The sequence below is a fragment of the Salvelinus namaycush genome, chromosome 4 (assembly GCF_016432855.1).
Source record: "Salvelinus namaycush isolate Seneca chromosome 4, SaNama_1.0, whole genome shotgun sequence".
Classification (NCBI taxonomy): domain Eukaryota; kingdom Metazoa; phylum Chordata; class Actinopteri; order Salmoniformes; family Salmonidae; genus Salvelinus; species Salvelinus namaycush.
In genome coordinates, this window is record NC_052310.1 from 17,416,940 (window position 1) to 17,647,434 (window position 230,495).

Below are 230,495 nucleotides of genomic sequence, written 5' to 3' on the forward strand. Positions count from 1 at the left end.
CATAGGCCTATATATAAATTATTGGGTATGCTGCAAAGTTTTTAGGAAATTACAATTACTGTTAGATTAATCAATTACACAACTAACTACCAGCATATTATATTTAGCTATCTAACTAATGCATTTTGAGTTTACAAATGAATTAGCCTATGTGATATTTGTACACATAATAGATGTAAGCAAATTTATATCTATTTAACAAAATAAATCTGCAGTTCTGGAGCCCTATTTTGAGAGTAGAATATAGCAACAATAGACTAATTGTCATCCCATTCATGATAATCACTGGTTTAGGGTGCACATCAAAATATATTGATCATGCATTCCTGCTTGGACATGTTCCATTTTCCGTTGACATTTTAGTCATTTTACAGATAGTGCATTCATCTTAAGACAGCTAGGTGGGACAACCACATACTGTATCACAGTCATAGTAAGTAAATACATTTTTCCTCAATAAAGTAGCTATCAGCGAAGTCAGAGCTAGTATGAGGGACAAGAGTCAAGTGCGAGCGTTAGTTCACAAAAGGCTTTTTTTTTTATGATTTATGTTAGATGAAATAACTTGTTTTCTGAATCATATCATCTCAGTGGCACTGTGAACGTCTTTTTAAAATGGCTGGTCATTTTGTCCTATTGCGTGATGCTGCAACAAAAGTTTGGTACAACCAAATTATGGGCTGGTGCCACCAACTGAAAATGTAATTTTCACATTATAGCTCTCTAACGTATGCAATGACTGGTTTGACAAGAGGAAAACTGATGATGCATTACCCAATTTCAAAATGACACCTTGTGCATTCTACTATTATAACTTTCAAGAGAAAATGTAAAGCCAGACTGAGTTCCGTTAAAAAAAAGGCAGGGCGCGCCCCACAGTTTGGGAACCAATGAGCTAAACAAGCAAGTCTGTTTGTTTGGTTACCAAGGCAACTACTGTAGCTATCTAGTAAACTTACTAGCTACTTCAGTGGATGTTGAATGCATTTCTACCTGTAAATGAACACATTTCTAGGGACAAATGTGTTAAATGTGTTAAATTATAGCCATGGTATAAAACGTCTTGTAAACCCATTACTCTGTGTTGATGTTTTTTTGTACAGCAAATTAGTATCTTCTCTCCCCACTATCTCCTTTCGGTCTCTTTATCGCAGTCAAGGACGGACATACTTTTAGTCAAAGAACTTAATAAATTACCAATCTTCACTGCTGATCTGGAAACACCACATCCAACAGATTCAGATGTAGATAAAACCAATGACTCATGATTTCTCCTCTTGCACGACAGTTACAAAAGTAATTTCGATAGTGATAACAGTCAAGCTTTCAGCACTTACTGTATTGTTGAACGTAGAGAGCAATTGAGTTTCACAGATATAAGAATAGGCCACAGTTAAGCCCTGTGGTAAATTAATTTGACCACAAAACACGTTTTCTGATGTAGCCTATCTATTCTGTTTCTGAGTGAAACCTTATACCAAAACTAACTTTAGACGTTGTCTGCGGAGTAAAAAGACGCCTTTCCTCTCAATAAAGAAACACACTTCCTGTGTTAATGATGTTTAGTTTGAACTGACAATAATATTGGCAATGATGACTGAAGACATTTATAAGCATCTTCCTGTGAGATAAAAGTGTTTCCTAATAACCTCTACTGTTCTTCTGCCACAAACTTGTCACATGATTAGTGAAAGTTGCTCACAAACTTAGGTTACCATGATTTAGGCCCAAGTGACATTAGTTATCCCAGTTTGCTTGCTGTATGGTGAGGATATTCGTTTATTTTTCTTGCCTCCCTGTAAAAAAAAAAGTGTATTACCTATTATTGTCAATTACTAATCTCTCACACTTTAGGACAGGAGTTTTTCCTGGTGAGGTCACATGGTCAGGAAAAACTCTTATCCCTAAAAATAAGGAGTCAATTCACAAGTTTAGATCACAGCCACATAGAGAGAGAGTTCGGTCAGGTTTTAGAATGGCTGCCATGTTAACGTCTTTATTCTCGAAATGTTGGTGACCTAACAATACGAGAGCGAGTCTGATAATTCCATATGAAATGACCTGCTGTAAACAAGCAAAACCGAGCAGCGAATTTAGCAGACGTTGTTATTGATTAGCATTCAGGATAATGTGTATCTAAGTCTGTACTGTGTTGTGGTGTCAACAAATCTGTCTTTACTGGACATCTTCATAGTTTTCAAAACCTATCAGAAATAAACAGCGCAAAGCGGAAGCATCAATTATCACTTAGCAACGTCTATGTAGGAGAAAGTGGCTCGCTCGCAACTATCAGACTGAAACCGCATTGGCCCAACTCTCTATATATACACAGTATGACTCTTTAGATAGCTCAGTGATGTAACAGGTGAACTAACACAACACTGTCATTATGTGTTCACTATGTGTGTCAATGTGTATATACAAACTCGATGATAGTCAGATATGACCAACTTTGACACAGAAGAAAGGTCACTCAGTCACATGACCAGGAGCTCCGTATCTGCACTTATCTTCTGTATACACTGAACTAAATCAATTATGCAACATGCAACTATTTCAAAGATTTTACGGAGTTCATATAAGGAAATAAATTCATTAGGCCCTAATCTATTGATTTCACATGACTGGGAATACAGATATGCATCTGTTGGTCACCGATACCATAAAAAAAAAAAAAGTAGGGGCATGACTACCATTTTCCTCATGCAGCACGACACATCTCCTTTAAATAGAGTTGATCAGGCTGTTGATTGTGGCCTGTGGAATGTTGTCCCACTCCTCCTCAATAATGGCTGTGCGAAATTGATGGATATTGGCAGGAACTGGAACTTACATGTTGTGTCACGCCCTGACCGTAGATTGCTTTGTATGTTTCTATTTTTAGTTTGGTCAGGGTGTGATGTGGGTGGGTATTCTATGTTGTAGGTCTAGGTTTTCTATTTCTATGTGTTTGGCCTGGTATGGTTCTCAATCAGAGGCAGCTGTCTATCATTGTCTCTGATTGAGAGCCATACTTAGGTAACCTGTTTTCCCACTTTTGTTTGTGGGTGGTTATTTTCTGGTTAGTGTTTGTTGCACCTGTCAGAACTGTTCGTTGGTCGTTTTGTTGTTTTTGTTCGTGTATTCATCTTGATTAAAAGTATTATGGATACGTACCACGCTGCACTTTGGTCCTCCTCTCCTTCTCCCGACGACTATCGTTACATGTTGATCCAGAGCATCCCAAACATGCTCAATGGGTGACATGTCTGGTGAGTATGCAGGTCATGGAAGAACTGGGTCGTTTTACATTTTTTACATTTGAATCATTTAGCAGATGCTCTAATCCAGAGAGTAACGGAGACGCTGAGAGTCGAGAAGCAGGGGCAGGTGAAACATTTAATAAAACAACAAACATGGAACGAGACAACATAACAGTAGAGTCTACGCATAAACACAGGAACAATACTGACTGGGGAAAGAACCTAAGAGAGTGCCAGATATACTCAAATCAAATATTATTAGTCACATGCGCCGAATACAACAGGTAGACCTTACAGTGAAATGCTTACTTACGAGCCCCTAATCAGTAATGCAGTTTAAAAAAAATACAGATAAGAATAAGAAATAAAAGTAACAAGTAATTAAAATAGTCTGGGTGCCATTTGATTAGGTGTTCCCAGAAGCCAATGACTGATGTGGTTTACTCCTCAATGCCATCGGAGGAACCCTGGAACATATTCCAGTCTGTGCTAGCAAAACAGTCCTGTAGCTTAGCATCTGCTTCATCTGGCCACTTTTTTTTATTGATCTAGTCACTGGTGCTTCCTGCTTTAATTTTTGCTTGTAAGCAGGAATCAAGATGATAGAATTATGGTCAGATTTGCCAAATGGAGGGCGAGGGAGATCTTTTTTTAATATTGTGTTATTGACTGTACGTTTGTTTATTTCATGTGTAACTCTGTGTTGTTGTTTGTGTCGCACTGCTTTGCTTTATCTTGGCCAGGTCGCAGTTGTAAATGAGAACTTGTTCTCAACTGGCCTACCTGGTTAAATAAAGGTGAAATAAAAATAAATATTTATTTTTTATTTCAGCTCATGAAACATGGGACTAACACTTTACATGTTGGGTTCATATTTTGGTTCAGTGTAGAATCATGCACCACCACAAAAACACATTTACTCACGCTATTTCACTCACACATCCCCGCTCTCTACAGAGCGCAAGCATCTCCTTCTTATTCTATATCTTTATTTCTACTACAATATGTGCTCATTCCTCTTATCCAGTGCCATATACATATGAAAATATATAAATACACAATTATGAGTTTTTGGCTGAAACCTTGATGATTATACTAATGACTATGTCCTCATTAGTACAATGTAATTGATGTCAGATGTTCGATGATACTGTCATGCATGCCATCATTATACACTTATTAAGAAGGCACATCAGGTTTGTGAAGCTTTTTTATCCAATATCATCTTTGTATCTTCACAAACAAGCAGCCTTGGCATGGCACGATGGCTGAGATAATGAAGCGGCAAGAAGAGACTGAAGATACTGTGGTGACAAGAATAGATTAAAGATACAGATCACAGTCATTCGAACAGGAACACTCCCCTCACTGCAATTACCATGGGTAGTTACAGAAGTTTGTTTATTGGTAAGAGACTGAATGTAAGTATATAGTAATACAGACAGTATGATCAATGTTATTATTGCTTACGTAATTCCCACCAAGAATAGAGGAATATCAGGCTTGTCTACAAAAAAGATCACACAGTTAATTATCATTATAACCAAACTAAATGTCAAAGGTCAACAGAACATTTTTTATTTAATGAAATATGGATATTATTTAAACAAAGTGGATGATAAACTCTTAATTAAAGCAGGCAACTGTCAACTCAATAGCTCTTTGCTCTACACATTTGACACTGTATGCTAGTGTTGAATCTATTTAAAGTTGAATGATGGTTACGCAGCACACCACCCACTTAATCAACTCTTCAAGTCCCCCACAAACTGCTCTTATAAAAAAAAACACACATCCTCTACCTCATATGACAGCGGAGGGTGATAGCTATCAGAATAAAGTCACAATCTGGATCCTCCTCCCACTTTCAGTTTCAGGCATCAAGTTATTTTGTCATAGAGACCTGTCAAGCTCCTTTGGTACAAGACCAGGTCAGGTCGAAGTAGAGCAACGTAATGCCATACCTGATCAATGTTAACAACAGACGTGTCCCAGGGAATACAGAAGTATGTGGCTGCTCCTCACCATTGTCCTGTCTTACAGTATCGTCTGCCTGAATGGGAATCATACCACAACAGGTAAACACCTAATTTACAATTAACATTTATCTAACTTAATTAACAGTTCTACTGCTTGTATAACACCACATTAGCAGAAGCCTACAAGACATACCCTTTTGAAAAACCTGGCACACACATGGGCCACGTTCAGTTGCTAAACGTTGTCGAATGTTGCAGACAGAAATGCCATGAATAGAGCAGACATGACTCCTTTGTTCTACATGTCAGAGATGCATGTTTGTTCTACGTAACATATTTCTATCTGAACATTCCAAAACATTGTGTCCTGCTGAACTCGCCTCTTTTTTATAAGCTTTGTGTTAATTAACTCACTTATCACCATCACCTGTGTCAGGTTTAGGTAAATCGTTTTTTAAAATATATATAACAATAAATGGCATGGGTTTACGGTTAAACAATTTGGAGAATAAATTATCAACTTTAAATATGAGAAACAAAATATTACCATAATTTGCTCGATTATCAAATAAATGTAATATTGACTGATGACTATTGTAAGTTGAGGGTGTCTGTGTGTAGTCTGTAATGGTTTGCAAGCCATTACAGATTCTGTGTGAAATAAATGCGATATAACATACATGTAATTCATTCTTTGCTAAATACATTTTGTATTTCTTTATAAGGAAGCGTATTCATTTGGTCACACCTCTGTTTAATCCTACAGTGCATCAAAACATATAATTTATATATTTGACATATTGTGTTGAATTTATGTGTGAATGGCGTATTTCTCTGTGGTGTGTGAGATAAGGATATTGTGGTGTAGCAGGGTTTCCCAAACTCAATCCTGAGGCTCCCCCTTGGTGCACGTTTTGGTTTTTGCCCTAGCACTACACCACTTATTCAAATAACCAACTCATCATTGAGCTTTGATTATTTGAATCAGCTGTATAGTGCTAGGGTAAAAAACTAAACGTGTACCCAGGGGGGGCCCCAGGACCGAGTTTGTGAAACCCAGGTGTAAAGCACCATTGTGTGTGTTTCAGTGCTTATACAGTTGTATTTCATGTGGACTCTTCCAGGTCATGAATATAGCCTTGACTGTGTAAGTGATTACCTGTTCACCATTAACTGTTCCCTGAGCATCCTGCCAGAGGTTGCTCATACAGACCAGTCCTCTTACTGGCTGCGCATTGAGGACCTCTCTTTCGGGACGGTATTTGATGGGTGAGAACCCCACTATTTCATATTGCTAAAATGTTTGTACATTCATTTAAATGTATTAGTATCGTGGTTCTCAACCTTTTTTGGTTAATGTACACCTAGTCTACCCCCGTACCACATTTGCTCTGCCTGGAGTACCGACTAAGTAACCTCATGTGCATTTTAGCAGTGGGCTATATTCTTATTAGTCTTCCCAAGTACCCCCTGTGGATAGGCCATGTACCCCAGGTTAAGAACCACTGTATACACAGTACACACTGAGGCAATATGTGTAAATGATATGTTATAACTTTATATTGATTCCTGCTTTCTTTTTTTCCTGTTCACTTCCACTCATTACACAGTGGGAAGCTGAGGAAAACCAATGGCAATTACTCCTGTTCATTTGACACTTCCCATCCTGATTCTGCTGTTGATCCAGATCCTGATGAGGAGTCAGATTTTTTTTTTGACACTTCAAGATTTAAGATCACTCTCTATCGCAACAGAAGCAATAGACAAATAAGCGCCACCTTGCTGGATGAGGAATACATGCCAGTAAAGCATAGTACGTGCTTTTTACAGTATTACAATACAAACATGACTTTGTGATATGCCTACCCTATATGCAAACTTCAATTGACAAGCATAGCTACTTGTTGAAATTGTTGGTTCGGGAAGCTAGGTAACACTTTACTTTACAGTGTCATTATTACTGTGCAACTACTCAAGTAATTACAGTATAAGAAGTATTGTAATTACAGCGTAATAATGAATAATTACAATACTTGGTACACTGTAATTACAGGAATCATTATGTAACAGTATAACTTTAAACCGTCCCCTCGCCCCGACCCGGGCGCGAACCAGGGACCCTCTGCACACATCAACAACTGACACCCACGAAGCGTCGTTACCCATCGCTCCACAAAATCCGCGGCCCTTGCAGAGCAAGGTGCAACCCTACTTCTAGGTTTCCGAGCAAGTGACGTAACTGATTGAAATGCTACTAGCGCGTACCCGCTAACTAGCTAGCCATTTCACATCCGTTACACTCACCCCCCTTTCAACCTCCTCCTTTTCCGCAGCAACCAGTGATCCGGGTCAACAGCATCAATGTAACAGTATAACTTTAGTACGTCCCCTCGCCCCGACCTCGGGCGCGAACCAGGGACCTTCTGCACACATCAACAACTGACACCCACGAAGCATCGTTACCCATCGCTCCACAAAAGCCGCGGCCCTTGCAGAGCAAGGGGCAACACTATATCTAGGTTTTCAGAGCAAGTGACGTAACTGATTGAAACGCTACTAGCGCGTACCCGCTAACTAGCTAGCCATTTCACATCCGTTACACTTACACAGTAATAAGGGCACTGTAAAGTAAAGCATAACCGGCCAGTCCTTGCAATTCTGCCGCCTTAGGCTAGACCAAAAAATGCTGCCCCCCCAAAACTAGAATAGTCCCAGTAAGCAAAATTAAGTTGAAAAGATGTCATAAAGACGTATTTTCCAGACGTTGAAAATACGTATTTTCCAGACGTTGGAATCAGGCTCATTTTTCGTTCTGAATGAAAGTTGAAAATAAGTCATTTATAGATGTCTATGTTTGGATACTTATACAAACTTGAAACCACTGATCATGACAATGGGGTGAAACTCTTGGACAACAGTTGTGGTTGTCCATTCCATATTATCCATTTTACCTTGACCTGTCCTGTTTGTAGGATATGATGTTTGTTAACATAACAGCGCATTTTGTATTTGATTGAGCACCATTTAGGTTAGGCTATTTGATCAGAGAAACCTGCATGATATAAAAAGTGTCCATCTCATTACATTGTCATACATTTTATCTCCAGCCTGTGGGCTAAAGAAAAGGCTACATACTCTTTCAACCATATCCTATATCTGCTACATGATTTATGTTAGATTCTTTTTTTGCGGAACGACGGTGGAGCGGCGCAGCGATGCGTCTCTCCAACAGCACCCTGGATAGGCGCGCTAGGAATGGACACTGCTTATCACAGGGCGGCATCAGCGCTCACCTAAAAAACACATAGGCCACTGGTTGAGAGAAATTGTCATTGTTTTTTGGCAGAATTATTGTGAGATTATATATGTTGTTGTTGGAGGTGCGTCTTGGTCAGTTTAGCTCAGAAAATGCCGCCCTCGTCATTCTGCTGCCGTAGACAACCGCTTAATGCTGTCTAATGAGCAGACCGGCCGCAGGAAGCTTTTCTTTTTGTGAACACTTTAATTCCATCCCAAATCTTTGACATAAGTGTCTTTCTCTCCCCAGTCAAACCCAATGCACCAATCAATCTCACCGTCAACCGGATGTCAAGTCAATACCGTGTTACCTGGATGAGTAGCTATGAGAAATATTTACAATTTGGCAATCTTCTGACTGACAACCTGAAGTACCAATTCTGGTACTACAGAAGTGGACACCAAGCCAACGTAAGACACTCAAATACTGCTAAAGATGTTTCTAAAATAAAGCCGGAGAATAAATGGATCTATTTCCTCGTATTTTTCCCCACAGGTTGTCGAAGTTCACCACTCAACTAACATCTCAGTGAACAATGAAAATTTTGAGCCAGACACAGACTACACTGGTAACGTGAGGTCCATCCCCAACCAACAACCGTATCAAGGCCAGTGGAGTGAATGGGCATCGGAGGTTCATTGGAGGACTGATCCCACACAAAAAGGTATGGTTCCGTCAAGACATTACGAACTTTACCAGAACAATTTGAGCCCACACCTTGCCTGTTCTGTGTTTCTTCAGGCTAATGCTGTTCCAATGTTCTTTGTCCCCTTAGTCGGAGAACTTCCAACAAACACATTTACTGCCATCTTATGTGTGCTGGTTCCAGTACTGCTAATTCTGTGCTACATTCCAATTGTAAGGTACGTTTGGATGACCTTACCTTTGGTGACATCTACAGTGGGTGGAAGAACAGATGCATGTCTTGTATCATGTAATTCATGGGGTGTGGAAACTTCTCATATATTGCAGGTTGAATAAATCCACCTTCATCCCAACTCCAGCACCATACTTCCAGTCCCTTTACGCTGACTGTGAGGGGGACTTCAGGGTAAGGAAGTCTTATGTCACCCTTGATGCATTAATACTTCTCAACGAGACGTGAACATTACACTAACACACTCTGTGGTGATTGTGGTTGTAGAGCTGGGTTGTGACCCCAGGCTCTGGGGCAGACTTACTCAAGACAGAGGAAACCCTGCAAATCGACACCCTGACTGAGACCATAGCGGTCCTGGATGATGACCACTCCTCACTGGTGCCCCATCACATGATCCAGGAGGGCCCCAGCGACAACCTGTCTAACCCAGCGTCTGATGCACTTTTCCTGGGCATTGCTTATGCTGTATCTCTGGGGTCACCACTCCTGGCACCCAGAGGCCCACTGAAGAGTGTGTCTCTGAGTGAGCCAGAGAGCACCATCGAAGCAGACTCGGGGTGTTGGCTGCACAGCACCACATCTCTGGAGCGGGAGAGTGCCTGGTACAGCAACGTGTACTGCAGCAGTGACTACTGCACCCTATCAGACACTGGGAATTGTCAGGAAGTTACCCCTAGAGTCTATTGACGCACCGGTGCGTCAATCTAAGCAACATAATACAAAATCCCCATCAAAATCCGTCAGTTTAAGCTAGATATGTTTTTTGTATGGGCTGCATCTCAATCCCCCAGATCCGCCCATGTCTCCCTTCCACATCTGCGGTGGAAACTGGCAGAGCTACGGCGCTGTTAGTCAGACCAGGAGACATCCCGAAAATCGGTCGTCTCACGAAAACGTCTGTAGCAAGCAGTCAAATGTTCAATTTACCAGTCAAAGGGTAAATTGATTCAATTTAGGGTACATTGGGTAAATTGATTCAAGGGTAAATTGATTCAAGGGATTTAAATTTACCAGTCAAATGTTTTGACACACTTACTCATTCAAGGTTTTTTATTTTTTTAAACTATTTTCTACATTGTAGAATAATAGCGAAGACATCAAAACTATGTAATAACACATATGGAATCATGTAGCAACCCAATTATTATTTTTTTTAATCAAAATATATTTTATATTGGAGATTCTTCAAAGTAGCCACCCTTTGCCTTGATGACAGCTTCGCACAGTCTTGGCATTCTCTCAACCAGCTTCACCTGGAATGCTTTTCCAACAATCTTGAAGGAGTTCTCACATATGCTGAGCACTTGTTGGCCACTTTTCCTTCACTCTGCGGTCCAACTCATCCCAAACCATCTCAATTGGGTTGAGGTCAGGTGATTGTGGAGGCCAGGTTATCTGATGCAGCACTCCATCACTCTCCTTCTTGGTCAAATAGCCTTTACACAGCCTGGAGGTGTGTTGGGTCATTGTCCTGTTGAAAAACAAATGATAGTCCCACTAAGCGCAAACCAGATGGGATGGCGTATCGCTGCAGAATGCTGTGGTAGCCATGCTGGTTAAGTGTGCCTTGAATTCTAAATAAATCACAGACAGTGTCACCAGCAAAGCACCCCCACATCATCACACCTCCTCCTCCATGCTTCACGGTGGGAACCACACATGCGCCTCCGCAAGGCAATCAAACAAGCAAAGTGTCAGTACAGAGACAAAGTAGAGTCGCAATTCAACGGCTCAAACACGAGACGAATGTGGCAGGGTCTACAGAGAATCACGGATTACAAAAAGAAAACCAGCCCCGTCGCGGACATCAGCGTCTTGCTCCCAGACAAATTAAACAACTTCTTTGCATGCTTTGAGGACATTACAGTGCCACCGTCATGGCTACCAAAGACTGTGGGCTCTCCTTCTCTGTGGCCGACGTGAGTAAAACATTTAAACTTGTTAACCCTCGCAGGCTGCCGGCCCAGACGGCATCCCTAGCCGCATCTTCAGGTCATACGCAGACCAGCTGGCTGGTGTGTTTATGTACATATTCAATCAATCCCTATCCCAGTCTGCTGTCCCCACATGCTTCAAAATGGCCACCATTGTTCCTGTTCCCAAGAAAGCTAAGGTAACTGAACTAAATGACTATTGCCCTGTAGCACTCACTTCTGTCATCATGAAGTGCTTTGAGAGACTAGTCAAGGATCATATCACCTCCACCCTACCTGATACCCTAGACCCACTCCAATTTGCTTACCCCCAATAGGTCCACAGACAATGCAATCGCCATCACAGTGCACACTGCCCTATCCCATCTGGAGAAGAGGAATACCTATGTAAGAATGCTGTTCATTGACTACAGCTCAGCATTCAACACCATAGTACCCTCCAAACTCATCATTAAGCTTGAGACCCTGAGTGTTGACCGGCACCCTGTGCCACTGGGTCCTGGAATTTCTAATGGTCCACCCCCAGGTGGTGAAGGTAGGAAACAACATCTCCACCCCGCTGATCCTCAACACTGGGGCGCCACAAGGGTGCGTTCTCAGCTCTCTCCTGTACTTCCTGTTCACCCATGACTGCGTGGCCATGCACGCCTCCAACTCAATCATCAAGTTTGCAGACGACACTACAGTTGTAGGCTTGATTACCAACAACGACGAGACAACCTACAGGAAGGAGGCGAGGGGCCTCGGAGTGTGGTGTCAGGGAAATAACCTCTCACTCAATGTCAACAAAACAAAGGAGATGATCGTGGACTTCAGGAAACAGCAGAGGGAGCACCCCACTATCCACATCGACGGGACAGTAGTGGAGAAAGTGGAAAGTTTTAAGTTTCTCGGCGTACACATCACAGGCAAACTGAAATGGTCCACCCACACAGACAGGGTGGTGAAGAAGACGCATCAATGCCTCTTCAACCTCAGGAGGCTGAAGAAATTTGGCTTGTCACCTAAAACCCTCACAAACCTTTACAGTTGCATAATCGAGAGCATCCTGTCGGGCTGTATCACCGCCAGGTACGGCAACTGCACCGCCCACAACCGCAGAGCTCTCCAGAGGGTGGTGCGGTCTGCACAACGCATGACCGGGGGCAAACTATTAGCCCTCCAGGACATCTACAGCACCTGATGTCACAGGAAGGCCAAAAGATCATCAAGGACAACAACCACTCGAGCCACTGCCTGTTCACCCCGCTATCATCCAGAAGGCGAGGTCAGTACAGGTGCATCAAAGCTGGGACCGAGAGACTGAAAAACAGCTTCTATCTCAAGGCCATCAGACTGCCAACATACAGACTCAAATCACTGGCCACTTTAATAAATGGATTTAATAAAGGTATCACTACTCACTTTAAATAATGCCACTTTAATAATGTTTACATATCCTACATTACTCATCTCATATGTATATACTGTATTTTAAACCATCTATTGCATCTTGCCTATGCCGCACGTCCATCACGCATCCATATATTTATATTTATATGTACAGTACATATTCTTATTCCATCCCCTTACATTGTGTGTATAAGGTAGTCGTTGTGAATTTGTTAGATTACTTGTTAGATATTACTGCACTGTCAGAACTAGATGCACAAGCATTTCGCTACACTCGCATTAACATCTGCTAACCATGTGTATGTGAACAATAAAATTTGATTTGATTTGTTCAGAACGACAAATATTTACCTTGTCAGTTAAGGGATTCAATCCAGCAACCTTTCGGTTACTGGCCCAACGCTCTAACCACTAGGCTTCTTGCAGCTACTAGTCTCATTCTATATCCTGGTTCATATAATACATTCCTTTGAAAAGTCTCATTCTATATCCTGGTTTATATACTACATTCCTGTGAAAAGTCTCAATGCATTAAGACATACAGTCTACCTGTTGGTTCTAGGTAAAGTGTTACCTTAGTATTTTCCGGTCCCTGTCATGAATCCTCTGAACTGTGTCCCTCTCTGGCCACTTTAATAATGTTGACATATTTTGCATTTCTCATCTCATATGTACAGTTGAAGTCGGAAGTTTACATACACTTAGGTTGGAGTTATTAAAAGTCGTTTTTCAACCACTCCCCAAATTTCTTGTTAACAAACTATAGTATTGGCAAGTCGGTTAGGACATCTACTTTGTGCATGACAGAAGTAATTTTTCCAACAATTGTTTACAGACTGATTATTTCACTTATAATTCACTGCATCACAATTCCAGTGGGTCAGAAGTTTACATACACTAAATTGACTGTGCCTTTAAACAGCTTGGAAAATTCCAGAAAATTATGTGGCTTTAGAAGCTTCTGTTAGGCTAATTAACATCATTTGAGTCAATTGGAGGTGTACCTGTGGATGTATTTCAAGGCCTACATTCAAACGCAGTGCCTCTTTGGTTAAAGAGAAAATCAAAAGAAATTAGACCTAAGAAAGAAATTGTGGACCTCCAAAAGTCTGGTTCATCCTTGGGAGCAATTTCCAAACGCCTGAAGGTACCACGTTCATCTGTACAAACAATAGTACGCAAGTATAAACACCATGGGACCACACAACCATCATACCGCTCAGGAAGGAGACGCATTCTGTCTCCTAGAGATGAACGTACTTTGGTGCCAAAAGTGCAAATCAATCCCAGAACAACAGCAAAGGACCTTGTGAAGATGCTGGAGGAAACAGGTACAAAAGTATCTATATCCACAGTAAAACGAGTCCTATATTGACATAACCTGAAAGGCCTCTTAGCAAGGAAGAAGCCACTGCTCCAAAACCACCATAAAAAAGCCAGACTATGGTTTGCAACTGCACATGGGGACAAATATCGTACTTTTTGGAGAAATGTTCTCTGGTCTGACGAATCAAAAATATAACTGTTTGCCATAATGACCATCGTTATGTTTGGAGGAAAAAGGTGGAGGCTTGCAAGCTGAAGAACACCACCCCAACCATGAAGCACGAGGGTGGCAGCATCGTGTTGTGGGGGTGCTTTGCTGCAGGAGGGACTGGAGCACTTCACAAAATAGATGGCACCATGAGGATGGAAAATTATGTGGATATATTGAAGCAACATCTCAAGACATCAGTCAGGAAGTTGAAGCTTGGTCGCAAATGAGTCTTCCAAATGGACAATGACCCCAAGCATACTTCCAAAGTTGTGGCAAAATGGCTTAAGGACAACAAAGTCAAGGTATTGGAGTGGCCATCACAAAGCCCTGACCTCAAACCTATCGAAAATGTGTGGGCAGAACTGAAAAAGCGTGTGCGAGCAAGGAGGCCTACAAACCTGACTCAGTTACACCAGCTCTGACAGGAGGAATCGGCCAAAATTCACACCAACTTATTGTAGGAAGCTTGTGGAAGCCTACCCGAAACGTTTGACCCAAGTTAAACAATTTAAAGGCAATGCTACCAAATACTAATTGAGTGTATGTAAACTTCTGACACACTGGAAATGTGATGAAAAAAATAAAAGCTGAAATAAATCATTCTCTCTAATATTATTCTGGTATTTCACATTCTTAAAATTAAGTGGTGATCCTAACTGACCTAAGACAGGGAATTTTTACTAGGATTAAATGTCAGGAATTGTGAAAAACTGAGTTTAAATGTATTTGGCTAAGGTGTATGTAAACTTCCGACTTCAACTGTATATACTGTATTCTATCCTATTCTACTGTATCTTAGTCTATGCCGCTCTGACATTGCTTGTCCAGATATTGATATATTCTTAGTTCCTTTCCTATACTTTAGTTTGTGTATATTGTTAGATATTACTTGTTAGATATTACTGTACTGTTGGAGCTAGAAACACAAGCATTTCGCTACACCCGCAATAACACCTGCTAACACGTGTATGTGACAAATAAAATGTTATCTAATGCGGAGATCATCCGTTCACCTACTCTGCGTCTAATAAAGACACGGCGGTTGGAACCAAAAATGTCACATTTGGACTCATCAGATCAGATTTCCACGGGTCTAATGTCCATTGCTCGTGTTTCTTTCTCCAAGCAAGTCTCTTCTTCTTATAGATGTCCTTTAGTAGTGATTTCTTCACAGCAATAAGACCATGATGGCCTGATTCACACAGTCTCCTCTGAACAGTTGATGTTGAGATGTCTCTGTTACTTGAATTCTGCGAAGTATTTATTTGGGCTGCAATTTCTGAGGCTGGTAACTCTAATGAATTTATCCTCTGCAGCAGAGGTAACTCTGAGTCTTCCTTTCCTGTGGCGGTCCTCATGAGAGCTAGTTTCATCATAGCGCTTGATGGTTTTTGCGACTGCACTTGAAGAAATGTCCAAAGTTCGTGAAATGTTCTGCATTGACTGCTGTTCTTGCCATAATATGGACTTGGCCATTTACCAGAAAGGGATATCTCCTCTATACCACCCCTACCTTGTCACAAGACAAATGATTGGCTCAAACACATTAAGAAGGAAAGAAATTCCACAAAATAACTTTTAACAAGGCACACCTGTTCATTGAAATGCATTTCAGGTGACTACCTTATGACACTGGTTGAGAGAATGCCAAGAGTGTGCAAAGCTGTCATTAAGGCAAAGGGTAGCTATTTTGAAGAATCTCAAATATAAAATATACACTACCGTTCAAAAGTTTGGGGTCACTTGGTAATCTCCTTGTTCTTGAAAGAAAAGCACATTTTTTGTCATTAAATGCATTTCTATAGCTTCCAAAATGTTTTACAATGGTAGGGGAGTGGCAAGATGGAGGCAAGGTAGATTAACACAGCGCCCCCTATCAGTAATCTAGTGCATATATAAATAATTGAATACAATATAGGATAGAAAAGTCATTGTAAATACACTGCATTTGCTCATCATAAACAAACGTGTTTATTCTTACTGGGATAATAAAATCCTCAATTCTTGTTTTAAAATGTTTTTGTAAAGTGCAAATCAGAGACGGCTGGAGCTTTGAGGCCAGGCTCATCGTAACAGCTCACTGCAATGAGCCTGTCCTCCTGAAGCTCCTCCCACCAACCTCTGGCGCAAATATGCTATATTATAATCATGTTCTTTCAATTTTACCTCAATAATCTGGAAATCAAGTGTGATGTCTTACTCTGTATCGTGATGTTCAAACATGGTTTAATATACTATCTCAATAAAATGATATATTGAAAGTGTCTTTAATAGTTTTTGGGGGAGAGGGTTGTCGGTTACAGCCATTAAAACATTTCCACGTCAGCATTTGTTAACCACCAGTATATTCTAACCTGCTTGATGGTGATTGCTTGTCTCCAGTCCTTGTCTTCAGGTATATTGTGCCTGACAGATACGCGTCAGGATGGAAGAGTAACCTCAATTTTTGTTTTAAAATGTTTTGCGTAAATAAAAAAAGTGCAAATATACTGTATTTTGATCATTATCATGTAAACAAAATACATCCACTCAAGTCAAAAATCAAATTTCTTGATGAAGTGTGATGTTTTACTGTATCATGATGATCAAACAAACATCTGTACAAAATATGGTATATAAACAAAGTTTCTTGGGGGGGGGGGGGGGGTCCAGCTATAGCTTTTATCACATTTCTATGCCAGCATTTGTTAAAACACTAGTTTTACTGCGAGACAGAAAGTATAACAATTGCTTTATAGAAACGGTTTATTTAGTCTAACACGTACATGAACAAAGCACCCTATAAATAGAGTTTAATACAGAAGTAAGCCTACCTGCATTGAGACAAGGCCATAATTTTTTTTTTGCAAACACTACAAATAACAAAAGAAACAAGGCAGCCAAGGCAGCAGATTATTTTATATTACAGCATGCTGAATAGAAAACCTGCATAAAAGAATCAGACCGAGCATTCTAGAGAAACTAGTGAGAATACAGTATAAAAAGTGCCACTAATTATACAGCAGTTGAAATACTGACATTTAAGTAAATAGCTAATTTTACATAATTAAAAATCAAGGAAAATACATTTTTTTTGATTTTTTTTTTTTAAAGGAACTGTGAGAGAAAAATGAAACAAGACATACAAAGACAACCAAGACATTCTCTTCCTCAAAAGAGGCTTATTTTGAGTCGATGGCAAAACCGGTACTGTGCTCTGTCCCTCGCACCACAAGACAAGTAATACGGCTAAAGGAGGAAGCGGCCGGGGTGCTACGGCTCCCATTTCATCCCAGCGCCTGCCACACTCCAACCCAGAGGTAATGAACAAAAAAAGGAAAAGAGGATGGCACAGAATGTATCAGTTTTAAATAGAAGTCCTTATAAGCAAGTCCCGATGTGAAAGGGGCACATTCATAGAGAAACAGAGGGGAGGTGATCCGCGTTTGACCCATTCCTTCTGCCGATGCCAAGCCTTCACCCTTACGAAGGGGAGAATTTTTTGGCCTGTGCTCGAACTCTTTTTTCATATTCTACTCTGTTTTGGCTGAAAAGAAAGAGGGGTTTAGTAAAACAACAGAATGATCAGAATCTAGTGTTAATTCCACCATATCCCTATCCAAAAACAACATGGCAAACAGGAAGGCATCCCTTCGATACTAGCAAAACTCACCAGTAAATTGTGTATGCCTCTGCTTGGGCTGGATCCTGGATATTTGGCTCATTTAAGAGTTCCTGTATTCCTAATAGGATCTGTAAGAAATGACAAAACATAAAGATCACATTAGTTGGGCATAGCCATTTGGTGGCTATAGCTTGTAAGTCGATCCCCAGCATATCCTAACCTGCTTGATGGTGATGGCGGGTCTCCAGTCCTTGTCCTCCTCTAGAATGGATAGGCATACTGTGCCTGACGGATACACGTTAGGATGGAAGAGCGGAGGCTCAAATTTACCTATTAAATAAAAATCTGTGATGTTAAACTAGAACTAATCTCACGACCTAAGGTCTGTTCCAATACATCCTTCCTACCTTTTTTGATCACCTGATCTAAATGAATTGGTGAAAAAAAACCTAGCTTGCACCTATCAAATTAGTGTCAGATCAGTGACTACGTCAAGGAAGAGGGAAGGATGCATTTTTCAAGTATTGGGCCCGAATACGGAGCTGTTCCCAACGTTCTGTATTGTGTCATGTTTTATGTTGCCCTCAGGAAGAGTAGCTGCTGCATGAGGAACAGCTAATGGGGATTCTAATAAAAAACAAGAAGACTGGTTAAAAGGAAACTCACACTTTGGGGGCGAGGAAGGATAGTCATCCTTGAACAGCATCCGCAGTTTGAACAAGCCTCCTTCCCATGGGGTCTGGGGAGGAGTCGTAAGTGTTTATAATTGATCACAAACACTTGCAGACTATGAAGATCAAGGATGAACTATGACCCATCCTAGCATTCTTTGGTTTCATACAAGATGTCCACTTCATAGTGTTGGTGCAAAAACATTTCTTTGCAATGATCTACCACCAACTACGCACAGTCCGAATGCTATAAACAAAGTCCCTCGGCACCTCCACTTTCAAACTGTATTGCATGTGTAGATAAACGGCTGTACTTACCCCCTTCTTCCCAGGAATGGCACATTCCCAGTTCATCAAGTTCATTGTTCCATCTGGATTTTTCGTCGGCACAGCCACAAAGCCCTTAGATGGAGGTGCATCAAAACAGTAAAAGAGTGAGATTAAGCAAAAAATAAACCTTCATTTCAAAGCTCTTGAATAATGGATAAAACACGTCCCCCAATCCCTATCACAGTTAAATAAAAAGGTAAAAAAATAAATTAATCTGATTGGTAAAAAAAAAAGTGTACTATTAGAAATATAAATAAAAAGTGTAGAACTACACACTGCTACTCACAAAAGGGTGGTCTTTCCGCCACGCTTTGCGCTCCTGAGCAAGCCGGCTCAATGCAATGCCTGACATGACTGGTGGGCTTTCTGAAACAGCAGAGGTGACAAACATGTGCTTTCAAAGACGTGTACATACATGTTATCTAATTTCTTAGGATTGTGTCATTATGACATACACCAATTGTACAACACATTAGGAACTCCTGCTCTTTCCATGACGGACTGACCAGGTGAAAGCTATGATCTTATACCGACGTCACTTGTTAAATCCATGCCAATCAGTGTAGATGAAGGGGACGCAGGTTAAAGGAGGATTGTTAATGCGTGCCATTCAGAGGGCAAATGGGCAAGGCAAAAGATTTTAGTGCTTTTGAACAGGACATGGTAGGTGCCAGGTGCACCAGTTTGAGTGTGTCAAGAACTGCAACACTGCTGGGTTTTTCCACACTCAACAGTTTCCCATGTGTATCAAGAATGGCCCACCATACAAAGGACATCCAGCCAACTGTTGGAAGCATTGGAGTCAAAATGGGCCAGAATCCCAGTGGAACACTTGACACCTTGTAGAGTCCATGCCCTGACAAATTGAGGCTGTTCCGAGGGCAAAAGGGGGTGAAACTCAATATTAGGAAGGTGTTCTTAATGTTTTGCACACTCCGGTGCACAAAGGTATCAAACTCAACAAGATTTCTGGAAGGCCGATGTTGATACCTGGTTTACAAAGTCTAGCCTAAATCAGTCAAGTTTAACATGCTACAGTTTATCAGGCATACAATGTGATATAACCAAAGATTTTTGGTATTTTATAAGATAGTGTTTCCAGCATTGAGAAAGAAGACTGTATTGCCAATACCAGGTTAGCTGAAGAATCGATGGTGGCGGTTTGTATGGGGCTTTTCTGTAACGTCCAGTAATGGACACCAACAATCTTTGGTTATATAAATCACATTTGCCAACTATAGCAAGCATAAACTGTGTCCCTTGTAGACTGGGGTTTGACATTTATGGAATTAGCAATTTAGCTACTTCCATCTCCCCTCTTTACATCCTTAGAAACCTCCCAGTGTGTACTGTAGGCTTTAGTTTTATGCATCCAAAACTCTGGTCCTTGCGGGCTGCATGCTTGTTGTCATGCATTTCGTAGCAATAGCTAGCGAGCTAATGTTACATCGTTTAAAAAAATAGCAAACAGAGTAAACCAGCCTTGGTTATGAAGGGGTAAGATAACGTACTAGCTAGCTAAGCTCATTAGGCATATGAGTTGTACTCTTCAAGAATCAATGGGTAAATGGAGAGCAACAGCTAAGTATTACAGATGGCACATTTCCTTAACTGACACTTTGGGGTTAGTAATCTAGTCTGATATTGTCATTGACTGAGCACAGCTATCATCATAGTAGTGATTTTACTGACTGATCTTTGACTCGTTCTGTACAAAGAACAAATCTTGACTCATTTTGTTCATTTGAGTCACTAATATATTGAACAAAAATATAAAAACACAGTGTTGGTCCCATGTTTCATGAGCTGAAATAAAAGATCCCAGAAATGTTCCATACGCACAAAAAGCTTATTTCGCTCAAATTTGTTAACATTTCTGTTAGTGAATATTTCTCCTTTGCCAAGATAATCCATCCACCTGACAAGTGTGGCATATCAATAAACAGCATGCTCATTACACAGGTGAACCTTGTGCTGGGGACAACAAATGGCCACTATAGAATGTGCAGTTGCCACACAACACAATGCCACAGATGTCTCAAGTTGAGGGAGCGTGTAATTGGCATGCTGACTGCAGGAATGTCCACCAGAGCAGTTGCCAGAGAATTGAATGTTAATTTCTCTACCATAAGCTTCCTCCAACGTCGTTTTAGAGAATTTGGCAGTACGTCCACACCGGCCTCACAACCGCAGAGCACGTGTACCTCCACATCCAGCTTCTTCACCTGTCAGATTGTCTGAGAAGAGCCACCCTGACAGCTGATGAAACTGAGAAGCATTTCTGTCATGGCTGTGCCCCTGCCCAGTCATGTGAAATCCATTTAATAGGGCCTAATGAAATTATTTCAATTGACCGTTTTCCGTATATGAACTGTAACTCAGTAAAATTGTTACATTTATATTTTTTGTTCAGTATAGACGCGGTAAACAGGTCAATCGAACTAGACCAAAACAATGGAATTACCTTGGAAACGCGTGGGGGAAAGATCACGAGTCTCATTGTGCCCCGAGCAAAATTTGCCTAAATTTAGGCTAATGTTTATTTCACACTATGTTGAGGTAAAAAACAGAGCACAATGCTTGTATGGAGGTCAACCCCAACACATGTTCATGTCATCCTTACCAATCAACTGCATTACAGTAAAAAATGTTATTTGACTACCACCACCGATTTCTGTATGCTAGCTATACTAACCAGTTTATACGAACGGGAGTAAGAATTTAGGAGTCACTTCTTCTAAACCTGAAAAAAAGGGACAACTTCTACATGTTATGCAGCGAGAACAACCAAATATATCCAAATCGGACTTACAGTGCATTCGGAAAGTATTCAGACCCCTTGACTTTTTCCACATTTTGTTACATTACAGCCTTATTTCTAAAATGGATTAAATAAAACAAATTCCTTAGCAATCTACACACAATAGCCCATACTGAAGAAGTCAAAACAGGTTAGTAGAAATGTTAGCAAATGTAAAATAAAAATGTATTTATATAAGTATTCAGACCCTTTGCTATGAGACTCAAAATTGAGCTCAGGTGCATCCTGTTTTATTTATCATCGAAGGTCGAAGGAATTGTCCGTAGAGCTCGGAGACAGAATTGTGTCGAGGCACAGATCTGGGGAAGGGTACGGAAAAATGTCTGCAGCATTGAAGGTCCACAAGAAAACCATGGCCTCCATCATTCTTAAATGGAAAAAGTTTGGAACCACCTAGACTCTTCCTAGAGCTGGCCGCCCGGCCAAACTGAGCAATCGGGGGAGAAGGGCCTTTGTCAGGGAGGTGACCAAGAACCCGATGGTCACTGACAGAGCTCCAGAGTTCCTCTGTGGAGATGGGAGAACCTTCCAGAAAAACAACCCATCTCTGCAGCACTCCACCAATCAGGCCTTTATTGTAGAGTAGCCACTTCTCAGTAAAAGGCACATGACGGTTTGCTTGGAGTTTGCCAAAAGGAACCTAAAGGACTCTCAGATCATGAAAAACAAGATTCTCTGATATGATATGATGAAACCAAGATTGAACTTTTGGCCTGAATGCTAAGCGTCACATCTGGAGGAAACCTGGCACCAGGTCTAAACCTATTATTATTTTTATTTTTTTAAACCCATTTTAGAATAACCACATTGTGGGCCGGTTAGCCCACGTAAATCATGACGGGTTTGGCCAATATCCACTTTGTTAGATCAGATTTGTTGAATGTACGGCAATCTGGTCACTGGAACGTCTGTGGATAGGTTAATATAATAGCTTAAACTGTTTACATGCTTTGCAAGAAGAACAATTTCCTTAATAATCCTGGCTACTGATGGGACTTTTGATAAATGCAGAAAATTGCCAATCAAAATAAACTTTCTACCACAGTGACCAAGTCCTTTTTGCGAATACTTTTTGATTCTGAGTTCGGACATATACATTTAGACTGAAATTATTTAAGACGCATACTTCAGTTTTTCCTCAAACTCACTTTACTCGCGCATAAGAGGGAGGCTTGCGCTACCCGGTGTCGGTACATGCGCAGATCTAATAAACTGCTGGAACATCGATTAAATGTCCTAATACTTCTAAATTGCTCAGAAAGCCAGGTGTTTTAATTGGCATATGCTTACTTCGATTATGACCTTACACCGTTTAAGATAAGCAGAGTAAGGTGTTTACATGACTAATGCCATACTCTGCCTTCTCCCATAATCAGTTTAATATTGAATTATTAGTACACATGTAAACATACTCATTGGGTGTTTCTCAAAATGCATACAACCGTACTCCGAGCACGCACATTGGAGCACGGGAGGGTCAGCGGTTTAGTCCAAATCAAAATAGGCAAAACGGAGCACGAAGGGCACTTCTCAAACGTACACTCCGTTTGAACATATTTTGAAGCATGTATCGATGCAAGCTTCAGCGGAAAGCGTGCAAAAAAAAAAAATGCAACCACGAAAAAAATATTACACAACATTTCTTGAAATCAATGTCAGACATTTGAGCTGAAGCGAGAGAAAATATACTCCGATTTCAGAATGAAACGTTGCCTAGTCACATCTCACATGTTGCCTGACTACAATATTTTATCTTGATATGTTAATAAATTCCAGCTGTGCTAATTTTGGCATGTTTACCTGCCTACGTATCGCAAGCCCATAATAAGTCAATAGAGCTACCTGACAGCCACACAGAATTGTTAGCTAGCTACCCACGAAAAATTGGCATCTACCTTGAATAACATTAGTTTTAGCTCATTTTTGCCTGTTAAACTACCTGGTTAGCTACATTATTATGATTCACATATACACTAAAAGTATGTGGACACCCCTTCAATTTAGTGGTTTTAGTTATTTCAGCCACGCCTGTTGCTGACAGGTGTATAAAATAGAGCCATGCAATCTCCATAGACAAAACATTGGCAGTTCAATGGCCCTTACAGAAGAGCTCAGTGAGTTTCAACGTGGCACCGTCATAGGATGCCACCTTTCCTACAAGTCTGTTCGTTAAATTTCTGCCTTGCTAGAGATGCCCCAGTCAACTGTAAGTGCTGCTATTATGAAGTGGAAACGTCTAGGAGTAACAACAGCTCAGCGGTAGGCCACACAAGCTCACAGAAAGGGACCGCTGACGCACGTAAAAATCATCTGTCCTCAGTTGCAACACTCTCTACCCAGTTCCAAACTGCCTCTGGAAGCAACATCAGCACAATAACGGTTTGTTGGGAGCTTCATGAAATGGGTTTCCATGGCCGAGCAGCTCGCACACATGCCTAAGATCACCATGTGCAATGCCAAGTGTCGGCTGGAGTGGTGTAAAGCTCGCCACCATTGGACTCTAGGGCAGTGGAAATGTTCTCTGGAGTGATGAATCACGCTTCACCATCTGGCAGTCAGAGATTAATCTAGGTTTGGCAGATGCCAGGAGAATGCTACCTGCCCCAATGCATAGTGCCAACTGTAAAGTTTGGTGGAAGAGGAATAATGGTCTGCGGCTGTTGTCATGGTTCGGGCTAGGCCCCTTAGTTCCAGTGAAGGGAAATATTAATGCTACAGCATACAATGACGTTGTAGACAATTCTGTGCTTCCAACTTTGTGGAAGGCCCTTTTCTGTTTCAGCATGACAATGCCCCCGTGCACAAAGCGAGGTCCATACAGAAATGGTTTGTCGAGATTGGGGTAGAAGAACTTGACTGGCCTGAACAGAGCCCTGACCTCAACCCCATCGAACACCTTTGGGATTAATTGGAATGCTGACTGAGTCAGGCCTAATCGCCCAACATCAGTGCCCAACCTCACTAATGCTTTTGTGGCTGAATGGAAGTAAGTCCCCATAACAATGTTCCAATATCTAGTGGAAAGCCTTTCCAGAAGAGTGGAGGCTGTAATAGGAACAAAGGGGTGGGGGGACCAACTCCATATTAATGCCCATGATTTTGGAATGGGCATTAATATGTAGCATAGATAGTTTATCATTATGAAGTAGAACATTTGCTTGCGTCGCCTCTATTGTTGCGATTGTCCTGGCTGGAAGAAGGTTCAGTGAATGTGTAAGTCCATAGTCAAGTCAATAGGGTAACTGTCTAGCTAGGTAGCCACGAAGAATTGTTAGCTAGCTAACTACAGAAAATGTACATCTACCGCGCATAAGTCATTTTTGCCTGTTGAACTACCTGGCTAGCTAGATTACTACGATTCACATATCTAGCTGATCATTATCAAGTAAAACGTTTGCTTTGTGTAGATCTTGTTTAGTCTCTATTGTTACCATTGTCCTGGCTGGAAAAAGGTTCAGTGAATGGGGAAGTGCAGTGTGAGGTAATACAGTAGTGCTTCTCAAATGTAATGTTTTAATGCGTTCTCCACACGCTCGTCCTCACAAGAACATACGCAAGAGAATGCACTTGGAGCACGGTAGTGTGCATGTTGAGAAACACTCATTTACCATCTATGCCCAAAGCATGCAGGAGCCTAGACCTGCAAATGATAAACTGAAAACGCAAAGAATGAGTCTACAAGTTTCTAGTTCACCATAAGGGGCTTATTGAGCTGTCATTTGTAACAGAAGTGTAAAAGTGTGCTTTAAAGAAATTTACATTTGTTGATTACTATATACAAATAATACTATTTCTTGATACATTTGAAACAAGGTCTATTTGTGGCCGCAATTGGACTAGATTGTTTACGACTCTTGGCGGAATGCATTGCTTGACTGCCGTGAGGGTGATAAACACAATATCATTCGCAATCTGCAACACAGCAAACTATTAATTTCGGATTTCTTGTGTTTCAGAAACTCATTGTGTGCATGTTTTGGTTCTACAAAACATTCATTAACGAATTACATTTATTCTTACACATGAGATCAATTAACAGTTATAACCATGTATTTTTGTTATGTTATTGCTGCAGCAGGATTTATTTTACAGTTGTTGGTCGGAGCATGTCTCCGGAGCCGCTGAGCCGGAGGAGCGCGTATTAATCCTTCTACTATAGTCATAACGGCCAGCAGGTAAACGAAAACCAAAATGATCGATTCACTCAAACATCATGACTCGTCAGTAAAAAAATGAATAAAACTCGTTCAAAAATAACGAATAGTCGAATAGTTAGCGAACTGCACATCACTAAGTTACATCATAGCTAGCTATTAGCATAACATCCGGCTGTTCATCTGTACCAGCAACAAGTCCAGCATGTTTGAGCAAAATCTCTCTGGTCCGCTTGTGGCTAAAACACATTAGAAGGTAGCTAGTTATGTCAGCGACTATAGTGACGTAAGAAAGAAATTACTCAGAGCAAGTTCCAAGACAGAAACTGGCCAACAACATGCGCAAGTACCCTGGCTATTTGTGGCGCGCGGCTGGCAAACTGAAAAACCATAGACTTGCGCACTTGTCGTTGATTTTACACGTCGTTGTGGCAACGAGACTCGTTCTTCTCATCTGAAGCCATACATATTAGTTGCCATGTTGGTCCGCTTGCTTTGGCTTAAAGCGGAACCTCACACGAATTTGCAATACCACCCATGACTGAGCAGGACAAAGAACCTAGTGCTTCCCAAACTGGCGCACATTTACGCATCAACCAACTAGCGAAAATGGCGCAAACTCAGGCAGATAGTAAAGCTAACCTAGTATTGCATAAATACAAAATTGTTGGGCGACATTCGCTTACCTTGCTGTATGACTATAATGACTCGTATTATTTAACTGTATGAATGAATCGTCTTTTAATCAAGAAAAACCCCGGTGAAGTTTCCCTCCTGAAAAAGCACCCGTTCCTGTCCGGGCTAAATAACAGGACCAGTGACATAGGCAACCTCCCAACCGCCTGAAAATATTTATAATTAATTGGGGGTTATGGAGAGATTGATGTACCATCATCACGTTACTAGTTTGTGTTAATTGAAATAACTGACAATTAAGTGGCTACAATGTTCACAATGTGGTCTGCATTGATTTGGGCACAATTTGCATTCTTAAATGACAGTTGATGAACATGCATTTATTACTATGTTCCATCATGTAAGTTATTCAATATGTGCACAGGATTTGGATAATAATTGTAGACATATTCATATTCAATGTAATATAACAAATAAGTGCAAACAGGCAATTTTGTAGACGACTAAAAATTTAAAGGAGCAGCACAATTTTTTTCTACCTGTTACCACAGCCACAAAGTCAAAATTGGCTATATCCTAAACATTTGAGAGAGATCGTTGAAGATTGACGTCGAAATTGGATGGTTAATGGATGGAAATTGGATGGTTATGTCCCGAGGACCCCTTTTTAAATAAAAAAACACATTTTATAAATTTAGCAGATGCTCTTATCCAGAGTGACTTACAGGTGCAATTTACATTTAAGTACCTTGCTCAAGGTCACAGCAACAGATTTTTCACCTAGTTGCCTCTGGGATTCGAACCAGCAACCTTTCGGAGCACTATTACCATCACCATCAAGTAGGATTGGGTTATGCTAGGTGGCAGATTAGTGAACTCCAAAGACTGGATCAGAAGGTTGCATGTTTAATCCTAGTCGGGCACTGTTTTTTTTCTTTTTCACCATATCCCAAACCTTAACCATTCGGAATGAGGGCGCAAATGTAACTCTTAATTTAGAAATAGGGTTGCACCAACATGGATTAACTCTTAAACTGGATTAAATCAAGGTGTATCTATTAATCTTGTTGCACCAAATGTTAAACCTAGTTTTAAATTAATCCAAGTTAAATTAAATCCTTCCCCTAATCTAAATTTAGTTTTCACTTTAAACCTAGATTAATTTGAAGACTGTTGCTCAATTAATTAAAAAATATATATACACATTTAGATTGGAGATGAATTCTAAACTGCCACTTTAGTTGGTTTAATTGATAAAATGGCAGCATGTCTACTGTGGAGAGACCAAAACGAGTTCCTCAGAGAATAGTGACAGGTTGAATCATGTTGAGTTTTATGATAATTAACTCATTATTAGTAGGCTATTTACGTGACCATTTTGTACAACAATTGAATTGGGGTTAATGATATGCCCAGCCTTGGTACGAATGATGATGTTATGCAACATGTAACGTGCCTGATAACAAAAACATTGTAGTGAAGTAACGTTAGCATGAACGTTAGTTTTAACATGCATTATAGGAATTTATATTTACCAGTTATTTATGCTTACTAAATATTGGTGGGTCAAATAGTCCGTCGTCATCATAGGGGTTATGGAGAGGGGCAAACTGCTGGGGAATCATCTCGCATATTTTCTGGGCGATAGGATTAATTCCCTTGGACGGGTCCGGTCTGAAATAGCCCCCGCCTCACCTCTGCCGCATCCTTTCTCACTTTTGCTTAAAAAAAAATTCCATCACGCTTTCATCCGATTTGGGTCCTTCTCTTTAATCCGTGTTGATTCCTTCTCTTTAATCCGTGTTGAGTCATTACATTTGTCGAATAAAATGGCTCAAGTGTCTTCCTTCTTTTTGACAGTCGTGTTGTCTGTCATTTTATCCTCCAGTACGTTACAAAATTCCTCCATCAGCTCCGACAATAGTTTTTTTTCTTCATAAAACGGCGAAATTTTAACTTCTTTGACGTGCCACGATCAGGTGGCTAGCGTGCAAATAATACATGGCTAAATAACGTTAGGTTTAGACAATAATACATAATATTGTATGCTAGCTAGCTTGGTTTATAAACTAGCTAGCTACAGGAGCTAACGAATTCGTTCTGTCTAGTACTGGCAAATAACGGATTTTATTTCAAATCAGCCAACCCATGAGAACCTTTCACGATGGAGTTGCAGTACTTCTAACGTTATATTGTTAGTATTTTATCAAGGAACAGCAACTTTGTGGCCTCATTTGTCAAGTAGGCTAGCTACTTCGTTTCAACTCACGAAATACCTCATATATTGGTGTAACATGTCACTAATCATAGTTTAAAACCGTTAATCATAGATTTACTGATCCAGATTTAAATTCAGTGGTGAAGTGGTGCAACCCGTTTGGAGAACGTGGATGAACGTCTAAATTGTGCAAATTCATTAAAACAACAATTATCTTTTTGCTCTAAATTTAAGATTAGGGTTAGGCATGAGGTTAGCAGCACGGTTGGTAAAATTAGTTTAAAAATAAATCAGATGTAGAAATTGGCGGGGTATATGACTTTGTGGCTGCGGGAACTAGTGACGACACAGTACCAGCATTTAAATGAATAACACTAGAGGGCGCTATTTGTTTACGTTTACGGTATCAGTTCAATTTGGTAAGAGTGACCAGCAGGTCTTTCGTCTGTTAATAAATGTGAAGAATTGCTCTTTTGAAACTATTGGCTTATTTGAATATGATTACAACATAAGGTGCTATGAAGTTTGGATGATCATTATTGTCCCCTCTCCAGGTAAGACAGACATTGTGCTTTTGCACGGTCCCTAATTTGAGTCAGATCCTGCCCGAACAGCATCCGGCAACTCTGTTTTGGACAGTGTCCTTCCGGAACCCATTTTCTAGGATCCGGTACCTCGTGGCATGAAAAATAACTATCACTTTTGTAAATGTACAAATCAGAGTTAGGCTAATTCAAGTTGACTCCTCCGTAATTCTCCTGGCAGCCCCCTAAATAACGTTACGTAGGAGCGCGCCTGTACCTCGCACAGAACTACCGCGTTAAGGGTTCTGGAGGTGGCGCAGAACCCCTGATAAAGTGTAATACATTTGCCAAAGTTATACAATTGCGCCTGTTTGTTCAGAAAGAAATGCAATAATTCGGACTACTACACCAGGAGTAGGCCTATAATTTAGCCACAGATGGTCAAGTTTTTTTTTTATTGCCTGTGCTGTGGATTGTGTAGTCCAATCACGAGTAATGCCTACAGTCGGGAACGCGTGACAAACCTGTCAGTGAACATCATGCAGCCAAAACAGGCCTTTCGCAATATTTCAAATATAGTCGCGGGAAAACAGTTTGGAAAGCAAATTGATCCTGCTGAAAAGAGAAGACTAATCTGCCAGTAAGGCCATTCTACTGCCAATGTTTGTCTATTTATCAACTTCCAAATAGGCCTATTGAACGAACAGCATTGTTTTACCAAGTAAAACAAGAGATAAGCTTTTGGCACGAGCGCATCGGCGATCGCCGGTGAATGAGCTGAGCTTCATTGGGTGAGTCAGTGAAACTGGAAAGCTTTAAGACGAATTTCCTCGTACTGTACAACGTGTGTGTCTCCACACACGCCTAGGTCTATGCTATTGATGGATTGAAGGTCGATTTTACTGATCTCAGATTCTGTTCATCAGTGTTAAAGTAGCCTGTCATTTCGATAATTTGTTAGGTATGAAATAAATATTCTGCTAGTCTCCAGTTATCTAAAATGTAGAATTGCACGAAATGAGTTTACAAAAGGCCACATTTCCCCCGAACACCAAGCTACACATTTTTACCCATGTGTGCAACTTCCACAAGCGCCTCTACTCCACTGATCTACGCCAGTACGCAAAAACATGATAAAAGCTTTCAATGCTTTATTATAAAGGAGATTTTTTTTTCTTCTCATGCGTACTGGTACCTCAGAGCACCCCGGGTCACTTCGCTCTCCGGCTCATTTTTTGTTCCAGCGCCTCCAAATGTACAAATTAAGCACTGCTTTTGCCACTAGTGAGTGTTAGATACGTTTTTTGTTGCCTCGTCTTGTCCCTTTTCCCCCAACGGTGTAGTTTTAATTTGAGCATTTTATTGAAGTATTGATGTAGCCTGATTTAAGTATTTATGCACAAAATCTTACAAAACAATCTGAGTGTGCTGCTACAAACTGTATAAAAAGAACAGATACACACGTGAAATGCAAACCATTTTATTGAAGTTAACCTATGCAAGACCATACATCTATCCCAGTAACATTTTTTACATTGCATAAAATCATGGTAATAGTCAGAAGTGACAGGTGTAGTGATATGACATCATTCTGATAATTATCTTTGATATCAAGAGCATTATAATTCTGATTGTGGAACAAGTGCATTCCACCTACTCTGGAATAATAGGCCTGTGTGTGACTGTCTTCAATCATGCGTTACAGTGGACTGTGATGAAGTAACCAGCTGACTCTTCCCAATATACTGGGAATTTGCTCATCTTACAGTACAGACTGGAGACTTGTGCACAAAATACGTTTTTCCGTTAAAGTTAAATGACCATGGCATGTAGTCTAGCAGTGTGTAAAATGGTGCTGCTGAGGAGGTAGTGCAGCCAGCCACTGTGATGCTGTTATACAGGTCAAGACCAAAGTACACAGACTGCTAAGATTAAGATGGAACCAAGCTAACTAAACAAAAAAAAGTACAAATCTCACAGCAACAATACTCATGAGACCAACACTAGTCTCCTCAAGCTGACTGAGCTAGTCACCATTTTCACAGAATCGATTTCACAGGGGGAAAAAAATAAGATTGTCTCCAGCACTTTCTCAGTTAACCCAGAACGAAATTCTTACGTAAATTGGTCAGTACCATTTACAGTTGAAGTCGGAAGTTTACATACACTTAGGTTGGAGTCATTAAAACTCGTTTTTCAACCACTCCACAAATTTCTTGTTAACAAACTATAGTTTTGGCAAGTCGGTTAGGACATCTACTTTGCGCATGACACAAGTAATTTTTCAAACAATTGTTTACAGAGAGATTATTTCACTGCATCACAATTCCAGTGGGTCAGAAGTTTACATACACATACACAATTGACTGTGCCTTTAAACAGCTTGGGAAATTCCAGAAAATGTTGTCATGGCTTTAGAAGATTCTGATAGGCTAATTGACATCATTTGAGTCAACTGGAGGTGTACCTGGATGTATTTCAAGGCCTACCTTCAAACTCTTTGCCTCTTTGCTTGACATGGGAAAAACAATTGTAGACCTCCACAAGTCTGGTTCATCCTTGGGAGCAATTTCCAAGCACCTGAAGGTACCACGTTCATCTGTACAAACAATAGTACGCAAGTATAAACACCATGGGACCACGCAGCCGTCATACCGCTCAGGAAGGAGACCCGTTCTGTCTCCTAGAGATGAACGTACTTTGGTGCGAAAAGTGCAAATCAATCCCAGAACAACAGCAAAGGACATTGTGAAGATGCTGGAGGAAACAGGTACCAAAGTATCTATATCCACAGTAAAACAAGTCCTATATCGACATAACCTGAAAGGCCGCTCATCAGGGAAGTAGCCACTGCTCCAAACACGCCATAAAAAAGCCAGACTACGGTTTGCAACTGCACATGGGGACAAAGATCGTACTTTTTGGAGAAATGCCCTCTGGTCTGATGAAACAAAAATAGAACTGTTTGGCCATAATGACCATCGTTATGTTTGGAGGAAAAAGGGGGAGGCTTGCAAGCCGAAGAACACATCCCAACCGTGAAGCACATGGGTGGCAGCATCATGTTGTGGGGGTGCTTTGCTGCAGGAGGGTCTGGTGCACTTCACAAAATAGATCACCATGAGAAAGGAAAATTATGTGGATATATAAAAGCAACATCAAGACATTAGTCAGGAAGTTAAAGCTTGGTCGCAAATGGGTCTTCCAAATGGACAATGACCCCAAACGGCCTAAGGACAACAAAGTCAAGGTATTGAAGTGGCCATCACAAAGCCCTGACCTCAATCCTATCGAACATTTGTGGGCAGAACTGACAAAGCGTGTGCGAGCAAGGAAGCCTACAAACCTGACTCAGTTACACTAGCTCTATCAGGAGGAATGGGCCAAAATTCACCCAGCTTATTGAGGGAAGCTTGTGGAAGGCTACCCAAAACGTTTGACCCAAGTTATGCAATTTAAAAGGCAATGCTACCAAATACTAATTGAGTGTATGTAAACCTCTGACCCACTGGGAATGTAATGAAAGAAATAAAAGCAGAAATAAATTACTCTACTATTATTGACATTTCACATTCTTAAAATAAAAAGTGGTGATCCTAACTGACCTAAGACTGGGAATTCTTACTAGGATTAAATGTCAGGAATTGCGAAAAATTGAGTTTAAATGTATTTGGCTAAGGTGTATGTAATATTCCGACTTCAACTGTATGTTTACGTAGTCTGTCCACGAGAGATTACCAGCTCTAACATTGAAGTGGTAGCAAACCACTTGGAAATGTATATGTTAACATAAATTAAGTTAACTATTTACATGCATTTAAAGTCCATCTAGAGTGGGGCGTGCTTGTTCCCTTTTCTCCAGTCAAACAAGTCAATGTTTAGGTAAGTGGGGAGTGCAAGATCGCTGGAAGGCTTCAGAATACTATAGCAAATGTAAACATAGCCTAGCTTTGTCAAAACACACTTATTTAAATTGAACCTCTTTGCAGATTTCATTGTTTCCACTTTAAAAGCCCTTGTGTGTATGTATGTATATATGTATATCAAAAACATGCATCCATCCAATCACCTTTAATGATATAAAACTGTTTGTTACATGGAAAGAGTGTGTGTAAAATTAGTTGTGGGTCAATATATGTTTCCTGCTGCACATACAGAGTGCGTGTGCCCGCAACCAGAAATGTTTCCTTATCCCGGACAATAAAAGTTCATGTATAAGCGGCACATAAGACATTGGATTTGGTCCTCACTGGGAAAAGGAAACACTATAAAAATTTGAGCAGTACCGCATCTCCGGTCAGAAACAATTCTCTGTATAAAAAGTCTCCTGAAATGCAGCATTTACCCTTAAAACGGTGTTGCAGTGTAAGGAAAGCAATGTACACATCCTCCAACTAGAGCTTGGAATGCTGTAGTCTACACAATACAAAATGTCTCAAAGAATGTGTAGCCTTTCAAGACCAATACATCTTTTTACAACATAACAGTCAATGTCTGAGCCCAGGTATATTGCCCGTATTATTGGATATCAAAAGATTTCAGGTGTTTTCTAAGTAAAACAGCGCTTCAACCATTTGAACCTTGATTGACAAGTCTTAATATGCAGAGACCTATGTACAAACACTGCAAAACTCAAGTTATCAATTTAAATTGTCAAGACTTTCTAGCTATGATCCAGTACAACAACTTACATTTGAAGTTGTGTTTAACTATACAGTGTACAAAACGTGCAGTTTAACAGTTAAATATTAAATGGACTTTTTAGATTATGCACATCAACAAACCTAAGGATATTAACATATATTCCTTCACCGTTACCTTCAAAACATTAGCAAACCCCAACCTTCTCAAAATATCTTAAACCCCCAAATAAATGCTTTAAAACAGAAAGTCCCATCTAAAATACAGAACACACCAGAAAAGGAAGCATTAAACTCATTTGAAAACAAAATTAAGAATCCCTGTCTCTTTTGCGACCAATTTCTCAATAAGTATGCTTAATTACCTTCTACTACTACTGACAGTACAGGTTTTAGCAGTTTATGCTTGATAAGAGATTGCTCATCATAAATCCTTACAAGATCCTGGAGTGAGAAGGTAACAGAAACTCAAAAGTAGCCCCTGAGTGAATCATTGGCCGTGTATGACCATGTTTTATAGCATAAAACATTATTATAATTCATCACTTTTAGTTAGAAGAAATTCACCACTAATTCAAAAATGGTCCAGTTTAACTGTACAGGCACAAAGACTCTAGACTTATTTACATTATAAAATAAAATGGAGGAAAAACACAAACAAATGTACGTCCCTCTTAACTGTCTTCTCCGTTGTGTAACAGGTTCTTGTCAAGGATATGTTTGCATCGTTATAGAGCCCCACAGTGGAGGTGTCGTAATACCCAGAAAACCTGGCCGTTAAACAGGGAAATGGTTTCAAATCGTTTTCACACCAATCATTTTCACCCATAGGTGATTTTAGAAACACTTAAAATAAAGGGCCGTGTTTTGTTTAGGCTTGATGTGATGTTTTGATAACCATGTAAATCCCTCTCGGACAAGGTGACTTATCAATATAGTCGATTCTATTTCCTCTCATATTCAAAAATGCTCATTAGCATCAGAGTAGACATCATGCAAGACTACAAATCCCTACAAGCTCCTGCACGGCATCTCTAGCTGAAAACCTTTGCTAAACAGGTATTGTGTCAATTTAAAACTTGCACAAGACAGTTCACAGAATAGTCAAGTTTAAGACATTTTGCCAATTTATTACTACATTTAGCTATCATTAGATAGTTAATCCAGAGACTCTTACCTTTGCCTCGATTCAGCAGTCTCATCCAGATCACCATCGTATTTGTTGTTCTTTATGATAGCGACATTAGTAGTTAATTAGATTTTTTTTTAAATGTGGGTAAATATATTAATAAAAGTCATCTTGTCCTAGAGAGACTTACACGGTTATCAAAACATCACCCCAGGGTAAGCCTACACAAAACACAGCCCTTATTTTAAGTGTTTCTAAAAATCCCTTATGGAAAAATGAACGGTGGAAAAACAATTGTAACCATTTCCCTGTTTGATTGCTAGGTTTTATGGGTATTATGACTCATACGATTGTACTATATACCTGGTGCTTGTAATACTGATCTTTCACATCCTGGATCCCCTCTCCTGAAGAATCTGCAAAGGGATTAATCAGTTAATGTTAAAATATATAGTAAAATATCCCTGCAATTACTTAGCTGTAAATGTGGAACTACACTGCAGCAAGCTCAAACTGAGTCTGGTATCTGTGAATGGGACAGACCTAAATCTGAAAATCAATTTATTGTACTATTTTTTGAGATGCATCTTTATTGTTTAATTTTCCTTGAGAATCTAAACAAAAGTCGACATGATTTTACCTCTTTCCTTCCCATACACACAATGATCCAAGCAAACGAGTACATGCAGGTGCCACACACACCCGAGTGGGAGGATAGGATATGGTGAGGGGTTTTCTAAGATAGCGTGCACTTGGTTTCCATGCCAGCAATACAAAGCAAACATTTGCTCATTGCTAAAAAAGTAAATAATGACAATTGCAGCCAAAGTTAGTTCTAGAGAGACAGCGTGTAAAAGACTTATGAAGTGATTGAAAGCCTGACAGGACCAAAAGCCCAGACATAATCAGCTTATTGATCAGGGTTGCAAGCACCAGGGCAAAGACACATGAGGGAGTCGTGGAAAGATGGAGGGAGTCGAAGGAAAGGAGGGCAGCTGAGCGCTCACCGTTGAGTCATAAGCGCTCAACCCTAATCAGAGTCATTCATTTCATAATCCGTCTCTTCGTCCTCGCTCTGAGCAACATGCAGCATGCAAATGGGACAGGAAGAAGACAAGACAGGCAAGTCTTACAAGAATGAAAATGAAAAGGAGAAAATGTCAGGGGTAAAGTGGGGTATAAAACAAGGTTGCGTAAATGTTACAAAACATTTACCTTCAAACCAACATCAGTCAAATGAAGACTCAAACAGGGGATGTATCACCAACTACTACTACAACTAATTGGGACTTGATTCTCAAAAGGGGTTCACTCACATTTCCGGTTCAAGACACGATCACAACAGAGGTACATTGAAGGGTCAGAGGGTAGACTACCTTTCATATGTACTAAGACTCACTTGTAATCGATCCGAGCCCCCCCTCTCAAGATGTCCCTTTGTGATTGCTTTGCACCTTAGTCCATTTAGTATACAGACGTACTGTAATAGGTGTATTCAAGTCTGTTTAGAACTAAAGCGAAAAGCCTCTGGTGTAAATGTATTGAAATTCCTATCAATAGGAAAATAAATCTAAAACGGGTTGTAACTAGACTACATCCATGTGACTTCTAAAACCACTGACAGAATCCAAGACTTAATGTCAGCCTATTAGCAATAATTCAATAGAATTACCAAGTCGGGGACTAGCTAGAGTGTGAAGCAGGCCCCGGAGGACTGGGCCCACATGGGAACCAGCAGATGGGACTTGTAATTCCCACTGCTAGGCCTGCTGCTCTGCTCCCAAAGCCCTTAGAAAGAATGACATTCTCCACTAATAGTCCCAATAATCCTCAAGGCTATGCTCTTAACGTTCTCCTAATGTGGATTCAAATGTTTCAGTTTTTTGGTGTAAGGTCAAATCTAACAACTTCAATCTTGTAAAGCTGGATTAATGGATTTAGGCCTGCGTGTGGTCTGACTACCAACTGTACACTAAATGACCGTACTGTCCTTTTGATTTAGATACAAAATGGTTGACAGTTCATTTTTAATGCTATGAAAATTATTTGGATAGATTAATTGAAGGCTAATTCTCAGTAAATTAATCGCTAACCAAAGTCAATTACCATTTTTTTTAATATACTTTTCAGAAAATACCAAATTCATCAATTAATTACTCTGTGCAGCAGTCCAAGCCTATCTGCTTCAAAATGGACTCTTCTATGAAGGTTGACATCAGTAAACTAGGGATAGTTAGTAAATGTGTTGCATTTAGACATCTAGAACAATCCACCATTCAGACAAGCTTGTCATTGGGCTTACTTTTAGTGTACACACATCTTAGGATGGGGCTCACCTTGGCTTTCTCACTGGGCTCACTGTTTGGGCCATATGATTGGTTGTGCAGCTCCTTGGAGACTACACACAGGAACTCAGATTGGTCCTCGTTTCCGTAGTTATAAGAGGATCCAATGCTGACCAGCTGGGGGGGAGAAAGAGAGAGTTAGCTTCAGAAAAAAATAAAAATAGGATTACAGTGTACTTAGAGCAGATGTGAAGAGTTTGAACAGAAATTAAAAGCATTAGATAATAAGCAGAACATACAGAAGACCGAGCTAGAAACAGATCAGAACACAAAAGATGAGTTGGCTACAGACTCCAAATATGTAGAAAGTAATTAATGTGTGTGTGGGGGTGGTGAGGGGTCATATTTGCTTCCGTAAAATGTTAGTTCCTTTTTAAAGGTTAACTTTTAAAAGGACACAAAACAGACAGGGATAACAGGACATTAAACAAACATGCAGACGGTGAGGTAATACGATGTCATGCAAATACATATTTGACAAGGTCAGACAAACACAAAATGTTCCTCCACTCAGTCGAATGCTTTTAACTTTAGTGTTCAACCAGTCAGTGTGTGCACATACACTATTTACACACACAAAAGTATGTGGACACCCCTTCAAAAATGTGTGGATTCAGCTATTTTAGGTATAAAATCGAGCACACAGCCATGCAATCTCCATAGTTAAACATTGGCAGCAGAATGGCCTTACTGAAGAGCTGTGACTTTCAATGTAGCACTGTCATTGGATGCCACCTTTCCAACAAGTCTACCCCAGTGAACTGTAAGTGCTGTTATTGTTTAGAAGCAACAACGGCTCAGCCGCGAAGTGGAAGGCCCCACAGGCTCACAGAAAGGGACTGCCGAGTGCTGAAGCGCGTGAAAATCATGTCTTCAGTTGCAACACTCATTACCGAGTTCCAAACTGCCTCTGGAAGCAACGTCAGCACAAGAACTGTTCGTTGGGAGCTTCATGAAATGAGTTTCCATAGCCAAGCAGCCTCACACAAGCCTAAGATCACCACGTGCAATGCCAAGCATTGGCTGGAGTGGTGTAAAGCTTGCTGCAATTGGACTCTGGCGCAGTGGAAACGCATTCTCTGGAGTGATGAATCACACTTTACCATCTGGCAGTCCGATAGACAAATCTGGGTTTTGTGGATGCCATAAGAATGCTACCTGCCCTAATGCATAGTGCTAACTGTAAAGTTTGTTGGAGGAATAATGGTCTGCGGCTGTTTTTCATGGTTCAGGCTCCTTAGTTCCAGTGAAGGATAATCTTAACGCAACAGAATACAATGACATTCTAGACGATTCTGTGCTTCCAACATAGTGGCAACAGTTTGGAGAAGGCCCTTTCCTTGGGGAAGGCCCTTTCCTGGTTCAGCATGACAATACCCCCTTGCATAAAGTGAGGTCCATACAGAAATGGTTTGTCAAGATCGGTGTGGAAGAACTTGACTAACCTGCACAGAGCCCTGACCTCAACCCCATCAAACACCTTTGGGATTAATTGGAACGCCGACTGCCAGCCAGGCCTAAATGGCCAACATCAGTGCCCGACCTCACTAATGCTTGTGGCTGAATGGAAGCAAGTTCCTGCAGCAATGTTCCAAAATCTAATGGAAAGCCTTCGCATAAGAGTGGGAGGCTCTTGTAGCATTAAAGGGTGGACCAACTATTGATGCCCATGATTTTGGAATGAGACGTTTGACGAGCAGGTGTCCATATACTTTTGGTCATGTAGTGTATGAGAACTTAAGTGTACTCTGTAGGTGTGTATGTCTCAACATACACAGACTCATTAGCCACTTCTGCAGGAGCCCTGTTGTTGCCAAGAGACGTCTCACACAGGAGGCAAAAGTATTAGGCTACTCTATAATCAATGCTAAACGTTAAAGTTACCAGCTACTGTACCATGATCAGCTCCCACCAATCACGATACTTACTTAAGCCAAACAATATGGTCAACCCCAAATTTTATTTTTAAGTGCAGTCAATTTGCAGAGCACTTGTTTGCTAAGGTTACTTTGAATAAGCATTCACGAACCTCTCCACCAACCTAGTGTGGATGATCGGTTAAAAACCTCAAGGCAGCCCAGGATCGGGTTTGTAGCACGAAAGTGAAGATAAAGGTCAGAAATAGATTACCACACCTCCAAGTTTCAATCTGAATAATAATTATATTTTTTGTTGTTGCAAAACATTCCCCAAAGAATACAAACCAGGACTGGGTGGCTCTGAAAGTAGGGCAATAGGTTAGCGGAGTGCGTATGCCCAGATGACAGGGCTCACTGCTGCTGAGCCTTAAGCTAAAGGTCAAGGAAGAGTTTTAAGGGGCTTCCCATCGGGAACCCTGTAAGAAGATTAGTGAGATTCCTGCTCTCAGGGAGATCCAGTGTTCGTTCTTACCCCCCCCCCCCCAAAGGGATAGTAGAGCCAGGGGAGATTCAGAGCTTATCCACGCACACTTACAGCCTGCACACAAACCCCCTAAAACCAAAACTCTAAAAGCGCTGAATTGGGTCATTGCAATTTCCAACTCGGAGTCAAAACAGACTGTCAAGCAGTAACTGGCGTTAATTCAGAAATAAGCATACATTTGAACATTACACATTTAATCAAATTTGATGTTTTATATTGGTGTTTTGAACAGTTATTTTTCTGCTCAATTTCATTCACAGCAAATTTTCATTAACATTTTCTGTTATTCATTCAAAGATACTCAGAGGCTGAGAAATAGGCGATTGAGCTAAATTGGACATACTGGTACGACCTACGTTTTATTTTACACTTGGTCCCTTTCAGAAATTGTTGGTGAACTCTGTTTGGGTTAAAGTTTGGTGCAATGCGAATGCTCCAAAATAATTCAGATCCCTCAAGAGCCCCTGGAGCGAGCCAAACTGAATCCATCTCGAGAGGTGGTCTGAGTTCGGTTGGCTTGAAGTCCACGGTCCGGTTCTCTTTTTTAGTGCAATGTGAACCCAAAGTTCTCCAGGCTCGCTTGTCATTATTACCACACCATGCAGTAGGCTACTGCAACACCGTTTACCCAGCTATAACCCCTCACGTTGGTGCCACAAACGAGAAGATGTGCAGGTTGGTGGGGGGAAAACATGTGCTGTTTTTGGACTTTAAGCAGCAATTTAAGGATTCCAAAATATGTATGGAGTTAAACAATGTTTAGATTTAGAGCGTCAGCTCTAAACATAAAAAATAAAAATAAAAAAATATTTGATTGTGGGGCTTGAATAAAGTAACATTTGATGAAAACCACACAACTAGATTACAAAATCAACACAAGCTCTTAAAGGGGCAGTAGCCTACATTGCATATACAACTTTCAAATACAGCATTCAATCTGCAGTTAATATTCTGCCATTTATCCTGTTACCAGTCATATTTAATCTTTTGATTATAATGGTCTTTGATCTTAGATTAACTCAATTAAATCTATTATCTTCCAACCAGTTCTGATGGTATGGCTTGTCCTAAACATTTACCCATAGTGGATTGAGTCAATATTGGAAGATGAGCTTGGTTCATTTCTAAACACAGCAATGTGAATGTAAGAGTACTCTGACCACAATTGTTGAAGTGAACTGGCAAGAGAGCAGAGTACTCATTCAAAAAGGCAAGGGCAGTGTGAAATCAGGTTGGAACCAAAATTATTTTCCAATCATTTCGTTCTAAACAGAACCATTACTTTATTAGTTCCATTCCACTGTTCTGACCAGCAAAATAAAGGTCTGAACCGGTTTGGAAAAAACACAACAAAAAAAACCTATTATGGTTTATATGGTTTCTTTTTAAAACCTCAAATTTACATTTAGCTCAACAGTAAATTACTTCACCGAGCAGCTTGCTATGGAGCGGGCAAGCTATTTACATGCATTGGACCGACAAGTGTAGGGCACGAGACGTGACAACTTTGCGGGTAGGGAGACGGTGGAGGAGGCTTGAAGCACTGGGCATCTTGTTGTTGTGACATGCATTATCTGAATTAGGCCAACAGAATTATACCTACGGAGGAGCGGCTTCTATTGAGAAACTTTGAATGTCTTAACTTCAGAGACTGGACCAGAGCTAGCTAGCGAGCTAACAAGCATGTGTGTGCAGCGCGGCACCAGAATTAAAATAAAAACATCTTACCTTTCTGTAGTTAATACACCCACTGTGAAATAACTATAGTATCCTTACCTAGCATTGAAAAGGTTAATCCATTCCTTCTCTAATAAAAAAAATGCCTAATTTCTGAAACACTTGTAACATCAGTAGGCTATACTTTGGGGGGAGGGGCAGGTAGCCTACACATTTTTAGCTTGCAGGCAGACACTGGAATAAGTTTGAGTGAGTGAGGGCTTTGCATAGGCACTTTGTGGTGTTTGTGGGGGTGAAAAAAGCCAGAATGTTAATAACCAGTTCCAATGCTTTTAAAATAACAGTTCTGTTCCGGAACAATATAGATCACTTTCGTTCCCAGGTTTTCAGTTCTGTTCCTTGAACCGGTTCCAACCCCTGGTGTGAATAGAGGACCAAGATTGGTTAAAGAGGACTATATGTGAAAACAAAGATGGCCACGCTGGAGCCACCAGACATTTAGTGCCAATTTTACATTTGAAAGATCAATGTTTTCTATACCAAGTTGAGTGAACAGAAGCTAAATATGTATTAAAATGTTTGAGTTATATTTGTTTTAGTGGCTGCCAAACCCCCTAAAGGCCAAATCTGGATGGCTCCATATCTATATCTCTTCAGGGTACATGCAGTACATCTACCTCTGTGCCAAATCTGGTGCTTGTATCAAAGTGCCCTATTGAGTCAACATTTTCTGTTTAGTATACAAAATATATTACTTATCATTCCTCCTGGAAATCATGGTAAATTGTTTTTTTGTTTTGTTACTAATTTCTTGACAAAGTCCAAACATTTCAGAAGGCTAAAGTGTCACAAAATGAATTATTTTGACACTTTATGGTCAAAATTGACTTTCTATCCACATTATCTAGCCTGGCAACAAGTGCGCAGTCAGTTTGTTGCCATTGTCTTCCAACTTGCGGCCCATTGACACAGCAAATCCAGGGAGGAGCTAAATATAAATTTCATTGGTCAAAACTATTTAATAAAGTGCACTGAATCTGAAAGATGTTCATTCTCTTTCTTGAAATAAAAACGGTTGTTTTTAATGCCGGAAAAATGCCAAAATTAGAATTCCCATATTGTCGCAGTCTGACGAAAACCTCTCATCTTCCAGACACTTAAGGAAATTAAGAAAAAATAAATCAATATTTGACCATTAACAAACCTACAATTTCAAGAAGCCATTTTGAATATATTTTCCAGGTCCTAGAATGTTCTGAAATATTCAGGGTACATTGAGGTGAGTTACTGCTCACCTCAATGTACACTACATGTAAAATAATAAAAATTGGCAAAAATGTACTTACGGAGGTTTTCATCAGACAGCAATGACATACTAAAACATGGATGTTACCTAGTTAGTTATGTGGCACAAGAGATCGAAAACAACCTAATGTTATCTCCAGAGAAACTTCTCGGCAAACATGCAGTAAAGAGATCAATGGAACGCAGACCGTCGTGGCTAGCACAAGGACGCCGTCATTGGTGCCCAATCAAAAACAGTCAAATCCATCATGATTTATGTGTTCCAACAGGCCCACACAGTGTGGTTAGTAAAATCCAATTAGGATATATTTGTCTGTTTTCCCTACATAATATTTAGAAGTTGTCCTTTTCGGGTTTATTAAAAAATAATAATCTCTGCTAAATACTAACTCCCGTTTTGTATAAGCTGGTAGCATAGCTAGCCATACAGAAAAATCGGTGGTGGTAGTTGAATTAGTTTGAGTGTAATGCAGTTGATGGTGACATGAACAAGTATTGGGGTTGACATTCACACAAGCATTATACTCAGATTTTTACCTCAACAGTGTGAAATACATAAACAATAACCTAAATGTAGGCTAATTTTGATGGGCGGCAATGAGGAGATTCTAGATCTATCCCCAAGAGGAACTCGTGTGTGGCATTTACATTGGGTAAGAGTTTGTTTTTGTCAATCTATTGCGTCTGTCTTTTGTCAATGGTATTCGTGTCTAACATACTCATCCTTTCAAGTATTGCTCTGTGAGTGAAAAGGGAAATAGCGTATTTAAAATAAATAACGGTCGTTATCCTCACAGGCTATCTAGCTAATCATCCATGTTGAGTCTATGGGAATGCTAACTGCACAAATGTCAGCGTTTAAATTAAGTGTTAAAAAAATATATAATTTTCCTCATGTTAATAATCAATCTTTCAGATTCTATGAATAATTTGGAAAAGTGTGATTTATATTTAGCGACTGCTTCTCCCTGGGTTAGCAGTGTGTCAATGGGCCAGAATAGGCCATAAGGTGGAAGACAACAGCGTTCAATCAGGAACTGGGTCAAGTGGGTGGGGCTACATAAGGTGAATAGCCTAATCAGGCTTCAATCTCTTCCTTCTCTCATAAACTAGCATGGGTTAAAAGAATAAACAGGTTTGATGATTTCTTCTTAAAATCAGCCATAAATCCCTTTGTGACAGGGGGAAAATGTCCAAAGAGTGGAACACTGGAAAATGTCCAAAGAGTAGAACCAGCTCACCTGCTTTTACACTAGGATTTGACTATTAGATGTTCAAATGTTAGATTTTTGTTTTAAGAAATAGTTCCACCATATTAAAAACGAGAGTTCAGTTCACGTAACAGGGTTGACCTTAAAATGAGGGACAGACGTAAATGAATCACTAATCACATGAAATAAATAATCTTCAGAAATGACTGTCAAAGCAACAAAATAACTAGGGCTTTATTTTGGGGATTAAGTGGGATAAAAATCATCCTAGAAGTGACACAGGGTTGAATTTGTGCACTTTAGCAAGCCTTTTTTCATATAAAAATTTGACTTAATAAATTCTCGATGTGGTCTATATTAAAAAGGGCACTTCATATAATATAACTGGCTTTTAAAATTCCATATTGCCACACAATTTCTATAAAAATAGCAATAGCTCTTTGTGGAACAACCTGCATATAACCAACAAACTGAAAACAAAAATGTGAAGGGGATAATCAAACACAGACATAGAAAGGGTGCTGTGTTCATTTGGGTCCTTTGTTGGACAACAGTACACATCTTAAAATTGAAATCAACTCAAAATGGCTGCCTACTGTTCATAGAGTTGGCACAGAGGCCAAAAGGGTTGTGAATGGGTACATAGGGGACATGCAGTGACCAGCCCGTGGACGGAACATTGTGGGACACACCTCTCCGCTGTGGCTTGGGAAAGTAGACTCCTCCCCCTTCACCTCCCTTGACACAATCAGCAGAAACTCTGACTGCTGGGCCCGCCCGTAACCTATACTGACAAGCTGCAACAACCAAATCAGAGCACAGAGGGATGCCCGGATCACGTATAAGACACAGAAAATGTAACAGTTTTTTTTTTAATGTTAATTTCCAATTCATGAATTGGATTGTTTGGGCGATGTGAGGATTATGGGTCGAGGGAAGTACAAATAAAAGGAGGACATTTGGCTCCTCGTGGCGAGAGGCAGCGTTACCTGCTCAAACTTCCAGCCGTCTGACATGGTGGACACCATCTGGGTGAGCTCCTCCTCCTGGCACTGCAGCACCCGGTACACATGTTTCACTGGAGCCTGGGGAGAGAGCAGGGAGACGAGAGGGTATTCGAGTTGAGTGAATTCTGGCTACACACACACGATGGAGCAGGTGCATTGATTAACAGTGCACTCACAGCCAAAGGCCAGCAATCCCAAAGGGTAGGGTGTCTACCCACCTCTGCCCAGAGTGGGTGAAAACGTGCTTTGGTGATGAAATGTCACTTCCTAAAATACATGTTACCAAGACAAATATGATTCTTCATGTTCTGAATCGTTCAGTTGGGTCTTTTAACCTATCATTAACATTGTATACAAAAAGTCAGATTTCGTAACCTAATACATCCGATAAGCACCAAGCTCTTGACATTGTGGTGTAGGTTTCTCATAACTTGAGGATTTTACATTTTATGGCCGTCGTCCTCAGTTGTTTCCGCAGGTCGCAAAAAGCTAAATTAGCATGACACGAGCTGAATTAAATGTAAAAGCCTTTGAAAATAAAAAGCTCAGTGCTCCGTTGACATTTCACAGATATACACTTGTTTTTGTGAGCAATCTTCAAAAAACAGGTATTAAGAATATAAAAAGCGTACACTAAAATATGAAAATACTAAATCTCAAAACCAATATCCATCTTACCTCTATTGTTTTATGTCCTGCAGATTTGAGAAGAAAAATGACGAGTTCAATGGGAAAGTGAGCCTCTCAGGTACCAGTAGCCTTAATTCTTCACAGAATCCAGCCTAACTAATGCAACGTAAAACTTTACCACTTTTTTTCCTCTGGCCTCCGTTGATTTAGTCACCCTAATTCTGGCCATCCTAAAAAGGGTACACACTCCAATAACTTTTGAATGGATTATGATAGACATGAGGTTTGGACCACTGGTTCTCTCAAAGGATTATCTACATAATTAACAAACTCAGCAAAAGAAGAAAGTTAATTCGTAAAAATCCAAATAACTTCACAGATCTTCATTGTAAAGGGTTTAAACACTGTTTCCCCATGCTTGTTCAATGAACCAGAAACAATTAATGAACATGCACCTGTGGAACGGTCATTAAGACACTAACAGCTTACAGACAGTAGGCAATTAAGGTCACAGTTATGAAAACTTAGGACACTAAAGAGGCCTTTCTACGGACTCTGAAAAACACCAAAAGAAAGATGCCTAGGGACCCTGCTCATCTGCGTGAACGTGCCTTAGGCATGCTGCAAGGAGGCATGAGGACTGCAGATGTGGCCAGGGCAATAAATTGCAACGTCCGTACTGTGAGACGCCTAAGACAGCGCTACAGGGAGACAGGGCGGACAGCTGATCGTCCTCGCAGTGGCAGACCACGTGTAACAACACCTGCACAGGATCGGTACATACGAACATCACACCTGCGGGACAGGTACATGGCAACAACAACTGCCCGAATTACACCAGGAACCCACAATCCCTCCATCAATGCTCAGACTGTCCGCAATAGGCTGAGAGAGACTGGACTGAGGGCTTGTAGGCATGTTGTAAGGCAGGTCCTCACCAGACATCACCGGCAATAAAGTTGCCTATCGGCACAAACCCACTGTCGCTGGACCAGACAGGACTGGCAAAAAGTGCTCGTCTCTGACGAGGTGCAGTTCTCTCTCTGGTGATGGTCGGATTCACATTTATCGTCAAAGGAATGAGCATTACACAGAGGCCTGTACTCTAGAGCAGGATGGATTTGGAGGTGGCAGGTCCATCATGGTCTGGGGCGGTGTGTCACAGCATCATCGGACTGAGCTTGTTGTCATTGCAGGCAATCTCAACGCTGTGCGTTACAGGGAAGACATCCTCCTCCCTCATGTGGTACCCTTCCTGCAGGCTCATCCTGACATGACCCTCCAGCATGACAATGCCACCAGCCATACTGCTAGTTCTGTGCGTAATTTCCTGCAAGACAGGAATGTCAGTGTTCTGTCATGGCCTGCGAAGAGCCCGGATCTCAATCCCATTGAGCACGTCTGGAACCTGTTGGATCGGAGGGTGAGGGCTAGGGCCATTCCCCCCAGAAATGTCTGGGAACTTGCAGGTGCCTTGGTGGAAGAGTGGGGTAACATCTCACAGCAAGAACTGGCAAATCTGGTGCAGTCCATGAAGAGATGCACTGCAGTACTTAACGCAGCTGGTGGCCACACCAGATACTGGCTGTTACTTTTGACCCCCCCTTTGTTCAGAGACACATTCAATTTCTGTTAGTCACATGTCTGTGGAACTTGTTCAGTTTACATCTCAGTTGTTGAATCTTATGTTCATAAATATTTACACATGTTAAGTTTGCTGAAAATACAACGCAGTTGATAGTGAGGATGTTTCTTTTTTTTGCTGAGTTTATTTTAACCATCGGTCAAAAGATACGTATCCTTACAAAAGGGATAAGAGTTTTGAAGAAATACAAAATCAATAGCGTGTGATTGGGAAGTTCACCTACCTGTGATGTTTTGCAGTCTCGTTCCCTGATCTTGTCCTTGAGGAGCTTGATTAATGATGTGATATTGTAGAATTCGGCTTCCTCCAGGACACCTTCAAAAACACACATTAAGAATCCATTCTGGCAGGAATGAGCAACGTAATAAAAACAGACTGCTACAGAGGATACTTAAGAGCTGACGTTGGAAACCAACAGCTTCACTGTGCACATAAGTAGCAACATTCATCTCACATGTCTAGTCTTACCTTCCTCTGCCAGCTCCCTGTTGAGCACCAGCTTGCCATGCCTCAAGTAGTTCAGTACCGGCCCAAAGTATGTGGGGTCTCTGTCTATGAGATAGGCACCAGTGTCATCCTGTAAATGGAACAGATAGAAAATAATTAAGTCAAGATTTACAGTTCACCATTGTCGGACGAAGACCACTGAGTTGAGTGAAGAGAGGAAAACCACTGGACAGAAGTTAGAACACACAAAACCACACTGCATATATCAGGAAACAGAAACCCCAACATAAGCCCATATGAATGATGGAGGAAGCTACTGGGCTCATAATCCCTGCAAGTGTTGAGGAGTCACACACACACACACACAGCCGTCAACGATCATTTCTAGCCTTTATTCCCAGAAGCACTCAGAGTTTGATCCTCTTGAGCTCATAACCAGTGGGCATTCCCATATTCCAGTAAGTACAGTGAATAGAACATCCTGCCTTTATGTACATATCTACCTCAAATACATTGTACCCCTGCACAGTGTTATGGTACGGGTACTCCCTGGATGTAGCTCTATTCTGGTATTTTATTCCTTGTGTAACCATTATTTTTAAACTGCATCATTGGGATGGGCTCATAAGTAAGCATTCGACAGTAGTCTACACCCATGGTATTCGGTGCATGTGACAAATAAAATGTTATAGGAATATGGTAAATACCATTGGTTATAACATTTTATTTGTTATAGTCTAAATCACAGTACTTATAGGAATGCCCACTAGTTATAAGTACTGTGTTTAAAAATATATATATAAAAAAAAAATAATCTTTGTTTCCTGGGGGAATGGGTTGTTGAAACAATTAGAGCAGAACAGAATGAGATTTGGAACAGGAGACTGAATCCACAGAGGGGACCAAGAGGGAAAACACGACTGTACCATCTTCAATGCAAAACAAGACGGAACCAATTACACAACCACCCTCTTCATTCCATTGAAAAAGTCATTGAGACAGTTTGTCAGCAATCTGCAGTTAATATTAGTCCACCGAGAACAGTTAAAAAAGTTAAAATTAAAAGGGAAATGGTGAGTGAATGTCATTCACCAAAAAAAAAAAAAAAAACACTTGGGGGGGGGGGGGGGGGGGGGGTGAAACAAAACAAATGTAATGCAAATCTCGTTAATGCAACAGGATGTGTGAGTTTGCATACTTTTTAGTACTTGGCCTCAGCGATCTAGACAAATTAGCTGAGGCACTGGGCTGGCAGCTGTCCCAACATAATTTACACAACACACGCTTCATTTTCATACTTTCCAGGCCTTGGTCAAACAAAGCTAGGCAAACACACACACACACACCTCTTCCTTCGCCATTGATAGACTGCCATCAAACGTTGTTAAACCCATTAGGTCTTTCCAATAATGAGAAACTGTCTCAGAGCATTCTCTAAGGTGCTGAACCTGAAGATTCATGGCTGACTGACCTCCTTTCCACTGCAAAAATACCCCACTGGACCCCCATGGGTTATGAACTAGTCCAAATGCTCTGCGCATCAGTTCCTTAATATTCTTCTACAGACATTAATTTAACCATAGTTACAGGTGGAAAGTACAGGAGAACAGAAATAGGTCAGTTAAGAATCATTTTCTGGTGTAGCGGCACCTCAAAAAAAATAACTTACGTCCTGCTAAATTAAACAGATGCAAGTACATAGTGAAAACATTACTGTGCCATGTTTGTACTTTGTTGATGTGCAGCAATGAAGGTTCATAGACAGTTTTAAGGACAGGCCACCTAGATTTAGAAGCATGCCTCTGTGTTGCTATATCTGTACATTGTTTCAGTCTCTCGTTGACGTGTCAGCTCTGAGCTGAACAAGTGGCCTATCCTAGTGTTATGCACATGTCAAGAGTGTGCAAAGCTGTCATCAAGGCAAAGGGTGGCTACTTTGAAGAACCTCAAACATATTTTGATTTGTTTATACTACATGATTCCATGTGTGTTATTTTATAGTTTTGATGTCTTCACTATTATTCTACAATGTAGAAAATAGTAAAAAATAAAGATAAACCCTTGAATGAGTTGGTGTCCAAACTTGACTGGTACTGTGCGTGTACATATTTTCGAAGAAGTCTGACCTTTTAACAGTTTTTATCCCCCCCCCCCCCACCCGCCCCTCTTCTTCTTCCACCATTTTCAAGGCACACATTCACCAGGCTCACAGCCGGTGCATTTAGCTGAACAATTTATGACGGATTAATGTCTCAAGTTCTAAAATGAACAACTCCTTTCAGAAGCCCCTGAAAGCTTTCCCTTCATAAGAGGCCGTTAAAGAGTTCCATCATGGCTGGGCTGGCAAAGGGGAAAATCACTCCTGTCCAAAGCACTCTCTGGGTGGGGAATATTCCTGTAGAGGAGGAGAAACAGGCGCAACGTAAAATATTTACTCTGCCTCAGAAACCATCAGTCGACAGGGAGACCGACTGAGCTGGCTAACTTCTGGAGTGTTCCATCGCCATGCGGCCGGGCCACCAAGGCATGTACAGTCATCCATGGCTAGCCTATTTTTGCAAGTGCCCTGCGGTGGTGTCGACTTGTCACTGGTTCTGGTGATTTGTGGCATGGTGTTTAGAGCGTGGCAGTGTGAAGGCAACAGTGGAGGAGCATGGAGCTGGTAGTGTTAAATATTTACACTGCCTCCCTTCCCACAGTGTTCAGGCGTGAACCCAGCACTAAATGCGGGCCGGCCGCACATCTCACGCACGTGGAGAAAGCCTTCTCAGCAGGCAAATAGAGAGGAATATGAAAAGAATTAGATGCGAAAGGAACAAGAATTTTATGCAATGGAATTCTTGAAATATTGATGTTGCTCTCAAAACCAGAGAGCTGGAATGTCACTTGAGTGGCCCTGCATTTGGTTCAGAGGGGTAGTCTGATCTCACATTAACAAAGGAAAAAGTGATGAGGTCCTGTAAGCTTATGGTCCTGAAGTCATTAGATAGAGGACCATCCACAACTTACCTGACATCTGACCCAGTATACTTGGCTGATAAAGTGCAGGTAGAACAACTATTTTAAATTAGCCAAGAACTGTGCACAAAAATCTGTCAAAAATCAACTAAGAGCTATGTGGCAGAAAGGACCCATAAGTAAGGTGATTATCTAATACTTTTCAATATTTATTTCAAAAAAATAAAAACAGGAAGAAGAGTCTTAAAATATAGATGCAGTTCCCTCTGGAAACAAGAATTTGGGAGAATCTTAGTTGTGGTGACCGTGCATGTGAGTACTACCACACACTCTCTCCCTGGCTTACCCCAATGTGCAAAACAGGCCCCAGTCAACATGAATAATGCAAAGCTCCTTCTGAAGCACATCAGCCTAGGTGACTGAAGACCAAGGCACTCATTTCCTGAGGTGGTAAACACAATACTGCATCGCCAAAAATAGAGCACTTGAATTAGCCATCAGTCTTTGGTGCTTCCTGTTCAAGTGAAGGGATGTGAAGTGACTCCAATTATTATTATTTTTTTTAACTTGCCTTGCACTCAACCATGTGCAAAATGAATTCATGTATAAACATTTTTGAAAGGTGTTGACTACAGGGCTGACTATGGTTGATGGGAATAGCTCTTTTTATATTGAAGGTAGCTATTAGTCAAAGCTGCTGGCAGACAGGGATATGTAGTGCATTAGCCTGAGAGCCCAATCTGCACTTAGGCAGGGGATTGGGCTGGGCTGCTCCATTTATGATCAGCTGTTCACGTTTGGGCAAACCACCCCAAAACACACTGATTTAGGCTATTGAGAGATTAGGAGATTTGCATGAACAAATGACAATATGAAAGGAACTGAGAACAGTAAATCCAAGGGAATGTGTGGTAATGGAGATTAACGGTGCTAGTAGATGAGCGCAATGGAATGTGATGGAGCATTAAGAGAAACGAAACGCATACGGACGCTTAAAAAATAAAAAATGACAAAACAGTGCTGAGGCGGAGGTAGTGGTGGCGAGTCGGCTCCAAAATAATTGATTCTTCGACTCCTTGCCCGTCGATTCCCTGTGTCGACTCCCATTTCTGGGTGTCAAGCATAGATTCCGCTAGGAAGACTTCTCGGCTAGGAGTCAGCATTTTTGCAACGGAGGAGACTGTTCTCGGAAGTAGCCAACGGCAACTACTCAAACTCTTGCCTCTTTCACAGCAAATAACTTAGGGGAAGGGCATAACTAGACAAGTAGGCCACCACGCAGACAATCAGAGCTGAGCATTGGTAATCAAAAGCTGTATTTCACAATTTCTTGGCTTACAATGTCTCGCAAGTTCATTAAGTAGGGGCTAATCAATGAGTAGGCTAGCGTAAACTACTCTACACGCAACAGACCGAAGACTGAACATGCACTCATCTTTCATAGCGAAGCGAAAGAGCAGGCGACACAGCGAGAGAGAAGGGGGCAGGCAGACAGTAACGTAAACTCACCCCATTCTGTACAATTGTGCGCAACCGCAACATTCAAACGAGGCTACAAAGAAAACGAATGGAACTGTAACGACTGTGTTGACTTCAAAATCAGGGGTGTGAACTAGGTTTCTATTCAAGCGTTGATCGACATGGTAATGGCTCTATAGTATTGGAGAAAAGTTGAAAAAACTGGACCCTCCATTACATCGTGGCGTGTCATGTCGTAACGTACAGCACGCATAAAGCAACTATTTCTGTCTTACAATCTCTCTCCAGCAGGTGTAGCACTTCTCTCATCCTTTAAAAACAAGAAATGGACAGTGACGGGGGTAAGGGGGCATACCTAGTAATTTTTTGCGTCATCATTGCATGCGATCATCATTCTCAAAGCCGCTGTTTACTTCTAAGATCACTTTAGCACCACCTTAAAAACCCCGATTCAAAATCGACACAAACCTTCAAATAGGTATGTAATCACACATTATATAAACTCTTTATAGTGTTTTATATATTTTTTTTTAGAGGCGATAAGGTGATAAGTTGGACAGAGTGAAAAAAAGCAATTTTCCCACACTACATCTCTCCTTCTCACTATCACGCATTAGTTTCGCTTCCCCACCCGCCATTTTTAAGAAGACCCGACGGGGCTCATTGCCTGCTTGAATTATGCAGAAACGGGCAGTGTTTAGGTCATGTAATTGATTCTGTTGGAAAGGGGAGGAAGTGCTTTACAATGGTATTGACATTACAGTTGATCTGGAAGTATTACGTTTTTGGGGCGCTAAAATAAGGGCAATTGTACGGACCAAGGCGATGTACGAGTTTACGTTATATAGCATAGGCTATATACTGCATCTCACAATGCCTCGTAAATTCACCAAAAGTATAGGATTAGCCTATCAATGAGTATGGCTAAACTATTCTACACTGAACAAAAATATAAAAAGCCAACATACAAGGTAATTCAGTCAATTTAACAAAAAATTCATTAGGCCCTAATCTATTGATTTCACATGACTGGGAATACAGATATGCATCGGTTGGTCACAGATAAATAAAAGTAGGGGCATTGATCAGAAAACCAGTCAGTATCTGGTGTGACCACCATTTGCCTTATGCAGCACGACATCTCCTTCGCATAGAGTTGCTCAGGCTGTTGATTGTGACCTGTGGAATGTTGTCCCACTCCTCTTCAATGGCTGTGCGAAGTCACTGGATATTGGCGGGAACATGCTGTTGTACACATCGGTCCAGAGTATCCCAAACATGCTCAATGGGTGACATGTCTGGTGAGTATGCAGGCCATGGAAGTAGTGAGACATTTTCAGCTTCCAGGAATTGTGTACAGATCCTTGAGACACAGGGCTGTGCATTATGCTGAAACATGAGGTGATAGCAGTGGATGAATGGCACGACAACGGGCCTCAAGATCTTGTCACGGTATCTGTGCATTCAAATTCCCATCAATGAAATAAGTGTTTGTTGTCCATAGCTTATGCCTACCCATTCATAACCCCACCACGGGGCACGGTGTTCACAATGTCAACATCAGAAAACCGCTCACCCACACGCAGTCTGCCCAGTACAGTTGAAACTGGGATTTATCCGTGAAGAGCACACTTCTCCAGCGTGCCAGTTGTCAAAGGTGAGCATTTGCCCACTGAAGTCTGTTACGATACTGAACTGCAGTCAGGTCAAGGCCCTGGTGATGAGGAGCACGCAATAAGCTTCCCTGAGATGGTTTGACAGTTTGTGCAGAAATTATTCCGTTGTGCAAACCCAGTTTCATCAGCTGTCCGGGTGGCTGGTCTCAGACGATCCCGCAGGTTAAGAAGCCGTATGTGGAGGTCCTGGGCTGGCATGGTTACATGTGGTCTGCAGTTGAGGTTGCTTGGACGTACTGCCAAATTCTCTTAAACAACATTTGTGAGAAATTAACATTAAATTCTCTGGCAACAGCTGTGGTGGACATTCCTGCAGACAGCATGCGAAATGCACTCTCCCTCAAAACTTGATACATCTGTGGAATTGTGTCGTGTGACAACAATACACAATTTAGAGTGGCCTTTTATTGCCCCCAGCACAAGGTCCATCTATGTAATGATCATGCCATTTACTCAGATTTTTGATGTGCCACACCTGTCACGTGAATGGAATATCTTGGCAAAGGAAAAATGCTCACTAACAGGGACGTAAACAAATATGTGAACAGAATTAGAGAAATAAGCTTTTTGTGCGCATGGAACATTTCTGGGATATTTTATTTCAGCTCATGAAACATGGGACCAACACTTCACATGTTGTGTTTATATTTTTGTTCAGTGTACATTGTGCCAGTGAATTGAAATTGAAGTTTAATTAGGCCTAAATGTGCAATAGGAAGTATCGTGCCCATAGTTTATTTAATGAAACCTTGGCTGTTAATTTCCTAGGCAATAGATTGCAAAGCGACTGAGCTAAACCTTTTGGAAAGGGCAAGTTCACTTCCTCATCCAGTCTCAAACACAAATGCTGTTCAGCAGCTAAAAATCACTTTATTAGGACGAAAGTCTACCATGGATCGCTAAAATAATGATTATGATGTCAATTCCACAATTTAAATATTATGGGGACACATATAGGCTGTTTGGCAGCCAAGCACGAGTTATTAGTGTAGCCTATTATCTATCGTCTAGACATGACCTTGAAACATCTTCACGCCCAATTACAAAAACCTCCACTCCAAGCTTGTGTGTCATAAGTGCAAATTGAATGAAAAAAACCCAACTACAGGTGGCAGTTTGGAGAATTCATGGATTGTGTTTTAAATGCTCAAAAGTACGGTACAATGCGCACATTTTCCTATTACAAAAATATATTGTTCAAAATATGTTGTTCAGTTACATACTATTAATACTCTGCCCCTCAGTGACTGCCAGCAGCCGCAGCTCCGCCTCAGTGGGCGCATAGACTGTGCAGATCGTGCGAGAATTGCCAGCTATTTGCTATGAGGGGGAACTGCCCATAGCAAACAACACAAAGTAAATGGACCGTCCTGGTGCACTCAGTCAGAACTTCTGGAGCTCTTCTGAGTCTCCTCCCAAAGAGTCTCTCGCACCAGACTGCTTACTTCTGCACGTGACCGTAGGTTGAAGATGAGAACCTAAGCGTGACTAGATCTGGTCTGTCAGATGAAGCTAACGCTAAATCTAATTAACTTGTAAATAAAAATCATAGGAGCCTGGGACCTGAAACCAGACAGCTACAACCAACAAGAGTCGAAGGATTGACTAGCTAGAACCTTCATCACGGCTCTAGTAGGACAAAAAAGCATGGGCAATTTTAATGTGGTTTGTCAGGTTCTACTGTAGGTGACAGGGCAAACATGTGCAGACTATAACAGCATAAAACCAGGTGTATCAAAGCATGATCAAATTAATTAGCCAGCTACAGTAATTGTGCGAAATAGAGAATTTGTTAAGCAGCTAGCTATATAGTTAGCTCCCATGCCAATGTCAAGTCTTTCTGAACTCATGACTAACCCGGAAATATGAAGTTATTTCAGAATGAACGTTAACTGGTTAGCGCATCATGCTTTTTAACATTAAGTTAGCTAGCCCCAGTTAGATAAAGTTCTCACTTGCATCTGCGTGCTTGTGGCGTTCTCCCTAACATGACCAGACACATCACGTGCAAAACACATTTAGAATTCCATGTTATTCAATTATTGCGCGTGCCAACGAGCGTCTGTGACGCCAAGGGACAAAATATAAGTCTTTCCTATTTCTGACGCAGATCGCGCTGAAAGTCATCTCCTCATTGGTTTATAGAAGCAGCTACCCACATGCCATCTCCTCATTGGTTATACCCACGTGGGTGATTGAAAGACGAACTTTGTTGCCGGTTGTCGTGGTAATACTATGAAAGTTTAGATGCGATCACCATATAAGTTCAAAGATGAAAAAGCCTGGAAGGAGGAGAGATGACTAGAAACGATTCGGTTGGCCGTTTTATGTGTGGATTAATTGTCGGAGTAGAGGTCCTTGTGCATTTCAGGTAAAACAACAACTCAATGTTTATATCCCAGGACAAATTAGCTAGCAACAGCAAGTTAGCTAAATAGGACAAATTAAATTTAGCTAGCAAGTGCAAGCTAACTAGCTAAATTGCCATACATGTTTAATGCTTTTCGATCTGTCCCCAAATTAATGTAATTGATTCAGAGTTTGGCAAATTACATTTATGCACGATAGCGAACGCGGCGCAGCCGGTTTGGTATAATCTATCCTGTTCAAAACAGTGGCAGCATGTGCAGCAGTGTTCATTCTGTTTTTGACATACTAAAGTTTAATAGGTGTATTTAAGTTGTTCAAATGCACAGATCACTTTATATTTCTTCAAAATTAACTACCGGTAGTTCAAAAACTGCATTCATTTCTGTCATGCTGCTTTGTTGACAACCACCATCTCGCGTACCGGGTATTCAGCGGCCGCCGCTGTACTAATTCCGTCCAAATAGGCTATAGCCTATAAACACGGCAAAGAACAGGCTTATCTGCATAGAGTGCGCTGCATCATCCCATGGGATCTGTCAAGGCTGCGCCCAGCAGAAATATTCTAGTTCCTACACGTCACATATTTTCAAACAAAATAGGCCTTTATAAGTTAATAAGCAAATGGCCAGCATCATGCTCATGCCAGTCCGATCTAGAAAGCAACATTTGTCTTCCAAGTAGGACTGCAATAATGAGGTGGTTTGAACGTGTATGCGCACACAGCCGTTTCAGCGTGTTTTGGGAGTCAAGCAAAAAAATATTCTGGAGTTGTTCCCCCCTAGGCGGAGGGGATAAGTGAAATGCAAACTGCTGCTGACAGATGGACGAACAGAGTAGGGATGGGCATTGGGCAGTTATTCAAATATCCGAACAGATGTTTGTCAAATGAATACTCTCAAGTATTCGAATACTAACATTTTAGGCCCATTTCAATGAAAAGGCTTTGTCTAAAATGAAATGATATATGTGACATTGCTACATACAAGGATAGACCATGACATTACAAAATGTTAGTAAAACTAGTTATTGTTTATGGGGCACACTAAGTACTGGTAGCCTACACACTTTCCTGTGAGTAGCTTGTTATTGTTGATCACTCAAAGCAGCACTTCTGTCAAGAGGCTCCATGTATTTAAAATTGAATTACAATTACATAATTAAATTGGCTAAACGAGTAGGCTACAATGATTAACCAACAGGTAGGCTGTTTAATATGAGTTGTAGACAAGGACGCGAGGAGCGCAGCAAAAGCCTCAATAGCTGGCTAACTAACTTAACTGGCTAGTGTAGCTAGCTTGCTTCTTTGAAAAATTGATTTAATGCAGTCAAGACAGACACTGCCAGATGAGATGATAGATAAGTTATCACAGCAACAAGTTTGTCCAACTTGCGAGTTGGTTTGGCTACTTTGTGTCAGACACGCCCAAGTGTACAACTGCAGCCCTCCATTTGGGGCGTTCCTGCATCAACTCAACCGTGTTCCAGAGAAAACCGTGCCCAACAGGCGGGGACACAGTCTACCGGTCGCCCACGTTTCCAGCTAGCACAGAAGGCGGGAGGGACACAGTGTGCTAGCTTACTAGTTTGCGAGACTGTGATAGCTCGCTAGTTAACACACTGTCGCCTACACCTCCTTTATACCGGAGTCATCTTTGCTCCTGCCTGCCGAACACCTGCCCTCACCGTTAACAGAATTGCGGGAAAACAATGCCCGACACCCGGGGGCGAAGGACACTCTACCGGTGTGTACTAGCTATAGCTAGCTACCGTTGTCGACCCTGCCTCTTCTTGTGGGGTTTATCAGCGGTTGGCATCCAACGTTATGGTGAATTACCACCATCTACTGTACTGGAGCGCCCCTGCCCATGTACTAAAGTCATAGCTTAAAAAGAGGACGCAGATGCAGGAATGCCCACATACAGGAACTCCGAATTTTGGGTTGCAGTTGCACCCTTCAACACCGGCCCATGCTCCTCTTGCGCAACTCAACACCAGTCCGTGCTGAAACAGAGTGCACCGCCTCTCTTTAAATGGTCACATACACCTTTTTAGCAGATTTTATTGAGGGTGTAGCAAAATGCTTGTGTTCTTATCTCCAACAGTGCAGTAGTATGTAACAATACACACAAATCTAAAGTAAAAGAATGGAATATATAACTTAGGATGACAAATGTCAAGTGGCATTGACTGAAATACAGTAGAATAGAATATAGTATATACACATGAGTAAAGCAGTATGTAAACATTTAATAGTGGAACACTAGTCACTTTAAAAAGGGACCAATGATTCCATGTCTATGTATATAGGGCAGCAGCCTCTAAGGTGCAAGGTGGAGTAACCAGGTGGTAGCCAGCTAGTGATGGCTATTTAGCAGTCTGATGGCCTTGACATAGAAGCTGTTTTTCAGTCTCTCTGTCCCAGCTTTGATGCACCTGTACTGACCTCGCCTTCTGGATGATAGCGGGGTGAACAGGCCGTGGCTCGGGTGGTTGTTGTTCTTGATGATCTTTTTGGCCTTCCTGTGACATCGGGTGCTGTAGGTGTTCTGGAGGGCAGATAATCACAGAGGGCAAACTCTTTGGGCAGACCGCACCACCCTCTTGGTTGCCGTACCAGGCGGTGATACAGCCCAACAGGATGCTCTCAATTGTGCATCTGTAAAAGTTGAGGGTCATTGGGGCCAAGCCAAATTTCTTCAGCCTCCTGAGGTCGAAGAGGCGCTGTTGCGCCTTTCTTTACCACACACCATAACAAATTATCAGTGACGTGTACGCTGAGGAACTTGAAGCTTTTTCACCTTCATTGCGGTCCTGTCAATGTGGATAGGGGCATGCGAGCAAGTCCCCATTGAAGAAAAATGTGTTTCTTAAAACACGCATTCCGACTATCCGGATATGCAAACAAAATGAACGATATAATAGTTTAATAATTTCAAAATGCCCAACCCTAGAACAGAGGCCCCTGATTCTCACCCAATACAAGCATACAGCCCATTCAGGGAGGGGCGTGACGTCATCCCTTGGCTCCCCACCAGACTTGGAAAATGGCTAGAACATGAACTAAGCCAGTGAAAGAGACATCCATACAAGCTTCTCCTTACAGACCAGACACACAGCCAGAGGGTGAAGGGCACTAAGGATGGTAGTCAGTGTGTGTGTGTTTAAAAACAGAGCTGAAGTGGGAGAAAGGATAGCAAGACTGACAGAAAGGAGAGAGATATGTTGGATATTAAGGCATTTGCAGGGCAGGTTACTAGGCCTATTAGAAACTAGAGGTCGACCGATTAATCGTAATGGCCGATTAATTAGGGCCGATTTCAAGTTTTCATAACAATCGGAAATTGGTATTTCTGGACACAGATTTGGCTTTTTTTTTTTAATACACACTTTTATTTAACTAGGCAAGTCAGTTAAGAACACATTCTTATTTTCAATGACGGCCTAGGAACGGTGGGTTAACTGCCTTGTTCAGGTGCAAAACGACAGCTTTTTACCTTGTCAGTTTAGGGATTCAATCTTGCAACCTTACGGTTAACTAGTCCAACGCTCTCACCACCTGCCTCATTGCACTCCACGAGGAGCCTGCCTGTTACGAATGCAGTAAGAGGCCAAGGTAAGTTGCTAGCTAGCATTAAACTTAACTTATAAAAAACAATCAATCAATCATAATCACTACTTAACTACACATGGTTGATGTTATTACTAGTTTATCTAGCGTGTCCTGCGTTGCATATAATCGATGCGGTGCACATTTGCGAAAAAGGTACCTAACCATAAACATCAATGCCTTTCTTAAAATCAATACACAAGTATATATTTTTAAACCTGCATATTTAGTTAATAATGCCTGCTAACATGAATTTCTGTGTGTCACTTCTCTTGCAACAGAGTCAGGGTATATGCAGCAGTTTGGGCCGCCTGGCTCGTTGCGAACTAATTTGCCAGAATTTTACGTAATTATGACATAACATTGAAGGTTGTGCAATGTAACAGGAATATTTAGACTTATGGATGCCACCCGTTAGATAAAATAAGGAGCGGTTCCTTATTTCACTGAAAGAATAAACTTTTTGTTTTCGAGATGATAGTTTCCGGATTCGACCATATTAAATGACCTAAGGCTCGTATTTCTGTGTTATTATGTCTATGATTTGATAGAGCAGTCTGACTGCGCGATGGTAGGCACCAGCAGGCTCGTAAGCATTCATTCAAACAGCACTTTCGTGCGTTTTGCCAGCAGCTCTAAGCAATGCTTCAAGCATTGCGCTGTTTATGACTTCAAGCCTATCAACTCCCGAGATTAGGCTGGTGTAACCGATGTGAAATGGCTAGCTAGTTAACGGGGTGCGCGCTAATAGCGTTTCAAACGTTACTCGCTCTGAGACCTGGAGTAGTTGTTCCCCTTGCTCTGCATGGGTAACGCTGCTTCGAGGGTGGCTATTGTCGATGTGTTCCTGGTTCGAGCCCAGGTAGGAGCGAGGAGAGGGACGGAAGCTATACTGTTACACTGGCAATACTAAAGTGCCTATAAGAACATACAATAGTCAAAGGTATATGAAATACAAATCGTAGAGAGAGAAATAGTCCTATAATTCCAACCTAAAACTTCTTACCTGGGAATATTGAAGACTCATGTTAAAAGGAACCACCAGCTTTCATATGTTCTCATGTTCTGAGCAAGGAACTTAAACGTTAGCTTTCTTACATGGCACATATTGCACTTTTACTTTCTTCTCCAACACTTTGTTTTTGCATTATTTAAAACATGTTTCATTATTTATTTGAGGCTAAATTGATTTTATTGATGTAATATATTCAGTTAAAATAAGTGTTCATTCAGTATTGTTGTAATTGTCATTATTACAAATACATTATTTAAATACATAATTATTTTCCCCTTTTTCATTTTTTCATTATTTTTTATTTAATTTTTATTTAAAAAAAATCGGGCGATTAATCGGTATCGGCTTTTTTTGGTCGTCCAATAATCGGTATCGAAAAATCATAGTCGGTCAACCTCTATTAGAAACAGTGAAAGACAGCAACATAATATTTATTTATTTTGCCATCTTCTATCTGGCTTTTATTTCAGCTGTCAGTCAACTTTCCCTTGCACTGTGACAAGAAGAAATCAAAATTGCATGACAATCTTATTTGTAGCTAGGCCTACCTCTTCTAGCATTCAATCTTATTTGTAGCTAGGCCTACCTCTTCTAGCATTCAATCTTATTTGTAGCTAGGCCTACCTCTTCTAGCATTCTCCTCATTTAAAAAAATGTCACAGCAAAACAATTTGTCTAAATTAACTCACGTTAACCTTGAAAAAACAAGTGCATGCATTTCATTATCATTGTGTGTGAGCAGCATCACACCAACTGGTGCTGCCCATACACAACTGCTTCTTCCTCTATGCCCAGTGGATAAAAAGGAAATTCATCACACGTGGCTGGAATGTCATTCATGCAAGCATTCAAACCAGTTAGCCAATGCACAGTTGGGCACTGGTTCATTCCTCGCCATACAGTAGTCTGAATCCCTTATGCCACATTTCCATTGAGGATTTTCCCCAGTGTTTTAGCCAAAACGCTCAGGCTTCTGTTTCCATCTACACAGGCCGGCACCCGTCTCTCACTGGGCCACGGCTCCTACGGACCAGCTCTGACTTGGAGCCAACTCAAGGCCCTGGGTACTTTTCAGTTTGCATTGACATAATAGCCAACTGGACTGGGTCGCACACGTCCCACGGAATGTGGAACTCCTGTTCGTTCAGCGCGCTGTTGACATCTGACACCGGAAATCCACGTAGCACATTGGGGGCGAAACAAAGGAGCCCCATTCATTTTCAATGAAGGGAAGCTAAGTGGGAAGGGGACCGTTGGGCAATAATAACATGGCTAAGGGAGCGACCAAAGTTGGAGAAAGCTGAACATTATGTAAATATTCTGAGACGTCGCATTGCTATTGACCAATCGAAGCTCACTATAGTTTCCAGCCCCTACTGGATTGTCTGCTGATATCTAGCACCAACGAGGGTGAAACAAGCTTGGCTATCCAAATGTACTTGTTACACGGATCTCGGCCATGACTACCAACATTTTCACATGATTCTACATGTAAAATTGGTTTGCACTCAGTTCGCAAGTACTCCCGGCAAGCAAACGCCATTGTTGTGTTCAAGCCCTAAAACAACAGTCTTGAATGATGCAGAGGTTGTTGATTCTGCTCGCCACAAGTATTTAGTGTCACAAGCATTATGGAAACATAAAAACACTAGTAGAGTGATGGGCATTCCGAGTCTTTTCGGTGAGCCGGCTCATTTGACTCCATCCAGTGAACGAGTATGCTTATTTGGCTTTTTGTTCAAAATGCTTAAAAGGGCAATTCCAGCATTATAGATGTGACATTTGCACACAAAATGAGAAACAAAATGTCTCACAGAATTGACTTATCAAGCACAAATGAAAATGTTAATGTGTATATTTGTAGAACCCTATAGTGGAAGAGTACACAATTACAAAAATGTAAGTAATATCATTGAAGTAATTAAACAACAACTTCCGTTATGGATGTGACAGATATGGACAGGCATTTTTGGGAGAATGACACATTAGCAAAAGTCAGTGAATCTCAGTCTTAAGGTAAAATATTAATAGCCACTTTGAAAGTAAGGCTTGGCTACACACAAAAACAATGAAAATATATTTTTTAAAGTCATACATACACTTTAGAGGAAAATGTACAGTCGTGGCCAAAAGTCTTGAGAATGACACAAATATTAATTTCCACAAAGTTTGCTGCTTCAGTGTCTTTAGATATTTTTGTCAGATGTTACTATGGAATACTGAAGTATAATTACAAGCATTTCATAACTGGCAAAGGCTTTTATTGACAATTACATGAAGTTGATGCAAAGACTCAATATTTGCAGTGTTGACTCGTCTTTTTCCAAGACCTCTGCAATCCGCCCTGGCATGCTGTCAATTAACTTCTGGGCCACATCCTGACTGATGGCAGCCCATTCTTGCATAATCAATGCTTGGGGCTTGTCAGAATTTGTGGGTTTTGGTTTGTCCACTCGCCTCTTGAGGATTGACCACAAGTTCTCAATGGGATGAAGGTCTGGGGAGTTTCCTGGCCATGGACCCAAAATATCAAAGTTTTGTTCCCCGAGCAATTTAGTTATCACTATTGCCTTATGGCAAGGTGCTCCATCATGTGGGAAAAGGCATTGCTCGTCACCAAACTGTTCCTGGATGGTTGGGAGAAGTTGCTCTCGGAGGATGTGTTGGTACCATTCTTTATTCATGGCTGTGTTCTTAGGCAAAATTGTGAGTGAGCCCACTCCCTTGGCTGAGAAGCATCCCCACACATGAATGGTCTCAGGATGCTTTACTGTTGGCATAGCACAGGACTGATGGTAGCGCTCACCTTGTCTTCTCCGGACAAGCTTTTTTCTGGATGCCCCAAACAATCGGAAAGGGGATTCAGAGAAAATTACTTTACCCGAGTCTTCAGCAGTCCAATCCCTGTACCTTTTGCAGAATATCAGTCTGTCCCTGATGTTTTCCTGGGGAGAAGTGGCTTCTTTGCTGCCCTTCTTGACACCAGGCCATCCTCCAAAAGTCTTTGCTTCACTGTGCGTGCAGTTGCACTCACACCTGCCTGCTGCCATTCCTGAGCAAGCTCTGTACTGGTGGTGCCCCGATCCCGCAGCTGAATCAACTTTAGGAGATGGTCCTGGCGCTTGCTGAACTTTCTTGGGCACCCTGAAGCCTTCTTCACAACAATTGAACCGCTCTCTTTGAAGTTCTTGATGATCCGATAAATGGTTGATTTAGGTGCAATCTTACTGGCAGCAATATCCTTGCCTGTGAAGCCCTTTTTGTGCAAAGCAATGATGACGGCACATGTTTCCTTGCAGGGGAAGAACAATGATTCCAAGCACCACCCTCTTTTTCAAGCTTCCAGTCTGTTTTTCAAACTCAATCAGCATGACAGAGTGATCTCCAGCCTTGTCAACACTCACACCTGTGTTAACGAGAGAATCACTGACATGATGTCAGCTGGTCCTTTTGTGGCAGGGCTGAAATGCAGTGGAGATTCAGTTAATTTGCATGGCAAAGAGGGACTTTGCAATTAATTGCAATTCATCTGATCGCTCGTCATAACATTCTGGAGTATATGCAAATTGCCATCATACAAACTGAGGCAGCAGACTTTGTGAAAATTAATATTTGTGTCATTCTCAAAACTTTTGGCCACAATTGTACCATTATGTGTGACTGTGCAAAATGTGTGTTTATATAAGATATATTCACCAAACGTCATCATAATACTTTCGGCGTCATCTGAAAATGCACTGTACCTCAAAGAACCAAGAAATCACCAGTATATTGTATAGTTATTGCATAGGCTATCAAAGTGTACTTGAGTCCCATGAATGCCCAAATGTGCTAAAAAAATATTAGAAAATCTCTCATTTTCATTGCGAATTAGAGTGCTGCATACCTCAATCATATAAATATTTGCACTTTCATAACACTAGAGGAAAATGTTATGGATGTGACAAGGTCCCAAAAGACACTGCACTCCATTTCAAATGTACAACGTTTTAGTAATTTCATTCAAGATCATTAATGACAGATGTTTTAAAATATTAAATGTTATCAATCACCTACTGAGTAACAGAATACACTGTTAAAGTTTATTTTTAAGATGAGGCTTTGTCTTGATCTAACACCCTTTAATCTGCCAGCACAGGCTCTATGAAACGGTACCCCCTCCCTATAATTTTCCACAAATTGACACAGGGACTGAACTTGACCTGCAGCCACCCAAGTCTGGTCGTCCTTGGCTGGCAAGATGTACACAAATCGTTCCTCCTCAAGAACTGCATTTCAACAGCACCTGAGTCGGTCTGTTACCAGTCCCACAAACTGCCTGTATATATACACACACCAAATATACCAAACATTAGGAACAGCTTCCTAATTAAGTTGCACTCCCCCTCTATAAAAGGCGTTGAAAGCGTTCCACAGGGATGCTGGCCCATGTTGTTCTTAATACAGACGGGAAACCGTTGAGCACCCAGCAGCGTTGCAGTTCTTAACACAAACCGGTGCGCCTGGCACCTACTACCATACCCCATTCAGAGACACATTTTCGTCTTGCCCATTCACCCTCAATGGCACACATACACAATTCATGTCTCAATTGTCTCAAGGCTTAAATATCCTTTAACCTGTTTCCTCTCATTCATCTACATAGATTTTAAAGGTGATTTAACAAATTACATCAATAAGGGATAATGGCTTTCATCGAGAGTCACCTGGTCAGTGTGTCATGGAAAGAGCAAGTGACCTTAATATTTTGTAGACTCAGTGAATACCTCTAACCCTAGACTCAGGGATTGATACACTGATTTCATTCCCTTGTTTGAGCTAGCTGGACTCATTCCTTATCTCTACTGTATCTTGACATATGCCATTTTGTTGACGTCTTTCCTATTTCGGGTTCATCTTAATTTTCGTTACGTGAAATAGTAAAAAGGTTTAATTGAAATATAACCTACCACTGGTGCAGGGTTTGCACTTTCATAGACATTTATTGTCAGGTCGTAAATCAACTCAGGCTTGACAGCTGCAGTTCACAAGCACGTGCAGGACAGACTACACAGATACATTGTCACCCGTTCTTACTCAAGGAAGTAAACCAACTCAGCATGACCGGTGAAATTGTATGGATTTTTAAGAACTTAATTATGCAATGCTACAGTTAGCAGAACAACATGATTGCAGTTCATATGATAACGTGAGTAGACCCAAAATAGATCCCACACGATAAAAAAGGCCAGCAAGCTTGTTTGCAAACACCATGATCGCGTTATACAGTGTTGCAGACTAGTGAGTCATTAATCTTGTTATGAAGCCTTCGTAACGGTCACATCCGTTACGCTTAGAACGAGTAAGTTACTGGCAGAGAAAGGAAACCAATTATACATCACCTTAGCACTTGATTAAAGTTAGCTCTGCACAGAAAGTTTGCATACAATCATACTCGAAACGCATAACAATAACAACCTTTCCTCAAAAACGTTACGATTGTAACACTGCCTGTCCAAATCAGCGTTCTTTCTATACTAGCATTCATAGACACATTTAAACAAATATATTTGTTTCATTAACCTCCCGACTTGGTCAGAAACACAGGGGGACAAATGAGGACCAAAACAAAATTCTGTGAGCCATTGCCAAAAGCTATGAAATCTGGTTGACTGAAAAAACGTATTTTGAGACTGTATCCTACTTTGTAGTAACAATAACATTCAATTTGGCAAATAAAGGACAAATGTAGTCTTTAAATACACACATTCAAGGTAAATATGATAGTAGTTTAATTAGGAAATAAGCTATTTGTTTTTTCATGCTCAGGTTGAACTTACAATAAAAAATAAAAAATAGACATAGAACCATAAAAACATTGCAAATCTCTAATGTAAAGCACAAAAGGGTAGGCCACCATTGTCAGACCCTGAAATGTACGGTCAAATACATTTTTACCTGGCCAAATTCTTAAAATGGCCTGCAAAAAAAAGTTTAACACACTACCCACTATTTGTTTCTGCAGTGAGGATTCACCCCATTTAGATAAATATTTTTTAACTTCTCTGCAGAAAAACATTGTTTTGAACTCAAAAAGCAGTAGTAGCTGTATGCAAATCACAGCTGAACGACTCTTTCACAGATGCGATTCGGTTCCCCGACTTACTCCAAAAAGAGCCGTTCGACCCATCACTTAAAGCTGTTATTAACATAAAACACTGGCAGCAATTGATGTTTAAGTCAAAATGGAAAATACCAGTGTCCTTAAACTGGACATGGTCACCAATACAAAAATAAATACAGTTAATTATGGCACTGAAAATACATATTTCAAGAAGGTAATATGCTATATTGTTAAGACTTATGTAGGCACTCAATGCCAACCTAATACCCAAGCATTGTAACAAGTAGTCAGAGTAAAGAGAGCACTGGAGGGGACGACTGGCGAGCCATCTCAGGAAGCTAAGATGACAATGTATGATCATTAAATGTCCTTGAGCTAATTCTAGCTTGTTAGTCTACGTTGTATCAACCAACTCTTTACAATGTTTGTAGCTACCTTGGTAACTAGAAAACCAGTTCTGCTCTCCTGCTAGTGTAACCGATGCAGGCTACCAGTACCAACTACATACTTGTATGTGTACACCCCTTCCCCTCGAATTAGTGGATTCGGCTATTTGCTGACAGGTGTATAAAATCGAGCACAGATGCATGCAATCTCCATTGACAAACATTGGCAGTAGAACGGCCTTACTGCAGAGCACAGTGCCTACCAATGTAGCACGTTATAGGATGCCACCTTCCCAACAAGTCTGCCCAGGCCAACTCTAAGTTCTGTTATTTTCAAGTGGAAACATTTGGAGCAACAACGGCTGAGCCGTGAAGTGGTAGAGCACATAAGCCGCCGCCCCCCCCCATACCAGGAGGACTCTACCTGCCCCAATGCATAGTGCCAACTGTAAAGTTTGGTGGTGGAGGAATAATTATCTGGGGCTATTTTTCAGTTCGGGCTAGGCCCCTTAGTTCCTGTGAAGTGAAAGCTTAATGCTACAGCATACAATGACATTCTAGACAATTCTGTGATTCCAACTTAGTGACAACAGCTTGAGGAAGGCCCTTTCCTGTTTCAGCATGACAATGCCCCATGCACAAAGCAAGGTCCATACAGAAATGGTTTGTCAAGATCAGTGTGGAAGAACTTGACTGGCCTGCACACAGCCCCGACCTCAACTCCATCAAACACCTTCGGGATGAATTGGAACACCGACTGTGAGCCAGGGATAATCGCCCAACATAAGTAACCGACCTCACTAATGCTATTGTGGCTGAATGGAAGCAAGTCCCAGCAGCAATGTACCAACATGCTCTTATAGCGGGATGGACCATAACTCCATATTAATACGCATGATTTTGGAATGAGATGTTTGACGAGTTGGTGTCCACATACGTTTGGTCATGTAGTGTACGTCGTTTGACTGCTGTCGGAATCTGGAATTAACGTTAGTAAACTAGCTAGGTAGTAGTCGTTTGCAATCGGTCATAAAATATCAATTTCACTACATTATACCATTACATTTGCAGAAAACCTAGTTTGGCGAACCCACAGACATTGAATTATTCACCATTGACACAAGAAACCCGGAGAAGGCTAGCTAACTCGGCTAACATTACCTTATCAGAGTCGAGGTCGGGGTCAGCCTGGCTCAGTCGGTACAGAAATGATTTCGGATCTCGGCACAGCGTCTGTCGTGTTGTTAAGAAATACGTTCCCCCCACGTTCAAGCGAACCCATTTGGATACCCCGTTACTGGTTGACTGGGCTTTTTCCCCGGTAGAATGAGTCAAACACCTCCGATAAACGGAACCACAAGTATCGGAGCTGTTTTCTGCCATCCCCTCTTCTACGCCCTCTGGTATGACTGGGTGAGGCTGTTGACAGGAAGCTTTTCCTCTCCAGTAGGCTCCACGCCATGCACTGGGCTGCGTTCAGTACGAAAAAAACGTAATGGAACGTAAACGGTGCTGTTCTGAACTACCAGTTAAAAAATAGAGGGGATGGGTTGTGGATTCAAAATGCACCGCTGCCCGTTAAATAAATCACTCATTGCTTCCAGACACACCATCCAAATAGCGCAAACGCACCTCATAGTCCCGGAGTGTCAAACTCACCACGGCGAGCCGAAGCGATTTTTATTTCAATCAAGACCTAGACTACCAGGTGAGGGGATTTCCTTACTAATTAGTGACCTTAATTCAATCAAGTACAAAGGTGTCGCGAAAACCTGCAGACAGTCAGCCCTCTGTGGAATGAGTTTGACACTTATCAGTCTGTTCACGACATGAGCAGCTATAAAAATAACAGGTTCAAGAACGTGGGACCGTGTCGTTCAGTACAAGCAGTTATGAAACGTAGCATACGTTTAATCGAACTGAACGCACCCCAGGCGATACCACTCCCTTTCCTCCATCTACTAGAGGCCTACCACGCCACTTATAGCATAATATGTAGTGAGCAAAGGGCAGAATAATTTCAAACGTATCTCTGAAATACATAACATTCCTATCAATGTACACAACATATTATTGAAATCAGGATACAGTAGACCTTACATTTCTATAGCTATGTTGGAATGTTAACACTTTCTTGCAAGCCTTTATATTGTATCAATTTAACATTATGCAGAAAACTGATGGACAGATACATTTGTAATGTTTCAGCAGTCATGTATTATGTCAGGTTGTAACAGAAGACAAGAGGCATGGTTTTATTGTATGCCTAAATCCCTACATGCTTTAATTACTGGACTACCAAGCATTACGTGGAAAATTCATCATTCAACTACTGACCTAGCGCACAAATAATCAGAGAGAGAATGAACAGATTCATTAAATTATCAGAAATATGATTAAATTACTGAGCAAATAGAAAATGTTTATGATATAGTAAGAAAAAAAAGCTGTAAAATATTATAGTTTACAATAATTATTCACATTCAAAGGCTTTACATCTCAATACATACACAACATGGCCCCTGAACATGACTTCAATCCAAATATGATTCATATATTAGAATTTAAATAACACAGAATGAACTAGAGGCTAAACAATAGCCATCAAATAACCTTATACAAGAATAAAAATACAAAAACTGTATCCTAATATCATTGCATTTCTTGCTTCAGAGTTCAATAATACATTGTCTGTACATCACAGTTCTAGTCGGTTACAAACCAGGTAGAGTATTACATACAATGTAACCGACTGCCGCCCAACTTGATAAAAAAAAAAAAAAAAGTCTAGCAAGAGAGCAAACACTTTCTATAGTGTTTCCTTACTTTAGAGAGATAGATACAGCAATTTCATCTCTTATTTGGATCAGATACCATTTAGCTGACATCAAAGCACGTTCAGCCCAAACCAGAGGCCCGCGGCTACTATTCACTCGCTCCAGTCACAAAAGGCAAATCAATCGCTTGATACATGGGCCATAATTGGGCCAGGTATCACGTTGTAGAAAAACCATAGGAACACTCCCAATGAACCTTGATAACCCAAACAAGGCAAAGCTGCAAAACTTGCCCTGGGACTACAGCTTTACTGTGATTGCTTCCAAGAAATGATAGTATAGTATTATGGATGTAATGCTTTGTTGATGCTTTCCTTATCACCAAAGCTGTTCAACATGGTGGTCAGCATTAGATTGAGTTTTAAACAGGACATACTTAAGATGAACCGACAATCCCACCCCCAAAAAACTAAAAGTATTCAAACCACAAAGAAATAGCCAGTGAATGGTAAAGAACAGCCAAATAATTCAATAATATCAGCCATGGTTGCCAATGCAGTCAAAATACCCACCTTAACTTTAATAAAACTACATCGCCAGTGCCCTGGGAGAGAAGCAGACAAGGCTGAGCTACAAGGCTGAGCTACTTTTCCGTGCAGGAAAGCTAAGCGGGTCTTATGATAAGAGAGTACAAGCTAGTGGCATGTTCACCTACCCCGTATTGGCAATGTAATGGATCTACTATTAGGGACTGTCCTCATAGTCTCAGTCTATGGAGAACCAATGCTGAAGCAGAGCTATTCATAGCTACGCCTCACTTTGGGGACCAGCGATCCACTCCGAAACATTAACCTACAGACCCAAACTGAACTGCAATCATTAAGTACCAAGAGCCTTGAAAACCAATTAAAATATTATACTCTGTGGACAATGGGGGTCAGACTAAAAATCTAGTTTATTTGGTTAGTGCCTGGTTGCAGTGAGATACTGAACCAGGCAATAGTCTGCTCTAAGTATGGAATATGTGTGAAGTTCAGGTCTGATCACAGAGGCATACAATGTTGGATTAAGAACTGGGTTGAGTGTAATACTGTGTTGGGATAGGCTCTGGTATACAAGTGAGCTGGATTGTGTTTTGTGGTTGAACAAGGAAACCATTCCTTGCACTCAGGTGGTCCGAATGGTACCTCATGCCAGTGGAATTATACAGACAAGCCTGTCCTCTCCCTTTCCCTTGCAGAATATACAAGATGCAGATGTGCATGGAAGCAGTCACATCAACACATGGAAAAATGCATTTAGAAGCTTCACAGAGAGCACAAAGAACAAGCAAAGCAAACCTTAAATCCCATGGTCTTTCCCCCCCCCTATTGGTTCTGCTTATTTCAGAGAAATAAAATAAACAAGGTCTAGATGCCATAGATGCTAGCGTCTCTAAAATAGCTTTTTTTTAATTTATTTTTTTAACATTGCTGTGAAGGGCACTCAGGAGGGTGTCACTCTGCTCCGTGATCGGCCTCAGAGCTAGGAGGAAGGAGTGGCGCAGGAGGAACTGCTCTCCTATAGGCCAAGGTTTTGGTGCTTGTGATAGATCTTTCTCCACACTTCCTGGATTTTCTTACACCACTTGTCTGCATTTCCGCTCGGGTCCATCAGATAGTATGTTCGATTGGGCTGTAAATAAATGTCAACAAAGATAAAAAAAATAATAATAATTCAAAGCTGAGAAAGTCAATATAGTCAGAAGAGACCAGAGTTTGTGATCATGTCAGTTTGAAGCTACAAACGGTTGCTTTTTACCAATATAATTTTTTCTACAGTCATTACAGTGTCGTCAATAAGTGTTAATTGCAGTTAACATTTACCGTGTGGACAAAGAAGGTCTTAAAGTTCTTGGCCTCTGGACGCAGCTCGGGGGACCAGGGGATCTCCCCCTTCAAGACCTTGTTGACAGGGTCCACGTAGTACAGGTGTGGCCCTTCAGTGAGGAGCAGCTGTCTCCGTCGAGCAAACAGGCCCTGCAATGGAATCATGAGACATGGCATGAGATCACCACCAGAGGGGGCTAGTTCTAAGAGTGTGGCATTACACACAAGAGGTGGTATTCCCCTTCGCTGCTGACCTAGAATCAGCTTTCTCCAGCTCTAACAAGTGAAACTACACACAAACACTGCTCCTCATTGTCAACAACTAAACATTTGGTAAGTTCAAAGTGATACTCTTATGAACTTACTTACTATGAAAACTCTGAGATGTAAGGTTTGGCTTCCACTCACCTTCCGTTTATCCACTGGGCCCATTTTCAGGATCAAATTATTCTCAACAAACTGGTGCCTGTGTAAGCCAATAATAGTAAGGGTTATGAGCAAGTACTTCCAAGCAAAGCTAAGCAATGTAAACAAACAGTTCTTACAACACACTTCAAACTATCAATGTACATTCCAACGTCAAATGTTCATGGTCACACCGAATTAAAAAAAAAAAATTGCTAGGAGAGAGTTCCTCAGAGTGGGGCTCACCAGGGGTTTCCACTGGTCTGTTTGTCCAGCAGCAGCTGCTTCTCCTCCTCGGAGAACAGCAGGTCCAGCTCAAACGAGTTGTTGTCCAGGTCGTGGATGTACTGCTCAATGTTGCTGCTGGACCTCTGCGGCGCTGGGGGAATGGTCTCAGGCGTGGAGAGCGAGTGGGATGAGCTGGACTGGGCCACCTGCATGCTGCTGAACTGGCTCAGGAGGTCATCATACTGGGGAAATACAGAAGATTGGGGCAGAAGGTGGTTAGTTGGATTATTGCATGGGCTTTTGCATGGCACAAAGATATAGATTCAATGAATTAACAGGATTCTTGAAAAATCACCACAAGCCAATATGGCATGGTGGCCAAGTTTCATATTGCCAAGTTCTATGTATGGGTGGAAGTGTCTCACGTTTCCATAGCAGTCCTCATCATCCTCAGACATGGCTGGCAGGTAGGGGGTGAGCTTGGGTGGCGTCTGCACATGGAGGTCTCCCCAGGAGATGGTCTCGAAGAACGGGTGTCCCCTCAGGGGGTCGTACCCTCCCATCTCCTCGCAACCGATTCTCTTGGAGGGGTCCAGCGACTGAGAGAAACAGAATCGCATTAATATACACAAACACACTGACCCATAGCCTTCTAATCTTACTACAATTTATTAATCCAGTCTGTGGATAATCGAGAGACGCACCATAACATGTCGAATCCTATACTACAGTGCTCGTATTACAGAATTACTTTGAGTATATTGATGAAAACAAGACCTACCAAAAGCTGTTCAACAAGATCTTTCGCTTTGGGGAAGAACTTCTCTGGAAATTCATACTCCAGCTTGATTATCTTCTGGAATATTAGGTACTCGTTTCTGGTCAGAAGTAAGCATAGAAGGACAGTTTGTGAAGTAGAAGTAAGAGCAGCTCCATAAAACATAATATCCAGATGAGTTTATCACAAGTTTAGTACTAGACTAAAACAAAAAAGGTGAGAGGCCGCAAGCATACATCGTGCTCTACTTACCCAGCTCTGAAGGGTGGTAGCCCAGCCACCAGCTGATAGACTATGCATCCCAAGGCCCAGAGGTCAGAGCTGAAACACATAACCAGTTGATGTCAATATGATATCCTACCGGAGAAGGACAGACATTCACTAACTGCATGGAAAAACAATGCATTGGCACAACACTGCAAAGGAGTAGAAGAAAACCGAGTGAGTTGTGAAGAGGTACTCCATGTTCGAATCCCAGTTACCTCTTGCAGGCAGATTTCTCTGTCAGCAGCTCTGGAGACACGTACTGCGCAGTTCCTACAAAGGAGTTCGCTCTCGCTGCAAAACAATAAGGGGGTATGAACCAGACAACACACCTGATGTGACTGATCAAAACTTTCACATTTCGGTATTAAACTAAAAACATAAAATAAGGGAATGTTCAGGGAGGAATAAATTGCAATTATTGCTTCCTGTTGTCATCTACCTTGTTTGCTATCGGAAGATAATTGCTTTGCCGTTCCAAAATCTGTTATTTGAATGTGCATGTCTTCGCTCAGTAAAATATTCTCAGGTTTAAGGTCTCTGAAAGACAAAATAAACAAATGTGAGGGAACCTAGTCAACCTACATTTTCAATAACAGAATATGGCATAGCAAGAAGGGCTCATTTGTGTTAACAGTGGCAGCAAGTTTACAAGTCGAGTTATTCATACAAATATTGTAAATTTCATGTTAAAATGTATTATATAAATTGAACTAGAATATCCTGTAACATATGACAGGCTTACCGGTTCAGACATTTCCTACCTGTGAATAATCCCCTTCTCATGCAAATATTCTAGTGCGCAAACAATTTCCGCCGAGTAGAATCTAGTACAGGTCTCATCAAAAGAACCGATTTTGCGAATATATTTCAAAAGCTCTCCATTCTTAGCATAGCTAAGGCCAAAATCTGATAGCAAGTTAAGGAAAACTACACGTCAAAGGAACACAAACAAGAGACAAAACATTTGAATCATACAGACTAGATAAGTTGCTAAGCAAATGGGTGATGCAGCCAGGCTCCGAGTCATCGTGGTCTCGTCTTATTAAAGGATACACAACTTTTCATCATCTTGAAATGTAAAGTAGAGTTTGACAAAGAATGGGTGATCTAGGTTTGACATCACATCCCTTTCTCTTTTCACGTACTGTGCCTTGTTCTCTTTCATAATATGCCGCTTCTCCAAAATTTTTACTGGAAGAGAGAAAAGTTAGGAGTGAAGTTGAGGGTAAATAGCAGAAAAGAAAACACGATAAACAGAAACTTTGCACTTCTGACAATCCTTAACCTGAGAAAATACCATTGAAGAGAAACAGGTATTGCACATGGAAGCGGAGTTCGACATGAATGCCTACATTTCAACTTACTTGCATATTCTTTTGCCGTTGCCTGTTCTCTTGCAAGGACAACCTAGAGAAAAAAATATACAATGTTTGAAGAAAATATATTTCTACAACTAAAGCAGTAAACCACTTCATCACCATAGTAAATGAGGTGCCAGGCTAATTTAAAATCCATTGAAACTACTCAGCCATTCCTTTACAATAAATATTAATTGAAGTTGAGTCACTGGAGTATTTGACTACAAAAATGCTTGCGTGTAACATCTGAGACTAATTCGTAAGTAAAATGGAATGCAGGCTACATACGGTTGAGAACGAGCCCTCTCCTAGTATCTTGCCGAATTTGAAGTCCTCTGGCCTCTTTTTGCGCGGCTGAGGGGCCTGCCGGAGCTCGGAGCCCTGGCTGGTAGGCTTGCCCGGAGCCCGGGACTCGGAGGTGGGGCCATCCATGCTAGGACAGTGGCTGCTACTTGCGCCTGGGATACCAAGTGGCGAGCAGGAGTCGGGCTGATTTCTTACCATTGATGGATGTGGGCAGGAACAGATGACAACGCTGGATTGAATGGGCACAACATCATACTGTAAGGGAGAGGAGAAAGGGGCGACATTAGGTGACTTAACCACAACATAGGCATGATTGTCTGTCCAGACTTGGGGCCATCTAAATCATCAAGTTTTTTGCTCAATCATTCTCAGTTATGTGAATGATTGAGGACAACAACCAACCGAGCCACTGACTGTTCACCCGCTATCATCCTGGAGGCGAGGTCAGTACAGGTGCATCAAAGCTGTGACCGAGAGACTGAAAAACAGCTTCTATCGCAAGGCCATCAGACTGTTAAATAGCCATCACCAACACATTAGAGGCTGCTGCCCTATATACACACACTTGAAATCACTGGCCACTTCAATAATGGAACACCGGTCACTGTAATGTTTACATATTTTGCATTACTCATCTCATATGTATATACACTGTATCTTAGTCTGTCGATCTGACATTGCTCATCCAAATATTTATATATTCTTAATTCCATTCCTTTACTTAGATGTGTGTATTGTGAAATTGTTAGATATTACTGCACTGTTGGGAGCTAGAAACAAGCATTTCGCTACACCAGCAATAACACCTGCTAAACACGTGTATGTGACCAATCAAATTTGATATTTCATGTCTTGTATCAAACACACCAATAGCGTTTTCCTGCCAAGAGTACTTGTGAAGACAGTGCAAACCGATTTTCTATGTATAAACGCATGAAAATGTCTGCAGTCAGACGTCAACAATCAGTAGATGAATGGGAAATCCACATTCGGTGCGATGTGTGTAGTGTAAAGGGTTATGTGGATAGGGCTAAATTGAAATGTTTCTAAGAAGAAATATTGAAAGCTGATGCATAACCATGGTAGCAATTAAAAGGGAACAGTTTAGAGATTATGGAAAAATGTGACTAATAGTGAGTACACAACCGTTCACTTGATAAGACTCAATCCAAACATTACACTTGATTTTATGTGCATTTTACATTTGACTGTACTTCTTGCCGCATTTGTTGATTACGAAATCTGAAAATACACTGGATACATTCAGTAACATGATAAGAATAATGCCCTCATAGCTGTGCCATTGAGGAACTAGAGCACACACACTTGTTTTGTTTGGAACACAGCCCCGTATCCCCTACATCACACAATTAATGTTTTTTTACACAATCCAAAAACGGTCCATTAGAAATCGCAATCTGGGTAAGGTGGGCATCATTTGAAAGCTAGTTATACTGCCAACATTAGAAAATAGGATCTTACATTGTTAGGCTGTCACAAGGCAATTCATAGAGGCAGATTGTAATTGTGGTGCGCATAGAATGGAGTCATGAGGACATTCAGATGCGTGGTCAAATTTTCTTCACAATACAACAAACAGGCTCATTCTGTTCAGAATGACCCAAGGTATAAAGCCATGTCATCTTTTAACAGTACATCAAATGTAGTGATCATAAACGTTGACACTGTATATTACATGAGGTTTATGATATAGAAATTTACATTTGGACTCGAGGGTGTTTGGCTTGCTTGTATGACAAAGGTACTTATTATCCTCAACCTCTCATCATTCCAAATACATCAACTCCTCTTAATTAACAGCATTTCCCTCACCCAGACAAAAAAACTATTGCAACCGTTTCCAATAAGCAGGAGGGATGGAGGCAACTTATTGCGGTGTGCAGTGCTCAAGTTCAGAACAGCTGTCAGTCAAAACCCATACAGCGCTGTGAAGTGCAGACCCTAAGCTCTGAAGTCCTGTATAGCATATCTTACTGTACAGCCAATCTAGGCACAAATCAGCCATTTTCAAACTGTATATGGGTAGGAGTGTAAAGGGCTACGCTATGCCATGTTCAGTCACAGTTCTTTAAGAGTGTAGGTGTGAACAAAAACAGCTCAAACTCTGTTCTCTGGAGTGTCTGAGGGCCCCACGAGGAGGCAGGCTAACTCAACCTAGACATGTGCAGGAAAGCACACTGTACCAAACTGTCAACATGTACATGAGGGAATCTAATAAAGACATGTTAATTTAATCCCCACTGTCAGGGGACAGTATTTCCTTTACACTTTTGAGTCATGATTAGTGTCGTTTCTATACATTTTGTCATGTCTGGGAGACAGGTTGGCTAGGTGTTTGAAAATAAGGATAGATGGCAGGGCTCCAAGCCCAAGTAGGAGCACAGGTGAAGAGCATTATGTTCTATTTACAACCTTGGGCTCGTTCCACTCCAGACATGCTTAGTTGAGGATGAGGCAAAACTTCAAGGCAACAAAAAAATGACATTAATATAACGTGGACATTCTTGAATCATCTAGCTATTTAGGTCATCATGATCAGTAAGTGACCTCATACCTTATGCTCACTATGGGGCAATTTAAATCACAAGGGGTGGAGATGTATCTAGTTGACAAGACAATGTGAAGTAGATAAACTCCCGACCCAACCCTTTCCCTGGAAGAAAAATCCCACTTATGTCCTCCAGTGAGAGACGTCAAATGGTCGACACCAAATGCTTATACGATTACATTCATGACAATATATATATTTTTAATTGACTGGTGCTCAAAAAACAATTCTCATGTGGTGCATTTTCCTAAGCAAAGAGCTAACTAGCATCCCGCCTACCATCCTGTCATTAACTAGCTAGCTAATGCTAACAAGAAAATTAGCATTGGCTAACAGCTTGCGAATGTGAGCGAGGACGCCCAACGGTTGTTTCAATTAGTAAGCAAGCATCACGAATGATCAGGAAGCCAGTTGCTCTTTAAAATGGCAAACATACAAGCACCATCTAAAGACCTATGACCGGCCAAATGAAAAGCTTTAGATTTTATAAATATCCACTTCCAAAATTGTAAACTGAGTTAACATGCGAACGTTAGCTTGCTAAGTTACCCAGTTTAGGCTGGGAAATGAGAAGCTAGCTAGCTTTTTCAGCTAGTTCGGCAGTTTAGCAAAAGGGAGACATTTATTATTATCATTAGTCGAACACGGACAAGTGAAATCTCGAGCGAGCTGCTACTGTAGCTCGTCAACCGCGACACACAAGGTGTGGCCAGATTGGTTCCTTATCCATCGGCGAACTACCTAACGTTACATCGTATTGATTCGGTTATGTAGCTAGGATGCGCGTTTACATGGGTCTCAGTCTAACGTAACCAACTAGTTTGTTAGCATCATCGGCTAATTCTAGAGCTGACGCTTGAAATATTCAACAACAAGTTAGCTGTGTCAACTAGTTAATTAGGTAGGAAGCTATCTAGATATCAAGTTACTTTCCAAATAGCTAAAGTTAGCCCTTGTATAGTTAACGTTAGCTATTTTAAATCTAAATATTGAAAACATGAACTAGTTCGCAATCCCTTTGCTTTGCTTGGTAACAACGGTTAGCGAACGTTAACGTTAATGTGTTGGATAGTCAACCGCCAGTTAAACGCCAAATTGGCTGGCTGGCTAACAACCTGGAATTCAACTCACTTACGTTAGCTAAAAGTAAAGCGAGCTAGCATGCTGGCAGGATAACTTAATTGACAAACTAGCCAATTTAGCCAAAAGTATCTACACACAGTCGTTAACTAACTTAACTTTAGCACATTTCAAACAATGTAAAACAACCTAGTTATAACGTTAAGTTAATGTTCCTATTTCCTAACCAAACCAACATTTTTACGCTAGTAATCAAGCTAACTGTTCCTCAAACTAGCTCGGTGAACTGAAGTGAAAAAAAAAGGTTTGAAAACGTAACGTTAGCTAGGTACCTCAAAGGGATGGACCGCGTCTTGTACCGTTAGTTACTATTTATTCCACAACAATTTGTCAAATCGAGACGATTTAATCTAGCTAGCTAGCAGTATTTCATTAAACTGCAATTTTCGTCCTCATGCTAGGCTAGCCAATGCATCCCATTGGCACTGGAATCCGTGAAAATGGATTGGCTAAACTAGATAGAATAAGGACGAACAAAGCCGTTAAAGCGACAATTTCCATCCCTACATTGGGGCACGTTTTCAAACCATTTCACTAGAAGTTCACCAAGGTGCAAATATATTGGCATATGGTCGTTTCGACTATTCCTTGTAACTGGTCGAAATGTTTTGGTTAGCTAGTCAGAGGTCCTCGTACTGCTGCGCTGTTTTAAATGAGGGCCTAACACATCGAAAATGTTGTCAAACTGCCGCCAAACAATACATCTTGAGCAACGGCTTCGAATTGAAATTCTGATGAAAGAGCCAATACTCACTATTTGACTTGTAGCTCTTGCCATGGAAGTTATCCGCGAGTATTTATTTGGGAAAAAAATATTACAGAACCTCCATTAATGGCTGCCTCTGCACCTTCATTTTTCCAGCTGTGACGTCGTTCCACAACAATGTTACCGCAAAGACAGAAGATGATAGGCCTACTTCTCTGTATCCGCCCCCTTCGCATCGTTTCGACTGAACTTCGTCAATATGAAGACGGCGATAGTCGTTTCAGGAAAAGTTCTAAAACGTCTTGCTTAAGCCTATTTCAAAGCGCCTTTGCATTGCATAACCAGCAGCATACAAAATACGTTACGGCTATATAATAGGCCTTTACTGTATATAGTATTCACACTGCAGATACTCCATGTCATGGTCTTCTCTTTCAAATGTTTGAAACTTAGTATGTCCAAGTACAACCCATGTTCAAATATATTTTCTACCATCCACTCTTTTCATACTCTATCTTCTCTTTGCTGTTGATGCCTATGTCATTGAATACCCATCTCTGATACTTTTCTTGTTCATATTGTAGGGAATTCGGTGGGTATCCCTGACAGGGACTCGAACCCGCGTCCAACGACTGTCAAGCTAACACCTTAATCTAGGACTGGCTCGCCAACAGCCAATGAAATTGCAGGGCGCCAAATTCAATCAACAGAAATCTCAAAATTACATTTTCTCAAACATACAAGTATTAGACACCATTTTAAAAATAAAATTCTCGTTAATCCAACCACAGTGTCTGATTTCAAAAAAGCTTTTAGGCGAAAACAGAACATATCATTATGTTAGGTCAGCAACTAGTCACAGAAAGCATACAGCGATTTTCCAACCAAAGAATGGAGTCACAAAAAGCAGAAATATTGGTAAAATTAATCACTAACCTTTGATATTCTTCATCAGGTGACACTCCCGGGACAACATGTTACACAATACATGTATATTTTGTTCGATCAAGTTCATATCTATATCCAAAAACCTCAGTTTACATTTGGCTTTGCCTCCAAAACATCCCGTGAATTTGCACAGAGCCACATCAAATCACAGAAATACTCATAATAAACATTGATAAAAGATACAAGTGTTATTCACAGATTTAAAGATATACTTCTCCTTAATGCAACCGCTGTGTCAGATTTTAAAAAAACTTTACGGATAAAGCAAACCATGCAATAATCTGAGTACGGCGCTAAGACGACAAATCAACCCAAAGAGATATCCGCCATGTTGGAGTCAACATAAGTCAGAAATAGCATTATAAATATTCACTTACCTTTGATGATCTTCATCAGAATGCACTCCCAGGAATCCCAGTTCCACAATAAATGTTTGATTTGTTCCATAAAGTCCATCATTTATGTCCAAATTACTCCTTTTGGTTCGAGCGTTCAGTACACAATCTAAACTCACGACGCGCGGGCAGGTCCAGGCAAAAGTTCAGACGAAAAGTCATATTACAATCCGTAGAAACATGTCAAACGAAGTATGATGTCAAACGAAGAATTTAGGATGTTTTTAACATAAATCTTCAATAATGTTCCAACCGGAGAATTCCTTTGTCTTCAGAAAAGCAATGGAACAGAGCTCGCTCTCACGTGAACGAGCGTCACGAGCTCAAGGCATTCTGGCAGACCTCTGACTCATTCCCCTCTCATTCGGCCCCACTTCACAGTAGAAGCATCAAACAAGGTTCTAAAGACTGTTGACATCTAGTGGAAGCCTTAGGAAGTGCAAAATGACCCCATAGACACTGTGTATTCGATAGGCCAAGAGTTGAAAACCTACAAACCTCAGATTTCCCACTTCCTGGTTGGATTTTTCTCCTGCCATATGAGTTCTGTTATACTCACAGACATTATTCAAACAGTTTTAGAAACTGAGTGTTTTCTATCCAAATCTACTAATAATATGCATATATTAGCAACTGGGACTGAGTAGCAGGCAGTTTACTCTGGGCACGCTTTTCATCCAAACGTGAAAATGCTGCCCCCTATCCATAACAAGTTTTAACTGTTATGCATCTCTTGTCGAGGTTGCTACATTACCCCCTTCTTTCTGAGAACGTGTCCCCACGATTCTCTATAACAAAGGTTCTGACGTGTACACACCCCCGATTGCCCCACGACTGCCCTCCCACTTCTGACGCCAGTGTCGCGAATTCAGGGTGTAGCCATGACTGGGACTCGATCCCAGGTTCAGCAACCGTCAAAACAAAGACCTTAACCGTTACACCTTGACGAGGTCACTAAGTGTTGGGTTAAATTCACTACAATATCCTATTTTTTTCTCACATAATTGACACATAAACATGTATTAAGAGGCATAATTGCGTTACATTCAATTCAATGTAATACTCGTCAATTCAATTTTACTGAATTAAGAATGTATAGACACTGTCTAAGATTACATGCACACAATCATATGATTATTGTTGATAATCAGATTAATTTAATAGTTTGTTTAAAACGTTAACATGCTTTGCAAAATTAACGATTTCCCTAATAATCCTGTTTACATGGACACATCTGGAATCAGGCTACCTGATGAGAAATAAATGCATAAAAATCACCAATCAAAATAAACGTTCTACCACGTTATTTTATTTTTATCTACTTGATTCTGAGTTCGGACATATAGTTTGTACATGAAAAGTATTTCCAAAATGTATAGCCTACTTTCAGTTTTTCCAAACTCACTTCACTCCCTCAAGAGGGAGGCTTGACCTACTGGTGCTGGCAAATCAAATACACTACTGGAACGAGGATTACGCAGTTTATATGTCCTAATAATTAGAAATATTGATCAGAAAACCAGGTGTTTTAATCGACATATGCTTACTTCGATTGTGACCATACAACGATTAAGATAAACAGAGTAAAGTGTTTACATGCCTATTGCCATACTCGGCCAATTGCCATAATCCGTTTAATATCGAATTAGTGTCCATGTAAACCTACACAATGTTTAGTAAACAAAGGGCCTCAATTTCTTCACTTTCACATAGTGAATCATTCTTGCCATTCTCCTCAGTCCCCAGTATATCCACATTTTTCATTGCACTTTTGATGACTCTCCTGGCTCTTCCTCCTCATCTCCAGTTTCTCTATCCTTTCCCCCATTGTCCTCTTCCTCTTTGACATCATCGTTGTCATCTTCTGATGTTCCAGAACTTACAGCTTCCTCACCATCACTCTCATCCTCTTCCTCAGCAACACTAAACAAAGATGATATGCAATACCATTTACCAACAAAGTTTGCATAACAAATGTGAAACTGAAATTAATTAAATATATTATGATTTTCAATTCAATACAAAGCAACGGGTCTTTATTACCGAGGGGGTCTGTTGAGATTCATGCATTCTCTCCCTGAGTCAACATCGAATGGATCTGCAAAGATAATGGATTAGACATTTTTGGTTTAAGACACTCTGAAGAAATACACAAACACTCAAAGTAAAATACATTAAAGACTAAGCTTTCTATGTATGACATCAATAGTGCTCCCTCCGAAGGCATACCAGTTTTCTTAACACCTTCTTGTATGGCTAAACATTCACCCCTCACTCAACTCCAAATATTTCCTGGGATTTGATCCCAAACTTCTCCAACAGTAACTTACCAAACTCCTCTTTCTCAGGAGGGGTGTTAAGGTACTCTTTCTCCACAGCCAGCAGCTCCTCCTCTGACTGACAAGCTGCATAGCGATCCAGCAGAGTCTTGTTCAGATCCAGAAACACAGTCCCCCACTTAAACTTCCTTAGCAGAATCACAGCCAGGTCCTGAAAACCTGCATTTCAGACATGTTAATTAATGATTGATCATGACACTGCCAACACTTAACACTACTAAGGTAATCTGATGGTAAAACCAATTAATTTGTATAGATTCAATCAAATGTTATTTGTCACATACGCCGAATACAACAGGTGTAGACCTTACAGTGAAATGCTTACTTACAAGCCCTTAACCAACCATGCAGTTAAGAAAAATAAGTGTTAAGTAAAAAATTAAAATTAATTAAAATAACAAATTAAAATAACAAATAATTAAAAAGCAACAGAAAAATAACTAGCAAGGCTATTATATACAGGGGGTACCGGTACAGAGTCAATGTGCAGGGGCAAAGGTTAGTCGAGGTAATATGTACATGTAGGTAAGAGTTAAAGTGACTATGCATAGATAATAACCAGAGAGTAGCAGCAGCGTAAAAGAGGGGGTGAGGGGGACAATGCAAATATTCTGGGTACAATTTTAATTAGTTGTTGGGGGTAGAAGCTGCTAAGAAGCCTTTTGGACCTAGACTTGGCACCCCGGTACCGCTTGTCGTGCAGTAGCAGAGTAAACAGTCTGTGACTAGGATGGCTGGAGTCTTTGACCATTTTTTAGGGCAATCCTCTGACACCGTCTGGTATAGAGGTCCTGGATGGCAGGAAGCTTGGCCACAGTGATGTACTGGGCCGTACACACTACCCTCTGTAGTGCCTTGCGGTCGGAGGCCGAGCAGTTGCCATACTAGACAGTGATGCAATCAGTCAGGATACTCTCAATGGTGCAGCTGTACAACCTTTTGAGGATCTGAGAACCGATGCCAAATATTTTCAGTCTCCTGAGGGGGAATAGGCTTTGTCGTGCCCTCTTCACGGCTGTCTTGGTGTGTTTGGACCATTCTAGTTTGTTGGTGATGTAGACACCAAGGAACTTGAAGCTCTCAACCTGCTCCACTACAGCCCCGTCGATGAGAATGGGGGCGTGCTCGGCCCTTCTTTTCCTGTAGCCCACAATCATCTCTTTTGTCTTGATCAAGTTGTGGGAGAGGTTGTTATCCTGGCACCACACGGCCAGAATTCTGACCTCCTCCCTATAGGCTGTCTCATCGTTGTTGGTGATCAGGCCTACCACCGTTGTGTCGTCGGCAAACTTGATGATGGTGTTGGAGTCGTGCCTGGCCATGCAGTCATGGGTGAACAGGGAGTACAGGAGGGGACTGAACACGCTCCCCTGAGGGGCAGATGTGTTGTTACCTAGCCTTACCACCTGGGGGAGGCTCTGGGGGAGGCTGTCAGGAAGTCCAGGATCCAGTTGCAGAGGGAGGTGTTTAGTCCCAGGGTTCTTAGCTTAGTGATGAGTTTGGAGGGTACTATGGTGTTGAACACTGAGCTGTAGTCAATGAATAGCATTCTCATGTGGGTGTTCCTTTTGTCCAGGTGGGAAAGGGCAGTGTGAAGTGCAATAGAAATTGCATCATCTGTGGATCTGTTGGGGCGGTATGCAAATTGGAGTGGGTCTAGGGTGTCTGGGAAAATGGTGTTGATGTGAGCCATGACCAGCCTACGGGTCGGTAGTCATTTAGGCAGGTTACCTTAGGGACTATGGTGGTCTGCTTGAAATATTTTGGTATTACAGACTCGGTCAGGGACAGTTTGAAAATGTCAGTGAAGACACTCGACAGTTGGTCAGCGCATGCTCGGAGTACACGTCTGTCCCTGCTGTTGATCTGTTTAAAGGTCTTACTCACAGCGGCTGTGGAGTGTAATCACACAGTCATCCGGAACAGCTGATGCTCTCATGCATTTACATTTTTTTCAAAAAAAATTGTTTATTATTATAATTTTACCCCTTTTTCTCCCCAATTTTGTGGTATCCAATTGGTAGTTACAGTCTTGTCCCATCGCTGCAAATCCCATACGGACTCGGGAGAGATGAAGGTCGAGAGCCGTGTGTCCTCCGAAACACAACTGCACTGCTTCTTGACACCATGCCCACTGAACCCGGAAGCCAGCCGCACCAATGTGTCGGAGGAAACAAGTACACCTGGCGGCTGTGTCAGCGTGCACTGCGCCTGGCCTGCCACAGGAGTCGCTAGTGCGCGATGGAACAAGGACATCCCTGCCGGCCAAATCCTCCCTTAGACGACGCTGGGCCAATTGTGTGCCACCCCATGGGTCTCCCGGTCGCGGCCGGCTGCGACGGAGCCTGGACTCGAACCCAGAATCTCTAGTGGCACAGCTAGCATTGCAATGCAGTGCCTTAGAGCACTGCGCCACTCGGGAGGCCTCGCTCTCATGCATGCTTCAGTGTTGCTTGCCTCGAAGCGAGCATAGAAGTAATTTAGCTTGTCTAGTAGGCTCGTGTCACTGGGCAGCTTGCGGCTGTGCTCCACTTTGTAGTCTGTAATAGTTTGCAAGCCCTGCCACATCCGACGAGTGTCGGAGCCGGTGTAGAACGAGTCAGTTTTAGTACTGTATTTGACGCTTTGCCTGTTTGATGGTTCGTCTGAGGGCATAGCGGGATTTCTTATAAGTGTCCGGGTTAGAGTCCCGCTCCTTGAAAGCGTCAGCTCTACCCTTTAGCTCAGTGCGGATGTTGCCTGTAATCCATAGCTTCTGGTTGGGGTATGTACTTACGGTCACTGTAAGGACGACGTCACCAATGCACTTAATGATGAAGCCAGTGACTGATGTGGTGTACTCCTCAATGCCATTGGAAGAATCCCGGAACATATTCCAGTCTGTGCAAAACAGTCCTGTAGCTTAGCATCTGCGTCATCTGACCACTGGGCATTTGTGTCAAATCTTCTATTCAGGTAAATGCGATACGATACCACAGGTTATGAATTAACTGCAGAATAGCTCAAGTCTTACCCACAATGCAGAAGGTGGCAGCAAAAGCCTCCACACAAGACAGCTTGCAGGGCTTCCCATAGTTCACTGGGTTGGCAGCAACCAAGTACGGTAGCAACCGAGGATGACTACCTATCATCTTATTGAAGGGCGTCTCCTCAAGTTTAGCCCAAGAGCAGTCAATGACAGCAAGTCCATTCTTAGCCACAATGTCCCTAAAAAATAAAGGAAAACATAGGACTCTGACTTCAACATCACAAAGACTTGCATATACTATTGAGATATGCCCCAATAATCTTGATTAGAAATTGATGGTTGTGGTCGGTTAAACGTGGTCGGTTAAACATGTCCTGATCTCACAGACAGTGAAAGGGTAAAGGTATGGTCAAATTATTTCCAGCCCTTTGATCTATCAGTGGTAATGACGTGCTTAGGGTTTTGGCCATGTCAAAAGCATCACTCACCTGTCTGCTGGTGAGACGTATTTGGTGCCCATGGGGCTCAGAATGAGTCCATGGAACCTCTGGTTGAGGCGTAGGTTGTGAACAAAGCCTTTGCGGACCAGCTTTCTTCCTGTGCAGCGCTTTGGGTCGCAGTGGCCCAGCTCCCACATGGCCAAGGGGCAGGGCAACTTCACCTGGGCAGCCTCCCCTGCATCATCAGACTGCAGGCTGGCTGAAACCGAGAAAAACCAACCAAGTTACCAAGCTGGTTTCGGAGCATTTCGTATTATTCTGTACGTAAATCCAAGGGACTTCATTTAGTATGATACGTAACGTTTGGTGTGGTTACATAAGACAGATGGTTACTTAAGGCAAAAAACGAAAGGAGGGTGGTTGCTCAGGGTGGATGGCTACGCATATAACAAATCTCATCACGGACAACTTTAAAATTGTAGCTTCTTTTCAACTACTTACTACTACTAAGTACTTTGCAACTACTTAGCATGTTGCTAACCCTTCCCCTAACCGTAACCCTTTTAGCTAACCCTTCCCCTATCTCCGAAATTTAACCCTAACCACTAACTCCTAGTAACAGATAATACGAATTGTAATTCGTAACATATCATACAAAACAGATCATACAAATGAATACATACCATACTAAACGTAACATATCATCCTAAATGGAGTCCCGGATTTACATACAGAATAATACGACATGCTCTGAGACCAGGTTGAAGTTATATGATCACACATACGCGCAACATGACTGGTTAGCTGTGACACATACTGTTTCGGGAAGAGGCATACTGTACCTTGCAATGCATCATGCATCTCTTCTGTGAAACACTCAAGAGATTTCCCCTTCATCTTGTGTCGTTTATCTTTCCCCTTGTTCACTGGGCGCTCAAATTTACCCTGCTTCTTTCGCCCCATGTCAGAACTGTCAGACTCTCTCTACCTACTGTTAATTGACTGATAAAAAAATGTAACGTTAACCTGACTTTGTAGCACTTGAATCAACTGGTCCTACAGAATAGAAGTAAACATCCAAGCAAGCTACCAAGATGACATAGAAAACATGTGTACTCCACTCCTCTTGTTTTGAGATTATATTGTGTCGCTTTAGTTGACAAAATAAAAGTATAAACAACCAATTAGTTCACTTTTCATGTGCTCACGTTGTACCGAGGAATGACTAACACGCACGCGCAGACCGTGTATTTTGGTCAGCTGACTTCTTCCCATGTTTCCCTAATGGTCACGTGGTCACTACTGTAAAACAAAAAATATAGCCACAGATTATATAGCTAGCAAAGAAGTAAATGAAGTCCACTAATCATGTATTATACATCGACTAGAATAGTACATTTACTATGGATATGTCTGCTCTGTCTTACCCTGCTGAGTAAGTATTTTTCACTTAATACATGTACTCAAACAAAACAGCATCTGTCGTTTCAAGGGTTCTTCCGGGTTAGGTTTTAGAGGAGCGTATTGCGAACTCAAACATTGTAACCAAAATATAGAGCAGTTAAATATATACAGTACCAGTCAAAAGTTTGCACACACCAACTCATTCAAGGGGTTTTCTTTATTTTTACTATTTTCTACATTGTAGAATAATAGTGAAAACATCAACTATGAAATAACACATGGAATCATGATTGATGAAGTGCTGCATCCGATGACCTGGCCTCCACAATCACCAGACCTCAACCCAATTGAGATGGTTTGGGATGAGTTGTACCGCAGAGTGAAGGAAAAGCAGCCAACAAGTTCTCAGCATATATGGGAACTCGTTCAAGACTGTTGGGAAAAACATTCCTCATGAAGCTGGTTGAGAAAATGCCAAGACTTTGAAGAATCTGAAATATATTTAGATTTGTTTAACACTTTTTTTGTTTGTTTACTAATTGGTTCCATATGTGTTATTTGATAGTTTTGATGTCTTCACTATTCTACAATGTAGAAAATAGTACAAATAAATTAAAACCCTGGAATGAGTTGGTGTGTCCAAACTTTTGACTGGTACTGTATATATTTTGACGTTATGTGGCTCTGGATTTAATTTTATGTGTATATGCTTGTATATTCAGGATTAACCCTGCTGACAAATGATGTCGCTCAAATGTTTTACTTTTTTAATTAAAGCTACAATATGTCTACTTTTTGGGTGACCTGACGAAATGAACATAGCAATGTGAGTTATAGATTTGTCAATCTCATTGAGAATAGATATGAAGTGGTAGGTATGTTCTATATGCGCCATTTCTGTACTTCGTGTGCTGAAGTTTTGTTTTTGCATCTTTTACTTTCGGTTTTGTACACCAGCTTCAAACAGCTGAAAACACAATCTTTTTGGTTATTGAAAATATAATTTACAGCGGTTTAGATAATACAATTGTACACAAACTGAAATTAGGCAAACTATTCTACTTTGAGCAATTTCACATTATGAGCATGATTTGTGTCCAATTTACATATTAGCAATTAGTATCAATACACAGTAGTATTAATTATAAATTACATACATTTCCCCGTTTTCAATCACTTCAAGACAGTAGCTTCAAACTTAGCCCATATTTGTTCGTATTCATATGACTTTCCATGTCCATTTGCAATAGTTTTCAAAAATGTTACAGTTGGCTATTCATTGACAGCTGGAGCCATTCTGCAAATGAGGGCGCTCCTCTTTTTTCCAATGCCTTAAAATTACCCTTTTAGCTATGAGAGTTAGTGTCCAAAGCATGGAAGCATTTGGGGTATTTTCCCAGCAAGATAAAGGCTGCATTTGTGTGTAGTCTGTTTTTCTATGGCTCCTAGAAATAGAGAGAATATTATTTCCAATATACTTCCAGTTTCGGACACTTGACCAACATATGCGCAAGCCCAGCATCATCTGATGTACATCTTCAACAGTTGCTGTCGGTTGTCATTTTTGCCATGTGTATGTTTAAGTCCAGTAGGTTCTATTAATTATATTATACTGAACCATTTGTGTTTTAGATTCTGCACGGTTTAAAACAGTTTTTCCATACCTTTTCCCAATATTCAAATTTTTACCCCATTTCTCTCTTAAGGGAAGTGTGTAGTGCCCTTGTTTTTCGTTTAAGAATTTATACACTTGATGCCAGGTGGTTTTTGGAATGGACATCCTTTATGAAACTTTCCAATTCATTAAACTCATGTTTATATTTAAATGGTTATTTATGCCGACTTGACTGCCTAAACAATCTGAATGATTCTAAAATGGTTGATAGAGCCAGCCTTTTCCTTCAGTTCATTCAGATCCATAGTTTTACCATCTTTATACAAATCCGCCACTATCCAAACTCCCATCTGTAGCTAATCTCTCCACAATACTGGTCTGTGATTGATTGATTAATATGTGTGGATTGCTCCAGATGGTTGCTTGGAGAGAGGTACATATGGAAACTGCGTATTTATTTCAAACAATTTTAAGAACATTCCAAGAAGCAGATCTTTTTGGATGGCCTTTTAGCATAGGGAATACTTCCCAAATATCTATCAATCTAACTGGCATGGGGTGGGATATTTCTTCAATTTCTAACCAACAGGGGGTTCTTTTGGTGGGTAGAGCCAGTATATGGTTTATCTTGTTACATGTAATATGTTTTAATATTTGGAAGTGCCATGCCTCCTTTATATTTTGACATCATTAGTTTCTCAAGGGCAACGCTAGCTTGCTTTGAATTCCATATACATTTAGTGATCAGTTCATTGATCTTCTTGAAAAAGCCTTGCGGTAGATTGAGGCAAAATGCTCAGTTTGTAGTTGATTGTAGGAGCAACTAATTTTTATTATTTCAATTCTTGCTCGGAATGTTAAAGAGGGAGGACCATGCCACAAAGTGTGCTTTAAAGGATTGCACAATAGCTTCTAAGTTCTCTTCAGTCTTCTTCAAATTTTTCTAATTTTAGTGTGGATGCAGATGGTTTATTCTTGTTAAAATTCATATTTTAGGCCCCTATTCATTTGCTGGTAAAATGAAGATTGTTGAGGAACCAAATACATTTGGGTAAGTCATATGTTATTCTATAATTGCATTTAGATATGTTTCAAAAGTTAAATGTATGAAGGTATAAAACATACTAATTCAGTCAGTATAATGTGGTTCCCTCCTATTTCTCTAGGCTCAACAATCCCTTTTTGGCCCAAGGAAGTAGACTCCAGCCCAAGGTGACTCCAGGCCCAGTGTCAGGTAATAAGAATACGTATTACTTACTGGGTTAACTACATTATGGTCTGCAGACTGCAATAAGATATTGTACAGGTATAGCAGTACAGATTGATACTTTCACCAGCAGTAGTCTGGTCCCTTTTCATTGTTCCTCAGTAATCAAAGGATTGAAACAAGTGGAAAAAGAATCCCCTAATACAGAAGTAAATGAAATCACAATACGTCACCAACTGGTTTACATTTGTGAAAGCAAAGGAGACGGTGCTTTAAAAAAATAATGATCTAATTCTGTCAACACTGGCAGATCATGTGATTAATCAAGAATATACAGGTAACTGACAAAATAAAAGAAACGCCAACATAGTGTTTTAATAGGGCGTTGGGCCACCACGAGCCGCCAAAACAGTTTCGATGCGCCTTGGCATAGATTCTACAAGTGTCTGGAACACCATTATTCCACAAGAAATTCCATCATTTGGTGTTTTGTTGATGGTGGTGGAAAACGCAGTTTGTGGCCATTCCCGAATCTCCCATAAGTGTTCAATTGGGTTGAGATCTGATGACTGAGACACAAACACACACACTTTAAACCCCCTATGCTCCTTTGAGACCCCTCTTTCAAAGTCACTGATATCTTATCTTCTATCCATGGTAGCCAAAATTATACATGACCCTATGCATGATGGGATGTTAATTGCTTAATATACTCAGGAACCACACCTGTGTGGAAGCATCTTCTTTCAATATACTTCATATCCCTCATTTACTCAAGTGTTTCCTTTATTTTGGCAGTTACTTGTCTGTCTAAAAACTGACCATACCTAGCACTGTATTCAGTATACATACAGCCCTGTTTTTTTACTTGTGCTCTTTTCATAACATTTCTAATCCTTTCTTATAGGACCAGCACATCTCCGCCGACTAGCAGGAAAGTGCTTCAGTTACATAGAGTCCACGTAAGTACTGGGAAACTGAGCGCCTACAAAATCAACACCTAATTTCTGCAGTGAACATTATGGCAAAGTTTCGATCAAACTGTTTAGGACTCATCTTTGATTTCTGTACCAGTTTTCCAATTGGTTGATTCACCGCTAGTCAAGGGTGCAAGATGACATGTGTAGAAAATAGGTATATTTGAGAATACATCATTGTGTTGTTATTTTGTTTAGGTATAAATATGAATTCTGTCCATTCCACAACATCACCCAGCATGAGCAGTCATTCAGGTGGAACGCTTACAGTGGCATACTGGGGTGAGTGGATCCTCCACAACACAATTTCAAACTGCACTCATCCTATCAAGTGAATCAGATTCATTGAAGCATGTTATCCTGTGAATACATTATTTCCATTCATCAGTTTACACCCTTTGTCTTTCCAACAGAATCTGGCAGGAGTGGGAGATTGTGAACAACACCTTTTTGGCCATGTGGATGAGAGAGGGAGATGCCTGTGGGAATAAAAATAGGCAAACAAAGGTAATAAATTGCTTGTGCTCATTCCTTCCATTGGCCAATTGACAAAGCAGGATTGGCGAGCATTTGTGAGTATAACGTGCAAACCCAGTCAGCGAGCTTTGTGAAAGGCCTTTAAAGACATCGCAGTTGCGGTTACTGTTCTTTGTGAAAAAAAATGTTTTTCTCTCGTTTCACTAGGTCATTCTGACCTGCGGTGGAAGTAGCAAGTTGGCTCAAGTGTCAGAGCCCACTACCTGTGTGTATTCTCTAAGCTTTGAGACCCCACTTGTATGCCACCCACATTCTCTCTTAGGTAAGACGAGCAAAAGCAGGGACTCTTTAAAAAAAAAATTAAAAAAAATAATTACATTTAAAGATGGTGCTTGTTTACATTCTGAGTCACACGTGTGTCCTCTCATCAAGTGTACCCAACTCTGAGTGACAAGCTGCAGATGGAATGGGATGAAGTCGAACAGGCCCGCTATGAGAACCTCATTACTGAGCAGGTACGACTTTACTTACTAACATAGGCATTGACATTACCCTTTCATAGCACTTATATGAGTGTAGGACTACACAGGAGTTTAAAGGTGCTCGCAGACAAAGCGGCAGGCGGGGTGGCCTATTCATTTTCAATGATGCGGAATTCTATCCAGGCGGAGCGGTCGGCGGTGCTTGTGCACTTGAAAGCCAATTAGTGGAGAAAATAGGAATCAGGTCTATTTGGGCGATAACCACTCCGGAGTTTCACTTCTTGTCTTGAAAGCACTTAAGAAGTTTAAGAAGTCCTCTAACGTGTATATGTGTATTACAGGGCTACAATAATCTACTGAGGGATATTTTTGAGGATGCTGGTTTCCTAAAGAGCCAAAAGGTAAAGGAGAAGCCGGATATCACAACTACCTCAAAGACGCATGATTCCTTGCAGAAATGCAACGAGGTAAGTTCACTGGAGAGAATCCAAAACCATTCGTGACCATGAGTAGTAATGGAAGCCCTGACATTTAGAGCTCTAGTTTAGCTATCCATATACATGAAATGTCATTGAGAAGTTGTTTGTTTAAATTTCTACGGATGCTTGTTTTATACAGGATGTCCGTAAACAGAGGGAAGAGATTGAGAGATTGCAAGCTCTCCTCACTCAACATAACATTCCCCATGAGTCAAAGGCAGGTGAGTCTTTGCATTATTATTCATGTACTAGTCCATACTTCTCCATGAATAGATGTAGGAAAGGAATCCCTTCGTAAGTAACATGTTATGATTGCATTGGTCAATGTTAACATGTTTGCACCCTTCCCTCCCTCTACGGACAGCTAAGGCGAAGATTCCAGTGAGTGTGACTGTGCAAAATCGGCACCTGAGGGGGGACAACGGCCTCATCGCAGACCTACTCTGAGGATTCCAGACATTTACACAAAATATTGCAGACCACTAACTGAACAGCAGAGAAGGAAGATGTCACACAATAAACATGGCAGTTCCACATTAGAGAATTCAAGTTTAAAAAAGAAGTGTTTATTCTAAATACAATTTTAGAGAATCAACCATGTTTTCTTGACTGTGAGGCCTACCTGTACTCCCCAATGGCATAGCTACATTCTTAGAATATTTTTTTTTCAACTCCATTGTGTCTCGACAGAAATCATACCTCTGCTATCAAAGGAAGGACACTGAAGATGTAAATTGTTTGATCCAGAAAATACATTTTTGAAGAAAATTAAAAGTTACAGCCTTGAGCAATTTTTTAAATTTATTTAACCTTTATTTAACTTGGCAAGTCAGGTAAGAACAAATTGTTATTTACAATGAATGCCTTCCCCGGCCAAACCCTCCCCTAACCCGGATGACGCTGGGCCAATTGTGCGCCGCCCTATGGGCCTCCCGATCACGGCCAGTTGTGATACAGCCCGGGATCGAACCAGGGTCTGTAGTGATGCCTCTAGCACTGAGATGCAGTGCCTTAGACTGCTGCGCCACTCGGGACCCCAAATGCCAATTATTTTGTCATATGACATTAAAAAGGTGCTTAAACAGGCTGCTTCTTGTAGGCTGTTTACATATTTTCTTATTGTTTAACTGGCGATACGCCATCCCATCTGGTTTGCGCTTAGTGGGACTATAATTCGTTTTTCAACAGCACAATGACCCAACACACCTCCAGGCTGTGTAAGGGCTATTTGACCAAGAAGGAGAGTGATGGAGTGCTGCATCAGATGACCTGGCCTCCACAACCACCTGACCTCAACCCAATTGAGATGGTTTGGGATGAGTTGGACCGCAGTGTGAAGGAAAAGCAGCCAACAAGTGCTCAGCATATGTGGGAACTCCTTCAAGACTGTTGGAAAAGCATTCCAGGTGAAGCTGGTTGCTAGAATGCCAAGAATGTGCAAAGCTGTCAACAAGGCAAAGGGTGGCTGCTTTGAATAATCTAAAATATTAAATATATTTTGATTTGTTTAACACTTTTGGTTACTACATGATTCCATATGTGTTATTTACAATGACTGCCTTCCCCGGCCAAACCCTCCCCTACGCTGGATGAAGCTGGGCCAATTGTGCGCTGCCCGTTGTTTCACTATTATTCTACATTGTAGAAAATAGTAAAAATAAAGAAAAACTATTGAATGAGTAGGTGTGCCAACTTTTGACTGGTACTATATATACACACTCTGGACTCCGACATTGCGCGTCGTAATATTTCTGTATTTCTTATTTCCAATATTTTTACTTTCAGATGTGTATTTTTAGATATTACTGCACTGTTGGATCTAGGAACACAAGCATTTCGCTACACCCTCAATAACATCTGCTAAACACGTGTATGCGACCAATAAAATTGTATTCGATTTTTGATTTGAGATTTAACGACGCTCCTACGAAGGTTCTGACGATTAACTTTTGGGAAACCGGGCCATGGGCTGATGTGTTTCTCCACTGAACATGTGAGGGATTGTAAGGGACTGTAACTATGCATCCAGTGTCTCCATGGAGTGGAGAATGAAGATTATTATACAACAAGCCAAATGAAACTAGTTCAGACACAGGACAACCCGTTCGGTAAGGGAGAGGAATGGTTAAAAAAAAAAAAAATCTATTAAAGGGAATGTTTCCGATTATGGGGAAGGGGAGCGCTTGAGGGAGGGATAGAAGGAAGGAGAGGTTGACGCTTAAAGCAGTGTGGAGGGAGGGAACGAGGGATGAAATGCTTAAAACTGGGTGTAAGGAGGCAGGGTGGGAAGAAGGAATGAAAGGGGAAAGAGTCATACCATGCAAGGAAGGGCAGCAGTGTTGTGCCTGCCTATCTATATACACTGCTCAAAAAATAAAGGGAACACTTAAACAACACAATGTAACTCCAAGTCAATCACACTTCTGTGAAATCAAACTGTCCACTTAGGAAGCAACACTGATTGACAATAAATTTCACATGCTGTTGTGCAAATGGAATAGACAAAAGGTGGAAATTATAGGCAATTAGTAAGACACCCCCAATAAAGGAATGGTTCTGCAGGTGGTGACCACAGACCACTTCTCAGTTCCTATGCTTCCTGGCTGATGTTTTGGTCACTTTTGAATGCTGGCGGTGCTTTCACTCTAGTGGTAGCATGAGACAGAGTCTACAACCCACACAAGTGGCTCAGGTAGTGCAGTTCATCCAGGATGGCACATCAATGCGAGCTGTGGCAAAAAGGTTTGCTGTGTCTGTCAGCGTAGTGTCCAGAGCATGGAGGCGCTACCAGGAGACAGGCCAGTACATCAGGAGACGTGGAGGAGGCCGTAGGAGGGCAACAACCCAGCAGCAGGACCGCTACCTCCGCCTTTGTGCAAGGAGGTGCACTGCCAGAGCCCTGCAAAATGACCTCCAGCAGGCCACAAATGTGTCAATCAGTGTTGCTTCCTAAGTGGACAGTTTGATTTCACAGAAGTGTGATTGACTTGGAGTTACATTGTGTTGTTTAAGTGTTCCCTTTATTTTTTTGAGCAGTGTATGTAGTGTCACTGCCAGCTTCAATAACCTAGTGGTGGCCATTCACAGGCATACGCAGTACACCCACCAATTTCTCTACAGATATAGAGTAAACTTAAGCAATAAGGCCCGAGTGGGTGTGGTATATGGTCAATATACCAAGGCTATGGGCTGGTTTTAAGCACGACGCAACGCCGAGTGCCTGGACACAGCCCTTAGCCGTGGCATATTGGCCATATATCACAAACCCACGAGGTGCCTTTCTGCCATTAACTGGTTACCAACCTAATTAGAGCAGTAAAAATTAATGTTTTGTCACACCGTGGTATACAGTCTGATATGTTGGTAACCCGTTTATAATCAGCTTTCAGGGCTCAAACCACCCAGTTTATAATCACATTACCATTGAGAATGATTGAACAATTGAACGATTAATCTTAATTCCTATCTCTGCCATTATTTGGTGGAGGGAAGGACCAGCTATAGCTAGCTACACCATAGACAATTGCTGATAATGAATTCATACTCACCTGATGGCAGAGAGTGATGGTTAAAAGTTGTAATCTAATGCCTGCCTCGGAGCACTCGTTAGTAAAGTTGCATCTGAAAACGAAAGCTGGTCTGAGGCAGTTTTCTAAATAACTAAGTGCATCGCTAGATCATTTTTTGCCTTTCAGCGTCAACTTTATACACAGAAGGGTCTAAGCTACAACTATGCGACAATGAAACAAATTTGAGTTTGATAAAAAAGCGTAAACAGCTTTTTATAAAATAGTTTGACAACCCTGTTTGTAAGCTTTTAAGTGATATCAAACTTAACCATTTATATTTTCCAGTGATGAAGACATGGATGTCTCATGGTAGGGTGGGGTATGCAAAATGGGTGCAAATCTATGGTAGATTTGGTTGAAGCTGGACTGGGCCCTGGTCTCTGCTCAGCATTGATCGCAGTCACAACTGAATTTATTAGCCATTGGCCAAAACACAGGCGGGGCAAACTGCATACTCAAGTAGTCTTGAAGAACTCACTCAGTTTCCCAAAAGTTGTATTGGATGTACTGCAACAGTGAAACATTGGCTTGATAGCAGTCTAGTGTGCAAGACTTTGAATAAACGTGTCACTCTTGTTACAGAATTTAAAAAAAAATCATATGCATTTATTATTTTTGTGGGGGGGGTAATTCCAAGATATATTCTGTATATAGCCAGACAAACTGTTAAAAAGGCTACATCAGCTCCATCACTGACAGGTCAAACAAACATTGAGGATACAGATGCAGCACAAACGGCCCATCTTCCCCCAGCAAAATTAACAATCTGCTTTAGAATAGAGTACTGTGAAGGGTTAAAGAGGCACTATGCAGAAGTTCCTGGTTACTAAAATTCAAATAGTGTTCCTAATTTCAGTTTATGTGACCAAACAAGCAAGTATAGTGTAGAGAATCATTGTACCATCTAAACTGCTGTGAAACATTTTCCATAACCAAAATTATTGTATTTTCAGCTGGTGTACAAAACTGAAAGTAAAAACTGAAACTTAACCACAGGAAGCATAGAACAGATCTACTGCTTCTTAGTAGACCTGCTTTCATTTCGAATGACATATCTATAACTCACATTTCTATGTGAATTTGGCAGCATTGCCCAAAAAGTTACATATTGCAGCTTTAAATGGCTCATCTACTGGCAAATTACAAGTTTGATTACATGAAACCATGGATCTATTCACATTACATCATGTCATAACAAAACATACAGCATCACAATACTTAACAGAAGTGTGAACATAACATGGAATTCATTGGTATCAAAATCCCAGCAACCATGCATGGTTGCCATTTCATTTTGTATACACAGTGAATATACCACACACTGCATTAATTGAGGAACCAGCAGATAAGATTCGAGTGAACTGAATATTCCCTTTGAGTATGGTGGTGGGGCTGTGGTGCTATTTGATTGATCATCTAGAATAATGGTAGTGGTTGGTCAGGAAAGCAGCTGGATGATTTCCCTGGCTCGTTGTATCCTCTGCTGGGCATCTGTGTCCTGTTCCCCCTCCCGCACCAATGTCTCAGCCTTCTGCACGGTGGTGTCCCTGGCCGCCCCACGCAGCCCCTCCAGGTAAGACAGAAGCACAGAGAAGTTCTCATCTGGGATCTGTGGAGACAGAGAACGTGATTTTGTCCTTATGTAAGAAAAGTTACGGCCTCATTGACTTCTTAGGATTTTGAAAGAAATAACTACCTAATTAGTATATTATAAAGGCTATGTTCTTTTTCAGGTGAGATACAGGTAAGGGTGTCATAACAGGGAGGGATATTTGCACAGAAAGCCATGTCTGTTAACTGGCAGTGGAAAGGAGACACTCAACACAAATGAGCAACCTCTCCCAACAGGGGGAGCCCTAAGATTGCTCTTTGGCGGTTTAGGTTTGATTACAAGCAAGAAAAGTGTTTGTAAAAAGCACAATCAATATCTGATTAGATTGATGAAAAGGGTTTCCACCCAGGTCTTAGGACAGTTTACCTTCTCTGAGTCAAACATGTGCTGTAGTAGCCACGTCTGCCTGGTCTTCTGGAACTTCCACTCCTTACGCTTCTCAGCCCAACTGCAAAGATGGAGAAAGACAAATAGATAAGCCAGAGCTCACCTCCAACAAAGACCATGCTGTATTTAAGGTTGCTAACAAGTTACATTTTACTGTGATCATCCAGTACTGTAGCAAATTTGATTGCACAGTAGTACTCAATTTCGAATGTGTTTGGGGACATGTATGTCCAACATACAGCAACATCAGCAGTGAAGAGTGCAATAAACAGAAGATATCCGTTTTACTTGAAGTCGCCGTGTGTGGGTGTGATTCATATGGTGCACTCTCCTCACTTACCAGGTAAGGTAGTCTAGCGCCTGTTGGGGAGCTATGGGTTTGGAGGCCTCATCTTTGTCTTCTGTCTTCCCTTCAGCTTTAAGTTTATCCTTTTTCTCCTTTTTCAGAATCTTCTTCATTTTCCTCTCGAGGACTCGTTTCTCCTCTGGACTCAAGTCCTCCTCTCCCTCCATCACTTTATCTTCCCCCTCATCTTCTGCTGCAGCTGGGACTATGATTGGCCCGGGACTCTGCTCAACAAAACCAGAGATTTATTTTTTTATTCATAAAAATAATTTCATGATGGGATTTTTTTTTTAAATCACACTCGTATTTATTATCTCTACAATGTACTGGATAAGATATATTTTTTTATACTTTTATTGGACTTAACTACATATCAGATTCATTTCATATCTCATTCTGCTAAGGGATGGAGGTAAAACATAAGTGAGTGGTGTCTTGCGCCTCAACCTCGCCTCCAGCTGGGCTGAGGCTACTTCCTGTCCCTTTGGCTGTTCAAGGGCCATTTCCTGTATCTACAGCAAAGTGAGGCCAGCAAGAGACACATTCTGAAGTTCAATATGGTCAACCGTACCTCAGGTTAAATCGGAAGAGCTCCTTCCCACATCCTGTCTCTAGCAAAGTGAAAATAAACAGCCTTCCATCACATGCCAATCGTTACACATAACTTTTCAATTAAAGAGTCCGTGCAACTTCAGCTGTCTCATTACTGAAATGAAGATCATCGTCTGGTGAAAGTATATTGAGCCACTTTAAAAGACTAAGGAGTAAGAAAATGTCAAGCTGTTAGAACTAAAAGGAGCAAATAGGGAGAGAGCAGAAGAGAAGGTACGAGAGCAGGGTGTCGATTCAAGCTACAGTGAGACTACAGAGTCACCCTTCAGGCATTTTCCATTTCTGCGTATTTACAGGGGTGAATCTGACGTACACAGTTTGAAATAAGTCCAGTGAAAATAGTTCCATTGATGCTCAGAGCATTTTCCACTGTGAAAATAAGTCAATTGAACTGCTCCACAGACTTAATATAAAACAAAAACAAAGCCATTGAGTTTCACTGAAACACATTAGGAAAAAGAGGAACTTGCGTCCAGAGGCAAAGGGTACATGTGTCTTTGTACAAGAGAAGATTGATGAATTGAAAAGATTTAGCGTTTTGGATTTAGTTTCTTGGAAAAGTAAACCCCATTACTTCCAAAAAAGAAAAGTGTAATTCATATGAAAAACACAGACACCTTCTCAGACAAACTCAAACAAGGGACATGTTTTTTATGACTATAGAAACCCACAAGACACAAGTGTGGGAGGAAAAGATTTAGATCACGTGGCCACCAAGTCATTTTCAGAATATGCTGGCTGTAGCCAATAAAAATACAACAACCTCTCCACAAACTTGATGACTCGCTACGCTCGCCTATATCCACGCAACATGCATCAATCTCAGAGAATGAGACTTTAGATCGCCTTGGCAGACAGAGTTAGTGAAAATAAACAGAAGACGCCAGCCGAAAGTGAAAATGGTAAGCGGAAACATTTGTTGCTTTGTGTGCAGTGAGTTCCTCCCAACGTTTGGTACTCAAAGCAGGGTATGGAGAGGTCTATGTGGTGATAGTCCACAAACCAACGTTTTCTTAGATACTGTCTATGAGAAATAAGGGACTAGGAGATTCTCTACACTGCTGAGAGAGCCAACACAGAGCTGGCAGGGTGTAGTTTTTATATGTTGGTAAAATTAGCCATTTCTGCAAAACTGAATGACATGGTAACATCCATCTTAGTGTGATGCTCTTTCGGGGGAAAAAATTGCAGGTGCAGTAAAATGGATTAAATTGAGATTTTGTGTCACTGGCCTACACACAATACCCCATAAACGTAAAAGTGGAATTATGTTCAGTCCTTTTTATAAATTAATTAAAAATAAAAAGCTGAAATGTGATGAGTAAATAAGTATTCAAACCCTTTGTTATTGCAAGCCTAAATAAGTTCAGGAGTAAAAATTTGCAGAACAAGTCATGTAAGTTGCATGGACTCTGTGCAAAAATTGTGTTTAACATGATTTTTGAATGACTACCTCATCTTTGACTACCTCATCTACCCCACATATACAATTATCTGCAAGGTCCCTCAGTCAAGCAGTGAATGCCAAACACAGAATCAACCGCAAAGACCAGGGCGGTTTACTAATGCCTTGCAAAGAAGGGCGCCTATTGGTATATCAATACAACGAGTCACTACAAAGATATAAGCATCCTTCCTAACTCAGTTTCCGGAGAGGAAGGAAACCGCTTAGGGATTTCACCACGAGGCCAATGGTGACTTTAAAACAGTTACAGAGTTTAATGACTGCGTTAAGAGAAAGCTGATGGTGGATCAACAACATTGTAGTTACTCCACAATTCTAACCTAAATGACAGAGTGTACAGGCTTCCTTCTTTTCAGAATACAAATATTTCAAAACATGCATCCTGTTTGCAATAAGACACTAAAGTAAAACTGCCAGAAATGTGGCAAAGAAATTAACTTTATGTCCTGAATACAAAGTGTTATGTTTGGGGCAAATCCAACACAACCTGCAGTTTAATTTGAGCCAGATCCTGTACCACTCAGTTTTGGACTGTTTCGTTCTGGGAACCCATTTGCCAGGATCCGGCACCTTTCTTAGAATGAAAAATTCATTTTCACAGTTTGCAATGTAAAAGTTATAATTAAAGCAATCAGAGGTAATTCAAGTTGCCTCCTCTGTAATTCTCCTACTACCCAAATAACATAATGTGAAAACGTGCCTGATATTTTCAGAATTGACTTGGACCAGCCTGGGTTTATGCAACATCGCAGCCTATAGACCGACGTGTGGCCATTGCTGTGGTGAGAGAGAAGCGCCTATGTATCTCTCAGAACTAGAATGACATTAACTTATATGATCTCTCTCCTGCTCTCTGATAGACATGAGGCTGCAAGTCTCTTCTCTCCCGCGTTGCATTTCATAATTAATTTCATAATAGAATCATAGCCACAGCAACGATGCTAGAGGTGACATAACACCCCATATAAATTGAAATACATTTGCCAAAGTTATATAGAATTACTTCTGTCTGTTCAGAAATAAAGTCTATAATTTAGCCACAGAGGATCAATAGCTTTAAAATAATAATAATAATGTATTGCCTAGCTGTGGATTGTGTGTAGCCCAATCAAAAGGCATGCCTACAGTTGGGAACGTGTGGCAAATCGGTCAGTGAGCAACATTCAAACAAAACAGGCCTTTTGCAATATTTCAACGGCATTGTTTTACAAAGTAAAACGAGAGAGGCTTCAGCCATCGCCGGTGAGTGAGATGCGCATCGTTGGGTGAGTCAGTGAAACTGGAAATCTTTTTTACACACCTAGGTCTTGGCTATTGAAGTTTTCAAGACAAGGTTGTTTTTCTTGATCTCAGATTCTCAGTTTGTCAGTGTCAAAGTAGGCCGTTCGATCATTCCGATAATTTGTGAGGTATTAAAAAAAAAAAGCAGCTCAAATCTTAAGTAATCTAAAATGATATAGAATTGCGTGAAATTAGTCGATAACAAGGCACTTCAAATCGGCTTGAAAATCTATGGCAAGACTTGAAAACGGTTGTCTAGCAATGATCAACAACCAACTTGACAGAGCTTGAAGAATTTAAAAGAAAGTGCAAATATTGTACAATCCAGGTGTGCAAAGCTCTTAGATACTTACCCAGAAATACTCACAGCTGTAATCACTGCCAAAGGTGATTCTAACATGTATTGACTCAGGGGTGTAAATACGTATGTAAATGAGATTTCTGTATTTAATTTTCAAAAAATTAAGAACAAATTCTAAAAACATGTTTTCACTGTCATTATGGGGTATTACGTGTAGATGGGTGTGAAAAAAATATGTATTTCATAACATTTTGAATTCAGGCTGTAACACAACAAAATGTTGAATAAGTCCAGAGGTATGAATACTTTCTGAAGACACTGTAGCTGGTTAAAGCATTGAACCGACTGTAATAAACTCAGCAAAAAAAGAAACGTCCCTTTTTCAGGACCCTGTCTTTCAAAGATAATTCGTAAAAAATCCTAATAACTTCACAGATCTTCATTGTAAAGGGTTTAAACACTGTTTCCCATGCTTTTTCAATGAACCAGAACCAATTAATGAAAATACACCCGTGGAACGGTCGTTAAGACACTAACAGCTTACAGACGGTAGGCAATTAAGGTCACAGTTATGAAAACTTAGGACACTAAAGAGGCCTTTCTACGGACTCTGAAAAACACCAAAAGAAAGATGCCTAGGGTCCCTGCTCATCTGCGTGAACGTGCCTTAGGCATGCTGCAAGGAGGCATGAGGACTGCAGATGTGGCCAGGGCAATAAATTGCAACGTCAGTTCTGTGAGGCGCTTAAGACAGCGCTACAGGGAGACAGGGCGGACAGCTGATCGTTCTTGCAGTGGCAGACCACGTGTAACAACACACGCACAGGATCGATACATCCGAACATCACACCTGCGGGACAGGTACAGGATGGCAACAGCAACTGCCCGAGTTACACCAGGAACGCACAATCCCTCCATCAGTGCTCAGACTGTCCGCAATAGGCCGAGAGAGGCTGGACTGAGGGCTTGTAGGCAGGTCCTCACCAGACATCACCGGCAACAACGTCACCTATGGGCACAAACCCACCGTCGCTGGACCAGACAAGACTGGCAAAAAGTGCTCTTCACCGACGAGTCGCGGTTTTGTCTCACCCGGGGTGATGGTCGGATTCGCGTTTATCGTCGAAGGAATGAGCGTTACACCGAGGCCTGTACTCTGGAGTGAGATGTATTTGGAGGTGGAGGGTCCGTCATGGTCTGGGGCGGTGTCACAGCATCATCGGACTGAGCTTGTTGTCATTGCAGGCAATCTCAACTCTGTGCGTTACAGGGAAGACATCCTCCTCCCTCATTTGGTACCCTTCCTGCAGGCTCATCCTGACATGACCCTCCAGCATGACAATGCCACCAGCCATACTGCTCACTCTGTGCGTGATTTCCTGCAAGACAGGAATGTCAGTGTTCTGTCATGGCCAGCAAAGAGCCTGTATCTCAATCCCATTGAGCACGTCTGGGACCTGTTGGATCGGAAGTTGAGGGCTAGGGCCATTCCCCCCAGAAAGGTCCGGGAACTTGCAGGTGCCTTGGTGGAAGAGTGGGGTAACATCTCACAGCAAGAACTGGCAAATCTGGTGCAGTCCATGAGGAGGAGATGCACTGCAGTACTTAATGCAGCTGGTGGCCACACCAGATACTGACTTACTTTTGATTTTAGTCACATGTCTGTGGAACTTGTTCAGTTTATGTCTCAGTTGTTCAATCTTGTTATGTTCATACGAATATTTACACATGTTAAGTTTGCTGAAAATAAACGCAGTTGACAGTGAGAGGACGTTTATTTTTTTGCTGAGTTTATAACTTCTCTGGATACCAGTCCAAACACATTCAGTAACACCCTGTGAAAGCACACAAGGCTCCCGACACCGGTTTTGATATTTCTACGTTTCATCAACTCTTTATTTGGTGTGACTGTATTGGCATTGTTTATAATGTCGTCTTTGGTGTGTAACTGCAGGTACAAAGCAAATGCTCAGTGACTGAACATGAGATGATGTTATAACTGGAACAGTGTTGTGTAATCTCATCAATGAAAACTGGATTGTGTACTCTTATTGTTCTAAATTGCCATGTGTTCTTTTTTCCTCATTGGACACAAGGCAAATCAAACAGACTTTCTGCCCCAGACTGAGATGAGCACCGACATGCAACCCTTCAACATCACCTCAACATCCAGCCCCTTCAACACCTCAGACTTCATTGCCAAAATCGCAGCCAACGACCTGACATCCAGGGCCAACTACGTCTATGCGCTTTGTGCTGTGCTGGGCTTGGCCTCGGCATGCATTCTACTCTACGCCTTAATTCGGTCCTACAGAGCCCAAAGGCACCTGGCCTGGCTGGACTCCCTGCTCTGGGCCTTTTCCAGCTCCCAGCTCCTTCTCTTGCTCCTCTCCCTCTCTTCCGTAGCACACCGGCCCAGCTACCTGGTGACCACAAACATCGGCTGTGCTGCACTCGCCTTCACCGTCAACATGGCATCCCTCTGCGGGCTGTTGCTCCTGGTGCTCATGGGATACGCCCTGACCTTTGACACCCCAACTCACGCCCTGCTGAAGAGGCCTGGGGTCTGTGTGGCTCTGGTGGTTCTGGTTTCTATCCTGTGCTCCTTGGTGCTGGCCAGACTCCGAGACACCCCCAAGGAACTGCATTTGGAGGGCATATGTATTATAGACCCAACTGAGGCAGGAAGGTCTTATGCCATGGCGAAGCTTTGTCTAGGGTTCCTAATTCCCTACCTCCTCCTGCTGGGGCTCCTGACAGGCGGCTGCGTCCGGCAATGGAAATCCAGCAGCCGGTTCCTCTCCGGATCAGAGGAAGGTCCGGTGTTCCTGGCAGTGGCTGTGGTGATATTTGTGTGTCAGCTATTCCATGGCATTGTGCTGGTAAGGGGGGCAGGGATGCAGCAGGCTGGTGTTCTCAGCTATCACGAGAGGGCGTTCATGCATGTGTCCGAGTTTGTGATGTTCTCTGGGAGTTGTGTGTGTCTAGTGTTAGTGCTCCTGCTGCATAGGCCGTGCAGGGAGAGCCTTCTGGAGTTGACCAGGCAGCTCCGCGACTGCTGCCGGGGCCTGGGGGGCCGACAGACCCACAGACACATCATGGCCCCCCATATTGAGATTGCTGACACTCAGGACTATAACCCTTAGGTCAATAACCATCTCAGGCATTCTGGATTCAGGAATATTATGCCTTTTTTAAGACTGCCAAATCTATCTGTATAAACGTTGATTCATATACATTAGAAGCTGACAGCAGATAACTTAAAAAAGCAAGGTTACATTCTGGAAGTTTAGTTGCTGATCGTTTACATTTAATTTTGGCTTGAATTTGAAGACTGTAAATAGTGTTACTCAGACAGTTTTGTTTTCCAATGTACTTTTTTAATGCAATGATTATAATCTTATTTCATGCATGAACAGCGTACTGTTACTTTACCAACTGACTTTTGTTTATGAAAACTAGAGTACAAATTAGACGAATTAGAGTACAACGAAGTTGTGCAATGACAAATAAACCATGAACAATCATTGGCAAGACTATTTCTACTAATTCAACTGACATCATGTGCTATTGTTTCTACACTTAGAATTTTTGACACACCTCTCTTCCAAGAAACAGACAGTGGCTGTGTTTGCATAAACATGTTTTACACAAAAACCCATTCAAACTCAATGTCACAATATGACGACTGAAGTGGGAAAACACCTTACATTGGAAATACAGTGCATTCGGAAAGTATTCAGACCTTCCCTTTTACCACATTGTTACATTACAGACTTACTCTAAAATGTATGAGAATTATATATTTTTGTCATCAATCTACACACAAAACCCCATAATGACAAAGCAAAAACAGGTTTGAGACATTTTTGCAAATGTACTACAAATAAAAAACTGAAATAGCTGATTTACATAAGTATTCAGAGCCTTTGGTATAAGCCTCGAAATTGAGCTCAGGTGCATCCTGTTTCCATTGATCATCCTTGAGATGTTTCTACAACTTGAAGTCCACCTGTGGTAAATTAAATTGATTAGATTGAATTAATTGGACATGATTTGCAAAGGCACACACCTGTCTATAGACGGTCCCACAGTTGACAGTGCATGTCAAAGCAAAAACCAAGCCATGAGGTCAAAGGAATTGTCCTTAGAGCTCCGAGACAGGATTGTGTCGAGGCACAGATCTGGGGAAGGGTACCAAAACATTTCTGCAACATTGAAGGTCCCCATGAACACAGTGGCCTCCATCATTCTTAAACCAAGACTCTTCCTAGAGCTGGCCACCCGGCCAAACTGAGCAATCTGGGGAGAAAGGCTTTGGTCAGGGAAGTGACCAAGAACCCGATGATCACTCTGACAAAGCTCCAAAGGTCCTCTGTGGAGATGGGAGAACCTTCCAGAAGGACAACCATCTCTGCAGAAATCCACAAATCAGGCCTTTATGGTAGTGTCCAGACAGAAGCCACTCCTCAGTAAAAGGCACATGACAGCCTGCTTGGAGTTTGTCAAAAGGCACCTAAACGACTGACCATGAGAAACAAGATTCTCTGGTCTGATGAAACCAAGATTGAACTCTTTGGCCTGAATGCCAAGCATCGCATCTGGAGGAAACCTGGCACCCTCCCTACGGTGAAGTATGGTGATGGCAGCATCATGCTGTGGGGATGTTTTTCAGCAGCAGGGACTGGAAGACTATTCAGGATCAAGGGAAAGATGAATGGAGAAAAGTACAGAGGTTCTTGATGAAAACCTGCTCCAGAGTGGTCAGGACCTCAGACTGGGGTGAAGGTTCACCTTCCAACAGCACAACAACCCTAAGCACACAGCCAAGACAACGCAGGAGTGGCTTCGGAACAAGTCTCTGAATGTCCTTGAGTGGCCCAACCAGAGCCCGGACTTGAACCCAATCAAACACCTCTGGAGAGACCTGAAAATAGCTGTGCAGCAACGCTCCCCATCCAACCTGACAGAGCTTGAGAGGATCTGCAGAGATGAATGGGAGAAACTCCCCAAATACAGGTTGTCAAGCTTATAGCGTCCTACCCAGCAGACTCAAGGCTGTAATCGCTGCCAAAGTTGCTTCAACAAAATACTGAGTAAAGGGTCTGAATTCTTATGTAAATGTGATTTCTCAATTTTTATAAATGTGCAAAAAATTATACAAATCTGTTTTTGCTTTGTCATTATGGAGCAATGGGTGTAGATTGACGAGGGGAAAAAACTATTTAATCCATTTTAGAATAAGGCTGTAACATAACAAAATGTGGAAAAACTCAAGGGGTCTGAATACTTTCCGAATGCACTGTATTTACTAAAGGAATGTACTAAAGAGAAGCTTGCCAAAACATTGGTGTAAGTTTCTTTTGGACTGGATATAGTTCATGCATCCTTAGGTAGTAATCAGTAGCGTGATGAAGAAAATGTAAAATCTTAGCAGCCAGGGGCTTCCTATTCATAGATGGCAGAGACTCATCTAAAAATGGATTGAGAAACTCAGATACATTTAAATACAGAGCTCACAAGAACATTTCCAACAGTGAAAACATGTCCTTAAGGTGTTGCGTTGAGTAGGTGATGGCATAACTCTATATAGGGGAGAGTGGGTTAAGTTGAGCCAAGCCTCGTTTCTAGGAAGTCATACACAAAATGGAGTCTGAAGGAAAAAAACTTTCTTACCTCTATCCATGAGGTTAAGTCCAAAATTATTTTCAGAAAGTCAAATTAATTGGTGTTATGGGTTTCATGATGCTTGTATCTAAACCAAAGGTGATAGTTTTATAACATCAGTTGGGGTCTCTATAAGCTACAAGGTAGCCTAGTGATTAGAGCATTGTGCCAGTAATTGAAAGGTTGCTAGATCGAATCCTCGAACTGACAAGGTAAAAATCTGTCGTTCTGCCCCTGAACAAGGCAATTAACCCACTGTTCCTAGGCTGTCATTGTAAATAAGAACTTGTTCTGAACCGACTTGCCTAGTTAAATAAAAAAATATGAGGTTCTAAGCCTAGCATGAAAGTGCATCCTTATAGCTGTGTGGGATAATTATAGTAAAAATGTTTGCCTTGGTAAGTTGAGCCAATGGTCGCCATACTAATGATACAATTTTGTCCGTTTTATGCACACTATTTTTTGCAATGTGTCATGGATATGAACAACAAAAAATATTGTGCATTTATATGGTTACAGAGCAGGCGTCATCATGCCCTACGTATATAAACGCAAAACAAGCAAAAGTCTAGCCCCCCTTGTGGTTCTTGAGAGCAGCTAAGGAAGTGAGAGAAGGGGGAAAAGTACATTTGAGTAGCAGCAAAGGGATACAATTTTTAACTGAATGACACTGAAGAGGAACACTGACAAAAATGAAAACAAACATGCACCTGTGCGAAAGAGGATATGATAGAGTAGCAGGGTCTTATCTGATCTCACTGACCAGTTTTATGGGCTTATTCGTCTCAAATGCAGAGAACTTGCCCACGAATTGACACATCGAAATAACATCCATGTCCCAGACAACTGGTGAAGAAATGGAAGGGTAAGTGATATTGAACATAAATGTATGCCTACATTCAGATATAGATCTAAGATATACAATATACCCCATTCCATGAATTAAACTTTGACCTACCACTCCCGTCACAGACAACCCCCATCCACTTACCCCAAGGTGGCTCAACTTACCCTGTCCCTATGCCCAACTTACCCCGTACACAGAGACCCCTTATTGGACAAGCTATGTTTTCAAAACTGTTATGTTTACATCATGAAATCGTATTATTTCCAGGGATAAACAACATCCTGAAAAATATGTAGATATCTTTGTTAGAAATAACACTATATTTTCCTTGACGTTGAATGTAAAAAATTGCTCAACATACCCTACTCTCCACCACAGCATACCAGTTCTGCCATCCATCTTGTTTTGTGTAAATATGAGGCAGTTTCCAGAGTTTCCCCCATAAGTTACCCATACCCAGTGACTCCCTTATTTATATATTTGAACATTCTACATAATGATCCACCCTTCATGCATGGATGATTATACTTGAATAAAAATTCCTTCCATAGAGCAAAAACAGTAAAACGGTGTGAAAAATCATTAAGAATCAGTCTCAAGTAACAAAAAACAGTAGAGAAGACCGGCTATAGCAGAGGACAACAGCAAAGAGAGAGAGGACTGTTTGCATACATCTCTATCTTACGCTGAGGAGCGGGTGACGTCAAATGACTTGGGGGATGAGCCAGTAAGGAAAGTCTACACAGCCTCAGTCGTTGGAAGCTAATGAGAATTGATTGGTGATGGTTGTTAAACATCTACACCGACAGAGAAAGATCTCGACATGAGCAATACATTCTGGTAATGAAAACAACACAGGAAGTCAACAATGTAAGTTTTCTTTTCCTCTTACCTCACCCTCTAAAGGGCAAGTGCTTCAGACTGGCTTAAGAGTGAGTCAGTCAAGCTCTTAAGTTATGACAAGAGAGACAACAATCCATAGTTTAAAAAATATATTAAATCCATAGTTTAGCTAATGCCAGAAAGCCAATACCAAGTATTTAGCTGATCATGTTAAAATACTCTGTTCAAGTTGTCTTTAGTATAGAAGATGTTTGATCTTTTTTCAGGCTGCATGGCGAGAATAAGTTTATTTTATATGGTAAAGATATTGCCATAGAAATGTCCTCATCAGCCACTGTACAGGTAGTGTGCGGTTCCAGTTACCTTTGTTCCAAAATGTTTACTACTGCATACATTTTCATGCATTCATTTATGGTAGTTCACACATCCGCAAGGACAAATCTTCTCAGATAAATAATAATAAAGTAATTATTTTTGTTGTTGTTACTTAAACCAACTGAAGAAGGTCACTGATACTACTGCACTTTGAGCTAGGAGCACAAGAATTTCGTTACACCCGCAATAACATCTGATAAATATATGTGTATGTGACCAATAAAATGTGATTTATTTATCCCCTTCCTAGCACCGTGAGTGAGCCATCAACCCTTCCTACCTGAACCAAGAGAGTGCGTTTCTAAAAAGCACTTTGTGACTATTTGTGTCCAAACGCCAACACACCTTTGAGTGAGAAACAAAGAGACTATCAGCAGTGGTTATTATTGATGTGGGATTTTTACCTGGCAACAACTCCTTGATACCCCATTGTAAATTACAACTTGGGGCTAGAATTCAACTGCAGGCTCAAAATGACAGATTGTAACTTTTGACACAGACAGACACCAGACCAGACAATGACATGGAGGTGCGCACGTACATGGACTATCCCGTTGCGATTTATAGCAACATCACAGAGCAGTTGAATGGCTCCTCAGCCCCCTCCTCTGGGCTGGCAGGAGAGGAACCTGACCCCCACCAGCATTACACCATCAGCGTCTTCCTCTCCTGCCTCTACACAATCTTCCTTTTCCCCGTGGGCTTCATCGGGAACGTCCTCATCCTGGCCGTCAACCTGAGCCACAAGGGACGCATGACCGCCCCCGATCTTTACTTTGTCAACCTGGCGGCTGCCGACCTGGTCCTGGTGGCTGACTCCCTGATTGAGGTGTTCAACCTTAGTGAGCACTACTATGACATGGCTGCCCTGTGCACCTTCATGGCCCTGTTCCTGCAGGTCAACATGTACAGCAGCGTCTTCTTCCTGACCTGGATGAGCTTCGACCGGTTTGTGGTGCTGGCGGGCTCAATGGGTCTGGGCAGGAGCATGCCCCGGGCCCGTCTGACCTGCTGCCTGATCTGGGTGACCTCCGCCCTGCTCACCCTGCTGCCCTTCACCGTGGCCCAGGTGCAGCACACCGGGGAGCTCCACTTCTGCTTCGCGAACGTATCCCAGATCCAGTGGCTGGAGGTTACGCTGGGCTTCCTGCTGCCCTTCTGCGTGCTGGGCCTCTGCTACTGGAGGATCGCCCTGGTTCTGGTGAGCGCTCAAAGGGAGCACAGTGGGCTGCAGCGGCGGCCACAGAAGAGGAAGGCTTTGAGGATGATTTCTGCGGCCGTGTTGGTGTTCTTTGCCTGTTGGTTACCGCAGAACATGTTTGTCAGTGTGCACCTGCTGAGAGGCGATGTGGATGGAACGTTGTGGCATGACTACCCTCTGACGGCCCACATGGTCAACCTGGCTGCCTTCTCCAACAGCTGCCTCAACCCCCTGGTCTACAGCTTCCTGGGGGAGACCTTCCAGGACAAGCTAAGGAGCTTCATCAAGGAAAACATCAGCTGGGCCAAGTTAGACAGCTCCTGTTGGAGTAGCTAGCCCCTCTGGCCTACCCACTGCAAGCTCCTGCCCCATACTTAAAAGTACCAGTCCCATCACACAACCTCTCCAAAGCTCCTGCTGCCTCTACAAACCAGCCATCCATCCTTCAAATCAAAACTCACCAACATACGTGTGCCCTGGACAGCTACGTGGTGTGTCTGATTTCAATCACTTTCTGACCTCACTCCTTTTGACTTAAACAAATCTTTCATTAGATAGTTTTGTGTATATATAGTGTATGTGGACACCCCTTCAAATGAGTGGATTCAGCTATTTCAGCCACACCGTTGCTGACAGGTGTATAAAGTCAGGCACACCGCCACGCAACCTCCATAGACAAACATTGGCAGTAGAATAGCCTTACTGAAGAGCTCAGTGACTTTCAATCTGGCACAGTCATAGGATGCCACCTTTCCAGCAAGTCAGTTGGTCAAATGTTTGTCCTGCTAGAGCTGCCCCGGTCAACTGTAAGTGCTGTTATTGTGAAGTGGAAACGTCTAGGAGCAACAACGGCTCAGCCGCTCACACCATGGGACCACTGAATGCTGAAGTGTGTAGCGCGTAAAAAACGTCTGTCCTCCGTTGCAACACTCACTACCGAGTTCCAAACTGCCTCTGGAAGCAACGTCAGCACAAGGAATGTTCGTCGGGAGCTTCATGAAATGTGTTTCCATGGCCGAGCAGCAGCACGATTCTGTGCTTCCAACATTGTGGCAACTATTTATGGAAGGACCTTTCCTGTTTCAGCATGACAACGCCCCCCTGCACAAAGCAAGGTCCATACGGAAATGGTTTGTTGAGTTCGGTGTGGAAGAACTTGACTGGCCTGCACAGAGCTCTGACCTCAAACCAATCGAACACCTTTGGGATGAATTGGAACACCAACTGCTTACCAGGCCTGAGTTCAGTGCCCGAACTCACTACTGCTCGTGGCTGAATGGAAGCTTACAAACAGGGGTTGTCAAACTATTTTCTTGAAACATTTTTATTTATTGTCATTTTAAACTTTAACGTCTAAAAAAAGCTTTAACTCTGATTTTCTTCATTGTCACATATTTTATAGTTTAGACCCATTCTAGATAATCTGAGGTGTTTGTTGTGTCCACCATCGGTTGGGACAGCATACTCTTGAATATAAGGGTGGGTGTCATTTCAATCATAGAAATAGAATTCATAGAATGGATATATCCCTTCAGACCACTACAATTTAGCTAGTACATCATTGAAATATAAAATAAAATGGACATTTAGAACTTCCAATTACTACCACAAAGATGGGTGCCAGTCCACCCATCGTCAAATGTCTACTTAAATGGAAATGTATATTCTATTATCTTTATTTCTATGACTCCAACAGGTTTCCTAGAGAAGGTTGAAGGTGTAATTTAAAACTGATATTCCCAATCAAATAAACATTCTCTGATGTGTGGACCTCCAACCATCTTTGTGCTACCATTTGAAAGTAAAAATGTTTCAATTGTATTCCCATTTTAGAACATTTATCAGCCAAAACATGACACCCACTATTGAAGGGCATGCTGTGTCTCAACTGATGGCGAGCAATACAAAAATACCTCAGATTATGCAAAATAGGGTCTAACCTACAACATAAGCAAAATGAGAAACAGAGGGTTCAGATAATTGCATAATTATACAAATATATATATTTCTGATCACTTCCATGGGCAAATATGTGTAGAACGCTTTGTGTGTGTGTGGCTCATCTAGTGGTGGCACCATACAAAAATGTTTCTGTAATTAAATGAATAAAGCAGGAATATATATAGCAGTTTACCCCAGTAGTTTTGTTTTTCTTCTTCCGCTTCTTTTCCTTCTGTGCATCATCTGCTGGTTGTTTGCGTTTCTTTGAATTTGTCACCACGTCCTCTGAAGTGTTCTTTGACACTGTGGGGACTGGTATAGGAGCCTCCTTGGAATGTAGAAGACCTTATTTAATATCTCATCATGATGAGTTCAGCTTACAAGAAATGTCATGACATATGCCTCTTTGCAATCTTTTTGGAAAATGTTTAATCACCATATTACTGTTATGATACTTGCCTCAATGTAAGTATTTTTCCTTTTCTTTTTTCCTTTGCTTTCCATGTTTTCATCAATGCAGACATCTCTCTCATTTGAATTCAACTTCTTCCTTTTGGACCCACTTCTTTTGGGTTCTGATTCACATGATTTACTCTTTGCCATGATAACCAACTTGTTCCTGAAACATAATTGCATAGTTAGCTAGCATCACAGTACAGTGTTGGACAATGGACATACTGACATATCTGTCAAGGTAAAAGTCATGACTCTCATATGACGTTTAGCTACAATTTTACTTTGAAAACTAGCTCATTATTACTAGCTATGATACTTGCACTGACTAACTAGCTAGCTATTGTAACGTTACATATCAACAGTGCTAATTACACCACACGAACGTTATAAGCTTGCCATTTAGTTTTAGAATCTTTGACATGCTTTATTGTTTCATGTTAGCAAAAATTACAGCAGGTTACATTCAAAAGATGTTAACTTACTAATAAGAATAAACTTACTGTAACAGAATAACTGTACTCGCGTTGACCTCAGCAGCATGGACACCAACATGCGTTGTGTGAATCAGGAAGTGTTGTCGCTCAGGAAGTGTTGTCGCTTGTTGTGATTGGTCAAATAGTAATTTCAGTTCGGTGATTGGTGATTTGGGACTTGTAGTTTAAGTGTGCTAAGTGTGCTGGGACTTGTAGTCTCAAGGTGAATGCTCTTGCAATTTCAATAGATGACGGTAGATGACAATATTGTCCAACATTTTATGCAAGCACAGTATATTGCATCTTTAGCATTTAGGATTATAGTATAAGCCAAGCAAAAGCTAGCGAGAATTTATTTGCATATTTCCGATAGGGAACGCCTACCTTGTGAAGTGCGCGTGTACAATAACTCAATTCGCTCTTGCTCTCCTAGACAACGGCTTTTATTTATTTTTTATTTTGCAAATGGTAAAGTCTACAAAACGCAGTTCACTCGCTCCATCTTCTCCCACTGCCGGTTACTGGTTTTCCTGTCATCACCATATTTGGTAGTGAGTGGAAACGCCAGCCGGATGCTTCACATTTATACATCCGGTGAAATATCTGGCTCATTGTTATATGTGTGACGAAATGTTACATGACTTGCATCGAGCTGAGGATTTTGCCATGACATGACCATTCTACAAAATGTCGAGAATAGGACGTGTTTTATCTAGTTTGTCACACTATTCTCTGTGTCGTGGGATTGTGATTGATGGTATAAAGACAAAGCTGAGGTATGTACAATATGAGAAATATAGCCAGATAGCTATTTATGTTCACTTTCATGGACAGTGAGTGGTTCAATGACAATGAGTCAAACCTGACAAAGGAAAGCTAGCAAAGTAGTACACATTTGGTTCAGGTTTTAAAATCATCACTCGCATGAGTGTTCCCAATGTACTGTCATTGGTTATTTGACCTTCCGATTTGACTTGGGAGCTCTATTGGAGCTTCCGGCACCTCATATTTGATCAGTTAGGAGTGATTTACGCATTAGTTAACAGGGATTGCTAGTTAGCTACATTTCCTGCGGTCAGATCTGTGATCATGAGTAGCTGCATATCTGAAGCTTTTTCAAATATGAAAAGGAAAAAGATTACATGATTGCTAAATAGTTTGTGTGTTGTAACCAAACGATGATAGAATGCACAGCCCAGGTCAGCTTCCAAAATACATCAACAGGTGGCACTATTGTATTGAATTATATTTCTTGATATGTTGTAACAGTTGTCACTTTGGCTTAAGTGTTTTTGTAGATTCTAAAAAGGTTTCTTTCTTTTTCTTTTGAGATTGGACCATATACGGACCCTCTGCTTGACCTCCCATTGCCTGGCTAAGTCAAAGAAACCAGCAGATGAGGATGACGAGGAGTTTAGTCAACCCATCAAGTTCTCTAGCAGTAAAGCCAGTCACAAGACTTGGAATGTAGACCAGTCCCTGGGAAGCAAGTATCAGCGGCCATGGTGGAAAGTCCTCCCCATCAGTCTCTTAGGGGTGAGCTTCTTGCTGTGGTGCGCACTGAGGGGCGAGACGGTTATTGATGAACAGCTTGAGAAGAATCTCTATGAACAGTTGCCTGGCTTACTCTCAGATGAAGAACAAAGCAAATCTAGCTAATATTGTGCAATTAAAAAAAAAAAATGTATAATTTAAGGCTATTTATTTTAGCTAGATTAGGCCATGGCTATGGCATGCACAATTGGTGTATGCTTCCAGGCCGGTGAGCAATGTTCATAAGATGTATTGTGAAGTTCTGGCTATTGTCCACCTGTGTCCATAAGTGCAGAGGCTCAATATGTATGGTCCAAAATCCAATTGTCATTACATTGTTCACCATCAAGATTTAGACTATCTATGATGAACATTTAGTTGTCAGAATAGTGTGAAGGTAACATTGATGCAGTTTATACTTGACATACAATGGCAGGGGCCATTACATAGTCTCTGCAGGATGACATGTACACTAAGCAAATCTGAGTGAAATTAACCGAGTTGCTTTACATTGAATGATGTTTTGCAGATGCAGAAATGTAATTGTAGTTAATGTATTTGAAGCAATGCCTTTTGTAGAGCCACTTGTTTTAACCTCTGGTTTTGAAATGTTCTTTGACTGAGCATGTTTGCTTTGTATAAGTAATTTTGCTTGAATTAAAATGGCCTCAATTTAGTCCTAACTACCGGTTTAGGTATACATTTCCATCCAATTGGTGACATTTGTGCAACTATTCTAAAATCTTAATTTTCCCCACCAGAGGGGTTTCCAAAATGATTTGTGAGTAAAATGCTGTGAGGTGTGGCGCACAAAGAATTTTGACGTTCAAGCTTCCACATACAAAAAAGTTCAGCGTTTCCATCACATTTTCAACTGATTGTTTTGTCAAACATGCCCACTCTGGTTTTTGCGCATGCTCGCCAATAATGGAAAGTGTAGGCAGGGTTGGGGAGTAACGGATTACAAAAACGGCAACTAATCCGTTACATTACCAGCAAAAATATTGTAATCAGATTATACTTTTGAAAAACTAGATTTTTCGCTAATTACTTTGAGAAAAGTATTTTTTGCAAACATCCTTTTCAGAATTTAGATTTAAATCAGCATCGAAAAAAGACGCACATTTAATTTGTTCCACCTGGGCGAGTCTGACTGACAATTTGGTTCGCGGGAAAGGAGCAGGAATATGCAGTTGTAGACTACAGCCAAAGGTATGTCTTCCGATGGCGCGACTGTCGGCATCCAATTTGAATAAACGCTTGGAGGTAAGGCGATACGTGATATCTACTTAGCGCATTGATGTGAAGCATACTGCTGCACTCCCATTTAGCTATTTGCGCCTTAAGGATTGTGGTTGGCGGTTCACAAATGTTAGTGTATTTAAACCCAATAATGGTCGAATTCGACCACTGAACTGTCAATCGTTTTATATACCAGTGGACAGCTAGTGACTAAAGCGCTCTTGCAACAGTTTATTGCGGATCCCAGCATATTGAATAAGATACTTTTATAGCTCAAATTCATGCAGATAAATTCCATTGGTTTAATGGATACATGCTCAAACATTTAATACTAAAATTACATCCATTGATTCTTGATTACTGCCTCGGTAAGTTCAACTGGTACACCCCATAACCTAAAAGCTTGTTTTCCATGTTATCGGTTTAGAAGGTAGTGATTTTCTACATTTTTTTTTCAAACAAATAGATTTTCAGCAACCAGGAATTTGCTAAGCGATTACATTTTATAGACAAAGATCCCACCATGTCAAAGAAATTGTAAAAATGCAACTGTACAGATTTAACGTTCACACTCATGGTTAGTGTCTACTATGCCTCACTCAAGGCCAAGAAAGTATAGTGTCAGCCCAGAATGTCCATAAAGGAAGAGGGGGGTAATAAACCAAACATGAGGTAGTGGAAAGTTTATTTACAACAAATGGCCATAATGAGATTAAAAACAGTTCTACTCCACATGACTCATGCACATTACAAGATGACCTGAAGGTATCAACCATTTCTAAAATACACTTTCAAAACCTGAGAGGTTAGGAATGTTTGGCAAGACACTTGCTACTTCTGTACTATAAATCACAAGCCTTTATCCTACCAATGAGACATTACAAAATTAATTCAAACCAGTACATACTAATTCATAGTTCAAAGAACACAGCCCCAACCATGCCCGCCCACCTAGTTACCCTCCAAAGAGGGAGTTCAAAAAGTGTTCATATTATGCACGCTCGCCTCGGATTCGCCTGGCCAGCTGAATGTCTTTGGGCATGATGGTGACCCTCTTGGCATGGATGGCACACAGGTTGGTGTCCTCAAACAGGCCAACAAGGTATGCTTCACTGGCTTCCTGTATTTGGAGAAAACAAGCATTTCTCAGAAAAGTAACAGTTAAATCTTAATTTTACGTCTGTCCAGTATGAAGGAAGTAAGTTTTGCGAGACAATGCTAACTAGCCTTAGTGCAATGACTGGAAGTCTATGGTACCTGCTAGCATGCTCCCGAAGTATCCCTTTTAGTGCAGCAGCAAGCCATTACATCAGTTACTTGGGACACAGTTGCAAAAGCAAGGCCACTCTGGCTCACCACTTTGGTTGGTCCAATGTTGCTTTAACATGGGTAATTCTATAATCAGCACCCATGTGACTAAACCTAACAAAATTAATCTCATCCAATCCAAATCATAAAGTTAACTTGCCTGCAGAGCGCCAATGGCTGCACTCTGGAAGCGGAGGTCAGTCTTGAAGTCCTGGGCAATTTCACGGACCAGACGCTGGAAGGGCAGCTTCCTGATCAGCAGCTCAGTGGATTTCTGGTACCTACGGATTTCTCTCAGAGCCACTGTACCCGGCCTACACAAAACCTTAAAATCAGTATCTGCAGGCCAATCAAAACATTTGCCCAGAAGTCCAACATTGCAGAAAATCGAGAACGTCCAGGTGAAAAATGGTACCTGTATCTGTGAGGCTTCTTCACACCGCCAGTAGATGGTGCGCTTTTCCTTGCAGCCTTGGTGGCCAGCTGTTTCCTGGGCGCTTTTCCGCCAGTGGATTTACGGGCGGTCTGCTTAGTACGTGCCATGGCTCACTTTACTTCTGAAAATATATCAAATTCAAATGTAAAGGAACAGAGTGGCATTAGTATTAAAGGGCAAACTGATCCTTTGTCAAGGTTACTGAAGGCCAGCAAATTGACTCGTTGAGACCTGGCTAGTGTGCCTGCACTAGATTATTGCAGTAAATAGTTATCAGTTGGCATGCACCTACAGTTAATACCGACAATAGGCTAATATTAAAAACTTCATACGGGCCTTATAGTAACAACGCCAAGCTAGCTACCGCAGCTAGTAGGAAACCGCAGCCATAAGAAAATGAACCACCAAAATGACAAATCGAGATCGGCATTGTGTAGTTTAATAATAACGTTAGCGGTGGAAAATATAATTGTAATCGTGGAATATGGGATAACTAGATATCCACTTGATAACTGGCAAGTCGGCTGGCCAGGAACAGGACATGGTTGGACACACTGGAAGCAGCCAGGGCGCCAACTATCTGAACCGGTGGCGGGTCAATTGAAACTAACGTTGGCTATGTAAAATATCTAGTTAGAATAGCTAACTAACCACAGCTTGGTACTAAAACTAACATCCAAATCAGTAACTAACTGCTCATTACTAGATTGTTATGAGCAAACCAAACTGAACGCTAGTTCAGAAATGTCCGCACCAACTACTCTTAATCTGCTATTCAAGCCACCATTACGCGGCTTGTAACCTACACGTTTCGTTTATCTTCAAAGCTGCCAGGCAGCTGCCCATTTTGTAACATGGCGCCTACAACGAGGAATCATATTCCCATTGCCACAACGGCCTTAGAAGCCTGGTTGAGGTAACAGTTAGCGAAAATCGTAGAACGCACAGTACAATCAAAACGAGTCACTTGTATGTCGCAAATCGTTAACATAACTAAACACGTTATGCTAGGTAGGTACTGTAATTATCTGCCGAGACAAACTACAGTTCTGTTTTACAGTAGTTAGCCAACGTTCGCTAGCTAACGTTACCAACAAAACCTCGCTTGATAGTTTTGGCTACCTACATAATATCAAAACGAACATTGATATGAACCACCACACATTTACACACCGTATTAATTTAGATAAAATCTTAACTAGCTACCTCTGTGACCAAAACAGACTTTCAAATGTTTTTCAAATGCCGTCTTGAACCGCTTCAGTGACTGTTCGTTAAACGGAAACGGCACATTCTATTTATACTTTTTATGTCTGATTTGTAGACCTGCCCACCAACATCAGCAAAACGCTTTGTATTGGTCAAACCAAAATGACGCAGTCTTCTTTACAAATTGAATCAAACTTCTAACAAGTTTATCCAAGCGAAATGTGAGACTAGTTTAATGATAAACAATATACCGGTAAACAAATTAAACGTAACACTTTAGTTAATTTTCAGTCGAGAAAGTGGCATCTGGCAATAACAAAAATATGAAAAGCGGAACCAAAAGTATTTGGAAACTTTGCCGGTTCGGAATAACGATGGACGTGTACACAATGCTTGATGAATGCCCGGTTAATACATAGCCACCGTTAGGATTAGTCATACATGTATTTGATACAGCTCAGTGATGCATGCCTGTCGTTTCGAAGAAAGTCTGCCAAATAGTTTTATTTGGTTGCTTGAAATAGCGTTGTGAATCTTTTCAAAGGTGAGCATGAAGGCCTTTTCTCACCAGGTCCGTTAAAAAAATCAACACGAGGACGTCTTGTTTATGACGCCATTCACACCAATTGTGAAATCTCGTCCTGCTGCAATCCGTCCATTATTTATTCGAAACAGGTTCGATTTTTGCGTATTTTCGCTTTCCAAAAAAAGATGTTGACCAATAGAAATTGTTATCAGGGACACGTGATCTTAATCACAAAGGTAAACTTGTCTGACAGACTGATCGCGTTCGTGTCTCAGCACAGGGAATTATATGATAAACAGCATGTAAACTTGTGCTTTTATTTTTTTTAAACCCCATCATTATTTGACAAACTGATTCTAGGTAACTGTAACATATACAATTGTGTCTAGACATGGCAACGCAAGCACATTGAGTGAAGCGCGGGGAACTGCTTCCCAGTGAGCATTGCCTACACTCAGCAGCCGTAGCCAGGTAGACCTAGATAGACCGAGAGCTATAGGCTAAGCTTCGTGTTATATCATTAGCCTATATCTTAATAAACAACAATTCGTACAAAAAACGCAACAGACTTGGTGAGAAAGGGCCTTAAGGGTGCAAAAACAATACTTTGATCATCCGCTAATGACACTTTGTCATGTTCAGCTATGTCATAATCTTTCTGCAGCAATCTACATCTCATTTGAGCGAAACAGACGTTATATGAGTGTCTTTAGAGTAGTCATCTGGAAATAGCTGGTGCTGAGTGAATCATGACAGAGCATAAGACACTGGTCATAGGTAGGACACAACAAGTCATTACAAGAAATTCCTTTACATTCTTATGCATTGTAGTCTGTTTTAATACTGTGTCTCTGCATGTGCTTGTATTTGTGTCAATGTTTTGGAGCAGACTTTGAGCCTCGGGTGAATGACACTGCCCAAGGCGAACAGAACCAACAAAGCAGAGCAGAGAAACAACTCTGGGTACACAGTGAAAACTCTTTCACTTTCAACTTCTTCCCTGAGGGTGCACCAGCAGCACAGGGGGCAGAAACTGACCTCTCAGATGTGAAACACCAGTTTGCAGGATTACAGACAAAAACATCCACCGCTTCTACAGAACAGGGTTCTGGTTTTTCATTCAACTTCCAAATCCCTGTTAGTACACCAGGGGAGATGGAGAAAGAAATTGGCACACCAGTACCCTCAGGGGCTGTAGCCCTGAAAGAGTCCAAAGAGGAAAAGCCTCAGGGCCAGAACGCTCAACAAGTAATTAAAGCACCTGAGCCAACCACATCTTCTAAAGCCAAGAAAAATAAGAAATCTGGTCATAAGAAAAAAGCCAGTGATGGACAGCAAAAACAGATGACAAACTTGACAGACACAGAAGGGGCTCGTGAGGAGGATGGCACAATGCTGGTGGGTGATGGTGTTGTTTGAATTTAAAATGTATATTTGATTCAGTGTGGCTGGTGTATATCAGTTCAACTTTTGGTTGTATTTTTCAGACTACAGAACAGCAGCTGAAAAGAGAGCTGGACTGGTGCATTGAGCAGCTGGAGCTGGGCATGGCTACTCTGAAGGCTACGCCAAAACAGAGTGGGTGTAGTTTAGACTCTAGAATCCAGTTGATCTCTGAAGTGTACGATAAACAGTACATTCAAATGTGAGATGTTTATAATAACAGTGAAGAAGTAGATTGTTATGAGATGCATAAAAAGTTTGATGTGGGATTATATCTTGAGTCTTTGCTGTCTGTAGAGGAGGAGGCCTCTCGTGCCCTTAAGACGCTGCGCAGCTCCAAAGCCCCCCTGGCAAAGAAGAGGCAGGTGATGAGGGCAATGTCTGGGGACTACAGGAAGAAGATGGAGGAGGAGAAGCACAAGCAGTTCAAATTGATTCAGGGTGGTGAGTGGAGCGAGAGAGAAAGTCAGATATGAGTACAAATCACATTTTATTGGTCGCATACACATATTTAGCAGATGTTATTGCAGGTGTATCGAAATCCTTGTGTTCCTAGCGCCAACAGTGCAGTAATATCTAACGATACAGCAAGACACATAGAAGTTCAAATTTAAACAGGCTTGAAGTGAAAAAAATAAACATGCAGCTTACACTAAAGTCAGACCAGAAATACTGCAAATGATGTTAGATGGAAATATGTGGCAACTAAGTATTTATCTTTTTATATTGCAGCAATGACATCGGCTCAGGTCAAAGTCGTGGCAGACCCTGCTAAGAAGTCTATTTTCCACAGGAAAGCGGAAGGTGAAACAGAGACTCTACCCTTAAAATCCAATGCAAAGAGTCAACAAGAGAATTTACAGGCACAGACTCCAAACACAAGTGTGCTGAACCAGGAGAACTCAACTTTTGTCTTCACTCCTGCTAATGAAGAGTTCTGCTTTAACTTCCTCTGATTTGCTCTGGGGAAGTATTTGCTCAAGAAATCAGTCTTACTCTATAGACGAATACAAATGAAGCCATTTTTAAAGTTCTTTGCTTGAATGCTCTCCATCTGAATAATGGTTTTGGTTGATTATAATGCTATTGGTTGTGGTTTGATTAAGTATTGTAAACCTTTTGATTAATAAAATTTATTATTTGGGTAAATATCTGCATCACGCATGAATTCATTGAAGTTACATCAATCTACGACCATCTCTACCTTTATTGAAACTGAAAGGTTAGCATTGTCCAGCAACAATGGTCTTGAGTTCAGGGGGGAAACAACGTTACAAATGTGCCCATGGGGCAGCTTCAGTGTGTACTATTTCATGCCAAAGTTTCTCTTGCTACTTATTTTGTGTATCTCTATCAATCAAATACTGTATGACTGGGGTAAATATAATGTACATGATGAGGTTTAAAAAGTCTTGACTGGGGAGAGTTTCCACAAAACCCTGACTGTTTCTGGAGCTAGGAATCATGGGAAATGAAGTTACCCACCCAAATGTTTACTTTAAGCATTTAGTTCTCAAAGAAAAATGACTACAACTACCAGGAATATTGACTGCACAACTTTGGGCAGTCACCCGAGCAAATTTAATTGTAACACAAGCAAACAAGAGAAGTCTTGAAGACTAGGCAACTGAAGAAATCTCAAAGAACTCGTTTATACGGTAAGTCTAAATGCTTAAACTATTGCTTAATATAACTGTTTCTTCTGTCCAACAGCTCTGTTAGTTTTTGACTATGCGTGTGAGTCTATATTAAAATTGCTTCGCTAGCTAACGTTAACGTAGCTAGTTAGCTGTTCCAAAAAGGGGCTACAAATTTGATTAGCCTGTTTTCTTAGCTAGCTACATGACAATGACAGAAGAGTTGGCTACAACACATACAGTATGGGACCAGGCCAAAGATTGCTCGCTAGAAAACATTTCTCCATGGCAATCCTTTCTAAATTGGGTATCTTGTGTGCAGATTACAGCCGTGCAGTGGGAGCTTGCCTGGTCTTGGTTGAGAATGTCGGAGTTGAGCGATGAGGCGAGTGAATCGGAGCAGTTTGGTGTCAGCCTCTCCCTGTGGCTAGGGGACATTAACACTTTAGTGCGACCTGAGGAATTGGATGTTCCCCTCGACCTCCACACCGCCTGCTCTATTGGCCAGTATGATGTGGTATCAGAGTGTATTAAAAAGTGAGTACGTCATTAATTGTGTGTTTGTGAGAGAGACTGGATGCTTCTCAACACTCATTGATAGTAATGTACTGCTATGTCTTTTTTAGAGGGGAGGTGAACTTGGACAGCAAGAACATTGGTGGCTGGACTCCCCTGATGTATTCCTCATATATTGGGCATGACAACATTGCTAATCTTTTGCTGGAGGCTGGAGTGAACGTTAATGCCACCACTGGCAAAGGTCTGACACCCCTTATGCTGGCAGCGAGCTGTGGGAATGAAAGCATTGCATACTTCCTAATGCAGGTCAGATTTACTTTTCTGAATCAAAAATTGTTCAAATTTTCACCGTAAATAAACCTCAGTTTAGGTTTAATTTTAGTGTCATGGGTGGTGGTGGTGTTATTGTACACTATGAAACAATTTCCTAGATGTTTTATCTCCCAAAAGCAAGGTGCTGAGTTGGAGCTGAAGGACTCTCGAGGCTGGACAGCCCTGTACCACTGCACCAGCACTGGCCACCAGCAGATGGTCAAGTTCCTGTTGGATAGCAATGCCAATGTCAATGTGAAGTGAGTATTGTCAGTCAAATTAATACAACCACAACAATCTATGTCCCACTATTCAATCATGAGGTGTGTAATGACATGTTTCTCACCTGCAGAGAGCCAGGGTCTGGCTTCACTCCGCTGATGGAGGCTGCTGCTTCTGGACATGAAATCATTGTACAATGCCTCCTTGACCATGTGAGTATGTTTTCATTTGCTATTATTTACAGTACTGTCACTTTCATATGTTTGTCTCAAATACATACCTGATGCAAATATGTTGAAGGGGTACTAAACCTAGTTTGTATATGATAAATCTTGTCTCAGGGTGTCAAATTAGATGAGCGGAACGCCAAAGGAGAGACCGCTCGTGCCCTGGCTATGATGTACGGCCACACAAAGATCGCCAGCCTCATTGACATGCGCTCTCCTAAAGCCAAAGCAGGTGCAGGGGAGGACTTGCTTACTAAGAAGATTACTCTTTAAATCTGATACCTTTTTGTACCTTAAGTTTTGGAACAATTGTGGTGGAACAGTTTAGGTTCTCATTGCACCTACGTTTGTCCCCCACAGGACACTTTGAGGACCTGAGTTCGTCGGAGGACTCTGACAGCAGTGCTCCCCCCAGACTGAGTCGCTTGAGTCGCAGCCGAGCCAAGGGCCCCAGCATCCACGATGGGCCTCAAGCCATCGCCAAATTCAGAGTGGGAGGCCCCAGCAAACACTCAGGTAGCGTTCTTTAGGTTACCTCTCTATTACAGCTGTATCTATTCCACAGAAGTTGAAATGGTTGTGCTGAATCCAATTACTGCTCTGCTGCTAGATACTGTCCTGTTGGACCTTGTTTGTTATAGCTATTATTCACATTCCTATAGAGCCAGCGGTTGCGCCCCCGGGATACATTGCATTCCGTGATGTCGGGGAGCAGAGTGAGGGCATGTGTTTCCGTGACGTCACCTCGCCTATCAACGAGCTGGATGGCCAGAGCAACAGCAGCAGAGGTATGACGACATAGTTAAGCACTCTTAACCGTTCACCTGTTCACTTATTTGTCACTAGATCGTCCTACAACAGCAGCAACTTTACACGTTTCCTCTACACAGAAATACCAGTCTACACTTCTACCCATTCCGCCATGTTGCTAATCCAGCTGATGTGATTCCGCTATAGATGAGAGCCCCTTCTTTGATAACGACATGCCCACCATGAGGAGCAGCAGTAGTAGCAGCGAGGGACTTCCCCGCGTGATCGGACTTAGCCGGGAGGGCTCGCTGGAGAGTAACGAGGTAACCGCACACGGCATGGTGACCGCACATTGACGCATTCACATACCACAATGGTGATTCCAATGAGCCCTTTTGTCCTCCATTCACAATGTACCCTTATCCTTTTTAGGACTCGGATCAGGCTAAAAAGAGCTGCTCCCGCCGCGCAAACAAGGGTCATCACGGTAAAGGCAAGGGTCGCCATGGTAGCAGCAGTGAAACGGTGCAGCCCGGTGGCCCAGGGAACTGTGGGATGCGCTCGCCTGTAGGTGGTCATCCCAACTATGCAGGTCCCAAGGCACGTGTCAGTGTTGTTGGATCACTATACATTCATGAATATTTCATGCTGTTCAGTGAGTTCTGTTGTGTTTTTCCCTCGACCAGTGTCTGATCTATACCTGACCTTTGACCCCTGCCCTCTTGTAGGATCTGGCTGAGTTCCTGGAGCAGATTGGCTTTTCCAAGTACCTCCCCCTGTTGGAGGAACAGGACATTGACCTAAGGATATTCCTCACCCTCACAGAGAATGACCTTAAGGAAGTGGGAATCACGTAAGTCGCCGTGGTCTCTCTCGTAGTGTCTGGAACATATCCACATTCTATCGGCTACTGACTTTGTCTGTCCATCTCAGACCTACTCTGGGCACTATAGAGTATCGCACGTCTCTCCATTCTGATGTACTTAGTTTTCTCCACTGCAGGCTTTTTGGACCCAAGCGCAAGATGACCTCAGCGATTGCACGTTGGCACAGTAGTGCCCGGCCACCTAGTGACGCTCTGGAGCAGGCCTACGCGGACCAACTGGAGGCTGAGATGCAGGAAATGGCCATTCAGCTACATAAGGTGTCTACACGATAAAGAAGCAAAAACGAACCAAAACCTTATTTCTAAACCACTTCATCGCTCCTCTCATCCCCCAACCCCTCTTTCTCCCCTCTGGTGTAGCGGTGTGAGGAGGTGGAGGGCCTGCAGGGCCAGATGTCTCAAGAGAAGGAATTGCGCACAGTGATGGAGGGATGCCTGATGGAGTACAAGATGGCCTGGAGGAAGGTGCACATAGAGCTGGTGGACAACCACAGACTGGCCCAAGACATGAATGCCGTGCTAGAAAAGGCCCGCGCCTGCCGCTGCGAGCTCCTGTCTCGCCTCAGTGCCGACGGCAACGGCAGTCCTTACCACGGCGACGGAAAACTGAAAGGCGATACTGGTGGAAAAGGTGGGTGGCCGTGAGTTGCATTATTGGATGACTGGTCATTTGCATGGGCACAAAACCAAATATCCTTCTGCCACTCCTTTGGAAAGCAACTTAGTATTTCTCTTCTCGTTCTTTCCCCCAGGTGGAGAAGGCTTGAAATCCACCAGTGTCTCGGAGTTAATGACAACGCTGGATTCGTATGAAGAGGAGCTAGGTAGGACAAACTATCGCAGGTTTTCAAATCTATCCAGTGCTCGGATGCTAACCATTGTTGAGAGCTACTGTTGTCTGAGTGTGTCTGGTTGTTTGATCCTGCCAGGGGAGACCCTCCAGGCTGTCCTGCAGAACCTGAGGAGACTGAGTGTCCCAGAGAAGGTCACAGACAGCTGGGAACAGCCTTAGGCAGTACTGGTGAGTATAGACGTTAGGTGCTAAAGCGAACCATCAACATAAATGGCTAACCATTCTTTAGGTAGCTAGGACCCCATCAACATGAGTAAGAAGTTCTGGGTCTCAATTCTGTCTTCAAAAGGCTTCCTGACAATGCTGACGGAGGGTGAACATGCCACCCTGAACACACTCAATGGACTGGGAGTGGGCCAGGCCGGCTGGCCTGACTGGATACAGTGGGCTGAGGACCAGTGTTCCCAGGCGCTCCCGAATGGGACAGGGGTTGTGGCCTCTAGCCTGGCCAAAGATGGAAGAGGCCATTGGCAGCTACTGCAGGGATACGACAAATGGGCAAGGGCAGCTGTCCCTCACATGCCTGTGCTGGTGATGGTGGACTGCTTCAGTTGAATTAGGAGGTGCAGTTGGGGGAAAGCTGATAAACCAGCCGGCTCCCGAAGGCAAGGCTGTCTGTGAAACATTTTGACTGTAGATCCTGTCCCCCTATCCTATATGTATGAGACACATGCATGCTGTGATCAATGATGCAGCCAAACAAAATAAAGATCACTCATGTTTCTAACTAACCTGATCTTTGACATGAAGAGAATAAATGTACATGAATTGATCATTTTAGAATTTTTTGTTAGGAAGTGTCGTCCTGCTGAATGTAACGTCTGGAACGGAAACAATGTCTGTAACCTCCATTGTTAATCTTTCACCACGCCTGTGTTACTGTCTAACTGTGTTTTCTGGGATGTTTTATTTGTTAAGTATGACTTCAGTGAATGTAGTGTGTAATCAAAAGCGCAATAAATGTTGTCGTGTCAGTCTAAAACCTGTGCATTATTAGGTTAACTTTCCAGGCAATTTCTCAATAACAATGTAGTATACCAGTCTTACTTTGATTATTAATTACATTTTAATTAAGGTGTAAGCACAATTTAGCTTGTGTAATCTATTCCTTTTCAAATTCTAGTTCCGTAAGCATTGTCCCATTCAAAAGGTCACTCACTGACTGGTTTATGATAGACAGCTGAGCTTCACAAAATATTTTATTGCCATAGAAAAGTGCTGGAGATTCGTTATCTGATGAATAAAGTCCACATCAAGACAGACATCTTTATCGCTATTTAGTGACCAATACACCGAATTTAAAAAAACAAAAAGGCCATTTCAGCAAATATACAGTACCAGTCAAAAGTTTGGGCACACCTACTCATTCAAGGTTTGTTTATTTTTACTTGTCTACTTTGTAGAATAATAGTGATGACGTCAACACATGGAATCATGTAACCAAAAAGTGTTAAAACAAATAAATATATTTTTGATTTTTCGAAGAAGCCTTTCTTAGCCTTGATGACAGCTTTGCTCACTCTTGGCATTCTCTCAACGAGCTTCATGAGGGAGTCACCTGGAATGCATTTCAATTAACAGGTGTGCCTTAAGTTAATTTGTGGAATTTCTTTCCTTTATGTGTTAGAGCCTAATCAGTTGTGTTGTGACAAGGTAGGGGTGGTATGCAGAAGATACAGACCAAGTCCATATTATGGCAAGAACAGCTCAAATAAGCAAAGAGAAACGACAATCCATAATTACTTTAAGACATGGTCTGTCAATCTGGAAAATTTCAAAAACATTGGACGTTTTTTGAAGTGCAGTTGTAAAAAACATCAAGAGCTATGATAAAGCTGGCTCTCATCAGTACTGCCACAGGAAAGGAAGACCCAGAGTTACCTCTGCTGGAGAGGATAAGTTCATTAGTTACCAGCCTCAGAAATCCGCAATTAACTGCATCTCAGATTGTACCTCACAGAGTTCAAGTAACATACACATATCAACATCAACTGTTCAGAGGAGACTGCATGAATCAGGCCTTCATGGTCAATTTGCTGCAAAGAAACAACTATAAGGACACCAATAATATGAGACTTGCTTGGGCCAAGAAACACAAGCAATGGACATTAGACCGGTGGAAAGCTGTCCTTTGGTCTGATGAGTCAAAATTTGAGATTTTGGGTTTCAACCGCCGTCTTTGTGAGACGCAGAGTAGGTCAACTGATGATTTCCGCATATGTGGTTCCCACAGTGAAGCATGGAGGTGGTGTGATGGTGCTTTGCTGTAGACACGGTCTGATTCATTTTGAATTCAAGGCACACTTAACCAGCATGGCTACCACAGCATTCTACAGCGATATGCCATCCCATCTGGTTTGCACTTAGAAAAACAAATGATAATCCCACTAACAGAACAATGCCACAAAACACACCTCCAGGCTGTGTAAGGGCTATTTGACCAAAGAGAGTGATGGAGTGCTGCATCAGATGACCTGGCCTCCACAATCACCCGACCTCAACCCAATTGAGATGGTTTGGGAAGAGTTGGACCGCAGAGTGAAGGAAAAGCAGCCAACAAGTGCTCAACATATGTGGGAACTCCTTAAAAATGGTTGGAAAAGCATTCCAAGTGATTACCTCGTGAAGCTGGTTGAGTGTGCCAAGAGAGTGCAAAGGGTGGCTACTTTTTAGAATATAAAATATATTTTGATTTGTTTAACACTTTTTTGGTTACTACATGATTCCATATGTGTTATTTCATAGTTTTGCTGTCTTCACTATTATTTTACAATGTAGAAAATAGTAAAAATAAAGAAAAACCCTTGAATGAGTAGGTGTGTCCAAACTTTTGACTGGTACAGTACAGTATGTGTATGCATGCATGCGTATACACACATACATATATATATATATATATATATATATACACACATACATATATACAGTTAAAGTCGGAAGTTTACATACACTTAGGTTGGAGTCATTAAAACTCGTTTTTCAACCACTCCACAAATTTCTTGATAACAAACTATTGTTTGTTGCAAATTAATTACTTAAAAATCATACAATGTGATTTTCTGGATTTTTGTTTTAGATTCCGTCTCTCACAGTTGAAGTGTACCTATGATAAAAATTACAGACCTCTACATGCTTTGTAAGTAGGAAACCCTGCAAAATCGGCAGTGTATCAAATACTTGTTCTCCCCACTGATATATATATATATACACACACACATAAATTATTGTGTTCACTTAACTTTGAGTTTCTGTCATTGTCAAAGTGAGCACTGAATAGGCCAGCGGGCCCATCTCAAACTTTTAACAGTGCTCCATAAGGTCCCTCGTTCTCCTCTCCAACTGCTTTAATGAATTGGACTCCAGTCTTACCGACCTATCTTCCAATACAGTCATCCTGCTACCATGGCCACCCCCCTGTGGACCCCAGTCTTTGGAGAGGCCAGCCTGGAGTGTGAGACCCAGGCCAGCGTGAGCCAGGTGAGGTGAGGTGCTCCCCCTCTCACAGAGAGCCGGCTGGGAGGGGGTGGAGCTGAGGGTCAGGTGTACTCACACAGGTGTCCGCAGCCAGCCGGGCAGTGAGAATTGCTCTTTAACCAGTTCATCACGTGCTCCAGGTGCCCGCCGTGACTGCAGCCCTGGCACCACACAAACAGCCCCTTCACCACATGGTGGCACACGGCACAAACACTGGCACACTGGTGGCACCTGGGGAACGGGCAAAGAAGTTGAGTGGCTATATTGCACAACTTTCCAAATGTCCTCTTGCCTGGCTCCTCTCTAGGTTTCTTCCTAGGTTCCTGCCTTTCTAGGGAGCTTTTCCTAGCCACTGTGCTTCTACATCTGCATTGCTTGCTGTTTGGGGTTTTAGGTTGGGTTTCTGTATAGCACTTTGTGACATCTGCTGATGTAAAAAAGGGCTTTATAAATACATTTGATTTGAGCGTATATACACTGCTCAAAAAAATAAAGGGAACACTAAAATAACACATCCTAGATCTGAATGAATGAAATATTCTTATTAAATACTTTTTTCTTGACATAGTTGAATGTGCTGACTACAAAATCACACAAAAATTATCAATGGAAATCAAATTTATCAACCCATGGAGGTCTGGATTTGGAGTCACACTCAAAATTAAAGTGGAAAACCACACTACAGGCTGATCCAACGTTGATGTAATGTCCTTAAAACAAGTCAAAATGAGGCTCAGTAGTGTGTGTGGCCTCCACGTGCCTGTATGACCTCCCTACAACGCCTGGTCATGCTCCTGATGAGGTGGCGGATGGTCTCCTGAGGGATCTCCTCCCAGACCTGGACTAAAGCATGGAGCGAGACATGATGTCCCAGATGTGCTCAATTGGATTCAGGTCTGGGGAACGGGCGGGCCAGTCCATAGCATCAATGCCTTCCTCTTGCAGGAACTGCTGACACACTCCAGCCACATGAGGTCTAGCATTGTCTTGCATTAGGAGGAACCCAGGGCCAACCGCACCAGCATATAGTCTCACAAGGGGTCTGAGGATCTCATCTCAGTACCTAATGGCAGTCAGGCTACCTCTGGCGAGCACATGGAGGGCTGTGCGGCCCCCCAAAGAAATGCCACCCCACACCATGATTGACCCACCGCCAAACCGGTCATGCTGGAGGATGTTGCAGGCAGCAGAACGTTCTCCACGGCGTCTCCAGACTGTCACGTGCTCAGTGTGAACCTGCTTTCATCTGTGAAGAGCACAGGGCGCCAGTGGCGAATTTGCCAATCTTGGTGTTCTCTGACAAATGCCAAACGTCCTGCACGGTGTTGGGCTGTAAGCACAACCCCCACCTGTGGACGTCGGGCCCTCATACCACCCTCATGGAGTCTGTTTCTGACCGTTTGAGCAGACACAGAGGTCATTTTGCAGGGCTCTGGCAGTGCTCCACCTTGCACAAAGGCGGAGGTAGCGGTCCTGCTGCTGGGTTGTTGCCATCCTACGGCCTCCTCCACGTCTCCTGATGTACTGGCCTGTCTCCTGGTAGCGCCTCCATGCTCTGGACACTACGCTGACAGACACAGCAAACCTTCTTGCCACAGCTCGCATTGATGTGCCATCCTGGATAAGCTGCACTACCTGAGCCACTTGTGTGGGTTGTAGACTCCGTCTCATGCTACCACTAGAGTGAAAGCACCGCCAGCATTCAAAAGTGACCAAAACATCAGCCAGGAAGCATAGGAACTGAGAAGTGGTCTGTGGTCACCACCTGCAGAACCACTCCTTTATTGGGGGTGTCTTGCTAATTGCCTCTAATTTCCACCTGTTGTCTATTCCATTTGCACAACAGCATGTGAAATGTATTGTCAATCAGTGTTGCTTCCTAAGTGGACAGTTTGAATTCACAGAAGTGTGATTGACTTGGAGTTACATTGTGTTGTTTAAGTGTTCCCTTTATTTTTTTGAGCAGTGTAGAAATATGTAACTTGCCATTTAGTTACACTGTTAATTCCTTTCTAGATTGTTTCTCATTAGGTTAGTAACCCTTCATTTAACCATTTACTGTGTAAGATAGGTCAAAGTTATACCGGTCACAGATCCAGCCCCTGTTGCTCATGGGCCGTTTGCAGTTGCTGCAGTTGACGTGCAGCGTGGTGGATGTCTGGTTCAGACAGGTGATGGCGCTGCAAGTGCTCAGCTTGATGACCTCGTTTGACACGTTCCACAGCTCGAAACGCTGCAGCAAGTCAATGTAGGACATGTACCAGTGCTCCTGAAATAGGGTCACCGCTATTATTAGAACATGCCGAAATAAACAAAATATTTGTCCGCTTGGAAGACATGCAGATTACCAAGACTCTAACCTCCATCATTATTTAGTCAATCAAGCAGTTATTTGTAAACCAAATCAGCCATGTTAAATTGTTCAGAATTCAGAATTCTCAAGAGCATCCCAATTAATTTTATGCCAGACATAATCATTGAATTTGTATTCTGGTTCAGGAACCGACCATACATATTCTCAACATTATTCGTATTAGAAAGCTTCAGTTCTTCACCATGACAACTGTTATATCCCTAGCTCTGACCTGAGTGAGGTCGTCGATCTCCTTGCGGATGCGGTCTCCCAGGACGATGAGCACCGAGACCGCCATCTGCACGTCTCCCTGCTCGGCGTAGTGGCTCAGCATCTCCCTGACCACGGGGCAGAAGAAGCGTGCGGGGAGGTGGGGGCTGAACAGCGGCTGCGAGATGGCGATCAGGGAGAGGGACTCTATGGGCGTCAGGCACATGACCTCTGCCTCATTGCCACTGGCGTGCGGCGAGTCGGCCTTGTCCTGCTGCAGGTGCTCCGGGACCGACGGGTTGTCCATGATCTCATGGCGCAGCGGGAAGGCCTCCTGGGGGAGCGTGTACTCCTGTTCTTCCACTGAAAACACCGGAGAGAGAAGAATAATGCTCAGAAAGTACTAGGCGTAGATCATAGACTAGCTATGAAACATGGCTGTAACCTCCATTGAAATGGCATTCGACATAAGGTTAGTGGAGGCTATATCAAAGGTCAAATAGGGGGTGCTTATATGTATCCCGTTTCACCGCATGTACAAGTGGGTAACCTGTACGAGTGTGAGGTGTGAAATGGAAATGCGTTAAAAATAATAATATGTATTTCCCCAACTCCCCCTTGGACACCCTCGGAGAGTCCAAGTCATCAGTGTTGAATGTATACGACCTGTGTTGGGGTCAGACTCACCGGCCTGGATTTCGTGCTCCATAGAGTAGAGGTCATCGTCATCCAGCTCAGCGTCACCAAACATGTACTCCGCCTGTCCCTCACTCCCCTCGGTCTCCTCATTCTCTGCAGTGGGACAAATCTCTGTATTGTTTACTCATCTATTTCATCCATCATAGTAAGTAACATTCTACTAAATGTGGTTCACAAAAACAACCTATATGTTGATTAATTTCTTCAGTCAAGTGGGAGTAGCTTGAATGTTTTTAGAGTTTACTCTCACCGTCGTTGTTGCTGTTGATGAGCGAGTTCCCAGGCTCCAGGTGAATGTTGTCCTGTCTGCTCTCTCCTTTACTACGGTCCAGCCTGCTCTCCGTCCCCATCTCCTTCATACTGAAACTTGGGCGGACACAAAAAAAGGATTTTAGTTTGTCCACACTATTTTTCAGCTTATGCGTTTTATGTAAAGCCTGTGGTCAGTACCTGTTCATTAAAGGAAGGTTGCCCAGTTTGCTGATGTTATTTGGACCAGGTGTCGAGAGGTTAGCTGGATCTGAGAACATGAGCCGAAGCATCGTCCATGTAGTTGAAACCTTCAAATGGGGAAATATGAAATAGGTTTGTTAGTGATCCTCAAAACTCTACTTAGTTCCACAATAATGTTTAATTGGATATGTGTAAATGAATGCAGCTCATCTCTGAGTGGAAGACTGACCAACCTGAGGTCTGTTGAGCTCCTTGGCCACCGTGGCATTGTGGTCGCACAGCTCGGCAAAGGGTTTTCCGCCGAGGAGGTAGAGGCGCGCCGTCTTGACAAACCAGTCCATGCGCCTGCTCTCCAGAGACGACTCGAACACGCTGAGGGCGCTGGACACGTGGGCAAACTGCTCCGTCAGATCGGGCTTCTTGAAGAAGAAGATTGGGTAGCGGCGGTCGCCACTCGGGTAGGGTTTCCTGTTGGAGTCGCCACTGATGAGGCTCTCCTTGGCGGCGAAGGCCAGGTCGCCAAACAGGCCGAAGCACAGCCCCTCGGGGTTGGCCCGGTCCACGGGCCGGCTGGCGTCCTTGAACATGTGCTGGTAGAGCGTGCTGTCCTTGGAGCCTGACAGCAGGAAGTAGGGGTCATGCTGGTGGCGCCACACGATGCCCGTGGTCACGTCCTTGTGCTCCTCGAAGGTGGCAAAGGGGATGAAGGGCCGTCGGACGTCCCACACGTAGATGTTGTGGTCCACCATCATGGAGCAGGTGGCCAGGTGCCACTTCCTCTCAGGACGCCACTTGACCCGTGCCACCGAGGCGATGGTCTGGACGCAGTAGATCTCTTTGGCCCGGTTGGTGGTCATGTCCCACACCTTCACCATCTTGTCCCGGCCGCCAGTGGCCAGCCAACCCCTGCAGACAGAGGTCAATACATTAGCAAAGTGGCTGTTGATTCAGGTGAATCAACAGCCACACTGTAAGCAAGAATGGTTACTGTATCTAAAGAAAATTCACTTTAGATGAATGGTCAACCAATGCAAACATCAATGCTTTTTCAACATGTCTTTCTCTAAAGCCTCTGCCTACCTGTCATCGGGGTGCCAGTCACAGCAGAACACAGGGCCGGTGTGGGCTGTGAACATCCTCTCATACCGGTCAGGCCTCCGGATGTCCCACAGCTGGACGTTACCGTTCTCAAAGGAAGCAGCAAAAGTAAAGTAATCCTTCATGCTGAACTGAACATCTCTTACACTCTCCGACTGACCTGAAAAAAAATAACATCGATAAACAGGAATGTTCTCAGGCCAGGTACATTACCATGTCGTACGACTATGTTGTTTATTTAGTAACTAATAAGATGCTGTTTGTTTTGTAGCCCAGAGGCATTCCTGGACATGAGCAGGGCCTGGTTTCCCAAAAGCATCTTAAGGTTAAGTTCATCGTTAGAACCTTCGTAGGAGCATCGTTAAATCACCCAGCTGTTTCCCAAACCATCATTAGTAAAGTCGCACTTAAAAAACAATTGTTATTTACCAACTGCCACAGACCACTCATAGAACAGCTAAGTGCATCGTTAATGCTTTTTTTGCCCTTCTGCGTCACTTTATACACAGAAGATCTCTGCTCAACATAGAATCAAGTTGTTTATCTGTCTCTCTGTGACCTCCGATAACTTCGGAAAGAAGTTGACTATAAATACAAAGTTGCCAATGTCTTTGCAAGTGAAGGATAAAAATATGTTCTAAATGAAAACTGAGAACTGCTTTCCTACATAGGCATATAAATTTAAATCATATGGGAATCAATTTCATGTTCAGTCAATTGAGTTCTATTCGATGCTACACTGTCTGTAATTTTGCCTCAATATATTTAATGATGTGTAACATGTGCGCAATGATGTGCCAAATTAAAATCGGAAATTTAGTGCATTATAGGGTAAGCATTAGAATAAGCCACCTCAATATTTTGCAGCCGTAAGGTGATAACTCTAGGAGCTGATCTGTCGTCAGTATTGTGGAATAATTATTATGTTAAGGTAAGATTTGAATGGAGAAAGCTGATCAAAGAGCAGTGCTGCCTTTCTTCCTATCAGTATTGACATATGCTCCAACAACGCACGTGGTGTTTTGGGAAGCGCATGTAACATCTTCGGCCGTTGTAAGAACGATGCATCGTTAAAACACTCGTAAGCCTAAATTGCATCGCTATCGGGAAACCAGGCCCAGGTAGGTATTTCTACACTCCACCCAAGGTGTTACTCCTGGGTTCAACCTCAAAAGAGTGCAACAACTATCCACAGACACACATACCAGAGAAGGTGCTGACGGACTCCTTCTTGCGCAGGTCGAAGCACTTCATGTAGCCGTCCTGGGAGCCACTGAGCAGCATGTAGACTTCGGTGGGGTGGAAGCACACCTTGTTGACCGTGCGCTTGTGCTCGGTGAACAGCTGGTCCTGCTTGTTGCGCGACGGCTTGCCCAGGTTCCAGGTGACTACCGCCCCGTTGGTGGCAGCCGTGGCCAGCAGGTTCTCCTCCATCTGGTGCCACATGACGTCGGCGCAGCTGAAGTTGAGCGAGGGCTTGCGGCCCACGCGCAGGTTGAGCTTCTCCACAAACTGCTCCTCCTCCAGGCCGTAGATCTTGAAGATATTGCGGCCGGCCACCACCACCTGTGTGGCATCGCGGCACACACTGATGGCGTTGGCGGGCGCGTCCAGGTGGCAGAACATGGTGCGTCCGCTGATGCCACTGCTGCCCAGGGCTGTGGTTACCCGCGACATCTTCTCCATGGCCTGGTGGGGGACACAGAAGGGTGGTTGGGGAAATTATATTGGAATATTCCAAAATAATGCCCATAGTTTCGCCAGAAGATGGCACTGCAGCTATGAGGAGAGCTCAGTTTGGTACTTGAGCTGTGCTGCTGGCAGTGGTCTGTCACATATTTATAAGACCCTGTAATCTCTAATTAATTCCAATGGACTTACTCCAAATAGCAGCGGCGATCCTCTCTGCCTCTAGAGAAACACAGAGGCCTCCTCATACAGTCCTGTCAGAGGTCACCAGAGAAAAGGGTCATTATCCTCCACTTCAACAATCATCCACACGTATATGTTAATCTTGTAGAGCTGAGAAAGGGAACCCATTCAGTAGTGTGTCTGTAGGTTTTTGCTCCAACCAGCCAGCCACGACCTGATAGTACCTAGGCCTAACCAGTATCTACTTAGACAAAGTTCCTTCCTGTTCAGGTGCTGAGGTCCAAGCTGGAGCAAAAAGCCTGACTGTCATTGCAACTCTTCAAAATCAAATTATCTTTAAAGAGTAGCTACACTGATACGTCACTGAGGCGGAGACAATTACTGCAACCAGATTAAACATTCACAAGTTACAACAAAACAGTGCTTACCTACAACCCAATAGTCTTCTATAACATGGCTCAAGAGAATATTCACCCCCCTTTGCCCGAAGTGCATGGCGGACTGCGTAATGCTCCCAGCTCTCCAGATTCCTGCATGATTATAACAGAGGGGCGCATAAAACTAAGATGACCAGTCATTGCTTAAAACAATGTAACCACTGAACTCTGCAATGTTTAGGGAAGTTTACGACCTGTCATTTGAAATATTTATAAATATTAGCTAGTATCTGGCTAGGGTAGCTAACGTACCTAGCTATACTAATTGTGTCGTTCACGTTCTCGAAATGGCCTCACAACAAGACTGAGACACACAGCCAATGAATGCATTTCAATAAAGAACATTTGCCTTCTAATTTGCGAGCAGAAATCACCTGGGAGCTGACTATATTGCTAGCTAACGTTAACTTGCTAAAGTTGCAACATGGCAGTCGGATAACATGATGCTAATTATTTTACTAGCAGGTTCAAAATATTAGTTGACGAGAAAGGTACAGTTATTTCCCAATATAAATGTTTTCAGTGCACAACAATTGGCGCTAATTATGGAGGACTAACCTTGCTTTTGAAAAAAAAAATGTTGTTCACTGCACTGGAGAACCGGAAGTTGTAACTGTTATTACCATGAATCTAGCGAAAACAAGCATTACAAAACGGAAGTACATGTTCTGAAAGGAATTCATTCATCGTTCATACTTCGTTTTGTAACATTTTATTACTGTTCTACACATGTGGATGGTAAGTGTTTTTCTACCTTTTATTATTCTGACATCATGACTTTGAAGTCGAAGCTGAAGGCATGTTTCTTGTTCTTCCCATACAGTTTCAGTTCATGCACATATATCTATTGAATAGGCTATTTTGGGCCAGAATGAATATCAATACAGAGAGTAAGCCTATTGAACTGAGAATGAGGCTTGTCAACTATGGTTTCTGTTCTCCAATGTATATAAAGGTTTAGATAGCAGCTGTCATCTGCAGTGTGTCAGGGGAAAAGGCTCTCCTCCCTCAGGAGTTTTGGGGAATAACAACATTCCCCTGTGTAATGTCTACTCAGGTCTGAGGTGGTTTTGGCCCATTAACCCTTTATAAAGCAATGAGTGGAACACTATTCGCCTGCAAAGACCCAGCTGTCTGGAGAAAGTTATATGGGAAATACTGGGAGGTAGTGGAGGCCAAGTCCCTTGGGAAGGGCAAGAAGTCTGGAAAACTGCTTCCCTTGGATAAATGGTAAGTGTGGCACATATATGATCCCATTACCAGGTATCAATGAAGAGCAGACTATCATCACAACTACAGTCAATCTGTCACATGAATTAACATAAACGCACATAGATTTGAGCTTTCAATTTATCAGGATGGGGAATCCTTCAATTACATTTATGCATGCCTTTTGATTGATGTAAGTAAACATGTTATATTTAGTCTGAGCCTCGTCTCTGGTCAGGTATCAAGAGGAGCTGCCTGTAGCCATCGCTGGGCGTCCTTACAAATACGTCACCCAACCAGAGCTGGTGAAACTGATGGAGTGGAAGCTCACTGTAAGTAGTGCAGATAGATGCATAGATTTATTGACTAAGTAGTAAGTGAATGTTTCTTATATTCCAGGTAATAATTTGAAATTAAAATAAAAATCCTAGTAACTATGCTTTCCTTACTGTCCATGACCAAAGAAATTTCTTTAAGCTCCCTGCTCCCTGACTGGTTGTGAAATGTCTTGGCACTGTATCACCTGCAGAGGGGGAAGTTCCGTCCGCGGCTGCAGCAGCTCGTGGCCTCTAACAGTGATGAGATGGTGGAGAAGTGCTCTAGAAAGGCCTTCAGTCTCCTCCCTGACGTCCAGGCAGCCATCACAGAACTCAGCTCTCTCAAAGCCCTGGGCCCAGCCACCGCCTCAGGTCAGCAGCACCTAGAGGCCGTCTGTCTGGTTCACAGGATGGGAGAACACTTTTTAGGCAATTTTTAAGACTGACAAGACTGAGAAGGCTGACATGTTTTCTTCTTTTCAAGAGTAGAAAAAAAGTAACCTAGACAATGTTGGTTCAGTCACCTTCTTAATGGGATAAATTGATTTAGGCCTATTCATCTCGATTTAGCATGCTGAACAAAGCTCATAATGCAGGACGGAGGTTCCCGACACTCTGTCAAAGTGTAGTTAATATTCAGGAAACTACAGCGATCCGGTAAGGGGCACAGTTTAACTTGGACTATCTTTGACTGGCCGTTGTGTTCCAGCTGTATTGGCAGCAGGAGCTCCCGAGCAGGCTGCGTTCATGGCCGACGAGGCCGTTGAAAGTATCCCTGGACTGGGGCCCATCCAGTACACACCCAGGCACTATGCGCTCTACCTGAACAAGATGGCTACACACACACAAACACTTAACAAAGGTGAGTGCGTGTGTGTGTGCGTGTGCGTGTGCGTGTGTGTGTGTGTGTGTGTGTGTAATGCACATTTGTGGATACATATTCAGTGGGTCCAAATATTATCTATCTGCAACATTGTAGTTTTGCTCCATGTGCAATAGGCTCCCTCCTGGTGTGTGTAAGAGACAGGAGGGGGGGAAACTATACCCGGGATGTGGAAACCCCATGCCGTAATCTATGCTGACGTTGTTTGTTGACCCGCCTCCTCCATCTTCCTCAGTGGACAGCGAGCGGGACTGGACCCCCCATAGGGTGGAGCTGTGTTTGTGGGCATGGGCTGTAGCCAATCAGCTGCAGCTCCCCCTGCTGAAGGACGTGAATCTAGAGAACAGCCTTCACAATAAGTCAGACCCGGAGACCAATGACAGGCCAGCTAAGAGAAAGAGGACCAAGTAAACTTTTTTTCTTCAGAAAACTACCTTGTAAAGCCTTTAGTTTGATTATAGAGAATATGACTGGGATGAAAAAATGTCAGGCTACCTCAACATTATTGCAGTAGTGTTTTGTCTTTACGGTATGTCTAGTTTTACAGTGTAACGTGCAAATAAACTTGCAAATTAAATCTTTAAACAGGATTTATTTAGCATCTGGTGCTTGGTTAACTCACCCCATGTACCCACAATGTGTAGTGCCTCTTGATGATACTTTTGTATATATAGTGTATGTGGACACCCCTTCAAATTAGTGGATTCGGCTATTTCAGCCACACAACCGTTGCTGACAGGTGTATAAAATCAAGCACACAGCCACGCAATCTCCATAGACAAACATTGGCAGTAGAATGGCCTTACTGAAGAGCTCAGTGACTTTCAACGTGGCACCGTCAAATGTCACCTTTCCAACAAGTTAGTTCGTCAAGTTTCTGCTCTGCTAGAGCTGCCCTGGTCAACTGTAAGTGCTGTTATTGTGAAGTGGAAACGTCTAGGAGCAACAACGGCTCGGCCGCGAAGTGGTAGGCCACACGAGCTCATAGAACGGGACCGCTGAAGCGCTTTGTCCTCAGTTGCAACACTCACTACTGAGTTCCAAACTGCCTCTGGAAGCAACGTCCACACAATAACTTTGTGGTTGGGAGCTTCATGAAATGGGTTTCCATGGCCGAGCAGCCGCACGCACACAAGCCTAACGTCGGCAATGCCAAACATCGGCTGGAGCGGTGTAAAGCTCGCCACCATTGGACTCTGGAGCAGTGGAAATGTTTCTCTGGAGTGATGAATCACGCTTCACCATCTGGTAGTTCGACGGACAAATCTGGGTTTGGTGGATGCCAGGAGAACGCTACCTGCCCCAATGCATAGTGCCAACTGTAAAGTTTTGTGGAGGAGGAATATTGGTCTGTGGCTGTTTTTCATGGTTCGGGCTAGGTCCCTTAGTTCCAGTGATGGGAACTCTTAGCGCTACAGCATACAATTAAATTCTAGACGATTATGTGCTTCTAACTTTGTGGCAACAGTTTGGGGGAAGGCCCTTTCCTGTTTCAGCATGACAATGCCCCCGTGCACAAAGTGAGGTCCATATAGAAATGGTTTGTCGAGAGCGGTGTGGAAGATCTTGACCGGCCTCCACAGGGCCCTGACCTCAACCCCAACTTTGGGATGAATTGGAAAGCTGACTGCGAGCCAGGCCTAATCACCTAAAATCAGTGCTCAACCTCACTAATGCTCGTGGCTAAATGGAAGCAAGTCCCCGCAGCAATGTTGCAACATCTAGTGGAAAGCCTTCCCAGAAGAGTGGAGGCTGCTATTGCAGCAAAGGGGGGGCCAACTCCATATTAATGCCCATGATTTTGGAATGAGATGTTCGACGAGCAGGTGTCCACATACTTTTGGTCATGAAGTGTATGTACAAGGTGGCTAGTATAATAAATATAGCGGTGGGATGATGAGACATTTCCACAGTATTGTTCTTTATTTGTATTGTTCCTAAATTAAAGCAAATACAATGAACAGTACAAAATAAAACCAAAATATATACAATAGAAAAATGGTTCAGTTCAGAACATTTAAAAAGTACAATACATCATGAAATAATTTAATGAGGACTTTAATATAAACAATCCATATTTACATTAAATTTAGTTTTCATTTGTTTCTTGGTGACCCAGAGAAAAATAGCCTCTTTGTTCATTTTTTTAAATAATTTTTTTGTAAAGCTGTATTGGTACAACCTCTGGTCTGGATTTGGAAACTTAACTGCCGAAGCTTGGCACCATTTTATCAATGCAAGATAACAGCCAGTGAAAACTACCACAGCAGCACACATGACCTTAAACCAAACTGCCTCAATTATCCATGATATTGTACCATATTCTGCATTCAAAACCTCCATATACTGGTATTATAATGGTCTAGAGATGGATGATAACAACTTGGATAACTGTTGATAGTTGTATGTTGGTCAAACCATGTGTGGATTCCACTGCTATCAAGTTTCTTTGTATTAGAAGGATACTGAGAAGGTAATGTGCAGGTTTGCTTGCTTCGATTCTTATTGAAAATAAGTTTATCTGGCTAATGAGCTACAGTAGCTTGCCTCATACAGTACTGCATTACAGTACCCCATGTTCAAGTAGTACACCACTGACACATACTAGGAGAAGGCATCCTGCTTGGTCACAAGCATCAGCTTAAAGCAGATACTGCATATTGATATCATTAAGGTTGGTTGATCTACATATCCATAAAATATAAAGATCAGATCAGTGATGCAGTGATCCTCCTAACCTGATGCCTTTAATCACACACAAACGCAACAGCCAAGTTTAGGGTGTAGATGCACTGGATGTAACAAGGCATTATCCGTAAGAGCACAACGGATTGTGGTAAGGAGGTAATACCTACGAAAGCATCAAATAAAGAACAAAATGGCACTATAACATATTGGCACAATGACATGTCAGTTTATCACGATACAACAAGTGCAAAAAAGCTCACCTATGACAAAACACATGGGTCTGGAATATCTAATAACAGTATAAATCTCAAGTATGCTTGCTACAAAAGTTGTTGCATTTAGACACGGACAAGCAGAGAAGGAATGAACAGGGAAAGTTGTTTGAGAACGGCTCCATAGAATGATGTCAACTAAGGGGTTACTCAACCAAGGAAAATGGAGGGCACATGGCAAGATGGTACGTTGGTTCCACTCTCTTTTAACAGTGACGTCCTTTAATTGGGATGTGGTTCAACAACAATACTACCTTCAAGATGTTAGGCTATTCATGGACACTGACGAATATGTGACCGGGGTCTTCAGACCACTCACTAAAGAGGTGGTGGTGGTCTAATCAATAGAGTATCATTGATAAAATGGATCACATGATACTGTATGATTGGCTGGCTGCCCCTATTCTACTCATGCTATTCTTCACCAGGCCCACCTTTGTAGATGAAAACAAAATGTCACACAAAAGACAGCAATCAAATCAACATCATGCGGCTTGTCACATTTACGGAAAGAAGAAGAGATGTTTACACTAGTGGAGCCCCAGGTTCTGGTAGAACTGAGCCCTGCGTAACAGCCATACATCACTTCCGACGCCCGAGGCGTTGTGATGGGCACACGACAAGATATGAAGGCACACACAGCTGCTTTACGACCCCAATGGTGTTTTATGAGTGGTGCCACCTCCATTCCTCTTTCTCTATTCCCCCTCTCCCTGCATCGCTCACAGTCACACTTTGGCACACGGCAAAGTTGTCACATATCAGCCTGTAGATGACACTTGCTCCTTCATTACAGTGTTTATGCCTCTCCCCCCAGATCCTCGGCTGTCTGGATAAAGCAGACAGCTTCATAGCCAAAAGGAGAGTGGGATTGGATGGGCTTTTGTAGAAGATGTGTTGTTAGTGCTGCTGTCTTTGGAGGCGGCCTAGGGCCAGGTAATTTGGCTTACAGATGGATAATAAACCACTCCTGACGACTTTTCTCTGCCTGCTTAATTAGGATATATGCACTTCTTATTTCCCCTGACGGCTGCCTCATATGCCATGGTGAAAAGAGAGCGGAAAAAATGAGCATGTCTATGAATACAGAATTGGAGACTTATTTGAGACTGATCATACATTAAGATCAACTAACTTAAAGGGGCAGTGCAGTTAAAAACGTGATTTAAAAAAAAACACTATGAGGTCGAAATAACACTGAAATTGTGAAGATTATCATAATGCCCTTTTTCTGTAAGAACTGTTTGAAAAAAAAATCAGGTGGGATGGAATTTTTGGCCCATATCATGACATCACAGTCGACCATGGTTTGCCAGTGTTGTGATAAGATTTGGTATTAAACAATGAATTTATATGCACTGTATGTTTGTTAGCTAGCTAGCCAGCCAGATTTAGAGGAATGATTACATTAATTTAAAAATTAACTGCCAGTTTGCCATTCAAACAATGCAGTCAATCGACAGCCATACACTGGCTGAAATCAGTTAAGTTGTAAATTCAACAAGTTGTATCATATAATACCACTCACAGCTTTCCAAGTCAACAAACATTTTGACGGTCTATTTTAGAGGCTATTTATACAGAAAATTGGTATAAAACCTGTATAAACTGTATTTATATATATATATATATATATATATATATATATATATATATATGCCTTCAGCAAGTATTCAGACCCCTCGAATTTTTCCACATTTTGTTACGTTACAGCCGTATTCTAAAATGGGTTAAATAAAACAGTTTACTCATCAATCTACACACAATACCCCATAATTACATTTTTGCTAACTTATTAAAGCCAAAAAACAGAAATACCTTATTTACATAAGTATTCAGACCCTTGGCTATGAGACTCGAAATTGAGCTCAGGTGCATCCTGTTTCCATTGATCATCCTTGAGATGTTTCTACAACTTGATTGGAGTCCACCTGTGGTAAATTTAATTAATTTGACATGATTTGGAACAGCACACACCTGTCTATATAAGGTCCCACAGTTGACAGTGCATGTCAGAGCAAAAACCAAGCCATGAGGTCAAAGTAATTGTCCATAGAGCTCCAAGACATGATTGTGTCGAGGCACAGATCTGGGGAAGGGTACCAAAAATGTTCTGCAGCATTGAAGGTCCCCAAGAACATTCTTAAATGGAAGAAGTTAGGAACCACCAAGACTCTTCCTAGAGCTGGCCGCGCGGCCAAACTGAGCAATCGGGGGAGAAGGGCCTTAGTCAGGGAGGTGACCAAGAACCCAATGGTCACTCTGACAGAGCTCCAGAGTTCCTCTGTGGAGATGGGAGCACCTTCCAGAAGCACAACCATTTCTGCAGCACTCCACTAATTAGGCCTTTATAGTAGAGTGGCCAGACGGAAGCCACTCCTCAGTAAAAGGCACATGACAGCCCGCTTGGGGGCTGTCAGACCATGAGAAACAAGATTCTTTGGTCTGATGAAACCAAGATTGAACTTTTTGAGGAAACCTGGCACCATCCCTACGGTGAAGCATGGTGGAGGCAGCATCATGCTGTGGGGATGTTTTTCAGCGACAGGGACTGAAAGACTAGTCAGGGTCGAGGCAAAGATGAACGGCGCAAAGTACAGAGATCCTTGATGAAAACCTGCTCCAAAGTGCTCAGGACCTCAGACTGGGGCGAAGGTTCACCCTCCAACAGGACAACGACCCTAAGCACACAGCCAAGACAATGCAGGAGTGGCTTCGGGACAAGTCTTTGAATGTCCTTGAGTGGCCCAGCCAGAGGCCAAACTTGAACCCGATCAAACATCTCTGGAGAGACCTGAAAATAACTGTGCAGCAACGCTCCCCATCCAACCTGACAGAGCTTGAGAGGATCTGCAGAAAAAAGAAGACTTGAGGCTGTAATCGCTGCCAAAGGTGCTTCAACAAAGTACTGAGTAAAGGGTCTGAATACTTATGTAAATGTGATATTTTAGTTTATTTTTAATAAATTAGCAGAATTGTCTACAAACCAGCTTTTGCTTTGTCATTATGAGGTATTGTGTGTAGATTGATGATGAAACAAAACTATTTAATCAATTTTAGAATAAGGCTGTAACCTAACAAAATGTGGGAAAAGTCAAGGGGTCTGAATACTTTCCGAATGCACTGTATACAGTTGAAGTCGGAAGTTTACATACACCTTAGCCAAATACATTTAAACTCAGTTTTTCACAATTCCTGACATTTAATCCTAGTAAAAATTCCCTGTCTTAGGTCAGTTAGGATCACCACTTTATTTTAAGAAGGTGAAATGTCAGAATAATAGTAGAGAGAATTATTTATTTCAGCTTTTATTTCTTTCATCACATTCCCAGTGGGTCAGAAGTTTACATACACTCAATTTGTATTTGGTAGCATTGCCTTTAAATTGTTTAACTTGGGTCAAACGTTTCGGTTAGCCTTTCACAAGCCTCCCACAATAAGTTGGGTGAATTTCGGCCCATTCCTCCTGACAGAGCTGGTGTAACTGAGTCAGGTTTGTAGGCCTCCTTGCTCGCACACGTTTTTTCAGTTCTATCCACAAATTTGCTATAGGATTGAGGTCAGGGCTTTGTGATGGCCACTCCAATACCTTGACTTTGTTGTCCTTAAGCCCTTTTGCCACAACTTTGGAAGTATGCTTGGGGTCATTGTCCATTTGGAAGACTGATTTGCGACCAAGCTTTAACTTCCTGACTGATGTCTTGAGATGTTGCTTCAATATATCCACATAATTTTCCTCCCTCATGATGCCATCTATTTTGTGAAGTGCACCAGTCCCGCTTGCAGCAAAACACCCCCACAACATGATGCTGCCACCCCCGTGCTTCACGGTTGGGATGGTGATCTTCGGCTTGCAAGCCTCCCCCTTTTTCCTCCAAACATAATGATGGTCATTATGACCAAACAGTTCTATTTTTGTTTCATCAGACCAGAGGACATTTCTCCAAAAAGTATGATCTTTGTCCCCATGTGCAGTTGCAAACTGTAGACAGGCTTTTTGTGGCGGTTTTGGAGCAGTGGCTTCTTCCTTGCTGAGCGGCCTTTCAGGTTATGTCGATATAGGACTCGTTTTACTGTGGATATAGATACTTTTGTCCCTGTTTCCTCCAGCATCTTCACAAGGTCCTTTGCTGTTGTTCTGGGATTGATTTGTACTTTTCGCACCAAAGTACGTTCATCTCTAGAAGACAAAACGCCTCTCCTTCCTGAGCGCTATGACGGCTGCGTGGTCCCATGGTGATTATACTTGCATACTATTGTTTGTACAGATGAACGCGGTACCTTCAGGCATTTGGAAATTGCTCCCAAGGATGAATCAGATTTGTGGAGGTCTACAATTTTTTTTTCTGAGGTTTTGGATGATTTCTTTTGATTTTCCCATGATGTCAAGCAAAGAGACACTGAGTTTGAAGGTAGGCCTTGAAATACATCCACAGGTACACCTCCAATTGACTCAAATGATGTCAATTAGTCTATCAGAAGCTTTTAAAGCCATGACATCCTTTTCTGGAATTTCCAAGCTGTTTAAAGGCACAGTCACTTTAGTGTATGTAAACTTCTGACCCACTGGAATTGTGATACAGTGAATTATAAGTGAAATAAGCTGTCTGTAAACAATTGTTGGAAATATTACTTGTGTCATGCACAAACTAGATGTCCTAACCGACTAGTGAAAACTATAGTTTGTTAACAAGAATTTTGTGGAGTGGTTGAAAAACGAATTTTAATGACTCCAACCTAAGTGTATGTAAACCTTCGACTTCAACTGTACATACTGTATATGGCAGTATTTCTATTAAACAACTTCTGATATATCACATGCCTTACTTTTATTTTCCTGCATAAGGAAAAGCAGAAAATACATCACCTATTCCTTTACTGCCATTAATTCTAATTAGACTGGTTTGGATTTCTCCCTGACCAAAATGGCTGCCATTTCACCCCATTCTGGAACATTGAGGGATTAGTCATTTAATAGGATCTCTATGCCTCCTACTTTGAAGGGGTAAGCGGGGTAGGCTCTGGAGTCTAGAAGATCCTATACGCCAATCAGGACTGTATATGTAAATATATTTACATTCGTATTGACACGCCCGCACAATCAGACTGAGCATTTCAATGGCAAAAAGAGTCTCAGAGAAATAAATGATAAAACATATATTTTGAGTTATTTTTATAAAATAAACACATACAGTGATTTAAAAATACAATTAAAAAGCCTGCTTTAACTGAGACCTGGGTGTGTTTTTAAGGGTGGGGAAATAGAAGCTTGTACCTTGTACTTCAGCTTTTGTCACCCCTTTAGTCGTTTAGTTTTCATTTCCTGGAAGGTTCCTATTCAAGGCCCAGTGCAGTCAAAAACGCGATTCTCCTTTGTTTTATATACAGTATATTTCCACGCTATGAGGTTGGAATAATACTGTGAAAATTATGATAATGCCTTTTTAGTGTAAGAGCTGTTTGAAAGACCACCTGAAATGGTCTTGTTGTGGTGGGATGGAGTTTTGGCCTGCCTGGTGTCATCACCAGGCAGTAAATTCGTTAATAGACCCATAAGAACCTCTCTGAAAATAACAGCTAGTTTTCAGTTTTCCACTCCTCACTCAGTACTAGCAAAATTAGTTGAGATATTGCTCTTTGCTAAGAAGTGAATTTTTTCAATTTTACTTTAAAACAATCACAGTTAGGTACTTAATTGTGAACCAGAAATTATTTGATATTGAGATAAAAATGGCTGCATTGGACCTTTTATGTGTATTACAATAACATCGGTATTTAGTTTATAGCCCTTTCATCAGCCCTATGCCTTTTCTGGGTTAATGTGCTATGGATTCCTTAGCTTACGAGGCACAATTATCCTCCTCTTAGATAGAATTCACCTTTCATAAAGTTATTCGTTATGGCACACTCAGTATGCCTGTATCATCTGTCAGTGAAATAATCATGTATGCTGAGGATAATGTCTGAGACCAACTGTCAACATTGGCAACTCTAAAAGTTTTCTAAAGCAGTCAGAAGAAACCTTCCAAATTAAATAGACTACAGACTGAAAAAAAAAAAGTATACAGAAATTAAATAAGTGAATGGAATTTCAAGATTAGTCAAAGCCTAGCATTTTCTTGATTCAGTCAACGAGCTAATTTGTGGCAGGTTTCTCTATCCAAAATGTGTCATTAACCAAAAAAGACTGTCGTCAGGCATCACCACACTGGGGGGATTTGGAATCTGGCAACCATGCAGTAACGTGTGTCTAAATATTCTATCTGGCAACCAAGGTTTTAAGATGTGTTTATCAACAAATATCTAATGTCGCCTGAGAGCGACAGTCCAGCATTTCTCAAGCATATTCTTGCACAAACAGTTTGGCTTTGTCATCCTGTCTCATTTTCCACATAACTCATATGACATATTTTATTATCAGCTTTGACATTACCAATGAGGACTACATGGCAGAAAGTTCACCGAAGCATATACCAGCAAACAGTCACTGACTGTTTTCACTCTGCCTTTGTTTTCCATTTCTATGTTGAATTGGTTCTTCTATGGCTTATTCTGTAAAGCACTAAGATTTATAAAGATGAGTGTAACTTTCTTCAATGATGTTCATTCATCATAGTAACCAGGGATGTTTGCTGTCGATTTACTTTCAGAGGATCAAAGCTGTATAGTAAGAGTAATCATAAGAACATCAATCATAGCATTACATCTGCACCATTTGAAACATTCTTCTTTGTTTTCCCAAACAAGAAAGAAACAGAAATAAATGATTAACACTCCTTTTTATGTGTACATTCTTTTACAAAAGTATACAGTCCCTAAGAATGAGACACTGAGGTATAGACTGGGCTTTGACAGACTGAACCCAATGCCCGCTGGGACACGAAGGTCAGAGGTCAGGCGATGATGACATGTCCGTTGCCCTCCCCAGTTCCGTCTGTTAGAGTGAGAATAGACAGAGGCCTGTGTCGCTCTCTTTGCGTTCCCGCGCTGACTTACAGCATCAGGCAGTGGTTGTTCTTGGAGACGGTGACACAGGAGAAGGGTGCGGATTGGTGTGTCCGGGGTGTAAAGAGCACACGTCTCAGTTTGGACCTTAGAGCATGAGCTAGATGAGATGCTGGTGCTTTAGCAGGCTAGGGTATGGTACTGCTAGAGATTATGCTAACCTGCTGAAGCATTTAGGTTGGGTGGAAAATGAGTGACAATGGCTACTAGGGACATGAGCACCACAGTGGTGATGGTGGGGAAATAGGATATCACGGTTTCAGCATTGATTTTTTTTCTTCTCTGTCTTTTCCACCTCCCTAGCTGCATGCCTTGTTACATGTAATACCTATTCCTGTGAATTCCTATTCTTATTCCACAGTGTAGATCTAGTGTTTAGGTGCATGTTGAGCAGTAGAACACTGGTGTCCTTCTGCCTCATGTCTTTAAAAGGGGCAGTGAGGAATACTGACAGAACACACATCTGTCCAGTAAGAAGCACCTCAAGGGTCACTCTGAACGCAAAGGAGAGCTGACGCTGCATGGTGTTAATCAAAATGGCTCTCTGACAGGTTCGACCTGAAGCTGGGTTGAGCTTCAACACAAAAGACAAAAGGGACGCTCCACAATGAGAATATGAAGACAGCTACATATCTTTCACCTGCATATATTGCTACCAAGTTCCCTCCCACCACAAAACAGAGATCATTCTATGATGATATGGGTACATTGGGAAAAAATATTCCTGCTCTGTACAGTTTTGAATTAAATAACTTCCTGTGTTTTGAATGGTGTTGCCGGGGAGGTTGGCTGAGCGGACAGGAAAAGGATACGGCGAAGGCGCTGGGTCTTGACATGTGACAGTGAGAGGGAAAATGTAATGGAGTGAGAGAGAGCTTCTTGGTGTCAGGGAGCGGGTGGAAGCTGCACCCCCAGCAGCTCGTAGGCGAAGATGTTCCAGAAGATGGCGAAGAGAAGGAAGGTGATGAAGGAGAAGAGGATGACCCACCAGGAGCACTGCTTCTGCAGGCTCTCCTCGTAGCTGCGCAGGATGAGCAGGCCCATGCTGATGCCCACCACCGCCCCCGCCAGGTGGGCCATGAAGCTGGGCTGGGGCCCCGAGGAGGGCAAGGGCGGGGAGAAGCGCAGCCACACGGCACGGCCCACCTCCGAACTCACTGCAATGGAAGAAGTCATCAATATGAGTGGAAATGTGGGATTTGGCAGATAGAGTTTTGAGTACAGTCCAAGACTAGGGCTTTGCTTAGGCTAAGGCTATGTTTAAAGAGACGGGCTGGCTAAGGATACACTAGACTGAGGTATGGGGAAGTCCGACGCGGGACAGACGGACGGGACATATTGCACACTGACGAAAGTCGTAGTGAATTGGGAAAAGTCACTGCCATACAGCATAAGTCATATCCTCTGAACGAAATACTGCATATCCAATCTGCAACCTGAGGGCCACTCACTCCTCCCCATTGCACTTGAAGCAATACCTCAACTCATTTTACAAGGCCCACTCAAGTTATAACACAAGCGTTTCGCTATACCCACAATAACATCTGCTAAACACGTGAATGTGACCAATACAATTTGATTTGAAAATAGTGTAGATACTGAATGGCTATATGGATATAGTATGAAACTTACTGCACACCAGTGCCAGAATCATGCGGAGGAGCTTGTATGGACACCGCATACCGGCCCAGTTCTGCAAAACAGAGAGACAAGCGGCAAGTCAAACACAAACAGTCAGTTCCAAAGACCTGTATATTTACAGCTTACACAGTGAGTATCTCCACCATCTCTGCATTCTGTAGGGAACGTGTGTAAATCACAGCGATCAGACATCCACTTCCATACAAGTAGGATGAGGACAGGCCTACTAGACAGAGACATGATTATACACCTGGCTGCTCTCCAATCGGTGGTTCCACCTCGCTGCCATTCTATTAATCAGGGTTAAGATAGCTTTACGGAGGGTGAGAACGGCCCAATAAAACACCCTGTGTTCCTCCTGGGATAATACAAAAGGTTTCTGCCTCAGAATAACATATTTATTACCCAGGATGAAGGATTGCACCAATCTCGTCCCTCTTCATATCCTCTAGGTCCTGGGAGACCGGGAGGAAGCAGTAGTGTTTTGCTCTCTGCAGAGGAAGCCAGGCAGGCAAAGCCGAGTGCCACGCAAGATTAAAGATCCTAAAGAAAGTCAATAAAGTGCAGGCCTATACACACAACTCGGCCTATTCGTCTATGGGACGGCAGGGCCTCATAAAAGTGCAATAATACCACAAATAAATGACAAGTGTCAGAGTAGGGGGAGGTCAACCAAGCAGCATAAATAAGGAAGGGAGAAGGGGGGCGCTCACGTGATAGAGACGCTCACTTTCCCTTATTTTTTCCTTGCTGAAGTTTGTTTTACATGCCGGTGCTCTCAATGGAGAGAAGTGTGTCCTCCATTTTGCCTATCAATACCAAGCTTAGGGATTTAAGTGAAGCTGTACCTCCATAAAGACAAGGGGATAATGGGGTGCTTTTGTACAGTATTCTAAAAACTGAATGCCTTTCTTTGGAATTTCTACATCAAGACGATGTTAGTGTAGGCACATGGGGATGTGTGAAACCTACTCCTCGGCATTAAGTGTCCCGCTTGCATTGCCTCACTAGCTAGCTTTTGAGGTGGCGCGTTCGGCTAAGACGCTTGAGGAGGGCAGTCACACGTGTTTAAGGCAGAGGTCACGTGTTCGTGCCAGGTATGGGCCGAATCGAGAGGAAGTGGTACATCCTTTACATTAGCTCCGAAAAGAAATGTCTGTTTTCAAAAGGTCTTCATTCTTATGAGCGATGCTTAATCTCATTTCATCCTATTTATTTTCTTTAGTTTGTTGCTCAATAAAAAAAGAAAACATCTACACTAGTGAAATCATAGCGTAAAAGTAGGTGAGCTGGTTCTACGCTTTTTGTCCATTTTCTGGTGTTTGTGGTGGAAAACTGAGCGGGTCGAGCATAACACATCAACCCTGCTACCCATAGATAGACAGGCTGGAAATGTTTTAACAATAAAATAAAAATGTGTGATGCTTGCATTTAATTGCCCCTCCCCGTTGAACACAACAGGCTTCCATTCCCCCTGTCACAAGGGGAGTTATGGATGATTTAAGATGACGTTTTAAACCCTGTTACTTTATTTGGCACTTAATAGGCACTTATTACTATAGTCGTTTCTTTATTTAACCTCTCAAGATGGGAAAACATGTTTTTTTATTTTAAATAAATATAATTATAAACTTTATTAAGTTGAACAAGTGCTCTTCATGACAGAATGTTAAAATGAGGTGAAATATAACATTTTTTCCCCCACCAGCTTACATTACATTAAGAAGTTAAAAGGCTACCTAATTGGTGGAACGATCCATTTACACACACACACACACAGGCAATGGGGTGAATATAATTGAACATTTTCCTCACTAACCTTGGATGAGTATATGCCACTTAAGTTTTCAATAAATTATAAGATCAACATACAGTACATAAAAGGTTAATGGGGATTCTAGTTACCCGCGGGAGGACTAATTAAAGTGTTAATTCAACCAGGAGAGGTGCAGATTTCTTGTTCAGTCTGAACTTTAATGTAGAGATGAAGAGGCATTCGGCTGATTTAACATAAATCATTTTGATGGCCTTGACAGCAGTGAGACAAAACCTCTGTTCAACCGTCTCATCCAAATAACTGACGATAAAAGCTTTTGGACAGATAGATGAGGTCTACTGGAGTAAAAACCCTTCCGCCCCCTGAGACGCAAAGAAGAAAAAACAAACCCGAGGGCCAGGCATAATAAACAACAGACGCTAAGTTTGCTGGGAGTAGAGGTCAAAGGTTAAACTCTTTACTCTGGGGCTGCTGATGCATTTTGAGTTCGACTTTTGCTGGCAGCTCTTTTGCCTGTAGTGAAGGCCTTCTCTACTAAGAGTGATTCATCAGATCTTACACAGCCCTGAGTTCTCTGACAGAATGTGCTGAGACATCGCACATCCAGGCACACTGATGCTGACGCACACACACACACACACACACACACACACACACACACACACACACACATACACACACACACACACACACACACAGAGTGTGATCGCACATTTTATGTTTTCTGTTGCGGAGACATTTGGCAGACCAGGCACCTAGGGAGTACTGAGGAACAGATTGACATAGCCTTTAATATTCCCATATGCATAGAGTTTGGCACTTCTAAATAGAGAGGTGTTAAGAATAAATTACAAAGGAAAACAATGAATAACAGATCAAGGGTGGAATCAAAACAGCTTTTCAAGTCAAGTCAATAGCCCAATGCAGAGTTCCTTTCTGACAAGCTCTGATCATGGGGGTTCTGGAATATTCGATGCTCTTATCCAAAAAAAGTGCTTGTTAGCCGGTTATAAAAAGTCCTTATCTCATCATATTGATAGGGACCCACTCTCTGTGTGCGCTCTCTGGCATGGAATCCTTACTAAAGCTCATCGCTCCCATTGTACATCCCACTCACACCTGCAGAGCTTGATGACGGCAAGCACAAGAGTCTCTCTAAACACAAAACAAAAACAGAAGGATGTTGTGTGGAGGAGAAACTCTCTTAACGGGTTTTCTCTGACATTTTGGTCTCCATTGATACCGTTATCAAGTGTGACAATGAAGGCGACGATGACGGCAGTTACCATGACGACGTTGGCCAGATGCGCCGAGCACAGAGCGTAGACACCCCCGGAGCCCCCCACCACTGGAGCACGCATGTCTGTGATGGACACCGTCAGGGAACCTGGAGAGAGAGAAATGGAGAGAGAGCAAGAGGGGGAGAGGAGAGAGAGAGAGAAATAGAGACGGAAGGAGAGAAATGTTCAGAAAGAGAGTGCATGAGTGAAAAAGATAGAGGAAAATGTTGGGAGAGGGAGGAAAAAGAGAGAGAAGGTTAGGTTACTCATCATCACCATAGCAATTTCAGTCACCTTCCTCCCAGCATCCCCCTGAACCCAAAAGAACACATCCTGTCTGTCTGTCGTCAGTTGACCTTGACTTGCCCTCTTTATATCTATACACCCGCATACTGCTTTTCGCTGCTGTGCACATGCTTACACTATAGCTGCCAGCACCACCACCAGGCTCATAAAACAGAACAGTCACGTTAAACAAAAAATACCATAGTCACAAATGTTATCTTATATACTGTACTCAGACACATTAAATTGGGCAGCTACAAAGACCATAATCTACACATACCACATGGAGACCATAATAGGAGGGTTTATCTATGACGTACTCTTGCTACGATACTATAATGTCCTCTTGATCCCATGTAGATTATACTGAAGCATTGGCTTCTGATACGCTACATGGTCAAAAGTATATGGACACCTGCTCGTCGAACATCTCTTTAGAAAATCATGGGCATTAATATGGATATGGTCCCCCTCTTTGCTGCCATAATAGCCTCCACTCTTCTGGGAAGGCTTTCCACTATATGTTGGAACATTGCTGCGGGGACTTGGTTCCATTCAGCCACAAGAGCATTAGTGAGGTCGGCAGTGATTAGGCCTGGCTCGCAGTCGGTCTTACAATTCATCCCAAAGGTGTTCGATTAGGTCAGGGCTCTGTGCAGACAAATCATTTCTGTATGGACCTCGCTTTGTGCACGGGGGCATTGTCATGCTGAAGCAGGAAAGATTACACTAACTGTTGCCACAAAGTTTAGCGTTAAGATTTCCCTTCACTGGAACTAACATTATTCCTCCTCCACCAAACTTTACAGTTGGCACTATGCACTGGGGCAGGTAGCATTCTCCTGGCATCCAGGGGGTGGCAGGTAGCCTAGTGGTTAGAGTGTTGGGTCAGTAACAGAAAGGTTGCTGGATCAAATCCCTGAGCTGACCAGGTAGAAATATATCGTTCTGCTCCTGAATAAGGCAGTTAACCCACTGTTCCAAGGTAGGCCGTCATTGTAAATAAGAATGTGTTCTTAACTGACTTGCCCAGTTAAATAAATAACTGGGTAAATAAATAAGTTAAATAAAGGTGCTTTTTTTTCATCCACCAAACCCAGATTTGTCTGTCAGACTGCCAGATGGTGAAGCATGATTCATCACTCCAGAGAACATGTTTCCACTGCTCCAGTGTCCAATAGCGGCGAGCTTTACACCACTCCAGCTGAAGCTTAGCATTGAGCACAGTGATTTTATGATTGTGTGCTGCTGCTCGACCCATTTCATGAAGATCCCGACGAACAGTGCGTGTGCTTGATGTTGCTTCCAGAAGCCGTTTGGAACTCGGTAGTGAGTATTGTAACAGAGGACAGATGATTTTTACAGGCTATCAAGCTTCAGCACTCGGCATTCCCATTCTGTAGGATTGTGTGGCCTACCACTTCGCTGCGGAGCCGTTGTTGCTCCTAGAAGTTTCCACTTCACAATAGCAGCACTTACAGTTGACAGGGGCAGCTCTAGCAGGGCAGAAATTTGAAGAACTGACTTGTTGTTGAGGTGGCATCCTATGACGGTGCCACGTTGAAAGTCACTGAGCTCTTCAGTACGGGTCATTCTACTTCTAATGTCTGTTTATGGAGATTGCATGGCTGTGCGCTCGATTTTATACACCTGTCAACAACAGGTGTGACTGAAATCCACTGATTTGAACGGGTGTCCACATACTTCTGGCCATGTAGTGTACGTTCTCTGTCACAAATGACTGAAAGTGTTATAGAAATAAGATCAAGTGGAGCAGCATTGAATTACATTTGTAATTTGTTTAGGGTGCTCAAGAAAACTGTCAATGAATGCCATTGACCTTATATAACAAAAGCCTGGCATTACTCTGGAAGATATATGTAATTGGCTTCCCAAAATTACTTGCATAATTTAATCAGTGCCTTCAGAAAGTATTCACTCACCTTGACTTTTTCCTCATTTTGTTGTGTTACACCCGGAATTTTAAATGGATTAAATGTAGATTTTGTGTCACTGGCCTACACACTGAGGTCAAAGTGAAATGATGTTTTTAGAAATGTTTAAAAATGGATTAAAAATGAAAAGCTGAAATGCCTCGAGTCAATAATTATTCAACCCCTTTGTTATGTCAAGCCTAAATAAGTTCAGGAGTAAACATTTGCTTAACAAGTCACGTAAATTGCATGGACTCTATGAGGAAAAAATAGTGTTTAACATGATTTTTGAATGACTACCTCATCTTTGTACCCCACACGTACAATTATCTGTAAGGTCCCTCAGTCGAGCAATGAATTTTAAACACAGATTAAACCACAAAGACGAGGGAGGTTTTCCAATGACTCGAAAGAAGGGCACCTATTGGTAGATGGGTAAAATAAATAAAAGCAGACATTGAATATCCAGTTGAGCATGGTGAAGTTATTAATTACACTTTAGATGGTGTATCAATACACGCAGTCACTACAAAGAAACAGGCATCCTTCCTAACTCAGTTTACGGAGAAGGAGGAAACCGCTCAGGGATTTCACCATGAGGCAAATGGTGACTTTAGAACAGTTACAAAGTTGAATGGCTGTTATAGGAGAACTGAGGATGGATCAACAACATTGTAGTTACTCCACAATACTAACTTAAATCACAGAGTGAAAAGCAGTAAGTCTGTACAGAATAAAAATATTCCAAAACATGCATCCTGTTTGCAATAAGGCACTAATGGAAAACTGCAAAAAATGTGGCAAGGAAATTAAGTTTATGTCTTGAATATAAAGCGTTATGTTTGGGTCAAACCCAACACAATAGATAACTGAATACCATATATGTTATTTTCAAGCATGGTGGTGGCTGAATTGTGTTATGGGTTATGGGTATTTTTGTCATCGGCAAGGACTAGGGAGTTTTTTAGGATACAAAACAAACGGAATAGATCTAAGCACAGGCAAAATCCTAGAGAAAAACCTGGTTCCGTCTGCTTTCCAACAGACAATGGGAGACAAATTCACCTTTCAGCAGGACAATAACCTAAAACCCAAGGACAAAAATACAATGCCTTCGGAAAGTATTCAGACCCCTTGACTTTTTCCACATTTTGTTACGTTATAGCCTTATTCTAAAATGTATTAAATAAAACAATTTCCTCAGTTTACACACAATACCCCATAATGGTAAAGCGAAAACAGGTTGAGACATTTTAGCAAATGTATTAAAACTGAAAAACAGAAATACCTTATTTACATAAGTATTCAGACCCTTTGCTATGAGACTCGAAATTGAGCTCAGGTGCATCCTGTCTCCATTCCATCCTTGAGATGTTTCTACAACTTGATTGGCGTTCACCTGTGGTACATTCAATTGATTGTACATGATTTGGAAAGGCACACACCTGTCTATATAAGGTCCCACAGTTGACAGTGCAAGTCAGAGTAAAAACCAAGCCATGAGGTCGAAGGAATTGTCCATAGAGCCCCGAGACAGGATTGTGTTGAGGCACAGATCTGGGGAAGGGTACCAAAACATTTATGCATCATTGAAGGTCCCCAAGAACACAGTGGACTCCATCATTCTTAAATAGAAGAAGTTTGGAACCACCAAGACTCTTCCTAGAGCTGGCCGCCCGGCCAAACTGAGCAATCAGAGGAGAAGGACCTTGGTCAGGGAGGTGACCAAGAACCCGATGGTCACACTGACAGAGCTTCAGAGTTCCTCTGTGGAGATGGGAGCACCTTCCAGAAGGACAACCATCTCTGCAACACTCCACCAATTAGGCCTTTATGGTAGAGTGGCCAGACGGAAGCCACTCCTCAGTAAAAGGCACGACAGCCCGCTTGGAGTTTTCCAAAAGGCACCTAAAGGACTCTCTGGTCTGATGAAACCAAGATTGAACTATTTGGCCTGAATGCCAAGTATGGAGGAAACCTGGCACCATCCCTACGGTGAAGCATGGTGGTGGCAGCATCATGCTGTCGGGATGTTTTTTAGCGGCAGGGACTGGGAGACTAGTCAGGATCGAAGCAAAGATGAATGGAGCAAAGTACAGAGAGATCCTTCATGAAAACCTGCTCCAAAGTGCTCAGGACTTCAGACTGGGGCGAAGGTTCATCTTCCTACAGGATAACGACCCTAAGCACACAGCCAAGACAACGCAGGAGTGGCTTCGGGACAAGTCTCTGAATGTCCTTGAGTGGCCCAGCCAGAGCCCGATCGAACATCTCTGGAGAGACCTGAAAATAGCTGTGCAGCTACGCTCTGAATAATTGTGATATTTCCGTTTTTTTTTTAAATAAATTGGCAAAAGATTTTTTCAACTGTTTTTGCTTTGTCGCTATGGGGTATTGTGTGTAGATTGATGAGGACATAAAAAAGAATTGTAGAATATGGCTGTAACCTAACAAAATGTGGAAAAAGTCAAGGGGTCTGAATACTGTCTGAAGGCATTGTACACTGAAGTTGCTTATCAAGACTAAATTGAATGTTCCTTAGTGGCCTAGTTACAGTTTTGACTTAAATCGGCTTGAAAATCTTTGGCAAGACTTGAAAATTGCTGTCTAGCAAGGATCAACCAACTTGAAAGAGCTTGAAGAATTTTTAAAAGATTAATGTGCAGATAGATATTGTACAATCCAGGTGTGTAAAACTCTTATAGACTTACCCAGAAAGACTCATAGCTGTAATTGCTGTCAAAAGTAATTGTAACATTTATTGACTCAGGGGTGTGAATATTTATGTAAATTAGATATTTCTGTATTTCATTTTCAATAAATTTGCACAAAAATTGTTTGTTTTTTAACAATATTTAATCCATTTTGAATTCTGGCTGTAACACAACAAAATGCGGAATAAGTCAAGGGGTATGAATACTTTCTGAAGGCACCGTACACGCTACACAGACCAGTCAGTTGGATGATTTAATCAATTCCATAAAACATAATGATAATGGCGCTGGAAGGAAAAGCGGACGTTTTACGGGCACTCGACCAATTGCTATTTGTGTATTATTTAGTGCTAATTTTTCCTTTTATTGTACATAATGTTTCCGCCATCGTTTCCTATGACCGAAAAGGGCTTCTGGACATCAGAACAGCTGTCACTAACTCGATTTGGATGAGGACTTCTACTTCAATGAGTCGGAAGGCGAAAGACCATTATCCCAGACCAGATCCAAATCATCGACACTCAGAGAAGGAGGAGGGGGTGCTATAGAGGCCAGCGTGCGGGACATCTGACGAGACTGTGTCGGAGAGTGGATAAGCTGCGTCTACTCTTTGTTCTATTGGCGAACGTGCAATCACTGGAAAATAAACTGGACGAGCTCCGTTCGAGTCTATCCTATCAACGCGATCTGAAGAACTGTAATATCCTATGTTTCTCTGAGTCGTGGCTGAACAAGGACATGGAAAATATAAATCTAGATGGTTTTTCTATACATCGGCAGAACAGAACAGCAGCTTTGTGTAAGCTCAGGGGAGGGGGTGTGCGTCTCTTTGTTAACAACAGCTGGTGCGCAAAATCTAATATTAAGGAAGTCTCAAGGTTCTGATTGCCTGAGTAAGAATACCTCATGATAAGTTGTAGACCATACAATTTACCAAGAGCTGTCTATTTATTACCACAAAGCGATGCTGGCACTAAGACCGCACTCAACGAGCTGTATGTGCCATAAGCAAACAAGAAAATGCTCACCAGAGGCGACGCTCCTAGTGGCCGGTGATTTTAATGCAGGAAAACTGAAATCTGTGTTCCCTCATTTCTACCAGCATGTCACCTGTGCAACTAGAGGTGAAAAAAACACTAGATCTCCTTTACTCCACACAGAGATGCATACAAAGCTCTCCCTCACCCTCCATTTGGCAAATCTGACCATAACTCTATCCTCCTGATTCCTGCTTACAACCAAAAACTCAAACAGGAAGTACCAGTATCAATACGGAAGAGGTCAGATGAAGCACATACTTAGCTACACAACTGTTTCGCTAGCACAGACTGGAATATGATCTAGGATTCATCTGATGGCATGGAGGAGTTTAACACATCAGTCATCATCTTCATTAATAAGTGCATTGACGATGTCTTCCCTACAGTGACCATACATACATATCCCAACCAGAAGTCATGGATTACAGGCAACATCCGCACTGAGCTAAAAGCTAGAGCTGTCACTTTCAAGGAGCGGGACACTAATCCAGACGCTTATAAGAAATCCTGCTATGCCCTCTAATGAACCATCAACCAGGCAAAGTGTCAATACAGGACCAAGATCGAATCCTACAACACCGGCTCTGACACTCATCGGATGTGGCAGGGCTTACAAACTATTACGGACTACAAAAGGGAAACCCAGCTGCGAGCTGTCCAGTGACGCAAGCCTACCAGACGAGCTAAATACCCTCTATGCTCACTTCGAGGCAAGCAACACTGAACCATGCATGAGAGCACCAACTGTTCCGGACGACTGTGTGATCATGCTTCCCATAGCCAATGTTAGTAAGAGCTTTAAACAGGTTAATATTCAAAAGGCTGTAGGGCCAGATGGATTATCAGGACTCGTACTCATGCGCTGACCAGCTGGCAAGTGTCTTCACTGACATTTTCAACCTCTCCCTGACCCAACTTGTAGTAACTACATGTTACTAGCAGACCACCATAGTCCCTGTGCCCAAGAACACCAAGGTAACCTGTCTATAGGACTATCGACCTGAAGCACTCACATCTGTAGCCATTGTTAGGTTTTAATTCTCAGAGTAAAATACTCAGCGGACACTATGAAAGCTCAACCAAGTTTATTCTTCCATGAGGATCAATACAGCTGCACAGGACAAAAACATTTTCACACAAGCACTGGTATTTAACCTTTCCTCCTAGGCTGAGTCTCCTCCTACACATCTGTACAAACATTGTATATTTTACTGCTAGGCAGGACACTAAGTGATATGGGCCAAACACTTTTCTTCCTCCCTTAACGTGACCTGACCTGACCTCGACACCCCTTCATCACTAATCCATCAATACCTGCCACGTGATCGCTTCTCTGCACTCAGTCTTTCAATAGGATCCCTGATATAATGTAAACGTTATACATTACCCTCTCTCCCTCAGTGACATGAATAAGTATATTTCATATTCTCAGAACCCAACACCATGAAAAGCTTTCAAAGGCTGGTCATGGCTCACATCAACACCATCATCCCAGACACCCTGGACCCACTCCAATTCGCATACCGCCCCACAGATTATACAATCTCTATTGCACTCCACACTACCCTTTCCCACTTGGACAAAAGGAACACCTACATGAGAATGCTGTTCATTAACTACAGCTCAGAGTTCAACACAATAGTGCCCTCCAATCTCATCACTAAACTAAGGAATCTGGGATTAAACACTTCCCTCTACAACTGGATCCTGGACTACCTGACGGGCCGCCCACAGGTTGTGAGGGTAGGCAACAACACATCCGCCACGCTGACTGGGGCCCCTCAGGTGTGCGTGCTTTGTCCCCTTTTATACTCCCTGTTCACCCACGACTGTGTGGCTGCGCACGACTCCAACAACATCATTCAGTGTGCTGACGACACGACTGTGGTGGGCCTGATCACTGATGATGATGAGACAGCCTACTTGGAGGAGGTCAGAGACCTGGAAGTGTGGTGCCAGGACAACAACCTCCCCCTCAACGTCAGCAAGACAAAGGAGCTGAGGGCTGAGCACGCCCCCATTCACAGGGCTGTAGTGGAGACGGTCGAGAGTTTCAAGTCCCTCGGTGTCCACATCACTAAGGACCTATCATGGCACAAACACACCAACACAGTAATGAAGAGGGCACAACAGTGCCTCTTCCCCCTCATGAGGCTGAAAAGATTTGCCATGGGCCCTCATATCCTCAAAATGTTCTACAGCTGCAACGCTAAGAGCATCTTGACAGGCTGCATCAACACTTGGTATGGCAACTGCTTGGCATCTGACCGCAAGGCGCTACAAAGGGCAGTGCGTACGGCCCAGTACGTCACTGGGGCCAAGCTCCCTACAACCCAGGCGGTGTCAGAGGTGTCAAAGGCTCCAGCCACCCAAGTCATAGACTGTTCTCTCTGCTACCGCACGGCAAGCGGTGCTGGAGTGCCAAGTCTGGGACCAAAAGGCTCCTGAACAGCTTCTACCCCCAAGCCATAAGAATGCTGAACAGTTAATCACATGGCTACCCCTTTTTTTCCCCCACTGGCATTCTTGCACTGGCTCTATGCACACTCACTGGACTCACACTCACACATACTACAATGACACTCCAACACACACATACGCATACACATACACACACACTACATACACTCACACACACACACACACACACACACACGCATATTGACACCACACACAGACACATTTTCACACTCTTCACATATGCTGCTGCTACTCTATTTATTAGCTATCCTGATTGCCCAGTCACTTTTACCCCTACCTACATGTACATATAACCTCAACTACCTCAACTACTTCGCACCCCTGAACATTGACTCGGTACCGGTACTCCTTGTATATAACCTCGTTATTTAGTTTTTATTGTGTTACATTTTATTTTTGTGTTATTTGCAAAATGTTCTTACTTTTACTTTGCATTGTTGGGAAAGGGATCATAAGTAATAATTTTACGGTAAAGTCTACACCCAATTGTACTCGGCGCATGTGACAAATACAATTTTATTAAAAACATTTTTGTGAATATATGGTCCTGTATTCATAAGAAAAGTCTAGTTAGAAATCTGCATAGCTTGGCTATGGGCCAATTCCTCTGCTAGACTGAACGTAACCTGATTGGTTAAGCAAAGGCGTTTCAGACACCGGCAAAGTACATGATGGGGTCAAAAAGCTAATGTGGCCAGATAGAGACTGGAGTGGAAAAATGTAGATGTGAAGTATCTCTTCGGTGTCACTATATTTATACGTAATGATATGGGTAGCAGGTACTGTCTAGTTGGGTAGGCACACATTGTCAAAGCATTTACAGCAAAAATTTTGATAAAACCTCTCCTCACTCAAATTATTGTCTCGAATTACAAAATAAAACTGAGTTTTGTCGCAAATGTGTTTTTTAAACTGTGCAATCTATACAGATATCGCAATCACACTACAACATGTCACAGTGTGTCCTCACTGTTGTTCTACTGTACCCGCCAAAGTGAAGTAAGACAGAATTTTAAGCAGTTAATCACAGTGGCAGTTGTTCACAAGGACAGCCTTCACTAATTATGGAAATGAGCAGAAATGAAAAAGGGTTGATAAAATAAAATTGTGCGGGCATTCATCTATAATGCCTATTCCATTCATATTCTGTCTGTGTGTGTGTGTGTGTGTGTGTGTGTGTGCGTGCGTGCGTGCGTGCGTGCGTGCGTGCGTGTCCTTAAAGAGTGCCCTGTCAGCCTGTGGTGGCAGTGGTGATCATCATCAGATGACAGATGGAAATCGGAGTGCGTTTCCTGAGTCATTTATCCCCCCCTTTCCCTCCGACACTCGCGGTTCTATTTTACATGGATTGCTGGAGGATTCGACGCTTGATGAAGTGAGTGCAGCAGCTGAAGACTTGTAAAGATCCATATTGCCTCATTTTTTTGTGGTTCCAAGAAATTGCAATTACATACTGAGTGCTCTCTGATCTCTTCAAAGTCGCGGGGAAAAAAATGGAATTGGAGCAACTTTCATACAGGCTACTCTCAGATGTGTTCCTCGAATCCTCAAAAATATAAATTCAATATGGTTCAATTATTACTTCAATACAGCATGTATTTTCCAGTTAAGACTAACTGTAAGTGAAGCTTTCATGTACATTTGAACTGCAAAGGTGAATTCACAGTACAAATGCAAGAGTAACTCATGATACTCATACTATGAATGAGTTTCCTTTAGAACACAGCACAGAGATGTAATGTAGTTGGCAGGCTGTCATAACAACACTGCACTGTTTTAGCACTAGCACTGCCACATCGCTACGGCTACATCCTATTAAGCAGCCAGTGGCCCAGGGCCACATGACACTAGTCGCTGACGGGATGCCGCATCTGTAGTAAAGTGGGGGGAGCAGGGAGGGAGGGAGCCCAGAGACCCCCGGCCTGAAAGGGAAGCGAAGGAGTCCGTAGGGAGGACAGAAGTCTTTCACACAGCTCCCTCCTCCTGCTAGCACAGCTCTGGTTAAAGGGCTTTGGATATGAATATTAACCAGGGCCTGTCATCTGGGCTCTCCTGTTCACAGGGAGTTGGAGATTTAGGGATATCTCACTCATCGGGAGCCCAGACGTGAGGTCTCAGATTATTTCTGTGTGTTGTTGGCAGTTTACAGTTCATGCGCAGATGGATTTACTGTGCTGATTTTCTAAGCATCATCAAGTTCACCCCCCAGGTCTTTGTGTGTGTGTGTGTGTGTGTGTGTGTGTGTGTGTGTGTGTGTGTGTGTGTGTGTGTGTGTGTGTGTGTGTGTGGTGTGTGTGTGTGTGAGTGTGGTGTGTGTGTGTGTGTATATGTGCGCACAGTATGTTTACAGTATGAATCATCTTGTAATGCATAGAATGCAGTTTTACACTATATACTCAGGGTCACATTTACAGTGACTATGTGACGATGATCCTCTTTTGTGGGTGAACTCGACTGACTCTGGTTTTGCATGTCAAACTAAACCAAGCAGATTGGCAGTGATGTGAGTAGATGATGCCCTTAAGCAATGGCTAACCATGACCAAGGGAAAACTGATCCAAGACCAGAGCTGAGTGCCTAAGGGATTCACTCCAGTGGCTCAACTGGCAGCTACAGAACAGAACAGAAAATGATGCAATAACTTAAGAATCCTTCAACAACAACAAAAAAAGCTACTCTGGCTGCCTATACACCCACCTCTGTGCTTTCGGAGCGAACATGCTTAGTGTTTTCAAAAGGATAGCTGCCGTATAGAGTATTTCAACAGCACAGCAGGGTTAAACAGTTGTAGGTGGAACAGGTTAAAATATTGTTGTAGCGTTACACTTTTTAGGTGATTTTGGACAGATAAGAGCTTAACCAAAACATGTGGGATTTGTCAACCTATTTTATCATATGACCCAAACTGTATGGAGCACTAAGGACACCAATTGACACTAATTGGCCCAGAGCATTAACATGCATTGAGCAGCATTTTCTGATTGGCCAGTCAATAAGTGAATCAGAAAGGGACGCTGCAAGGACAAGGAGTGGTGATTTATTCATGTGATTCACACACTCCATGATTCACCTACTCCGTTCCTTTAAATCCTTCACTGTGAAAGGAAGGATATAAAACATTTTGTCAGTTAACTCAGAGCTCTCAATTCACGGAAATGCGATGACCGTGTCTGATATCTGATCCCACATAGTTTGCTATTACCCAGACTAAACTGCATACATGGACAGCTTGTTTTTCTACAATGTTTCTTGGTAATCATCATCGATGAGTGACTATAATCAATACCAAACAGTTGAAATGTACTACACTCCACTTTGCCTCAGCCTTAAACCGAACTCAGGTGCTTGAGAATTCTTCCTTTCAAAGCTCTTTTCAATAGAGGCTATTTCTATCCTCTGAGAGGATTGTTTAGTTGAAGTTCCGGTTGCTCAGTTTGTACACGCTCGCCTCAGACAGATACATCTGCTATGTATTAAATCCCCCGGCCCTGCAAGTGAGATGTGCTGCAGTCAGCACTCTCCCACTCGAAAGGCTGCCTCGCCTGGCTAATAAACTGAGGAAATGCCTGATCAGATTTATTTACCAAGCAGAAATGGAGGGAGAGGGAGGGAGAGAAAGAGAAAGGGGGTGAGAGAGAGAGAGAGAGAGGATGAGAGAGAGAGTAGAGAGAGTGTATGGGGGCAGGACACTTAACAAAAGGCAGGTGTGTGTTTTCTCGAGGGGTGGGGGTTTACCCGGAGTAGGAGTAACCACTGTTCTTCAGGCAAAGTGAAACTGACATCCTTTAACGAGACAGAGATTAATTAGTGTGCTGTTTGCAGTGCTGCAGAGAACAAGGTTGAGAGAGGAGGCAGCCACAGTAAACATGACCAGGAAATTGTCACCAGCAACCTTGGCAATCTAAAATCAACACAAGTTTACTGCAATGGGGACTGAATGCTCACAAGTGGTGCACATGACAGGACTGCAACTGAGCTTAGGTCAGAAGGTCAACACATTGTTCTGTTACACTGGGATAAGCACACATGGATCATCTTTGCAAGGAAACAAACACAGCCTTTATCTTAAACCTAACCTTAGCCTTAAACCTTATACAGCACAGATCTATAAAGTTGTGCACTTTTGTTCCTTGGTCAAATAGATTTCTGATGGAGTGGTATCTGCAGTCATTACACAACAAGAGCCACACGCAACAGGATGAGAGGGCATACGGGAACTTTACTGCCTGTCCTTGATAATGAGTGGCGGACAGGAGTGGGCAAGAGGAGGGTGGATGGGGTGACATAACTGGAGGCTAGCCATCTTTCACATGGGCTTTTGTCTACTCTATTTGATATGGTCATAACGGGTCATTTACTTGACGGGAGTCCATTTTCAAGTCCCAATAGAATTGCAATGGTCCTGTCAATCTAGGAAAGTTTGTTTAAAATATGGAGGTATACCTGGGATAGAGATAAACCCTCCCTCTCCCTGCCAGCCCTTCTCTGGTCCTTCGTGGGCACGGAAAGATAAGAGAAATATCCTCCTCTCTGTGGCTTTTCTCCAAGGGGAGCGGAACAATCTACAATCAGTCCCCATCCAATCTGCCACCACAATCCATCTCCCTGGCTTGGTGTAGAGTCAGAGGACAGAGGAAGAGATTGAAATCGACGAATGACCTTAACGGAAAGAGGAGACTGAGGCCTTTTACTCATCATCCCCAGTTCACACATACCAGGTCACCAAGGGAATGAGTCCTTTCAAAACCCTTACACCTGGACATCCAGTCACAACAAACCACCAGAGTCCCCATATCAAGTTCAGGTTTGTTTTCTGTCATACTGTATACACATGATGCACATGGAGTACACAGTGCAACGAAATGCTTACTTGCAGGTTCACCACTAGACAATGCAACAACAACAGGGAAGCAAGTAAGTGTATAAAGAATAATAACAATAACAACTCAATCAATAAAAATAGGATCAAATGTTGCTCAAATATAATGCAAGAAGGCGCTCAGACGAAAGTAGGATATTTACACGTGCCGGGGAGTTGTGAAATAGATTGCACAGTAATAATAAATAGTCATTGTGTAGTAATAATAAATAGTCATTGTGTAGTAATAATAAATAGTCATTGTGTAGTAATAATAAATAGTAATTGTGCAGTAATAATAAATAGTAATTGTGTAGTAATAATAAAGTCATTGTGTAGTAATAATAAAGTCATTGTGTAGTAGTAATAAATAGTCATTGTGTAGTCATAATAAATAGTCATTGTGAAATAATAATAAATAGTCATTGTGTAGTAATAATAAATAGTCATTGTGTAGTCATAATAAATAGTCATTGTGTAGTAATAATAAATAGTCATTGTGTAGTAATAATAAATAGTCAATGTGTAGTCATAATAAATAGTCAATGTGTAGTCATAATAAATAGTCATTGTGTAGTCATAATAAATAGTCATTGTGTAGTCATAATAAATAGTCATTGTGTAGTCATAATAAATAGTCATTGTGTAGTCATAATAAATAGTCATTGTGTAGTCATAATAAATAGTCATTGTGAAATAATAATAAATAGGCATTGTGTAGTCATAATAAATAGTCATTGTGAAATAATAATAAATAGTCATTGTGTAGTCATAATAAATAGTCATTGTGTAGTCATAATAAATAGTCATTGTGTAGTCATAATAAATAGTCATTGTGTAGTCATAATAAATAGTCATTGTGTAGTCATAATAAATAGTCATTGTGAAATAATAATAAATAGTCATTGTGAAATAATAATAAATAGTCATTGTGTAGTAATAATACATAGTCATTGTGAAATAATAATACATAGTCATTGTGTAGTAATAATAAATAGTCATTGTGAAATAATAATACATAGTCATTGTGTGGTCATAATAAATAGTCATTGTGTGGTCATAATAAATAGTCATTGTGAAATAATAATAAATAGTCATTGTGTGGTCATAATAAATAGTCATTGTGTAGTCATAATAAATAGTCATTGTGAAATAATAATACATAGTCATTGTGAAATAATAATACATAGTCATTGTGTAGTAATAATAAATAGTCATTGTGAAATAATAATACATAGTCATTGTGAAATAATAATACATAGTCATTGTGTAGTAATAAGAAATAGTCATTGTGTAGTAATAATAAATAGGAGTCCAGTAGAAGCAGTCATGGAGTCGATGTGTGGGGGGGATGTGTGTGAGCGGGAGTGTATCTGCGTGTGGTTTTGAGCCTATGTGTGAGTGTGTGTGTCAGTGAGTGCATGTGTGGTCATATTAGCCAGACAGAGACAACATTTAAGCTCGATATACAAACAACACAACAGCCCAGTCTAAACACCGAGTTCCACATAATCAGAGGGTTCCTTAAACGCTACTCTATAAAAACAAAAACAGCAATAACAACATGAGTGCGATGCGAGAGCAGCGCTTCAAATCATCCCACAGAGAGATATAAAATTCAGAACATTTGCGCTGTGCTAAAACACCCGGTCAAAAGACACCTCGCCCTTGGTCTCCTCGGAGATTGATTCGGTTTATTCTATCACAGGCAGCGTTCTACTCTGTCCAAATTTGCCAGGCTGGGAAAAATATGATAATATTTATGTTTCCCGGAAGTACAGGGGGCATCGAGAAAAATCAATAGTCTCCAGCAGTCACATCCTCAGAGCTGCTGAGAGAAGAGACCATCCAACACAGCACCAGGTGTCAGAGGCCAGATATAATCACATCTCACCTCTGGGTGTGGTGTGCACGTGTGTTTGCGTGTTTCTGAGAGATTGAGAGAGATAGAAAGAGGGGTGGGTGGGGGGCATAGGCTAATGAGAGTGTAAGTGTGGTGTATACTATGGTGTTTGTTTGTACTGTTTGTGTCTCTGGGTGTGTGTGAATGCCTGTGCTGATAAGTATGAGTGGCTACTGGTATGTGTTTGAATACACTGTTAAAAAAAACGGTTCCAAAAAGGTTATTCTGTTGTTCCCATGGGAGAAGGATTCTACCTGGAACCAAAAAGGGTTCTTCAAAGGGTTCTCCTATGGGGCCAGCCGAATAACCCTTTTAGGTTATAGATAGCTCCTTTTTTCCTAAGAGTGTAGATTCTGGTCACAACCAATGTCGTTCTCAGTCACGGCTACTTTTCAGCAAACAGACACAACAAATGACCTTGGGAGATTTTTTTTAAAGATTGCCAAGAAAACATCCATGAAATACAGTCCTGTGCTTTGCTCAAGGTTATGGAGCCACTGTTCAGTGTCCAATAGAAACAAACAGAATGTAACTGGACTAGACTGAACAACCCACAGAAATAAAATATAAAGTAATTATTTGGGACAACCACAACACTTCAGAAACAATTCTGGCACAAAATGGCCACCGTGCATCACCCAGGAGGGTGTTGCTGCATTACAACAAAGCATGAGATGGGAAAATCCCCCACACTTCCAGGTTCCTCGGATGAGGTTGAACAACTTGCACTACACTAAAGCCATCCGTTATCATTGGTATCATTACCAGTGAGGCCGCAGGGGGAAGACTGGCAGACGAAGTGAGCCTGGATGGTGCCACATTGTGTGGTGGGGTTGACGGTGAGAAGGGCCCCATGGAGGAAGGCTGGGGGATTACCATAATCACACCGGCAGCCAATGAACCAGCCACCCACTGCACCGCGCCAAGGTCACCCTGCCTGCCTCCTCAATGCAGATTCACACTACCCTGCCACCGGGAGACTACATCGAGGGGCTCACAGCCACAGAACTACACACAAGGCCAGGGGCTTAATGCAGCACCAGGGCTTATAAACAATACAGGTTAAACAGAGCTCAGTACAGGCTATACTACTAATGTACTGTGTAGTGTAGAACACCATTCATAAATTCACAGAACCAAAAGTATAATAAAGCAAGTGACTCAACTAGCAGAAGCAAAGCCATATTGACAACTACATACGCCAAAAGAGTGTCTCCTCTCTCTCAAATCAGACCACAGTGAATATTAAATATCCTTCCGCCTGGAGTCAGAGCCTCAGTGCCAGGGTGTCCGAGTCACGCCCTGAGTCACCTCTCCTTGGCACCCGAGGTGATTTATCTAGCCTTGTGTTCTCTGCATCCTCTTCTCTCCTCCCCTCTACTCTTCTACTGTGCTCTCGTTCTCCCTTTCCCTCTCCCTAAAGGCTGGCTTAAAGTTTTCCCACATTGGGCCTCAGAAAATGGAAAATAACAGTCTGATCGGAATCCTCTGTAACACGACAGCCATACCAGGTATCCACAACAACACTCATACAAATTAACTTCCTGGGAAGAGATTAAAGAGGGCCAAGATTCTAACATTGTATTCTGATAAAAAATTATTTCAAATACAAAGGATTGCTAATCCATCTCATATCATGGCGCATCGAATTTCTATGCCTTAAATTTCCCCTTTGGGAAATACAATGTGGACTCCTTAATACCGATGTAATGTGTATCCACAACATGATGAAACTATGAGACAAAATTGACAATGACTTGTCAACCCACACGGGTCCCTTGCAAAGAAATGTGAATATTTTCAGAAAAAAATACAAGGCGCGTTGTAGAAATATCATAGCAATTTCTACAAAACTGAAGAACAGAGAAAACAAAAAAATCGATTCAGCCCCGTCTCAGGTTATCACATTGACAACTGGATGCCCAACAGAATGCTCCTGAATCAAACCCATTAAGAGAGAACTCAATGATGGATTGAAACCATTATTCGAATTGAGAATCAGCATTACTGCAAAGCCATATTTCTTATCGTTGTTTGAATGAATATGTTGATATGGGAGGTACAGTATGGATTTTTCCACATACACTACATGACCAAAAGTATGTGGACACTTGTTTGTCGAACAACTCATTCCAAAATCATGGACATTAATATGGAGTTGGTCCCCCTCCCTTTGCTGCTATAACAGCCTCCACTCTTCTGGGAAGGCGTTTCACTAGATGTTGGAACATTGCTGCAGGGACTTGCTTCCATTCAGCCACAAGAGCATCAGTGAGGTCGGGCACTGATGTTGGGCGATTAGGCCTGGCTCGCAGTCGGCGTTCAAATTCATAACAAAGGTGTTCGATGGGGTTGAGGTCAGGGCTCTGTGCCTGTCAAGTTCTTCCACACCAATCTCGACAAACCATTTCTGTATGGACCTCGCTTTGTGCACGGGGGACATTGTCATGCTGAAACAGGAAAGGGAATTCCCTAAACTGTTGGAAGCATTGAATCGTCCAGAATGCCATTGTATGCTGTAGCGTTAAGATTTCCCTTCACTGGAACTAAGGGGCCTAGCCCAAACCATGAAAAACAGCCCCAGACCATTATTCTTCCTCCACCAAACTTTACAGATGGCACTATGCATTGGGGCTGGTAGCGTTCTCCTGGCATTCGCTAAACCCAGATTTGTCCATCAGACTGCCAGATGGTGAAGCATGATTCATCACTCCAGAGAACGCATTTCCACTGCTCCAGAGTCCAATGGCGACGCTTGGCATTACGCATGGTGATCTTAGGCTTGTGTGCGGCTGCTCGGGCCATGGAAGTATCTACTGTCTTCTCTGGGATGTCGATGTCACGTCTACTCCCGTTCCCCCACTCCAGAGCTCGACGTCGCCGGTCTACTAACCACCGGTCCTGGCAACCCATCATTATGCACACCTGGCAACCATCATTACGCACATCTGGGCCCCATCATGAGGCACACCTGGACTCCATCACTCCCTGATGACTTCCTCTTTATCTAGCGCTCTGTTGTATCACCCATTTGGTAGTATTGTTTCCTGTTTTCATGTTCATGGTTCATGTTTTTGTATTCACTCTGGTCGTTCCTATTGAACTCACCAACTGCACCTGCTTCCTGCGTCTCTGTTACAGTCACAATCAATTCAGGATGATTTGATAGCTTCCATTGCAAGTGAGATTAAAAGAGAGGTTGGCACAGCACATTGTCTCGCGTGGCAAATGGATGAAATCACAGACATCAGCTGTAGCTCGCAGTTCTCAGTTAGTGTCAGTTATGTGGATGATCAGGGCTTTATTCAGGAACATTTCTTTGGCTACTTTGATGCGCAGTCTGTGTTTTACTTTGGGAAGTCTGAGATGTCTGAGTTTAACTTCATGGAGAAACGTGTTGCCCAAACCTATGATGGTGCTGCTCTAATGGAATGGATCTGCTATTTGTATTTACAGCTAAGTCGCCTCCTGTTCCCTGATTAAGAAGGGATGTCCACTCCACTACGTGTCAACTCTCTCCTGATATGACCTGATTGTGCCCTCTCATCCATTGGCACATTGAATGTTTCCTCTCCAAGCACTGTAAGAACCCCTGTCAATGTTCTCTCATGACTTTATGTAGAGTCAATCATATACAGTGGGGCAAAAAAGTATTTAGTCAGCCACAAATTGTGCAAGTTCTCCCACTTAAAAAGATGAGAGGCCTGTAATTTTCATCATTCAAACAGGTGCCATTAATACAGGTAACGAGTGGAGGACAGAGGAGCCTCTTAAAGAAGAAGTTACAGGTCTGTGAGAGCCAGAAATCTTGCTTGTTTGTAGCTGACCAAATACTTATTTTCCACCATAATTTGCAAATAAATTCATAAAAAATCCTACAATGTGATTTTCTGGATTTCTTTTTCTCATTTTGTCTGTCATAGTTGAAGTGTACCTATGAAGACAATTACAGGCCTCTCTCATCTTTTTAAGTGGGAGGACTTGCACAATTGGTGGCTGACTAAATACTTTTTTGCCCCACTGTACACTAACACAATCACATTATTACACATACACATCAATGTGTTTTTGATCCTGGCTTGGACAAACTCATTCTTAGCTTTTTTTTTGTCTAACTGTATTGTGTTCTTGCATTTTGACTTCCCAGTCAAATCCTGTCCTGCCCTCAGTGGAAGTGTGACGCTGTTCTCCGACACCATCCAACCACGATGAGCCTGTCCTGCACTGAAGTCAAGTCTCTGAACAGCTCCACTCATGCCTCATACCCTCATTCAGTCACTGCTGTGATCCCTTCCCAACACTGTAAGTAGGCCTCTCATTCCCGTTCCCCATCATATTTTACTCTAAATGTCATTGTTAAGAGTTTAAGGTTATAAAATAATTTGCCGTTAACGATTTTGAAACGGGCTTTGTCGTCTCTGTGCGGTCTGCGCCTATACCGTGGGTCTCCCATCCTCCTAAATTGTTCAGGTCACCAACCACCACTGGTCTCTATAGGCCTACAAGGTCCACTGCTTTTCGGTCAACACCCACACACTAATGCACACACACTAATGAAAGTATAAGCGTATTTACACTTGGAAATACAAGGCTTTGTGCAGTGACCTTCTATTACAATAATTAATTAATTAGCCTATGTTCTGGTGGATACTGAAAACCAGCACGCAGTGCGGCTTTCATGGATTAGCAAGGCTTCATCATCCTCCACATCATTTAATGAAGAGTTGATGGTATATTTACTCAAGAGAAATGTGAAAATAACTATAGATTGGACACGTTTACTGTGTATAATCGACTCCCTTTAACTTGTGTACCGAACACACACACACACACACACACACACACACACACACACACACACACACACACACACACACACACACACACACACACACACACACACACACACACACACACACACACACACACACACACACACACACTACCTGCTGAAGGTCTGTGAGGATGTAATCACAGAGCACAACTAAACCCTGTGAGGTCTACTGCTCTCCAAGAAAAACAAACACATTCTGACACGATTGAACTCATAAGCAAGACAAAACATGAATATAAACATGAGGCTACAAACTGAGTTCCAGTAATCTGTATCCCTGGGCATCTTTTATATCGTTCACAAACAATCAAAGAGAGGAGATTTCTGGGAAAAACAGAGACTTGAATGCAAAGAAGACTCAACGTCACAGGGTTGTTCTCCTTGAGGTAGGCATTAACTTCACAAAAGATAGACATATTGGAATAACCCATGGAAAGCACAGTAGAAAATGTATTGTTACGATCGCCTTAATGGAAGCTGCTGCTCAGCCCTAACTCAAACTTCATATCACAGACAATGTATTCCAACAGCATAAAGCTTTAAGGCTTGCTATATCGTGTCTGCCATTAAATAAGCCGCACTAAAACTCCAGACGGAGCGTCAGTACCCCCCCCCCCCCTTCCCCTGTTTGATGTCTGCCTGTTATTTTCATGTAAAATGTTAGCCGAAGGCAAGAGGGCTCGGGGCTCCGTGTCTTTATTACCCTCCTACTGTGCCTAGAGCTGCGGCGGTTGGCCCCATTGACCTCTCACCTGAAAGTCAACCCTCGCTCTCTCACAACTCCCCTGTTAGTACGTGTATCTCTCATCATTAGCCCCCCTATAACCCTACCTGAACCTGTGATTTTGAGCCCCGGCTGAGCCTATGAACCCCAAACTCCCCTGGCACTGCTCCACCTGCTTCAAAAAGGCCTGCCACTGCTTTTCCTCCTCCTTCAGTTTTGATTGCATCTCAAATCCCAGAATCTCGTCTGCTCTTATGCCAATACCAGGTAGATGAAGCCTGCATTACTTAGCTTCTCTTATTCGCTTTCTCTCTCTCTTTCCACCTCTCTGCGATTCTGTCATCATACGTATTTTTTTTAATCAAAGCTCCAATAATTCATGAGCATGTACTGTGTGTGCGTCATTTTCAGGGAGTACAAGGAGATAGAACGACATTTAGACAAGCTTACAGATGTAGGATCTTAATTTGATCACACTGTTGCTGGAGAACTTTACTGCAATGCAGGGAATATAAAACTTGCAGTGTATTTGAGGTTTAAAAAAGGCTTCTGAAGTTTGGAATTTCCACTTTGAAATTTCAGACTTGATTTTCTCTTACAAAAAATATATCAACCCCTACAAAAATATCTATTAGTTATAACCCACATAATAATTAATATTTCCTGTTGATGGATTATTTTGCTGCTGTAGCAAACTGGCTCAAATTAAGATCCTACATCTGTACGCTAGGAGGAAAACCGGGGTAGTGAAATAATTTGTTTTTAGTTGACAATTGAGAAACAGCCCGTGAAATTATACAGGTCTAGCAAAATGTATGAATATTGCTCAATTGGAATTAGGCTTCAGCTTCTGACAGCAATCAAATAAAAGTCATTGAGAAAGTGATTTACGAAGTCAGAAAACAAAATAATGCAGAATGTAGATGAAAGAGAGCTATGGAAACAATAGCTTTGCACATCAGAGTCGATAAAATTTTTGCAGTAGTGGGGGTGGGATATGGCAACGGAAACCACATCACAGAATCAAAGTGGATTCATAGGCCTAAATCCCAACACTGCCAATGAGGAGGACGGAAAGAAATGAAGTTTGTTGTCAACAGTCCTTCAAGTGCGTCAGCTCCTGCTCTGAACAAAAGTGGTTCAAGTATACAGTTACGTGATCTGGACTCACAGAGGCTATGTAACTGAACAAAAATTAAAATGCAACATGCAACAATTTCAACAATTTTACTGAGTTACAGTTCATATAAGGAAATCCGTCAATTGAAATAAATCCATTAGGCCCTAATCTATGGATTTCACATGACTGGGCAGGGGCATAGGCCCACCCACTTGGGAGTCAGGCCCACCCACTGAGGAGCCAGGCCATGCAAATCAGAATGTTTTTTTCCCACAAAAGAGCTTTATAGTAGACAGAAATACTCCTCAGTTTCATCAGCTGTCCGGGTGGCTGGTCTCAGACATTCCTGCAGGTAAAGAAGCCGGATGTGGAGGTCCTGGGCTGCCGTGGTTACACGTGGTCTGCGGTTGTGAGGCCGGTTGGACGTACTGCCAAATTCTCAAAAATTACGTTGGTGGCGGCTTGTTGTAGAGAAATTAACATTTAATTATTTGGCAACAGTTCTGGTGGACATTCCGGTAGTCAGCATGTCAATTGCACGCTCCCTCAAATTGAGACATCTGTAGCATTGTGTTGTGTGACAAAACTGCACATTTTAGAATGGCTTTTCATTATCCCCAGCACAAGGTGCACCTGTGTAATGATCATGCTGTTTAATCACCTTTTTAATATGCCACACCTGTCAGGTGGATGGATTATCTTGGCAAAGGAGAAACACTCACTAACATAGATGTAAACAACTTTGTGCACAACATTTGAGGGAAATAAGCTTTTTGTATGGAACATTTCTGGGATCTTTTTTTTCAGCTCATGAAACATGGGACCAACCCTTTACATGTTGCGTTTTATGTTTTTGTTCAGTATATGTGACTCATTTCAGGAAACTAGGCGTATGTCGCGCGTTACTACATTTTTTTTAATGAAAATGCGTTTTTTGGCAGAAATGCCTTCTGCAACATGTGAACTTTCATGTGCCTTAACTTAACAAACTTGTATGCCATCTGTAAATACGAATGAAATTGTTAAATTACGAGCCTAGTTGGTTTAGCCACAGAAAAAGACAGGAACCTTCCCACTAGCCATGATTGGCTGAGATAATGAATGGGCTGGACATGCCGAGAGATGAATTCAGATTGGTCTGCCATGGAGCATGGTTCTGTCTAACATGAGCTGCTTGGTATGTGTAGGTAGCTAATCCTGTCTAACGCTGCTTTATTGAAAGATATCCCGAAGAACTGCTCTCTGCTTTCTGGAGGACCGAGTTTTGAAATCAGTGGAATGTCCGGTGAAAGCAGAGTATGACAGCTAAGGAGATGGAGAAAATCCAGCCACCATGCTTGACCGTTGGTATGAGGTTCTTACTGTGGAATGCAGTGTTTGGTTTTCGGCAGACATAATGGGACTCATCTCATCCAAAAAGACTCAGGTGACTCAGGTTTTCCAAAAACAACTGGATGATCATCAAGACTCTTGGAATAATGTTTTATGGACAGACGAGTCAAAAGTATAACTTTTTGGACAACATGGGTCACATTATGCCTGGCGAAAACCAAACACTGCATTCCACATTAAGAATCTTATACCATCGTTTAAGCATGGTGGTGGTAGTGTGGTGGTTTGGGGATGCTTTTCTGCCTCAGGACCTGGATGACTTGCCTTAATAGATGGAACCATGAATTCTCCTCTGTATCAGAGAATTCTACAGGAGAATGTCAGGCCATCCGTCTGTGAGCTGATGCTGAAGTGCAGCTGGGTCATGCAGCAAGACAATGATCCAAAACACACAATCAAGTCTACATAAAATGGCTAAAAAGCAACAAATTTGAAGTTTTGGAATGGCCTAGTCAAAGTCCAGACTTAATTTTTTTAATTTACATTTTAAGTCATTTAGCAGACGCTCTTATCCAGAGCGACTTACAAATTGGAAAGTTCATACATATTCATCCTGGTCCCCCCGTGGGAATTGAACCCTGGTCCCCCCGTGGGAAATGAACCCACAACCCTGGCGTTGCAAGCGCCATGCTCTACCAACTGAGCCACACTTAATCCCAAGTTAAATGTTGTGGCAGGACTTGAAACGAGTAGTTCATGGAAAACCCACAAAAGTTGCTGAGTTAAAGCAGTTCTGCATGCAAGAGTGGACTGATCAACAACTACAGGAAGCACTTGGTTGCAGGCATTGCAGATAAAGGTGGCACAATCAGTTATTGAGTATAAGGGGGCAATTAACTTTTTCACAGAGGTATTGGGTGTTGCATATCTTTGTTTATGAACTAAATTAAATAAGTACGTAATTATGTGTTATTTGTTCACTCAGGTTCCATTTATCTAACATTAGGTTTTGGTTGAAGATCATTCTGTAATAAAAGTAGAGACAATTGTAAAGGGGCAAATACTTTCACAGCACTGTAGCTACCTAACACGCTAGAAACTAAACAAAACATTGCCTGGTTTGCTAGATTGACATATAAATTCATTTTTAAACAGATGGATTCGTTGGTGTTAAAATACACCAGTTATGCGATGTTGGACCACCAGCCAGCCAGCTCTACACCAGCCATGTAGAGCTAATGTCATGCAGCCTGTCATTTTTGTGTTTCTACTTATTCATAAAGACAACGACAAGTTTGATGTCGGACGACAATAGAATGTTCCTGATGTCACTGTGACAACTGTATAGCTACAGACATGTCGATAGACGTAGTAAAAATAAGCCTTTAGTCTTGAAATCTGTGGTTGTTTAGTACACTACCGTACTCACTCTGTTTAGCACATGGCCTCACGTGAATCCTTAAAGAGACGGGTGGAGCTAAGGCCTAAGAGCGTGTGAACGATGCTGAAAAGAAGAGCTCTCCAGTAGGGATACCAAAACATTCAAGGGCTATTTTCTCAAATGTGGGGTTACCCAAAGTTTATCAACTTTCAAAGCAGAATTACCTTCCCATTGTTCCTCAACTGTAGAGTATGATATACAATGTTCAATGAGTCTCTACTTTTATCCAATGTAGAAAACACCAATACAAGTTTTGCTACATAAGACCGAATCGAGCCGGTCAGTCTCATATATCAAAAGGATCAAACAGTACGTCATCTTTGAAGTGCACATACTAAAACACTTATACAAACCACTGTGTTGGATGAGAACAGTAGTGCACAGTTATGGCTAACTTATCAGCCATGTGGAACAGACTAATACACAAAGGAACCACAACATCACACCAACACAATAATACACTAAAACACCAAAGTACCAAAATACAGTACTATCAGCAGTAAAATACATGGCTAACACATTAACCCACGATAGCATCATTGGTCGATGTGATACTAACACAGCGTGACACTCACCTGCCACTACACCAGCCATGTAGAGCAGACTGATGCGTAGGATGCCATGGACCATCTCCAAGGGAACGCCGATCATCAGCTGGAGGAGAGCGTTGAACCCCAGCTGTTCCAACCTGAGAGAGACAGTGAACAGGAGGAGGACACTGGTCTCAACGACAAAGGAATAATGCATAGTGTTTTAAATCAGCTCCTTTGGTCTAGACACTTGCTCAAAGGTATCTACAGAAGTCATCTATCACAGTCTATCCATCAACCCTGTCTATTATCTGTCAATGCAGTATCAATTACGTTTTGCGCCGCACTGTGAGTGAGTGACTGTGCGTGTGTGTGTGTGTAGGCGCAGGTGTGTGTGTGTGTGTGTGTGTGTGTGTGAATGAGGTGGGGTGGTTTCTTACCCAACGTGCATGAACATGTAGCTGAAGAAGCGCCACACCTGGAGGCGGTGTCTGGGGTGGTACACCAGGGAGCTCTTCATGAAGTCTGGCTGGTACGTCTGCAGTACCCACTTATTCAGCATGATGCCATAGCACATGAACACAATGATCTGACGGGAGAGGCGACACACGCGCTGGGTTCACACCCACGTCTCTTCATTCAGACACTCATTTATATCATATAGTACAGAGTTCTGTTATGAGAGCCAATTGGGATTCAGCTAATAAATGCCATGAATGTTGTCTTTTTATTTTTTGTTGCTTTATTGGTTGAAGACTTCCATTGGCACCGACAGGCGATGCACATAGAGACAGAGACACACACAGCTGGTCCGATTCCATTAACTCCTTTTTCATAGATCAATTAATCATAATTTCAATGAATTTAAATGAACGGGAAATAGTCTTTATCTTAGCCAAATTGTCATTACAGACCGTTCACTGCCATTGTGAAGCATTTAAGAGCACTTACAGTACTTGGCTTTCTTCAGAATGACAGTGAGTTAGAAGAGGAAGTGCTGTGGCTTCGTTGAGTAGCTGCAGGTTTTATAGCATTGCCTATTCAAGTCATGGCCACCCGGGCTAAAGCGGTCTGGTGGTTTTCTTTTCTTTCCCGTCACTAAATTGTTCCATTAATATCACTAAACTGGCCAGAGAATATTCCACTGGCTTGGTTGCCCAGTTCGACATCAGTTGCTGATAAGAATCCAAGAATCCGAACATGAAAGCCAATTTGACAGTGTTGCCTTCGAGGTCTGGCATTGAATATACGCACCCTTAACCACTTTTTACCAAAGCGTGGGTCAGTGTCCAGACTGCCCAGTGCCCATTATTTGGTCACATCCCTTTCCTCATTCCTCAAGCTAAATAGGTTTTATGCCAGAAACATTGTACTGCTTATTTTAAAGGTCATAAGTCAATACTAACATCTTCAGGTGGGTCACAACGCAATGAGCAGCTCAGTCATCTTAGACCTCTCACCTGGATGATGGTAATGATGGCCATGAAGACAGGAGGGGGACACAAGCTGTTCTGGTGGAAGTACCAGCGCCGGTCTGTCTCGCAGGGCAGGATCTCATAGGCCACGTAGCGCACAAAGCGCTTGTACACGCCCAGGCCCGTCTCGTCCAATAGGATCTCCCGCTGCAGTGTGCGGCGGCCATTGGCGATGGCCCGTCGGAAACTGCTGGAGCGCTTGCTGCTCATCTGAGGAGGGTAGAAGATAGAGAGAGAGAGAGACAAAGAGAGAAGGAGAGAGCGAGAAGGAGAGAGAGAGAGAAGTTAGTATTTCTTTGAATCTGACAGAGAAAGCAACAATTTGATTGCTAATTAGAATTGGCATGCTAAACACCTCCAACTGCTTTAAGAAGTTGAAACACAACCGTTATGCAGTAACCCCATGTCTTCCAAAAGTGCTGAAGCAAACATTTGAAAGCACAGAGAACCGAAAAGCCATGTAGCCTAGCTGGGGCTAAGACATTCAAAGTGCTCAACTTTATACAAAGAGAATCTCCGTTCTTCCAGTTTCCATGGGAGAGTAAAGACATAGGTCAACTTGAACCGTTCAGTGCTAAAAGTGGAGGAGATTATTTCAGCGCTGCCTTGCCTTGACAGGTACTCATGGCGCCTCTCTTCACTCAAAATAAACGTGTGATTTTGCCATTTTGCTTTGCTGAGTAGAACTGTTTTGCCCGAGGAGGAGGGAAGGAGAATGCGGTGGGGAGATGGGTGACAGGCTCCTGTTATCATGGAGACTCCAGGTTTGCTAAGTGAGCAGTAACGGCATAGCTGGGGGTTAGCGTGACATGGTACATGGAACCCTGGATGTTTGCTGCTTTGGTAGGACCTTGAGATAACACCTTGGTGCAACCATCACTCTGACAGTTGAAGCCCAAAATATCTCTAGATATTACTAGATAAGACAGATATGGTAGCATGAATCTGGAAGAAAATGAACGTCCTCTTAAATAAAGGTGAAATTAAAAATAAAAATAAATTCTAGGGAAAATTCATCTGAATCTGATAAGCTCCACAAGGAAAGGACAGTGGAAAAAGCAAACCGATCCGCGTTTACCTATACAATGGAGAAATGCTTCAATCCAAGATGATACACAGGCAATATTGCAAGCCACATTCCTACTGTATCCATCTGTACTGCAGCAGTTGTCAGAGTCCCCACAGACCCCACCAGACAGGCAGCTAAAGCAAACCAACCATAATTCATTAGGTGCTGTTGTGTGCAGGCTCATTACATCTGGACATTGTGGGGAGCATAATAATAATGAAAGAAATCGGGGGCAATATCAATACAGCGCTAATTAAATAAAGAAAAACAAGGGCCTCCCGGGTGGCGCAGTGGTCTAGGGCACTGCATCGCAGTGCTAACTGCGCCACCAGAGTCTCTGGGTTCGCTCCCAGGCTCTGTCGCAGCCGGCCGCGACCGGGAGGTCCGTGGGGCGACGCACAATTGGCATAGCGTCGTCCGGGTTAGGGAGGGTTTGGCCGGTAGGGATATCCTTGTCTCATCGCGCTCCAGCGACTCCTGTGGCGGGCCGGGCGCAGTGCACGCTAACCAAGGGGGCCAGGTACACGGTGTTTCCTCCGACACATTGGTGCGGCTGGCTTCCGGGTTGGAGGCGCGCTGTGTTAAGAAGCAGTGCGGCTTGGCTTGGTTGGGTTGTGCTTCGGAGGACGCATGGCTTTCGACCTTCGTCTCTCCCGAGCCCGTACGGGAGTTGTAGCGATGAGACAAGATAGTAATTACTAGCGATTGGATACCACGAAAATTGGGGAGAAAATGGGATAAAAAAAAAGAAAGAAAAAAAAAAAAAAAGAAAGAAAAACAAGGAGACTAAGAAATATAGAAACAAACAAATCACATACAAATGGATCTTAGCCATCTGAGGATATTAAAGTAAATCATTTAATAATAACAGAAATATAGTTAGTCTGTAGGGCGGTGGTGGATGGTGGTGGGGAAGTTTAGTGGAACGGGATGCCGTGAGACACGTCTTAACTAATCACGATGCCGGGGTTGAACAATGAGCGAGTGTGGGCCTGTGGCATGGCGATAACCAGCGTGAGCACGAGAGTAGCTGCCGGCCCTCCCGTGGATGCACCACAGAATATTTTAGCACGGAGATCGAGCCCAGGAAATGTAATTATACTGTACGTACGCTAGGAGGGAGAGGAAAGCAGAAGAGAGGGGGTGGGTGGGAGACATTAGGAAGTAAGGAAAGGGAAATTAGGGAGGGAAAATGGGATACCCGTGTGGATCGACTCGCTCCAGGAAAGGACGGCTGCCGTTGGACTGAGGAAGTGAATTGTTTCCACCCGTCTTCAATAATGTCTTTATTAGACGACTTAAGATAAAAGGAAGGGGTTTGTGTGTGGTTGGGGGATGTATACACACATGTATTTTTTTCCTTCTCTGTGGGATTTCTTTTCTAAACGATGCCTGCGTTTCCAGTGTTTTGTCTGTTTGTTCTCTCAAAACACCTGCTGCCTCTCCTCTTAGTGACACGTTTCATCTCGCTCTCTGACATTTGTGCTCCTGAATGTTCCCGGGAGACATTTCCCGATAGACACTTATCATTCTGCCCCGCCTTCTCCATCCGACATGAGGGACCGCCGCTTCTAACGTGAGCATTAAGCGGCCTTTGAAGTTCGGGATGTGAGAGAGGGAGGCAGACAATAAAGCACGTTAGCACGGGAGGTGACAACTTGACTGGTGAGCCCTGAGAAACTCAGTAGGAGCACTCTAGCAGGGTGTGCTAGCATCACATCCCATCCCATCACTACTCACGAGAACCTCAGACTCTGGCAACAACATGGTCCGCTGCTAAATCTCCCCTGACAAGAAGGAGACGTCTGCCAGGGAAAATAATTGATATTAAAGGCTAAGTCTGAGGATGGAGCTTTAGATAGAATTCCCTTCCAGGGAGACCGGATTGGACCTAATTGACATCGGTGTGTGTATGCGTGTGTGTACCTGTGTGTGTGCGTATGTGTCCAGGCGCGTGTATTTAAAACAGCAAGGTGGTTACAGTACATGTTGGTACTCAGCTCAGCTCTGCTCCAGCCTCTGTCCTTCATGACTTAATTAGTACTGGTGTTTGGTCAATACTGTACTGCTCATTAGTTTGAATTAATAATGAAACATAAAGATGCTATTTGTTCCATAGTCGTCTCTTTATAGAGGTACATGTGTATATTGAGTTTGGTATAGAGTCATTCTAAATTATTCAGGCTATCCATTCCAGAACATTTACAAAGTTGGGCCTGATGCTCACCAAACAATGTGAGCTGAACTTATTTCATGAATCGCTGATTGGGAGAGTCCTCCAGGTGTAGAGTCAGAGAGTCCTACTGCTAAACGCTAGCTAGCTTGATGAATAATCAAATCAAATGTATTTATAAAGCCCTTTTTTTCTCCAGATATCACTTTTTTTCCCACCTTTATTTAACTAGGCAAGTCAGTTAAGAACAAATTCTTATTTTCAATGACGGCCTAGGAACAGTGGGTTAACTGCCTTGTTCAGGAGCAGAACGACAGATTTTTACCTTGTCAGCTCGGGGATTCAATCTTGCAACCTTTCGGTTACTAGTCCAACACTCTAACCACTAGACTACTAGGTTGCCTGCCGCATAGTGCTATACAGAAACCCAGCCTAAAACCACAAACAGCAAGCAATGCAGAACTCATTCAATTAATGTTACTAAATGATTTACTACATACTGTGCAGAACCAGGTTGGAATCCTAATGTCCTAATGAAGGTTAAATAAAAAAGTCCTGAATCACCATCACTTAGTTCTGTTAAACAGGATCAGCACACCATTTACTTCTCATTTACTGGTCATTAATAATGCATTATTAAGCTATTAAATACACACACGACGCACGCACGCACGCACGCATGCACGCACGCACACACACACACACACACACACACACACACACACACACACACACACACACAGTAATATAAGAGAAACTAAATCACTGTGTTCGCCCACCTTCTCCACTGACCCAGATTCTCAGAGCCATTCTACCAAAATCCTTTTAAAATGAGAGCCCACCTTTATCTCTCAAGCAGCCCATAGCCATAACCCTCGTTCATGGTTTAATCATCAGGACCTAAACTGGAAAAACCTTCACTCCACGACACTTAGGCAAAGTGCACCACTTTAGAGCCAGCAACCCACCTAAAAGAGACATGGTGCTTGCCTGAGTTTGTAGTGTGTGTTGTGAGGGTGTGTGTGTGTGTTGCGAGGGTGTGTTTGTGTGTTGCGAGGGTGTGTGTGTTGCTGATGTACAGTGTGTATGTACGATGAACAGCCACTGTGTGTGTGTGTGTGTGTGTGTGTGTGTGTGTGTGTGTGTGTGTGTGTGTGTGTGTGTGTGTGTGTGTGTGTGTGTGTGTGTGTGTGTGTGTGTGTGTGTGTGTGTGTGTGTGTGTCAGGGATGATAAGGTGCATCTGTTTCCTCTTTGTCTTTCCCTCCAGTGAGACCCTGCTCGTCAACTCAGAAGACAGATGCACCCTGGGCACTAAACACTGTCAGCACGACTCCGTTGAAGTCTCTAAACACTAGAACGACCACACTGGAGCCACTAAATATCCCAAATGGCCTTGCTGGGAACACTAAACACTCCCAAAGAGCTTCAGTCACGTCACAGGTGACAAACGGCGCTCTGGGCTTAGGGTGTCAACCTCATCCCCTCTTCAAGCGAAGCAGAAACACAGAGAATCCCTGCAGCAATATTAGTGTTAATAAACAGAAAACCGGAAATATTGTCACTTCACTATTTCCTGTAGTTGACTGAAGCATGCTTGGTAAAGTTCGCCTAACGTTTTCTATATTTGTCTGCCATGACTAAATCACAACGCACACTGACAGATGGTGGCAGCAGTGGGATCCGTATTGGTGTCAAATCAAATCAAATTTATTTCTATAGCCCTTCGTACATCAGCTGATATCTCAAAGTGTTGTACAGAAACCCAGCCTAAAACCCCAAACAGCAAGCAATGCAGGTGTAGAAGCACGGTGGCTAGGAAAAACTCCCTAGAAAGGCCAAAACCTAGGAAGAAACCTAGAGAGGAACCAGGCTATGAGGGGTGGCCAGTCCTCTTCTGGCTGTGCCGGGTGGAGATTATAACAGATCATGGCCAAGATGTTCAAATGTTCATAAATGACCAGCATGGTCAAATAATAATAATCACAGTAGTTGTCGTGTATCTCTCCGATTAAGGAGGAACAATGACTAGGGAAAGGAATTTTTCCTGAACACAGTCACCTGACAATGAGGTGTGTGTTTGTAAGTGTGCATGTGCGTGTGTGTGTGTGTATGTGTGTTTGTAAGTGTGTGTGGGCCTCTCAGAGTCTGCGATCCCCATGATAGGTGTCACGTTCCTGACCTGTTTTCTGTTATTTTTGTATGTGTTTAGTTGGTCAGGGCGTGAGTTGGGGTGGGCATTCTATGTTTTGTGTTTCTATGTTTAGGTCATTTGTAATTAGCCTTATATGGTTCTCAATCAGGGACAGGTGTTTGACGTTTCCTCTGATTGAGAACCATATAAAGGTAGGCTGTTCACACTGTTTGTTTGTGGGTGATTGTCTTCCGTGTCTGTGTATGTGCACCACACGGGACTGTTTCGTTTTGTCGTTCGTGTATGTAGTCTGTTCCTGTTCGTGCGTTCTTCGTCATTTTGTAAGTTCTCAGGTCCAGGTCTGTCTACATCGTTTATTTGTTTTGTAGTGTGTCACAGAGTTTTCGTGTTTCGTCTTTTCTTTAATAAACGTTATTATGGATTCAACATACGCTGCGCTTTGGTCCAATCCCTACTCCTCCTCTTCTTCCCGAAGAGGAGGAGGACACCCGTTACAGAATCACCCACCAAACAAGGATCAAGCAGCGTGAGAGGAACCAGCAACAGCGGAAAAATAACCAGGACTCGTGGACATGGGAGGAAATATTGGACGGAAAGGGACCCTGGGCTCAACCAGGAGAATATCGCCGCCCCAAAGCTGAGCTGGAGGCAGCGAAAGCAGAGAGGCGGCGTTTCGAGGAGCTAGCTCGGAGGCAGGAGAAGGATCTGGGCTACACTACGTGGGAGGAGATCGACAGGTGGGCGATCAACCCAGGGCGAGTGCCGGAGCCCGCCTGGGATTCTCTGGCGCAGTGCGAGGAGGGATACCGGCGAATGGAGGCAGCACGACGACGCGGTAGGAAGCCTGTGAGTAAACCCCAAAAATGTCTTGGGGGGGGCTAAGAGGGAGAGTGGCGAAGTCAGGTAGGAGACCTGCGCCCACTCCCTGTACTTACCGTGAAGAGCGAGAGTACGGGCAGACACCGTGTTACGCAGTAGAGCGCATGGTGTCTCCTGCACGTGTGCACAGCCCGGTGCGGTACATACCAGCTCCTCGTATCGGCCGGGCCAGATTGAGCATTGAGCCAAGTGCCATGAAGCCGGCTCTACATATCTGGCCACCAGTGCGTCTCCTTGGGCCGGCTTACATGGCACCAGCCTTACGCATGGTGTCCCCGGTTCGCCTACATAGCCCGGTGCGGGTTATTCCACCTCCCCGCACTGGTAGGGCTAGATTGAGCATTGAGCCAAGTGCCATGAAGCCGGCTCTACATATCTGGCCACCAGTGCGTCTCCTCGGGCCGGCTTACATGGCACCAGCCTTACGCATGGTGTCCCCGGTTCGCCTACATAGCCCGGTGCGGGTTATTCCACCTCCCCGCACTGGTCGGGCGACGGGGAGCATACAAACAGGTAAGGTTGGGCAGGCTCAGTGCTCAAGGGAGCCAGTACGCCTGCACGGTCCGGTATTTCCGGCGCCACCTCCCCGCTCCAGCCCAGTACCACCAGTGCCTACACCACGCACCAGGCTTCCAGTGCGTATCCAGAGTCCTGTTCCTCCTCCACGCACTCTTCCTGTGGTGCGTGTCTCCAGTCCAGTGCCTCCAGTTCCGGCACCACGCATCAAGCCTCCTGTGTGTCTCCAGAGTCCTGTACGCACTGTTCCTTCTCCCCGCACTCGCCCTGAGGTGCGTGTCCTTAGCCCGGTACCTCCAGTTCCGGTATCACGCACCAGGCCTACAGTGCGTCTCAGCCGGCCAGAGTCTGCCGTCTGCCAAGCGGCGCCTGAACTGCCCGTCTGCCAAGCGGCGCCTGAACTGCCCGTCTGCCCAGCGGAGCCTGAACTGCCCGTCTGCCCAACGGCGCCTGAACTGCCCGTCTGCCCAACGCCGTCTGAACTGTCCGTCTGCCAAGCGTCGCATGAACTGCCCGTCGGTACTGAGCCTTCAAAGCCGCCCGTCTGCCATGAGCCTGCAAAGCCGCCCGTCTGCCATGAGCCTACAGAGCCGTCCGCCAGACAGGAGCCGCTAGAGCCTTCCGCCAGACAGGAGCCGCTAGAGCCTTCCGCCAGACAGGAGCAGCCAAAGCCTTCCGCCAGACAGGATCAGCCAGAGCCTTCTGCCAGACAGGATCAGCCAGAGCCTTCCGCCAGACAGGATCAGCCAGAGCCTTCCGCCAGACATGACCAGCCAGAGCCGTCAGCGAGCCATGACCAGCCAGAGCCGTCATCCAGCCATGACCAGCCAGAGCCGTCATCCAGCCATGACCAGCCAGAGCCGTCATCCAGCCATGACCAGCCAGAGCCGTCATCCAGCCATGACCAGCCAGAGCCGTCATCCAGCCATGACCAGCCAGAGCCGTCATCCAGCCAGGATCCGCCAGAGCCGTCATCCAGCCAGGATCCGCCAGAGCCAGCCAGCCAGGATCCGCCAGAGCCAGCCAGCCAGGATCCGCCATCCAGTCCGGTGCTGCCGTCCCTCAGTCCGGAGCTGCCGTCCCTCAGTCCGGAGCTGCCGTCCCTCTGTCCGGAGCTGCCCCTTATCCCGGTGATGCCCCTTAATTTAGGTGGGGTTATTTGGAGGGTGGTCATTGTGAGGGGGATAAAAAAGCGGAGATTTATTATGGTGGGATGGGGACCACGCCCAGAGCCTGAGCCGCCACCGTGGACAGATATCCACCCAGACCCTCCCCTAGACTTTTGGTGGTGCGTCCGGAGTTCGCACCTTGAAGGGGGGGTTCTGTCACGTTCCTGACCTGTTTTCTGTTATTTTTGTATGTGTTTAGTTGGTCAGGGCGTGAGTTGGGGTGGGCATTCTATGTTTTGTGTTTCTATGTTTAGGTCATTTGTAATTAGCCTTATATGGTTCTCAATCAGGGACAGGTGTTTGACGTTTCCTCTGATTGAGAACCATATAAAGGTAGGCTGTTCACACTGTTTGTTTGTGGGTGATTGTCTTCCGTGTCTGTGTATGTGTACCACACGGGACTGTTTCGTTTTGTCGTTCGTGTATGTAGTCTGTTCCTGTTCGTGCGTTCTTCGTCATTTTGTAAGTTCTCAGGTCCAGGTCTGTCTACATCGTTTACTTGTTTTGTAGTGTGTCACAGAGTTTTCGTGTTTCGTCTTTTCTTTAATAAACGTTATTATGGATTCAACATACGCTGCGCTTTGGTCCAATCCCTACTCCTCCTCTTCTTCCGAAGAGGAGGAGGACAACCGTTACAATAGGCTTTAGCGGAGCGCTAGTTATTCACCCCTCAAGCTGGTCCGATGGAGCTCTCTGGCTCAGATCAGCCGGCATGAAAAACATGGAGGAAGTCAAACACATTTACACACTCACACTACTGAACTTGTGGGCCAAGAGCTCGCTTCCGACACATTTACACCCAGTCACATAGAGACAGTATGTGTGGATCAACAACTCACACCAAGCCCGAAGACCAAAAGCGCAAAGGAAAGGTTAACATCCCTGTTCAGCAGACTAACAGGATGAAAGTCCCACGCCTCGGGGCCAAAAGGCTAGACATAACTGCTGATGTACAGTATGTAGAGTGCACAGATGTGTGAAAACACACACACGCACAAGCACACACTGTCACACACACACACTGCTCCAGCTCCACAGGCAGGGGTGTTTTATCTTCATTGCCAGGTCTTAATTCAGGCCATACGGCAGACTGTAGACACTGGAGATAATATAATGGCAGCGGTGCGCTTCCCAACTCAAAATACCATTCATCCGTCACATACTGTCAATGGTGTCCCCCTTATAAATCTCCCTGAAGGAGAGGGAGGGAGAGAGGCAGGCAGACAAAGGAAAAGTGAAGGAGATGGAAAGAAAGAAAGCAAGAAAGCAAGAAAGCAAGAAAGAAAGAAAGAAAGAAAGAAAGAAAGAAAGAAAGAAAGAAAGAAAGAAAGAAAGAAAGAAAGAAAGAAAGAAAGAAAGAAAGAAAGAAAGAGGGGACAAAAGGAGGAAGAGAGAAGGAAAAATAAAGCGTGATAGAAAGAGAAGAAGACAACCAGAGGGAGGCTGGGGGGGGGGGGTGTCAGCTTGGTTATGACCTGGTTAAAAATGTCACGCTACATTTGCATGTTCTCCCCGACAAACTAAACCAGAGCGCCACCAATACAGACCTGCTCCTATAAGACACACATCACACAGAGAAGAGATTCCCGTCAGCATTTGAATATCATCCAAATTAGTCAGCATATCTGTACGCTGAGCATGTGTATGGTGAATGAGTCGGTGTGTGTATGTATTAGCCTCCCTGATCATGTGTTAGTGAGCAAGTGCACGTCCTCTGTGAGTGTGTGTGTCTGTGCCCATTCAGTGAAAAATGGATGCAAACTGTGTGTGCGCACACGTTTGTCAGACAAATCTTTACCAATCAGACATGGATGTCGATATCTCTGTGAGGCTGAGCATTCTCAAATTACCTTAGATTACTGCCTGCTACTACCAATGCTGGGCTGATCGAACCCAATTTGCATTTGGCTGACGGTGAATATTAAACTGTCTCGCTGATGCTGCCTAAACCTGGGGAGGGTTTTAACATACGATCTGGAGCTGCACGGGTGACGGAGAAGAAAATAAATTCTGAGCGGTTGAGACGGGGGGGGTTAAAGGAAAGGGAGGGGGTGATATTGGGGAGAGAGAAGGGTACGTTATGAATAAAGGGATACTATTAAAGGAGGATAAGATTTGCAGAAGGGAGTAATCGGAGGGAAGAGTATCACATCTGGGATGGAGGGAGTAACAGAAGGAAGAGGCATGAAGATCCAAGAAGGGAGGGGTGGACGATAGGAGAAGGGCAAAGTAAAGGAAGGGGTTGGAATGTCAGCGAGAGCACCTGCATCTGCATTGCTGCTCACACACTAGAAACGAGACCTGAGCATTTGGAAGGGGAACTAAATGGAACAGCTTTCATTACAAACCATGAGCAGAACAGAGCGAAGGAAGGAACCAGCTTAGGGAAGTGAAAACATGTCAGGAATTGCATCGTGTTGAATGAATCACGCTACTTAAACCCATATGCTGCGAGGAGAAGAAACATGCTCTGGTCTACTGCTACACTCAGGGCTAAGAATCACCTCAGCCCCTTTAAAAGGCTTTGCATTAATTTGATATATAGGAACAAAGGTCTAAACACAGACAGGTTAAGTGGAGAGGAGAGGAATGAATATGAATGTCTCTGACCTCCTAGCAGCATCAGAACTCAGAACACTGCTCAGTAGAAGACATTGGGGCAGGATTTTCCCCTTTGCTCCACCAACAGCTAATACAGTATAATGTATCACTGTGTGAGTGTGTGTGTGTGTGTGTGTGTGTGTGTGTGTGTGTGTGTGTGTGTGTGTGTGTGTGTGTGTGTGTGTGTGTATTTATTTATCATTACATTTTGTTTGTGTGTATTTATAATTGCATTTAATTAGAAAGATCAAACCTCTTTCTGAAGAACTAAAGACTGCAATGGGCAGGTACATTTTGACATCATGAACCTCCCTGTCTTTTCTCGAATCATTCTGTAGCAAGTGTGTGCACGTACTATACGTGCTTCTGTGTGTGTGTGTGTGTGTGTGTGTGTGTGTGTGTGTCCGTTCCCAGTCACTCACCAGCTCGATGAGCTCCTGGTAGCACACCTGTCCATCCTCGTTGCTCTGCACCAGGGCAAACAGCATGTCCAGTTTGGAGGGGTCCAGCTGCAGCTCATGGTGCTCCACCAGACTGGTGAAGTTCTCCACTGCGATGAAACCGGTGTTGTCTGGGTCCAGCTGGCAAAACACAACAACACATGAATATCAGTGCAGGCTGATCAGAATGCTGCTGTTGATGATTCTAGTAGTAGTGCTTATTAGCAAGGATCGGCTCAATTCCATTTCAATTCAGGGAATTCAAGATTTGAAAAGTGACATTCCTTTCCTACGTTGAGTAAATTGAAAGGGAATTAATCCTGTTCATTTCGAATAATTCTCTTTCTCTACCTCCCATTCTTGATATACACAACACATCTCATCTGCAGTGCTTTTTAAAAGCACATTGCGCTCAATAGGCAACAGTTATGTAGAGAGGTACTGTAGTTATTAACTAGTCCATAGACAACAGTCGACAGCAGACACACAATAGAACAGACAGACCAGGACAATGGAGAGTAACGGAGCCAAGAGAGAAGAGTCTGTCAATGAGAGCAGCATTAATTAAGCCATACTATCAGTGGGAACGTCAATGGAAGAATTAGACCTGCCTTAAAAACAGAACACTAGCTAGCTGTATTTATTCTAATTAAATGGGCAGGCGAGAAGAAAAGAGCAGGCTGATAACATCAGTCATTTGGCAGGACTGATAACCAAAATGGGCCAACATGTCAAAATCGTACACCGTGACCTGAACCCACTGTACGACTGAAATCCCACCGCTGTCACCATATGTCGTTGTACAGAATTAAATCGGTAGAGAGCATTAGATTCTCTGGAGTCTTTCCTTTCATTTTGGAGTTGAAGTCACAGTTTGCCTTCTAATGAGTTTAGTGAGACGCGTTCTAACTGCATTTGTGGACCAATCAGGACAGTGTGGTTTTCATTAATCACCAGTCTCACTGTGAGGCGACCGGCCCCTGTGGGTTACTATGCTGAAGCTCGCATGCCTCGGTCTACCCGTGATTAATTTAAGCGGGGGAGTGTCATAAAACTCACCAGAGTTTAACCGTCCGAAATAGTGCCGGTTAAAAATGGCCCGTAAAGTATAGGGTGTGTATGTGCATGTGGTGTACAGTGTGTATGAGCCCTCGTCCGACTGTGTTTTTATGTTTGTACTGTATCTATCCGTCATCAACTGCCTATTTTCCTTCCTTTTTTTAAATATTCAATTTAATTTGATTCAATGGCTCATTAATATCCAGTGCTTTCTCTTTAGGGTGTCTAGTTTGAGTAGTCTAGTCCTGTGTATGAGTTTACCTAAGGCCAAACCCATCCAACACAAACAGACCACATGGGACGACCGCTCAGTGCCTAGCCCTTTACTATGTTTCCTGTAATGCTAACGTAGGCTAACGTAGGCTCATTAGTCATCTGAGAGTAAACCAACAGCTCCTTGTCGCTCCAGGGCGGAACAGTGGTCTTTCAGCTGTTGCATCACTCTGGAGTCACCCACAGTGTGTATCATGTTGGTCTGTGTAAAGATAGGAGGGACTCTCAATGTTCCCCATTGTGGTTTGGGCCCTTTCGTTCTGAATATACATGGCCCTGTGGCTCAGTGGGCAGAGGTAATTTCCCTGACTGCCTCAGGATCAGGAGTGGAGAGTGGTTGTATAAACACTGAGCCTGGCAGTACCAGTCTATACTGCAGCTGCCACAAGGTCAACAGCTTTACAGCTCAATTTAGCAAGGAAGATCAATCAGAAAATCCCTGCGAGTGCCTGATACTGATATGTGTGTGTTTTGTTGTGTTACAGCCTGAAAATAAAATGGCTTAAATCAAGATTTATTTTGGTCACTGGCCTACAAACAATACCCCATGATGTCAAAATTGAATTATTATTTTCGAAATGTTTACAAATGAATAAAAAATGAAAAGCTGAAAGGTCTTGAGTCAATAAGTATTTAACCTCTTTGTTCAGGAGTAAAAATGTGCTTAACAATCCACATATTACGTTGCATGGACTCACTTTGTGTGCAATAATAGTGTTTAACATGATTTTTGAATGACTACCCCATCTCTGTACCCCACCCCACACAGTTATCTGTAAGGTTCCTCAGTCGAGCTGGGAATTTCAAACACAGATTCAACCACAAATACCAGGAAAGTTTTTCCATTGTCTTGCAAAGAATTGCACCTATTGCACCTAAAGCAGACAATGAATATCTCTTTGAGCATGGTGAAGTTAATTACACTTTGGATGGTGTATCAATACACCCAGTCACCCAGTCCTTCCTAACTCAGTTGCCGGTGAAGAAGGAAACTGCTCAGGGATTTCACCATGAGGCCAATGGTGACTTTAAAACAGTTGAAGAGTTGAATTTCTGTGATAGGAGAACAACAACATTGTAGTTACTCCACAATACTAACCTTATTGATAGAGTGAAAAGAAGGAAGCCTGTACAGAATACAAATATTCCAAAACCTGCATCCTGTTTGCAACAATGCACGAAAGTAAAACTGCAAAGAATGTGGGCAAAGCTAATTTTTTTTGTCCTGAATACAAAGTGTTATGTTTGGGGCAAATCCAATACATTAGCAAGTACCACTCTCCATATTTTCAAGCATAGTGGTGGCTGCATCATGTTATGGTATGCTTGTAAACGTTAAGGAGTTTTTCAGGATAAAACAAAAATGGAAGTAAGCACAGGCAAAATCCTAGAGGAAAATCTGGTTCAGTCTGCTCTCCACCAGACACTGAGAGATTAATTCAATTTTCAGCAGGACAACAAGCTAAAACACAAGGCCAAATCTACACTGGAGTTGCTTACCAAGTTATAGTTTTTACTTAAATCTACTTGAAAATCTATGGCAAGACCTGAAAATGGTTGTCTAGCAATGATCAACAACCAATTTGACAGAGCTTGAATAATTTTTAAATGAATAATGAGCAAATGTTGCATAGTCCAGGTGTGGAAAGCTCTCACAGCTGTAATTGCTGCCAAAGGTGCATACAAAATATTGACTCAGAGGTGTGAATACTTATGTAAATTAGATATTTCTGTATTTAATTTTCAATACATTTGCTAACATTCCTAAAAACACATTTTTACTTTGTCATTATGGCTATTGTGTGTACATGGGTGAGAAAAAAAGTGTGGAATACAGGCTGTAACACAGCAAAATGTGGAATAAGTCAAGGGGTATGAATACTTTCTGAAGGCCTATCACTCTCTCTTTGTGTAGTTATTTTCCTCCTCCACTGTACTGATTTCAGCAGCGTTTACAGCTGTTTAATTGAACAAAACCAACTCTTTAATTCAAATGAATCGACTCCTCACCCTCCCCAGGTCTCTTGTTATTTATTTATTAACCCAGGGGCAGGGTACTAGCAGTCATGTACTAGTGTGTAAGCTTGATGATGGTTCAAGTCAGATGGTAGCATGTTAGCTCTGTTGATACTAGCAATCAAATGTTAGCGCCCTACCCTTTCTGAATGCTAATAGCAGCAACTACTGTAAATGCCTGTGTTTTCATTATCACACTTTGTTGTAAAAGCTATTTTTAATCCCAACAGGCAGGCACTCGGACACGAGCATTTCACTGTAAGGTCTACACCTGTTGTATTCGGCGCATGTGACAAATAACATTTGATTTGAAACACGTGGATACGGACATACACACACAAACTGGTTTTCAGTCAACTCTTGACATAACCCACACTGGGTAATCTCTGCTGAACGCCGGGGCCCCTCGCTGGCTGGACCTGACCGCCTGGAGCTTGTATGAGGCTTCCTGAAATGCAGCTAAAGCCAATGCATGTATGAAAATGAACCAAGAAAGAAAGAAGGCTCAGATCTATTTTTACTTAATCCCCTTACTGTGTGTTTCACGGAGGTTTGTTGAATCACAGTCAATTCTGCCCCCGGTGCCGAGGAGAGAGAGCGAAGGGGTGCAGATACAACCAGCGTTTTACACAGGCTGAGTGTAGGACACTAGGATGATAGGAGGGGGAGAAAGGGAGGGCAGGACCATAATCATGGTTTGAGTTTTAGTGAGGTTCGGAAGGAAAAAAAACAGCAAAAGCTAGCAAAAATTACCCCAGCCATTATTACCTTGGCTGCTGTAGGTTCATTCACTTCAATCAATCTACAAACACGTAGCCTATTAGCTATACAGATGTAATGTTCTACCCCTGAAAGGAGGGAAATATGAGAAATTATTCACACTGACAGATATAGCATCAGCGACTGTTCAGTCAGTTGTAATGACGAATTGCATAAAATCCTCAACTCTTTACATAGATATCTCTTTTCTCAAACTACATAGCCTTCACGTTTGTATTCCTAGGCATTACTAATCAAGCGCCGCACAAACACATCAATGGAGCACACAGATGATCGTATTATCACATTCACATGAATTTCTAGAATATTACTTACTATTCTGTATTAATATCAGTGATATAGAGGTTCAAAAAAGTGGGTATTGGGTAAACTAAACTCCAGTGTGCAATCGAGATAAGACGAACAAACACTGATATAAACAAAAACATTTTTAGAACTTTGCTTGCATCTTAATGTAGGGAAGATAGGCTATGTGGAGATGTTCATATTGAAACATACTGTATCTTTTCCCTAACTTGTTTGATAAGGTTAGTACAGATTTTCTCAGGTGTCCCCACATGGGGCCCTGGCCCCAAGTATGGGAACCACTGTACTAACCTCTCTCTCTGCTTGCTTCCTCTCTCTCTCTGTCTCCTCTGCTTCCTTCTGCATGCATTGCAGCCTACCTCAGCTTCACCACTGAGCGCCACATCGCTTTCTGTCTCAGTAGTCTATTCTCTGTAAAGCAAAGTTATTATGAGAACTTACTAGCCTGCTAAGGTAGGCTCCATTTAACGTTAGCTTCTTGATTCATCCTTCTAGCTGGCTATGTAATACTAGCCAGAGCCCTTCAACCAGGAGGCTCCTCAAATGAGGATGGGGATTACCATCCTACTCAGTGAATTTCATAAAAATAAAAGTTGTGAAACATTAAAGGGGAATTTCACCCTGGGAGAATCTGGGCATGTTTTCATCATGTCTGAGACATTTCTAGGTCAGTGAGATGTGTTTCACACATAATTGCCCAGGAGGAAGGTCTGGGCTTTGCGCGCTGACTGATACACACTATGACTGCTTCTGGTGTCCTTGATATGGTTGTCCTTGTCCTTGATATGGTTGTCCTTGTCCTTGATATGGTTGTCCTTGTCCTTGATATGGTTGTCCTTGTCCTTGATATGGTTGTCCTTGTCCTTGATATGGTTGTCCTTGTCCTTGATATGGTTGTCCTTGTTCGATAGAGCCATTGGAAGTCTTTCAATGATGTTCCTATCAACGGATTCATTGCTAAATATACAAGCTGACACCTTTTCTCCAGTCTCTGAAAGACTACAACCCATGTGGGGTGGTGCTAAGTGCTCTTGCCCCGTCTCTCCCCTAAGGCAGTCTTTTTTGAAAGGGAGACGGACACCAATAACACAATCCTTTGGGCAAAACTGAAAAAACTGACCAGACCGCAATGGCTCCAAGTGATTCCTCTCAGCAACACGAATTCGACAATGGTGCCATTTTTTCCCTACATGGTGACATTCAACTATACAGTCGTGGCCAAAAGTCTTGAGAATGACACAAATATTAATTTCCACAGAGTTTGCTGCTTCAGTGTCTTTAGATAGTTTTGTCAGATGTTACTATGGAATACTGAAGTATAATTACAAGCATTTCATAACTGTCAAAGGCTTTTATTGACAATTACATGAAGTTGATGCAAAGACTCAATATTTGCAGTGTTGACCCTTCTTTTTCCAAGACCTCTGCAATCTGCCCTGGCATGCTGTCAATTAACTTCTGGGCCACATCCTGACTGATGGCAGCCCATTCTTGCATAATCAATGCTTGGAGCTTGTCAGAATGTGTGGGTTTTGATTGTCCACCCGCCTCTTGAGGATTGACCACAAGTTCTCAATGGGATGAAGGTCTGGGGAGTTTCCTGGCCATGGACCCTAAAGATCGATGTTTTGTTCCCCGAGCCACTTAGTTATCACTTTTGCCTTATGGCAAGGTGCTCCATCATGCTGGAAAAGGCATTGTTCGTCACCAAACTGTTCCTGGATGGTTGGGAGTAGTTGCTCTCGGAGGATGTGTTGGTACCATTCTTTATTCATGGCTGTGTTCTTAGGCAAAATTTTGATTGAGCCCACTCTCTTGGCTGAAGAAGCAACCCTACACATGAATGGTCTCAGGATGCTTTACTGTTGGCATGACACAGGACTGATGGTAGAGCTCACCTTGTCTTCTCTGGACAAGCTTTTTTTCCGGATGCCACAAACAATCGGAAAGGGGATTAATCAGGGAAAATGACTTTACTCCAGTCCTCAGCAGTCCAATCCCTGTACCTTTTGCAGAATATCAGTCTGTCCCTGATGTTTTTCCTGGAGAGAAGTGGCTTCTTTGCTGCCCTTCTTGACACCAGGCCATCCTCCAAAAGTCGTCGCCTCGCTGTGCGTGCAGATGCACTTACACCTGCCTGCTGCCATTCCTGAGCAAGCTCTGTACTGGTGGTGCCCCAATCCCGCAGCTGAATTGTGAAGGTTGTGTGCGGAGAATATTCGGAGTCAAACGCAGGACACAGGTGTTGAGCGAAACCACAGTGTTTTACTCAAAATTAAGGCAAAATTCCACAAATGGAAATAAACAGATACATACACGTATCAACCACAACCACTAACGCACAAACAACCGTGAAGCTATAAACGAAAGTGCACACACAAGCTACTTACGTACAACATAGACAATTACCCACATTAACCTAGTGCCTATGGCTGTCTTAAATATGGCTCCCAATCAGAGACAATTAATGACATCTGTCTCTGATTGAGAACCATTCAGGCAACCATAGACACAGCTAGACACCTACACTAAACACAAACCCAACTACTCTACTTAACCCCCTAAACCATACAACCACCCTAGACAATACAAAAACACATACATTCCCCATGTCACACCCTGACCTAACTAAAATAATAATGAAAACAAAGATAACTAAGGCCAGGGTGTGACAGTACCCCCCCCCCCAAAGGTGCGGACTCCGACCGCACAACCTGACATTGAGGGGAGGGTCCGGGGTGGGCCTTAATATGGGGGCGGCTCGGGTGCGGGACGTGGCCCCCACTTCACCATTGTCAATACCCGCTTTGGTGGCGCCTCTGGAGCGGCGACCCTTGTAGAAAGTCTCGGACTGAAGACCATCCCAGAGGGCGCCACCGGACGGATGGGTAGCTCCGGACTGAGGGGTAGCTCCGGACTGAGGGACGTCAGCTCCGGACTGAGGGACGTCAGCTCCGGACTGAGGGACGTCAGCTCCGGACTGAGGGACGTCAGCTCCGGACTGAGGGACGGCAGCTCCGGACTGAGGGACTGCAGCTCCGGACTGGCTGACGGATCTGGCTGCTCATGGCTGGCTGACGGATCTGGCTGCTCATGGCTGGCTGACGGATCTGGCTGCTCATGGCTGGCTGACGGATCTGGCTGCTCATGGCTGGCTGACGGATCTGGCTGCTCATGGCTGGCTGACAGATCTGGCTGCTCATGGCTGGCTGACGGATCTGGCTGCTCATGGCTGGCTGACGGATCTGGCTGCTCCATTTGAAGTTGGTCCGTGATTCTGTCAAGGTTGTGTGCGGAGAATATTCGGAGTCAAACGCAGGACACAGGTGTTGAGCGAAACCACAGTGTTTTACTCAAAATTAAGGCAAAATTCCACAAATGGAAATAAACAGATACATGCACGTATCAACCACAACCACTAACGCACAAACAACCGTGAAGCTATAAACGAAAGTGCACACACAAGCTACTTACGTACAACATAGACAATTACCCACATTAACCTAGTGCCTATGGCTGTCTTAAATATGGCTCCCAATCAGAGACAATTAATGACATCTGTCTCTGATTGAGAACCATTCAGGCAACCATAGACACAGCTAGACACCTACACTAAACACAAACCCAACTACTCTCCTTAACCCCCTAAACCATACAACCACCCTAGACAATACAAAAACACATACATTCCCCATGTCACACCCTGACCTAACTAAAATAATAATGAAAACAAAGATAACTAAGGCCAGGGTGTGACATGAATCAACTTTAGGAGACGGTCCTGGCGCTTGCTGGACTTTCTTGGGTGCCCTGAAGCCTTCTTCACAACAATTGAACTGCTCTCTTTGAAGTTCTTGATGATCCGATAAATGGTTGATTTAGGTGCAATCTTACTGGCAGCAATATCCTTGCCTGTGAAGCCCTTTTTGTGCAAAGCAATGATGACGGCACGTGTTTCCTTGCAGGTAACCCTGGTTGACAGAGGAAGAACAATGATTCCAAGCACCACCCTCCTTTTGAAGCTTCCAGTCTGTTATTCAAACTCAATCAGCATGACAGCGTGATCTCCAGCCTTGTCTTCGTCAACACTCACACCTGTGTTAACGAGAAAATCACTGACATGATGTCAGCTGGTCCTTTTGTGGCAGGGCTGAAATGCAGTGGAAATGATTTTTTGGGATTCAGTTCATTTGCATGGCAAAGAGGGACTTTGCAATTAATTGCAATTCATCTGATCACTCTTCATAACATTCTGGAGTATATGCAAATTGCCAGCATACAAACTGAGGCAGCAGACTTTGTGAAAATGTATATTTGTGTCATTCTCAAAACTTTTGGCCACGACTGTACATGTTTCAACCGGAATATAGCGAAGAGGATTTGAAACAAAGAGTTGGATTTAGCTAAAAGCTCAGCTACAGCCGATGGCAGCACCAAGAGGGCAGATTACAAATATGGTGGCTTGCTAAGTAAGTTATTTTTCCTGCAAGCCCCCTAGCTATCTAGCTAACTTTAGTTTAACTACTGAAACTCATATTGTGTATTGCTGGCTAACATGTGTTACAGGTAGCTAGCTAGCAAGTCTAGCTTGCTAAGTTAGCTAAACAACTACAGGTAGTCATATCTATGACTAAAAGTAGATTAGTTGTTACAATCGGAGATCTATTGTATCTTGATTGTAAAACCTCTTCTCTTTTTAGTTGTAGATATGGCCAGCTACTAAACAACAAGCTACAACGTTACAACCAGTCACCTAAAGCTAGGTTTACCAGCAAACGTTAGCACAACTGGAGTTGGCTAGCTAGTTAGCCTGGCACCTGCTAACTTGTTACTATGCACCAGGCCTTGTGTTTGTAACTTTTTAGCAAACGTGTAACATTAACTGTAAATAGTTTTATTAGCCAGCTATGTAACATGTAACATAATTGACGAGGGTTGACATTGGTTATGATTTCAAAATCACAGATGTAAATAACAATTATTAAGTTTACTAGCTAACAGTGAGTAGAAACAACAATTATACAATTTAACTATTGTAAATCTCTAAGACTGATAAGTTGGTTTTACTATATAAAAAAATATTTGCCTAAGCATTTCTGATAGACATGGCTGTAGCGAGATACTGTCTACCTAACTACCTAGGTACATTTGTACGGTCTGGTCACTGTGCAAAGGTTCAGAGTTATGCCATATTTCTATAGACCCTTTTCTAGTACACATCACACTGACATCACGCACAGATGCGTGCAACTCTTGACGGCAGTGAGAAAGCCATCGCCATCTGCGCCCATTCAACATAGCCTAGATTTACATTTTAATTACATCTAAACAAAATAACTTTTTGGGGTTCTCATACGCTTACAATTATGTTTTGATAGTTTTTTAAGTATAATGCAGTTGATTTGCGATGATGACAAAAACATTATATTAAGTAGGACATTCATACGAGCCTTGAAATCCAAAAGTAGTGGGAAATGCACTTATAAGCAACATGTAAATAGAGGCTTTTTTTGCTGCCGTTCTATAAGAACTCCCTTTTGTTCTGCCACCAAGTTACGCACGTCGCCCTCTTGCAGCAATGTTTGCAAACACAGAAAAGGGTCTATTAGGCTAGATATCGAAATGTAATCTATGTGCCTGTACACATGTATGAATGTTCAACTAGTCTACCCTAATGTTGTTATGCTGGCACAGTTCCACTGTCGTTCAAACTCTGCAAAGGAGTATAATTTATTATATTTTTTTGTTTTACAGACAATATCGTGTGGTGCCTGGGCTTTTTCCTGGTGTGGATTCATGTAGAGAAACATAATCCCTCTGCCTGCGTGTGTCATTGTACCAGAACTGTATCCCTCTCAATGGATTGGACATATGCGGGATTTCAAGCAGAAGATGACTCAAGAGGAGCTGAATGGCAGTTTGATCTAACAACACTTCTCCCACAGTGTTCCCTGAATTTACTGTATGTTTCTTTCGAATGGAAATTTAATCATGAACACCTCTCCCATCATTTGCTGATCACCAGTTCTCTTAACTACAGATTGTTTCACCAGATAATGTGATTTAACCAAAGATTTTTGGTATCATTTACTGGGAGTTAACATTAGCTAGGTGGCTAGGTGGCTAATGCTAAGGTTAGCTAGGTGGCTAATGTAAGCCACGCTAGGGGTTAGGGTTAAGGTTAAGGTTAGGAGTTACGTTAAAGGGCTAAGGTTAGGGTTACCTAACAAGCTAAGTAGTTGCAAAGTAGTAAGTAGTTGAAAAGTTGCTAATTAGCTAAAATGCGAAAGTTGTCCGTGATGAAATTCAAACACGCATCTCTCTTTTCATTATTCCCTAAAGTAACCTTCTGTCTTATATAAGCCTACCAAACGTAACATATCGCACTGATTTGAATATCCCGCATTTTTGTTTACTATGTTACGTCTAGTCTATGAGACCAGCCTGGTTTAACAAGTACCAGGAGCAACCATCTTCTGAGAAGGTGAAGAGGTGGTGAAGGATTGGTCTTTGTTGGTAATTAGAACAATTAACAATCAATACATTTAATTTGGAAAACGGAGTCGCGTGAATGACGCTTGTAAGCGGAGCCTTTTTGCTTAGTCAGGGTAGTGGGGCTCATGACTGTCTGACAGAGGAAGAAAGGAAAAGAGATGGGGAAACAGAGAGAGGGAGGAGGGGTGAGAGAGGAGAAGAGGGAGGGGATGGTGCAGAAAGGCAGCTGTTATTGAAGCGATCCAACAGCGGGAGGGTAACGCGTTGACAAGCCACATCGTTGCCATGGTTACATGTTTTTGCATTTCCCTTTTACGAGTGCTGGGGCATGAAGAAGAGACGGAAGGAGATAAAGAGGGGAGAGAGGGGATGAAGAAAGGTTAGAGGGGGAGGTGGAGCACTGGAGTAGGAAAAGATGGATATAGATGGTTGGAGAGATAATGAGGGGAATGGATAAAAGGATGGGCTGAGGAAAAAGGGATGAAAGAAGGGAGGGCTAAGGGCCCAAGGGGGGGTGACACCAGTACCTAGGAATGGTGAGGGTGAAAGGGTTAACGAAAAGAAAGAGGACGAGATAGGGTGAAGAAAAATATGGTGGGAGCAAGTAGAAGAGGATGGATGAAGATAGGGGGATGAGAAGGAGTGCGGATGAGGCCAATAGTGCGGATGAGAAGGAGGCTGCAGGGGAATGACCGCTCTGTTAACCCAGCCACTGAGGCTGGCCCCAGTGCAGACCTCACTTAACTGAGCAACCAGCACTACAGTGGGGAAGGGGAGAAGACCCTGACCTGGGAACAGACCGCAGCCATAAATAAAAACAAGGAAGTTCTAGGTACTTTCAGTAATTATTTGTGCAGTACCTATCTATGAAGTAGTAGGAGTGTAGTACTGTAGTAACATGAGTGTACTAATTTAGCATTGTAGTAGTAAACATTAAGAACACCTTCCTAATATTGCCCTCAGAACAGCCTTAATTCGTAGGGGCGTGGACTCTACAATGCTTCCCGCAGTTGTGTCAAGTTGGCTGGATGTCCTTTGGTTGGTGGACCATTCTTGATACACACGGGAAACTGTTGAGTATGAAAAACCCAGTAGAGTTGCAGTTCTTGACACACTTAAATTGGTGCGCCTGGCACCTACAACTATACCCCGTTCAAAGGCACTTGAATCTTTTGTCTTGTCCATTCACACTCTGAATGGCACACATACACAATCCATGTCTCTATTGTCTCAAGGCTCTTAACCTGTCACCTCCCCTTCATCTACACTGATTGAAGTGGATTTAACAGGTGACACAAATAAGAGATCATAGCTTTCACCTGAATTCACCTGGCCAGTCTATGTCATGAAAAGAGCAGATGTCCTTAATGTTTTGTACACTCAGTATAGTACTGTAGTAGTATTAGAGTGGTGTAGTAGTGTAGTAGTACACATGAAGCATCTGAGTATTGCAGTATTATGAGCATAGTATAAGTGTTGCAGTAGTACTTGCATGGCAGTGTATTAGCTCAGTGTCTGAGCTAACTGGGTATCCACAGCTGTTCTCTGACTGGGCCACTCTGTAATTATCATACGGCTGCAGCATTCTAGGCTACTGTGGCACTGACTGACTGCAAGATGGTGGCAGCCAGGCCACCACAACAGCTCTCTCTCTCAAACCGATGACTACATTTTCTTCCATTTACACATCCAGCACTGTCAAACTAAAAAAACGTCAAGAGACATTCCTGAAATGCCGCGCATGAAAAGCACCACACTGACGGTATCAGACCTCTAGGAAAAGGAAAGGGAACATAAGAACCTTATCCACACTGTGGTTGGCATATATACGTCAAAACGGTATAACCCTGTCCTTTATGTAGCAGGTGAAAATAACTGTAAGGAGGGGAATCGCAGAGGAGATATTTATCAACTAATGATCGCATGGCTCAGTGATGGTGGAGCTCTAGCTCCCAGTTTCCTTATTAAGTCTCATGGCTATATAAATATATGTGCGTATGAAGAAGAGACGGAAGGAGATAAAGAGGGGAGAGAGGGGATGAAGAAAGGTTAGAGGGGGAGGTGGAGCACTGGAGTAGGAAAAGATGGATATAGATGGTTGGAGAGATAATGAGGGTGTCACGCCCTGGCCTTAGTATTCTTTGTTTTCTTTATGTTTTTTAGTTAGGTCAGGGTGTGACATGGGGAATGTATGTGTTTTTGTAGTGTCTAGGGGTGTTGTATGTGTATGGGGCAGTGTCTAGTGTAGTTGTCTAGTTATGTCTATGGCTGCCTAGATTGGTTCTCAATTAGAGGCAGCTGTGGTTCATTGTCTCTGATTGAGAGCCATATTTAAGGCAGTCATAGGCATTGGGGTTTTGTGGGTAATTGTCTGTGTCTATGTTGCATGTTTGCACTTAGTCTTTGATAGCTTCACGTTCGTCTGTTTGTTGTTTTGTTTCGTTGTCCTTCTTCTAATAAAGAGAAGATGTATTTTCCACACGCTGCGCCTTGGTCCTCTCTCTCCCCGCTAGACGATCGTGACAGAATTACCCACCAGAATCGGACCAAGCGGCGTGTCAAGCGGCAACAGGACCCACCTACACAGGATTTCTGGACATGGGAGGACGAATTGGATGGTAAGGGACCTTGGGCTCAACCAGGAGAATATCGCCGCCCCAAAGCTGAGCTGGAGGCAGCGAAAGCAGAGAGGCGGCGATATGAGGAGGCAGCACGGAAGCAAGGCTGGAAGCCCGCGAGTACAACCCAAAATTTTCTTGGGGGGGGCTAAAAGGGAGTGTGGCGAAGTCAGGTAGGAGACCTGCGCATACTCCCTGTACTTACCGTGGAGAGCGAGAGTACGGGCAGACACCGTGTTACGCAGTAGAGCGCATGGTGTCTCCTGTTTGTGTGCATAGCCCGGTTCGGTACATTCCAGCTCCACGTATCGGCCGGGCTAGATTGAGCGTTGAGCCGGATGTCATGAAGCCGGCCCAACGCATCTGGCCACCAGTGCATCTCCTCGGGCCGGCTTACATGGCACCAGCCTTACGCATGGTGTCCCCGGTTCGCCTACATAGCCCGGTGCGGGTTATTCCACCTCCCCGCACTGGTCGGGCGACGGGGAGCATACAACCAGGTAAGGTTGGGCAGGCTCAGTGCTCAAGGGAGCCAGTACGCCTGCACGGTCCGGTATTTCCGGCGCCACCTCCCCGCCCCAGCCCAGTACCACCAGTGCCTACACCACGTACCAGGCTTCCAGTGCGTCTCCAGAGCCCTGTTCCTCCTCCACGCACTCTCCCTGTGGTGCGTGTCTCCAGCCCAGTGCCTCCAGTTCCGGCACCACGCATCAAGCCTCCTGTGTGCTTCCAGAGTCCTGTACGCACTGTTCCTTCTCCCCGTACTCGCCCTGATGTGCGTGCCCTCAGCCCGGTACCACCAGTGCCGGTACCACGCACCAGGCCTATAGTACGCCTTGAGAGTCCAGTGTGCCCTGTTGCTGCTCCCCGCACTAGCCTGAAGGTGCGTGTCCTTAGCCCGGTACCTCCAGTTCCGGCACCACGCACCAGGCCTATAGTGCGTCTCAGCCGGCCAGAGTCTGCCGTCTGCCCAGCGGTGCCTGAACTGCCCGTCTGCCCAGCGGCGCCTGAACTGCCCGTCTGCCCAACGCCGTCTGAACTGCCCGTCTGCCCAACGGCGCCTGAACTGCCCGTCTGCCCAACGCCGTCTGAACTGTCCGTCTGCCAAGCGCCGCATGAACTGCCCGTCTGGACTGAGCCTTCAAAGCCGCCCGTCTGCCATGAGCCTGCAAAGCCGCCCGTCTGCCATGAGCCTTCAGAGCCGTCCGCCAGACAGGAGCCGCTAGAGCCTTCCGCCAGACAGGAGCCGCTAGAGCCTTCCGCCAGACAGGAGCAGCCAAAGCCTTCCGCCAGACAGGATCAGCCAGAGCCTTCCGCCAGACAGGATCAGCCAGAGCCTTCCGCCAGACAGGATCAGCCAGAGCCTTCCGCCAGACAGGATCAGCCAGAGCCTTCCGCCAGACAGGATCAGCCAGAGCCTTCCGCCAGACAGGATCAGCCAGAGCCTTCCGCCAGACAGGATCAGCCAGAGCCTTCCGCCAGACAGGATCAGCCAGAGCCGTCCGTCAGCCATGACCAGCCAGAGCCGTCCGTCAGCCATGACCAGCCAGAGCCGTCCGTCAGCCATGACCAGCCAGAGCCGTCCGTCAGCCATGACCAGCCAGAGCCGTCAGCCAGCCATGACCAGCCAGAGCCGTCAGCCAGCCATGACCAGCCAGAGCCGTCAGCCAGCCATGACCAGCCAGAGCCGTCAGCCAGTCCGGAGCTGCCGTCCCTCAGTCCGGAGCTGCCGTCCCTCAGTCCGGAGATGCAGTCCCTCAGTCCGGAGCTGCCGCCCCTCAGTCCGGAGCTGCCGCCCCTCAGTCCGGAGCTGCCCCTCATTCCGGTGTTGCCCCTCAGTCCGGTGCTGCCCCCTAATCCAGTGGGGTTAATTTGGAGGGTGGCCATTTGGAGGAAGCTACCAAAGCGGGTATTGACAATGGTGGAGTGGGGGCCACGTCCCGCACCCGAGCCGCCGCCATGATGGGGCCCACCCCGGACCCTCCCCTTTCTATGTCAGGTTGTGCGGTCGGAGTCCGCACCTTTGGGGGGGGGGGGGTACTGTCACGCCCTGGCCTTAGTATTCTTTGTTTTCTTTATGTTTTTTAGTTAGGTCAGGTTGTGACATGGGGAATGTATGTGTTTTTGTAGTGTCTAGGGGTGTTGTATGTGTATGGGGCAGTGTCTAGTGTAGTTGTCTAGTTATGTCTATGGCTGCCTAGATTGGTTCTCAATTAGAGGCAGCTGTGGTTCATTGTCTCTGATTGAGAGCCATATTTAAGGCAGTCATAGGCATTGGGGTTTTGTGGGTAATTGTCTGTGTCTATGTTGCATGTTTGCACTTAGTCTTTGATAGCTTCACGTTCGTCTGTTTGTTGTTTTGTTTCGTTGTCCTTCTTCTAATAAAGAGAAGATGTATTTTCCACACGCTGCACCTTGGTCCTCTCTCTCTCCGCTAGACGATCGTGACAGAGGGGAATGGATAAAAGGATGGGCTGAGGAAAAAGGGAGGATGAAAGAAGGGAGGGCTAAGGGCCCAAGGGGGGGTGACACCAGTACCTAGGAATGGTGAGGGTGAAAGGGTTAACGAAAAGAAAGAGGACGAGATAGGGTGAAGAAAAATATGGTGGGAGCAAGTAGAAGAGGATGGATGAAGATAGGGGGGATGAAATAGTGCGGATGAGAAGGAGGCTGCAGGGGAATGACGGCGCTGTTAACCCACAGGACCTTTATTATCGTCAGCAGAGCAACCAGCCACTGAGGCTGACCCCAGTGCAGACCTAACTTAACTGAGCAACCAGCACTACAGTGGGGAAGGGGAGAAGACCCTGACCTGGGAACAGACTGCAGCCATACATAAAAACAAGGAAGTTCTAGGTACTTTCAGTAATTATTTGTGCAGTACCTATCTATGAAGTAGTAGGAGTGTAGTACTGTAGTAACATGAGTGTACTAACTTAGCATTGTAGTAGTAGGAGTGCAGTAATATACACTGAGTGTACAAAACATTAAGAACACCTTCCTAATATTGCCCTCAGAACAGCCTTAATTCGTAGGGGCGTGGACTCTACAATGCTTCCCGCAGTTGTGTCAAGTTGGCTGGATGTCCTTTGGTTGGTGGACCATTCTTGATACACACGGGAAACTGTTGAGTATGAAAAACCCAGTAGAGTTGCAGTTCTTGACACACTTAAATTGGTGCGCCTGGCACCTACAACTATACCCCGTTCAAAGGCACTTGAATCTTTTGTCTTGTCCATTCACACTCTGAATGGCACACATACACAATCCATGTCTCTATTGTCTCAAGGCTCTTAACCTGTCACCTCCCCTTCATCTACACTGATTGAAGTGGATTTAACAGGTGACACAAATAAGAGATCATAGCTTTCACCTGAATTCACCTGGCCAGTCTATGTCATGAAAAGAGCAGATGTCCTTAATGTTTTGTACACTCAGTATAGTACTGTAGTAGTATTAGAGTGGTGTAGTAGTGTAGTAGTACACATGAAGCATCTGAGTATTGCAGTATTATGAGCATAGTATAAGTGTTGCAGTAGTACTTGCATGGCAGTGTATTAGCTCAGTGTCTGAGCTAACTGGGTATCCACAGCTGTTCTCTGACTGGGCCACTCTGTAATTATCATACGGCTGCAGCATTCTAGGCTACTGTGGCACTGACTGACTGCAAGATGGTGGCAGCCAGGCCACCACAACAGCTCTCTCTCTCAAACCGATGACTACATTTTCTTCCATTTACACATCCAGCACTGTCAAACTAAAAAAACGTCAAGAGACATTCCTGAAATGCCGCGCATGAAAAGCACCACACTGACGGTATCAGACCTCTAGGAAAAGGAAAGGGAACATAAGAACCTTATCCACACTGTGGTTGGCATATATACGTCAAAACGGTATAACCCTGTCCTTTATGTAGCAGGTGAAAATAACTGTAAGGAGGGGAATCGCAGAGGAGATATTTATCAACTAATGATCGCATGGCTCAGTGATGGTGGAGCTCTAGCTCCCAGTTTCCTTATTAAGTGCCATGGCTATATAAATATATGTGTGTGTGTGTGTGTGTGTGTGGGGGGGGGGGGGGGGGGGGGTTGAACAGAAACAGCCTGAGCTCAGCACAGCTACCTCCTGCAGACAAAGACTAATAAAGTCACTCATGTAGCGTTCTCTCGCTCTCTCTCTCTCTGCAGAGTCTGATGTAGCAGCCCAATATGAAAGAGGTGCCTGCAACTAGCCCTCTAACATAAAGAGTGTTTCTCCACTGAAACCTCACACATTAAAGCTACACGTAAATGATCTCGCTATCACCTTTGTATCTTCGAGGATTTGCTCACAAACGATCCACTATGCCTGCTACTACTTGGGAACTTTGAAAAGCACCACCATGACCACAGCACATCCTTTAACCACATTGACATTCACTCAATATTCCTTGGTGGCTTTCTCCTTGTCAGACATAAACACACACACACACACACACACATATTGAAAAAAGGTCAGGTAAAACATGCCGGCATTCACACACGCACACACACGCGCACGTGCGCACGCACGCACACACACACACACAACCATACACACACACAGACACACACCTCGAAGTCTGTTAATCAATGTGTTACAGATAGGCCCCTCGTGACCCTGCAACAGATAATCAATGCCTCCCTCTCAGCAGTATGATTGCCCATTCTATCTATCAATCAGGCAAATCCCCCACTGGTGCCTCAGAACAGTGGGATGGTCCAGTCAGCTAATAACATGAATGAGGGATGAGGGGGGGGACTGATAAGATGAACACTAGCATACACACACACACACACACACACACACACACACACACACACACACACACACACACACACACACACACACACACACACACACACACACACACACACACACACACACACACACACACACACACACACACACACACACACACAAAGTTGATAAAACAAAGCAATAAAGTAGGCTTTGATTTAGCTAACAAAACACTTTAAATACTAGAACTGAAAAATGTGAAGAATGTTCAAAGATGAATAAATGCCTCCTTAGAGAGCTGAAAGGGTGCTTGAGGCTGTGGCTGTCTGTGGCTGTCTTTGTGCTGGACCTTGATACTGCAGAGGACAGCATCGCCCCTGGGTTCTTTTTTGGCCAAGAGTAACATCTCTGAGTGTCTTTGAGATACTGAAGGACTAGGAAAAAGACTAGACGTCTAGACAGACCTATGGCACACAATAACAGAGGTACAACCAGAACTAGTGCCCAGATGAGTGGCCCACTGATCACAGTAAAATCATCAGGTCAGGACCAACCATCCCCAGGTAAATTACCTCATGACCACCGCTACCTACAATCAATGAATTCATAACACTGCTGCACAGGTAAACCAGGAAAACACGCCACTGCCACCTCAGCAAACTGTGATCCATGATCTGACCTCACCTTCAAAGGTCTACTCTTCTATGATCCTACATTGCCTGAGTATTCCTCAGTAGCATCAGTCTACTACACCTTCCACCCCAGTGTGCCGACATGCCCCTTTTCCCACTCCCCTCTCCCCTAGCAGCAGTTCTCACCCCTGCCTCTTGCCTTACATCTTTAGATAGACAGACAGCGCCTGGCTGCTGGCAGGAGACGGTAACCATAGAAACCCCCAATCGCTGCTTTGCTTGCTTACCTGCTCTTGTATGAGCTGAAACAGAGAGCTTCTATCCATATACTGGCCAGGGAGTTGAGAGGAGCCGCCGAGGACAAGGGCATAGGGAGCGAGCGAGCGGGCTGCTGCTGGTGGTGGTGGGGTGAATGTTGGATGTTGGGATGAAGTAGGAGCGGGTGCCTAAACCGTAGTGTTAGCCCCCTCCACTCCACGACGTGGCTACGTCCCCTGCTCAAAGGATGGACAAGCCCAGCTAGCCTGATTCCTGGTGGCCCCTGACTCTCCTGCTAGCAGTGTGGCTAACTAGCGGAGTAATCAGCAGCGTCTGTAGTGGTGGCAGGGTACTCTGTTGTGCCAGTGCAGTGTGGAAGGAGGCAGCCCAGCATAACAATCAAACAGCAGATCCAGCAGCTCTCATTCACTCAATCTCCTCCTCCCTACAGAACTGACTGCTCCCTCTCGCTCTCTCTTTCCTCTCTCTTCACTCACTCACACTGCACTGCCTGCATACCAATGAGGTAGAGGAGGGAGGTGGCTCCTCTCGGCCAATGAGAACCGGAGAAGGAGGAGCCACTGGCTGTAGCTCCTCTCCTCACTGCAAGGAGGGCGTCTTGGAGAGGGAGAGAGGATAAGCTCCACTGCGGCCTCAGATACGGATGCATATAGGCACATCTGTAACACAGACAGACAGACAGACAGACAGACAGACAGACAGACAGACAGACAGACAGACAGACAGACAGACAGACAGACAGACAGACAGACAGACAGACAGACAGACAGACAGACAGACAGACAGACATTAATTAATTAAACACTTAAGCTACTTATGAACAGAAGAAATATATGCATACATCTACATGCAGGCTTATCACATATTGTAACAGACAAATGTGAATAAACATCACACTCAAACACACTAGGATGCACATTGTAATTAGACTGGCGCCGGTGGGAATGGCGACCGTTTTACAGGCTCCTGACCAATAATGCTATTTTGTGTATTTTTTTGCATTGATCTTAAAGTTTTTTTGTACATAATGTTTCCACCATCGTTTCCTGTGACCGAAAAGAGATTCTGGACATCAGAACAACAACCACTAACCTCGATTTGGACGAGGACTTCTACTTCAATGTGTCGGATGCAAAAGACAGGACCCTAATCGCCGACACTTGTAGAAGGCGAAGACGGTGCTATAGTGGCCGGCGTGCGGGCACCATGGTGAGATGAATGAATCATCTCTACCCTCTGTTCTATTGGCGAATGTGCAATCGCTGGAAAATCAACTGGACAAGCTGCGTTCGAGACTATCCTATCAACGGGACATTAAGAACTGTAATATACTATGCTTCTCGGATTCGTAGCTGAACAAGGACATGGATAATGTAAATCTAGCTGGTTTTTCTATGCATTGGCAGGACAGAACGGCAGAGTCCGGTAAGGAAGTCTCGAGGTTCTGCTCGCCTGAGTTAGAATACCTCATGATAAGTTGTAGACCATATTATTTACCAAGAGAGTTTTCATCTGTATTTTTCGTAGTTGTCTATTTACACCACAAAACGATGCTGGCACTAAGACTGCACTCAACGAGTGGAATGGATCAAGAAAATGCTCATCCAGAGGCAGCGCTCCTAGTGGCCAGTGATTTTAATGCAGGAAAACTGAAATCCGTTTTACCTCATTTCTACCAGCATGTCACCTGTGGCACTAGAGCAGGGGTATTCAACTCTTACCCTATGAGTTCCGGAGCCTACTGGTTTTCTGTACAACCTGATAATTAATTCTACACACGGGTGTCCCAGGTCTAAATCAGTCCCTGATTAGAGGGGAACACATTGTGTGGAACTAGCTTCAAGGTCCAAATGAGTTTGAGGGAACTAGAGGGGTAAAAACTTTAGATCACCTTACTCCACACACAGACACGCATACAAAGCTCTACCCCGCCCTCCATTTGGCAAATCGGACCTTAAGTCTATCCTCCTGAATCCTGCTTACAAGCAAAAACTCAAACAGGAAGTACCAGTGACGTGATCAATATGGAAGTGGTCCGATGAAGCAGATGCTAAGCTACAGGACTGTTTCGCTAGCACAGACTGGAATTCATCCTATGGCATTGAGGAGTCTACCACATCTTTACTGGCTTCATTAATAAGCGCATCGACGACGTTGTCCCCACAGTGACCGTACGTACCCCAACCAGAAACCATGGATTACAGGCAACATCTGCACTGAGCTAAAGGCTAGAGCTGCCACTTTAAAGGAGCAGGACACAAATCCGGACGCTTATAAGAAATCCTGCTACGCCCTCCGACAAACCATCAAACAGGCAAAGCTTCAATACAGGACTAAGATTGAATCTTACTACACCTGCTCTGACGCTCGTTGGATGTGGCAGGGCTTGCAAACTATCACTGATTACAAAGGGAAACCCAGCCGAGAGCTGCGAAGTAACACAAGCCTACCAGAAGAGCTAAATGCCTTCTATACTCACTTCGAGGCAAGCATCAGCTGTTCTGAATGACTGTATGATCACGCTCTCCGTAGACCTTTAAACAGGTTAACATCCACAAGGCCGCAGGGCCCGACGGATTACCAGGATGCTGACAAGTGTCTTCACTGACATTTTCAACCTCTCTCTGACCCAGTCTGTAATACCTGTTTCAAGCAAACCACCATACTCCCTGTGCCTAAGAACGCCAAGGTAACCTGTCTAAATGACTACCATTCAGCGTTCAACACCATAGTGCCTTCCAAGCTCATGTAACCGATGTGAAATGGCTAGCTAGTTAGCGGTGGTGCGCGCTAATAGCGTTTCAATCGGTGACGTCACTCGCTCTGAGACCTTGAAGTAGTTGTTCCCCGTGCTCTGCAAGGGCCGCGGCTTTTGTGGAGCGATGGGTAACGATGCTTTGAGGGTGACTGTTGTCGATGTGTGCAGAGGTTCCCTGGTTCGAGCCCAGGTAGGGGCGAGGAGAGGGACGGAAGCTAAACAGTTTCACTCATCACTAAGGACCCTGAGATTGAACACCTCCCTCTACAACTGGATCCTGGCCGCCCCCAGGTGATGAGGGTAGGCAACACAGCCGCCACGTTGAGCCTAACCCCCCCCTGGGGTGCGTGCTCAGTCCCCTCCTATACAGCCTGTTCACCCACGACTGCGTGGCCGTGTTCACCCACGACTGCGTGGCCGTTCAACACCATAATTTGGTTTGCCGATGACACGACAGCCTATAGGGAGGAGGTCAGAGACCAGTGTGGTGCCAGCACAACAACCTCTCCCTACCGCAAGACAAAGGAGATGTAGTAGAGCGGGTCTAGAGATTCAACTTCATCTGTGTCCACATCACTAAGGACCTATCATGGTCCAAACCCACCAACACAGTCATGAAGAGGGCACGACAACACATCTTCCCCCTCAGGAGGCTGAAAAGATTTGGCATGGGCCCTCAGATCCTGAAAAAGTTCTACAGCTGCACCATGGAGAGCATCTTGACTGGCTGCATCACTGCTTGGTATGGAAACTGCTCGGCATCCGACCGCAAGGCGCTACAGAGGGTAGTGTGTACGGCACAGTACATCACTGGGGCCGAACTCCCTGCCATCCAGGACCTCTACAGTGCTTTCGGAAAGTATTCAGACCCCTTGACTTTTTACACATTTTGTTAGATTACAGCTTTATTAAAACATTTATTAAATCGTTTTTCCCCCTCATCAATCTGCACACAATACCCCATAATGACAACGCAAAAACTATTTTTATTATTACATTTATTGCTAATTTATTAAAAATGGAAAACTGAAACATCACATTTACATAAGTATTCAGACCCTTTACTCAGTACTTTGTTGAAGTACCTTTGGCAGTGATTACAGCCTCGAGTCTTCTTGGGTATGACGCTACAAGCTTGGCATACCTATATTTGGGGAGTTTTTCCCATTCTTCTCTACAGATCATCTCAAGCTCTGTCAGGTTGGATGGGGAGCGTTGCTGCACAGCTATTTTCAGGTCTCTCCAGAGTCACACAGTCCCTGCCTTTCGAAAAACATCTCCACAGCATGATGCTGCAACCACCATGCTTCACCTTAGGGATGGTGCCAGCTTTTCCTCTAGACGTGACGCTTGGCATTCAAGCCAAAGAGTTCAATTTTGGTTTTCCTTTTGGCAAACTCCAACTGGGCTGTCATGTGCCGTTTACTGAGGAATGGCTTCTGTCTGGCCACTCTACCATAAAGGCCTGATTGGTGGAGTGCTGCAGAGATGGTTGTGCTTCTGGAAGGTTCTCCCATCTCCACAGAAAAACTCTAGAGCTCTGACCAAGACCCTTCTCCCCTGATTGCTCAGTTTGGCCTGGCGGCCAGCTCTAGGAAGAGTCTTGGTGGTTCCAAACATCTTCCATTTAAGAATGATGGAGTCCACTGTGTTCTTGGGGATCTTCAATGTTGCAGAACATTTTTTGGTACCCTTCCCCAGATCTGTGCCTCAACATAATCCTGTCTCGGAGCTCTATGGACAATTACTTTGACCTCATGGCTTGGTTTTTGCTCTGACATGCACTGTCAACTGTGGGACCTTATATAGACAGGTGTGTGCCTTTCCAAATCATGTCCAATCAAGTGAATTTACCACAGGTGGACTCCAATCAAGTTGTAGAAACATCTCAAGGAGGATCAATGGAAAAAGGAGCTCAATTTCGAGTCTTATAGCAAAGGGTCTGAATGCTTATGTAAATAAGGTATTTCTGTTTTTTATTTTCAATAAATTTGCAAAAAAATTAATTAAACTGTTTTTGCTTTGTCATTATGGGGTATTGTGTGTAGTTTGAAGAGGGGAAAAAACGATTTAATCAATTTTAGAATAAGGCTGTAACGTAACAAAATGTGGAAAAAGTCAAGGGGTCCGAATACTTTCCGAAGACACTGTATACTAGGCGGTGTCAGAGGAAGGCCCTAAAAATTGTCAAAGACACCAGCCACCCAAGTCATAGACTTTTCTCTCTGCTATCGCACAGCAAGCAGTACTGGAGCGCCAAGTCTGTGACCAAAAGGCACCTGAACAGCTTCTACCGGCAAGCCATAAGACTGCAGAACTGTTAATCATATGGCTACCCGGACAATTTACATTGACCCCCTAAATTATTTATTTATCTTAATTGTTTTGCACGGACTCCCTTACACTGGCTCTATGCAAACTCACTAGACTAACCAGACAATAACACATACTACATTAACACTTACTACACTGACACTCCAACACATACACGATTATTAACGCAACACACACACACACACTTCACATATGCTGCTGCTACTCTGTATATTATATATCCTGATTGACTAGTCACTTTTACCCCTTCGTGCATACTGTATTACCTCAATTACCTCAACTACCTCGTACCCCTGCACATTGACTCAGTACTGGTACTCCTTGTATATAGCCTCGTTATTGTTTTTATTGTGTTACTATTTCCTTTTTTTTGTTGCAAATACTTGTCTTACTTTTTAACTTTGCACTGTTGTGAATGGGCTCGTAAGTAAGCATTTCACTGTAAAGTCTACACCTGTTGTATTCGACGCATGTGACCAATACAATTTGATTTGACATCATAGCACATGCAATCGGACACACACACTCACAAACAGGCATGCATAACTGAGAGAGAGTTTGGAAGGCATACCGAATCCACCCTCCGTGGTAACACGCAAATTAATACCACTGCAATAACACTTTGGCAGAAATACCTGGCGTACAATAGATCCTTATAAGTAATACCAGTACAAAGCCTTTTTTATGTTAATCCCATGCATAATGAATGTGAATGACAAAGAGACCGCTGTATGGGGGCCTGAACATAAGGGTCAGAACATCAGATTGATGAATGGCGACTCGTAACCCCATGTGTGGACAGCCGTGGTAGGAGCAGTGCTATTACCAGACCTATTTCAGATGGAGCTCCCCTTAGCAGAAAACACATTATTATTCACGAATGCATAAATCATAATCACTTATTTTAAGGAGAATGAGGATGACTGGGGATACAGTAAATCCTGCCTTATGAAGTGAATTGGTGTATTAGTGTCCAATTGAACGCTGTGGTAAGGCTGCTGTGGCTCATTTATGACCTGCTGGTGTATGAGGTCATCAATGTGTGACAACAATAAGCTATGATCCCCTCTCCGTCCCCAGTCCAGTGCCAACTCTCAGCTCCTATGGTGCTCTGCTCTGCCTCTGGCCCAGTGACAAGACAGAGACTCTCTCTCGCTCTCTCTCTCTCTCTGTTTGTCTCGTAATTGTACCACACACTGTGACTCTCCAGCTCTTGGTAAATAACATTCAGACTAAAGACCTCATCTTAGACAACATCAATATCCAGACCTCATTAACACAGTGAATCGTGCCCACAGGTATGACCGGAAAGCTGTCGACTTCAGGAAGGGGAGCCCAAAGGGACAAATAAAGGACAAATGAAGATGTGAAGAAGGCAGGAACGTCCTGGGATGAAGCCAAGAAAACTACCCAGAACAAGGTTCGCTGGAGATGCACTGTTGAGACCTTTTGCACCACAACAAACTCAAACGAATACGTCAAGTCAGGAACTGGAGAGCAGTTACAGTATGGTGAAATGTAGCCAGATCATTCAGGTCAGACATGACGCCCCGATGACCTCCCACCAACGCCACTCTCCTGTCAGTGAGAGATGGAGTGGTCTCTGACGGGTGTTCCCCTGGGTGGGCTCACACACCTGCACTCTTAGCACTGTCTGACTGGACGTTTTCCTAATGAGGGGAGCCTACTAATCTTGGTTGAATGACACAGTCCCACACTCTCCAGGCAGATGAATGTACAGTGCCTTCACAAAGTATTCATACCCCTTGACTTATTCCACATTTTGCTGTGTCACAGCCTGAATTCATAATGGATTGAATAAAAAACGTTTTATGTTTTTAGAAATGTAAAAAAAATTTTTTTTTAATTTAACACCCCTGAGTCAATACATGTTAGAATAACCTTTGGCATCAATTACAGCTGTGAGTATTTCTGGGTAAGTCTCTAAGAGCTTTGCACACCTGAATTGTACAATATTTGCACATGGTGGTTGATCATGCTAGACATAGATTACCATAGATTTTTACCATAGTCTTACCATAGATTTCCAAGCAGATTTAATTAAAAACTGTAACTAGGCCACTCAGGAACATTTAATGTCTTCTTGGTAAGCAACTCCAGTGTATTTTTGGCCTTGAGTTTTAGGTTATTGTCCTGCTGAAAGGTGCATTTATCTCCTAGCAATGTTCCCTACTTTTTTTTGCGGCACTGAGCAAATTTCAGGTCTGCTGAGAGCAAACTTGAAAGTTGTGAAAATTCTGTACAACTTCCAGCGTGCGTTTACTGTGAACACTGAGGCTGTACCGGCTTTAAGTTAAAGTTTTAACAGTGGCCAAGTAGGCTACTGTGGCTATTTGATCATAATGTAGGACTACCAGAGTGGCCTACCATCAAAGACAATGGAGAAAAAGCATCCCACACCATTTTAACATGGAAATAGCTGTCCTGTCATTCAACCTACAGTAGCAGCCAGTGTGTGGTGTTCAACGTTGGCCTACATTCCATGAAACTTTTGAAAAAAAACATGCAGGGCTTGACATGAACCTGTTTATCCACTTGTCCTTCAGACAAAGACGTGACTGAAAATGTTGTTGTTTTGTTTGATGCAATAAACCACTTTACAAAATAAAATGCATTATTATTCCCATACCATTACTACAGAGAATCAGACAAATTATGCTACCCTCTGCCTACTGGCTACTTAGCTTATTCAAGCCTGTCTCAAAATAAAACACTGTCCCTTTAAGACATAAAAGCTCATTACCTGACTTGCTTTTCAAAGATGTCTAGAAATGTACACGTTTTGTGCTCTTGTAGGAAGTAACCACTCCCCTATTGCTGACTACAAATGATCTATAACTGGATTAATAACTCAATAACTAGCAAAGGATATGAACAAAATGTGCACAAGTGGCTACATGCAGCTTTTGCTTTGATCTCAAAACAAGCGCATCTACTCACAACCACAGCTGTAAACACAGTCCAGTTCAAAGTAAATGGCACATATCCATATATGGCAATGGTCTATTTGCAGATAGGCCTACTGCAGCTCTGTATGGCTAAGCCGCACTGGTCTGTGTTGAGTACGGGCTGAGTTGTGTGCAATAGAATCCTACTCCGATGCGAAGTTCAATCTTGTGTTTCTCTCCAGTGGGCTGATATTTCTTCTGCAAGGCAGTCTCCGGGCCGCTGAGTGCCGCGCATGCGCGCAACTTAGAGGGAACACTGTCTCCCAGTGTCTGTTGGAAAGCACACTGAACCAGGTTTTCCTCTATGATTTTTCCTGTGCTTAGCTCTATTCCGTTTCTTTTTATCCTAAAAAACTCCCTAGTGCTTGCCGATGACAAGCATACTCATAACACGATGCGGCCATGAAAATTTGAAGAGTGGTACTCAGTAATGTGTTATGTTGGATTTGCCATAAACATAACACTTTCTATTCAGAACATAACGTTAATTTCTTCTGCAAATATTTTGCAGTTTTACTTTAGTACCTTATTGCAAACAGGATTCATCTTTTGGAATATTTTTATTCTGTACAGTCTTCCTTCTTTTCACTCTGTTATTTAGGTTAGTATTGTGGTGTAACTATGTTGCTGATCCATCCTCAGTTTTGATCCATCACAGCCATTAAACCCTGTTTAAAATTCACCATTTGCCTCATGGTTAAATCTCTGTGCGGTTTCCTTCCTCTCTGGCAACTGAGTTAGGAAGGATGCATGTTTCTTTGTAGTGACTGGGTGTATTGATAAACCATCCAAAGTGTAATTAATAACTTCACCATGCCCAAAGGGATATTTAAACAAATGTATGTGAAGTTGAATTTATTTCGCCAATGTGACTGTGGTCTTTTTGTTGTCACGGCCTTATTGTATATTAAGGTGGCGTATTAATTAATGGGTTATAGAGCAAACAACGCAAATATCACAACATAGGTTGTAATATGGCTTTTTTACTGGCTTGGATTGGCTTTCTCAGTGATATTACCCACACACCGCTGCTGGTTAAATAGAACATGTGCTTTCTCTGGTCTTGGCACGTGCGTTCTATCCAACAGCTGGCAAATACAATGCAGGTAGGCTGTGCGGGTAGGCTAGTCGACATGATGAGATTATTATGGATACTATGTTTATTTGTCAAACGGCAGTCAAGCTCATCATGTCACCAGAATTAGACCATCGATATTTATTGGGAAGGAGCATTAAGATCACTGTGCACTTTCACCACCCTGTGATGTTCATCACCATTTGTTTCATCTGTAGCTTAATAAACTGAATGGTTTCTCTGGTCGTAGTGGGAGGACCACACACCATCATTGTGTGACTCCAAGTTTAAATGTTGATATAATGGTTATTATATCAGTATTTGCGCATGGCGTTTCCACTGCCATTTCTTGCATTAATTAACTTTACCAACCCAAATGATCACACCATGTCGAACGAACAAATTATCTGTCGGCATTTATGAAGTGGTACCGAAACTTCCCGTTTCCATCACAGCTTTCGTGATTTTCTTTTTTTTTACATGGTATGATTGTACATGTATTAAAAGTGTGGATGGAAACGTGGTTAATTTAATGTAATCTTTCAATCTGGCCTTGAGACAAATATTTATCCTATAAAACAACTGTGGGAGCATCAGAAACATCCCAACACTAACACTTTTCCTATCTTAAAACAAAATCTTCTATAAACTAACATTCTTGTCATGTTGAGATCAGGACCCTCAAGACCAAAACACAAGATGGGCCTCACTGACTGAAAGATCCCTCACTTGAGTTTGACTTAAGCCCCCCATGTTGTTCTATTCACCTCGATAGAAAGACCAAACACAACCAGTTAGTTTTGTCTTTAACAAGGACGTCAGAGGCCCGGGGGAGAATAACGAGGCCTTTCAGGCAGAGAGGAACACACGTTAATTAGACCGCCAGTCAGCCTGCACTCTGTTAACAGGCTTAATGACCCTAATGTCCGTAAGGCAGCTTATCATGGTGTGTTTCCATAGAATGGATGTCTAAGTTTAAACGTGTGCGGCCTGCACTAAAGCAGGTCTTTATCCAGTGTGTGTGTGTGTGTGTATGTGTGACCCCATATAGCAAGAGTGTCTTCATTAGCATATACAAGCCTATAAGTGTTAGTGTGGGTGGGTGGATGTATGGATGAGCATTTTTCTATCAGGTTGTTCTTCATTAGAGTGTGTGTACAGTGTATCTATTACACAGTTCCGCCTTCATTAGAGTAATATAAATACTGTATGTGTGTGTGTGTGTGTGTGTGTGTCCATCACCGTGGATCCTTCTCTTCATTAGAGTAATGTGCTGGCCTGTGACTCAGCCCTCCTCTAGTCTCTCTGAGAGGGCGGAAGGGTACAGATTATACAAAGAGACCAACAACCAGTAATTATTTTACATAACATTTGCACCATTAAAGAGCTGAGGGTCTCAGTGAAGGAGAGGGACAAGGAGATAGGGAGAAGGAGAGTGAATGAGAGAGAGAAATACTGTGGATGGATGGATGGATGGATGGATGGATGGATGGATGGATGGATGGATGGATGGATGGATGGATGGATGGATGGATGGATGGATGGATGGATGGATGGATGGATGGATGGATGGATGGATGGATGGATGGATGGATGGATACAGTGGGTAGAACAAGTATTTGATACACTGCCGATTTTGCAGGTTTTCCTACTTACAAAGGATGTAGAGGTCTGTAATTTTTATCATAGGTACACTTCAACTGTGAGAGACGGAATCTAAAACAAAAATCCAGAAAATCACATTGTATGATTTTTAAGTAATTAATTTGCATTTTGTTGCATGACATAAGTATTTGATAACCTACCAACCAGTAAGAATTACGGCTCTCACAGACCTGTTAGTTTTTCTTTAAGAAGCCCCCTGTTCTCCACTCATTACCTGTATTAACTACACCTGTTTGAACTCGTTACCTGTATAAAAGACACCTGTCCACACACTCAATCAAACAGACTCCAACCTCTCCACAATGGCCAAGACCAGAGAGATGTGTAAGGACATCAGGGATAAAATTGTAGACCTGCACAAGGCTGGGATGGGCTACAGGACAATAGGCAAGCAGCTTGGTGAGAAGGCAACAACTGTTGGCACAATTATTAGAAAATGGAAGAAGTTCAAGATGACGGTCAATCACCCTCGGTCTGGGGCTCCATGCAAGATCTCACCTCGTGGGGCATCAATGATCATGAGGAAGGTGAGGGATCAGCCCAGAACTACACGGCAGGACCTGGTCAATGACCTGAAGAGAGCTGGGACCACAGTCTCAAAGAAAACCATTAGTAACACACTACGCCGTCATGGATTAAAATCCTGCAGCGCACGCATGGTCCCCCTGCTCAAGCCAGCGCATGTCCAGGCCCATCTGAAGTTTGCCAATGACCATCTGGATGATCCAGAGGAGGAATGGGAGAAGGTCATGTGGTCTGATGAGACAAAAATATAGCTTTTTGGTCTAAACTCCACTCGCCGTGTTTGGAGGAAGAAGAAGGATGAGTACAACCCCAAGAACACCATCCCAACCGTGAAGCATGGAGGTGGAAACATCATTCTTTGGGGATGCTTTTCTGCAAAGGGGACAGGACGACTGCACCGTATTGAGGGGAGGATGGATGGGGCCATGTATCGCGAGATCTTGGCCAACAACCTCCTTCCCTCAGTAAGAGCATTGAAGATGGGTCGTGGCTGGGTCTTCCAGCATGACAACGACCCGAAACACACAGCCAGGGCAACTAAGGAGTGGCTCCGTAAGAAGCATCTCAAGGTCCTGGAGTGGCCTAGCCAGTCTCCAGACCTGAACCCAATAGAAAATCTTTGGAGGGAGCTGAAAGTCCGTATTGCCCAGCGACAGCCCCGAAACCTGAAGGATCTGGAGAAGGTCTGTATGGAGGAGTGGGCCAGAATCCCTGCTGCAGTGTGTGCAAACCTGGTCAAGAACTACAGGAAACGTATGATCTCTGTAATTGCAAACAAAGGTTTCTGTACCAAATATTAAGTTCTGCTTTTCTGATGTATCAAATACTTATGTCATGCAATAAAATGCAAATTAATTACTTAAAAATCATACAATGTGATTTTCTGGATTTTTGTTTTAGATTCCGTCTCTCACAGTTGAAGTGTACCTATGATAAAAATGACAGACCTCTACATGCTTTGTAAGTAGGAAAACCTGCAAAATCGGCTGTGTATCAAATACTCTCCCCACTGTATATAGATACATATATAGAGGAGAGAAAGATAAAGAACTTGAACACAATCAACAAGGCCTTTGCAACTGCTGCTGAAAAGAGCTGGATAGTCGATGTATTAGGAAAGAGTAGTCATGAACTAAATAAAAACGTAGAAATGGAGTGAAAAGCGAAGGTATTTTATTAACTTGTCCAATAAGAAACGCTATGTTTTCCATTGCAAAATGTTTTGCAGCTAACAGGCCCCGAGATTAAGGTACAAGCTGGTTTTGGGATCACTCTCTCTGGGGTAAAGTCATCAGAGCTGAATGATGGGAATTAAGATAGATGATGCCTGACCCTCTCGCTTTCAGATGCCCGGCGATGGTTAATGTGCAGTGGGGGGAATCACCCGTGTGATGAAAATGACAGCCGAATGAATCGGGTCAGTGACTGACACAGTTTTAGTCCAAAGTGCCCTATTTTATGCAATCTTTAGGGAGGAATAGGGAGGGAGAAAGAGGAAAAATTAAGAAAGAGAGAGGGTGCAGTAGAGGAGAGGAGTAAAACCATGGGAAAGCGAGAAAGACCAAGGGAGAGAGTGAGGGGAGAATGGAGAGGAGAAGAAGAGAGTGAAAACAAGTAAAAGAAAGTGTGAGAGAGAGAGGAAGAGTACAAACAGATATGATAGTTTGAGTTCACATTCTTACAGCATAAAATGCATTACGTGGTTATTCTTCACAGGATGAAAAAATGCTCAAGATTGATAGGTTTTGCCATCACCCAGATGCACACATGGGATCTGCATTGCTCTGCAAGATCTCTGCAATGTTGAAGTCCCAGAGGAGGTTCTGAACTGTTTAGAATATCATGCAACGTTTCGACATTTTGGTGTCCGGGCAAAGAGATTTGTTCAGTGAGTTGAATCAAGCCTCGCTCCTTTTAAGCAGTTTCCAATGATAAGGGTAAAACTGGAATAGCTGAGGTAGTGCAATAATAAACTCTTTTTTTTTTTTTGAGTGAACAGAGTGGAGAGTACTCTAGTGTCTGGACACAACACCCAATCCAAATTCACCGTGGCAACCAGGCAATCACAGAACTGCTGTGGAAGGTTAAATATTTATCCTCAATGCCTGTTACCTAGGTTGACCAGGAAGGTCCAAAACCACTGAATTGGTCTGTGTGTCTGATTAATACTGCCTGCAGCAGTAGCGTGTATCATAGATGCCAAGGGAAGCCATGCTTCCCCATAAAATTGACCAAGAAAAAAATATAAAATAAGTTATTGTCTCTCTGTGTTTCATAATTTTCCTTCATTTCGCAAGAGGCTAAATGTATCTCGCGGAGAAATCATCCGAGCGAGTGAAACAGCGCCCCTCTGTCTCTGTATGTGTAGCCCATCTATCTGATGCTGTCTGGTCAAAAAGAGTATGATACTGTTGCCGCCCAAAGCATTGACTAGGAGCATTTGGCCTCCCTTGACAAAGCATAGCTGATTTGATGATGTTGAAATGTTTAAGTTGAAATGGTGCAGGAATAGAAGAGGCAGCTCCTGTTTTTTTGCGACTTGTGGTAACTCTCCGGTGTTCTAAATAAATAGTTTTCCTAAAATTTCAGAAACATTAACTTGATTGACCATGGTGTAGACAGGTCATGTAACTGTCTGTTACATGAAATATGCTTTGTGGACTCGACAACAGATGTTGCTATCCAGTTTTGTAATGAAACAAAGGCGTGGTTGAATTTATTCTGTCAATGTCTTGTTATTGTCTCGGCCTTAGGCCAATATATCATAAAAATATATATATATAATAAATAAATAAAAATATCACGGTGGCAAGGCATATGAACTAACAGTTATAGAACAAACAACGCAATTATCAAAACACATAGGTTGCAAAATGTTTTATACATTTACCCAAGCACCCCTAATGGACTGCAGTACTAATGCTGCTTTTATCACTAGCAGAAACCTGAGCAGTTGCCCATATATTTGCGATATTACATTTTACTTTCTATCTCACATCTTTCTTCTGACACAAGATTGAAAACAAGACTGCCCTGGCGAAAAACATAGGTCGAGGTCACCCTAGACTGTAAGCTATATGTAGGCTAAGATTAATACTGTTCTAGTGCCCCTATTAGGAGGCTGCTGCCATCTGTTGGTGAAAAGAGTTAACATCAAGGAGCAACTTCAGAGCTAAAGCCCGGGACCAAAAAGTATTTGTTTTCTTTCAAATACCTACGGTGCGTGGGCGGGGTTTGTACTTTCCCGTTGATTCCATTCGGTTAATTCAGGAAGCTATATGAATCAAGTGCACCTTAAGAATTTGAAAGAAAACAAATAGGCTGCCGCACGGCAAGAGGTGCTGGAGCGCCAAGTCTAGGTCCAAAAGGCTCCATAACAGCTTTTACCCCCAAGCCATAACACTGCTAAACAATTAACCAAACGGCTACCCGGACTATTTGCATTGTCCCCACTCCCCCTCATTTTTTAAATTAATACTACTGCTACTCACTGTTTATTATCTATGTATAGTCATTTTACCCCTACCTACAGGTACATATTACGTCAATTACCTTGACTAACCTGTAACCCCACACATTGACTCGGTACCGGTACCCCCTGTATAAAGCCTCCTTATTGCATTGTGTTACTTTAGTTTATTTAGTAAATCTTTTCTTGTTTTCTTAAAACTATTTTGTTGTTTAAGGGCTTGTAAGCAAGCATTTCACGGTAAGGTCTACTACACCTATTCGGCGCATGTGAAAAATACAATTTTATTTGATTTACTATTTCAAACCAGGTCGTGATAACTGTCAGTCAGCAACCAAGCTTTATGTTTGAAGCTTAACCAATGCTCACACATCATGACATTGTTAGGCTCTGTGAATAACTAAGGGTTTACAAAATAATTCTGATGATAAGAATGGTTTCATAACACTTAACTACGCTCCAGTGAAATATGATCAATATATCTAACCTCAAAACCAAATCAGCGCTGAAAGAGGTAGCTAGGATACATCTAGATGACCAACAGAGAAAAAGCCTTGACAGTCTTGGACCTCTGCTGCTGGTCCAAAAACAAGGTGCCCGTTGGCCACACAACTTTACTGCATTACTTTACTGAGAGCTGTAGATTATGTAGCCTTATGTTTTCAGTGCTCGTGATGTCAGCTAAAATGTACGCTGCTCTAGAAAGGAACCTGCTACACCATGAAAAGTTCAAAGGCCTTTCCCAAAAACACTGTGATAGGATGGTTATAGCACGTGATCAAATTGAAAGCGGTCCTTATATATTCAATTTCGGTGTTAAACTGAAATGAAACATACTTCTGCTGACACGACATATCAACTCAAAAGCAATAAAGAGTAAGTCAATGGTCATATCCTTATCGTGGATCAAAGGCATGGACTATAATAGCTAGAATAGCCTTGATCAGACTAAATCTGCTGGCTTGACTGACATCACACAGATGCTTTTCAGATAATGGGACTGTCAGGGGGGGAGGGGGCGACAGCTGTCCCAGTGGAAATAGTTACCTGCTCTAAATACTCAGCTCAGGGGGAGATGCAGTATTTAGGGGGCAGGAAGGTCGAGTGACTCACAAAGAGAGCCTTTGGCTGGTGCCCCATACAGACAAACTGCTCACTGTGTGGCGTTGTGTGTGTGTGTGTGTGTGTGTGTGTGTGTGTGTGTGTGTGTGTGTGTGTGTGTGTGTGTGTGTGTGTGTGTGTGTGTGTGTGTGTGTGTGTGTGTGTGTGTGTGTGTGTGTGTGTGTGTGTGTGTGTGTGTGTGTGTGTGTGTGTATGCATGAGGGTTGTGCTGCAGGCTGCTGCACTTGTTCTCTGTCACCTGCTCACACAGACACACGTGTTGTCACAACTGTCAAAAGTAAACACACACAGTAACAGCATGTGTGTGAGTGGACACAGAACAACTGTGTAAGGACATAACATCAAACAAAATAGTTTTACAGTGCACCGTCAGGATAATTGATTTACTCTTTCATGTGCACTCACTTCATCTGAATGTATTCAAAAGTGACGAAACGCTACAGAGTGTCTAACTACAGTTGAGGGTCTCAGATGGAAACCTTTTCATATAACGTAGTATATGTAGATCCAATTTGCTGTATTTGTTTGCACCCTAAGACAATGGTTCCATGGCAACCATCCATATTAAACACACAAGACTTGAGCAACATGGAGATTGACATTTCCCATAATACTTTGAGACTGTGGCACCGCACGCCAGATCCAGAGAGGGTTTAATAAAAGGCTAAAATTACTATTTGGCAAAGGGATACATTTAGATGTAACTAAGACTAAGAATTTCTGACACTATGCTTTAGTTCTCCTCTAAGAATATATTAACGTATATGTGCAAACTTAGACCTCACTTGCCTATACTTCTTAAAGTATTGTAAACTACCTCACTTGCCTATACTTCTTAAAGTATTGTAAACTACCTGACTTGCCTATACTTCTTAAAGTATTGTGAACTTTGATTTCTGAATATGCAAGCTTTGAAATATGTAATTATTATTATAGCCCTACAGGATATGCGCATGACAGGGAGTTGTCATATGAAAAATGCTGAATAACAATTGTGTTTTCTTAACAGTCAATTGTGTTCTTATCATTAGGCTGCACTGTCTGCAAAAGTTAATTGTTAATAAGTTAATAAGTTATTGATTGCCTACGCCTGTCATAATAATTATTGATAAAAATAATAATTAATAACAGACAATAATGTATAATTATGTTACTTATTATTACTAATTCCATCATTCTAACAACCATCACCATCATTAATCAATAATTGTAAATTTCCTACATCTAACAATCACAACACACCTTACATCAGAAACAGGAGCAAAACACCCAAATATGGCACTATTATGCAATGATTGCGAGGTGTTACAAATGGCTGTAGATCATGCACAGATTCAAGTGAGGGTATGTTTACAGTAGCCATAAGTCAATTAATTTACAAACCCTACAGTTGGCGCATTGACTACTGATTCATTATGGTCTTCAAATAATCTAAGAATAATGCGATGGATTCTGTTGACCCAACAGGCCGTCCGTCCATTGTTAAAGACGTCCCTCTGTTGGTGAAAGGAAGGAGTGGCCTTGTAGCGCGAGAAGTGCGTTTGGGTGCTGTTTTCAGCACCAAACCCTAGGCACAACCCCCGACGGAAGAACTACCCTTCTTCTGACACTTTTGAGTGTTCTGTGACCATAATGACCCACTAGAAAATTGCCAAATATCGATTAAGGAGGCCATGAACGTCCGAAAGAGGTCGACCACTACTGCTCTCAAATTGTTGGCACTCGTCAGCGTGAATACGAATTTTCACTACATACCGAACGACAGTGCGCGCGCATTCATTCGTTCATTTAGCGCGCTCCCTTATGAACACTCACTCCTTCACCCACTAACAAACACATACTGTCGCAGACGCACTTATAGGCTACTCATCTGAGAGAGGGAGGAGAGAAAGGGTCAGAGCGAGGAAGGAGAGAGAGCATACAGCAAAACTGTTTTGGTCCGTCTTTGTGCAGTCTATTCCATAAGATTTTGAATACATTTTTCATACGATTTTGAATCCATACGCTATGATGACTAATAGGCTATTGGCATAACTAGGTATCCTACGACTTGAATAATGGTCAAAATTGGAAACATCACCTGCTACAATTAGCCTAAACCTGCTTGACAGTGTTATGTGACGTTATGGACCAACTGCAAAGAATGACATAAAAAGTT

General features: G+C 42.8%; 13 protein-coding genes across 24 annotated transcripts; 5 read left to right on the plus strand and 8 right to left on the minus strand.

Annotated features, from left to right (window-relative positions):
* Window positions 1-17,140: 17,140 nt before the first annotated feature.
* ube2ib (ubiquitin-conjugating enzyme E2Ib) lies at window positions 17,141-28,503 on the minus strand. 4 transcript variants are annotated; one of them, XM_038991312.1, is made up of 7 exons: window positions 28,031-28,503; window positions 19,154-19,233; window positions 18,856-18,939; window positions 18,533-18,605; window positions 18,087-18,196; window positions 17,915-17,994; window positions 17,141-17,788 (listed from the first exon to the last, which is right to left on the minus strand). In XM_038991312.1, the coding sequence occupies exons 1-7, from the start codon at window positions 28,101-28,103 to the stop codon at window positions 17,725-17,727; spliced, it is 564 nt and encodes a 187-aa protein (XP_038847240.1). In that variant the 5' UTR covers window positions 28,104-28,503; the 3' UTR covers window positions 17,141-17,724. The 4 variants fall into 4 exon arrangements, with proteins under 4 accessions (XP_038847240.1, XP_038847243.1, XP_038847242.1 ...); XM_038991315.1 differs by having other exon boundaries at window positions 28,014-28,117; XM_038991314.1 differs by lacking the exon at window positions 28,031-28,503 and adding an exon at window positions 26,529-26,647.
* Window positions 28,504-35,272: 6,769 nt separating this feature from the next.
* Window positions 35,273-68,675, minus strand: kctd5b (potassium channel tetramerization domain containing 5b). Of its 2 annotated transcripts, XM_038991317.1 has the most exons (7): window positions 68,415-68,675; window positions 47,681-47,789; window positions 47,436-47,527; window positions 44,920-45,015; window positions 44,623-44,727; window positions 37,326-37,451; window positions 35,273-35,405 (listed from the first exon to the last, which is right to left on the minus strand). In XM_038991317.1, the coding sequence occupies exons 1-7, from the start codon at window positions 68,634-68,636 to the stop codon at window positions 35,376-35,378; spliced, it is 780 nt and encodes a 259-aa protein (XP_038847245.1). In that variant the 5' UTR covers window positions 68,637-68,675; the 3' UTR covers window positions 35,273-35,375. The 2 variants fall into 2 exon arrangements, with proteins under 2 accessions (XP_038847245.1, XP_038847246.1); XM_038991318.1 differs by lacking the exon at window positions 44,623-44,727.
* An 836-nt stretch (window positions 68,676-69,511) lies between these two features.
* pdpk1b (3-phosphoinositide dependent protein kinase 1b) lies at window positions 69,512-79,841 on the minus strand. Its single transcript, XM_038991319.1, has 14 exons — window positions 79,704-79,841; window positions 75,223-75,495; window positions 74,941-74,983; window positions 74,630-74,767; window positions 74,338-74,482; window positions 74,016-74,113; window positions 73,792-73,867; window positions 73,562-73,630; window positions 73,313-73,409; window positions 72,957-73,130; window positions 72,550-72,773; window positions 72,307-72,364; window positions 71,896-72,048; window positions 69,512-71,704 (listed from the first exon to the last, which is right to left on the minus strand). Exons 1-14 carry the CDS (start codon window positions 79,725-79,727, stop codon window positions 71,591-71,593), a joined length of 1,686 nt encoding a protein of 561 aa, XP_038847247.1. The 5' UTR covers window positions 79,728-79,841; the 3' UTR covers window positions 69,512-71,590.
* A 2,446-nt stretch (window positions 79,842-82,287) lies between these two features.
* tsr3 (TSR3 ribosome maturation factor) lies at window positions 82,288-87,993 on the minus strand. Its single transcript, XM_038991324.1, has 6 exons — window positions 87,588-87,993; window positions 86,794-87,004; window positions 86,351-86,544; window positions 83,329-83,496; window positions 83,042-83,096; window positions 82,288-82,921 (listed from the first exon to the last, which is right to left on the minus strand). Exons 1-6 carry the CDS (start codon window positions 87,706-87,708, stop codon window positions 82,759-82,761), a joined length of 912 nt encoding a protein of 303 aa, XP_038847252.1. The 5' UTR covers window positions 87,709-87,993; the 3' UTR covers window positions 82,288-82,758.
* A 29-nt stretch (window positions 87,994-88,022) lies between these two features.
* Window positions 88,023-94,173, plus strand: gnptg (N-acetylglucosamine-1-phosphate transferase subunit gamma). Of its 4 annotated transcripts, none has more exons than XM_038991320.1 (11): window positions 88,023-88,180; window positions 90,761-90,815; window positions 90,931-90,998; window positions 91,879-91,933; window positions 92,147-92,230; window positions 92,362-92,455; window positions 92,633-92,747; window positions 92,858-92,940; window positions 93,249-93,374; window positions 93,526-93,607; window positions 93,751-94,173. In XM_038991320.1, exons 1-11 carry the CDS (start codon window positions 88,114-88,116, stop codon window positions 93,831-93,833), a joined length of 912 nt encoding a protein of 303 aa, XP_038847248.1. In that variant the 5' UTR covers window positions 88,023-88,113; the 3' UTR covers window positions 93,834-94,173. The 4 variants fall into 4 exon arrangements, with proteins under 4 accessions (XP_038847248.1, XP_038847250.1, XP_038847249.1 ...); XM_038991322.1 differs by having other exon boundaries at window positions 93,526-93,603; XM_038991321.1 differs by having other exon boundaries at window positions 93,541-93,607.
* A 3,364-nt stretch (window positions 94,174-97,537) lies between these two features.
* Window positions 97,538-115,279, minus strand: LOC120046252 (uncharacterized protein C7orf50). The gene is made up of 6 exons (XM_038991325.1): window positions 114,790-115,279; window positions 114,293-114,452; window positions 114,027-114,161; window positions 99,295-99,524; window positions 98,934-99,015; window positions 97,538-98,564 (listed from the first exon to the last, which is right to left on the minus strand). Exons 2-6 carry the CDS (start codon window positions 114,434-114,436, stop codon window positions 98,394-98,396), a joined length of 762 nt encoding a protein of 253 aa, XP_038847253.1. The 5' UTR covers window positions 114,437-114,452; window positions 114,790-115,279; the 3' UTR covers window positions 97,538-98,393.
* LOC120046041 (G-protein coupled estrogen receptor 1-like) lies at window positions 111,215-112,228 on the plus strand. Its single transcript, XM_038990949.1, has one exon. The coding sequence runs from the start codon at window positions 111,215-111,217 to the stop codon at window positions 112,226-112,228; it is 1,014 nt and encodes a 337-aa protein (XP_038846877.1).
* Window positions 115,280-118,205: 2,926 nt separating the features above from the next.
* h3f3d (H3 histone, family 3D) lies at window positions 118,206-120,578 on the minus strand. 2 transcript variants are annotated; one of them, XM_038991327.1, is made up of 4 exons: window positions 120,488-120,578; window positions 119,261-119,402; window positions 119,006-119,159; window positions 118,206-118,657 (listed from the first exon to the last, which is right to left on the minus strand). In XM_038991327.1, exons 2-4 carry the CDS (start codon window positions 119,386-119,388, stop codon window positions 118,529-118,531), a joined length of 411 nt encoding a protein of 136 aa, XP_038847255.1. In that variant the 5' UTR covers window positions 119,389-119,402; window positions 120,488-120,578; the 3' UTR covers window positions 118,206-118,528. The 2 variants fall into 2 exon arrangements, with proteins under 2 accessions (XP_038847255.1, XP_038847256.1); XM_038991328.1 differs by having other exon boundaries at window positions 119,261-119,399; window positions 120,488-120,569.
* A 283-nt stretch (window positions 120,579-120,861) lies between these two features.
* c4h8orf33 (chromosome 4 C8orf33 homolog) lies at window positions 120,862-123,608 on the plus strand. Of its 3 annotated transcripts, none has more exons than XM_038990385.1 (6): window positions 120,862-121,034; window positions 121,659-121,793; window positions 121,906-122,414; window positions 122,504-122,594; window positions 122,757-122,903; window positions 123,192-123,608. In XM_038990385.1, the coding sequence occupies exons 2-6, from the start codon at window positions 121,766-121,768 to the stop codon at window positions 123,413-123,415; spliced, it is 999 nt and encodes a 332-aa protein (XP_038846313.1). In that variant the 5' UTR covers window positions 120,862-121,034; window positions 121,659-121,765; the 3' UTR covers window positions 123,416-123,608. The 3 variants fall into 3 exon arrangements, with proteins under 3 accessions (XP_038846313.1, XP_038846312.1, XP_038846314.1); XM_038990384.1 differs by having other exon boundaries at window positions 121,681-121,793; XM_038990386.1 differs by lacking the exon at window positions 121,659-121,793 and having other exon boundaries at window positions 120,864-121,034.
* Window positions 123,609-124,050: 442 nt separating this feature from the next.
* On the plus strand, window positions 124,051-128,592 carry anks3 (ankyrin repeat and sterile alpha motif domain containing 3). 2 transcript variants are annotated; one of them, XM_038991329.1, is made up of 16 exons: window positions 124,051-124,117; window positions 124,419-124,633; window positions 124,723-124,921; window positions 125,066-125,187; window positions 125,280-125,361; window positions 125,491-125,608; window positions 125,737-125,892; window positions 126,039-126,164; window positions 126,334-126,449; window positions 126,559-126,726; window positions 126,855-126,979; window positions 127,129-127,270; window positions 127,373-127,643; window positions 127,765-127,836; window positions 127,942-128,033; window positions 128,155-128,592. In XM_038991329.1, the coding sequence occupies exons 2-15, from the start codon at window positions 124,461-124,463 to the stop codon at window positions 128,022-128,024; spliced, it is 1,953 nt and encodes a 650-aa protein (XP_038847257.1). In that variant the 5' UTR covers window positions 124,051-124,117; window positions 124,419-124,460; the 3' UTR covers window positions 128,025-128,033; window positions 128,155-128,592. The 2 variants fall into 2 exon arrangements, with proteins under 2 accessions (XP_038847257.1, XP_038847258.1); XM_038991330.1 differs by having other exon boundaries at window positions 126,559-126,693.
* A 2,406-nt stretch (window positions 128,593-130,998) lies between these two features.
* Window positions 130,999-138,554, minus strand: wdr24 (WD repeat domain 24). The gene is made up of 11 exons (XM_038990387.1): window positions 138,453-138,554; window positions 138,034-138,095; window positions 137,358-137,841; window positions 136,135-136,312; window positions 135,288-135,960; window positions 135,052-135,161; window positions 134,852-134,967; window positions 134,590-134,694; window positions 133,925-134,265; window positions 133,424-133,608; window positions 130,999-131,570 (listed from the first exon to the last, which is right to left on the minus strand). The coding sequence occupies exons 3-11, from the start codon at window positions 137,836-137,838 to the stop codon at window positions 131,402-131,404; spliced, it is 2,358 nt and encodes a 785-aa protein (XP_038846315.1). The 5' UTR covers window positions 137,839-137,841; window positions 138,034-138,095; window positions 138,453-138,554; the 3' UTR covers window positions 130,999-131,401.
* A 540-nt stretch (window positions 138,555-139,094) lies between these two features.
* Window positions 139,095-141,443, plus strand: zgc:112496 (uncharacterized protein LOC541336 homolog). The gene is made up of 6 exons (XM_038990389.1): window positions 139,095-139,199; window positions 139,519-139,691; window positions 139,909-140,002; window positions 140,200-140,359; window positions 140,697-140,849; window positions 141,106-141,443. The coding sequence occupies exons 2-6, from the start codon at window positions 139,558-139,560 to the stop codon at window positions 141,279-141,281; spliced, it is 717 nt and encodes a 238-aa protein (XP_038846317.1). The 5' UTR covers window positions 139,095-139,199; window positions 139,519-139,557; the 3' UTR covers window positions 141,282-141,443.
* A 10,277-nt stretch (window positions 141,444-151,720) lies between these two features.
* On the minus strand, window positions 151,721-193,354 carry rhbdl1 (rhomboid, veinlet-like 1 (Drosophila)). The gene is made up of 7 exons (XM_038990390.1): window positions 193,187-193,354; window positions 182,190-182,414; window positions 181,170-181,318; window positions 180,775-180,887; window positions 155,540-155,640; window positions 152,468-152,528; window positions 151,721-151,992 (listed from the first exon to the last, which is right to left on the minus strand). Exons 1-7 carry the CDS (start codon window positions 193,250-193,252, stop codon window positions 151,721-151,723), a joined length of 987 nt encoding a protein of 328 aa, XP_038846318.1. The 5' UTR covers window positions 193,253-193,354.
* Window positions 193,355-230,495: the final 37,141 nt, after the last annotated feature.

What these genes read in the sequence shown, in the direction of transcription:
- ube2ib (XM_038991312.1), bottom strand. Translation starts at nt 28,103, where the DNA reads ATGATTCCCCAGCAGTTTGCCCCTCTCCATAACCCCTATGATGACGAC. An exon ending in GGCGGAAAGACCACCCTTTT is followed by an intron (nt 18,940 to 19,153) that starts GTGAGTAGCAGT and finishes CCTCCATCTAAG; the next exon opens with GGCTTTGTGGCTGTGCCGAC. An exon ending in GAGGCATACACAATTTACTG is followed by an intron (nt 17,789 to 17,914) that starts GTGAGTTTTGCT and finishes CTTTCTTTTCAG; the next exon opens with CCAAAACAGAGTAGAATATG.
- kctd5b (XM_038991317.1), bottom strand. Translation starts at nt 68,636, where the DNA reads ATGGCAGAAAACAGCTCCGATACTTGTGGTTCCGTTTATCGGAGGTGT. An exon ending in CAGGGAGCTGGCAGAGGAAG is followed by an intron (nt 47,528 to 47,680) that starts GTAAGACTAGAC and finishes GTGTTTTTGAAG; the next exon opens with GTGTCCTGGAGGAAGCCGAA. An exon ending in TCCCAAGCCACAGCGGAGAG is followed by an intron (nt 37,452 to 44,622) that starts GTGTGTCCCACA and finishes TCTCCCCCCCAG; the next exon opens with CTGGTCAGCATTGGATCCTC.
- pdpk1b (XM_038991319.1), bottom strand. Translation starts at nt 79,727, where the DNA reads ATGGCAAGAGCTACAAGTCAAATA. An exon ending in CAAGAGCTACAAGTCAAATA is followed by an intron (nt 75,496 to 79,703) that starts GTGAGTATTGGC and finishes TCTCCCTTACAG; the next exon opens with TATGATGTTGTGCCCATTCA. An exon ending in ATGAGGACTGCTATGGAAAC is followed by an intron (nt 72,774 to 72,956) that starts GTGAGACACTTC and finishes GTATTTCCCCAG; the next exon opens with TATGATGACCTCCTGAGCCA.
- tsr3 (XM_038991324.1), bottom strand. Translation starts at nt 87,708, where the DNA reads ATGGGGCGAAAGAAGCAGGGTAAATTTGAGCGCCCAGTGAACAAGGGG. An exon ending in GATGCATGATGCATTGCAAG is followed by an intron (nt 87,005 to 87,587) that starts GTACAGTATGCC and finishes TCTCGGTTTCAG; the next exon opens with CCAGCCTGCAGTCTGATGAT. An exon ending in TACGTCTCACCAGCAGACAG is followed by an intron (nt 86,545 to 86,793) that starts GTGAGTGATGCT and finishes TTTATTTTTTAG; the next exon opens with GGACATTGTGGCTAAGAATG.
- gnptg (XM_038991320.1), top strand. Translation starts at nt 88,114, where the DNA reads ATGTATTATACATCGACTAGAATAGTACATTTACTATGGATATGTCTG. An exon ending in TTCAGTTACATAGAGTCCAC is followed by an intron (nt 91,934 to 92,146) that starts GTAAGTACTGGG and finishes TATTTTGTTTAG; the next exon opens with GTATAAATATGAATTCTGTC. An exon ending in TCCCCATGAGTCAAAGGCAG is followed by an intron (nt 93,608 to 93,750) that starts GTGAGTCTTTGC and finishes CTCTACGGACAG; the next exon opens with CTAAGGCGAAGATTCCAGTG.
- LOC120046041 (XM_038990949.1), top strand. Translation starts at nt 111,215, where the DNA reads ATGGAGGTGCGCACGTACATGGACTATCCCGTTGCGATTTATAGCAAC.
- LOC120046252 (XM_038991325.1), bottom strand. Translation starts at nt 114,436, where the DNA reads ATGGCAAAGAGTAAATCATGTGAATCAGAACCCAAAAGAAGTGGGTCC. An exon ending in GGAAAAATACTTACATTGAG is followed by an intron (nt 114,162 to 114,292) that starts GCAAGTATCATA and finishes CTACATTCCAAG; the next exon opens with GAGGCTCCTATACCAGTCCC. An exon ending in GCGCTAGACTACCTTACCTG is followed by an intron (nt 99,016 to 99,294) that starts GTAAGTGAGGAG and finishes CCATCTTTGCAG; the next exon opens with TTGGGCTGAGAAGCGTAAGG.
- h3f3d (XM_038991327.1), bottom strand. Translation starts at nt 119,388, where the DNA reads ATGGCACGTACTAAGCAGACCGCCCGTAAATCCACTGGCGGAAAAGCG. An exon ending in AAGAAGCCTCACAGATACAG is followed by an intron (nt 119,160 to 119,260) that starts GTACCATTTTTC and finishes GGTTTTGTGTAG; the next exon opens with GCCGGGTACAGTGGCTCTGA. An exon ending in CAGCCATTGGCGCTCTGCAG is followed by an intron (nt 118,658 to 119,005) that starts GCAAGTTAACTT and finishes CTCCAAATACAG; the next exon opens with GAAGCCAGTGAAGCATACCT.
- c4h8orf33 (XM_038990385.1), top strand. Translation starts at nt 121,766, where the DNA reads ATGACAGAGCATAAGACACTGGTCATAG. An exon ending in GCATAAGACACTGGTCATAG is followed by an intron (nt 121,794 to 121,905) that starts GTAGGACACAAC and finishes GTTTTGGAGCAG; the next exon opens with ACTTTGAGCCTCGGGTGAAT. An exon ending in AGGAGGATGGCACAATGCTG is followed by an intron (nt 122,415 to 122,503) that starts GTGGGTGATGGT and finishes TGTATTTTTCAG; the next exon opens with ACTACAGAACAGCAGCTGAA.
- anks3 (XM_038991329.1), top strand. Translation starts at nt 124,461, where the DNA reads ATGTCGGAGTTGAGCGATGAGGCGAGTGAATCGGAGCAGTTTGGTGTC. An exon ending in CCAGAGCAACAGCAGCAGAG is followed by an intron (nt 126,165 to 126,333) that starts GTATGACGACAT and finishes ATTCCGCTATAG; the next exon opens with ATGAGAGCCCCTTCTTTGAT. An exon ending in TGGCCATTCAGCTACATAAG is followed by an intron (nt 127,271 to 127,372) that starts GTGTCTACACGA and finishes CCTCTGGTGTAG; the next exon opens with CGGTGTGAGGAGGTGGAGGG.
- wdr24 (XM_038990387.1), bottom strand. Translation starts at nt 137,838, where the DNA reads ATGGAGAAGATGTCGCGGGTAACCACAGCCCTGGGCAGCAGTGGCATC. An exon ending in GTCCGTCAGCACCTTCTCTG is followed by an intron (nt 136,313 to 137,357) that starts GTATGTGTGTCT and finishes ATTTTTTTTCAG; the next exon opens with GTCAGTCGGAGAGTGTAAGA. An exon ending in AGATCGACGACCTCACTCAG is followed by an intron (nt 133,609 to 133,924) that starts GTCAGAGCTAGG and finishes ACCCTATTTCAG; the next exon opens with GAGCACTGGTACATGTCCTA.
- zgc:112496 (XM_038990389.1), top strand. Translation starts at nt 139,558, where the DNA reads ATGAGTGGAACACTATTCGCCTGCAAAGACCCAGCTGTCTGGAGAAAG. An exon ending in CTGCTTCCCTTGGATAAATG is followed by an intron (nt 139,692 to 139,908) that starts GTAAGTGTGGCA and finishes GTCTCTGGTCAG; the next exon opens with GTATCAAGAGGAGCTGCCTG. An exon ending in TGATGGAGTGGAAGCTCACT is followed by an intron (nt 140,003 to 140,199) that starts GTAAGTAGTGCA and finishes TATCACCTGCAG; the next exon opens with AGGGGGAAGTTCCGTCCGCG.
- rhbdl1 (XM_038990390.1), bottom strand. Translation starts at nt 193,252, where the DNA reads ATGCTGTTTGCCCTGGTGCAGAGCAACGAGGATGGACAGGTGTGCTAC. An exon ending in ACCAGGAGCTCATCGAGCTG is followed by an intron (nt 182,415 to 193,186) that starts GTGAGTGACTGG and finishes TACCCTCCTCAG; the next exon opens with ATGAGCAGCAAGCGCTCCAG. An exon ending in TACATGTTCATGCACGTTGG is followed by an intron (nt 180,888 to 181,169) that starts GTAAGAAACCAC and finishes TGTCTCTCTCAG; the next exon opens with GTTGGAACAGCTGGGGTTCA.